The sequence below is a fragment of the Theropithecus gelada genome, chromosome 1, assembly GCF_003255815.1.
Source record: "Theropithecus gelada isolate Dixy chromosome 1, Tgel_1.0, whole genome shotgun sequence".
Taxonomy (NCBI): Eukaryota; Metazoa; Chordata; class Mammalia; order Primates; family Cercopithecidae; genus Theropithecus; species Theropithecus gelada.
Genome location: NC_037668.1, coordinates 6,594,513 through 6,797,889, shown reverse-complemented (window position 1 = coordinate 6,797,889; position 203,377 = coordinate 6,594,513). Strand labels below are relative to the sequence as shown.

General features: G+C 39.4%; 1 protein-coding gene and 2 pseudogenes across 3 annotated transcripts; 1 reads left to right on the top strand and 2 right to left on the bottom strand.

Annotated features, from left to right (window-relative positions):
- Positions 1 to 25,565: 25,565 nt before the first annotated feature.
- On the bottom strand, positions 25,566 to 27,433 carry LOC112607989 (annotated as a pseudogene).
- A 27,097-nt stretch (positions 27,434 to 54,530) lies between these two features.
- Positions 54,531 to 177,014, top strand: TRIM33 (tripartite motif containing 33). Of its 3 annotated transcripts, XM_025387474.1 has the most exons (21): positions 54,531 to 55,174; positions 106,428 to 106,546; positions 107,258 to 107,402; positions 107,570 to 107,702; positions 135,721 to 135,837; positions 138,574 to 138,688; positions 141,467 to 141,613; positions 142,068 to 142,185; positions 143,642 to 143,916; positions 144,608 to 144,772; positions 147,677 to 147,877; positions 149,183 to 149,254; positions 159,490 to 159,622; positions 161,049 to 161,112; positions 162,705 to 162,864; positions 164,053 to 164,402; positions 166,939 to 167,062; positions 168,390 to 168,464; positions 170,253 to 170,405; positions 171,839 to 171,889; positions 171,969 to 177,014. In XM_025387474.1, exons 1-21 carry the CDS (start codon positions 54,649 to 54,651, stop codon positions 172,179 to 172,181), a joined length of 3,456 nt encoding a protein of 1,151 aa, XP_025243259.1. In that variant the 5' UTR covers positions 54,531 to 54,648; the 3' UTR covers positions 172,182 to 177,014. The 3 variants fall into 3 exon arrangements, with proteins under 3 accessions (XP_025243259.1, XP_025243268.1, XP_025243278.1); XM_025387483.1 differs by lacking the exon at positions 149,183 to 149,254 and having other exon boundaries at positions 54,574 to 55,174; positions 171,969 to 177,008; XM_025387493.1 differs by lacking the exons at positions 149,183 to 149,254; positions 171,839 to 171,889 and having other exon boundaries at positions 54,574 to 55,174; positions 171,969 to 177,008.
- On the bottom strand, positions 97,545 to 98,549 carry LOC112625938 (annotated as a pseudogene).
- Positions 177,015 to 203,377: the final 26,363 nt, after the last annotated feature.

Genomic DNA, 203,377 nt, shown 5'->3' with positions numbered 1-203,377 from the left:
CTTGCTCTGTCACCCAGGCTGGAGTGCAGTGGCCGGATCTCAGCTCACTGCAAGCTCCGCCTCCTGGGTTCACGCCATTCTCCTGCCTCAGCCTCCCGAGTAGCTGGGACTACAGGCGCCGCCACCCCGCCCGGCTAATTTTTTTGTATTTTTAGTAGAGAGGGGGTTTCACCGTGTTCGCCAGGATGGTCTCGATCTCCTGACCTTGTGATCCGCCCGTCTCGGCCTCCCAAAGTGCTGGGATTACAGGCTTGAGCCACCGCGCCCGGCCATTTCATTTAATTTCAATACAAATTTGTAGGATACCATGGAATCAAAAATAAGATGGACTAATGGGACACTCTGTAAACCTATTCATGAACAGAAGTTTCTATTTCTGTTTCACTCTGCTTTCTACCCTGAGGACTAACATTTACTACATTAGATCCACTTCGCTTCCTCTATCCTTAGAAGTTTATTTCTGGATATTAGAAGTCTGTTTGCAAGTGACAAAAAGCTAACTAAAACTACCTTAAGCAGTAAAAGGGGATTTATTGGTTCATTTAATTTGTAAACACAGAGGTGGAACTAGCTACATCGTCAGCTAAATCCAAGGATTCCAGTTGGGCATGGTGGCTCATGCCTGTAATCCTAGCACTTTGGGGAGGTTCAGGCAGGAGTTTCAGGCTGCAGTGAGCTGTGATCACACAGCCACACTCCAACCTGGGTGACAGAGTGAGACCCTGTCTCAAAAAATTTGTTTTTCAACAAATAAAATTTAAAAAAAAATTCCAGAGATCCCATGTCATCCTACTTTTCATCTCTCTGTTTATCCTTCTGGCCATATTATCTCTTACAAGTAGGCTTCCTCTATGCAACAGAGGCCAAAGCCACAGGCAGCTCCAGACTTACATCATCTTACAACCAGACTTACAGGCTAAAGCAGCCTTAGAAGAAAGCAAATAGATCAGTATATATTATTTCAGAGGATTTTGATTGATGTGCTCTAAATTTCACGTTCAGTCCTTAGAGTCAGAAGTACAGCTAGGACTTGGGGGCACTGTGATTGGCCAGATATCAATCATATACCTGTAGAATTGAGAGTAGAGTACTATACTTTGGCAGTTGATTGGATTGGAATAATATCTCCCCAAAGTAAGATACGATGGCGCTTCTATCAAGAGAGGAAGTAGGGCCGGGCGCGGTGGCTCAAGCCTGTAATCCCAGCACTTTGGGAGGCCGAGACGGGCGGATCACGAGGTCAGGAGATCGAGACCATCCTGGCTAACACGGTGAAACCCCGTCTCTACTAAAAAATACAAAAAACTAGCCGGGCGCGGTGGCGGCGCCTGTAGTCCCAGCTACTCGGGAGGCTGAGCCAGGAGAATGGCGTAAACCCAGGAGGCGGAGCTTGCAGTGAGCAGAGATCCGGCCACCGCACTCCAGCCTGGGTGACAGAGCAAGACTCCGTCTCAAAAAAAAACAAAAACAAAAAAACAAAAACACAAAAACACAAAGAGAGGAAGTAGTTGGGCAGATAAAGATAACATGTCTATTACACCCCGGGTCTTACCTGGGTTAAGAGGCAACCCTTTGGCCAGGAGCAGTGACTCATCCCTATAATCCTAGCACTTTGGGAGGTGGAGGGGAAAGGATCACTTGAGACCAGCAGTTCAAGACCAACTTGGCCAACATAGTGAGACCTCGTCTTTATAAAATAAAGAGAGAGAGAGAACCCCTTTCACTTAGCTGGCCCAGTATGATAAGCAGTTCACCCAACTAGTACCTAGGATTTTTTTTTTCTTTTTAAAGAAAAACATAATCGGTTATATTTATTATGGCATAATTTTAGTAGTGGAGAAGTGGGATGTTCTGTTTCATAGTTTGTGCTGGGAAATAGCCATAAAAGTCAATAAACTTGCTATTATGGTTTGTTGAGAGATGTGGGCCAAGTAATTTGTTATTCACGGTAACTTAAGATCTGCAGTTTTTAGCTGGGCACATTGGCTCACACCTGTAATCCCAGCACTTTGGGAGGCTCAGGTGAGAGGATAGCTGAAACCCAGGAGTTTGAGACCAGCTTGTGACCTACATAGTAAGACCCCTATTTTAAAAAAATAAAATAAAAATAAATAAACCTGCAGTTTTGTTTTTGTGTTTTGAGACAAGGTCTCTCTCTGTCACCCAGACTGGAGTGCATTGGTGCAATCCCAGCTCACTGCAACCTCTGCCTCCTAGGTTCAAGCAATTCTCCTGCCTCAGCCTCTCAAGTAGCTGGGATTACAGGCACATGCCACCACGCCGGCTAATTTTTGTGTTTTCAGTAGAGATGGGGTTTCACCATGTTGGCCAGGCTGGTCTCTAAATTCTATCCTTAAGTAATCCACCTACCTTGGCCTCCCAAAGTGCTGAGATTACAGGCGTGAACTACGCCCAGCCAAAACCTGCAGTTTTTAATAACTTACTTTCTAAATATATCATACAGATTCAAGATGATCCCTATGCATATCTCACTCGGTTGTATTTTTACATGTCTTTCAGAAGGAAAGGGGTAAACTCAGAGCTTGTTGTCTCAGTGACTTACTGTAGCAAGGACTCCTTACTTGTCCTTCTAATATATGCCATCCTCTCTTATAATGACAGAAGTTTTAGCTGGGCATATGGATTCTCAACTAAAAACTAACTGCCCAGCTTCCCATCCAACCATGTACATATGCTGTGTGACGAGGTTGTGTCCAATGAGACAGGAATTGAAGTGATGTGTGCAACTTTCAAGTCCTGCTTTTAAGTACCACATTTTACCAACCAGAAATCTTTTTTTTTTCCCCTGAGACAGGATCTCACTCTGTTGCACAGTCTAGAGTGTGGTGGCTCAATGTCAGCTCACTGCAGCCTCAATCTCCTGGGCTCAAGTGATTCTCCCTCCTCAGCCTCCTAAGTAGCTGGGATTACAAGCAGGTGCCACCATGCCTGGCTAAGATTTCTGTTTTTTGTAGAGATGGGGTTTCGTCATGTTGCCCAGGCCGGTCTCAAACACCTGGGCAGGAGTGATCCACCCACCTCGGTCTCCCAAAGTGCTAGGATTCCAAATGTGAGCCACCACACTTAGCCAACAGTTTCTCTAACGTAGTGTTTTTTTCTCTAGATCTTAAAAAAGTTTGGTCAGGGAATTTGGATATGGGCTTTAAGGGTACATAATTCAGGATAAAAAAAAACTCAGCTTCATCTTAGCTCGGTGTTCCCTTCTTCTTCCACACCGTACAACTAAATGCTTTCAAAATAATACGCTATTGATGTGTGTACAACTTAGTCTTAAATTGAATTCTGTTAATGGCCATATATATTAGACTTTTGCTTATAATTACAATTAAATTTTACCACTCACTAAAACTGGCCATAAGAACATGTTAGTCACACTTAAATGTTATTTGGCTTCTTTTCTATTTTGTGCTTTTCACTAAGTTTCAAGATCTTTTCAGTCTGCCATCTGTTATGCTCTCCTCCTATTTTTAAGAGGTCCTGCTTATTTCCTGTAGTATCCTTGTTTGACCATAGAGGGCACAAGGCCATTAAAAAGTAAAATAAATACCCATGCAGCAGCAATTTATACCTGCCTGCTCTCCATTACATGACTTGAGAAAATGGAGATAATTAAATTTACTTTGGTGTTTCATATATTGAAGGATCCTTGCATTTTTTTCAGAATTTAAATGTAATCCCACATAGACTTCACTTTTACAGTTAAAATTATGAAGTGCATCCAACTCACCAGAAGTGTAAAATCATTTGTCCTGCTAAATTGTTAAATACACACTTTGGAGATTTGTAAAGCAACAGAGCTCTACTTTATATAGAGTAGCAATTACCTTGCTACCTTGAATCTCAATTTCTAACAAAAAATAAACAATTGTGGATATTTATGAGTTCCAGTTAGTACAGTTCTTTTGGATTACTTTGTTCCATTTTTTAAAATGCAGTGCTAGTATACCAATAACACAGGAAAAACAGATTAGAAAATTAGAAACTACAGTAGCATAAAACAATGAAAATTGTAGCATAATAAATAAATTTTTATCATGAGTAATTATACAAATTCCCAGTTTCCTTCCAAACTCACTGAGTTTAGTCAATTATAAAAAGGGACTTTGTAAAGAAATCAAATATCTTTAATACATCAGAGCCTTTTGTGACATAATAGAGTATAACACAACGAGCACATCTTTTTATGTTAATACCAACTAATCAATTGTAATTGGTATAATTACTACTTTGCTATTTTCTCCTAGTATTCATTATTGCTGAATACATAATTACAGCACAGGATATAATTTATTCTTTGGCAATCTGTCAATTACAGACCCAGCATTTTCAATATATTTCCCTTTACGGAATTTGTTGTATTATAAAGAATGCCATATAAACCCGTCTATTTCCATGTTAAAAATTTGATAATTTCAGTGAACACTGAAATTTATTTGTCTCTAAAACTGTGTCTATTAATCGTGTTGAGGAAAGTATATTTTACTTTATTTTTTATTATGGTTTTATTTTTGCCCTTTGCAAACAGAGGAAAGGAAATTTTTAAAAACAGATGTCATAAGGACAAAAAAGTGATGTAGGAGCCAGGCGGTGTAGCTCATGCCTGTAATCCCAGCTACGAGGTGGGAGGATTGCTTGCCCAGGAGTTCAAGGCTACAGTGAGCCATGATCATGCCACTGCACTCCAGCCTGTGCAACAGAGCAAGACCCTGTCTTTAAAATAATAATAATAATAATAAATGTTAAAAGGACATAGGCCATTGGGAATATAGATGGACAATTTCTCATTTTTCACCCTTCATCTTTCCCTCTTAAGAGCTACCAGACTGGCCAGGCACGGTGGCTCACGCCTGTAATCCCAGCACTTTGGGAGGCCAAGGCGGGCAGATCACAAGGTCAGAAGTTCCAGACCAGCCTGGCCAACATGGTGAAACCTCGTCTCTACTAAAAATACAAAAATTAGCTGGGCATGGTGGCCAGCGCCTGTAATCCCAGCTACTCAGGAGGCTGAGGCAGGAGAATAGTTTGAACCTGGGAGGCAGAGGTTGCAGTGAGCCGAGATCACGCCATTGCACTCCAGCCTGGGCAACAAGATCAAAACTCCGTCTCAAAAAAAAAAAAAAGTTACAAGGCCAATTATCTCAGCAAGATGTTTTGCAGAGGACTTTGATATTCTGAACACTCTGAGGTAACCATTCTAACAATGCTGATCGCTTTATTACCACCAACTTTACAATACTTTTTTGCCCATTTTTATTCCAAGTTTTAAATTTCCGAACTTTGTTTGTAGAGCTTTTAAACTAAAGGAGAGTAATGTGCTTAGCTGAGAGCCGTCTGATAGTGTCATAGTTGGTGATTTTTTTTTTAAAGTAGTGTTAAGTGCCAAGTATATAGGTTAAGATATTTTGGATAAGCACCAAAAAAAAAAAAAAAAAAAAAAATCAAATGGTATCACAGTTTCTTTGTGATCCAAAACAACACTGTAAAATTTCCACTTGTGGACTACCTCCACGGAGGACCTGGTGTCTCCAAGAGTATTACTTTTTTTTTTTTTTTTTTTTTTGAGACGGAGTCTCGCTTTGTCGCCCAGGCTGGAGTGCAGTGGCGCGATCTCCGCTCACTGCAAGCTCCGCCTCCCGGGTTCACGCCATTCTCCTGCCTCAGCCTCCCGAGTAGCTGGGACTACAGGCACCCGCTACCTCGCCCGGCTAGTTTTTTTGTATTTTTGTAGTAGAGACGGGGTTTCACTGTGTTAGCCAGGATGGTCTCGATCTCCTGACCTGGTGATCCACCCGTCTCGGCCTCCCAAAGTGCTGGGATTACAGGCTTGAGCCACCGCGCCCGGCCTTCCAAGAGTATTACTATACAAGACGCTGAGCAATGCACTCCATTAACCTATGGTATATCCTGCTAAGACATAGTTACCACCAATTCATTATTTCCTTTTGATTGATATTCCTTACGTATGCTTAGCTGTTTGTATCTACTACTGTCTTCACAAAAACTGAACTGATGTATAGTGCCAAAATGGGTGTGTGATTTTAGAGAGTGCAGGTTTTATAAAAGGTAGATCTTGGTGTTCTAAACTACAAATGTCAAAATTGTTGAAGAACATTCCTCAAACCAAAATCTGGGCTCACAAAATATGTCTGCAGTTTAATTGTTAAGTAACATAGATGAAAAGTTGAGTGAAAACTATAATTATCATGTATGTTTCAGTTTCATTCCCCAGAAAACAAACTGAGATGGAAATTAGAATGTAGGAAGTTCATTAGGAAGTATTCTTGGGATCAACACCTGTTGAGAGCAAAGGAAGCAGGATTGAGCAGGAGATGAACTGTGCTGCGTTTGCAACAAAGACCTCAGCCAGGAGGCTCTGGAGCTGCGGGGAGGACACTTAAAGGTTTTTCTGAACTGGGTTGGGGAGGCTGGGCCTTTGTAAAGCTCATCAACCAGTCATTAATGTGCGCTGCTCCTGGTAAGGTGGTGGGACATTAGGCAAAGTGGCTCTGTTCAGCTGAGGGCAAGTCCCGGAGAAGGACTTAGCTGAGAGTTGCCAGCCGTCTACTCTACCAGAAGCTGGGGGCATGCATGTGTGCTTCAGACCTGGAGTGAGGCGATCTGGGCAGCACATCACAGCAACCACTGTAGTGTGAAATTGGTGATGGGAAAACGTATCAGTGATAGACATTTTGTGCAATAAAAATAGCTATTAATATATCCCATACAATAAACATCACAAACCTGCCCAACAACCTACAGTAGCTCGCTACTGCTTCCTGTCTATTCTAAGCCCCAACTAAGTTATATAAGTTGATTAGTAAGGTAGGCCTTATGCTACTTATCTAAAACCTTACTTCCCATGAATTCCCAACTGAGGTCTTCAAGTTCAGTCAGGTAAGTGAACTCATACCTTTATTTCTGCCCACATTATTCTTCTCCATCTAAATCCAGCCCAAGTCCACTGTCTTCCTCCATGAAGCTCCTATACACATATTATCACACCTTCCTTCTCTGGATTGCAGCCCACAGGCTATGCCACAAAATTCAACCCTTAATTATAAATGATCTCCATCTCCAGTGGGTTTTGTTTGTTCGGGTTTTTTGTTTTGTTTTGTTTCAGTAGCTGTGTAGAGACTAAGCTCCCCAGTAAACCGAAAATTTTTCTAACCAGGCATGGTTGTGCATGTGTGTAACCACAGCTACTTGGGAGGCTGAAGTGGGAGGATCGCTTGAGCTCAGGAGTTCAAGGCTTCAGTGAGCTATGATTGCGCCACTGCACTCCAGCCTGGGTGACAGAGCAAGACTCCATCTCTAAAAACAAACAAACAAAAAACTAAAATAAGAAAGCTCTTCTAGAGTAGGGGTTGTGCCTTTCTTTCCATAGCATCTACCATGTTAATGGGCACATGGTAGACATTGAATAGATTCAAAGATTTAGAGACAAAGTGATTCCAGAGATCACTTAGTCCAACCTAATTTTACAGGTGAGTTAACAGAGACTCAGACTAAGTTGTAGTACTCCTCTGAACTCCCACATTACTTTGTTTGTACCTCTTTTATGGTATTTATTGCTTTCTGTTTAGTATTTTAATTATCTTCCTACCTGTTTTATCCCTCTTTCTCTGTATTTTTATGGGCTATTTCTCTTCTGCCCATTGCTTGAATGCTGGTGTTCCCTAAGGCTCTGTTTTGGATCAGCTAACCTGAGCAATCCATTCCCATAGACTTTAATTATCACCAATGAAGTGGATGACTCACTAATCTGTATCTTTAGCCATATCTCTCCCCAGCAGTATTGCAACTGACAGCTCCACCTGGATGCTCTGCAAGATTCTCAAACTTCACTTGTTGTCCTTGACTCCTCGCTAATCCTTATATCCAACTGGTCACCAAATCCTATTCGTTTACTTTGGAAATGGCACACTAATCCTGATCTATGTATTCACTGCCACCTGTCATGAATTCAGGTCCTCCTCATCTCTGAATCATAGGAATAGTGTCTTCCCTGTTCTCCTTGTAACCTTTCTTTTTCTACTAGTTAACCCTCAAAACTGGTACCAAAGTAATCTTTCCCAAAAATTAATCTAATAAAACCATTCCTTTGCTTAAAATAATTGGTTCTTTGTTCCTAATTTTGTTTTGTTTTGAGACGGAGTATTGTTCTGTTGCCCAGGCTGGAGTGCAGTGGCACAATCTTGGCTCACTGCAAACTCTGCCTGCTGGGTTCAAGTGATTCTCCTGCCCCAGCCTCCTGAGTAGCTGGGATTACAGGCACCTGCCACCAAGCCTGGCTAATTTTTGTATTTTTAGTCGAGACAGGGTTTTGCCATGTGGGTCAAGCTGGTCTCGAACTCCTGACCTCAAGTGATCCGTCTGCCTCGGCCACCCAAAGTGCTGGGATTACATGCGTGAGCTACCGCGCCCAGCCTGTTACCTAAAATTAAAATCTAAACTTCTTACCATGGCATACAAAGTTTTTAAGAGAAAGGCAGATAATCGCCAGGCATGGTGGTTCACACCTGTAATCCCAACACTTTGAGAGGCCAAGGCAGGAGGATCACTTATGCCCAGGAGTTTGAGACCAGCCTGGGCAATATAGTGAGGCCCTGTCTCTATAAAAACACAAAAATAAAAAATAAATAAATGAAAGAAAGACAGACAGTGAACCTAGTGAAGTCAAACTGCCAGGAGTCAAACTACCATTTAATAGCTATGTGATCTCAGGCAAGTTTATTTACTTCTCTGTGTCTGTTTTCCAGGTGGAAAATTAGCACAATAATTCTACTCTATCTGATAGGGTTGTTGTAAGAATTACATAAATTATTACACATTAAATGCATAGAACGGTGCCTGGCACATGTTAAATGCTGCTATTATTTCCAAATTTTGTAAATCTCATCTGCCTGAACCCCTTTCTCAAACCATATTTAAATTTTCAGCCAGATGTGCTCATGCTTGTAATCTCAGGCATGAGAGATTACACATTTGTGATCTCAACACTTTGGGAGGCCAAGGCAGGGGGATCACTTGAGGTCAGGAGTTTAAAGCTAGCCTGGGCAACGTAGCAAGATCCCATCTCTACAAAAAATAAAGTTATCTGGATGTGGTGGCAGATGCCTGTAGTCCCAGCTACTCAGGAGGCTGAGGCAGGAGGACAACTTCAGCCCAGGCAGTCAAGGCTGCAGCAAGCTATGATCATGTCACTGCACTCTAGCATGGGCAACACAGCAAGGTCCACCTCTAAAAAAAAAAGAAAAAGAAAAGGAAAAATTTCCTATTTCTCTAAACCCACCATGATGCATCCTTCCATTTTTTACCCATTTTCATATACTTTTTTCTTTCCTTGGAATACCTTCCCCTCTGTGTGTGTTTTTTTTTTTTTTTTTTTTTTTTGAGACGGAGTCTGGCTCTGTCACCCAGGCTGGAGTGCAGTGGCCGGATCTCAGCTCACTGCAAGCTCCGCCTCCCGGGTTTACGCCATTCTCCTGCCTCAGCCTCCCGAGTAGCTGGGACTACAGGTGCCCGCCACCTCGCCTGGCTAGTTTTTTGTATTTTTTAGTAGAGACGGAGTTTCACTGTGTTAGCCAGGATGGTTTCGATCTCCTGACCTCGTGATCCGCCTGTCTTGGCCTCCCAAAGTGCTGGGATTACAGGCTTGAGCCACCGTGCCCAGCCCCCACCTTGTTTCTTGATGAATTTATGTTTATCCTTCAAGGAAGAGGTTAAGGATAGTAGGGTGTCTGCAGTCTTCTCCATGATGCAGAGGTATATTCATCTTTAGACAAATTTTTTAAGTTGCAGACATTTATCTCAAAATAGAGTAGGCTCAGCATGGTTGCTCACACCTGTCATCACAACACTTTGGGAGGCCAAGGCAGGTGGATTGCTTGAGTCCAGGAGTTCAAGACCAGTCTGGGCAACATGGCAAGATCCTGTCTCTACAAAAAATAGAAAGATTAGCCAGGCCTGGTGGCATACTTGGGAGGCTGAGCTAGGAGGATCACTTGAGCCTGGGAAGTTGGGGCTGCAGTGAGCTGTGATTGTGCCACTGTACTCCAGAGATCCTCTCTCAAAAAAAAAAAAAAAAAAAAAAAAAGAGTAACTATCACAAAAAAAAAAAAAGATGAAGTTGAGATATATGCTGATAACAGAAAGATATTTGTGGTAGGCAGTTTCTACAGTGGCTCCCAATTCCTGCCTCCAATATTAACACCCTTGTATCATCTTTCTGTGTGTATGGGCTGGACCTAGTGACTTGCATCTAACGAATAGAATATGGCAAAAGTGATAGAGAGTCACTTCTGAGATTAGATGATAAAAGACTGACTTTCACTCTGCTCTCACTCTCTCTCTGACTCATGTCTTTCTTCTGATGAAGCAAGCTGCCATGTTGTGAACTGCCCTATGGGGAAGTCCATGTGGCAAGGAACTGAGGGTGGCCTCCAGCAGACAGCCAGAGCAAAACTGCACCCCTTGGTCCAATGGCCTGGGATATAGTGAATCCTGCCAACAACATGAGCAAGCCTGAGTCTACTGCAGTCCCAGGCAACACCTTTCCCCTTCCCCTTCCCCTTCCCCTTCCCCTTCCCGTTCCCGTTCCCCTTCCCCTTCCCTTCCTTTCCTCTCCCTTCCTCTCCTTTCCTTTCCCTTTTTCTTTCCTTTCCTCTCCTTTCCTTTCCTTTCCCTTTTTCTTTTTCCTCCCTCCCTCCCTCCCTCTCTCTCTCTCTCTCTCTCTCTTTCTTTCTTTCTTTCTTTCCTTCCTTCTTTCTTTCTTTCTCAGTTTCACTCTGTTACCTAGGCTGGAGTGAAGTGGCACAACCTCTGCTCACACTGCAACATACGCCTCCTGGGTTTCAAGAGATTCTTCTGCCTCGGCCTCGGAGTAGCTGGGATTACAGGCACCTGCCACCATGCCCAGCTAATTTTATTTATTTATTTATTTATTTATTTATTTATTTATTTATTTATTTTTGAGACAGAATCTTACTCTGTCGCCCAGTCTGGAATGCAGTGGTGCGATCTCAGCTCATTGCAACCTCCACCTCCCAGGTTCAAGTGATTCTCATACCTCAGCCTCCTGAGTAGCTGGGATTCCAGGTGTGTGCCACCATGCCCTGCTAATATTTGTATTTTTAGTAGAGACGGGGTTTCACCATGTTGGCCAGGCTGGTCTCAAACTCCTGACCTCAAGTAATCCACCCACCTCAGCCTCCCAAAGTGCTGAGATTACAGGCATAAGCTACCGCACCTGGCCTGATTTTTGTACTTTTAGTAGAGACGGGGTTTCTCCATGTTGGCCAGGCTGGTCTCGAAATCCTGGCCTCAGCTGATCCGCCCACTTCAGCCTCCCCAAAGTGTTGGAATTACAGGCGTGAGCCACAGCGCCCAGCTTTTTTTTTTTTTGTGGTGGGCTCTCACTGTGTCACCCAGGTTGGAATGCAGTGGCGTGATCATAGTTCACTGCAGCCTTAAATTCCTGGACTCAAGCGATCCTCCTGCTGGGCAACATTTTGACTTGCAGCCTTTTGAGAGATCCTGAAACAGGAGCCCCAACAAAGCCCACATCCAGATTCCTGATCCATGGAAACTATGAGATAATAAATGTTGTTTTAAGCCACCAAGGTTTGGAGTAATTTGTTATGCAGCATTAGATAACCAATAACAATACTATATTGCTAAGTGAAGAAAGTTACAAAATAGCATATGTATGCTGTATATATATATATACACACACACACACACACAGTGTCGTCGCATTTACACATAAAAACACAATGCATGTTTTTTCTATATAGTCACATCTATTTTTACTAATTTTACTAATTTTCACATTAACTATGAGGCTATATGCATTTATATAAGGTACGTAGGGTAGACAAACTCATAGAGATAGAAAATGGAATGAGAGTTGCCAGGGGCTGGGGAAATGGGAAATGAGGAGTTGTTTAACAGGCAGAGAAGAGTTTTAATCAGGGACAATGAAAGCTCTTTGGATGGATGGTGGTGATGGTTGCACAACAATATGAATGTATTTAATGCCAGTGAACTGTACACCTAAAAATGTAGAAAATGGTAAATTTTACATTATGTATATTTTACCATAATTTTTAAAAACCACCAAATGGGGAAAACATTTAAAATGAGACAATCTAATAATTTAAAAGGTTTTTATATATTACTTTTTTTAAAAAAAGGATCGTATTCTCCCTTTTTGCACAAATTCTAGTGTCTACATCGCAAAGGTAATCTTCTGGCCAACTTAAAATTTAGGCTTTTAAGAGGGATGGTATGCCTGAAAAATCAACCTTCTTTTCTCAAATTCACATTCAGCAATGGGCTGGAGTTATCACCAATTACTTGCACTTAGTGAGCAGGCAGACACATAGCTACCATTTCCAGTGCTAGAAGGGAACCAAGGCTTTAAAAAAACTCCAAGAGAATGGCAAGAGAGCTTCTTGAAAGATCTGATGGTATCTCAACCCTCATCAGGTAAATTCAGCAAAAGTCATCTGACCTCAGGAGGGAACCTGAAGAGCAAGGAAACTGACCCCTCTATCTGAGTATGTGGCTGTGTCCTCTATGTCTTCAAGCTGTTAAAATTCTTGTGTGTTTACCTACATTACAGGAACTTGTATTATTGGCTTGGCTCTGTTTGTGTCTTTTAGTTAATCATATTGTCATTGCTTTTTTCTTTTTTTCTTTTTTTAGAAATGGTCTTGCTCTGTCGCCCAGGCTGGAGTGCAGTGGCATAATCTTGGCTCACTGCAACCTCTACTTCCCAGCTCAAGCAATCCTCCAGCCTCAGCCTCCAGAGTAGCTGGGACCACAGGTGCAAGCCAACACACCCGGCTCATTTTTTCATTTTTGGTAGAGACGGGGTTTTGTCATGTTGCCCAGGTTGGTCTCCAACTTCTGAGCTCAAAGTGATTGGCCAGCCTTGGCCTTTCAAAGTGCTAGGATTACAGGAGAGCCACCATGACCAGGCCATCATTACTTTTTTACATCTATACAGACTGGTATTAGAAGTGAAATTGACTCAAAGTCCTAGCTCCTAAAATAATTTGGAGGAATTTTTATGAAATGCAAGCAGAGATAAATGTTGCAAGATTTCTAGGATGGTTCTCAGATCATCCTTGGAGCAGGAACCCCAAAATGTTCTGACTATTTATAATGGAGAGGGATCAATTCACTGTCCATTCTCTTCTTGACTTCAAGTGGTTTGGCACAGTAAATTGAAAAGATATAAACATTTGATGAGGCCAAAAACATAATCTATGGGTGTTTCTATCAGGTTTTGCTAAAGTAGCCCAGGTTCCTGGGGTTTTCTTGAGGTTCCCAAGGTTTTCTAGACTAGTTAACTAAGCTTATAAGAGAAGGAAATTATTAGCTAGGAGTGGTGGCACGCACCTGTAATCCCAGCTACTTGGGAGGCTGAGGCAGGAGAATTGCTTGAACCCAGAAGGCGGAGGTTGCAGTGAGCCAGGATCACACCATTGCACTCCTGGGCAACAGAGCAAGCCTGGGCAACAGCTCAAGACTCCGTCTCAAAAAAAAAAAAAAAAAAAAAAAGAGAATGAAATTTAAACCAGTGGACACTAATATCTGGGATAAAAATACCTGGGTTGACATACTAGTGATTGAAAGAAAGACTGAGGACTCATTCACACCACAACTAACACTAGATTGAGCAACTTCTCAAGCAGAAACTGGGTAACCGCTGAGGCAGTGTTAAGAGGGGATGACAGTGGTGCCAAAGTATGCTGATTCTCACTGGCCCCACCTTTCCTGGCAGTGTAGAGAAAACCAAGGAGGAAAGGAGGTGAGCAAGTCATAGCTAAGGGGAAAATATTAAGTTAGAACAGCAATCAGACATTTTGAGGACACACTTGGGTACTATATATTTACATAATATTGCATCACTTTTTTATTTCATGGGTAAGATAAAGGTATTGTGGTTTATATTCTTCAAAGATACGTGCTGGAGTGTTTTAACGATGAAGTGTTATGATGTTTAGGACTTACTTTCAATGGTTTCAGCAAGAAAAAAAGACACATAAATAGGAAGATAGTTAATAGATTATATATATACACACACACGCATATATACACACACAAATGTAGCACAATACTAGCAATTGGATAAATCCTAGTGAAAAGTATGTGGGTGTTTATTATACTATCCTTTCATCTTTTCTGTATGTTTAAAATTGTTCAAAATTAAACGTTTTTTAAAAATAATTTAAACTGCTGTGAATAGCTTTATTTCAATATGTGTGAACTACTTTTGCTACTCTCAAAGACAAGGCTGAAATACATTATGACCTTGGAGCTCTGTCATTTGTGAAAACTACCTGAAGTTAAAAAGATAGATAGATAGATAGATAGATAGATAGATAGATAGATAGATAGATAGATAGATAGATAGATAGATAGATAGATAGATAGATGGATGAGGCCGGATGTGGTGGCTTATGTCTGTAATCCCAGCACTTTGGGAGGCCAAGGCAGTGCAATCACTTGAGCTCAGGAGTTCAAAAACAGCCTGACTAACATGGTGAAACCCCGTCTCTACTAAAAATACAAAAATTAGTCAGACATGCTGGTGCTCACCTGTAGTCCCAGCTACTCAGGAGGCTGAGGCAGGAGAATCACTTGAACCTAGGAGGTGGAAGTTGCTGTGAGCTTAGATTGTACCATCGCACTCCAGCCTGGGTGACAAAGCGAGACTCTGTCTCAAAAAAAAAAAAAAAAAAAAAATAGTGGAAAGCTTCAAGCTAAAGAAAGTGAAGTGAACGTTTACATTTATTTCTACTCCCTCCCCAAATCACACTACAACATTTAGTAAAAGTTTTTTGTTTTTTGTTTTGTTTCAAGGCATAAATCCACAAAGACAAAGAGAATGAGAAATGAGACAACAGCAAGAAATTGGAGACGATGGAATGCAAATGGAAGAGGGGTAACTGATTTAACAGATGCGAAGAAGTTAAACCCTAAACCAACAGTGAGAAAGCAAAATATGAAAGTTAAAAAGCAGTTTTGTTGCACGTTGTACACATGTACCCTAGAACTTAAAGTATAATAATAATAAAGAAGACTTCATATGTAAAAAAAAAAAAAAAAAAGCAGTTTTGTTTATCCACACAACCTTCAGGACCCAGGATTTGGTAGCACCAGTGACCTCGGCGAGTCGGGGGTGAATGTGAGGTAAAAAGTGAAATTGGGCCAGGTGCGGTGGCTCATGCCTGTAATCCTAGCACTTTGGGAGGCTGACGTAGGCTGATCACTTGAGGTCAGGAGTTCAAGACCAACCTAGCCAACATGGCAATGCCCTGTCTCTACTAAAAATACAAAAATTTGCGTGCTTCTGTAGTCCCAGCTACTCTGGAGGTCGAGGCAGGATAATTCAAGCAATTCTCCTGCCTCAACCTCCCAAGTAGCAAAGGTGGAGGCTGCAGTGAGCCAAGATTGTGCCACTGCATTCCCGCCTGGGTGACACACTGAGACTCTGTCTCAAAATAAATAAATAAATAAATAAATAAAATAAACACTGATATAATAACATTTTTTCAATGTATAGTCTCAGTGTCCCCCAGATGTCTTTATGGCTCTTTGAATTTAACTTTAAGAAGGAGTTAGACCTTGTTCTACCTTAACTTTAAAGAAGCAGTGAAAGGCTCAAATCCCCATCTTCAATCCAAGCTGGCTGGACAGACAGAAGGCAGAAAGTGTGTTTTCCAGAAAGGGGGAAAATAGAGAATTGCTTGAGTGGGAACACCTAGTACTGTCAAGGGCAAGGATTCAATATTGAAAGAAGAAAGATTAAGTGAGAGCTCATATACTTAGGAAGAATCCCTCAGCCCTCTTTCCCCACTCTGCTAGCAGCCTCCTTCTGGAAGGAGATTATAAGAGTCTTTGCTGGCAAAATCTGGTCTGGCCAAGAGAAAAGATCTAAAGATCTAAAGACATCATTGAAATGAACCAGCTAGATTACCCTATGGTGAAGGGCAGAGTTGACAGGCCCCGTCTACATGCACAGGGTTTTCTAGTAAAAGTTGAATAAAGAATATGTATTAGGTGGCCAGGTACAGTGTCTCATCCCTGTAATCCCAGCACTTTGGGAGGCCTAGGTGGGAGGCCAGGAGTTTGAGACCAGCCTAGGCAAAGTAGCAAGATCTTGTCTCTCAAAATAAATAAATTAATTAATTAATAATAATATGTATTATGTAGAGTATTATATCACTGTTAAATTATCAGAATGTGAAATTATAATGTGTTTGCCTCAATTCCTAGCCAACTAGGAAGTCAGAGAGAATCGTATGTATAAAAGATCACTCTCACTTCTGACAACCAACTGCAAGTCTGGGAGTTCCCAAAACCATCCTCAGGTTGATAATCCTCTAGAAGGACTGACAGAACTCACTGAAAACTACTCATGGTAATAGTTTCTACAGGAAAAACATACAGATTAAATTTAGCTAAGGGAAGACGCACATAGGGCCAAGTCAGGGATGGACCAAATGTGGAGCTTCCCTTGTCCTGTCTTCATAGAGTCAGAACACATTACTCCACGAAAGGATAAGATAATGAACACCCACAGAATTTTCACCGAGATTCATCCAATTGCTAGTATTGTGCTATGTTTGCGATGTCTCTTTCTCTCTCTATATATATTTATATATATTATCTATCGTCTACCTATTATTTATCTATCTTCCTATCTATCTATGCATGTCTTTTTTTTTTTTTCTTGCTGAAACTATCTTCCAGTGTTGATGTATACAATATGCACCAAGTATTCCTAACCAGGGAAGCTCACCCAGGCCTAAGTGTTGAGAGTTTTATTGGGACTTCATTATATAGGCATGATTGACTAATTGTCCCTGTGGTTGATCTCAAACTCCAGGTCAACTGATACCACGTGAACCAGAGCCCCCACCCTTCCAATGAGAACATGACCTAGAGAAAAAATAAAAATATAAGAGAAAAAAAACTAAACTAAAATCCAAAGCACCTTCACTCTAAATAACATGTGAGTCTTTCTGGTGTGGCCAGCCCCTGCCCTAAATCACATTGTTAGACTATCCAGTCTGACACCAGGCGCCCTGACAAAGACTCCCGTCAGGCATAACATTCCAAGTACCCAGAGATTACATCCATGAAGCCTAGGGCAAAGGCCAGAACTTCTACTTGGGCAAAGCCAAATTCTTTACTACATAGTGTTTATATAAGGTAACATCCTTATTATTGGAAGTGTGCTAAAGTTTTTTAGGTGAAGCACCATATTGTCTACAGCTAACTTCTAAATACTTGAGCAAAAATATGTGTGTGTGTGTGTGTGTGTGTGTGTGTGTTTATGCATGCGCATGGGTTGACAGAGAGAGAAAGAAAACGTGTCAAAATGTGAACAATTCAAGGATCTAAGTCAAGGGTGTATGGATATTTATTGTACATTACAAATCTTCTGTCGGTTTTTTATTTTTTCAAAATGAATATTGGGGAAGGATTTTAGTAGGCTTTTCAGTTTAATGGAGGGTACCTTTATCAGAATAAGAGATAGAAAGGTCTCACCTTTAATCTGATCTCTGCTCTGAAGGCTTCATTCAAATGACAGGTTTTCCTGGCATTACCCCTTTGATCTGAATTTGCCCTGAGGCACGTTAAAGCACTAAGGAGTTTTAATAATAGATGTGAAACCACCTCCTTAATGTGATCTTTGCCTGGAGACATTTTAATCAAGTAATAGGTTTTATAGGGTACTTTTTTCACTCAAAACTTTTATAAACTCTCATCTTTTTCTATTTAGGATCTAGAAGCTCAAATGCTGGTGAGGATGTGGAGCAAAAGAAATTCTCATTGATTGATGGAAGGAATGCAAAATGGTACAGCCATTGTGGAAGACAGTTTCTTACAAAACTAAACCTACTCTTACATCCAGCAATTGTACTCCTTAGTATTTACCTAAATAAGTTGAAAACTTATGTCCTCACAGAAACCTGCATACATATATTTGGAGCAGCTTGAATTATGATGGATAGAACTTTAAAGCAACCAAGCTGTCTTTCAACAGATGAATGGATACATTAACTCTGATATATCCAAGAAATGGAACATTATTCCATGCTAAAGAGAAATGAGTTATGTTGTAAAAAGACATGGAGGGAACCTAAATATCTATTACTAAGTGAAAAAAAAAACAAACAAACCTGTAAAGACTATATACGTATTGTACCATATGATTCCAACTATATGACCTTCTGGAAAAGGAAGAACTATGAAGACAGTAAAAATTTAGTAATTTCCAGGGTTTGGAAGGAGGAAGAGATGAATAGGTATAGAACAGAGGATTTTTAGAGCAGTGAAACAATTCTGTACAACACTATCATGGTGCACACATGTCCTTATACATTTGTAAAGACCCATGAAATGTACAACAGCAAAGTGAACTCTAATGTAAACTTTGGACTTTAAGTGATAATGAGGAGTCAGTGTAGGTTCATTGATCCACAAATACACCACTCTGGTGTGGCACGGCGATAGAGGGGGATGCTGTTCATATTTAGGGGTAAGGGGCATATGGAAACTCTCTGTACTTTCCACTCAATTCCTCAGTGGACCTAAAACTGCTCTAAAAAATAAAGTCTATTTAAGAAAAAATTTTTGGGTCAGGCATGGTGGCTCATGCCTGTAATCCCAGCACTTTGGGAGGCCGAGTTGGAAGAATCACTTGAGCCCAGGAGTTCAAGACCAGCCTGGGCAACATAGTGAGACCCTGTCTCAAGAAAGAAAGAGTTGGGGAGAGAGAGAGAGAGAGAGAAAAGAAGGAAGGAAGGAAGGAAGGAAGGAAGGAAGGAAGGAAGGAAGGAAGGAAGGGAGANAAGAAAGAAAGAAAGAAAGAAAGAAAGAAAGAAAGAAAGAAAGAAAGAAAGAAAGAGAAAGAGAGAGAGGGAAAGAAAGAAAGAGAGAGAGAAGGAAGGAAGGAAGGAAGGAAGGAGTGAAGGAAGGAAGGAAGGAAGGAAGGAAGGAAGGAAGGAAGGAAGGAGTGAAGGAAGGAAGGAAGGAAGGAAGGGAAAAGGAAAGAAATTTTCTGGCCCAGGTGTGGTGGCTCATGTCTGTAATCCCAGCACTTTGGGAAGCCGAGGTGGGTGGATCACTTGAGGTCAGGAGTTTGAAACTAGCCTGGCCAACATGGTGAAACCTCATCTCTACTTAAAATACAAAAAAATTAGCCATGTGTGGTGGTGGTCGCCTGTAATCCCAGCTACTCAGGAGGCTGAGGCAGGAGAATCACTTGAACCCAGGAGGTGGAGATTGCAGTGAGCTGAGATCGCGCCACTGCATTCCAGCCTAGGCGACAGAGTGAGACTGTCCCCACCACCCCTGCAAAAAAAAAAAAAAAAGAATTTTTTGAATGCTAAACCCTTTAATGGGAAAGCATACTGTACTCTCTGTACTCTATTCCAAGGCAAATTGAGTTTGAGAAGCCAAGGTATTTTCAGCTTCTCACTCTGGGAGACAATCCAGACCTTTTAGGAGTGGTGTCTACATTGTGGGTTAATGTAATGCAGAAGCTAATTAAGTCTCTACTGTCCATCCTGGTGGCCACTAATCCTATGTGGCTATTGAATATTTGAAATATGGCTAGTATGAATTGAGATGTGGTGCAACTGTAATACACATTGGATTTTGAAGGCTTAGTACAAAAAAGGAATGTAAAATACCTCATTAATACATGTTTATATTAATTACATATCAGAATGATATTTTGGGTATATTGAACTGAATATACCCAATTGAACAAAATACATAATTACAATTAATTAACTGATCTCACCTTTTTTTTTTTTTTTTTTTTCCATTGTGATGGAGTCTCACTCTCTCACCCAGGCTGGAGTCCAGTGGCGTGATCTCAGCTCACTGTAGCATCTGCCTCCTGGGTTTAAGCGATTCTTGTGCCTCAGCCTTCCAAGTAACTGGGATTACAGGTGCCCACCACCACACCTGGCTAATTTTTGTATTTTAGTAGAGATGGGGTTTTGTCATTTTGGCCAGGCTGGTCTCGAACTCCTGACCTCAAGTAATTTGCCTGCCTTGGCCTCCCAAAGTGCTAGGATTACAGGCGTGAGCCACTGCACCTGGCGTGATCTCACCTCTTTAAAAACTTTTTATATGTGGCAACTAGAAAAATTTTAAATTATAGATGTAGTGCATATTATATTCGATTGGACAGTGCTGCTCTAAGCAGAAAATTCCTGCTGATTACTTTGGCAAGAGCAATTCACTAACAAACTTGGGCAGTTAAAAATGTGTTACTACAAATAAAAAGGTGTTATTAGTGTTGGCTGGACAAAGGTTCTGGAGGATTCCCATTATTTGGTACCCTACTTACATTTTGGAAAAACAATATTGCACCCAGGGGAATCTTCCTGGACCCTTTCCTTCAAGTTATTCAGAAGAAAATGTAATTTTTTTTCCTATTCTAGTGACAATTACACTGTCACTGATGGTGTAGTTGCCCCAAATAATACAATTGGGGTTACAGGCAGAGCATGTATTTAATCCATGCGAGGTTGGATGTTTTATGAAGGGATAAAAACCTCCGGAAGTTACTTTGAGCAAAAGTCTGGAAACTACTTATAAAGATATTGAGACTACTTATAAAGAATATCTACATCTAATGTGAAATGAAATTGTAACTTAAATATACTGTAATCTATACATGCTGTGGCTTTTACAAGCTGATTTTTCAGAACCTAGACAACATTATAAAAATATAAATCTAGGCCGGGTGTGGTTGCAGTGAGTGGAGATTGTGCCACTGCACTCCAGCCTGGGCGACAGAGTGAGACTCCATCTCAAGAAAAGACATTATATATATATATGTATATATATATAAATCTACATACAGTTTTAAAGGACTATGATGATTCTTTTATCATGGTGGTAGATTACATTTTCTAAATTCACGAAGAGCTTTTCAAACGTTAAACTATATAATTATATAATAATAAATAATATATGTATTAGTAATAAGATGCTGTTTATCCAAACACTTATAATAAAGAAATTGGATTGCAAAGGAAAGCTGTTTGGGATAAAATATAAGTAGAGACACTAGTGCCAAGAAAAAGACTTTAAACACAGTTTTTTGTTTTTTTTTGTTTTTGGAGATGGAGTCTCACTCTGTTGCCCAGGCTGGAGTGTAGTGGTGCAATCTCTGCTCACTGCCACCTCTGCCTCCCAGGGTCAAGGGATCCTCCCACCTCAGTTTCCCCAGTAGCTGGGATTACAGGCACATGCCACCATGCCCAGCTAATTTTTGTATTTTCAGTAGAGACAGGTTTCTCCATGTTGGCCAGACTGGTCTTGAACTCCTGACCAGGTGATCTGCCTGCCTCGACCTCCCAAAGTGCTGGGATTACAGGCATGAGCCATCACACCTGGCCTGTTTTTTTCTTTCATGTTGCTGCCTAACAAAGGTCTATAAAATAGAGTTAACAGGGAAAGGATTATTTGGAACCAGGGCGACAATCTCTCTTAAAAGGTCAATGTGAAAGTCCTTGGCCTCTGTCTTTGTTCGCGACAAAGTCCCTCTCCAGTCATTTCAGTGGCCATGTAGGGCAAAGGAAACAGAATAGTCATCAGAACTATTAGAACCAATAGTTAGTAAATAAATTCAAGTAAAAAGTAAATTTATACAAATTTCAAGGAATAATTATTTGGTGAGCCAGGTAGAAAGATGGGTCTTTTATCTGCCCGCCTTGGCCTCCCAAAGTGCTGGGATTACAGGCGTGAGCCACTGCGCCCGGCCTAAGATGAGTCCTTTAAAATAGAAAGAAATTCAGATTGACGTAAGTTTCCCAGCAGTGAAATTGAATGTCAGAACACAGAAGAGTAATACCTTCACTGTACTCAAGGAAAGAAACTGATGCAAAGAGTTTTTATTCAGACAAACTGTCCTTCAAACTTAAAGGTTACAGACAAACACCTTTTAAAAATAAATATATATATATATATATATATATATATATACACACACACACACACATATTTATTTATTTATTTGAGACGGAGTCTCGCTCTGTCACCCAGGTTGGAGTGCAACGGCATGATCTTGGCTCACTGCAACCTCTGTGTCCCGGGTTCAAGCAATTCTCTGCTTCAGCCTCCCCAGTAGTTGGGATTACAGGCGCACGCCACCACACCCGGCTAATTTTTTGTAGTTTTAGTAGAGATGGGGTTTCACCATATTGGCCAGGCTGGTCTTGAACTCCTGACCTCGTGATCCACCTGCCTCGGCCTCCCAAAGTGCTGGGATTACAGGCATGAAGCACTGCGCCTGGCTGACAAATACTTTTAAGATGCAAGAACCCACAGAATATTGACTATATAAACAATACTCTTGAGGAAACTACCAGCAAACTACAGCCAGCCAAGAGAAAATGAGCAAACTTTAGCTACAGGACTGAGAGTAAGAATCAAATGTTTTTAACTCCAGATTTAAAACAAAAATAAGGCTAGGAATAAGAAAGATAAAGGTGAGAATGAGGATGACAGAATGTTACATACTATGACAATGTAGGAAAACTTGAACTGCCAAAAATAAATGGAAGAAAGGAGAGAGAATTTGGAAGTAGCATAAGTCTTGAAAGCTTCATCTGTAATTGCTCAGAATTTAAAGGTATCTTTAAGGGTGGCAAGTCAAGCAGAAGGATAAATGTACAAAGGTAAGCCCTGAGTCAGGTAATGTTATTTACTAAAATTGAATGGAGAAAGAGAAGGAGGTTAGACAGGAGGAAGAGGATACAGCTCATGTTGTGCATGGCAGGGAAGCAATAAATATTGCTTAAGAGGAAAGATAATATATAAAGGTGTCATTATAAAAATAACCATGAGAAAAATAAAACAGCATTTAAATAGCAGAAGACTGACAGAAACAACAGCAATGAAAAGCAAAATTAAACTTCTTAATTATTAACTACAACAGACATACAGAAAAATACATAAAACATGAATTACAGAATAATCAATAATTATAAAGCACATATGTATTAAGCACTACCCAAGTCAGGAAATACAACATTACTAGCATTCCTTCCTGATCATAATCTCTTCTCCTATATAGATAGCTACTATCCTGACTTTTATAGTAATTACATGCTTTTTTTGTTTATAGTTTTACAATCTATGTATGCATTTCTAGTTTTGCCTATTTTTGGACTTTATATAATATAATCATACTGTATTTATTCTTTTATATGTTATTTATTTTATTTAAAAATGTGTTTCAAGAGTCATTCACTATATTGCATCTATCTTTAGTTCCTTTTCTTGGAAGGATAGTATTCTGTTGTTTGAATATAACAACAATTTACAAGACTATACTTTCAGGGATATTTTATTTTATTTTATTTTGAGGCAGAGTCTTGCTGTGTTGCCCAGGCTGGAGTGCACTAGCATGATCTCAGTACCTGAACCCTCTGCCTCCCAGGTTCAAGTGATTCTTGTGCCTTAGCCTCCTGAATAGCTAGGACTACAGGCACACATCACCATGCCTGGCTACTTTTTGTATTTTTAGTAGAGACAGGGTTTCGCCATGTTGGCCAGGCTGGTCTTAAACTCCTGACCTCAAGTGATCCACCTGCCTTGGCCTCCCAAAGTGCTGGGATTACAGGCGTGAGCCACCACGCCTGGGCTGTACTCTTTTAATGATGTTTTCAGAAAAACAAAAGTTCTTATATTTAGTGTAAACCAATTTATCATGTTTTTCTTTATAACTAATGCTTTTTGAAACTAGATTAAGAAATCTTTCTCCATCCTGAGGTCATAAAGGTATTGTTTTTTATTATCTCCTAAAAGTTTTATAGCTTTCTCTTTCATGGTAGATCCATATCCTCTGGAGTTATTCTTGTGAGTAGCACTAGTTACTTTAAAAGGTGAGAACAAGGATCTAGGTTTAAAACAAGGAAAATTGTTGAAAGTGTATAAACAAAGCCGTAGACTCATCAGGTCCCTTTTCCAGCTGGGCATAACCAGGCAACAATCTCTCCAGATAAATGATCCAGGAAGGGCTCCAGACTTAGGCACATCAGGTGCACCAGATGACGGGGGTTTGTACAGGGGCTAAAAAGAAGAGAATGCGTGAAAGTTTGGTTCTTTTCTCTATCTCTGGACCCTGAACTCATGCAGCCAGGTATATGCTGCCTGGGAGATTGGAAAGTTCTTTTCTGAATAAATTGAATCACTCTAGAAAAAAAGACCTCCAGACAAAAACATTTGTGGATACCCAATACATAGGTCTACCAGATCACCTTATATTGTAGCCCAGTGCCTAACAAATTACCCCAAATATAGTGGCTTAAAACAACAAACATTTATTTTCTTACAGTTTGTCCAGGTCAAGAATCAAGACATGGTTTAGCTGGGCACCTCTGGCTCAAGGTCTCTCATGAGATTACAATCAAGTTATCAGCCAGGGCTGCAGTCTCATGCGAAGATTCAACTGGGGTAAAGATCCGCTTCCAACCTCAATTATGTGGTTATTGCTCACAGGATGAGTGGGTATCTCCACAGGGCCACCTCAGGACATGAATGCTGTCATCTCCCAGGGTAAGCAACATGAAAGAGAGCACCCACGATGGAAGACTAAGCTTATTTATAAACTAATCTTAAAATGGACATCCTGTCACTTCTGTCACATTTTATTTGATAGAAGCAAGTCCCTAACTCCAGCCCATACTAAAGGAGACATGACTACATAAAGGTATTGCGAATATTGGGAATCCCCAAGACCACCATGATTTCTGACCTCAACTACAAGCCTGGGGTCCCTGAGACACTGTCATATTTGACAATCTGTTAGAAGGACTCAGATAACTCACTGAAGAGGCACATGGGACAGTGTCCAGGAGAGTTGTTGTTTTTTTTTTTTTTTACTTCAGCTGTTGTTTATTGACATACAGGTAGGCTCTATAGCAACAGGCCCGGAGGCGCTGCAGTAGTTGGGGAAAATGGAAGGTGGAAGGTGGAGTGTTTGCTGCAGGACAGCTTAGTGGAGGGCAGGGACAGGTGCAAACTGGGGAGGCCCGGGGTTAGGGGAAGCAAGTAAGGGCCAGGGCCAGAGTCGGCTTAAATGGAACAACTGCCCCATACCCTAAGGCCCCTAACTCTCACTGGCTGTTTCCTGACCCCAGGCCAGCAGTGGGAGTCCTCTGGACATCTGTTTTCTAAAGGAATTGAACAGAGTTCACACAGGAAAAGAAGCTGTGACCCCCTTGCCATCTGGCTCCCGGGGCTTCCAGTTGGGCATTCCTCCTTCTTCCCTTGATTGGGTGGGGCCATATGATGGGCAGCCAGGCTCTGGGCTGTCCCACCAGAGCAGGCTGTAAACACGGCCATGTTTCAGCAAGGCGTTTATCTTCTCCTCTGGTGTCCCAGCCCACCAGTGCCACCTTACAGCCCAGGGTGAGCTCTACAAGCGTTGCTGGCCTAATGGATGGTTTGGAGAAAGGAGGTGGGATGGGCTGGAGGAGGGGCTCTGGGGTCTATCACCACACAGAAACAACACGCACGGTGTTGGTGAAGCCAGAGCCAGGGCGCCACCCAATCAGCGCAATGGCCACATCTCACTCCCTCCTTTTTTTTTTCTTTTTTTTTTTTTTTAGACAGAGTCTCGCTCTGTTGCCCAGGCTGGAGTGCAGTGGCGCGATCTCGGCTCACTGCAAGCTCCGCCTCCCGGGTTCACGCCATTCTCCTGCCTCAGCCTCCCGAGTAGCTGGGACTACAGGCGCACGCTGCCACGCCCGGCTCATTTTTTGTATTTTTAGTAGAGACGGAGTTTCACCATGTTAGCCAGGATGGTCTCGATCTCCTGATCTCATGATCCGCACGCCTCGGCCTCCCAAAGTGCTGGGATTATAGGTGTGAGCCACCGCGCCTGGCCCACATCTCCCTTCTTAAAGAAGCTTCCGGCCTTGTCAACATTCATGGCCAAGTCCACCCAGCGGTCCACATCCTCAGCCCTGGCCTCCTGGACTGGGTCCTGGCACAGCACAGGGAAGATGCCATGGTGCAGGTGGGCCTGACCAGCTGTCTGGGGATTCCGTGTCACAGCAATGATGGGGGCACGTGGGCGGTATCTGGCCACCTGGTGAGCAGACTTGCCAGACTTGGTGAGGACGATTATGGCCCCATTGCAGCACTTGAAGGAGGCCTCGTTGGCACCCACGGTGGTGGCTTTCGTGGGGTCGCTGGTAATGGTCGCCAGGCGAGGAGAGTTCCTCAAATAATTGCAAGTGGTAGATGGCGGCCTCTGCCTCATGGGCAATCAGGTGCTGCTTGCGCCCAGCCTCCAGATAGTCCCCTTTGGCTGTTTCTCCAGACAGCATGATGCAATTGGCTGCATTCAGGACTGCATTGGCCACATCACTGTTAATGACAGACTTCCCAGCTCCGCTGCACCACCCAATCATCATCTTCTGAGCAAGAAAGACCTTCTCTGCAGGAATCTCAATGCCTAGATCACCGCCAGCTACCATGATCCCATCACTGGCCTCTAGGATTTCATCAAACCTCAGAATGATTCCCAATTTTGCTGATTACCTTGATGTTCTTTCCCTTCTCTCCCAGGGCCTTCCTAACTTCATGGACATCAGATGCCTTGTGGATGAACGACGTAAACACCATATCGACATCCTGCTCGACCCCAAACTTCGGGTCCTGGATGTCCTTTTCTGACACAGCAGGCAGGTCCACAGCAGCCCCAGGAAGGTTCACACCCTTCTTGCTGCCCAAGGAACCACCATTTTCCACCTCCGTCACCAGGAAGTCAGCACCTTTCTGCTTTACCTGGAGAGAAATAAGCCCATCATCCACGTAGATCTTGCTGCCCACTTCCGTCACCTTGCAGATGTTCTTGTAGTCCAGCCACAGGATATTCTCATCACACTTTTTCATGTAGGCATTCTCCAGCATGATTTTGAGAGTGGCTCCCATCTTCAGCCCCACCTCTGCGGTGCTGCTGTCCTTGATGAGCCCCGTTCGGATCTCAGGTCCTTTAGTATCCAGAGCCAAAGCAACGTGCCGGTAGAGGATGGGGTCAGAAGCAAAAATTTCCGTGGCTGTGTGCACGTTCTTGATGCTCTCCACGTGGTACTCATGAGTTCCATGAGAGAAGTTCAGACAAGCCACATTCATTCCAGACTTAATCATCTCCTTCAACTTCTCCACCGATCGGGAAGCTGGGCTATTGGTACAGATGATGCCAGTGTTCCAGGCCGTGATGGGTGGTATGTGAATGTCCAGGCGGCACATGTGCTCCAGGAATGTGTCAGCTACATGGCATGTAGCTGCTGGGTCTGAATGAAGGCAGTCCCGGCTTCCCTATGGGGCTTCGACATGGCTGCTGAGGTCCTCTGGTGCTGACCGACTTGGGCTACACTGCAAAGGCGAAGAGGTCAGGAGCCCCGGGATGTGCAGCTGCTGTGCCCCAGGAGAGTTTTAAATGCAGAGCATCTAGTTGTCCTCTCCCAGTGGAGTTATGCAGACAATTCTTACTTCTCACAGTAACAATGTGTGATAATACACATGCAATATTCCCAGCCAGGGAAGCACCTCCAAGCCTTGGTGTCCAGCATTTTTATTAGTCATGTAGACATGGCTGACTGCCTGTGTGGCTGGCCTTCATGTCCAACCCCCTCCTGAGGTTGAGCTGACAATGCATGGTTCAGAACCCCTACCATATATCACACTGTTAGCACAGACCATCTGGCATGGCCCAAGGCCCCCAGGTAAACAAAGAACATTCCAACAGTTTAGAGATTACCTCCCAGAAAGTGAGAGTAAAGGCCAGATACTTCCTGGGGCAAGGTTAATACTTTTGTTGCACAAGCATGAATACCAGGAGGTGAGGATCACTGGGTGCTACCTTTCGGGTTTCCTACCACACTCACCATTTAGAAAACTTCCCAACCTGAGCTTCTGATTAGCTTTTAAGTGCCTCATTCTTATTTTTAAATTAATTTATTTTATTACTTTTTTTTTTTTTTTTTAGAGACAGGATCTCGCTCTGTCACTGGAATGCAGTGGTGCAATCATAGCTCGCTACAGCCTTCAACTCCTGGGCTCAAGCGAACCTCCCACCTTAGTCTCTCAAGTAGCAAGAACTACAGGCATGCGCCACTATGTCCAGCTTTGGTGCTTCATTCTTAAATATGGTTGGATGACCACCCCTTTTAGGAAAGTCTCCGATATAAGAGAGAGGCCAAAATAAACCATGAGGGAAAAGGAACTTAAAAGGAAACAGGCAACTGAGAAAATAAAACTAAACTAAAAAACCAACCAACAAACAAAATAAGACAACCCCTACAATATTGCTGGAGAGATCAAATATAGGATCCATAAGACAAAGAACAGGCTAATGCAGAAAAGATAACAAAAGGCCGGGCGCTGTGGCTCACGCCTGTAATCCCAGAACTTTGGGAAGCAGAGGCGGGTGGATCACGAGGTCAGGAGATCGAGACCATCCTGGCTAACACGGGGAAACCCCGTCTCTATTAAAAATACAAAAAATTAGCCGAGCGTGGCGGCGGGCGCCTGTAGTCCCAGCTACTTGGGAGGCTGAGGCAGGAGAATGGCGTGATCCTGGGAGGCAGAGCTTGCAGTGAGCTGAGATCACACCACTGTACTCCAGCCTGGGCAACAGAGCCAGACTCTGTCTCAAAAAAAAAAAAAAAAAAAAGATAACAAGAAAGGGCCCTTAGAGGTTAAAACATGATAAACTAACTAAAAATTAATAGCTTGACTACATTTTGGGAAACTGGGAAGGGGAAATGTTTGTGTATTGGTGTGTGTTGCAAGGGCTACGATCTAAGTTAGCTAAACCCTCATCATCCAAAGTAGTAAATCAAGGGTGGATTCAGGGCTTGTAGGGCCAGAAGCATACATGATTTGGAGGATGCTCTTTAAGATTTTTTTTTTTTTTGAGGCGGAGTCTCGCTCTGTCACCCAGGCTGGAGTGCAATGGCCTGATCTCAGCTCACTGCAACCTCCGCCTCCTGGGTTCAAGCGATTCTCCTGCCTCAGCTTCCCAAGTAGCTGGGACTACAGGCACGTGCCACCATGCCGGGCTAATTTTTTGTATTTTTAGTAGAGATTGGGTTTCACCATGTTAGGCAGGATAGTCTTGATCTCCTGACCTCATGATCCTCCTGCCTTGGCCTCCCAGAGTGCTGGGATTACAGGTATGAGCCACTGTGCCCGGCCAAATTTTTTTAAAATGTATTTTTTAAGACAGTCTCACTCTTTCACCTAGGTTGGAGTGCAATGGCATGATCCTCCTGCCTCAGCCTGCTGAGCTGGGACCACAGACACACACCACCATGTTTGGCTAATTTTTTTTTATTTTTTATTTTTGGTAGAGACAGGGTTCTCAATATGTTCCCCAAGTTGGTCTTGAATTCCTGGGCTAAAGGGATCCTCCTGCCTCGGCCTCTCAAAGTGCTGGGATTGCAAGCGTGAGCCACAGCACCAAGCTGAATGCTATGTAAGAAAATAAAATTCCAAATTCAATGGTTAAGAATAGGGCCTTGGAGAAGGCCCATGAAAATGAGGGACTCTGAAACTTAAGCTTTATTAGCTTCACAATAAATCTCCCTCTCTAGCCAACAGAAAACATCTAAAATTGAAAAATCAAGAAATAAGAGTTTTAAAACTTTGTTTAGAAATGCAAAGCAAGTTCCAAAAGAAAAATCTGAGTAAGTTGAATGTTAGGGGTTATGGGAATTGTGGTAGAATATGATAGGCCAAAGAATTGCTCTTTCTTTAGGCTAGAGTGCAGTGGCGCAATCTTGGCTCACTGCAAGCTCTGCCTCCCAGGTTCATGCCATTCTCCTGCCTCAGCCTCCTGATTAGCTGTGACTACAGGCACCCACCACCACACCTGGCTAATATTTTGTATTTTTAGTGGGGCTGGGTTTCACTATGTTAGCCAGGATGGCCTTGATCTCCTGACCTCGTGATCTGCCCGCCTCGGCCTTCCAAAGTGCTGGATTACAGGCGTGAGCCACCACGTCTGGCCAGAATTGCTCTTTCTTATAATAAGCCCTGAACACTATTTGACTTCTTGTCCTATGCAAGGACCTCCTGTTTAATTCATTTATTCTTTTATTCTCTTTTAACCCATGCCCCACTCCTTTGTTGTAGCACTGTTTTAATGTGTTTAATGGTATTTAAAAACAAATTAAAAAAAAAATTTTCTGTAGAGACCAGATCTTGCTATGTTGCTCAGGCCAGTTTTGAACTCCTGGCCTCAAGCAATTCTCCTGTCTCCCAAAGTGTTGTGATTACAGGCCTGAGCCACTAAGCCCAGTCTTAATGGCATTTTTTGATGATATGTTGAAAGAAATTGGCTGCTGACTCCTTCCCCTGAGATCAAACTTAAAGAAACTACAGGAATCCAGGAAATAACAAGCAAACCGTAAGAAGCTCTGGGTAGATAAAGGATTGTTTTGAACTGGTGTGTACGTGCATATTGGGGGAATTGAGGTGGTGGTGGTTGCAGCCTAGGACAGAGAGCATTGTCTAGGCTATGAGAGGGCAACTTGGACAAAAAGCTTTCTTTCCTCTCACCTGTGCAGCTCCCTGGCTTTGGGACGATCATCATCAGTTCGTTTTTTTGTTTTTTGAGACAGAGTCTTGCTCTGTCACCCAGGCTGGAGTGCAGTGATGTGATCTTGGCTCACTGCAACCTCTGCCTTCTGGGGTTCAAGCGATTTTCATGTCTCAGCCTCCCGAGTAGCTGGGGTTACAGGCATGTGCCACCATGCCCGGCTACTTTTTGTATCTTTAGTAGAGATGGGGTTTCACTATGTTGGCCAGGCTCTTCTCGAACTCCTCATCACCAGCGTTTACAACAGAATCTCTACTGTCCAGACGGGGTACCTTTAACTTACAATGTTTCAGCATTTATGAGGATAACATGATCAGGTAATCATGTGATAAATAAATACATATGTTTTCATACATCACTTGGACTGTGAAGATGTCAATAAATATAGTTTTAGGAAAAAGAATGCAAGGCCATGTCATGAGGAATTAAGGAACTGATGCTTAAGAAGACATATTGCTGGCCGGGCGCGGTGGCTCACGTCTGTAATCCCAGCACTTTGGGAGGCCGAGGTGGGTGGATCACGAGGTCAGGAGTTCAAGACCATCCTGGCTAACATGGTGAAACCCCGTCTCTACTAAAATTACAAAAAATTAGCCGGGCGTGGTGGCGGGCGCCTGTAGTCCCAGCTACTTGGGAAGCTGAGGCAGGAGAATGGCGTGAACCCAGGAGGTGGAGCGGAGCTTGCAGTCAGCCGAGATTGTGCCACTGCACTCCAGCCTGGGTGACAGAGCGAGACTCCGTCTCAAAAAAAAAAAAAAAAAAAAAAGACATATTGCTTTCTAACAAGTTGAAAGAAGATGACTAGATTACTTCTGAATAGCAGAGAAAGTGAAGTTGAAGTTGTACAAAATGAATCTGCCCTGAAGTGGGTCCAAGAAGGAACCATGAAACTGGTGACCATGAAACGAGAGGATTGATTGTCTTACGAAGAAGAAACTATTATTTATGTAAGAATTCTCCACAAAGAATTCTTAGAATTAATTACAAATAGCAGGGGCACAGTGGCTCATGCCTGTAATCCCAGCACTTTGCAAGGCTGAGGTAGGTGGATCGCCTAAGGTCAGGAGTTCGAGAGCAGTCTGGCCATCATGGTGAAACCCTGTCTCTACTAAAAATACAAGAACTAGCCAGGTATGGTGGTGGGTGCCTGTAATCCCAGCTACTTGGAAGGCTGAGCCAGGGAGAATTGCTTGAACCCAGAAGGTGGAGGTTGCGGTGAGCCGAGATTGTGCCACTGCACTCCAGCCTGGGCCACAGAGCAAGACTCCATCCCCTCCCCCGCAAAAAAAGAATTAATTATAAATATTCTAAGTAAATAAGGATATGTATGAAATTAAAACACAAAGTATATTCATAATATTGAAATATTAGAAATAACCTTATGTCTTTTAGAGGGAATGTTTAAGGCTTAGAACAAGCTTTGAGGAGAGTAATATTAGCAACATGGTCTATTAGAAGTCCCTAGCACTCATCTTCCTCACAAAGACAGTCAGAACAACTAATAAGCAACTATATTTTAACAAAAATAACAGGGAGAGTTCTAGAGTGTATCAGAGGACTAATAGAAACCCTGGTGAGCACAGAAACTCTGGATGGCCACTTAGAGAACAGAGAATGAGAAGAAATGCCAGGCCTCCACCACTGCATCCCCCAACTGGGATCAACTAGGAAGGAGGACTTCCCCTTATGGTGAGGTGGTAAGTAAGGGGATTCCATCAACACGTTGGACAGGTACAGACCTCACCACTGGGGCCCACTGCAGTCCTCATAGGCACTAAACCCTGCTGAGGGAGCTGCCTGGAATCCACATAGCTGTGCTCCCCCCAGAGATCCAATACTGTGCCCCACTCACTGTGACCCACATAAGGCACAGTTTCAGCCAAGGTGCTACATGACAATGGAATTAGAACTACTGCTGTAGTGTGTCTTGCTTCAGAGGTAAGCAGCCACTTCTCCCCATCATCTCTGAGGCTAAGCCACCACAAAACCACCCCAGCCTAGAGATCTGACAAGGTGGTGACTAGATCGCTCCACTGAACAGGTGTATCTCCTTGTAATCATTAAGTAATCTGTGGGGTAATACTTTGAGACCATGTGAATATCTTGTTCCCCATTAACCTTTCACTCAATGATTTTAGCATAAATTAATGGCCCTTGCCAAAATCAACTTTTACATTGGGGTTGTAAAATGGCAATCTTCCTAATTCTCTCATTTCTTTTTACATATTAGTTGGTATTTTGCTATAAGAGGAGTTTAGCCTTTCTTCTTTTCCCTATGCTCTTTAACTTTTTCAGTTTTGATATCCACCCCCAAAGCAAACTCTGGCACAAGAAACCTGGGTGTGGGTAGGTTATATGGGAGATGACACCAGAAAACACAGAGTTAGCAGGGTGAGTGACACAGGGCAGGGAGAAAAGCCAATTAAGGATATATTGAACATTTTGCTGTTGGCACCTGGGGCTCAGTCTCAATGAAACCGCGCTGAGAAACCATGTGAAATTGTTCCGAATCTTCCCGATTCCATCACTCCTTAGTGGCTACTCCCAGGGAAACCTATCTTCCAGCTTTCAAACGATGTCGCCCAGCAGCCATGGGCTGTAGGCAGTTCTTGAGAAAGACCCCAGACAGAGGAGAGAAACACAGGCGCTTGAGGTCAGGGTGTCGGAAACTGTTGACAACTGCAAGAGAATTCAGGTAGGCTGAGGGGACGTGGAGTAGGGCCTCACAACATCTGCTTCTCTCTCCTTTTAATATTACTATGAACTCATGGAATTAAAAGTTTTAAAAAGCAAGTGTGTCATAATCCTTTACCATCATTGTACATTTTGATCCTCATATTGACCTTTGACCCTGGCGCCTTTGTCCTTTCTCTACGTTCCCAAGAGTCTTTAACACTTCCTTGTTTTCTGGCACAACCAAACGTTCCAGGCTCACCTTGTACTTTTTCTATCCCTGACCTAGACTCACCTATTTCTCTAAAGAGTTCTGATTCTACAGCTCTGTTTTCCATGGTGATGAGATGTCACCTCCCCCTATTGTACCATCCCTTCTCACGGGCTGAGGGACCGGGTAACTGAGGTGGCTTAATATTGCTGTGTTTCAGCAGCTGAATGTTTTTATTATTTATCTGTGTCCTTTTTGGTGTGATTTTTTTGGGGGGGTGGGGGTTGGTATTTGGTACCATGTAGTGTTCTCTCTTATCCCAAAAGGATGTGTATGTAACTTTTTTTCTTTTTAGATGGAGTCTTACTCTGTTGCCCAGGCTGCAATACAGTGGTACGATCTCGGCTCACTGCAACCTCTGCCTCCCAGGTTCAAGTGATTCTCCTGCCTCAGCCTCCTGAGTGGCTGGGATTACAGTTCCCTGCCACCATGCCCCGCTGATTTTTGTATTTTTAGTAGAGATGACGCTTCCACATGTTGGCCAGGCTGGTCTTGAACTCCTGACCTCAGGTGATCCACCAGCCTCAGCCTCCCAAAGTGCTGGGATTACAGGCGTGAGCCACTGTGCCTGTCCAAGGATGTGTATGTAACTTAAGAAAAGAGAAATGTAAAGTGTTGTAAATAAGATGGCTCATGAAAGTACAGTGAGACTGACCCCATCCTGTATGCAGGACTAGGCCATCCCTCTCTGCATGGTGAAGAGACATACATCTATTTATTTATTTATTTAGAGACGCAGTCTCACTCTGTCGCCCAGGCTGGCGTGTGCAGTGGTGCAATCCTAGCTTACTGCAACCTCTGTCTCCTGGGTTCAAGTGATTCTCCTGCCTCAGTTTCCCGAGTAGCTGGGATTACAGGCATGCGCCAGCATGCCCAGCTAAATTTTTTTTGTATTTTTAGTAGAGACAGGGTTTTACCATGTTGACCAGGCTGGTCTCGATCTTCTGAACTCGTGATCCTCCCACCTCGGCCTCCCAAAGTGCTGGGATTACAGGCATGAGCCACCGCGCCTGGCCAGAGACATGTTTATACTGTAATGCCATGTAGGGCTAAGGCCTTTCCTAGCCCCAGCGGGGAACTGTTACCCAGACTGAATTGTTTTTATTACTAAATTTTGTGACTTGACACATCTACTGATTAAAATGGATATCTTAATCTAGACTATTATTTTTGTCATATGGAATTAAATAAAATGCAGGATGTACTATTTTTTTAAAGACAGTTCTGGTTCTTTAGAGTGAAGAATGGTATTTATTGTGGACATTATTCTGGATTGTTCTTGCTTATAGGCCTTTTTAGTGGGCAAAACTGGTTAACACACTTAAAAAACAGAACGAAGCAAAAAGCATGAATTAACACTGACTCCTCCAATTCCAATCCAACATTACAAGGCCTTTCCTGACTTCCGCCATTTGGTATTTGTATTTTCCATCTCCCACAGAATCCTGGCTCTCAGTATCAATCATTTGTTCTTTGATGTATCACACACACAAAAGAATTTCAGAGTTGCAACACCAAAATCATTACCAGCAACCAATCTAAGTAACATTTTAAGATTTCACTGTAGTTCTTTTTGTCTTCAAATAGTATTTCCCTAAATGTGTACAGTGAAAACCTGTGCTCAAAGCTATTAATTCTTTTTCTCTCTGAGGTTATATTATCTAATATACAGCTAAGTTTATTTATTTTTTTTTTGAGACGGAGTCTCACTCTGTTGATCAGGCTAGAGTTCAATGGCACGATCTTGACTCACTGCAACCTCTGCCTCCCGGGTTCAAGCAATTCGCCTACCTCAGCCTCTTGAGTAGCTGAGACTACAGGTACATCATGCCTGGCTAATTTTTGTATTTTTGTAGAGACGGGGGTTTTACCATGTTGGCCAGACTGGTCTTGAACTCCTGACCTCAGGTGATCTGCCCCGCTTGGCCTCCCAAATTGTTGGTATTTGCAGGTGTGAGCCACCGCACTCGGCCATTTTTTTAAAAATTCAAATTTAGGATATGCTTTTTTAAAATTCACACAATGAAGTATTACGCGGCCATAAAAAACAAGGAAGATTTCTAAGTACTGATGAGGAGTGAAAAATCCAGGTTGCAAAATGGTATACATGGTATGCTTCCTTTTGTGTAAGAAAGGAGAAATATAAATATGCACACTTTTTTATTCCCCCCAAAAAACCTCAACACATGCACACAGCAAGGATGAACCAGAAACTAATGAAAAACGTTATTATAGGGATTGGTGGGAATAAAGTTTAGGAGATAAAGATACGAGCAAAACATCTCTAAATATACCTTTGTATATTGTTTTGATTTCTGGACCATGTAAATGCTTTGGTTTTTTGTTCTTTTAGTTGTTGATTTTTTTTTTTTTTTGATACGGTCTTGCTCTGTTGCCCAGGCTGGAGTGCAATGGCACAGTCTTGGCTCAATGCAACCTCCACCTCCGAGGTTCAAGAGACTTTCCTGCCTCAGCCTCCCTAGTAGCTGGGATTACAGGCACACGCCACCAAGCCTGGCTAATTTTTGTATTTTTAGTAGAGACAGGGTTTCCCCATGTTGGCCGGGCTGGTTTCGAACTCCTGACCTCAGTTGATCTGCCAGCCTCAGCCTCCCAAAGTGCTGGAATTACAGGCGTAAGCCACAGCGCCTGGCCATAAATGTTTTGTATATTAAAAAAACAATTATAGACTGGGCATGGTGGCTCATGCCTGTAATCTCAGCACTTTGGAAGGCCAAGGCAGGAGGACTGCTTGAGCCCAGGAGTTTGAGACCACCCTGGGTAATGTAGAAAGACCCTATCTCTACAAAACATTAAAAAATTAGCCAGGTTTTGTGGCTTATGCCTGTAGTCCTAGCTACTTGGGAAGCTGAGATGAGGAGACTGCTTGAGCCTAGGAGGTCGAGGCTGCAGTAAGTGGTGACTGCACCACTGCACTCCAGCCTGGGTGACTGAGTGAGACTGTCTCAAAAAAAAAAAAATAATAATATTTACAAATAAAAAAATGACATTGAGTCGTATCTACTGACTTGGGAAGATATTTCTATTAAATGAAAACAGAACAAACATTATGATCCAATTTAAAATACATACATTTAAGGTATATTACATATATATATTTGGAAAGTACATACCAAAATGTTAATAGTGGTCATCTTTGGCTGACAGAATCAACTTATTTTACTTTTTATTCTTTTTATTTTTCTGTATGTAATCAGTTCTATGAAAAACATATTTTTTATATGTAACCAGTTTCTCTATAACAAGCATATTACACTTATTTATTTATTTTTCCGAGACAGAGTCTTGCTCTGTTGCCCAAGCTGGAGTGCAGAGGTGCAATCTTGGCTCACTGCAACCTTTGCCTCCCAGGTGCAAGCAATTCTTCCTACCTCAGACTCCTGAGCAGCTGGGATTACAGGTGTGCACCACCACGCCCAGGTAATTTGGTATTTATTTATTTATTTATGAGACAGATTCTCACTATGTTGCCCAGGCTGGAGTGCAGTGGCAGGATCTCAGCTCATTGCAACCTCTGCCTCCTGTGTTCAAGCAAGCCTCTTGACTCAGCCTCCCAAGTAGCTGAGATTACAGACACATGCCAGGTTAATTTTTGTATTTTTAGTAGAGATGGGGTTTCGCCATGTTCGCCAGGCTGGTCTCAAACTCCTGACCTCAGGTGATCCACCTGCCTTGGCATCCCAAAGTGCTGGGATTACAGGCGTGAGTCACCACATATGGCCAATTTGGTATTTTTTAATAGAGACAAGGTTTCACCATGTTGGCCAGGCTGTTCTCGAACTCCAGACCTCAGGTGATCTGCCTGTCTTGGCCTCCCAAAATGCTGGGATTACAGGTGTGAGCCACCACACCTGGCCTACATATTACACTTATAATCATAATTTTTTATGACATGTGTGACGCAGAATAATGATTCTCCCAAAAATGTCCGTGAATAAATTCCTGAAACCTGTTCTATTACCTGGCAATGAGGAATTAAGGTTGCAGATGGAATTAAGGAACTGATCACTTGGACTTAAAATAGGGAAATTCTCTTGGATTATCTGATGGACCCAAGGTATTCACAATAATCCTTTAAGTATGGAAGAAGGAGGCAAAAGATCAGAGTCAGAGGGAGATTGGAAGATGCTCTATTGCTGCCTTTGAAAATGGAAGAAGGGGCTAGCATCCAAGGAATGCAGGTGACTTCTAGAAGCTGGAAAAGCTAAGAAAATGGATCCTTCCCTAGAGCCCACAAAAAGAATACAGCTGTGCTGACATCTTGATGTTAGCCAAGTGAGACCCATTTCAGACTTTTGACTACCAGGACTATAAGATAACACATTTTTATTGTTTTGAGACCCTGTTTGTGGTCATTTGTTACAACAGTAATAGGAAACTGATATAGACATATACTGGAAGCAGTAAATAGATGTATAATACCATGTGATTTGAGATACACAGTAAGATTTTAGAAGATTTTTAAGAAAAATCAAGACAGGTGTGGTGGCTCATGCCGGCAATCCCAGCACTTTGGGAGGCCAAGGCAGGAGAATCACTTGAGCTCAGGAGTTTGCGACCAGCCTGGTCAACATGGCGAAACCCCATCTTTACTAAAAATACAAAAATTAGTCAGGCGTGGTGTTGTGTGCCTGTAGTCCCAGCTCCTCAGCGGCTGAGGTGGAAAAATCACTTGAGCCCAGGAGGCGGAGGTTGCAGTGAGTCATGATCATGCCACTGCACTCTAGCCTGGGCAACAGCGCAAAACCCTGTCTAAAAAAAAAAATCAAAACAGCAAAAATTTGGGAGTTATTCCCATGTTACTAAGAAAACTCAGTTACCAAAATATACTTCACAAGCCCTCTAATGAACTAAGTTTCTGCTTAACTATATTTTAAGACAGCAAGTATAGTAATTTTTTCAAATTACTTCCTTAATTTTTATTTCATTATGTTGTGATTTTTGGATTCCAGGTTTTGATGTTCTTGATTTTCTATCCTTTTCCACAAAATTTTCCATAGCAAAGACAATTCAACGTATTTACTAAACCAGTTCATCTTTCTCCTGCACAGATAGAAAGACTACATTTCCCAGTGACTCTTTCAGCTAGGCGGGGCCATGTGACTAGTTTTGCCCTATGGAATTCAGGTAGAAGTGCTAAATAATCCTTCACACACAAGCCTATTAATCTGTCTCTCCCTTCTCTGGGGTCTTGGAGGTCAAATGTTGATGGCTGCAACATGAAATCAGGTGAATGTACTCCCACTTCCTGCCTTCCTGTCCCTGCACTGTACTGAGATATGAAAGAGGAGAGATGCATATTTTTTGAGTTGGGCTATTGAGATTTGGGGATTGTTTGTTACAACAGTTGGTTGTAATTTATATTCAACCGTGCTAATCTATATTCCAGTATTATTTTAAATTATTTTAAAAAATACTATACATATGTAACATTGATTTATAATTTCTATATTAGTCAAAACTTCATTTAACTGAAAGTTACCTGAAATTTTTTTTTTTTTTTTTTTTTTTGAGACGGAGTCTCGCTCTGTCGCCCAGGCTGGAGTGCTGTGGCCGGATCTCAGCTCACTGCAAGCTCCGCCTTCCGGGTTCCCGCCATTCTCCTGCCTCAGCCTCCCGAGTAACTGGGACTACAGGCGCCCGCCACCTCGCCCGGCTAGTTTTTTGTATTTTTTAGTAGAGACGGGGGTTTCACCGTGTTAGCCAGGATGGTCTCGATCTCCTGACCTCATGATCCACCCGTCTCGGCCTCCCAAAGTGCTGGGATTACAGGCTTGAGCCACCGCGCCCGGCCTGAAAATTTTTTAAATGAGAAAGAGGTTGATTTCTTTGTTATGTCCATCTGTAAATAGTTAAGAGCTGGTATTAGGAGTTTAAATTTTGTCCTCAAAGAACCAGGTTCCTTCTACCTTCCTGCCTTGCTTTCTTGCTAATGGATGCCACACATCAAATATTTTATGTATTCCAAGCCATCAGGAGGAAAAGGAAGAGGCAACAGCAGCTGACTTCCAATTAAGTCTCATTAAGACAGAATTCAGTCACATGGTCACACTTAGCTACAGGAGAGTCTGGGAACATACTTCTCTATGTTAGAGTAAAGCAAGCAAAAAACAGTTTGGAATGAAGGCTGAGTGAGCCAGTCTACTGTATCTGCCATTACTTATGCAAACAGGCAAGAATTTAAAGAGCTAGTAACAACATTTTTCCAAGTTGTTAAAGTAGTTGTAATAAAATCAGCCTATTTAGGAAGCAGAAGTCAGATAAGAAGAAAATTTGATATACTATATTTACTGGACAATGGATGTCTATTAAAATTATTGTGTGATGTGTCTCTAATCTTATACAAATTGATCAACATCTATCTCTCTAGCTGGATAGTTATCTATCTGATTGATGCTTCAATTTATAACTACTAATATTGATGTCAATTAGACCTGTTTTTCTCCCTCGAGCGTGTTAAAAACATGGTATACATACATGACTGCATGCCCTGGTTTTCCTAGGACAATCTCTGCGTAATTATTAATAGCATCCCCTTTCATTCTCAACTGTTTTGGTTTAGATAATACATTATATGGTTTTCCTTCATATAAAGAACAAGGGCAGATGAACTGGTCTAGGTAGAGCTGTTACTTACGATCTGAAAAGCTGGGTGTAGTGGCTCACACCTATAATCCCAGCACTTTGGGAGGCCAAGGGGGAGAATCACTCGTAGGCCAGGAGTTCAAGAACAGCCTGGTCAACATAGTGACACCCTCATCTCTAAAAAAAATTTTGTTTTGTTTTAAATTATGACTTGAAGTGGTTCAATAGTCTATTCTCCCAAAATGAATAAATCATATTTGCAGTTCACCTGGAACCCACAGGATGCCTCTTGTGCATTACAGAGGATCAGGAGGAATTCTTCTGCTTGGGCAATCCTTATAGCCATAAAAAAAAAAAAGTCAAAATTTCTGTAGACTGAGAAATCTCAATTCCTCTCTTTGCTTTCCTTCTTCCCATTCAACTTTGATAGTACTTTCTTTTGTATTTGTTAAGAATAGTTAACCGAGGCCGGGCACGGTGGCTTATGCCTGTAATCCCAGCACTTTGGGAGGCCAAGGCAGGCGGATCACTTGAGGTCAGGAGTTTGAGACCAGCCTGACCAACATGGCGAAATCCTGTCTCTACTGAAAATACAAAAATTAGCTGGGCATGGTAGCACACGCCTGTAATCCCAGCTACTAGAGATGCTGAGGCAGGAGAATTGCTTGAACCTAGGGGGCAAAGTTGCAGTCAGCCAAGATTGCACCACTGCACTCCAGCCTGGGCAGCAGAGTGAGACTTCATCTAAAAAAAAAAAAAAAAAAAAAGAATAGCTAACCAAATTTCCTGCAACTGAGGCATAGTTGGGGGTGGGAGAGGGTGTTGGGGGCAGTGAATGACCTTCTAACAATATAGGCATTAAATAGGCAATCTTAGAACTCCCATAAATGTGGAAGGCGTCATTAATCCACTGTATACATGAATCATATACATTACTTAACAATACTATAACAATAGTTTTCATCTTTGGGAATTTGCCCAATTATTTCCTTATTTTTATATTTTTTGGTAGAGACAGGGTTTCACCATGTTTGCCAGACTGGTCTCGAACTTCTGACCTCAAGTAATCTGCCCTCCTCTGCCTTCCAAAATGCTGGGATTACAGGCATGAGCTACTGCGCCCAGCCCATTTGTTTTCTTAAATTAAACAAAGACACAATTAATTTTGTATGCATAATGCCAATTTGTTGTCCCTCTTATAGAATATGAAGCTACATGTTTTCTCACATCTTCTACAACAATAAATAATGTTATCTTCTTTGATCATCTGATCTGTGACACATGACAGCTCATTTTATTTGTATAGTTTTTTTATTACTAGTGCATTTTAAACATTCTAAATATATTTAATGGTCATTTATTTTTATTCTTCTGTATTTGTTAGTCATACTCTTTGTCCATTTTATATTGAATGCAATTTTTCTTCTTGACTTTTTAGAGTTCTTTCTATACTAGTGTAACCAGTATGATCCACAAACTCAAGGAACAAATGTGATCAGTTACAGCTGTTAACTTTCTCTATTATAGTTTAAGCCTTCCACATACCCTAATCAGAAGTCATTTTTCCCACTTGTGGTTTACCCTCCTCTCCTCTGAATGTCCAAGAATCCTAGTTGTAGGGGGTAGGGCTGGGACTTACTCAGCCCAAAGGGCAACAGAGTCCTCTTCTAAATGCAGAGATAACTAAAACTGGTGTCTCTTCAGTCCTCCTTTGCCACTGGGACTTAAAGATAAGATAAAGTCTCCTTAACTTCAGATCTGGGTGAGCAGAAACTAGGGTCTTGGTCCCCTTTATCCTATAAGATTGAGCCTCCTAAGCCAACTGATCCACCGCCTCTCTAGTGACTAACTAGACCAAAGGATGAGGCAGTTTTTGCTAATCAAGAGAGAAACACTCGGCTGGCTACGGTGGTTCATGCCTATAATCCCAGCACTTTGGGAGGTCGGTCGAGGTGGGAGGATTGCTTAAGGGCAGGAGTTCGAGACCAGGCTGGACAACAAAGCAAGATTGCCCCCAGCCACCATCTCTTGCAAAAAAAAGAAAAAAAAATTAGCCAAGTATGGCGGCGCATGCCTGTAGTCCCAGCTACTACCGGGGAGGATAAGGCGGGAGAATCACTTGAGTCTAGGAATTTGAGGCTGCAGTGAGCTATGATCATGCCACTGCATTCCAGCCTGGGCTACAGAGCGACACCCCAACCCTAAAAAAGAGACAGAGAAACACACACACTCTACAAAAGGTTTTATTATTATAGAACCTTCTTGCTAGGTGTGGTGAAGTGGATAGTCATGCACTGAAAAAGTGGATAGTGGACTGAAAAAGTATGACCTAATGATAATAAACTGGAGAGAAGTTACTGAGGCCTGTTTTGCTCAGATTCTTTTCTGTGTCCCTGTGTTTTCAGAGATAAGGATGTTCCTTTTTTCCAGGAATAGGGAGAGCACCACTCAAATGAGGTTCTTATGAGCTGCTTCAGGGGAGAAGGAAGAAGCAAGAGTGACCTACCTGCTTTTGCTGTTTTCTCAAATGCTAAGGTGCTATATTTTGGGGGTATTATGGCCGGAATCCCATTACTTTCAAATTATTCATTTATTTTTATCGGTTTGGACTCATTGTTTCCTATTTTATTCACTGGGTTATAATCCATTAGAATCACCATTTATTTTGATACTCAAATTATTCCAGGTTTGGCTGATGGGAGTCCATTCAAGCTGACTTCTCTGACCTCTTAACTTGTTATCATTCTATAAGGACTACCTTACTTTCTGCAACAACAAGATATCCCAGGCTCATCTTGCATTTTCCTTACTCCAGACTTGGAATCAGTTATTTCAGCAAAGAGTTCTTTTTAAAGGAGGATAATATTTAAAAGCCAAGATCTGGGTACTAGGTGTATTTGTTGCTATTGGGATATTGTTGCCTCTAAGCCTCTCAGTGGACAAGCCTAAGGAATATATGTATTTACGTACATACAAACATACACATACATACATTTACATCTATATTATTTCTATAACTATGTATGTGTATATTGATAGGCATAAGGACACAGAGATACCACAATTCCAATCCAGCACTACAAGGTTCATTCTTTCTTTTTTTTTTTCTGAGGTGGAGTCTCACTCTGTTGCCCAGACTGGAGTGCGGTGGCACAACCTCGGCTAACTGCACCTCCGCCTCCCGGGTTCAAGCGATTCTCCTGTCTCAGACTCCTGAGTAGCTGGGATTACAGGCACCCATCACCATGTCCGGCTACTTTTTGTATTTTTAGTAGAGACAGGGTTTTGCCATGTTGGCCAGGCTAGTCTAGCACTCCTGACCTCAGTTGATCTGCTCACTTTGGCCTCCCAAAGTGCTGAGATTACAGGCATGAGCCACTGCTCCTGATCTTGAGGTTCACTCTAATTTTCTCTTTCTACATTTGTACTTAAGAAGAATTTTTTTCTTTTCTTTTTCTTTCTTTCTTTTTTTTTTTTTTTGAGACAGAGTCTTGCTCTCATTGCCCAGGCTGGAGCACAACGGCTTGATCTCAGCTCACTGCAACCTCTGCCTCCCAGGTTCAAGCGATTCTCCTGCCTTAGCCTCCCAAGTAGCTAGGATTACAGGCACCCGCCACCATGCCTGGCTAATTTTTTGTATTTTTAGTAGAGATGGGTTTTCACCATGTTGGCCAGGCTGGTCTTGAACTCCTGACCTCAGGTGATCCACCCACCTCAGCCTCCCAAAGTGCTGGGATTCCAGGTGTGAGCCACCACGCCCGGCCAGGAGAATACATTTTTTAAATCGTTTGCTTATTTGGTCAATCTGCCTGTATGTAAACAATCCCTCCTTGTTGCTACCACATCTGTCCCTTTGTGGATGTCCTTCTCATTGTACTGGGATTTTGATGTGTAATGAAGGGTCACATCCCTGCACTAATGCCCTAGTTGACCTTCTTGGGCTATCTGGGCTGGTTCCTTACCCATGAAAAGCTGTTCCACTGGGCATCTTCCTTACCCTGTTCTGGCTCCAACAACCCTGCACTGGACTCCGTCCCACAAAGATGCCCTCTTGGGTGCTGATACTCAGGGCCAGGCTATCCCCCTGTCTGGGCCACATTCCTCACCCTGTGCTTTGATGTCCCATGCTGGAGTGCTTCTGCCCCCACCTCATGTTGACCCCATGCCTTTACTCTGCTCTGGCTTTGACTGCCTCTGCCAGGTTATAGCCCCTGCATGGATGCCCTCCTTACCCTGCTTATGCTCCAAAACCCTGTGATGGACTCCCCCCTGCCCTTCTCCTCACCCCACGTACACTTAGGCACCCTGTCCTAGGCTGACCCCTCTCTCCCCAGGGATGCCCTGCTCAGTCTCTGACTCTCCACTCTGGATCACAGTGACCCTCCACCCCAGGCCCTGATACCTACATTTTTGATCCTACGTTATTGCTTCAGGACTGAATTGTTGGGGAAGGGAAAGAAGAAGAACTCAGTGCTATTTTAAATATTTATCAGTCATAGCAGATAATGTTGATTGCCTTCTCAATAATTGTTCCTCCCACGAATTTTGTTTCTTGCAGCTAAGATAATTCTCACTGCCAAGCTAACCCTATTGGTGTCCCCTCTCCTAGCATACAGCCTTGCATCTATCACAGAGGCTGTACAGCCTCTTCCTACTCTTCTCCTCATCTGCCAAGCCACAGAATTCTCTGCATCACTACAGTGCTCTTCTGTCTTCTTTCCCTTCATTGGGAGGCAGTGATATTCTTCCTCTTGTCCAAAGCGAATCTACTCATCTGTGTTCTACACCCTATTTTCTCCCAGATTCCTAGGGAGTCTGCTTTCCTTTCTTTATTTTCAAACTCTGTATCATTATTGGTTCTTTTTCTTGTTTTTCTTTTTTTTTTTTTTTTTTGAGACGGAGTCTCGCTCTGTCGCCCAGGCTGGAGTGCAGTGGCCGGATCTCAGCTCACTGCAAGCTCCGCCTCCCGGGTTCCCGCCATTCTCCTGCCTCAGCCTCCCGAGTAGCTGGGACTACAGGCGCCCACAACCGCGCCCGGCTAATTTTTTGTATTTTTAGTAGAGACGAGGTTTCACCGTGGTCTCGATCTCCTGACCTTGTGATCCGCCCACCTCGGCCTCCCAAAGTGCTGGGATTACAGGCGTGAGCCACCGCGCCCGGCCTATTGGTTCTTTTTCTTAAGCAGAAACATGGTCAAATCTCTCTTGTCTTTTAAACAAAATAAACTTTCTTCAGAGGACTTGCACAATGAGTATCAGAAAACATTTAATATGTGCAAACTCTTTTATCCACTTTAAAGAGTCTTAATTGTGGCTTGGCACAGTGACTCATGCCTGTAATCCCAGCACTTTGTGAGGCTGAGGTAGGCAGATCGCTTGAGCCTAGGAACTCGAGACCAGCCTGGGCAACATAGGAAGACCTGGTCTCTACAAAAAATACAAAAAACTAGTTGGACATAGCAGAGTGTACCTGTAGTCCCAGCTACTCGGGAGGCTGAGGTGGGAGGATCACCTGAGCCTGGGGAGGTCAAGGCTGTAGTGAGCTGTGATCTCACCACTGCACTCCAGCCTGGGCAATAGAGTAAGACCCCATCTAAAAAAAGAGAATCATTTATTAATTTTTTTTTTTTTTTTTTTTTTTTTTTGGAGACGGAGTCTCGCTCTGTCACCCAGGCTGGAGTGCAGTGGCTGGATCTCAGCTCACTGCAAACTCCGCCTCCCGGGTTTATGCCATTCTCCTGCCTCAGGAGACTGTAGCTGGGACTACAGGCGCCCGCCACCTCACCCGGCTAGTTTTTTGTATTTTTTAGTAGAGACGGGGTTTCACCGTGTTAGCCAGGATGGTCTCGATCTCCTGACCTCGTGATCCGCCCGTCTCGGCCTCCCAAAGTGCTGGGATTACAGGCTTGAGCCACCGTATTAATTTTTTGAATATTTAATAAGCACCTACGTGCCCAGCACTGTGAATTTTATTTGCAGTAAAAATAGATATCATCTCTGCTTTCATGGAGTTTAATGAGAGAGACAACTATAAATCAGAAAATAATACTTATGAATGCATTATTACAAATCTAGACATTAACAATAAAAGAAAACATGTGCTTCTATGTGTAAGGCCTTGTTCTCAACACTTCCCATGTATTAATTTAATCATTAAACAACTTATTATATATAACATAAATATAGTTGATAACTATTATACACACTTATAGATGATGAAACTGAGGCAGAAAGAGGTTAAGTTTTCCAAGGTCTTGAAGCCAGTGGGTAACAGAGCTGGAATTTAAACTCAGATAGTCTGGCCCCTGTTCTTAACCACTAAACTATACTGCTTCTCACAAATAGCTCTGAAGGAGACAAACGGGGATCTATGAAAACATCTAACAAAGAAAACTGATTTAGACAGGAGCTTTTTTGAAGTACTACTACTTGAACTGAGACTCAAAGTTTGAGTAGGCATTAATTCTGTAAAGTGGATGGTGGGGAGGGGGAAGGGGTGGAGAAATGATCATTCCAGCTAGAGGACAGTATGTGCAAAAGGCCTGAGGGAAGAGGGAGCACAGCACAGTGAAGAAACTGAAGGCCAGTGTATCTAGAATGTAGAAAGCAAATGGACAGTAGGGCATGGTGTGGTTGAAGAGGCAGTCCGGGTAAGATGATAAAGTCATAAACCCTTAAGGATTTTGTTCTTCGTCCTAAGAGCAATGGGAAGACATGGGGATGGCGGTTAGGGGAGGAGGGATCAGTTCCTTTTTGAAAAGATTATTCTCATTGCAGTTTCACAATGGATTGCAGGGGAGTCACAGTGCACTCAGAGATAAGGGGGTGATATTTTGAGGGTGTTAAGTTGACATGTGGTGGTGACAGTGGAAATGGAGACAAATGGAGGGATCTGGACAAATATTTCGGAAGTCAAATTGACAGGACTGGGTAATAGATTAGATACAAGGGGTCAGAAGTTGTAGGTTTCAAAGATGACCCATCCTACATCCAATCTGCCATCCTATATCCAAAAAGCCAGTTGATTTTTTTTTTTTTTTTTCTGAGACAGAATCTCACTCTGTTGCCCATGCTGGTGTGCAGTGGCATGATCTTGGCTCACTGCAACCTCTGCCTCCTAGGTTCAAGTAATTCTTCTGGCTCAGCTTCCCGCGTAGCTGGGATTACAGGCACGTGCCACCATGCCTGTCTAATTTTTGTATTTTTAGTAGAGATGGGGTTTTGCCATGTTGGCCAGGCTGGTCTCAAACTCCTGACCTCAGGTGATCCACCCACCTCGGCCTCCCAAAGTGCTAGGATTACTGGCATGAGCCACCGCACCCGGCCCAATTGATATATTTTCTAAATATCTTTATTTCTAGTGCTACTAAGAGAATGTAATACCAGCCACTGAGATAGGGAATGTGGAAGAAGATCAGGAGGTTTGGGGGAAGATTACTGAGCCTTGGACATGCTGAGTTTGAGATACCTTTAAGACATCCACATGGAAACATTAAATAGGCAGTTGTCAAGATGGGCCTGGACCTCAAAGAACAGCCCTGGGCTGAAGATATACTCTCAGGAGTTATCACTGCATAGATGGAAAATGAACCTGTAGCATGGATGAGTTTGCCCAGTGAAAGAAAATTGATTAAGAGAAGGGAATCTAAAGTTGAGACTTGAGAAAGCCCAACAGGTAACAGGTCTGTGCTCAGGAAAGGGTTAACTGGATTGCTCAAACCTTGCACATTCCAAAGAAAGGCTTGTCTTTAGAATTGCCTTTGACTAACTCCTGGGAAGTAACTTCCAAGTCCTTGGAATACTCTGTCTAATGAGTATTTTTGTATGCCTGAGGCCTTGGGCCACACTGTATCAGTTTGACCTCTGAGGGCATGGAGTCTGAGTAGTTGAGGTGAATCATGTGGGTGTTGCACGCATATGTGACTGACCCCCAATACAAAAACTCTGGACACTATGGCTTAGGTAAGTTTCCCTGGCTGGCAACACTTCACTTGTGTAGTCACACTTCTAATTAATGAGAATTAATGCTCATAGAGCTCTAATGGGAAGGGACATTTGAGTTTGTTTTCTCCTGGATTTTCCTTCATGTGCTTTTTCCCTTTGTTGATTTTAATCCGTATCTTCATATTTTTTTTTTTTGAGACACAGTCTTGCTCTGTCGCCCACACTGGAGTGCAGTGGCATGGTCTCCGCTCACTGCAACCTCCGCCTCCCGGGTTCACGCCATTCTCCTGCCTCAGCCTCCCGAGTAGCTGGGACTACAGGTGCTGACCACCACACCCAGCTAATTTTTTTTTGTATTTTTAGTAGAGACGAGGTTTCACCGTGTTAGCCAGGATGGTCTGAATATCCTGACCTCGTGATCCGCCCTCCTTGGCCTCCCAAAATGCTGGGATTACAGGCATGAGCCACCGCGCCCAGCCCCGTATCCTCATACTTTTAATAAACATAAGCACAGCAGATTTTCTGAGTCCTGTGAGTTCTTCCAGAAAACCATGGAACCTAAGTGTGGTCTTGGTGACACTGACAGTGTGTAAAAGAGAAATAGCAGTCCAAGGGGCAGAAGGAAAACCAGAAGACAGTGGTGTCATGAGAACCAAGGAAGTGATTCCAGAAAGGGGAGCGGCCAACAGTGTTAAATCTCCCAAGCACACAAGTAAGGTTAGGGATAAAATATGTTCACTGGAGGCCAGGCACAGTGGCTCACATCTGTAATCCCAGCACTTTGGGAGGCCTAGGCAGGCGGATCACCTGAGATCAGGAGTTTGAGACCAGCCTGGCCAAAATGGCAAAACCCCGTCTCTACTAAACATACACAAATTAGCCGGGCATGGTGGCATGCACCTGTAATCCCAGCTACTCAGGAGGCTGAGGCAGGAGAATCACTTGAACCCAGGAGACAGAGGTTGCAGTTAGCCAAGATGGCGCCACTGCACTCCAGCCTGGGCGACAGGGCGAAATTCGTCCCTGAAAAAAACAACAAAAAAATGTTCACTGGATATACAATTATTGGAGTAATTAGTGGCCTTAGCAAAAGCTGTTTTGGTAAAGTGATGGCAGTGGAAGCCAGGCCAGAGTAGACTGAGGGATGAATGGGATGTGAGGAAATAGACTTTTATTTTATTAGAGACAGGTCTCAGTGTGTCACTCAGGTTGGAGTACAGTGGTACGATCACAGCTCACTGCAGGCTCAAACTCTTGGGCTCAAGGGATCCTCCTACCTCAACCTCCCAAGTAGCTAGGACTACAGATATGACACCACACCTGTCTAATTTTTAAAACATTTTTTGTAGAGATGGGGGTCTTGTTATATTGCCCAGGCTGGTTGCAACCTCCTGGTCTCAAGTAACCCTCTAGCCTTGGCCTCCCAAAATACCGGGATTACAGGCATGAGCCACAGTGCCTGGTCATGGAAATAGGGATCTTTAGGAAAAAAAAAAAAAAGGAAAAAAATTGCATGTTAATTTCACTTTTTAATTTATAGTAGCAAAATACATGAAAATAATTTAATAATCCATATGGAATACTTTAAATTTACGTATTAAAAACTTTTACAGTGGGCATATTCTTTGAATAAGCAATTCTACTTTTAGGAATATTCAGAAGAAATAATTATAGATACGCAAATAATTATGCATCACAATGCTTATCACAGTATTGTTTATAATAGTAAAAAATTTAAAACAACCTTATTGCCTGTGAATAGACAGATAATACATTATGGTACATTCACATAAGGAAGTCTATTTATTGAGCTATATTTTACTGGTTGCAAAAATTAAGAGATAATGTGTGTGAAAGCATTTTGTCAACTGTAAACTGCTGTTCAAATGTGGTGTTTATTACTAGAATTACAATGTGCCCCTGAAAGGCCTTAGAGACATAGAAAAGCCAATAGATAGTAATTAGACTCAGAACTCTGCTATCTGTCCTGCTTTTCTTGGTACTAATAGTTCTCAAACTCATTCAGACAACAGAGTACCTAGAAGTCAAACTGTACTTGGTACACCATGGAATGATGAGAAGTAAACTTTACACTATTTTAAAAATTTGTATTAATACATTTTTTTGTAGAGATGGGGGTCTTGCTATGTTGCCCAGGCTGGTCTTGAACTACTGGCCTCCAGTGATCCTCCTGTTTTCCTCCAAAGTGCTGGTATTACAGGTGTAAGACACCACACCCAGCTGAGAAGTGAACTTTAAAAGATAAAATGTCACCTTTAGGTCCTCTGGCCTCATCCATTGGTGAGTGCAAGTATTGTACATTTACAGAAACATCCCAGATTTCAGCTGCAGCTCAGCATCCTTCTGCTGGTTCTCATGTACTCTTCTGTTCCTGCTGTTCAGCATGGCTACTCTGTCCAGAAGGTGCACAGCAGCCTTTGCAAATCTTCAAGCTACTCTTCGGCTACTGCCTTGCTTTTGCTAACCTCCTGTGCCCAGCTGATGGACACACCATGTTCTCACCATTGCTTACCTACCTGGGACACTCACCTCCAACGCCCTTTCTCTTTCCTGGACAACTGGAAAACTCCTTCCACTATTGTTTACCAGCAACTTAGAGGAGTTTTCTTTATAGCAGAACTGCTATGAACCTACTAAGAGCTCTTTCCGTTATTTCAGAACTGTGTTTTTTTTTTTTTTTTTTTTTGAGACGGAGTCTCACTGTGTCTCCCAGGCTGGAGTGCAGTGGCGCGATCTCGGCTCACTGCAAGCTCCGCCCCCCGGGTTCACGCCATTCTCCCGCCTCAGCCTCCCGAGTAGCTGGGACTACAGGCGCCCGCTACCGCGCCCGGCTAGTTTTTTGTATTTTTAGTAGAGACGGGGTTTCACCATGTTAGCCAGGATAGTCTCGATCTCCTGACCTTGTGATCCACCCGCCTCGGCCTCCCAAAGTGCTGGGATTACAGGCTTGAGCCACCGCGCCCGGCCAGAACTGTGTTTTTCTGCTCAGACCAGAGGAACAAGGGATAGTAGCCTAGGTCAGGAAAATGGCTGGACACAGCCTCTACCTATACCTGCTGCTCAGTTCGGGTCACAGCATGATTCCTCTTCTTGAAATTTTCTCTCAGTGGCATGGGTTTCTCCTGCCAGTTCTGTTTCCTTCAGGGAACTCTGGGTCTACTTTAACATCCATGTTCACCATGTGCTGGGTGCTGTTATTAACGTTTTACAAATATTGTTTGTGAGACAACCTTGAGGTAGGTCCTACCAGTAGCAAACACCCTTTCATGACTGAGGGAACTGAGGCAAGCTAAGTAAGTTTCCCTAAATCACATAGCTAGTAGGTGATGGAACCAGATTCAAACCAAGCATTTTGTCCCAGGGCATACTGAACCCCATGCTATGTAGTCTATTAGACAGGTTTGTGCATTATCATATCTCAGCCTCATCTGTGGACTTATTTCATAGTTTCTCCTGCAAGATTTCTGGGCTCCCACAGAAAATCAAGGATGTAGCTGGGTCTGTTTCAATGATCCTATTTCATGAGTTATACTCCAGGCACTGCCTTCTCAGAGCACACAGTGAACTTCACGGGGCTGTTTCCTTCCTATACAAATTACACAGTTTTCAAAAACAACATTTTTATTCTAGATTTTAATAAAGGCAAACCGTAGCAGGCATCAAAAGGTTAAGAAAACTCATGGAAGCAAAACTTTGGGTTGAGAAATTCAGTCCATTAACTTATTTTTTTGAAGTGAATTTGAAAAGAAGTGTTTATGGTTTATACGCCATATTTTTCACCACCTTTACAGATTCCAACCTGGTCCAACCAACCGAGTTATTACCCTATTAGCCCCTCTAACTGGTCTTCCTTATTCCACTGACCCTTTATATGTGATTCCTCTAAGCAGCAGCCACAGTGACTCTTTCCACAATTCTGCTTTGAGTCTTTGCTCAAAACCCATCCAAGTCTTCCTATCTGACTCAGTGGTCCTAAGGCTAGGGTATGAGTACTCCTGGGGTACTTCAGTGAAGGAAAATTTTCCAAGGGGTACATAAAAGTGTAGTTTTAAGGGAATTAATCTGTCATATATGTGAGTGTGTAACTACACACATGTATACATACATAGTTTTTAATGCAAGAGTTAAGTCTGTGACAATGAAAAATGGAGTTGATACAGGACCTTATCTCATTCTAGCAATGTTATATGCATTCATGACTACTCAAACTAATTAGGGGAAGGGGGAAGACTCCCAGTCATCTCATTAAAACATTCCCAACACTTTTTCATGTTTAAAAAAATACCTTTTAGTATACTTTAAAAAATGGATAGTATTAAGCCACTTTAGTGTTTACTTTCCTATTTAAAATAATTTTAAAATGTCAGTATTACAAAATGTCACAAATTACACTCTGCAACTATTTAAACTTCTGAAAAAATTTAGTCAACTTACAATGTTCTGAGGCAACAAAACAGCTTTACAAAATTCATTTAAAGGGTACAAAAGTAAAAAAAAAAAAATTTAAGACCATTTCTGTACATGACCTGGCTCCCTTAATAACTCTCTTATCTCATGTCCTGCTATTCTCTCCCTTGTTCAAGCTACTCCAGCCACACTGAATCCTCTAACAAGCCAAGAATCAGTTTCCCTCAGGCCCTTTGCACTTGCTATGTGTTCCGCTACCTGCTCTTCTGCAAGACAGGTTCCTTCATCTGATCAATAGGGGCCTTCTTCAGTCACCTCTAATCCTTTCTACCCCACTTACTCTTTCCTTCACAGCACTTACCACTCCCTGGCATATATCTGTTCTCAATCTTTCTCTATTAGATTGTAAATCCCTTGAATGCAGGGAGCGCCTGTTTTGTAATCCCAGTGTATATCTAAAACACTATGACAATAAAGAGGTCAGGAAATGTTTTTGAATAAATTTTAAAAGGTTTTCAGGAGGCCGGGCGCAGTGGCTCGTGCCTGTAATTCCAGCACTTTCAGCGGCTGAGGCGGGCCAATCGCTCGGGCCCAGGAGCTTCAGCCTGGGCAACATAGTGAGACCCCAGCCTCTTCAAGGCAAGGGGGGGAAAAAAAAAAGATCAGCTAAGGCGTGGTGGCGTGCATCTACGGTCCCAGGTAACTGTTGTTGCACTACATAAAATCCTCCAAATACCTTTTTTTCCCCAAATAAAACGGCAAATTTCTGAAAACTTTTATTTATTTTTTTTTGAGACGGAGTTTCGCTCTGTCGCCCGGCTGGAGTGCAGCGGCGCAATCTCGGCTCACTGCAGCCTCCGCCTCCAGACGGGTTCAAGCAATTCTCCTGCCTCAGCCTCCCGAGTATCTCGGATTACAGGCACCCACAACCACACCCGGCTAATTTTTATATTTTTAGTACAGACGGGGTTTCACCGTATTGGCCAGGCTGGCCACGAACTCCTGACCTCAAGTGATCTGCCCTCCTCGGCCTCCCGAAGTGCTGGGATTACAGGCTTGAGCCACCATGCCCGGCCTGAAAGCTTCTACTACCATTGTTGTAAGGGCATTTGTCACCCAGCTCAAACCAGGACACTTAAAATGGGACCTCAGAAGGACGCAGTACTGGTTACAATCCGTGGCTCTCCAAACTGACATACATTAGAATCAGCTGAATGGACTTCTCCCCCTCCGTCCGCTCTCTCCCTCACTTCCTGATTCAGGTCTGGGGACTGGCCCTGGCATCTCTGCTTTGAAAAACTCCTCCGTTGATCCTGATACGTAGCAACTCCTGAGAATCACCTCAAGATGCCAAAAATAGCTGTTAAAGAGTTTCTTCCTCACTCGGTCTTTTCAGCCTATTTCTGGTAGATCCTCAGTACAAAAACAAAAAACAAACACACAAACAAACAAAAAACCCAAAAACAAACAGAAAAACAAAGTCCCGCTTTAGTGCTCCACAGCCACCCAAAGGAACGCGGCTGGTCTACGCACAGCAGACACCCAGGAGACCCCGGCGATCGAGTGGCGCGGCCGGTGAAGCTTCCGCGAAGACGCCCGGGACACGCTTGCAAGGACCGGAACCGGTCCGGCTTCCACCCTTCCGTACGCACCACAGCTGTGTCGGAATTCATAACCAACCCCAGCCACAGGCAACCCAGCGTCAACCGCCTCTGGCTTTAAAAGCTCCTTTCGAGTTAAAGAGCCGCGGCACTGACGCAAGGAACTGGCTTCGAGAGTACCGGACCGCTCCGCGCCCGCGCACCCAGTTCCCGCCTCCCTCGGGAGGACGTCCGTGCGTACGTGCGCGTGCCGCAACGGCCCTCCTTCAAACGCGCGACGCGAGGGCGGGGGCGCCGCGTGCGCGCGCGCTCTCGTTGGTTCGCTCTCTCGCTCGCTCTCGGCTGCCGCTCTTGCTGCGGCTGCGGCAGGGGCTGGGGGCGGCGGCGGCGACGCGGGCGGCGGGCGGCGCGGGGCGGTCCGGCGGGTTCAAAGAGGAAAACATGGCGGAAAACAAAGGCGGCGGCGAGGCTGAGAGCGGCGGCGGGGGCAGCGGCAGCGCGCCGGTAACTGCTGGGGCCGCCGGGCCCGCGGCGCAGGAGGCGGAGCCGCCTCTCACCGCGGTGCTGGTGGAGGAGGAGGAGGAGGAAGGCGGCAGGGCCGGCGCTGAGGGCGGCGCGGCCGGGCCCGACGACGGGGGGGTGGCCGCGGCCTCCTCGGGCTCTGCCCAGGCTGCTTCATCCCCTGCGGCCTCAGTGGGCCCTGCAGTTCCCGGGGGCGCGGTATCGACACCGGCTCCAGCTCCAGCCTCGGCTCCCGCTCCGGGTCCCTCGGCGGGGCCGCCTCCTGGACCGCCAGCCTCGCTCCTGGACACCTGCGCCGTGTGTCAGCAGAGCTTGCAGAGCCGGCGTGAGGCGGAGCCCAAGCTGCTGCCCTGTCTTCACTCCTTCTGCCTGCGCTGCCTGCCGGAGCCGGAGCGCCAGCTCAGCGTGCCCATCCCGGGGGGCAGCAACGGCGACATCCAGCAAGGTGAGCCGGAGGCCCTGTCTGGCATCTGGGCCGCACAGGATTTGCGCAACCCCAGAGGAGCTGGGGACGGAGGTGCTGGGGCCTGGGGTTGCTCGGACAGGCGCGATCCCGAGGGGTCTCTAAGGTGAAAGACTCGCCCCTGGGACACTTTCCAGAGAAGCTGGACCGCAAGAGATAAGGGGAGCATGAAGGGAGGGGTGTCGGCTGCGAGAGGCTGGGGGAGGGGACGCTGGCTGCGAGGTTTGTGATGTGCGGAACCCGGCCGAGCGCTGGTTCTGGAGCTGGCAGACCTGTACAGTGAGAGAAGGGGAATTTGGGAAACACGTTGTGAGAAGCGTTTTGGCTGGAAGGGCCTGGGCCAGCGAGATGTTGAGGGAGTAGGTAAAAGGTAAGGGCAGTGAAGATGGATTGCTTTGGAGGGAGGGGACTTGGCCTGTTCGCAGATAGGAGAGAGGAGCACTATAGTTAAATGGAGGTGGATAAAATATGTTGGAGGGCTTGGGGTACAGAGAAGGCGCCTGACAGAAAATTGTAAGATGACATTGGGAAGGAGAAACTCGGAAAGTGGACTGCATAGTTAGGGAAAATCCTAAGGTTTGGGGATGAAGGAGAAATGAACTTTGAAGGAAATTGAGAATTAGGGAAAGCTGGGCATGAATTTGTTTTAGCTCATTGGACGTTAATGAGCCCCTAGTGTTGGGGCACTGTGCTAGGATTGAATAAAGTACTCAATGAAGACTTCATTCACAGTCTAACAGGGGAAACCTATATAACTTGCAGCAGTGGAGGAGGGTATTCAGTACAATGGTTGTGGCACAATAAAGGAAAGGTCAGGGAAACTTCACAGGAAAGGAAATCCATGAACAGGTTTCTTGAACGAGTACCTCACTGTGTTGGAGGGTATTCAGGGCACAGGGCACCCTTCTACATCCCTGGAACTAAAGAATGTGTAAGGTGATTGGTGGAAATTAGATTGGATTGATGGGCTGAATAGATAAAGGTTTCAAAGTCTCTTAAACTCTTGGAATCCAGGGGTGTTTTGAACTTTAGAATATTTTGGGATTTTTCTTTTTTCTGGCAAGGTCTCTTATGTGACACTTTTATCAGGGTCTGAATTAACTCTGTATCAAACACGTTAATGTTTCTGCATTGAAACACATGAATGTCACACTAATGGGATAGACAATAAATAACCTCCCAGCACTCACAGTGGGTTCTGTTGCAAACTAAGGAAAAAAAAATATCAAAGGTTTTGAATTTCGGAACTGTAGGTAAGGAATTGTGGAGCTGTACTAAAGGGCTTGGAATTCATCCTGTAGAGTGTATCCTGGACATTGTGGACTAAAGGATGTTCCTGGAGGGTTTTTATATCAAGAGGATAAATGGATCAGATTTCTGATCCAAAAGGATCACTTAGGGCACTTGAGGGATGAGGGAAGGCAAGGCTGGAAACAGGGAGACCAGTTAGGAGAATCCTGGCAGTAATCTAGGTAAGAAATTAACATATGGAATGGGTAGTAAAGAAATGACATCAGGTATTACAGAATGAAGCGTTTTGGTTTGGGGGAACGGTAGGGTTTGGAAATTTCCTTTGCCATCTCCTACACTTGGGCAGATGACCTTTTCTTAGCTTCAGTTTTCTCATTTGTGAAACGGGAAAAAAGTACATAACCTCATAGGGTTATTGAGAGAATGAAGTAAGATATAATGTGTAATTATATATACGTGGTAGTTACTAATGAAATGGTAGCTAATGTATTAATAGTAGTAACTATTAGTAAGTGGCTATGGGAATGGAGGGACGGGGGGATTGTATTGAAATTAGTGTGAGGGAGACAAACATGTAGAATTCCACATTTTTTGTTTGGTGAATGGCAATGCTATTAATACGTATTCAGACGCTGAAGCAGGCTGGGATGAGGGTGAGGTCTGGGGTGGAGGGAGGATAAAATGTTTTCAGTTTGGGTTGTTTTGGGTTTCTAGCATTATTGGGACATGTAGGTAAGAATGTTAAGAATAAGGCTTTGGTTGTTGGAGAAGCTACTAATTGTTTATGGGTGTTTAGAGAATAACCGCTCATGGTCTGTGCACCCATGAGCATAGTAAGACCCATAGGATTCAGTGTTCCTGTGGGAACCTGGGTTAGGTAAGAGATTTAGAGGGAACTCAGAGATGCAGATTATGTTTGACTGATGTGGCTGAGGGACTGAGGTTATGAAATTGGCTATCTGAAATTTATGAAGGAGAGAGAATAATATGTAAATCCCCTCTTCATTTCTTTATCCTTTCTTTTTGAAGAAGGAGGAGTAAGTGGAAGGGACTAACCAAATACTGTCAATCTTAAGTGATATTGCTGTCAACGAATATCTAAAACAAATTGAGTCTGGAATCCACCATGTTTTTTATTTAAAAAAAATTTTTTTTGAGACAGTCTCGCTCGGTTGCTCAGGCTGCAGTGCAGTGGCTCGATCTCGGCTCACTGCAGCCTCTGCCTCCCAGATTCAAGCGATTCTTGTGCCTCAGCCACCCTAGTAGCTGAGATTACAGGCGCACACCACCATGCCTGGCTAATTTTTGTGTTTTTAGTAGAGACGGGGTTTTGCCATATTGGCCAGACTGGTCTTGAACTCCTGGCTTCAAATGATCTGCCTGTCTCAGCCTCCCAAAGTCCTGGGATTATAGGCATGAGCCACCGTGCCCAGCCATCCACTGTGTTTTTAGATAGTCTGGAAAGTAATTTGTCAGTATTAACCTCCTATATACCATTCTGCTTTGCTCTTTAAAAAGATCAAGCTGTGCTGGAAAGAACACTAGATTGGCTGTTGGGGACATAGTTCAGCTCCTTAACTGTTTTACGCTAAAGGAAATTCATACTGTTTTTGTCCTTCAGTTTACTTCTAAAATGTAGCTAATAGTCGTTTACTTATATCTCACTAAGGCAAATAATAAATGCGAAAACGCTTTGTAACTGAGAAATGATTCAACAATATAGGGTATTACTGATCAACCTCAGATATCATCCTCTCTGGTCTGGAGATCATAGCTAGTGGTTTTAATTCACCGTCTTTTCCAGTGATTTTGAAACAAAGATGAGTATAATGCCCTCCTTCCTAACTGGTGTTTTTCCTGTTTCTCTTAATACATTTATTCACACTGTCTGGCTGCTCTCTCTAGATCAACAGTTCTCAGAGTGTGGTTCCTGGACCGGCAGCATCAGCATCATCTGTGACCTTGTTAGGAATACAGATTCTTGGGCCCCATTCCAGACCTCCTGACCAGTAGTCTCGTTTAACAAGCTCTCCAGGTGATTCTGATTCACGCTTAAGTTTGAGAACCACTGTCTTGAGTGAAGGGCTCCTCACTTCAAATGTCTCCTCAGAGTTTGACTTCTCATATTAAGTAGTCCTCCAGGTCGCTTTCTCATACATCATCTTTTTTTCTTTGTAGCACAGCTAAAATCCAAAATATTTATTTTTGTTTACTTACCCATCTCATTTTGCACTAGGATATTGTAGACTGTTCAATAAGTTTTGAGTAAATAAGAATCACGAGAGCTTATTAAAATGCTAACGGGAGTTTCTTCAGAGACTGGTTTAGTTGATTTGGTGATGACTCCATGTGCGTGCATTTTTAACAGGTGCCCTGTGATTTTGATGCTTTTGGTACCACCACACTTTGAGGAAGATGGATTTAAATATTTTGAGGAGAAAGTATGATCTGTTTACCGTTGGAGTATTTGCATAATCAAAGTAGATAAATTAGTTAATATTGAATCTCAATAGTGAGCTTTTTAGAGTACTTTTGTGATTGTTTTGGGGGTGCTTTTTCAGGTTGAGGCAGAATAGCTATCAGTAGTGGATATATATAATTTTATACTTTATCAATAAAAATACAGATTTGCTACTCAGGAGGCTGAGGCAGGAGGATCACTTGAGGCCAAGAGTTCAAGATCAGCCTGTGTAACATAGCAAGACCCTGTCTCTAAAAAAATTTTTTTAAAATAGGAATCATATTGATGCATCTGAACAAACTCTCAGATGAACTCTTGAAGGAGATGAGGCTACCTGTGAGATGGCACAATGATACAGCTGAAGAAATGAATTGGTATTAAGTTGCATTGGGTTCTGCTATTTTTTTTTTTTTTTCGAGACAGAGTTTTGCTCTAGTCGCCCAGGCTGGAGTGCAGTGGCACGATTTTGGCTCACTGCAACCTCCGCCTCCTGGGTTCAAGTGATTCTCCTGCCTCAGCCTCCCCAGTAGCTGACATTATAGGTGCCTGCCACCATGCCCACCTATTCTTTTGTATTTTTAGTAGAGACAGGATCTTGCCATGTAGGCCAGGCTGGCCTCAAACTCCTGACCTCAAGTGATCCGCCCGTCTTGGCCTCCCAAAGTGCTGGGATTGTAGGCGTGAGGGCACCGCCTGGCCTGGGTTCTGCTATTAATTAGCTATATAACCCTTGGACAAGGAACCTAGGAAGTCTCTCCAGGTCTTTTGCACTGTGAAGAGGCTGAGTTCCTATCATGTTAGGTTCTATGATTCTATTGTCTTTTATGCTAACATTATGTATGTACGTTTAATGTCCTTATAGTTTGTGGGGACTAATAGAGGAATCACCATGGAAAAATCATTCTGTTACGGAATTCTTCAACTTACTATGGGCTGGGCACAGTGGCTCATGCCTGTGATCCCAGCACTTTGGGAAGCCAAAGTGGGCAGATCGCTTGAGGTTATGAGTTCGAGACCAGCCTGACCAATATGGCGAAACCTTGTCTCTACAGAAAGTACAAAAATTAGCCGTGCATGGTGGCGGGCGCCTGTAATCCCAGCTACTTGGGAGGCTGAGGCAGGAGAATCCCTTGAATCTGGGAGGCATAGGTTGCAGTGAGCTGAGATCATGCCACTGCACTCCAGCCTGGGTGACAGAGTGAGACTCCATCTCAAAAACAAAACAAAACAAAACAAAAAAACTTACTATGAAAAGTCCGAGATGGCAACAGTCTTGTAAGTGGGAGGGAAAACCTCTTGAGTGTAGTGTGAAAAGCACTTCCTCATAGTGTTTCTGTTTATCACAGACCATGCTGAGCCACTCTGAGGAGTCTTCTGTTTGAGCCCTTGGAATTTGTTGTCCCTGGAGTGTGTATACTATATGACAGTTCTAGCCTCAGTGTGACTTAACTGGTTTGGGGACTTTTTAGGCTCTACTTTTTCTGACTGTCCTCTTCAACAGAAACAAGCTTGAGTGTTTGAATGATCATGTGGTATTACACCAACAACTAGTCATTAAAGATGTGTCCGAGATTGCTGAAATACTTCCTAACAACTTCTGTCTAGCATTGTGGTCAAACTACCTGAATTCATTTTTGAGCTGTGCCATTTAGTACTGGAATGACCATGGATAAGTCACTTAACATCTGTAAACCGGGAGTAATAATTATATCTATGTCATAGAGTTTTTGTGAGAATTAAGAGAGTTAATGTGTTGCAAGGTGCATTTATTGGGAGCTTACATGGGAAGCCCCCAATAAATTGCAGTAGTGTGATTTCGGTAATTTTTCATTTGTCCCCCCATTGCCTTTGTGACTGTATCTCACAGTAAACAGAAAGAAGAGGCAGGGGGGTAAATTGTGGTTTTAAAGGCTTTTCTGACGTCTACTGATGTATACGGCATGCATGATAAATCATTTGAGTTCCGAATCTTTCTAGTTACCTAGAACTTGTAAAAACTTATAAACTAATGTCCTAAATCCTAAGTCTTTATAATGTCTGGTATTTGTACATCAATAGCCCTAGTTAGGGGACTTTAATTACTTTTACTTTTCTCATAGATACTGCTCTCAGTGGGTCCTAAATGAGAATACCTTAAAGCAGTGATTCTCAAAGTGTGGTCCACAGAATGCTAGGGTGGGGGTTAAGGTAGTGACCATGTCACTGAGACCCTTTTAGAGGTGCACAGGTTTAAAACTATTTTCATAATTACACTAATTTAATATTTACCTTATTCACTCTGCTGACATTTATATTAACGGTGCAAAAGCAATGATGGATAAAACTGCCGTCACCTCTGCATGAATTAAGATGGTGAGTGACTCCATTTGGGAGGCCAAGGTGGGTGCATTGATTGAGTCCAGGAGTAGGAGACTAGTCTGGGCAACATGAGGAAACCCTGTCTCTACAAAAAATACAAAAAAAATTAGGCCGGGTGCGGTGGCTCACGCCTGTAATCCCAGCACTTTGGGAGGCCGAGGCGGGCGGATCACAAGGTCAGGAGATCGAGACCATGGTGAAACCCCGTCTCTACTAAAAATAGAAAAAATTAGCCGGCGCAGTGGTGGGCGCCTGTAGTCCCAGCTACTCGGGAGGCTGAGGCAGGAGAATGGCGTGAACCCGGGAGGCGGAGCTTGCAGTGAGCCGAGATTGCGCCACTGCACTCCAGCCTGGGCGACAGAGCAAGACTCCGTCTCAAAAAAAAAAAAAAAAAAAAAAATTAAACAGGCATGGTAGTGCATGCCTGTAGTTGCAGCTACTCAGGAGGCTGAAGTGGGAGAATCGCCTGAGTCAGGGAGTGTCGAGGCTGCAGCGAGCCATAATTGTGCCATTGTACTCCAGCCTGGGCAATGGCATGAGACCCTGTCTTTAAAAAAAAAAAAAAAAAAAAAAGGAAAGTGGCTCCAAGCCATACTAAAAGTCATTGCATATTTACTTTCACACACTTAGAGAAAAAACAAAAATAAACCTATTCATTGTCACTTAATATCCTTTATGAAACAGTAACAATTACTATATTAAATTTTGGTCTTTAAAACTCTGTGTGATGAAATGGGAAATGTGCCTAAAATGCTTCTGCTGCTTACGAAAGTGCAAGAAAAGTACTTGTGTAGTTTTTTGAGTTCCAAGCTGAATTTGCTTTTTTTTCATAGAAAACTATTTTTGCTTGAAATAATGATTGACAAACTATGGTTTTTAGGCATGGGTATTTGGCAGCCATTTTCTCAAAAGTGAATGAATTGAGCCTGTCATTTCCAGGAAAAGAGCTGACATATGTTGCCAGTGATAAAAATCGAGATTTTAAATTAAAATTAGAAGTTTTGGAAAATTGGTGTTTGCTGCCATGAGCTGGTCAGTTTCTCAGTATTTAAAGACTTTTCCTGAAGGGATTGGTGGTGATATTAATAAACGTGAATTTTTTTGATACTGTGTAATGTCAACATTTCAAAGATCTGCGTAGCTTATTGCAATATATTCTAAATGACCAATGCATGATGTTAAGTGCAAAACAGAGCAATAATAAATAGATTGTATTTTATTTTATTATTTGAAATGGAGTCTTGCTTTGTTGCCCAAGCTGGAATGCAGTGGCACAATCTTGGCTCCCTGCGACCTCTACCTCCTGGGCTCCTGGGTTCAAGCAGTTCTCCTACCTCAGCCTCCCAAGTAGCTGGGATTACAGGCACACGCCACCACGCCCAGCTAATTTTTGTATTTTTAGTAGAGATGGGGTTTCGCCATGTTGACCAGGCTGTTCTTGAACTCCTGACCTCAGTTGATCTGCCCACCTCAGCCTCCCAAAGTGTTGGTATTACAGGCATGAGCCACCATGCCTGGCCAGTAAATAGATTTTAATGCAAGAGAGTAGTAAAGTTTATTGTTAAGGTTTGAGATGCCACATTGCAACTGATGTTTAAAAAATAAATATACTTCTTAAGTTTTTGTGTTGTATCAAATAAAAATATCCACAGAGTGATCTGAAAAGGCTATTAAAATCTGCTTTTCCCGTTTCTTAGATACTTAGCTGTCTGAGGCCAGATTTTCTTTATATTCTTCAAAGAAACAACGTATCAAAACATTAAATGCAGAAGCATATATCCAGCCATATTCTATTAAACCACATGTTAAAGAGATCTTTAAAATTTAGCACAATGACACTCTTTATTAATTTTTTTGTTTTAGGAAATACAGTTATTTCTGATTTCTAAAAATGTTGTTTAAACCTGTTGTGCTGGACATGGTGGCTCATGCCTATAATCCCAGCACTTTTGAAGGCTGAGGTGGGAGGATCACTTGGCCCAGGAGTTCAAGACCAGCTTGGGCAATATAGTGAGACACTGACTCCACAAAAAATAAAAAATTTATCCGAGTGTGGTGGTGTGCGCCTGTGGTTCCAGCTACTCAGGACGATGAGGTGGGAGGATCGCTTGAGTCCAGGAGGTTGAGGCTACAGTGAGCTGTGATCATGCCATTGCACTCCAGTCTGGGTGACAGAGTGAGACTGTCTCAGAAAACGAACAAAACTAGTAATAAAATAAACATCATTTTAACATTTTAACATTTAAGATTCATTTTTAATTCATTTTGTAATGAATTAAAATACATTTAAAACATATTTGATGGTCATACCCCATCTAAACAAAAGCTCTTTGTGTTCCTCAATAACTAAGACTGTAAAAGAGGTCCTGAGACCAGAAAGTTTAAGCCCTGCTCTGTTAACGGACATTAAGAACATGATAATGTCTCAGAGTCTTTGGGCCAGTGGGAAGAATGTCAGATCATAAAATAATAGGTGGCAGATTTATACATTTGTAGTTTTGCATTTTGGAGTACCCGTAACAGTTCAGAAAAAGCTTCCCGTCAATAAAATGTAAAAATGAAGAAAGTACTTATTAACCGAAGTTAAACTTTAAAAAATAGCTCACTATAGATTACTGATTTTTTTTTCATGTTTATGGCTGTCTAAGCCAACTTCAGAGATTGCGCTCAGGATGATAGTTAAATTAACCTCTTGTCTCTGGCCACAAATTGCACCTCTATCTCTTGCCATTGGACTCAAGGGGAAGTGGGAAAAAGAACAAGGATGGATGAACATAAATATACCATTTTTAGAAAAATATTTAAAGCCTATTCCCCAGTGATGAGTAAATGGCATGCACCGTATGGTACTAACGAGGACATTTGAATGCTTATTATTTGCTATTTATGTTCCTTTTGTGAATTATTTGTCCATGTGTTTTATGTTTTTCTTTAGATTGCTTACATTTTCTGTTTTGATTTACAAGAATTCTTGACAAATTCTGTATACTGATCCTTTGTTGATGATTTAGATTGAAGATGTATTCTGAGCCTATGGCTTGGTGTGGTAGCCAACCTCTAAGATGGCCCCTTGTTCCTTTTCTCCTATTACTCACATCATTCTATGATTGCTGTCCAGTTGCTCAAGGCTGGTCTCCGTGACCAAGAGAATATATTAGAATTAATAGTGACTTCTGAGGCCAGGCCATTAAAGGCATATATACAACTTTTTCCTTGCTCTTTGGATCCCTCATTCTGGGTGAAAAACAGCTGCCATTCTGTGAAAGATACTCTAGTAGTCCTTTAAAGAGGCCATGTGGAGAAAAATCGAGGTCTTCTGCAAAAACCCGGCACCAACTTGCCAGCCATGTGAAAGCCACTTTTGAGGTAGATTCTCTATCCTAATCAAGCTTTCAGATGACTGCAGTCCTGGCTGACATCTTGACTGCAACCTTCTTAGAGGCACTAAGCCAGAACTGCCTGCCAAGTCCCTCCCAAATTCTTGTTTCAATAAAGCTGTGAGAATTATTGTTGTTTTAAGTTATTAGTTTTTGAGGTAATTTGTTACATAGCAATAGATAACGGATACACTTTTACTTTTTAGAGAGCTGTTTTTTCATGTTTTTATATTAATGTAGTTTTTTCTCCTTTTTTTTTTTTTTTTTTTTTTTTTTTGCTGTTCTTAGTAGCTTTATAATAAGCAGTAAGTTTTGTTCATTAAGGTAATTTCACTGCCCTCTCTACATATACCTTGGTCATCTTCAAGATTATCTCAACTGGTCTTGACCCTTAGCTCCTTTTTTTTTTTTTTATTAAAAAATTTCTTTTTCCAAGACAAACCTTGGCCATTCACCTTTTGCTCACTCTTATACTAAAATGTATTATCTTGTGAAAGTTCATTTTAAAAACCTCTTAAGCAGTGTGTGGTGGTACCTGCCTATAGTGCCAACTACTCAGGAGGCTGACTTGAGCCTAGAGTTTGAAGCTGTAATGTGCTATGATTGCACTTGGGAATAGCACCTGTACTCCAGCCTGGGCAACACAGAGAGATGCCACCATCTCTTTAAAAAAGAACAGAAAAACAAACCAAAAAAACCTGTCAGTGTTTTTGTTGGAATTGCTTTGAATATGTAAATCAATTTGGGAGAAAATGTCTTTATGGTGTCTGCCTATTTATAAACATGGTATGCCTCTGCATTTGCTTAAGTCTTCCATGAATGTTTTCGAGTGTATATTTTGAGACGGAGTCTCACTTTGTTGCCCAGGCTGTAGTGCAATGGTGTGATCTTGGCTTACTGTAATCTCTGACTCCCAGGTTCAAGCAGTTCTCCTGCTTCAGCCTCCCAAGTAGCTGGGATTACAGGTGCACGCCACCACGCCTGGCTCATTTTTGTATTTTTAGTAGAGACAGGGTTTCACCATGTTGGCCAGGCTGGTCTTGAACTTCTGAGCTCAAGTGACCTGCCTGCCTGGGCCTCCCAAAGTGCTGGGATTACAGGTGTGAGCCACTGTGCCCGACCTATTTTTTAAATGTCTCAAGTATACTGATTTCATATTTACATTTGATAATTCCATCATCTGATGTTCTTGATGTCTTATTTTACTACTTTCTTCTGCCTGCTCTTGTTTGTTGTGGGTGGTGTCCTCCTGTATTTTATAGTTTTAGGCAGTGAGCCTGTTCACCAGGGCCTTATGAAATCTGCCAGACTGGTTTTAGGGAACAAGCCTCCAAAGGGTGTTTTGCATTTGCTTCTGTCAGGTGCCATCAACACAGAAATTACTGAAGCAGACTTTTAGTTTACTGTATCTTAGTATTGTCAGATGTTGATTTAGTGTTTACCTTATAGGCTGGCTGTATTTAGAAATTCTTAGAATTACACACAGTGTGGGTGTGGGGGGAAAAAAAGGGGAAATTCTCAGGAGAAAATTTTTTTCCTTACCCCGAACCCAGGCAGTGACAGATTTCTTCATTTCCATGCTGTTGGTCAGATTTTTTTTTTTAAAATTTCACTATTCTTTGCTTATGCACCCTAATAACTGAGGTTGTAGTCGTTCAAGTCAGTTTTATGAAGATGAGTCTTGATCTAATTAATACATTACACAGGCCCTGGGCTCCCATGTCTTCCCCATTCTTTCTTTACTCCCTTGTTTGTACATTCTAAAGAAGAGTCACTAAGAGTATAGTTTCTGAGCCTTTGCATTTTTGAAGTTTTCTTTATTCTGCTCTCTTCTTAAATGATCGTTTGGCTGGATATGAAATTCTGGGTTAAAACTTTTTTCCTCAGAACTTTTAAGGCATATCTTTCAGTGTCTTAAATCAGTGTTGCTGATGCTACTCTAATTTTGCTCGTTTGTACAACCCTGGTTGGGTTTTGTTTGTTTATTTACCTCTTCTTGAGATCTTTTTATGTCTTGGATCTCTTCATCTATTTATCATTGTTTTGAAATACAGTGATGTGCTTCTGTTGATTTTTTTTTTCCTAAAAGTTTCTAAAAATTCATTGTGCTTTTTCATTTAGTCTTGTAATCTTCATTTATAGTAAGATAACTTTACATTTTTTTCAAAAGGTCCTTCCCCACCTCCCGCTCTTTTTGAACTATTACTGTTTGATGTTGGCTCTCCTAGGTTCATATTCTCCCAATCTTTTACAGTTTCCTTCCCTTTGTTTTCTTGCTCAGCTGACATTCTGAAAGATCTCCTTGTCCTTATCTCTAACCCTTTTATCCAATTTATTAATTACATTGTACATTTCTTTCTTTTCTTTTTTTTTGAGATGGAGTCTCATTCTGTCACCCAGACTGGACGGCTCACTGCACCCTCTGCCTCCCTGGGTCAAGTGATTCTCGTGCCTCAGCCTCCTGAGTAGCTGGAACTACAGGCTCGTGCCACCGCGCCTGGCTAATTTTTTTGCATTTTTAGTAGAGACGAGGTTTCACCATGTTGGCCAGCCCACTCTCGAACTCCTGACCTCAGGTGATCCACCTGCCTTGGCCTCCCAGAGTGCTGGGATTACAGGCGTGAGCCACTGCGCCTGGCCTACATGGTACATTTCTAAGAGCTTCCTTGCTTAGGTTGTATTTTTATAAGATTCTATTCTTTTTCTGTGGACTTAGTATCTTCTTTCTCTGAGGATACAAATGTTTTTCTTCCCTAGGCAAAATACCTATTTTACGTTATTTTTCATTTGACTTTTTACTTTTGAAACATTTCAGGTATACTGATTCCATATTTATATTTGATAATTGCATTATGTAACTTTTTTTTGTGTGTGAGACAGAATCTCAGTCCATCGCCCAGACTGGAGTGCAGTGGTGCGATCTTGGCTCACTGCAACCTCCGTCTCCTGGATTCAAGTGATTCTTCTGCCTCAGCCTCTGTAGTAGCTGGAATTATAGACATGCACCACTATGCCCAGCTATCATTATATAACGTTTTTGACATCTTATTTTATTGCTTGCTTCTGCCTACTCTTGTTTATCTTCTGTTCCCTTTATTATCTGTTTTACTTTCTGGTTTTTTTTTCTTTTGATCTTTGTGTTTCATAGGTTTCCCCAAGCAATAGATGATCCTTGGTTGTCTCGCCACTTGAATGAGGCAATACAGTTCTGATTGAAGATTCTGTGCTTGTGTGTGGGGCTTGTTAATTATTGGGCATTGCTTTAGATCAGGGATTGGCAAACTGGCCCATGAACTAAATACAACCAACTGCATGGTTTTGTGTGACCCGTGAGCCAAGAATGATTTTTATATTTTAAATATTTGGGAAAAAAGAATATTTTGTGACATATGAAAATTATTAGATTATGGTGGCTCACGCCTGTAATCCCAGCACTTTGGAAGGCCAAGGTGGGCAGGTCACCTGAGGTCAGGAGTTGGAGACCAACCTGACCAACGTGGTGAAACCTCATCTCTACTAAAAATACAAAAACAATTAGCTGGATATGGTGGCAGTTGCCTGTAATCTCAGCTGCTTGGGAGACTGAGGCAGGAAAATCTCTTGAACCTGAGAGGCAGAGGTTGCAGTGAGTCAAGATTGCGCTGTTGCACTCCAGCCTGGGGAATAAGAGCGAAAACTCTATCTCAAAGAAAAAGAAAAAAAAATTATTTTAAGTGTCAATTTGTGTTTAGAAATTTTTATTTGAACACAGCCATGTACATTCATTTATGTATTGTCCGTGACTACTTTCGTGCTGTAATGGGAAAACTGAGTAGTTGTGACAAAGATGTGTACTGCTTTTTGGTGCATTACAGATTGCAGTGATGCAGCTATAACTTGATAGGGATGTGTATGGCTGTAGCACAACATTTAAAATTTAAAAATATTTTCCAAAAGATTGCATACCTATCATTTCAGAGAAGAGTGAACGGATTTTAAATGTCACACTTTTACAGCAGAGTACATTTTGTTTTGAGTTAGATGGCAAAGCATGGTGTTTATTATGTACTTATACTGTAGCTGTGCTGAAAGAGTACAATGTTATGTTGACAACCCCAGACTAAGCACTGATTACATTATTCCCAACTCACAGGAAAGCAAAAATCAGAAATAAGAAAGTTTAAAATGGAATATCTGATCACAGCAGAATTTCTTTTTTTTTTTTTTTGAGACGGAGTCTCGCTTTGTTGCCCAGGCTGGAGTACAGTGGCCGGATCTCAGCTCACTGCAAGCTCCGCCTCCCGGGTTTATGCCATTCTCCTGCCTCAGCCTCCCGAGTAGCTGGGACTACAGGCGCCCGCCACCTCGCCTGGCTAGTTTTTTGTATTTTTTAGTGGAGACGGGGTTTCACCATGTTAGCCCATGTTAGGATGGTCTCGATCTCCTGACCTCGTGATCCGCCCGTCTCAGCCTCCCAAAGTGCTGGGATTACAGGCTTGAGCCACCGTGCCCGGCCCAGAATTTCTTTTTTGATACTGTCTTTTTTCCTAAACAACCTAAGATATTTACTGTGCCTTGTGATACCACATCCCACATTTTCGTTTGATGGGACATGTTAGGCATTGGTTATGAATCAGATTTCAAGCAGTGTGGTGTATACAGCCTGACCTGTTGTCCGCAATAGATTTGGAAGAATCAGAATTTACAGGATTCTACTTGTAACATCACAAATGACTGCCAGAATGAATTCCACAAATGAATTTTGTACCAGTCTGACCTGTCATCCATTTGTGGTTTATTAATAGAATGCTAAAATTCAAATTACACAACTCATTTCTTTTCCCATCACTGAGGGTTGGCTTAAATACTAACCCTCACAAAGTAAATACTTACGCAAAAAGCTAATGTCAGTCAAAAGATCCCCATCAGTTTTTTTGTCTGCAATAGGGTGGATATGAAGGTAAGGTATTGAGAATCATTTCACTGTATTACTGTGCTTATGAATCTGAAGTATTGAAAGTAGTAAGTTAGAGCACTGCATTTCGGCTGTCCTTCATATATTAAATTTTCTGCTTTGTGTTGAACATTACCTTCATATGTTGTGAGACATATAAAAGGGATATATGTAATGAACCTTAGACCCATTGAATCTCGCTGGAGAGGTAAGACATTATATTAAAGAACAGTATAATACATTTTATTATAAATTGGTAATAAATTTCATTTCAGTAAACCAGATGTTTATTGAAATATGGTTCAAAAGGAGATTAGTCATAGCTGAAATTTACTATTTCTTCTCTTAATGTTGGTTTGGAGGTGATTCCCTTTTTTTCATTTGTGTATGATATGATTTTAGTCCTTATGCTTTTGGCTGTAATCTAGGCTGCTCTGGACATCCATCCGATTTTCTCTTCTCTGTTTTTCTTTCTCAGTATATATTGAATACTTTCAAAGTAGATTATCTGAATTAATAATGGCAGGAAAGAACTAGCTGTGGATAAGTTTATTTGAATGTGTGTAGGCTTCTGTTCCTTGTCTGTCAAATAACATAACTTCCAAGATAAAACTTTTTCATGTTATCTTATTTGCTTATAAAAATCTCTTAGAGGGAAGACTCATTCTATTTTGCGGAATGAAGTTTTGCCCAATTAAAAAGAATTATCTCAGGGTGATAATATTATCCTTGTTTCTTTTTTAAACAAATGAGGCCACCGAGGTAGTGTGGTAAAATTGTATCTAAATGTGGCTTTTCCATGTCCAGCTGATAGCACAGACTCAGATGCCTTCAGGAACTAGGTAAGTAACTAGTGTAAGACCTTGAGAGTAGTGAAACTTGCCTAGCCTTTTTGCATTTAAAAAATATTCTGTTTTGGCAGGCATGGTGGCTCACACCTGTAATCCCAGCACTTTGGGCAGCCGAAGTGGGCGGATCCCTGAGGTCAGGAGTTCAAGACCAGTCTGGCCAACATGGTGAAACCCCATCTCTACTAAACATACAAAAATTAGCCGGGTGTGGTGGCGTGTGCCTGTAGTTCCAGTTACCCGGGAGGCTGAGGCACGATAATCGCTTGAACCTGGGAGGTGGAGGTTGCAGTGAGCCGAAATGGTGTGCCATTGCACTCCAGCCTGGGCGAGAGAGTGAGACTGCCTAATAACAGCAACAACAACAACAACTGTATTTTGGCCAAGTAATACCAGTTTTTGTCCTGACTTGGTAGAATCTGATTAGTCATTTTTAAGGTAGATGTAATTAATTTATAATTAGTTTGATTTCATAATTTTAAAAGTTAAGTTTATTTAAGTACTTAAGTAAACTAGCATTATAGTATAGTTTGCAGATCTGTGAGAACCGGTAAAGTCCAATATCTTTTTGTATGGCTATTGGCCTTTGAATATCATTTTTTGTAGTTGCCTGTTCGGGTTTTGCTTACATTTTCCCCTGTGGTTTGTCTACCTTTTTTCCAAATGCTTTTGTAGGGTTCTTTATATATTCCAATCATGACTGCTTTGTCAGATATATATCCGATTTTGTGGCTTGCCTAGCAATTGTGTTTTAAAATGTTGAATTTAGCTTTTGAGTACACAGTACTTTTGCACTGGTTGAAAAGTTAAATAAGTATACGAAGCTGGATAATGAGAAGCCTCCCTTGCACTCCTTATCCTCATCCAGTTCCTGTCTCCCCCAAGACATAACCTGTGTTAATACTTTATCTGTCCTCCCAGTATATCCAAGTGATACTGGACAATGGTGCCAAATCCATTCAGTGACAGAAAGATTGGGTATCTTCAAAAAATGACATTGGGCGCCAGGCATATTGGTTCATACCTGTAATCCCAGCACTTTGGGAGGCCGAGGCAGGAGGATCACTTGAGCCCTGAAGTTCAAGACTAGCTTGGGCAACATAGTGAGGCCCTGTCTGTAAATAAAATTAAAAAAAAATAAAATGGCCAGGTGCGGTGGCTCACACTTAAAATCCCAGCACTTTGGGAGGCCAAGGTGGACGGATCACGAGGTCAGGAGATTGAGACCATCCTGGGCGGATCATGAGGTCAGGTGATCGAGACCATCCTGGCCAACCTGGTGAAACCCCGCCTCTGCTAAAAATACAAAAATGAGCTGGGCGTGGTGGCGCATGCTTGTAATCCCAGCTATGTGGGAGGCTGAGGCAGGAGAATCGCTTGAATCCAGAAGGTGGAGGTTGCAGTGAGCCAAGATCGTGTCACTGTACTCCAGCCTGGCGACAGAGCAAGACTCCATCTCAAAATATATAAATAAATTTAAAAAGCCAGATATGGTTCACATCTATGGTCCCCAGGAAGTATTTGGGAGGTTGAGGCAGGATTGTTTGAACCTGGGGAGGTTGAGGCTGCATTGAGCCGTGATTGTGTAACTGTCCTGCAGTGCACTGACAGAGCAAGACCGTGTCTCAAAACAGAAAAAGGATGTTGGTACAACCAATTTTCACATGCAAAGGAATAAAGTTGTACCCCTACTTCACACCATATGCAAAAGTTAACTCAAAATGTATCAACAGGCTGGGCATGGTGGCTTACCATGTAATCATAGCACTTTGGCGGGCTGAGGTGGGAGAATTGCTTGGGGCCAGGTGTTTGAGACCAGCTTGGGCAACATAGTGAGATCCTGTCTCTACAAAAACAAAACAAAAAGACAAGTAACAACCTAAATAAAGCATGAGCAACTAAAGAAAAAATAGTAAGTCGGACTTGATCAAAATGTAAAACTTTTGTACATCGATGGCCATTATTCAAAAAGTGAAAAGAAAACCTGCAGAATGGGAGAAAGTATTTGTAAGTCACATATTGGATAATAGTGACATATCCAGAATATATAAAGAACTCTTACAGCCTAATAATAAAGACAAATAACTCAATTAAAAATGGGCAAAAGATTTGAATAGACAGTTCCCCCAAAGAAGATATGTATATATGGCCAATAAGCAAATGAAAAGATACACTAGATCATTTGTTATTAAGAGAAATGTAAACAAAACCACAAAGAAATACCACTTCACACCTGCTAGGATGGCTCTAGTTAAAAAACAACCAAGTGTTAGCAAGGATGTGGAGAAATTAGAGTCCTTCTGTATTGCTGGTGGAATGTAAAATGGTGCTGCCACTGTGGGAAACAGTTTGGTGGTTCCTCAGTTAAACATAAAATTAGCATGTGACCTAGCAAATCCATTCTTACATATCTGTGACCCAAAAGAATTGAACACTGGGACTCAAACAGATACTTGCCAGTATTGATTGCAGCATTATTCGCAGTAGCCAAAAGGTGGAAATAATGTTAAGTGTTCAACAGATGAACTGATAAAATGTATATACATGTAATGGGATATTATTCGGTCCTGAAAAGGAATGGATTTCTGATACATGCTGCAATATGAGTAAACCTTGCAAACATAAGTGAAATAAGACAAACACAAGAGGGCAAATATATGATTACACTTATATGAAATGTCCAGGATAGGCACAGTCATGGAGACAGAAAGCAGACTAGAGGTTACCAAGGGCTTGCAGGGAGAACAGGGAGGGAATAGAGAGTTGTTTACGATGGGAGTGGGGAAGGAATGGGCGGTTGTTGCTTAATGGATATAGTTTCTGTTGGGATGATAAAAGGTTTTGAAAATCATAGTGATGGTTGGATGGTTGCATGACGTGTTGAATGTAGTTAATGCCATATAACATACCTAATAGTTGTATACTTGTATACATAATATACATACATAATAGTTCAAATGGCAGATTTTGTGTTATATGTATATACCACAATAACAATGTTAAAATATGTTAAAAATGTTTTTCCTCCTAGAGATTTTAAAATCATGTATTTTAAAGTACATTTTATTGCATTTAAAAAAAATTGATTCTCATTCATGGATTCTGTGTTTTAGAATTCACCTACACACTAAAATTTATTTGTAACCCCAGTGTTAATAATTGCAGTGCTTTCACAGTTATTCCTTGACATGGGCAGAACAGCAAAAAATTTGACTCATCCAACTCACATTTTCCCAGCTGAGGTCAAACTGGGAGATGCTTTGCCTTCTTTCAGCACTCATAGTGTAAATATGTGTCCTTGTTGTGGCCATGTTGTTCTCATCGTTGGGCGTTTTGTTGACTTCACTGCTTCAAATGGCCCTAAATGTAGTAAAGCTGAAGTGCCCTGTAGTTCCTAAGTGCATGAAGGATGTGTGTGCTTTATGGAAAAAACACGTGTAAGATAAGCTTCATTCATATATGAGTTACAGTGTTTTGGCTTTGAATTTAGTGTTAATGAACCAGTAATATATTTTATTTATTTTTTTGAGACGGGGTCTTGCTCTGTCACCCAGACTGGAATGTAATGGCCCAGTTACGGCTTCCTGCAGTCTTTGCCTCCTGGTCTCAAGTGATCCTTTTACCTCAGCCTCCTAAGTAGCTGAGACTACAGGCCCATGCCACCACACCCAGCTAATTTTTTATATTTTTTGTGAAGACGGGGTTTCACCATGTTGCCCAGGTTCGTATCGAACTCCTGGACTGAAGCTGTCTATCCACTTTAGCCTCCCAAAGTGCTGGAATTACAGGCTTGAGCCACTGCATCCAGCCCTCAGCAATATGTTTTAAAGTGACTTTAAACATAAATGCATATAAAAATGTTATGTATTGACTGATGAAAATTTTGTGACCAGAGGCTTGCAGGAACCTAATCCTGCATTTCCTCTAGGAGCAATAGTTTAGTTAATTTGTTAATTTATTGTTTACAGCAACTGTATAGAATATAACTACTCTAAATGATGAGAATCGACCCTATGTCAATGCAAATAAAATTATTTCTCTTATATAAATGGCAACCTCAGGATCTTTCTCTGAAAAGTACATAGTTTCCTTTGATTTTTGTTCTGAAGTCTGTTTGATCTTATATTAATATAGCCACTCATTAAAACTTAATTCACAAACGATATATTAGTAATTCACACATTTGAAGTGTATGGTTGAGAAGTTTTTAGTATATTCAGAGTTGTGTAACCATCACCATAATCAATTTTAGAGCATTTTTATTACTCCCAAAAGAAACCCTGTACCAATTAGCAGTTATTACTCACTTACTCTGCAAAGCATTCCCCCGGACTTAGGCATCCATTAATCTACTTTATTGTCTCTCTAGATTTGCCTATTCTGGAGATTTCTTACAAATTGAAATATACAATGTGTGGTCTTATGTGGCTGACTTTTACCTTCATCTGTGCTGTAGCATGTATCAGTGCTTCATTCTTTTTTTAAATACTTTTTAAAAAAAATAGTCAAGTGCAGTAGTGATATGAGGAGAGAGTAAAGACTTAGATCTATAACTGACTGAACAATCTGTTGAGATAACTCACTACCTTCAAGTCGCCAGTACTTCACTGTTTTTAGGCCTGAATAATATATTCTTTTATGGCTACACCACATTTTGTTTAACCATTCATTAGTAAATGGACACTTGAGTTGTTTCTCCTTTTTGGCTATTATGAACAGTGCTGCTATGAACACTTGTGGATAAATTTTTATGTGAACATATGTTTTCATTTCTCTTGGGTGTATACTTGAGAGTGCAGTTGCTGGGTTGTATGGTAACTTATATTTAATCTTTTGAGGATCTGCCAGCTGTTATCTGAAGTGACTTTAGCATTTTTCTTTGCCATCAGCAGTATGTATGAGGGTTCCAGTTTCTCTATAATGTAGCCAACGATCGTTACCTATTTTATTATAGCTATCCTGGTGGGTGTGACATAGTATTTTATTGTGATTTTGATTTGCATTTCTCTTGTGGCTAATGATGTTGAGCATCTTCTTTTGCACTTATTGACCATTAGTGTATCTTCTCTGATGAAATGTCTGTTCAGACTTTTGTCCATTATTTAATTAGGTTATTTGACATTTTAAAGTTGCAGTTCTTTGTGATAGTCTGGATGTTCTACCCTTTTTCTTAAATTTTTTTTTCTTTCTTTTTTCTTTTATTTTCTTTGTCTATCTTCTTTTTTCTTTTTTTAAAGTGACAAGGCCTCACTGTGTTGCCCAGGCTGGTCTTGAACTTCTGGGCCCTAACAGTCTTCCTGCCTCGGCCTCCCAAAGTGCTGGGATTACAGGTGTGAGCCACCATTTCCAGCCCTGGGTGCTGCACCCTTATATCTGATTTAGCCATATCTTCTATTTGTGCGTTGTCTTTTACTTTCTTTCTGGAATTATTTGCAGGACGAAAGTTTTTTTGTGTGTGGAAAAATACATGTGACAAAATTTAACCATTTTACCCATTGTTAAGTGTGTTCATTGGTTTTAGTTATATTCACAGTGTTGGCAGCACAAAGTTTTTATTTTTTATTTGTTTTTCAAGACAGGGTCTTGCTCTGTTGCCCAGGCTGGAGTGCAGTGGTGCAATCATAGCTCACTGCAGCCTCAACCTTGTGGGCTCAGGTAATCGTCCCACCCTAGCCTCCCAAGTACCTGGGACTACAGGTGCACCACTGCACCCAGCTAATTTTTTGATTTTTATTTTTCGTAGAGACAGGGTTTTGCTGTGTTGCCCAGGCTGGTCTCAAACTCCTGGGTTCAAGTGATCTTCTTGCGTCAGCCCCCCAAAGTGCTGGGGTTAGAGGTGTGAACCACTGCACTTGGCCAAAAAAGTTTTTAAGTTTGATGAGGTCCAATTTGTATTTTGTGCTTTTGTTTTTGGCACCATATCTGAAAAATCATTTCATAATCCAAGGTCATGAAGATGTATTCTTATGTTTTCTTTTAGGAGCTTTACAGTTTTAGGTTTTAGATTCAGATTCTGTGATAAAGTTGAGTTAATTTTCGTATGTGAAATTTGTGTGTGAGGTAAAGATCTAGTTTCATTCTTTAGCACAAGGATATCCATTGTCCCTGTATCATTTAGTGAAAAGACTGCTCTTTCTTCCATTTAATTGTCTTAGCAACCTGTCTAAAATCAGTTGACTGGGTAAATGTGAGGGTGTTTTCCTGGACTTAATTTCATCCCATTGATCTCTATGTCCTTATGACAATAACAAATTGTTTTTTTTTTCTTTTCCCCTAAACAAAAACAACAACAACAAAAAACAGGGTCTCACTCTGTCACCCAGGTTGTAGTTCAGTGGTCCACTCAGGGCTCACTGCAGCCTCCACCTCCAGCCTCCACCTCCTGGGCTCAGGTGATCCTCCCACCTCAGCTTCCCCAGCTGAGACTACAGATGTGTGTCTCACACCACTACAGATGTGTGGCTACACAACACCCAGCAATTTTTAAATTTTTTTGTAGAGGTGGGTTCTTGCTGTGTTGCTGGGGTGGGTTGTTCTTTTTCAAGATAGTTTTGACTCTTCTGGATTCCTTGAGTTTTAAAGAGACAGATTTTCCTCTGTTGCCCAGGTTGGAGAGCAGTGATGCGATCATAGCTCACTGCAGTCCTGACCTCCTGGACTCAAGCAGTTCTTTCACCTCAGCCTCCTAGTAGCTGGGACTGCAGCCACATGCCACCACGCCTGGCTAATTTTTAAATTTTTTGTAGAGATGGGTCTTGTATTGTTGCCCAGGCTGGTCTTGAACTTCTGGGCTCAAGTGATCCTCCAGCCTCAGCCTCTCAAAGTGCTGGGATTACAGGTGTGAGCCACTGTGCCTGGCCTCCATCTTCTTTTAATCTACTTATATCATTGTGTTTGAAGTTTCTTGTATTAATATATAGCATTACTGTTGGATTATGGTTTAAGTTTATCCACTCTTCTGGTCTTTCATTTAATTCACGTATTTAGGAGTATTTGAGGCATGTAGGTATATTTAAGGTAATTATTGATGTGTTATGGCTTAAATATGTTGTTTTCTGTTTGTTTCCTTTGTTTCTCTTGCCTTTTGAGTTACCTGAAGTTCTTTTTAAGATTCCATCTTTATTTATGGTGCTTTTGTGTAGTTTATAGTTTTTTTGAAGTGCTTTGAATAGCTTGTAAGTGGTTGCTGTAAATATTGCAACATTTATTTGTAACTTAAAGTCTTTGTATTGACATTTTACCATTTGGAGTGAAGTATAGAAGTTTTACTTCAGTCAGGTCCCTTTACTCTTCCTAGTTTTAAATGATTATCTTTAATTTTCTGTCTGTATAGCTGACCAGATAATATATGATCTTTTTTTATAAGCTCTCACATGATTTAAGAAATCCATAAGAAGAAGTCTATTATGTTTACTCTCATTTTTATCATTCCAGTGTTCTTTTCCAAAGATTCAAGGTTTCTTCTGTTAACATTTTTTTTCCGTTAGGACAAATTTCCTTTAACCATACATACTTTTAGGTGTATTAGTGACAAATTTTTATATATTTTTTTCATCTGAGAATATCTTTAGTTGTCCTTCATTCCTGAAGGATATTGGTTGAATATAGAATTTGCATTTCTGGGTTACTTTCTTTCAGTCTTTGAACATTTTCAGTCATTATTTGTTCAAGTAATTTTTTTTTTTTTTTTTTTTTTTTTTGAGATGGAGTCCTGCTCTGTTGCCCAGGCTGGTGTGCAATGGTGTGATCTTGGCTCACTTCAGCCTCCATTTCCTGGGTTCAAGTGATTCTCCTGCTTCAGTCTCCCAAGTAACTGGGACTACAAGTGTACGCCACCACATCCAGCTAATTTTTGTATTTTTAGTGAAGATGGGGTTTCACTGCGTTGGCCAGGCTGGTCTCGAACTTCTGACCTCAAGTGATCTGCGTGCCTCAGCTTTCTAAAGTTGAGCCAGTTTTTTTTTTTTTTTTTTTTTCTTTTCTTTTTGGCCTGCATGGTTTTACATAAGAAATCCACTGTCATTTGAATAGATGTTCCTCAGCAAGTAATGTGGTCATTGTCTGCTTTCAATATTTTTTTCTTTATGTTTCAGAACTTTATGATGTATCTTGATGTGGATTTATTTGGGTTTTTCTTATTTAGCATTAACTCAGTTTTTTTTTATTTGTAGGTTTATGTCTTTTATCAAATTTGGGACATTTTCAGTCATTACTTGTTCAAGTAATTTTTTTTTTTTTTTTGAGATGAAGTCCTGCTCTGTTGCCCAGGCTGGTGTGCAGTGGTGTGATCTTGGCTCACTTCAGCCTCCATTTCCTGGGTTCAAGTGATTCTCCTGCTTCAACCTCCCAAGTAACTGGGACTACAAGTGTACGCCACCACATCCAGCTAATTTTTGTATTTTTAGTAAAGATGGGGTTTCACTGTGTTGGCCAGGCTGGTCTCGAACTCCTGACCTCAAGTGATCCACCTGCCTTGGCCTCCCAAAGTGCTGGGTTACAGGTGTGAGCCACTGTAACTGGCTTGTTCAAGTAATTTTTAAATTTTATGTACTCACTCCTCTCCTTCTGGAACTCTGCAACTCTGGTGACAGCATTGTTAGCTAGCTTGTTTTTTATTGTTCCACAGGTTCTTGAGACTGTGTTCTGTTTTTCTTTTCTTTTCTTTCTTTTTTTTTTTTTTGGTCTCTTGATTTTGCCTGAAGGTCAGTTATTCTGTTGCCTGTCGTCTTGTCTTTTGAGCCCATTTATCGAGTTTTACGTTTTTGGTTATTGGTTTTTTTTGTTTTGTTTTATTTTTTGTTTTTTTAAGACAGGGTCTCACTGTGTTGCCCAGGCTGGAGTGCAGTGGTGTGATCTCGGTGCCACGACACCTACTAATTTTTGTATATTTTTTGGTAGAAGTGGGTTTCATCGTGTTGGTCAGGCTGGCCTTGAATTCCTGACCTCGAGTTATCTGCCTATCTCCACTTCCAAAAGTATATTTTTTAATCCTATAATTTCCATTTGTCTTTTTTTCTATAACTTTCATTCCTTTTCTATTTTCCATTTATTTTAAGGACATTTGTATTGCCGTTTCTTTTTTTTTTTTTAAGATGAGTTCTTACTCTGTCGCCTAGGCTGGAGTACAATGGCGCGATCTCAGCTCACTGCAACCTCTTCCTCCTGGGTTCAAGCAATTCTCCTGCCTCAGCCTACCAAATAGCTGAGACTACAGGCGTGTGCCACCACTCCTGGCTAGTTTTTGTATTTTTAGTAGACATGAGGTTTCACTGTGTTGGCTAGGCTGGTCTCGAACTTCTGACCTCAAGTGATCTGCCTGCCTCAGCTTTCTAAAGTGCTGGGATTACAGGTGTGAGCCACTGTGCCTGACCTGTATTGCTTTTTGAAGCATTTTTATAATGGTTCCTTTAAAGACTTTGTCACATGTTTCTAATATCTGGTATCTGATCATCTTGGTTTGGGCATATACTGATTGTCTTTTGTCAGTTATGATTTTTCTGGTGTCTTTTGTCAGTTACGATTTTCCTGGTGTTTGACAAATAATTTTTTGAGTATGTTGCAAATATTTTGGATATCACATTCTGAGATTTGAGATTCTATTTAACCTCCATTTTTTTCCAGCAGTCTTTCTACTGAGGTGTAACATAAAGAAAGGCCAGGTAGGTGTGTATGTTCACCTTCCCCTTGGGCCTCCTGACACCACCTTGGCAAAAGTGGAGTGCTGGCTTTCTCTGCCATGTTGCAGATAGGTGAGATGAAAGTTCAATTTCTCCTTTGGTCTTTCCTGATGAAGTGGGGTACCAACTCATACCACCTTGTCACCTCTGATTTAGGGTTTAAGTTCAGTTCCACTGAGCCCTGGTGACATCAGGGAGGGAGGAAGTGTAGGGCTAACTCATCCCACCTGATTGGTACATAATAGGGGTATTTCAGCTTTCCACTTGGATTTTATCATACCAGGGAAAGGGATGGGAAGTGATGATTTGCCTGGCCTCTTACTCCCTTATTCCTTATTATTGCCAGGTGGGAGTAGAAGTAACCCCCTGCTATTCCCTACTGATATTGAGGAGTAGGAGATTTTTTTTTTTTTCAGTAGTTTTAGTTTAAAAAAAAAATGGGGGCTTCAATTAAAGTTGCCTTTATTTAAGATCCCAGCAGTGGAAATACTGAGTTCTTTTGGTCCTAACATTTTACAGATTATAGGTGTGAAATTATGGAATCATGACTCACTAAATTCATGCTTTTAATTCCTTTTCTCTGCAAGGCAGTATTAGATTATTTCTGCTCTCAGGAGTTTGGAGTTTTGGAGACTTGAATAAACACATACTTTTTGTTTTTTTAAAGACAGAGTCTCACTCTGTCTCCCAGATGGGAGTGCAGTGGTGTGATCTCGGCTCACTGCAACCTCCGCCTCCCAGGTTCAAGTGATTTTTGTGCCTCAGCCTCCTGAGTAGGTGGGATTATAGGCGTGTGCCACCACACCTGGCTAATTTTTGTACATTTTTATATATATATTTTTGGAGGTGGAGTCTCTGTCGCCTAGGCTGGAGTGCAGTGGCACGATCTGGGCTCACTACAACCTCCACCTCTCGGGATCAAGCAATTGTCCTGCCTCAGCCTCCGAGTAGCTGGGTCTACTGGTGCACACCGCCATGCCTGGCTATTTTTTTTTTTTTTTAATTTTTAGTAGAGACGGGGTTTCACTTTGTTGCCCAGGCTGGTTTTGAACTCCTGAGCTCAGGCAATCTGTCTGCCTCGGCCTCCCAAAGTGCTAGGATTATAGGCGTGAGCCACCACGCCCAGCCTAATTTTTGTATTTTTAATGGAGATGGGGTTTCACCATGTTGACTAGGCTGGTCTCGAACTCCTGGCCTCAGGTGATTCGCCTGCCGCAGCCTCCCAAAGTGCTGGGATTACACGTGTGAGCCACCATGCCCAGCGTAAACACACATTTTTAAAGATGAAAAGGATGACCAATATAATTCTTGCAAATGAAACAATTTGCAGGTCAGAGTCTTGACGGTTAGCCAAGTTTTTTTTTTTTTTTTTTAACCAGTTCAATTAAAAAAAAATTATTTAGAAAAAGGAAAACGTGGACATGGTTAGAATTTCAAACAATATAAAAGAATATAAAATAAGTCATTTAAGTCTGTAAGTTTCCAAACTATGAAATGCTGACTATCTCATCTTTATTATAAAATTTAAAACAACACACTGACTAACAAGCTCTTAAGAGGCTCCTTGAATTTTGTCTGGCAGACCATTATTTCAAAATAAGACATCTTTGTGCAAACTCAGTTATGTACATTTTTATTTAGCACAACTGCCTCCTTAACGTCTTTTCTTGAATGACCCAGATGCATCTCAAATTTACTGTCTCTAAACTTGAACTAATTGTAGTTTCCAAACCTCCATTTACAACTGGAACAATCATCTCATTGCTCCAGTTTCCTAAACCAGAAATTTGGGCATCATTCTCATCTCTTCTTCTAATACTCCTCTACTCCTCAGTCTGTAGTTTTCTAGTAATTTTTGTCTGTGATATCTGTCTTATGTCTTTGCTAACAGGAAAATTAGAGAAGAAAAAAACATATTTTCTTCTAAAGAGTTTGTTTGAGGTTTGTATTATTTCTTCCTTGAGAGAGTTCACCATTAAAACCAACTGGGGCCGGGCACGGTGGCTCACACCTGGAATCCCAGCACTTTGAGAGGCTGAGGCAGGTGGATTGCCTGAGCTCAGGAGTTCGAAACCAGCCTGGGCAACATGGCGAAACCCCGTCTCTACTAAAAATACAAAAAATTAGCTGAACATGGGGGCACCTGTAGTCGCAGCTACTTGGGAGGCTGAGGCAGGAGAATCACTTGAACCCGGGAGGCAGAGGTTACAGTGAGACCATGCCACTGCACTCTAGCCTGGGCGACAGATGGAGACTCTGTCTCAAAAAGAAAAAAAAAAACCCAACTGGGTCTGGACTTCGTTTTTGTAGAAGATTTTAAATTACTGATCCAATATTCAGATTCAGTTTTTTTATTTCTTCTTGAGTCAGTTTTGTTAAAAAAACATTTTTTTTTCCCCCCGAGATAGGGTCTTGCTTTGTAGCCCAGGCTGGAGTACAGTGGTGCGATCACAGCTCTCTGCAGCTTTCATCTCATAGGTTCAAGCAATCCTCTTGCCTCAGCTTCCTGAGTAGCTGGGAGTACAAGTGTGCACCATTGTACCTAGCTAATTAAAAAATTATTTTTCTAGAGACGGGGTCCCACTGTGTTACCCAGGCTGGTCTCGAACACCAGAGCTCAAGTCATCCTCCTATCTCAGCCTCCCAAAGTGCTGGGATTATAGGCGTGAGCCACCATGCCTAGCTGGTAATTTGTATTTTTAAAGAATTTGACCCATTTTATTAAGTGGTCTAACTTGGCGTAAGAGGTTCATAGTTATATTAGTCCATTCTGACACTGCTACAAAGACATACCTGAGACTAAGTAATTTATAAACAAGAGAGGTTTCTCTGGTTCTGCCTGCTGTACAGGCTTCTGCTTCTGGGGAGGCCTTAAGAAACTTACAGTTATGGCAGAAAGTGAAAGGGAAGTAAGCATGTCTTCACATGCCTGACAGGAGGAAGAGAGAGTGAAGGGGGAAGTGCTGCAGACTTTCAAACAACCAGATCTCGTGAGAACTCAGTTACTATAACGAGAACAGCAAAGGGGAAATCTGCCCCCATGATCTAATCACCTCCCACCAGGGCCCTCCTCCAACATTGGAGATTACAATTCAACATGAGATTTGGGTGGGGACACAAATCTAAACCATATCAGTAACATTTTGGCAGGATCTCTTGTTAAGTCTTATATTTCATTTTTGGTTTTGGCACAATGTGCTTTCTTTTCTTTTTAGATCAATGTCAGTCTCTCTCCTCTGTCTCCCCCCATCTCCCTCCCTGCTTACACTTTCCCATCTGGGTAATTGTTTATCAGTTGTTTTCAAAGAACCACTTTGAGTTTCATTCCCCTTTCCTCCGTATTCATAGCTACTTAATGTTTTTATTTCATCCTACTTAATGTTTTGATTTGGTCTTCTTTTTCAAGCTTAATGAGGGGCATGTTAAGATGATTGCTTTTAGATGTTTTTTTTTTCGTTTCTAATACATGTCTTTAAAGCTATGAATTTCTCTCTGAGCTCATGCTGTTAAATATGGTACCTAATAGCCACATGTGACAAAATTAAGGGTAAATGAAACTGACGGTTTACTTCCTCAGTCACTGTATTCACATTTCAGGTATTCAGTAATCATGTGTGGCTGATGGCACCCATATTAGACAGTGCAGATATAGAACATTTAGTCATGGCAGAAAGTTTTGTTGGACTAATGCCTGTAATCCCAGCACTTTGGAAGGCCGAGGTGGGCAGATCACCTGAGGTCAGGAGTTCAAGACCAGCCTGGCCACCATGGTGAAACCCCATCTCTACTAAAAATACAAAAATATTAGCTGGGCATAGTGGTACACATCTGTAACCTCAGCTACTAGGGGGCTGAGGCAGGAGAATCACTTGAACTGGGAAGGCGGAGGTTGCAGTGAGGTACGATCACTTCATTGCACTCCAACCTGGGTGATAGAGTGAGATTCCATCTCAAAAAAAAAAAAAAAAAATTTAGGCAGTCTTTCAGCTGTATCCCATGGGGAGGAAAAAAACAAAACAAAACAAAAAATATATGTGTAGTATTTTATTTTATTTTATTTTATTTTATTTTATTTGAGACAGAGTCTCACTCTGTTGCCCAGGCTGGAGTGTGGTGGTGCAATCTCAGCTCACTGCAACCTCTGCCACCCAGGTTCAAGCGATTCTTCTGGCTCAGCCTCCCGAGCAGCCGGCATTACAGGCGCCTGCCACCACACCCAACTAATTTTTATAGTTTTAGTAGAGATGGGGTTTCATCATCTTGGCCAGGCTGGTCTTGAACCCCTGACCTTGTGATCCACCCCCCTCAGCCTCCCAAAGCGCTAGGATTACAGGTGTGAGCCACCACACCTGGCCTATAGTTTTAATTTTGTGTTTGGTTCATATACATTTATAATTGTTACATGTATGTGATGTATTGATTCTTTAACATATAAAATGCTTCATTTTATGTCGTAATATGCTTTGAGAATCTTTTTTTCTTCTTTCTTTCTTTTTTGGAGACAGAGCCTCACTCTGTTGCCCAGGCTGGAGTGAAGTGGTACGATCTTGGCTCACTGCAACGTCCGTCTCCTGGAGTTCAAACTGTTCTCCTGTCTCAGCCTCCTGAGTAGCTGGGATTACAGGCATGTGCCACCACACCTGGCTAATTTTTGCATTTTTAGTAGAGACAGGGTTTCACCATGTTGGCCAGACTGGTCTCGAACTCCTGACCTCAGGTGATCCACCAAGAATCTTTTTTTTTCTGATGTTAACGTGACTACTCCAGCTGTCTTATGGCAACTGCTTTCATGATTTATCTTCTTTCCTTTTACTTTAACTCTGTTTATATCTTTGAATCTAAAAATGTTTCTTTCAGAGGATACACAGTCGGTTTTGCTTTTTATTCAGTTTGACAATCTCTTCATTGGAGTGTTTTCAGTGATATAGTTGGATTTAGGTATGCCATTTTGCTAATTGTTTTCTGTGTGTCATGTCATTTTTGTTCTTTTCCTTCTTCACTGAGACTTTTGTGTTAACCAATATTTTTAGTGTACCTTAAAATTTTCTTTGATTTAATTTTTGTTTTAGTTGTAACTCTTGCAATTATGGTATATCTTTAACACCACAATTCACTTCAGGGCAATACTGCCTTCATTTTGTTAAAATATAGCAACTTTGTTCCACTGTAGCTCCATTTCTATCTTTTGTACTGTTATTGTCATAATTGTTACATTTATATAGTCTGGTTTTATTTCCTGTCATCCTGACAGACTTCTTTTAGAATTTTTTGTGGTACAAATATGCTAAGTGTGACATTCTCTCAAATTTTGTTTACCTGTGGCTGTCTTTATTTTGCCTTCATTTTTGAAGGATATTTTTGTTGTATATACAATTCTTGGTTTATAATCTGTACTTTGAATATGTCATTTTATTGCTTCCTGGCTTCCATATTTTTTTTTTTTTTTTTTTTTTTGAGACGGAGTCTCGCGCTGTGTCACCCAGGCTGGAGTGCAGTGGCGCGATCTCGGCTCACTGCAAGCTCCGCCTCCCAGGTTCAGGCCATTCTCCTGCCTCAGCCTCCGAGTAGCTGGGACTACAGGCGCCCGCCACCACGCCCGGCTAGTTTTTTGTATTTTTAGTAGAGACGGGGTTTCACCATGTTAGCCAGGATGGTCTCGATCTCCTGACCTCGTGATCCGCCCGCCTCGGCCTCCCAAAGTGCTGGGATTACAGGCTTGAGCCACCGCGCCCGGCCGGCTTCCATATTTTTAATGAAAAGTCAGATGTTGATGGTATTGGTTCCCTTGATGAATTGTTTTTCTCCTGGTTTTCAGCAGTTTGTGATGTATTTGGTTTGATTCATTTTGTGTTTGTTTGTGGTTCTCTCCCCTTTTTGAACTGCAGATTAATGTATTATCATCAGGTTTGACATTTTCCACCATTATTTCTTCAAACATTTTTCTATTTCTGTGCTCTTATCTCCTGTAACTTTTATTACATTTATGTTGGGAAGTTGACATTGTTCTACTGGTTTCTGAGGATCTGTTCTTTTCTTGTTAGTCTTTTTTCCTCTCTGATTTTTTTGATTGGATTGAAATTAAATTTTAATTTATCCATCTAGAAGTTCAGTCAAGTCTTTTTTTTTTTTTTTTTTTTGAGATAGAGTTTCACTCTTGTTGTCCAGGCTGGAGTGCAATGGTGCAACCTTGGCTCACCTGTAACCTCTGCCTCCCGGGTTCCAGCAATTCTCCTGCCTCAGCCTCTGGAGTAGCTGGGATTACAGGTGCCCACCACCACGCCTGGCTAATTTTTTGTATTTTTAGTAGAGGTGGAGTTTCACATGTTGGCCAGGCTGGTCTCGAACTCCTGACCTCAGGCGATCCACCTACCTTGGCTTCCCAAAGTGCTGGGATTACAGGAGTGAACCACCATACCCGGCCTTAAGTGTATTATTGAAGCCGAGATATGTAGTGAATTTTTTATTTTGCATGTACTTTTAATCTGTGTGACATTCTTTCAAATTTTGTTTTTTGGTTTTATAGTTCGCTCTTGAGACTTCTTATTTGTTGAAGCTTTGCCATAGTATTTTATTATTTGAACACTGGTTCCTTTTTATTCTTTGAAAATATTTATAGTAGCTACTTTGAAGTCTTTGTTTTTATTCTCACTTGGCCTTTAGTTTTTTTTAGGGCTTTCTTCTGTCTCCATTTAGTATGTGCAGTGTCCCAATTAGCCATATCTGTATAGAGAGTTGATCTCAGCCCTTCTGTGACTCTCTAATTTAAAGTTTCTTTGTATTAATGTGGTTAGTCTGCTGCTTGCTCTGTGACCCCAACCCAGGTATAGCAAAACCTGTTCTTTCCAAACAGATACTAGTTTATAGCTGGCAGATCTCATGTTTTCGCATTCACCTCTCACCCCAGTTGATTCTGCCATGTATGACAACAAAGTTGCTGTTCAGCCCAATTGTAGTAAAACTACTGATTTTTCAGACCAGACTTCTGGAGAGAATGGAAATCCTCAAGCAAGAGGGCCCTAAGCAAGAGGGCCAGTGCCTTTCATTGCTTTTACCTGAAACTTTAGCAGTCTTTGTAGAATAAGTGTGTCTCATTTTGCATGACAGTAGTTGATTCCCGTGGTCTGAATTAGTTGTTTGCCTTTTTTTCTTTTTGACAGTTTTGTACAGTTTTATACTTTTGTCTTTGAAGAGAGGATTTGCTTTCCATTGTGCCATTATTGAAAGTGGGGCAGCTATTAATTTTTTCTTTTGTACCTTCATTTTGTTGTAAACTTATCTTTTAAATTTCAGTAGTCTTAAAAAGTAAGTGACATCTCAGGTATTCTGCGTTTTCTAGAACTGCTATGTCCTGTACCATAGCAACTAGTCACTGGTGGTGATTTAATTTTTAGTTATCTAAAATGAAATTTTAAAATTTAGTTGGTTGGTTCCACCAGCCATTTTCTAAGTGCTCAGTGGCCAGTGTTGTATTGAGTACTGCATTGAAGAGTGCACATACAGCACTTATGCATTATTGCAGAAAATTCTGTTACACAGTAGTGCTCTAAAATCTTTGATACAAATAGTAACTTATAATAGCTTATATTTTCTGAGTACTTATGTGTGTCACGTTTTATATGTATAAACATGTGGTCTTCCCAACAACCTTTAAGGTAGGTACTATTATCCCTGTTTTGCAAATGGGAAACCAAGAGTCAAAGATTAAGGAATTAATACAAAGATTAAGGAATTAACAGCTTTGAAGGGGTTGAGATTTAAATCTGTGTAGTCTGGCTGCAGAATCTGTGCCATTAATAATTTTGTATATTGCCTCTTTGATAAATGATGCCTGATATCTGACTTGAATAGAGAAGCTTTTTTTTTTTTTTTTTTTTTTAAGGTTTTGGTAGCTTTAAATGCTGTTTAATATTTTGGTAAATGATTCTTTTCGTATTTAAGTTGTTTGCTTCTCTTTTTTAGTGTTCTTACTAAAAATGTCTGAATTTTATCATATGCCACTTTAACATCTGTTTATATAACCATATAGTTATCGCCTTCAGTTGTTTTGATATGATTATTTTGTTAAATTTCTTTCCGTTGAATAATCCTTGAATTCCTGGTAAACCTTATTGATCATAATTTTTTTTGACAGATTGACAGAATGTTTCCTAGTATTTCATTTAGAAATGTAGAGTCAGTATGCTAGAGTGGTCTGCAGTTTTCTTCTTTTGCATTGTCTTTAGTAGGTTTTAACAGTAAATCAATGTTGGGCTATATAAAATGAATTCGGATTTTCACTCTTTTGTTCTAGATTGGTTCAAATAATAATGGAATGCTGGTTTGTTCTTTAAGCATTACTCTCCTGTATAACTGTCTGGATTTTGTATTTTTTTTAAAACAGCAACTTCTAATCTTTGTATGCTAATATGTCTATTCAAGTTTAATTCTTGTTTTGCTTTTGATGAATCATATTTTACTAGAAAATTGTCCATTTTTGCTAGATTTTAATATTGCTTGCTTTAGAATTACGTGGAATATTTTCTGATACAGGCTTAGTAATCTTTTAAAATTTTTTTGCTTTCTCCATTTTCATTCTGACTTCTCCATGTTTTTTTCTTCTTCATTATACTCCTAAAGATTTATTTTACTTTTTTCTCAAAAAATTATTTTTAGGTTATCAGTTTTGTTTTCAGTAATGCGTATATTTCAGCTTTTATATTTAATTCTGTTCTCATACTTTTTTTTTATTTGTCAAGGAAAGAACTAAGTTTTATTAGTTGTATTTTTTAACATTTAAGGCTACAGATAGAAATAATAGAGTTGAGTATGAACTGTCTCCGCTGCATTTTTTTCTAGATAGCTTGTAATTTTAGTTTGGATTTCCAGCTGGAATCCATTTTTATTTTGGGTTGTGTGTAGTGATGTTTTTATTCACTTTCACTTTGTAAAGTTTTAAACTTTTACAGGATGGACTATAAAAATCAGTATCTTTTTAATTGAGAGGTTTTTTTTTCTTCTTATTTGTTTTTGGTAGCTGAATACAAGATCAAAGTTTGTAAATATTTCACAGACATACCCAAAAATTTATATATTCTATTCCAGGAATATGTAATAAATAGCTCTTAAATTGTATCATCCATTCTTTTATGTTTTGGTTTTTTATACCTCATGTGAAAACTGTACTTCTATGTTTGCATAATCTCCTTTATTTTAATAATTTTTCCTTATTGTTGTTTGAGACAGAGCCTCTCTCTGTCACCCTGGCTGGAGTGCAGTGGTGTGAACATGGCTTACTGCAGTCTCTACCTCCTGGGCTCAAGCAGTCCTGCCTCAGCCTTCCACGTAGCTGGGACCACTGATGCACACCTACATGCTGAGCTAGTTTTTAAAGTTTTTCTAGAGATGGGGTCTTGCTTTGTTGCCTAGGCTGGATCCTTTTATATATTTCGTTGCTTTTGTTTATAGATTTCTTTTGAAATTATTTTCATGCGGTTTTTTCTTGGTCATACTAAGTGACATTCTCTTTTGCTTTGTTAAATGTTTATTTTTTTTGGGTTTTTTTTTTTTGAGATGGAGTCTCGCTGTGTCGCCCAGGCTGGAGTGCAGTTGCACTGTCTTGGCTCACTGCAAGCCCTGCCACCGGGTTCACGCCATTCTCCTGCCTCAGCTTACCGAGTAGCTGGGACTACAGGCACCCGCCACCACGCCCAGCTAATTTTTTTTTTGTATTTTTAGTAGAGACTGGGTTTCTCCATGTTAGCCAGGATGGTCTCGATCTCCTGACCTCATGATCTGCCCACCTTGGCCTCCCAAAGTGCTGGAGTTACAGGCGTGGGCCACCGTGCCCAGCCTAAGACTTATCCTTTATTACTGTTTTTTTTAGCAATTTGATTATGTTGTGCTTTGCATGGTTTTATTTAGAAGTGCTATCTTCAGGGATTATTGTGGTTCTTACATCTTTGGCTTACAGTTTTTATTAAAGTTGGAAAACTTGATCATTAGTTCTTAAAATATATTTCTGATTGTTTTTATTTCTTCTGGGAATTCAGTTACACATATATTAGACCACTTGATAATTGTCCCACAGGTAGTGAGCCTCTCTTTTGTTTTGAGGGAGGGGCATATTTTGTTTATCTTCATGTTCATTTTTGTTTGTCTCCCTTCAGTTTTGCCAGATTTTTCTTCATGTATTTTGAAGCTGTCTTGTTAGATACACATATGTATATATAACTATATTTTCCTGAGGATGGATGTCTTTATTATTATACAAATTTTGCTCTCGTCTCTAATGATTATTTTTGTGTAAGGGTCTATTTTATCTGATACTAGAATAGGCACTCCTGCTTTTTTTTTTTTTTTTTTTTTTTTTGAGATGGAGTTTTCTCTCCTTTTGCCCAGGCTGGAGTACAGTGGTGGGATCTCGGCTCACCACAACCTCCACCTCCTGGGTTCGAGCGATTCTCCTGCCTCAGCCTCCTGAGTAGCTGGGATTACAGGCATGCGCCCCCACACCCAGCTAATTTTTTTTATTTTTAGTAGAGATGCGGTTTCTCCATGTTGTTCAGGCTGGTCTTGAACTCCCTACCTCAGGTGATCTGCCCGCCTTGGCCTCCCAAAGTGCTGGGATTACAGGCATGAGCCACTGCCTCTGGCCTTTTTTTTTTTTTTTTTTCAAATAGACACAAGGTCTTGCTCAGTTTCCCAGGCTACAGTAGAGTGGCATGATCCTAGCTCACTGCAGCCTTGAACTCCTGGGCTCAAGCAGTCCTCCTGCTTCAGCCTCTTAAGTAGCTGGGCCTGCAGGCAAATACCACCACATCTGGCTTAATTTTTTTTTTTATTTGTAGAAATGGCTCGCTATGTCACCCAGGCTGGTTTTGAACTCCTGGCCTCAAGTGATCCTCCCACCTCAGCCCAGAGTGCTGGGATTAGAGGTGGGAGCCACCACACCGAGACTCCAGCTCTTACGTAATTACTGTTTCTGTGATTTGACTTTCTTTTTTCTTTCATCCTGTATGTGTCTTTGATTTACGGTGTGTTTCTGCGGCACAGTGATGTATGCCTATAATCCCAGCACTTTGGGAGGTTGAAGCGGAAGGATTGCTTGAGGCCAGGAGATTGAGACCCGCCTGGGTAACATAGTGAGACCCTACACAAATTTTAAGCAAATTAATCGAGTATGATGGTGTATGCCTATAGTCCTAACTACTTGGGAGGATGAGGCAGGAGGACTGCGTAAGCCCAGGAGATTGAGGCTGCAGTGAGCTATGATTGTGCCGCTGCACTTCAGCCTGGGCTACAGAGCCTATATCTGGAAAAAATAAAGTGTGTCTCTGGTAAACAGTATATAGTTAATTTTATCTGCTTTTTATTTTCATTGGGGTGCTTAATTCATTCTCATTTACTATCGTTATTGATATGGTTAGATCTATGTTGATTGTTTTGCTCTTTGTTTTCTATATAGCTCATGTATTTATTGTTGTTCATTGGTTCCTCATGTTAGATATGAGTTCTAAATTTCTCTTCAAAGAATCAGTATGTCAGTATGTTCAATTCTTTGCCTTCTACTTTTAAACTTCCTCGTAAAGCAATCTTTTTCGATCATGTTCTCCACCCTGACTCATTGCAGTTACCTGCTCCACCCTGACTCATTCTGATTACCTGCTCCGCCTTGACTCATTCTCTACCCTGATTCATTCCGATTTCCTGCTCTGCCATAACCATTTTTCCTGCCAAACCACTCACCCCTTCACTCTCTTTAAATTAGCCAATTGGAATTAGTTTAGCTTTTGTGGTCTAACCCTAGCCAATAGGGGAACGACACAGCAGCAGGGGCCATGTGCATCAGGAATAAGAACACCTTCCCCTCCCTTGTCCAGGTGTGCACTCACCATTGCTCCATCAGTGATGGCGCACCCTTCTATAGCAGTAAATCACTTTGCTTAGAAGAAAAAATGAAAATTTCGTATTCGAGTGCTATTTATTTTGTGGCACCGAAACTTTATTTTTAACACTTATTTGCCTTCTTTTGCGTTATATACATGTTTTCTGGTGTATAATTTTAACTCCTTCATTGATGTTTTCTCTATGATTTTTGAGTTAATTTCTTAGTGATTACAGTATGCATATTAATTTATCACATTCTACTTCAAATTACTATTAACTTGACTTCAATAAAACCCGGAATCTTTACTCCAGTGTGGCTCTCTTCCTTCCCCCCCGCCCTTGTGTAATTGTTATGTATGTTACATCTATGTGTTATAAACTCAGCAATACTGTGCTGGAGTTACAGTTCTATATACTTTTATTGTTTTTGAAGAAGTTAAGAGAAGAAAGGAAAAATATATTTATAGAGTTTCTTATATTAGCCTGCATTTATTTACCATTTCTAGTACTCTTTAATTGCTGTGGATTCCAGTTATGGTTTGGTGGCATGTCCTTGTTCTGTCTAGTATACCTCCATTCCCTCTCCTGTTCTTTCTGCTATTATTGTCTGAAGCAACTTTCTTTTAAATAAGGAAAGTGAAAAAGTAGGTTTGTATGTGTTAGACATTTACCTATATGGTTAGCCTTATAAGTGTGCTTTCTTTATAGGCATTTGATATGATCTTTGATGTCACTTCTTTTAAATCTGGAGAACTTTCATTAGGGTTTTTTGTAAGGCAGGTTGACTAGCAATAAATTCTCCCAGTTTGTGTTTATCTGAATATGTCTTTATTTAATTTTCATTTTTGCAGGTTACTTTTGATGGATATAGAATTCTTGGTTGGCAGTGTTTTCTTTGTTTTATTTTTTCTTTCATTTTTAATTGGTTTCCACTTAGGCCAAGTTACCAAAGTTCTCAAATTGATATAGGCAGAATTTTAAAAACTACTTTGAATTATGTCATTCTACTTGTTAAATATGAGTTCTAAATTTCGCTTTGAAGAATCAATATGTCAGTATGTTCAATTCTTTGCCTTCTACTTTTAAACTTCCTCGTAAAACAACTTTTTTCAATCACCTGCTCCACCCTGACTCATTCCAATTACTTGCTCCACCCTAACTCATTCCAATCACCTGCTCCACCCTAACTCATTCTGATTACCTGCTCCACCCTGACTCATTCCAATCACCTGTTCCACCCTGACTCATTCCGATTACCTGCTCCGCCCTAACTCATTCTCCATCCTGACTCATTCCGATTTCCTGCTCTGCCATAACCATTTTTCCTGCCAAACCACTCACCCCGTCACTCTCTTTAAATTAGCCAGTCAGAATTAGTTTAGCCTTTGCAGTCTAACCCTAGCCAGTAGGGGAATGACACAGCATTAGGGGCCACCTGCATCAGGAATAAGAACACCTTCCTCTCCCTTGTCCAGGTGTGCACTCACCATTGCTCCATCTGTGAGGGCGCACCCTTCTATAAAAGTAAATTGCCTCGCTGAGGAAAAAAGAATTTTTTTTGTTTGTTTTTTTTTGAGACGGAATCTCGCTCTGTCACCCAGACTAGAGTGCAGTGGCCTGATCTCGGCTCACTGCAGGCTCCGCCTCCCGGGTTCCCGCCATTCTCCTGCCTCAGCCTTCCGAGTAGCTGGGACTACAGGCGCCTGCCACCACGCCCGACTAATTTTTTGTATTGTTAGTAGAGATTGGGTTTCACCCTGTTAGCTGGGATGGTCTCGATCTCCTGACCTCATGATTCGCCCTCCTCAGCCTCCCAAAAAAATAAAAAGAAATTTTATATTCGAATGCTATGTCTTTTGCGGCACCAAAACTTCATTTATAACACACTGCCTTCGGAATATTTTTTTTTGTTGTTTCTGCTCAACTCATTGTTAATCATATTGTTCCCATGTATGTCATGAGTTATTTTTCTCCTACTCTTTTCAAAATTTTCTTGTCTTTGACTTTTAACAGTTTAATTGTAACCATGTATATCTTTAAAGTTCATGCTTGTGAATTTTTATAAGAGCCACAAAGGCCGAATATTTTCCTCTGTGTTTTGTTTTTGTTTTTGTTTTCATTTTTAAGACAGGCTCTCACTGTGTGCCCCAGTGGCCCAATCACTGCTCACTGCAGCTTGACCTCCCAGCCTCAGGTGATCCTCCCACCTTAGCCTCCTGAGTAGCTGGGATTACAGGCAGGCGCCACCATGCCTGGCTAGTTTTTATTTTTGTAGAGATAGGGTCTCACCATGTTGCCCAGGCTGGTCTCAAACTCTTAGACTAAAGCAAGCTGCCCACTTCTGGCTCCCAAAGTGTTGGGATTACAGGCGTGAGCCACAGCACCTGGCCACCTCTGTATTTTGTTTTCAATTACTTTATTATGAAATGAGATATACTGTTATATAATATTTTGTATTTTGATAATTCTTAAAAATTCCACTTGAAAAATGTTCTGCTTGAACCACGATATTGTTACTTAATTAGCAATTATTTCACTTTGGGAAACTGGTCATTTAAAAAATTTTATTTCTTAGAATTATTTGGATTATGCTCATAGATGTTGTCAGTAAAATATTTAATTTTTGGAATTTAAGAAAATTGCAGCCAGGTTACATGATTAATGTGAACATAGGAAAACAAAATACTTTTATGTTTCTAAGTTTAAAAATTTTATTCATATATTCAGTGTTTGGGATGCGTAAGTGTTCACATTTTAGGAAGGCAAGATGGTACTTAAGTTTCCAGCATGGTCTGTGGTCGTACCCTATAATCAAATGCCTTAATATTTCTGCATCAGTATTTACACTAAATAGGGTAACTAAAGATATATATAGCTTTATGCCAGTTCAGGTCAGGTTTTTTTCACTAATGTGTTTCACTAATGTGTTTTTTTTCACTAAATGTGTTTTGTAGCTAAACATACCATAATTTTCTGTATTTCAAAAACTGGGTAAGAAAATGTGAGCTTGATGACCATTAAACTTTTTATAAAATAACATGTTTTCCATGTTTGTGGCTACTATCCTGCATAAATTGCATAATTTGTTTTGACAATTTGTGGACTTTGTCCTTCATTGTTACACAGTATTCCCATTAGTCCTATTTAATGCTTTTTAAACTTTTACTTAGGTTTATCTAATGCTAATATTCTTCTTGTTTTTTTGTTTGTTTTGCCTTTTCGTTTTGTTATTTGCATTTGCTGCTGTATATCTGTTTATCCTTTTTCAGTCCTTTTCTTTTTTTCATGTTTCACATGAAACATTATGTCTAAGTTTCATTAGTAACAGACTACTAATTTGCTTCTTAGGATTGCCATTCTTCAGGTCTTCTAATTTTTTTAATGTGGAAATTGTGTTTATTTAAATCTAGCAGGGCACTTTTTTTTTTTTTTTTTGAGACGGAGTCTCGCTCTGTCGCCCAGGCTGGAGTGCAGTGGCATGATCTTGGCTCACTGCAATCTCTGCCTCCTGGGTTCAAGTGGTTCTCCTGCCTCAGCCTCCCAACTAGCTGGGATTACAGGTGTGTGCCACCACGCCCAGCTAATTTTTGTATTTTTAGTAGAGACGAGATTTCACCTTATTGGCCAGGATGGTCTTGATCTCTTGACTTCGTGATCTGTCCACCTCGGCTTTCCAAAGTGCTGGGATTACAGGTGGGAGCCACTGTGCCCAGTCTGCTTTTCTTTCTTATCATTCATATGCTCACTGGACTATCACTTTTAATTTCCTTCAAGAACTTTCCAGGCCGGGCACAGTGGCTCATGCCTGTAGTCCCAACACTTTGAGAGGCCTATATGTGAATATTGCTTGGGCCCAGGAGTTCTAGAACAGCCTGGACAACAATATGAGACCCTGTCTTTACAAAAAAAGAAATCAAAAAAGTAGCTGGGTATGGTGGCATGAGCCTGTGGTCCCCGCTACATGGGAGGCTGAGGTAGGAATTACTTGAGCCCAGGAAGTTGGAGCTTTAGCGAGCAGTGTTCATGCCATTGCACTCCAGCCTGGGTGATAGAGCAAGACCCTGTCTCAAACAAAACAGAACAAAAACTTTTCCTTTGCATTCACAACTAGGCTAACTGGCACAAGAGACCTAGCATTTGCTTGTTGTGGCTTTTGACATGCCTTCTCACTAAGGTTAATAATTTCTAGTTTTTAAAAATTTAATGTGGGAGATATTTGACTTGTTGTTGTTGTCGTTGTTATTGACCAAGTCCTGCTGAATCGAGTCTTCCTTTCAGTTGGATACTTTGAGGCCATTGTAGGGTTGTTAATTGGCCTAATTTCAATATTGTTGGGTCTCAGGCAGTAGGGGGGCCTGAGAGAGGGAGAGAGACAGGGAATGGCCAATCAGTGAAGCAGTCAAAATACATTTATTGATTAAGTTTGCTGTTTTTGTTGGGCGCAGTTTGTGGGGCCTCAAAACAATTACAGTAGTAACATGTAAGATCAGAAATCACAGGTCACCATAATAGACAAATAATAATGTATAAGTTAGGAATATCGCAAAAATTAACAAAATATAACAGAAAGACGCACAGTGAGCACACATTGTAGGAAAAATGGTGTCTACTAATTTGGTTAATGCAGGGTTGCCAAAAACCTTCAATTTATGAAAACTCAGTATCTGCGAAGCGGTATAAAGCTAAATGCAGTAAAACAAGGTATTCCTGTATATCTTCAAGAATATAAGAAGCCCTAAGAATACCAACAAGCTTTATGATAATAGATATTAGTTATTATATTAGTTTATTATAACAGATATTAGTGTTTTTCGTATATTGCAGCCATATATGACTATGACTATGACTTCACCTTAAGCCAGCGTCATTCTTAAGTGATAAAATTAACTTTGGAAATACTTACTGACATTATCTAAATATGTGTTACTCTATGATACTATTTTATAGGATTTAAGCCATTTTTATTATAAATTATTTTAGTTACTTTCTGTATCATATCTCCAAGTTTTCCCTGTATAAAGCAGCATTCTTTATTCTCCCGTTATTGACAGGTCATTTTGTCTCTTTTCTTCATTGCCAAGTTTTTTGTAAGAATGGGCAACATATTCAGCATTTCACATCTTCAGCTCCCCATACTCATGCTAATGTCTGTCTGCCACTACCTCCATTGCTATAAAATTTCTTTAGTAAAGATCAGTGACCTGTTGCTCCAGAACGTAGTTATTATTTTTTGCCATCATTCCTTTCAGCAAATACATATTGCTTTCTAGGTCCCTGTTTTTTAAATTTAATTTTCTTGCATTGTTATAAGAACTAATTTATCTTACAGATACCAATGAACAATTTTGCAAAACACCTCCTTACCCCATATCACATCTCTCTGAGAGAGAGAGAAGAGGCAGTGATTATGTCAACAGTTTGAACAGCGGCATCTTGCAAGAATTTCAGACCAACCGACCACTCATCAAAGAATTTGGCAGTTTTTAAATCTTGGTTTTTAATACAACAGTGTATCCATTCTGAAGACAAACCTGTCCCACCACAACTCCACAACACACATTGTAAAACCAGTGATTAGCAAATTAGTTAACTTTGGCACAGAGCGGTGCTTGCTTGCCCGTGACAGCCTGGAAACTGGTTTTGTACTTGCAACAGAATATCAACAATAAGTTGCTCACTGTAAGAAGCAGAGTTGAGTCTCCTTCTGCAGGTTTGTGCCGGGTGATCAGCATGTATGAAAAGTAAAGTATTCCTGATATATCTTCTGAATACTTTTTCTGTTTCTGTGGGAATCTTGTTTGATTACAAGTTGGTTATTACCATCTGTAGAACCACTGGTACCCAATTCAGCCAACAAAATTGCAAGATGTTTGGGCTGATGATGTAATAGTTTACAGATATCTGTAAAGTTGACAAAATAAGTTTTCTTGGTTCCTACTCAAATGACCTGTGGAGGTTTGAAGACAAATTTCCTTTTCAGCAACCATATCTGGATTATTTTCCCTCATGGTGTTGAACACTCGCTTCAATAGCTCCTTATGTGTATCTGAGACTGCCCTAGCAGGGCCTGTATGATTACTGAATGAGATACCGTCGTCTTTTTTGCTATCTTCATCTTCTGGAATTTTGTCTTTCTCTAGTATTTCATCCTTATCTGGGAACTTGACATTCTTCTTTTTCTTCTTTTTATTGCCAAGCGTAATATTAAGGTCATACTCGGGTTCAGCTGGTTCTTGAACATCTTTTCAATCTTAAGATCCTTTACACCTTCTTCAGCTTCATCAATATCAAATATCTTTTTTGTTTTTTTTCTTTTTTTTTCTTTTGATTAAAGAAGTTCAAGTCATCTAGGTCATCAGAAGCAGCTTTTTCCCTACTGTTCTCTTCATCAGCTTCCAATTCTTTGTCCCCAGTTGGCTCTGGCTCCACTTGTTTTGTTTCTTAAGGGCTGGTTTTCCTCTGTTTGGGTATCCCCTTCCTCCTCTAACTAAAGGATGCTGCTGCTGATTTTTCTTCTTGCTCATAGTAGGATCAAAAATCATCTCATCCCCAGACATGGCTGCAGCTCGAATGGGCTAGGCACAGACAGGAAGTCAGACAGATCGGCCCCAGGCCCCAGCAGCAGCACTGCTCCTGCTGTTACCTCTCCCACCACTCCACTCTCTAGGCCCTTATTAATGTGTGCACATAGGGTGGGAATGGAGATGAGTAAGAGATAGGTGCATGGTGGAGAGAGGAACTAGGCTTAGGCAGGGTTATACTTTTCCAGTTTGAGGCTTTTGGCACCACTTGTTTCCCTCCAGTTTCTTTTTCCCATTCTTTGGATAATTCATTCCAGTCTTTCACCACTTAACTTACAGGACTCTCTCTTGTCATTTGGACTGGGCTCTGACTTAAGTAATGCGATGCTGTAGGTATAAATTCTCTCAACTCCCATCTCTACCTGAAAATATATCTGTAATTTTTCATTATTTTCTGAGGGAAAGGAGAGTGGTGTTGATGACCGAAGCTTTGGAGTGACTGCTTGAGAGTATTGGAAAGAGAAGCTAGGGCTAAATGAGAAGATTATTAGGTCATGCTGAGAGTCAGCTGACTTTAAGCACATTATGTAATTTTAAGAGTAAATTGGTACAGTGGTAACAAGTTAATCATAAATGGTTAATGGAAAAGTAGTTGACCCCGTTTGACTCGTGTTTGTTTCAGTTATACAGACAGGTATGTATTTGTGTCCTGGCCTTTGATGTAAAGTGTACTTCTTGTGGTTTGCAGTTGAAAATGTTTGAAAGCTGTCTCCTAAATTTGAGAGCTCTTTTTCTTCTGCTTGACTTGTAAATATTGGTGTACCAAGGGTTATTGTCCTTGATAATATTCTTCCTCAGCAGTCATAACTGCACTTCACATTTGAGTTATTAACATGCTGGTGGCTCCCTCCATGCCCTTCAGCTTCAGAAATATGTTAGTTAAACACCATTTATCCAAAACTTACTTTTTATATTTCTGGCTGAAAATCTATGCATTACCCACACCAGGAACTTGGGAATCATCTAGAATTTCTAATTTATTAACTCATTGTAACTCTTAGTACTCCTTCATCATACACTCATTTATTAAGTCCAATTGATACTCTGATTTATCCTCTACATTTCCTTTAATACTGCCTTAGTTTAGTCTCTTTTGTTACTAATAGACTAGCGTTTTAATTAGAGAAATAGTTTAGCATAGTTCTTAAGAGCATGAGCCGTAGACACAGACATGTTAGTTTTAGATCTTGGCATTTACATCACCACATGAACTTCATAATGTTTCTTGATCTCTCCGAACCTCAAGTTTTTCACCTTTAATGTGGGGATAGTAATAGAACCTACTTTACAGGGCTGCTATGAGAACTAAATACACTTACACGTATAAACTTCTTAAAGAGTTAACTGATCTGGCCGGGCGTGGTGGCTCACGCCTGTAATCCCAGCACTTTGGGAGGCCAATGTGAGCAGATCACCTGAGGTCTGGAGTTCGACGCCAGCCTGACTAACATGGAGAAACCCTGTCTGTACTAAAAATACAAAATTAGCCGAGCGTGGTGGTGCACGCCTGTAATTCCAGCTACTCTGGGGGCTGAGGCAGGAGAACAGCTTGAACCCAGGAGGCAGAGGTTGGGGTGAGCTGAGATAGTGCCACTGCACTCCAACCTGGGTAACAAGAGTCCATCTCAAAAAAAAAAACTCAGTCTCAAAAAAAAGGGTTAACTGATCTTATAGTAAAACCTTGTAATTAATGCAAATTTAGATGCAATTTTGTTATGAATAGAACCTGACTCAGCACAGCCCTCATTCTCAAATGGACAGATTAAAGTTCTTATTTGAGTGAGGGCAGAAGTGCAGGGAAGAGCAAAGTTGGGTTGGGAAACTTCAGCCAAGGGACATGGCATGACAGAGAGTTCCCACATCTCTAGTAGTTTTATGAGCCAAGCTGAAAAAATGACATCAACTAACAGAGATTCTTAGAATTCTTGTTGGTATTTCAGAACAGTTGTTCTCAAAAAGTATAGCCCACAAAGCTGCAGTGTCAGCATGGCACTGAACTAAGTCTCTGAAATTTATTATTGGCTAGGGGAGCAGGGTTGCACAGATTATTTTACTTTACAACAACTTGACTGTATTTCATGTGATTCAACTTCCAGGTCCTCAGTTACTATGTTATAGCAAGGTTTTACTTTTTTTTTTCTTTTGAGACGGAGTCTCAAAAGACTCCGTCTCAAAAGAAAAAGGCTCTCAGGCTGGAGTGCAGTGGCACAATCTCAGCTCACTGCAGGTTCTGCCTCCTGGGTTCAAGCCATTCTCCTGCCTCTGTCTCCCGAGTAGCTGAGACTACAGGCACCCGCCACCACGCCCGGCTAATTTTTTTTTGTATTTTTAGTAGAGACTGGGTTTCACTGTGTTAACCAGGATGGTCTCTATCTCCTGACCTTGTGATCCACCCGCCTCGGCCTCCCAGAGTGCTGGGATTACAGGCATGAGCCACTGCGCCCGGCCTTACTGTATTTTTAATTGACATTTTATACCTTAATTTTTCTTTCATTTTGTAATTAAAATGACTCTCTAAAACTTAAGTCTAATTGTAATATAACAAGCTATTGTAGTTTGATATTTTAATTTCATCGTTTTAAAATCTCCCAAACTAATAGTTATATATCTTTACATTTAATTTTAGGCCATGCACGTTTAGTAACAACTTTTATTGTTATCTTTGCTAGTTGCTTTTTGCATCTCACTTGTAAATATGTTTCCATTTTCTTAAATATTAGGTTGAACTGTATAAAGTTGCCATATTTGCAAGTCGTAAGTGGTTTAATATTGGCAATTTTATATAGTTTGACATTATGCTTTACTAGTTCTTATAGAAATGGGCAATACTCATGTCTGAAAAATTTTTTTTTGCTTTTACTCTTGAGTAAAGTTTTATTAGGTTATTGAATTCTAGATTGACTGTTCCTTTCCCTCAATGCTTTGAAGATACTATTCCTGTTATCTTTTGGTATTGCCTTTGACTGGTGAGGTCTGCTGTCAGCATGATTGCTTCTATAACTGTAATCTTGGTTTTCATTCTAGTAGTTAAGAGTTTCTTCTCTATCTTTGTTTCTTAGTTTTCTTATAGTATATCTAGCTGTTTCTGTTTGTCCCACTCAGGACTTGGCTTACAGTCTTGAGGGCTCATTTCTTTGAAAATTCTCATTCATTATGTTTTCAAATAGCATCTCTATTGCTTATCTTCCATGAATTTTTATTTGACTTATGGTAGAGCTTCTCATTTAATTCTTTAGTTTTCTTATCTTCTCTTTTGCAGTGTCTGTTTTTTCTTTTATCTGTACAAATTCTGTATGATTTCTTTTATATTCTATCTTGATAATTTTCAGTTGTCTCTTGCTTACCATTTAACCTGTTTTGAGCTTATTCTGTGCTATTTTATTTCTCTATTTTTCAGATCTACCCAGTTTCATAGATTGTTTGGCCCTTTATCACAATTTCATACATATTTGAAATCTTTCAGACTGCTTTATTTATTCATTTAAAGTCTGTGGTTTCTAGGTTGTTACTTCTTGGTTTATCGTGTTTGTTGACTCACACTGAGATGCTGGGTTTCCTCATGTGCATTGAAGTTTTATTGTGTGAACTTATCTTCAGTGGGAGTCCTTATTGTGCTCTGGGTTGGTAGGTGTTCTTATGAGATGGTTTTGTGTTTGTAAGGTTACAGACAACTTTTTTGTTAGTTTCTTGACTTGGCATTTCTGTATCCTGTACAAATGGTACAAACTTTGGTTGTATATTTATATCTATGCATACAGCTTTTTTGGGGTTCTCTAGGACTGACAAGGGTTTCAGGGTGTAGGACACTAAAAGTGTGCTCCATGCTTTATGAAGGGAGTTGAGTTTCACCTTTTAAACTTTGTTTTCCTGTTCCCAGCAGTGGTGCTGTAATAACTCCTGTGACCCACATGCATCAGTTCCTCACCACTTGGGCTTTGAGTTTTCTTTTTGTTTCTGGCACTTCAAAATATTTTCTTCTTCCTTCCAGGGTTAGTTAAGTATTTTTCAAAGTACGCCTTAATTTGTTATGTTTTAGCCATTTCTGTGTTTGAGTTCAGGGAATCAATTGGTCTTTCCACACTTGCTTAATCACTCATCTTGAATGGAAGTCCACCAGTCAACTTACTGAAACTAAATTCCGCTTAACATTGTAAAGACAAACTACTTTGTAGACTTGTGTATTTTAGCCTTTTAGAAAGAATCTCATCTCCCACTGACCCCTCATCCCCAAATAAAAATGTTAGTAAATTGACATTTAAAAGAACGAATTCAGTAAGTATGAATGGGTCTCTTAGAACTTGAGCTTTGAATTGATGAAATCACTTCTAGGGACTTTATGCATAGGGTCAGTAGCTTTGGTTTTAGAGTCTGGGTGTCAGTTTTTTTGTATAATAATCAGAACTCATCATAGCAACTAGGACTGAGTGATTAAGTCTGGCACACTCATCTGATGTACGCTACTTATAAGGGGAATACATACTCAAATGTAAAGTGGCTCTCATTTTTATTTTTATTATTTTTTTTTGAGATAAGGTCTCACTGTGTTGCCTAGGCTGGAGTACAGTGGTGCAATCTCAGCTCACTGCAGACTCTGCCTCCTGGAGTCAAGCAGTCTTCCCACCTCAGCCTCCCAAGTAGCTGGGACTACAGGCACATGCCACCATGCCTGGCTCATTTTTGTATTTTTAGTAGAGGCAGGGTTTTGCCATGTTGCCCAGGCTGGTCTTGAACTCCTGGGCTCAAGCGATCTGCCCACCTTGGCCTCTCAAAATGTTGGGATTACAGGTGTGAGCCACTATACTTGGCCAGCTCTCATTTTTAGAGCAGACATTTATGTAATTTTAAAATTTATTGATAAATATGGAAGCAGATAGCAACAAGATCCCTAAAGAACCTTCAACTCTTTTGTTTTGGGAGTAAGACACCCTGGCTACTGAGTAATCCGTCAGAGGTAAGTAATCAGTATAGGAGTGGGGTTTGCTGATGTCTGTAGACTTGCATGTATTCCCTTGAGTCTCTTTGGGACTTCTTCATGCCTGGTGACTGAATTCCAAGCTTCTCTGAAATTTTTTTCAGCAAGTAAGTCTTACTCAGGTGTATCTTGTCATTCCTGTGTACTACGGACTGGGTTTCTTCTGCACTGTTGAGTTATTCTTTTTCATCTAAATTTGCTAAAGTTGCTTACGTACTGATATATGTGCCTTGCTCCTTCTTTCACCCTCATTTTTTGGATCTTGTGTTAATCCTCTAAATTCCTTAATATCATTTTAGTGATGATTTAGACTAAGAAGAAGATGAATTTTTGTCTCCATAAGCTGTGATGTCAGCCTGCTAGATTGAGTTGGAAATTTATAAGAATCTGAGAATTAACTTGTTGAGTTTCAGAAAGTGTAATATAGAACCGTATGGAATAATTCATTTACACAGTACGGATCCTTTCAGAATATTGAATCTCTCTTGCTTAGAACATAGAATGGCTCTCCATTTTTTGTGTCCTTCAACAAAAGTATTCCTTCATTTAGATGTTGCAAATTTCTCATTAATTTTCTCAGTATTTTACATAGATGTAATTATATACATATAGATAGAAGGAAAGATAAATATATTTTCTGCTGTCTTTTGTAGCCTCCTATTCTTTTTTCTTTTAATTTGTAAACTTTGTACTTGCTATTATCAGTTTCCTTCTTTCTTAGTTGGGTTGGGGGTCCCCAAGATTAGCCTCAGGAACAGTGATCCACCAGAAGGACCCATAGGATTGAGAAAATTTGTTTTATTATGGTTGCATTTTGTTTTAGTTGAAGACATTGTAGTTGAAAGATACAGACTAAAATCAGCAAAGAGAAAAGATACATGTTGCAAAGTCCAAGAGAAAGCAGACCCATGCTTTCAGATGTCCCCAGCAACAATATGGGACAATACACTGGAGTATTGCCAAGCAGAGAATCTCACCTGAGCCTTGGTGTCTAGATTTTGGAGATCAGTCTCATTGCCATGCAGCCCCCACAGGACTGATAATCAGCTACTGGGACTCCAGTGCACCCAGAGGTCAAACATGGTATGGCTTAAAGCCTCAGGTATACAAAAATACTCTTATCAGGCAGAATTTTCCACGGGCTCAGAGGTCATCTCCCAGGAACCTGTAAACGGCCAGTCCTGAAGACAGGCCTTTCTTAAGAAGGAATGTGCAGCATTTGAGCAACCCAGGCCTGCCAAGTAAACCCTTTGTTACACACTAGTATATTCATGTTAATTCTTCAAGACCCTATTAAAGTGTTATCTTTTTGGTGAAAACATAACTGATTCACTCTAAGAAGAGTTAATTGCTCTCAGATCTTTGTCCCTACAGTTACTTATACTCCTTTATAGTTTTATATAATACACTTTCTCAAGAGGTTTTTAATTCATGCTTTCCCAAATGTGAAAATATTTTTCCTTTTCCCCTTTCTTTTCACTTTACTATTTCTTCCTTTAGTTTGAAAAATTGTTTTTGTATGTTTCCTTTGACCAGGATCTTGTTATTTATTTTTATACCATATTTTTTTGTAAAATAAAGAGGAAACATTGGTAAGAACAGTATTGTATTTTAAATCTATAACAAGTTATTTTTTAATTATTATTTTATTTTAAAATTAGAGATGGCATCTCACTATGTTGTCCAGGCTGGCCTCAAACTCCTGGGCTCAAGTGATCGTCCCACTCCCAAAGTGTTGGGGTTACAGGCATGAGCTACCTCACCCTTCTTTTAGAATGGTAAGTTTTATTTATGTTTTCATTTTCCATCAGAATGACTATATATGGTACTACAGTTTGTGTACCACACAACTCGTGGGGACTCGGTTTATATCCCAGTCTTTGGTACTTTCTGTAGTTGTGTACATTATAAACTATAAAAATTATATATTAATCTAGAACCCTTCCTGAAGGTGTGGATTGTGTCATTTATGCTGTATTCTCAATTTCATGTCTGACATGTAGTCAATTTATTGTGTGGACTCTGGTGCTATTTTTACTTCTTTAGCCTCTGTGTGTTACCTCAACAGTTTATCCATTCTGATAAGTCCTAAAACACTAGCAGGTGAAGGCACAGATGATCTTTCTTCTCATATTAGCATGTATTCAAGTATCTCTAACCAAGTCAGAATTTATAAGATGATAGATTGTGTATTAGTTTTCTGTTGCTGCTGTAACAAAATTACCACAAACTGGATGTCTTAAAACAGCACCTGTCTTATTGTCTTACCAAGATGGAGGCCAGCAGTTTGAAATCCCTTTCATTGGGCTAAAGTCAAAAGTGGTGGCAGGACTGGTTCCTACTGGTGGCTCTGGGAGAAAATCCATTTCCTTGTCTCTTTCAGCTTCTAGTGGTTGCCTTTCTTTCTTGGCCTCTGGCTTCTTCCTACATCTATAAAGCACGTCACTTTACTCCCTGTGTCCATTGTTACTGTAATTGCCTTCTACTCTTCTGTAGTCTTGTCTTCCTCTTGCTCCCCCTGATGAGGTCACTTGATAGCATTTAGGACCCGCTGGACAAACCATCTCCAGAGCCTTAATCACATCTGTAAAGTCCCTTTTGCCATGTAAATTAATATTTATAGTTTCCAAAGATCAGGATCTGAATTTCTTTTGGGGCAATTATTCAGCTAACTACATATTGTAATGTGGAAGCCCTTTTTGGGAGGCATCATAATGCTTGTTTTTTCTTTTCCTAAATAGAATATCACTTTTACCCAAATGGAATAACTCGCTGGGTTATTTTACTGAGTTCTTGATGCTCATTTCTTTGGTCTTCTCTGTGATGAATTAATGTTCCCATATGAACATCATGCACAATTTATTTATTTATTCCTGAAGAATATTTTAAAATGTTGTTATTTTGTGTTGTAGTTGGTGTAATACGGTGCCCAGTATGCCGCCAAGAATGCAGACAGATAGACCTTGTGGATAATTATTTTGTGAAAGACACATCTGAAGCTCCTAGCAGTTCTGATGAAAAATCAGAACAGGTATGCTTCTCAATTTTTCTTTATATTCCTATCTTGATATCAAACTGTAAATTGTAAGAAAAGCATGTTTGGATAGTTAAGTAATTTAGGGTGGTTCTGCTATGGATTCCTGTTTCAAATAGAAACTTAAAGATAGCTTTCTTATATACTCTCAAACTTAGTTAAATGAGACTAAAGTTATTACTTAAAATGTCAAATCTGGGCCAGGCATGGTGGCTCTCGCCTGTTATTACAGCACTTTGGGAGGCTGGGGTGTGAGGATTGCTTGAGCCCCAGAGTTCGAAACCAGCTTGGGCAACATAATGAGACCCCATCTCTACAAAAAATAAAAATAATAGCCGGGCGTGGTGGCGTGCGCCTTTAGTCCCAGCTACTTGGGAGGCTGAGGTCGGAGGATTGCTTGAGCCCAGGAAGTTGAGGCTGCAGTGAACCATGACTGCACTACTGCCGTCCGGCCTGGGTGACAGAGCGAGAGCCTGTCTCAAAAAAAAAGTCAAATCTCCACAGACTTTGTGTTCTGAGACTTAGATTTTTACCTACATGAATGATCTGTAAGGAAAAGGATTTTGTTGAAGATAAATGGATAACAAAATAATTTTATTATGTGTACGGTGAAATAGACAGTATATTTAAGAACAAGTTTTTTCTTTTTATTTTTTGGACCTACATTTTATATATTTAATTTAGATTAGTACTTATTTCCTCTTTTAGGTATGTACTAGTTGTGAAGACAATGCAAGTGCAGTTGGCTTTTGTGTAGAATGTGGAGAGTGGCTATGTAAGACATGTATCGAAGCACATCAAAGAGTAAAATTTACTAAAGATCACTTGATCAGGAAGAAAGAAGATGTCTCAGGTAAGATAGATGCAGTTGTAATGATTACAGTTAACCTCCCTCTTTTACCCCTATAGCATTTTCTACTTATTCTTTATAAACTTTGGGTAGCAACATCAATAGGAATTTAGAAAACTAGACAAAAATTTTATGTTTAGTTAAAAAATATTTGTTTTATTTTGCTACAGAGTCTGTCGGAGCATCTGGTCAACGCCCTGTTTTCTGCCCTGTACACAAACAAGAACAGTTGAAACTTTTCTGTGAAACATGTGATAGACTGACATGTAGAGACTGTCAGCTATTGGAACACAAAGAACATAGGTACAGAAATCATAATTGCTTACCAGGAAATACTATAAAAAGTGCTTGTAAAATCATTCTCCTTAAAGCAAATATCGATTATATAAGTTTGTCTCTTTTAAATCTAAATTTTACATATTTTAATTTCTTGAGCAATATATGTTTTGGCAAATTATTTAAAGATTTCCACATTTATATCTAATTGTCTTATGAATGTTTGTTAAAATGTATCGTTTTTTAGGTTTGGGTTTACAAGAATGGAGTTATGTTATTCATTTGTTTGCTACTCCTGTGATTCAAATAAGCTTTTTCTTGGTGTCCTATAGTATTTTTGGCTGTAGTCTACAAAAGCAGCATTCCTTTTAACGTCAAAGCATAAATACACTGATTTCATGTTACATATAAAATTTGTAGAAAAGCTAGGGATTTATGAAAACTAAGCAGAGTTACTGACCCTCTAATACATACCTTTGTATTTTAACCTTGTACCCTCAGAATTCAGTAGTATTCATTTACTGTGAGTGTGCTTCATATGAACTGTTTGGGAACTGTACTAAAATTTCTAGTCAGTTGTGTGACAATATCCTTCAGTAAATTTCTCTAGCTTCCATGGCATCTGTTTATTACAAGTAAAAAGATGGTGTCACTTACCCATAGTCCAGAATTTTCCAAAGTGTTTTTCAAACAACAGTTTTTATGACTGGATGGGAATAGATTTTATTAATCTATTGCCGAAAATGTATAAGAGAACTTGGGTTAGCCATACTTAAATGTGTTTCTTAACGATATGATTTCTTAGAGTTTTTAATTCATTAGAATTCATTGAAGTTTATTAGAGTCTTCTTAAAGAAGGGGATACAGTAATCCTAATCGTCAACAATTATTTCAGCCTTACTTTGTGCCAGGTACTTTTCTGAGTGATGAATATGTATTTAATTCATACCAACTACCCATGAGATTTAGGTACTGGTATTATGACTGTTTTAAATGTGAGAGAACCTACTTACAGAAAGCTGTAGTAATCTGTACAAAGTCTCATAGTAATTGGTAGTACCAGGATTTGAGCACAGGTAGTCAGACTGCAGATCTCTTCTTAACCCATATGCTCATTTTCTTCCATAGGGTATAGGGAATATAGAATGCAGAATGTCTCAAATTTGACTATATAAAGGTAGTGCTTTTTGTTCTTTTTCAAGGCATCTCTCACAGCTGTACAGTATATTTATTAAATTTTTGTACTCTTAATTTTTCAGAAATGTCTTAACCTATAACTTGACTGAAATCTTAGATTGTCTGTTAACAGTCTCAGTAAGACATTAGGTTACCTTTTTCACAGCTGCAGTCAGATCTTTTTTTGAGTGTTAGATTTCTTGTAGCTTTTTAAGTTGATGGTGAGAGGCAAAAAGAAAAGGAAGATGTCATACTTTTCCTCATTAAAGAATCGCTTCAGCGGCATTGCCACCTCAAAGTTCAACCATTATCCTTCCCTTTTTACCATTTTCCTTTACCACTTATATCTAAGTCCTTATTATCTCTTGTATAATTTTTTTAAAACCTGTTTTTTCTCCTCCTATACTCACACAACACAGAGCACTTCTGTGACCATGTGTGTGACCAGTTTCCCCTCATATTGACTGATTCTCACCAGCTTGGTGTCCAATAATTCAGTTCAATTCTGTCGCCATCTACCTGGAGTTAGAGTCAGGTCCCACAAGTTACGGGCTCAGTCCTGCAAACTGCCATTCCACTTCAAATACCAGTCGTAAGTCTCACCTTCTGGTACTTTAAAAAAATATATATATATTTTAAAAGACAGGTTCTTGCTCTGTTACACAGGCTGGAAGGCAGTGGCATGACCATAGCTCACTGTAGCCTCAAACTCCTGGCCTGAAGCTGTCCTCCCTCCTCAGCCTCCCAAAGTGCTGGGATTACAGGTGTGAGCCACCGAGCTTGTCCCCTGGCCTCTGGTATTCTGACTGACTTACTGTAAATTGGGGGCGGGACGGTTCCCACGACCCCTTCCTTGAGTTTGATCATTTGCTGGAATGGGTCACAGAACTCAGGGAAGCATTTAACTTACTACTGCCAGTTTATTACAAATCACAGCAATTACAACAATTTAGTTCAAAGATCTTAATTGGTTTTATTTGTGATTTTAGATTTGAGCAATACCTCATTCCATAAAATAAAACAAGTGTTTCAGTGAACTGAGCAGAGGAGGTTAGTTTTATAGGCAGAGTGGGACTGAAGAAAGCAAAACCAAAGAATAAAAAGTGGATTGGTCTTTTCAAAGTTACTTTCCTAGTAAGGTTGGAGCAGTGCAGAACAATAGAGAAATAACTGATTGGTTGACATCAAATTACCTCAGGTTACCTTTTGTTGTTGTAAGGATTAAAGACAGCACAGTAGGAGAGGTTTACCAAAAAAAAAAAGGCGGGGGGAGGGGGAGCTTAAAGACAGGGAGCTTTATTATCATACCAATTGAAACTGGCTTATTTGGAAAATTAGGGTGTTATCCCTCTCCTGATTTCTTGGATGGTCTGATAACTCATTTTCAGTTTGATGAAACTCAGCATGAGGGACTCCATTTTGATTTTTTTTTTTTTCCATTTCAACAGTTTCAGTGAAAGTTTGTATATAAGATTGCTTTATTCCTGCATCTTCTCATCTTGTTTATTCCTTGTATTTTGGCCTTTTCCTTTCTTACTTCGTGAGATTTGACTTTCTGTTCAAGGATCTTTTTGCGGTCTTTGTCCAATTTTAACCTAGTGATAACCACCATGCTGGGGTGAATGCCTACATGGACAGTTGTGCCATTAGCCTTTTCCCACTGCACCTGTTCAGTGTTGATGATATATTTCTTCCTGTAAACTTTGACTAAATTGCCAGTTTGCTGACCTTTATAGTGTCCTTGCACAATCTGAAATTTATCATCCTTTTGGATGGGCATGGAATGAATGCTGTACTTCTGTCTCAGCTCTTAGGAAAGAGGGGAAGACATAATCGTTCTATGAATGTGGGAAGGTGCATTGAAACACCTTTTGTGGTTCTTGCTTCAGCCAGAAGTCACAAAGGGATTAAACTTTATTTTGGCCGCTCTTGCTTCTGCAGTGACTGCAAAGGGGAAGAGAACTATATGTTGCTTCTGGTTCTGTCCCTACTTTGATTTTTAGTCTGATCTGTTGGGGCCTCGTGCAGGAGCTTAGTCCAAAACAATGCCCTCCTGTAATTTTTGTTTAACTATATATATATGGAGAGAGAGAGAGATAATTTTTCTTGTTTTTTGAAGAGACAGGGTCTCACTCTGTTGTTCAGGCTGAACTCAAGCTCTTGGGCTCAAGTGATTCTCACACTTCAGTGTCCCACATACCTGGGACTAGAGATATGCACCACTGTGCCCCACTTGACAATATTTTATTTAATTTTTAAAAAGTGATTAGGTCTTGCTGTGTTGCCCAGGCTGGATTTAAACTCTTGGGCTCAAATGATCCTCCTGCCTCAGCCTCCCCAGTAGCTGAGATACAGGTGTGTATCACCGTGCCCAGCTCAACAATATTTTAAAGAATACAAATGAACAACTGGATGAAGAGATACATAGGGTGAAGTTTGTGGGAAGGGGTGCAGTTTCCACAACCCTCTGTGGTGGATGCATTATCCTCCACGTGTTCAGTAACTGGAAGCTCTCCAACCCTTACTCTTTTGGGTTTTTATGGAGATTCATTATGTAGGGATGCATAATTAAATTGCTGACCATGTGTGATCATGTCAGCCTTCATCCCTTCTCTCCTCTTCCTAAGTTAGGAAGTAGGGCTGAAAGTTCCAACTCTTTAATTATCTGGTTGGTTCCCCTGGCAGCACCCATCCTGATCGGTCTGGGAGCCCCCAGCCATTGGTCATTTTGTTAACATACAAAAAGATACTTATTTCAGAGACTCTGAGGGTTTTAGGAATTGTATGCCACGAATAGGGACAGAGAACAAATATATACTGAAATATCACACATTTCTTCTCTTTTGTTCATGCTTTCATTTTATTTTCTCTGGATGGACTGTTGAAACCATGTCATTGGACTTAAAAGCCAGCCCCTCGTTACTACAACACATTGACAACTATTCTCCCTACTTTCCCTACTTCGAGGTTTACTCTGTCGAATTCATCCTGTCTGTATTGCTGCCAGGGTTATTTTGCTAAAGCATAGTTGAGCCCCCATTAAAAGAAATACTTAATAGTAATCAAAGTTTAAGTGTTCAGTATGTTATCACCCAGCCAGACTCCTTTCCCCCGTCCAGAAAAAGTCAATACACTGAGACAGCAGGAGTTTCTGCAGAGAAAGAGTTTAATAATTGCAGAGTGACTGAGCAAGGAAATATTTCTCAAATATCTCCCATCCAAATTCCAACTCCTTGAGAATTTGGAGATGAGGGTTTTTAAAGGATAGTTTGGTGGGCAGGGGTTAGCGAATGGGTGCTGCTGATTGGTTGGGTCAGGGATGAAATCATAGAGGTGTCAAAACTGTCTTTGTGCAGTGAGTTATGCTGAGTCACTTCCTGAGTAGGGGTCACAGGACCAGATGAATTAGTCTCTTGGTATGGGTCACCAGCCTGGGTTGTATCAGTTAGTCCAACAGAATGCAAAGCCTGAAAAATATCTCAAATACTAGTCTTGGGTTTCACAATAGTGATCTTATCTATAGGGGAAGTTAGAAATCTTGTGACCACTTGCTAGTGACTTAAACTATAAAATAAATTCCTCCCATAGTTAGGTTGACCCACATATGGGAATGAGCAAAGACAGCTTGTGAGGTTAGAAGCAAGGTAGAGTCAGTTGCGTTAGAGTTCTCTCACTGTTACAATTTTGCAAAGAGAGTTGCAAGTATAACATACATTACTGAATTTTACCAGTGTCTTTCTCTTCATCGTCTTTTCAAAGTTACGAAACAGTCCACAAGATCACCATTACTTCTGACACCAACTGCAGAGTTCCATGAAAACCCTAACATAGGGGAAAATTGCATGCCCGCTAAATTGATTTTTTACTTTCTGTATTCAGAGTGGTAGCCCTCCAAACAAGATGCTGTCCATTTGCCTTGGAATTGTCCATAACCCAAACTGCTCGTTGCTGATTAATAGAAAGTAGTTTATAGTGTAGCACCCCTCTGATCACAGGATCAGCAGCTCCTCAGGTAGTTTCAAATTCAGCCTTAGGGAAAAAGAAGCTACCTGCTTCTAAGTATAATGAGTACCTCTTTGCATTCTCCTGGTTGTAAATCCTGCACAAACTATTTCTATTTTGTAGGGAACTCTTCTAGACACTGCCTTCCTTATTAGAGTGTTTCTCTGACATCACCTAAGATATTTGTTGATCAAAATGAGACAATTTGTACTATAATCCCTGGTTTCAGTAGTTTCTTAGTTTTGTCTTTCTCATACCTAGACTACCTCCTTATAACTGGAGGTCACAGACATGGTATCTAATGTTCCAGCATAATTTTTCCTTTTGGAGTTACCCTGAGATTAGTGACTGTAGCCCAGATTGGCTGAAATCTGAGTTTGGCCCAGTGTCAGGATCTGTCCTAACATTCTCTTATATTTTCATTTTAGCTAGTACAGAGAGCAGTTACAAAAGAATTGTTTCATTAACTTTTTTTGTTGTTGTTGTTAGACAGGGTCTTGTGCTATTGCCCAGGCTTTGAGTGCAGTGGCTCACTGAAGGCTTGAACTCCTGGGCTCAAGCAGTTCTCTCACTTCAGGCACCTGAGTAGTTGTGCCACCACACCTGGCTAATTTTTTATTTCTTGTAGAGATGAAGACTTCTGTGTTGCCTAGGCTGATCTTAAACTCCTGGGCTCAAGCAGTCCTTCCGCCAGGACCTCTCAAAGTGCTTGGTATATAGGCATGAGCCACCATGCCTGGCCTACTTTTTTTTCTTACTAGTTTGCATTTCCTTATTTATCTGGTGGTTCACCTCCTCGGGAATTGGGTCTACCATTTCTAAATTCCATTGGTAAGTTTTACCTTTAGTAACTGCAGCTGCAGTTATATAACCGTGCATGACTGGGTACCCATCCAAGAATTAAAGGTTTATCAATTCCCACCTTCTCATCCTCCCTCTTTGCAAACCACCTGTTTTAGTAAGTCAGGGTCATTCAAGCGATCCCACTTCTGATGCTAACTATAAAATTAGAGAGTAATCCATGAGACTCCTTTGACTTCTGACACCACTTGTAAGATCGAGATTCCCCAAAACTACACTCAGGTTTGATAATTTGCTAGAATTTACAGAACTCACTGCAAGCTATTATACTCACAGTTATGTTTATTACAGTGAAAGGATACAGATTAAAATCATCCAAGGGAAAGATGCACAGGGCAGAGTCCAGGAGAGTTCCAAAAGTGGAGTTTCTAGTTGTCTTCTCCCGCTGGAGCCATGGACATCATGAACACCTCCTGACAGTGATATGTGACAGTGTACACAGAATATTGCCAACCAGGGAATATCACCTAAACCTTGGTGTCCAGAATTTTTATTGGGTCGGTCTTTGTCACATAAATGTGGTTCACCGGCCACATGGCAGACCTCAGTCTCCAGGACAGCTCCTCCTGAGGCTGATCTGAGACTCTGTGACCCAGAGCTCCCACTGTAAATCAGATTGTTGACACAGACTATCTGGCTTGGCTCAAGGTCCCCAGGCAAACAAAGATAATTTTATCAGGCAGGACATTTCAGGGGGTTAGAGTTTACCTGCCAGGGACTGAAGGCAAAGGCTAGACCTCTCTTTGGGCAAAGTTAACTTCTTTACTGAACAATCTCTTATCTTCCACTTACACTCTAGTAGCAGGAACCCTCTACTTAACCCTCCAACTTTGTACATGCAGTTTCTTAGACCTGTATTTGTTAGGAGAGCCATTTAACCTTAGAACTAGTTTGCCTCTGTGTATCTTTTCGTTTTGTTTTGTTTTGATTTTTGAGTCAGAGTGCCTCTCTGTTGCCCAGGCTGGAGTACAGTGGCATGATCTCGGCTCACTGCAACCTCTGCCTCCTGGATTCAAGTGATTCTTATACCTCAGCTTCCCGAGTAGCTGGGATTACAGGTGGACATCACCACACGTGGCTAATTTTTGTATTTTTTTTTTTTTTTTTGAGACGGAGTCTCGCTCTGTCGCCCAGGCTGGAGTGCAGTGGCCAGATCTCAGCTCATTGCAAGCTCCGCCTCCCGCGTTCACGCCATTCTCCTGCCTCAGCCTCCCGAGTAGCTGGGACTACAGGCGCCCGCCACCTCGCCCGGCTAGTTTTTTTTTTTGTTTTTTTTTTTTGTATTTTTTTAGTAGAGACGGGGTTTCACCTTGTTAGCCAGGATGGTCTTGATCTTGTGACCTCGTGATCCGCCCGTCTCGGCCTCCCAAAGTACTGGGATTACAGGCCTGAGCCACCGCGCCCGGCCCCTAATTTTTGTATTTTTAGTAGAGATACAGTTTTACCATGTTAGTCAGGCTGGTCTCAAACTCCTGGCCTTAAGTGATCCCCCACCTTGGCTTCCCAAAGTGCTGCGATTACAGGCATGAGCCACTGTGCCTAGCCACTTCTGTGTGTCTTAGCTAACACTTTCTGCTCCATTCTTTTCCCTCCTTACCAATATTTCCCCTTCCTCTCTCTGGACTTAAGGACTTTTAGAGCTCATTCTTTAAGAGTCTCAATTTCTTATATGCTTATTGATTGAGTCAGGTTTCCTATCCCTTCTGGGTTGTTTGTTTGTTTTTAGGAGACAGGGTATCTTGCTCTGTCACCCAGGCTGGAGTACAGTGGCGTGATCATAGCTCATTGTAACCTTGAACCTCCTGGGCTCAAGTGATCCTCCTGCCTCAGCCTTCCAAATTGTTACGACTACGGTAGCCATGCCTGGCTAATTTTTGTTTGTTTGTTTTTTTAAGAGATGGGGTCTTGCCATATTACCCAGGTTGGTCTTGAACTCCTGGCCTCAAGCAGTCCTCCTGCCTTGGCCTCCCAAATTGTTGGGATTACAGTTAATAAGCCACTGCACCCAGCTCCCATCTCTTCTTGAGTCAACTTTGCAATTGTGATACTTTATATTTTTTTAGAAAATTATTTAGTAGAGGTTAAAAAATGTTGAATTAAACAACATTAAGATTTTATGAAGATGTATAGTTATATCTTACGATTGTTTATTATTTTTTGAGACAGAATCTCACTCTGTTACCAGGCTGGAGTGCAGTGGCGCGATCTGGGCTCACTGCAACCTCCGCCTCCTGGGTTCAAGCAATTCTGCCTCAGCCTCTTGAATAGCTTGGACTACAGGTGCACACCACCACGCCCAGCTAATTTTTGTATTTTTAATAGAGACGGGGTTTCACCATGTTGGCCAGGATGGTCTCAATCTCTCAACCTCGTGGTCTGCCCCCCTTGGCTTCCCAAAATGCTGGGATTACAGGCGTGAGCCACATGCCCAGCCTGTTTCTGATGTTTTATAGCTGAGTTTATTTCCTGTCCTTTATTAGATTGGCCATAAGTTTATGGTCTTTATTGGTCATTTTAGTGACCCAGTTTTTAAATTCATTTATTCTATTCTTTATAGGTGTTCTGATCCTTACAGTTTTCTTTTATCTTTATTAATTTTTTGCTTAGTTTGCTTTTGCTGTATTCTTTTTAGAATCTTACATGAAACCCCAGTTAATCAAAAAGATGTGAATTTTCCTCTGAATTTAGCTTCATTCCATAATCATCCACTTATACAGTCTGTAACTGTATTTTGTTTTTTCTTGCCTCTCCCTGCTGTTTGAATTTTTTGTTTAAATTAAAATAATTGCTGCAGAGTAAAAAAGATGAGCTATGTTTTGTGTGTGTATCTTTTAAGTGAAAATATACTACCAACTTTATAAGGTTGTTGTGAGGATTACAAGTACTGAGAATTGTACCTATAAAGTGCTTAGCATAGTAAGCACTCAATAACAGTTTAGCTGTTATTACAGTTGCAACCCACATGTTTTATTTTTTTCTCTTTCTTAAAATTTTTTTTTTTAATTGAAGTCTTCGATTTACTTTATGGCTGTGGAAGTTGTTTTGAAAAAGGAAAGCAGCTATAGAATAGCATGAAATTTTGTACCTGAGAGCATTACTAGGTTTCTAGATAAACCATGGGGTTTTTCCATCTCCCTCCAAAAATTCTATTCACATTAAAGGAATTAAAAAATCTGTAGACTTACAAAGACTAAGAATGGGAGAAGAGACATCAATGGGGATTTCAGTCCTTTTTTTTTTTTTTTAAAGCAGGGTAAATGAATGGAAAGTTTGGTGGATCTGATATTTGACATAATGGGGTTGAATGATCTAAGGCCATGCAAAGGAGATATGAAGGAAGCCAGTCAGTATATTTCTCAGGAACCTGTAATACCTAGTAGTACCTAGAGATGATAGGTGCAACAAAAGTTGGACCTATTCTCTGGAGAAACAAAATCAGAGAGGCACTGGACTTGGGGATATTAGGTCCACATGGGGAGGAAGTACCAGGCTGAAATCAGGGAGATTAAATGTAAATCTGCCCACTAAGCTCTGGGGACCTTCAGTCTCCCTGACTTGCTTCCATGTTGTCAATAATGATGCTTTTTCATTTCACTGTCCGTTCCTACCTGTCTTTTAGGATTTAGAGACCTTTTCACCCTTGCAAGAAAATTTAAAAGAAAAAAAAGTATGAGTTCCAGCAGACAATCGGTATAAATTATAGAAAAAAGAAAACAAATGTTGGGAAATTGTTAGATAACTATTGGAAGAAATTTATCTAAGAATGTAGAGTCATCAGGATGAAATGTCCCATTTAATGCCCAGAACAATGATTTTTAAAAAGACCCGTATCAAGGTGTATAATATCATAAAATGATAGTATGCTATGGATTAAGGTTAAGATCAATAAAGTTTCCAAAGCCAGCAATGAAATAGGAATCAAAATAGGAACATTAGGCCGGGCATGGTGGCTCACACCTGTAATCCTAGCACTTTGGAAGGCTGAGGTAGGCGGATCACTTGAGCTCAGGAGTTCAAGACCAGCCTGGGCAACGTGGTGAAACCCCATCACTACTCAAAATACAGAAAAATTCTAGTAAATTTTTAGTTTCCAAAGCCAGCAATGAAATAGGAACATTAGGCCGGGTGTGGTGGCGCATGCCTGTAGTCCCAGCTACTCGGGAGGCTGAAGCATGAGAATCACTTGAACCTAGGAGGCAGAGGTTGCAATAAGCTGAGATCATGCCACTGCACTCCAGCCTGGGTGACAGATTGGGACTCTGTCTCCAAAAACAAAACCAAAAAACAGGATCGTTAAAAGAAAGTCGGGAGATGAAGGGCAAAGGTTTTCAATCTAGAATGCTCTTTTTTTGAGATGGAGTTTCGCTCTTGTTGCCCAGGCTGGAGTGCAATGGCGCGGTCTTGGCTCACTGCAACCCCTGCCCGCCAGGTGCAAGTGATACTCCTGCCTCAGCCTCCCAAGTAGCTGGGATTACAGGTGTGAGCCACCACGCCCAGCCTCGATCTAGAATTCTGGAGCTAAAGTATAAATCAATGTGAAAATAAAATGTAGACATGTTTCATCATGCAAGTATTTAGAAGCTTTGCCTCTTATGTACCTCTTTTTGGAAAGCCATTAGAGAATGTGATTCACCAAAATAAGTTAGTAAACCAAGAAAGTAAAAGGTAAGGGAATGCCTAAAATGACAGGAATGGGGTAAGACAGTTTAGAATGAGGAATGAAAACTGAGGATCCTATGAAGAAGGTCTCCAGGAAAAAAATGGAAGCATGTCTATTAAATTTGTTATATTGGGTCATTTGAAAAATAATGCTGACAAGTTTGGCATGTGGTAGTTCATGAGAAACATTAGCGATTGCAGCATGGCGCAAGATGGAATAAATTTGGAGAGAATATATTTTGGAGAAAGGTATTTATTTCTCCTGAAATGAATAGTCACTTTAAGACCACACTCTCGGCCGGGCGCGGTGGCTCAAGCCTGTAATCCCAGCACTTTGGGAGGCCGAGGCGGGCGGATCACGAGGTCAGGAGATCGAGACCATCCTGGCTAACATGGTGAAACCCCGTCTCTACTAAAAATACAAAAAACTAGCCGGGCGTGGTGGTGGGCGCCTGTAGTCCCAGCTACTCGGAGGCTGAGGCAGGAGAATGGCCTGAACCTGGGAGGCGGAGCTTGCAGTGAGCCGAGATCGCGCCACTGCACTCCAGCCTGGGTGACACAGCGCGAGACTCCGTCTCAAAAAAAAAAAAAAGACCACACTCTCTTACGCTTCAGTCCTCATTTGATGTGAAGATCGTGTTGACTCGCTGACAGTATAATTTCTTTTCCATTGACAGTTTTACAAGAGGAAGACCCAAACTGCATCCTTCATTACCACCACCATTTGCAGCCTCTGCGTCGTTATCAGCCTTATATCTACTAGACCAATATTGTTACATTTTTTATCCGTATTTTTCTGTTACCCACCCAAGAGAGTGCCACAAGTGCTACACTCCCAGGTGTCCCTTCATCTGTCACACTTTAATTCCATAGGCACTACATGTGCCTGATTCTGCTACTTTGTCCTTTGGAATTGTTGGGTGTCATCAGAATCCGTATATCCCCAGCCTCTTTTTTGATCATTTTCTTTGCTTTGTTTGGCTTAATGGACATTGCTTCTCTTGCAACTGTCGTGACTGGTGACTTTTTTTCTTTCACATCTCCTGTATGACTGGGCCTGGAGGTATGAGATAGATCTTTTTACCGTTTTTTTAGACCATTCTTTCTCTTTCCTCCCTAAAATATACAGATTTTAATTTCATGTCACCACCTATAACCTCTCATTGCTGCTGTCATCTAAAAACCCTTGGGTCATTCCCCTTCATCTCTCAAAGGTTTTTTTCCCTAACTCAGTGGTAAACTGTAGAATGCTACTCTTAAGTCCTAGCAATTTTAATATACATGGATTTGATCATTCAGACACTGTAGTCTTTGTGTTGTTTGACCTCCTTTCCAGTGTTCTTGTCGTTTACACTGCTGTAGCCACTCACATGCATAGTCATATACTAGACCTTGTAATTTGTAATAATCCTATTCAATTTTAAGCATTCCTCTCTGTGGCCACATCTCTTACTCCAGCTCATTCTGCTTAGTATGAAACTTCTACAATTATTCAACCACACAGTGACTTTTATTTTAATCCATTGATCCTACTGCCCTTTCACTTTACCTCATCCCTTTGTGTTCTCGTTTAACTCCTTCCCTGTTCAATGTCATGGCTAATCAGTTTAATCACTCCCTTGCATTTAGCCTTGACTTCCATATCCCACTTTTTGAATTCACTTGGCAGCATAACTACAGTCCTGATTAAACCTGACTTCCTTCCTATCATATTTTGTTTACCCAGCTGAATATCACAGGAGAAAAACACATTCTAGCATAACGATACCAATAGGTCACCTTCTCAATTCCTGACCACTTCCCTCAAGTAGACCCTTAATGTTGTCTGAAGTCATATTGTATATTCATACCTTTTCCTCTTTTAAATGTCAAATACTTCATCCTCACTCTGAAATATTGGCATTTGCTTCCAGCTTCACTGAGAAAACTGACGCTATCAAAAAAGAACTACAGACGCCCTCTACCACATCTGCTTTTCCAGCAAGTACCTGTACCCATATTTCTACATTTCTGTTATCTTAGCTTGACTCTCTTCCTTCAGAAAGCTAATTTCTCTACTTACACACTGAGTTCCATCCCCTCTCATGTAGCCAATGACATTGTTTTGGAAATTTGCCCTTCTTTCTGCTAGACTGTCAGTTTTTCAGTCTCTAACAATTATTCCTGTATTACAGTATGCTGCTATTTTTCTTCCATTTTTAAAAACGAAACACGAATCCTTCTCTTTAACTTCCTTTCCACGCTGTCAGAGCTGTCCCCGAAAAACTTCTTAAAAGAATTGCTTATAATCATGGTCTCTAATTCTTCCTGTCCCATTCTGTCTAAATTTGCATACTTTCGACTGTCAGCATTGTACCAACATTGTTCTTTTCAAGGTCATGAATAACCACTACATGACTAAATTTAGAGGTGATTTCTCAGTTTTCATCTTAACACCTTATTATATCAGCAACATTTGACATTTTTAATGTTCCTTTTAACACATTTATGTATTTGGCTACCAGAAGAACACATTGTTTTCATTTTCTTCCTACTAATTACTGTTTACTTTTTCTCAACCTCAAAGACAATGCTTACTTTCTTTGTTCTTCTAGGTTGGATGTACCAGGGTTTACGCCATTATCTATACGTATAGTCTTAGGGCTTAAAATACCATCTATATGTTGTTGATTTCTAAATTTATATTTCTAGCTCATTGTTTATTCCTGAACTTTCAGATTTGCCTGCCCTGCAGACTCTAACATCTCCCACTTGAATGTCTACTTTTTCAAACATAACACATCCAAAACTCAGCTACCGATCATCTTCTCCAAACCTTTTTTCACTGGCAGCCTTTTCCCTTCTCAGTTTGGCAGTTGCATTTTTTTTTCAGTTGCATAGGCCAGAAATCTTGGCACCATCCTCTACTCTACTCCTCTCTCATACCCAATCTAAACTTATCAGGAAATCCTTTTGGCTTCACCTTCAAAATATGTCACCAAATCCTACCACTTACTACCTCTGTTGCCTCTAGCCTAGTCTCTACCACCATCATTTCTTGCCTAGGTTACTGCAGTAGTCTCTATGCTTCTAATACTACCTCCCTCCTGTTTATTCTTAATACAACTGCTAGAGTGAATCCTCAGTTGGGCTGTATCACTCCCCTGCTCAAAACCTGCAGTGACTCTTCAATCTTTATAGTGACTTTAAAGACCCTATATATGCATTTTATCTGCTACTACTCTGCCTATCCTCCATCTCTGCTACAGCTACACTGGTTTTCTGGCTACATCTCAAACATTTCAACTTTCTGGGTTTAAACAATCCTTCTGCCTCAGCCTCCCAAGTAGCTGGGACCACACCCAGCTAATTTTTGTAATTTTTATAGAGACGGAGTCTTGTTATGTTGCCTGGGCTGGTCTCGAACTCCAGGGCTCAAGTGTGATCCTCCCGCCTCTGCCTCCCAAAGTGTTGGGATGACAGGCGTGAGTCCTCATGCCAGGCTCCTTTCTCTGTTTTTTAATTGGAACGTATAATCTTGTTATATTTAATGTAACTTGTGATATGGTTAGGTTAAGTCTACCATTTACTGTTTGTTTTTTATTTCTCTTTTTTGTGTTTTGTTCTTTTGTTGTCTCTTTGCTGCATTATTTTAAGTTTATAAATATTTTTTGGTGTTCCATTTTATATCTACTGTTGGCTTTTTAAGCTGTACTTTATTATTTTTAGCGATTGCTGTAGGGATAGTGATATGCAATTTAACTTAATGTCTACTTAAAATATTGTATGATTTTAGTAACTTTACAAAAGGATTATTCAGTTTACTCAATTACTATCCTTTGTACTGTTGCCACATCATTTATCTGTTGCCACATCATTTATTCATGCATTATGTACCTTAACATACAATACTTAAAAAAAAAGCTGTCTTCTAAGGAAGTTATGAGGAGGGAAAATAAAAGCTGGTGTTTCATATTTACCAATTTATTACTGTTTCTGTTTCACTTTATTCCTTCTAGTATATATGAGTTTCTATCTGCTATATTCCTTTGGCCTAAAGAATATTCTCCAGCATTTCTTATTTTGCAGATTTGCTGACAATGAATACTCTCACCTTCTTGTCATATGAAAATCCTCAATTTAAGGCCGGTGCGGTGGCTCACGCCTGTAATCCCAGCACTTTGGGAGGCTGAGGTGGGTGGATTGCCTGAGCTCAGGAGTTCAAGACCAGTCCGGGCAACACGGTGAAACCCCGTCTCTACTAAAATACAAAAAATTAGCTGGGCGTGGGAACCTGTGCCTGTAGTCCCAGCTACTTGGGAGGCTGAGGCAGGAGAATTGCTTGAACCCAGGAGGCGGAGGTTGCAGTGAGCCGAGATCACCCCACTGCACTCCAGCCTGGGCGACCGAGAGAGACTCTGTCTCAAAAACAAAAACAAAAAAATCCTCAATTTAGAAGGATAATTTTCTCTAGAATTCTGGGTTGACAGTTTTTTCTTTCAACATTAAAAAGATATTGATATTACTACTTTGTAGTCCAGCTTCCATTGTTTTGGATGTCATTCATATTGTTCCTTCCTGAATGTTTTATGGCTTTTCTCTGGCTCCTTTCAAGATTTCCTCTTTTTCTTTGACCTTTCCCATTTGACCATGAAGTTTTTAGATATGTTTGTCTTTCTGCTAATCCTCTGTGGTGTTCACTGAGCTGATTTTCATCAAATTTGGGAAATTGGCCATTATTCCTCAAAACAGATTTTCCAGCCAGTTGTGGTGGCTCATGCTTGCAATCCCAGGAATTTGGGATGCTGAGGTGAGAGGATCACTTTACCCCAGGGGTTCAAGACCAGCCTGGGCAACATAGTAAGACCCCATCTCTACCAAAAATTTTTTAAGATTAGCCAGGCATGGCAGTGCATGCTTGTAGTCCCAGCTACTTGGGAGGCTGAGGTGGGAGGATTGCTTGAGACCAGAAGGTTGAGGCTACAGTGAGCTGTGATCGTGCCACAGTGCTCATTCCAGCTTGGATGAGAGAGTGAGACCTATCTCCAAAAACAAAAAACACCCCAAGTCTCCCAGGACTTCAGTTACATGTATGTTAGACTATTTGGTTTTGTCACAAGGGTCCCCCTGATGATTGTTCATTTTTCTTCAATTTATTCTCTCCCTCTCTTCTTCAAACTGGATACTTTTTATTGATGTGTGTTCATGTTCACGTACCCTTTCTTCAGACATCTCCCATTTGCTGCTAAGTCCATCCAGTGACGTTTTTCATTTCAGTTATTGTACTTTTCTAGAATTTCCTTTTTCTCTTTTAGTAGTTTCCATCTATCAAGATTTCTTGTCAGTTTGTTCACTAAGAACCTATGTTCATTTAAAGGTTTGAGTAAATACACAGTAGCCCATTTAAACTTTTAGCTCATTAGAACGTCTAGATCATCTTGGTGTCAATTTGTATTGAATACTTTTTTCTTTGCTATGAGTTAGGCTCTCCTATTTCTTTGAATGCCTGGTAATTTTTTATTGCAATTCGGACATTGTGGATAATACACTGTAGAAATTCTAGAAATTTTATCTTCCTCTGAAGACTTGATTGTTCTAGTAGGCATTTAAATTACTGTAAGCTTGTGTAAGCTTGATTTTATGCTTTGTTAGGGAAGATCTGTAGAAAGCCCAAGTCATTTCCCAAGCCTTTCTAAGTTGGTGGTACCTAATTTCTGAACCTTGTTTCTTATTAGATCTTGTCAAGGTTTGGTTTTATTTAGGTTTTGTTAGGACAGGACAAGCCTAGGGTAGAGCTTACTCCAGGATAGTATAGTCCTTTAAGGGTGACCTTTCTGGTTTCTCAGGTAGATCCCAGGGAGATTAACAGTCTTTCTCCTCTGAAGATAGAATTCAAACTGAATTCTTCTGGAACTCCATGATCTCTAGTTCTTCTCTTCCAGTGTCAACTTTATAGCAACTGCTGTCTGCTAAACTTTGTGTAATCTCACACTGTCATAGATAGCCCAGACTTTGACCAAGGTCTTGTGAGGAATTCACACATATTCAGTATCTTCTCTTCCCTCTATCTACCCTCTGTTCCCCATTCTCATCCTACATCGTTTCCTCCATTCCAGTGCCCTGCCCCATGGATTTCAGCCACTCATGAGCCCACATCGTGATTTTTGCCTCTGTTCTACTTGGTCTCTAGCTCTCTGTTCCAGTTATCATAAAATTGTCTACAGATAGAGAGGTAGGATGATTATGATGCTCTCTAAAGGAATGTAGATTTTTGTCTACATGTGGTTCAGTGACGGAATATAGTTGCTTCATGTATTTCTGTCTTTTATAGTTTTTGGTGACAAGGGCTAGTCTGGTACCAGTCACTTGTGTCCTGGCTGAAAGTGAAGGTCACCTTTGTTCCACCTTAATAACGTTAATTTTTTTTCTTTCTTTCTTTCTTTTAAGAAACAGGGTCTCACTGTGTTGCCCAGGCTGGTCTCGAACTCCTGGCCTCAAGTGATCCTCCTGCCTTGGCCCCCTAAAGTGTTTAGATTACAGGCATAAGCCACCACACCTGGCGCCACCTTAATATTTTTTATACTCTATTGCAGTTTTGTGTATAGTTAGAGAAGAGTAATTTTAGATTGTTTTTAAGGATACTGTTTAAGAGAGAGTGGCTACTTAAAACCTAGTATCAGATATTTTTATTAAAGAGTAAGATAGTTTATGATGGTAGTTACTTGAATGATATAAGTGAGGTTTCTCTAAAATATTTTCTTAAAGAAATAGCTTTTCATCAGAGTGCGGTGGCCAACGCCTGTAATCTGAGCACTTTGGAAGGCTGAGGCTGGTGGATCACTTGAGTCCAGGAGTTGGAGACAAACTTGGGCAACATGGTGAAACCCCATCTCATTCATTCATTCGTTCATTTTGAGATGGAGTCTCACTCTGTCACACAGGCTGAAGTGTAGTGGCATGGTCTCGGCTCACTGCAACTTCTGCCTCTTGGGTTCAAGCAATTCTCCCACCTCAGCCTCCTGAGTAGCTATGACTACAGGTGTGTGCCACCACACCCGGCTAATTTTTTTTTGTATTTTTAGTAGAGATGGGCTTTCACTGTGTTGGCCAGGCTGGTCTCGAACTCCTGACCTCGTGATCCGCCCGCCTCGGCCTCCCAAAATTCTGGGATTACAGGTGTGAGCCACTGCACCTGGCCCCCATCTCCATTATTAAAAAAAAAGAAAAAAAAAAAAGAGAGGGAGAGAGGAAGAGAGAAGGGAAAGAAGAAAAGGAAGGGAAGGAATCGCTTTTCTTAGAATTGGACTTCTGAATTAAGATTTAGTATGGATAAACTTGAGAGCTGATATTCACAATTCTAAATTTATATTAAAACTATTTAGGGAGATTTAAAAAAATATATTGATGCCTTATTCCTATTCTAGGCTAGTTAGATAAGAATCTTATATTATGGCCTGGATATAAAAAATCGTTTTTACAATCTTTTAAGAATACTGGCAAATCATCCCAGGTGGTTTGCATTATTCATAGCTTTAAAAGAACCTTTGCTGAAACTCATTTTTTAGTTCTTCTGTAAATTCTTCTAAAAAAATTTTTTTTTTTTTTTTTTGAGACAGAGTCTTGCTCTGTTGCCCAGGCTGGAGTGCAGTGGTACAATCTTGGCTTACTGCAACCTCTGCTTCCTGGGTTCAAGCTATTCTCTTGCCTTAGCCTCTCAAGTAGTTGGGATCACAGGCGCCCACCACCATGCTCGGCTACTTTTTATATTTTTAGTAGAGACGGTTTCACCATGTTGGCCAGGCTGGTCTCAAATTCCTGACCTCAGGTGATCCATCTACCTCGGCCTCCCAAAGTGCTGGGGTTATAGGAGTGAGCCACCATGTCCAACCCTAAAAATCCTTTCAGATGAAATCCAAGTAATTGAAGAATCTGAATACATTTTTGGTAGAAGTGATACGTAAATACATACCTACCATCAGTCCTCTTAGGGAGCTAGATTCAGAGCTATGGCAACAAATAAAGATTTCCTATCCAAGTATGATTTTTTCATGGGGTACATTTATTGTCAGACAAATGGTTTGTTTATTGAACTTCACTCAACAAATGAGTACTCATTGATCTCATTTGTTTGGTAGATGTTCGAGTACTCACCATATGCGAGGTACCTTGCTAGGTGATAACTATACAGTAATGAAAAAATGTGCTCTGTCCTTGCTATCTTGGAGTTGTATAGTCTGTATGAGACTGAGATTGAGTATTTGGTCCCATAATAGTTCATCTGAGTATCTTTAAAATTTGAATTAATTCTTTTGGGTATTGCTAAAACATAGCCTCATTAATTTTAATATTATAGTTTCTGATCCTATTAGGATATCAAACTCTCTGAAGAGCCCATAGGTTCAGTGAGTCAATTACCCAGCAGAATCATTGCTTATGGCTAGAAGGAGAATAATTCCGTATGGCTAAGAGTTAACTTGAAAGAGAAGAATATCAGGAGAGAAGACTTAAGGAAGAAACACATTCAGAGTCATTAGTTCCACAGATAAAAGTTACCCATCTGGCAAAGAGGGCAGCAGGTGGGTTGAGAAGTATCCCATGTGAGCCGGGCGCGGTGGCTCACGCCTGTAATCCCAGCACTTTGGGAGGCCGAGGCGGGCAGATCACAAGGTCAGGAGATCGAGACCACGGTGAAACCCTGTCTCTACTAAAAAATACAAAAAATTAGCCGGGCATGGTAGTGGGCGCCTGTAGTCCCAGCTACTCAGGAGGCTGAGGCAGGAGAATGGCATGAACCCGGGAGGCGAAGCTTGCAGTGAGCCGAGATCGTGCCACTGTACTCCAGCCCGGGGGACACAGCAAGACTCCGTCTCAAAAAAAAAGAAGAAGAAATATCCCATGTGAAAATTTTATTAATTGGCAAAATTATTGCAAAGAATAAAACCAGTTGGTCGTTTTCCTTTGCAAAAATGCAGGTTTATCTCTGATTATTTATAGCTCATCTCTTATCTCTCTGTGCATGCCTAGTTCCTATCTTTGAAATAATTGTACGTGTCATCACATTTTCTGTTTTTTTTTTTTTTTGTGTGTCTCACTTCTTTCTTTTTTTTTTTTTTTTTAATTTATTTATTATTATTATACTTTAAGTTGTAGGGTACATGTGCATAACGTGCAGGTTTGTTACATATGTATACTTGTGCCATGTTGGTCTGCTGCACCCATCAACTCGTCATTTACATCAGGTATAACTCCCAATGCAATCCCTCCCCGCTCCCCCCTCCCCATGATAGGCCCCGGTGTGTGATGTTCCCCTTCCTGAGTCCAGGTGATCTCATTGTTCAGTTCCCACCTATGAGTGAGAACATGCGGTGTTTGGTTTTCTGTTCTTGTGATAGTTTGCTAAGAATGATGGTTTCCAGCTGCATCCATGTCCCTACAAAGGACGCAAACTCATCCTTTTTTATGGCTGCATAGTATTCCATGGTGTATATGTGCCACATTTTCTTAATCCAATCTGTCACTGATGGACATTTGGGTTGATTCCAAGTCTTTGCTATTGTGAATAGTGCTGCAATAAACATACGTGTGCATGTGTCTTTATAGCAGCATAATTTATAATCCTTTGGGTATATCCCCAGTAATGGGATGGCTGGGTCATATGTCATCACATTTTCAAGAGCTCCCTTCTGTCCATGTATCCAATGTAGAATGTTTAGCCACTTACGTCCTCTCTATCACATCACCCTATTCAAATTTTTGTTTTCTCCTTAATTAAAATGTAAGGAAAGGAAGAACAGGACCTTATTTTACCTTATTTACTGTGGCATCCCTACCCTTTGAATATTTCCTGGCAAATAGGCAAATTTAGTTCATATCAATCATGACTACATACTTTTTTATTTTTAAAGCGATGAGGTCTTACTCTGTCACTAAGACTGAAGAGCAGTGGTGTGATCATAGCTCACTGCAGCCTCATACTCTTGGACTAAGGTGATCCTCCCAAGTAGCTGGAAGCATAGGCATGTGCCACCACCCTCAGTAATTTTTTAAAATTTTTTGTCCTGACAGGGTCTCACTTATATTACCCTGACTGGTCTTGCACTCCTGGCTGCAGCGATCCTCCCACTTCAGCCTCCCAAATTGTTGTGGATTACGGGGTGAGCCACCATACGTGGCCTTTGTACTTTAAGAGTCTTAGAAGTCTTTATGAGTCACAAGATACATAATTTATACACAGAAGTATACCTAAAGAAACTATGTAAAGAATAACAAAGATGTCTTTAAAAATGTGCGTTATGATTGTGTCTTTCAATCAGTAATCTCTTCAAATATTCCATGTATTGCATTATTTGTTGGCCCTTCTTCTGGAATTCCAGTTAGGTGTATGTTAGACGCCCCCCCCTCAATCCATTCTCCATTTCTCTTAATGTTTATATTCCCCCCGCCTTTTTTTCACATTGAAAGTGCAAAATGGGAAGACACTTTTCTCTGGACAATCTCAATTCACAAATATTCTCTTTATGTCTAAACTGCCATTAAAACCCATCCATTATGATTTAAATTTTTTAAATCAGCCAGCTCCTCCCCCTTTTAAAAACTTTATTTTTAGATAGCAAAGAAAGTTCAAAGAGGTCTTTTGTGTTCTTCATCTAAAATTTTAAATAGTTGCCTGAACATTTTAGCTGTGTTTTATTCTTTAAATGGAGTACATATAGTTATTTTGCCTCTGTTAGTGGGTCTGTTCTTCCTGTTATTTCTGTTGATTCTTGCTTAGGGTGCCGTTTCCCCTTATATATGTAGTCTTTTAAAACTTTGAACTTTCCTTGAAAAATTATGCAGTGTGTGTGTGTGTGTGTGTGTCTAAAATTAAGACGCTTTCCACAATAAAAGATTGAATGTCCTGTTGCTGTTGCCTGGAAGCGCTACCAGTTTCCGACAGTTAAATTTCCAGAATGAAGTTTTGAACCACCAAGATGATGTGCACTTGGTCTAAAAATTCACATGTGAAGTGTTTTGTGGATACAGCTTCTAAGGGTCTCCCCTCTCCTCTTCTGCAGTGTCATTGTTATTGTCATTCAGTCTTTGTGAGATGATAGAGGGGCAGGTTACTCTTACTGTACCCTTAATGTTAAGGTCATAGCACTTTTGGATCTCTGCTTTGTAGTGGTATAGGTTTTAGATCTCTGCTTTGTGGTGACAGACTGTGTGTGAATCCATCATCACAGTCAAAATAGTGAACATCTTTATTACTCCCAGTAGTTTCCCCTTCATACTAACTTTTCTGGATAAATAATTCTAGGCTGAAAGTTTTCTTTGAGTAGTTTAAAGATGTTGCTCCACACTCATTGTTTCCATCAAGAAATCTGTTTTTTCTTCGTTCATTTGTATACAATGTATCTTTTTTCTCTTCTGGTTGCTTTTAATGTTTTCTCTTTATCACTGGTTTCAAACAGTTTGGAAATTATATACCTTAGTGTAGTTTTCTGCATGTTTCTTGTGCTTGGGAGATGTTGAGCTTCTTAGAGCTATAGATCATCAAATTTGAAAAACTTTTATCCATAACTACTTTTTCTAATATTTTTTCTCTTCCCTCTGTTTTTCTCCTTTGTGGATGACAATTATACATATATTAATGTACTTATGACTTTTCACTGCTCACTGTTTTTTTTTGTGGGGGGGGGTTCATTTCAGATAGGATTAACAGAAGATTCGATTTTTTTTTTTTTTTTTTTTTTGAGACAGAGTCTCGCTCTATTGCCCAGGCTGGAGTGCCGTGGCGCAATCTCGGCTCACTGCAGTCTCTGCCTCTCGAGTTCAAGCAATTCTCCTGCCTCAGCCTCCTGAGTAGCTGGGATTACAGGCATGCGCCACCACGCCCAGCTAATTTTTGTATTTTTAGTGGAGACAGGGTTTCACCATGTTGGTCAGGCTGGTGTCAAACTCATGACCTCATGATGCGCCTGCCTCAGCCACCCAAAGTGCTGGGATTATAGGCATGAGCCACCACGCCCGGCCAGAAGACTAGATATTACAGAAGAAAAGATAAATGATTTTGAAGACAGCAATAGAAAGTGACATCTTATTCTAATGAAGTCTTAGGTAATTGAAATATCAGGTGATGTCACTGTGACCTTTGAGATTTAATTAAAGTTAGCTTTTGGTTCCTGTTCTATTTATGTGAGGATTTTAATGTCTTTCCCAGACTTTATAGAAATTTCTACCCTTTCAGATTTTCCTCACAGTTGCTCACATTTCCTACTCTCTGTCACTTTCCTGAACTCTTATGGTTGTTATCATCTCCCCTTCATATAGAGCTTTAAATAAGGAACAATATAAATTTGCAACAATATAAATTCTAACAGTATAAATCCTTTAAAATTACTGCTAAGAATAACAGTGATAGCAAACATTAAATCCTTAGTATGCCTTAAGTGCTTTGCTTTGCTTTGTGTGTTTTGACCAGTTTAATTCTTAGGACAGTCCTATGTATGTATATATGATGATTATTCTATATTTTACTGGAGAAGAAGTGAGACACAGAGGGTTGTCAGAATCATCCAGCTTTTAACTATGAAAATAGTAGTAGTAGTATCTAAGTCGTTAAGTTTTTCCAAAGGTTAAATGAGATAATCCATGTTAAGATACTTAGCACAGTGCCTGAAAATGTAGTAAGTTATCAGAATAGGCTGTTGCTATCTATAGATTGAGAAATGTTTAGATAAAATATGATTGGAATTTTCTTCACGGTAATCTAAGGGATGGAGTGGGTGGGTGTATACATAAAGTCAGCTATGAATGGATACTTCTTGAAAATGGGTGATCGATTCAGTGGAATTAGACTTCTAATGTATGTTTGAAATTTAATGTAATTTAAAAAAATGGAATAACTGAAGAAAAATGAAACTGGGTTTTATTAAAAAGGTTCTCTTATTCAGTTTGGATATAAAGCACTATGATGCGTTTTTCCCTAGATGTGCCAAAATCAAAACTTATTATATACAGTGACAATTACTAAGAATAGTACGGTATCACTTGGCAAGTAGATTAGTAGAGCACAGTAAGACCATAATGTACATTCAGAAGTTTGAAGTTATTAGCTAAGTGATTCTCAACCTTTTAAAAAACACCCATCCATGTATATTTTTATACATGTTGCCCAGACTGGCCTTGACCTGGGCTCAAGTGGTCCTCTTACATCAGCCTCCCGAGTACCTGGGACTTACAGGTGTGGGCCACTGTGCTCATGAGCACCATATTTTCATAAACTTCTTATAAAACTGTATTAAATATAATTTATTTCTCAATAATTAAAAAAAGCTAAGCATGCTGATAATTCTGATCAAAACCAGATAATTTTGCCAAGTTTTTATAATTCTAGCCAGAAGCACAAAAAGTTTTACTTAGTCTGTCCTGACTAAATCCTGGGCATACATAATTTTTACTTTATTTTACTTATTTTGAAATATGGAGAATAGTTCATTGTGACTAAGAAAGCCTATAAGAATTACTACTTTCGACTGGGTGTGGTGGCTCACGCCTGTAATTCCAGCACTTTGGGAGGCCAGGGCGGGCGGATCACGAGGTCAAGAGATTGAGACCATCCTGGCCAACATGGTAATGCCCCCGTCTCTACGAAAAATACAAAAATTAGCTGGGTGTGGTGGTATGCACCTGTAGTCCCATCTACTCGGGAGGCTGAGGCAGGAGAATCGCTTGAACCCGGGAGGTAGAATTTGCAGTGAGCTGAAATCGCGCCACTGTACTCCAGCCTGGCGACAGAGTGAGACTCTGTCTCTAAATAAATAAATAAATAAATACTACTTTAAAATGCAAGATTAAAATCTAAGAAATTACTTTGAAGTATTTACATATTAATCAAAACTACATTTAGTTCATTTGTTGGTTATTCTTTCTCCCCATTTCAGCTGTAATTTTGATTAAAGAAAATTCGGTTTACCTAGGTATATCATATTTAGGAAAATAGTGTGTGTTTGCTTGTTTCTTATTCACATGAATGTAACAAGATATATTTAGAAACAGGATTTTAAAAAATATTTATTTTGGGATAAGAGGAATTCGTACGTGGTTAAATTTTATGAGTTAGAATTTTGTGAATTTTGATACTAGTTAACCTTTCTACCAAATGCCTATTTATTGACATCATCAAATTCTCCTTTAAAAAGATTGTTTTTCATCACAATGTAAATAAAGCTAAGTCAAAGGGTTAGCATAGAATCCTCATATTTCTGCTTTATTTGTTCAGATTTAACATAATAATGGTTTTTATTAGATGTAGAGAAACCATAGTATGTGGGATAAATCAAATGTTGCTCTTTAATGAAGAAACAAACCTTGGGGTTTAGTAATCTAATAGTAAAGCCTCTTTAAAAGCCTCTTGCCAGGTGCAGTGACTCATGCCTGTAATCCCAGCTCTTTGGAAGGTCGAGGTGGGCGGATCACCTGAGGTCAGGAGTTCGAGATCAGCCCGGCCAACATGGCAAAACCCCATCTCTACTAAACATACAAAAATTAGCCGGGCGTGGTGGTGTATGTCTGTAGTCCCAGCTACTCTAGAGGCTAAGGAGGAGAACTGCTTGAACCTGGGAGGTGGAGGTTGCAGTGAGCCGAGATTGTGCCACTGCACTCTAGCCTGGGCGACAGGGCAAGACTCTCAAAAACAAACAAGCAAAACAACTCTCTAAAAATAGGTGCTTTTTTGTGCTATTAGTATCTTTTTTTTTGAGACAGAGTCTCACTCTGTTGCCAGGCTGGAGTGCAGTGGCGTGATCTCGGCTCACTGCAGTCTCCGCCTGCCCAGTTCAAGCGATTCCCCTGCCTTAGCATCCCAACTAGCTGGGACTACAGGCACGCACGACCACGCCTGGCTGATTTTTTTGTATTTTAGTAGGGACGGGGTTTCACCATGTTATCCAGGATGGTCTCGGTCTCCTGACCTCATTATCTGCCCGCCTTGGCCTCCCAAACAGATGTGAGTCACCACTAATATATATATTAGTATATATAAGATGTATAATATCTTATACAAGTTATAATGTTGCTCAACATTGTAGACAGTTGAGCTTTAAAAATATTCTCCTTAAAAATTGTTAAATTGGGTTGGATGTGGTGGCTCATGTCTGGAACCCTAGCATTTTGGCCGAGGCAGGAGAATCACTTGAGACCAGGAGTTCAAGACCAGCTTGGGCAACATGGCAAGACTTCATCTCTACAAAAGAGTTTAAAAAAGCGCGTGTCTATAGTTTCAGCTACTCGGGAGAATGATGCAGGAGGATTGCTTGAGCTCATGAGTTTGAGGCTGCAGTGAGCTGTGATGGTTCCAGTGCACTCCAGCCTGGGCAATAGTGTGAGACCCTGTTTTAAAAAAAAAGTTCAAAGTGGTAAATTTTACTATGTATATTTTACAACAATAAAATCAGTGTACCTGCTGTTTTCTATAACAGAAATTCCCATATTGATCTACATTTTCTTTCTGACTGTCCTCTATTCTTCTTGTACCTCTTGTATCCCACTACTAAGTAAACTTCCTTTTATCTTAACAAACTTTCCTTTATGTTAGCAATTTCATAGTCTTTCTTCTTGTCTGCCTTAACTGAGACTTTCATTGAAGAAACAATGGGACATTTAGATGCTCATAGTACTACTTTTGTGATTTCAGTGCCCGTGTAGACAATTACATAGTAATTGTGAACTTATTTCCAGTGATTTGCTTCTTAACTGTGCCTTAGTTAGGGATTTAGTTTTCAGGTTGTACCATAGACCTTGCCGTAACTGACACATAACCTCCCAAATCTGCCAATCTCACTGATAAAGTCAGTTCCAGCTTGTTTGTTTGGCTATACCAACCAGGACTGTATCATGATCTCTCATATAAGTTACTGTCTTAGAGTTTTAGCTGGTCTTTCCCTTCTACTCCCTTCTTTGGGTCTTTTATGTTTCTGTATGATTTTCCTAGAATGTAAATGTGATTATTACATTCTGGTTAGAATTCTTCAGAGGTTTTCCATTACTTAGAGAATTAAATGCACAAACAGCATGCTATGCTTGGCCCTTCACAGTTTGCCTCTGGATTTTATCAGTTACTGTCTCATATTCTGACTTTTGTATCTTTTTCTTTGGCCATATTGAAGTATTTATGTGTCTCAAACATGCTTCTGTACCTAGCGTAAGATGCTATTCTTACCTCTGCAATGCTTTCCTTGGTGTTGAGGCCGATTTAGGCAGTCGTTTCTTGTAGATTATATATACCTGAATTATATCTCTTGTCACAGTATGGCATCATTTTGTATTTGTGACTATTCATTGGTAAGATACGAACCATAATGAATTTAGTCCATGTAAAAAGGACATAGAAAAAAAACTAAATAATATTGTTGATTTAATAATAAAACTTAAAAACCTAATAAATAATTTATAAAAAGGAAATAAAAGTAGCAAAGGAAACTATTATTCTAGCTTCCTGGTATCCAAAGAAATGTTATTAGAGTTTGTATTTTCACTATTATAATTAGAAAATTTTAACATATAGCATTCATGCTGACAAAGTAAAACTGTTGTTGATGTGATGTTTTATATTGATTTAACCCTTGTGGAAAGTTTGACAGTACATGGCATCCAGAACTGAAAAATTATTTTAAGTGTAATTACAAAGACAAGATAAAGAATAAAAGTCAGATGTAAATTTGCATGTTTATTATTATTACAATTGCATTTAAAAATGCATAGTTAGGCCACATGCGGTAGCCCACTCCTGTAATCCCAGCACTTTGAGAGGCCAGGGCAGGAGGATCGCTTGAGGCCAGGGGTTTAAGATCAGCCTGGGTAACATAGTGAGACCTTGTCTTTATTAAAAAATAAGTACATCAGCCTGGGTAACATAGTGAGACCTTGTCTTTATTAAAAAATAAGTACATAAGTACATGTATAATTAAAAGATTAGGGAATTATATATTACAGTGGTAGTGATTTTGTGATGTTGGAACTATGGGTGATTTCCCTTCCTTTTATAGTATTTTCTATAATGTGGTTATGCTGTATGATTTAAAATGTATATAAATTATGCCAAAATTTGAATTTTTAAAAAGGTGTAATCCTAAATCAAAACTCTAATATAAGAGCACTGAACCATTATCCGAATAATTTTTTTCTTTCATAATGGCCTTTCAGGGTCAGAGTTGGAGGGAGATAGGTGATTGCCAGTTAAAAGTTGCTGTTGAGATAAGGTATGAGTGGCCAGCATAGAGAGTTGATCACTTAATTAAGGTTTCAAAATTGACTTATGTAGCTGTTCCTTATTTCCAAAATCTTAATCATAAATGTTTTGTTTTAAATGTAGTTTTGTTTTGGTTTTAAGGTATCAGTTTTTGGAAGAAGCTTTTCAAAATCAGAAAGGTGCAATTGAGAATCTACTGGCTAAACTTCTTGAGAAGAAGAATTATGTTCATTTTGCAGCCACTCAGGTGCAGAATAGGTAAGTTTGTTGCCTTAAAACCATAATTTTAAGAATTATTAAAGAGAAGTGGGTCCAGTTTAAATCTGTTTTTCTGCTATATTAAGCATATAAAGAAAACATTTTTTTGAGGGGGAAGTGGTATGAATTTGGGATTATAATATTTGTTAATTAAGCAAAATTTAATTGACCAAACTTTTGTATACCCTTTTAGGACACATCTTTGTCTATTTTATAATTAATAAGACTCTAGTCTGTGTTAAACCTTAAATGTGGAGACAAAGAAATTAATATGGAGAGAGTTGACTTATAAAATTTAAAGTCGAGATTGTGTGGAAGATACAGTATAGAGAAGAGATTATCACTGGTGGACAAATTACTTCCCCATTTGTAAAACAAGCATTGAAAACAGTGCTTATGAGTAGCAGTATAAGATGAATATATGATACAGTTTCTGGCACATAGTAAGCACTTAGATTTTAGCTGCTGCTCTTATATTTATAATTATCATCACCATTTATTATTAAAAAATTATTCTACTTTGGTATATTTCTAAGTACATTTATTGATAAGTGAGAATAGGTTCCATAAGAGAGCAGATTAACAAAGTTACAACTCTTACACCAGAAGGACAAACACTTTGAGCTGGCATAATTAAAACTAAAATTCTTGGGGGTATGAATAAGGTTAATATGTGTTTATTTTATGGACTCAAAAATATTAGGACTTCTAATGAATATTAAAGTTAATTAATTTATGATTAAAATGATACATAGTAGATACTCAAAAGTATTAAATAATTGAATGAATAAATGAAAATAGTGCTTTACACATGGTAGAACTTTTTTTTTTTTTCTTGAGACAGAGTCTTGCTCTGTCGCCCAGGCTGGAGTGCAGTGGCGTGATCTCAGCTCACTCTGCAAGCTCCGCCTCCCGGGTTCACGCCATTCTCCTGCCTCAGCCTCCCGAGTAGCTGGGACTACAGGCACCCCCACCACGCCCGGTTAATTTTTTTGTATTTTTAGTAGAGACGAGGTTTACCGTGTTAGCCAGGATGGTCTCGATCTCCTGACCTCGTGATCCACCCGACTCAGCCTCCCAAAGTTCTGGGATTATAGGCATGAGTCACTGTGCCTGGCCAGAACTTTTAATCTTAAGTAACACCAAAAGAAAATAAAAGGCTCCTCAGAGCTTGTAGATTGTACAGACACACACACACACACACACACACACACACACACACACACCCCATTGGTGGGTTTTTGTTTTTGGAAATGTTCAGTTGTTTTAGGTTAAACTGGTGATACGGTTGATTTGGAGAAGACTGTTTCTCAGAAATGATAAATGGGTGTCTCTTTCAAAGGAAATATAGTGAGTTGATTCATATGGCAGTCCCATATTTTTATACAGATGTTTTGTATTTACATTGTTAAGTATTTTTAAAATAGATTTTATACACATGTTCCAGAATCTGTATACAGAAGTAGAGCAAGAGGTTTACCTGTTACAAGATTGCACAGGGTTGAGGAGATTGATTTCATCTGTAGAAAGTTTTTTTAAAAAAGTATTAAAATCTCTGATGATAACTTCCCCTTTTAGACGCATTTTTCACTGACCTATCTCCATTATTTTTTAATGTACATTTTTTTCTTTCTTCAAAATTGAACATACAGTAGACTTAATTAAGTCCAATAGGAGTCTGACTGAGGCTAACTGCTGTGCTTTCAGCATGCTTAGTGATTTCTGTCTTTGGCTCAGTCATTTTATATTTGAAACCTATATTTCTTATCACTGGTTATTAGTACCTTTATATATTAAAATTATCTTCCACTCACCTTAGTAAGATAAGGACAGAACTCAAAATTTCCAAGTAAGTGCCAAATGATGTACAGAGGAGAAAAAAACCTACATTATTTCTTGGAGTGTATTGAAGTTACTAAATTCGAACTTGGCAAATGAAAGGCAGTTTAGGAGCTGAAAGCGTGGGTTATAGTTTATACAGCAGTAGAATGTATAAAAATTGAAGGCTATGTCTTACGGTTGGTGGTTGACATTTTATGTATTTATATTGGTGGGATTCTCCACTTCCTGTTTTGTAAATACCAAGGTATCAGCCACTTCATATTTGCACCTAAAACTTCCATAACTACTTTGAGTGCTTACACCTACTTATAAAATGTCTAATAGCTGTTCTTCAAAATGGATTGAAAATGTTTTATGCCCTTTACTGTATACAAAAGGAAACCATTTTGAGAATAATTTTAAGGGGAGTGTATCAGAACCCACGTTTGAAGTGGCTAAGTTATAAATGAAAATAAATGCTTCTACGTTTAACTATTATCATTACAAAAGATAATTATTGCTTGTGACGTTGTCCTTTTGCACATTGTTCTTGGAAAGCATCCAGGTTAAACAGAACCAGTGTGCCACATTTGACACTAAACAGCAGTTACGCGTGTTTGGTGTTTGTGCATCACATTCATGTCATAGTTACTTAAGGAGATTGCCATCCAGCTTAATAAACTGTCCTTTATGAGCATAATTTAAAATAACTAAATATTAGTTTCATTATTTGTCTCTATACATAACTTATTTGGACCAAATTGATCAGGTCTTCTGAAACATGAGTTGTACATTTTGACAAAGTTTTCATTTTAATTACTCGGTTAAGTGCCCATTGGATGATTTTCTGTAACAGTTGATGATTCAGAGACCTAGGATAAGTTGATAACCTAATGATGCATTTCTCTTATTCAGGATAAAAGAAGTAAATGAGACTAACAAACGAGTAGAACAGGAAATTAAAGTGGCCATTTTCACCCTTATCAATGAAATTAATAAGAAAGGAAAATCTCTCTTACAGCAGCTAGAGGTATGGTTCAAAGCCAACATAAAACAAAAACTGCTTCTCTTGCTCTTCAGCTGTTTTTAATGTTTATTGAAAACTCTTTTAGATGGGTTGGGGGATATGGAAATAAAGTAAAATTTAAAATAAGGTTTTTAAAATTTACTTTTAGAAAACAGACCTTTTCTAGTTAGTTATTTTGTGGCCCAATTTAATAACACTGACTTTAGCTGTATACCTTGAGAAATAGTGATGTCCTCTTAGAAATCAAATAATTGTTACTAAGACTGGGTATGGTGACTCACACCTGTAATCTCAACACTTTGGGAGCCCAAGGCAGACAGATCGCTTGAGCCCCAGGTTCCAGACCAGCCCAGGCAACATGGCGAAACCTGCCTCTACAAAAAGTACAAAAATTAGCCAGGGTGGTGGAATGCGCCAGTAGTCACAGCTGCTCAGGAAACTGAGGTGGGAGGATGGACTGAGCCCGGGAGGTCAAGGCTGCAATGGACTGTGATTGTGTCACTGTACTCCAACCTAGGCAACAGAGTGAGACCTTGTCTCCAAAACGAAAAAAAGAAAAAGAAAAAAGAAATGTTACTAAAGTATGATGTACATGAAGGCAAAGTAGTCCCACCACATTTCTTCCCCACCCCTTTAAAATGGGGCCTCAATTTAACTTTTCCGTATAGATGCATGTTGGGCTTCTGCTTGAGTCATTTGTGTGTTTTACCTTATTTTAAAAATATTTCCATAGTTTTGCAGAAAATGCTCATTTTGAAATTTATAAACCTTAAACTTAGTGAAAATTTTGTGATATTAGGTATTTATATTGCATATTTTGAAGTTAATTTGCAGGTATAAGTTTCTAGATGAAAATCTAGTCAGTTCGTGAAATCTAAATTTTTAATCAAAGTCTACACTGCCCATTTAATTTATTAGCAAATTTCAAATATGAGTTTTCTGAGAAATTGAAGTTTTAGAAAGAGAAATGTTTCCTAATTGAAAATTTCATGCTCTGGAAAGTTGAAATTTTGGAAAGAGAAATGTTTCCCGATTGAAAATTTCATGCTAACTAGGCCCAGATGATATGGGGATTATTTTTTCTGCACCATTGAATAGTAATAATGATGTGTTTGACTACTTCCACTAACCTCAAATTGTCAATAGAAACACAATTTGTGAGAGTAAAAGTACTCTTGGCCGGGCGCGGTGGCTCACGCCTGTAATCCTAGCACTTTGGGAGGCTGAGGTGGGTGAATCACAAGGTCAGGAGTTCAAGACCAGCCTGGCCAACATGGTGAAACCCCATCTCTACTAAAAATATACAGAAATTAGCTGGGCATGGTGGCGTATGCTTGTAATCCCAGCTACTCAGGATGCTGAGGCAGGAGAATTGCTTGAACCCAGGTGGTGGAGGTTGTAGTGAGTCAAGATTGTGCCACTCCACCCTGGGCAACAGAGTGAGACTCCGTCTCAAAATTAAAAATCAAAAAAAAAAAAAAGTACTCTTGTGCAGATTGTTGAAGTCGTGGGTCCCTTTTCCTACTGTACACCAGTCTGTTGCATTTAACCCTAATAGGTTTTTTTCCCCCAAAATGACCCATGTGAATAGAGAGCACTTAGTAACTATTTTTGATACACTTAAACTTACTGTAAATACATTTGAACTGTACATCTAAAATAGTATTTGTAAAACCATTTCAAGAGTTTCTGAATTAAAAGATGCCTCTTAAGATCCCTTGAGCCTGGGAAGCGGAGTTTGCAGTGAACCAAGATTGCACCACTGCGCTCCAGCCTGAGGGACAGAGTGAGACCCTGTTTAAAAAAAAAAAAAAAAGCCTCTTAAGGCTAAAGTGTATACAAATACCTAATGATAAATATACCACTAACATGGTGGTAATTTAAAATAAATGTTTTCTAGTGTAATACGTTCTTAAACTTTGTAGAAGAAACGTTTTCCTAAGCTTTATAAAAGGAATGTGGTAAACCAAACTTCTGTCAGTTGAACACTTTTATCCATTGATTTACATTATAAAATGAACAACTTCTTTCCTTAGGAAAAATATTGTCCAGAAAACCAACTTGAGACATTTTTTGGGAGAAAGTTCTTAAGAAAGTAGTAGATGAGTTGTTTAGCACGCTGAATGTCAAAAGTATGTTGGACATTACCCATCCCTCCTGGGGTGATTTTAGTTCCCATAAAGCAGTTTATTTTTCCTTTGCAGTGTTTCTCTGAAATTGGTTTTTGCAGTTTGGTCGGTCCTCACTTCTTTGTTCTCTATGAACTTCTGTCATATGAAAAGTTTCCCTAATTCTACTGTTGGAACTCTGGAAGTTACCTTTTTCATTTTGTCTTGTATATTTAAGAGAGATTTTAACTTCATTCTCATGCCATACCAGGAGGTGGCACTGGTGACACAAAATTTTTTTTAGCCTTTAAAGTATATTAAGATTACATAAATTTATTTCTAAAGTTAGCTCCTTATGCTATAAATACCATATATTAGATTAACCTAATAGGATGACACTATTTTTAACAGACAAATGTTGATAGAAAAGAGACATTAACTAACATTAATTTCTATATGTGGAATATCCTTTTTTGCTTAGAGCACTAAGTTTTAGTCCCATTTTGTTAGTGGCTTTTCCACTGATTGATGATAGGCTTGCTAAATAATCATGGAGGTTATTCACTTAGCCCATTTTTAAAGGAAGTATAGGTATTGTGCCCATTTGCATTAGAAATGTGGGGTTGATTTTTTTCATATAGAATTCTTCAGCGAAGTTCTTGTTCTGTTTCAGAATGTTACAAAGGAAAGACAGATGAAGTTACTACAGCAGCAGAATGACATCACAGGCCTTTCCCGGCAGGTGAAGCATGTTATGAACTTCACAAATTGGGCAATTGCAAGTGGCAGCAGCACAGCACTACTGTACAGCAAGCGACTGGTGAGACACATACTGTTTTTATTTTTCTTTAATGGACTTTATTAAGATATATATTCAGTGAACTGCACCTGTTTAAAGTATACATTTTAATTTTGGCAAATGTAACCGCTACCACATCAAGATACAGAAAACTTCCTTCACCCCCCAAAGTTTCCTCATTCCCCCAGGCAGCCACTAATCTGATTTCTATCATTTTTTAGAAATTCATATAAGTGGAATTATATTGTATGTACTCTTTTGAAGATGCCTAGTATCTTAATGCAATTTATTACCCAAAATGGCAGAAATTCAAGCATGTACATTTGATTTGATTGCTAATTTAAATGTTGATGCTGCATAATCTGAGGCTGACACTGTGGAAATATATGTGCTTTTTTGTCTTAATATCTTTATCTTATGTTTTCCCAGTTGATATTTAATTTTGAGACTAATGTGGATTTTTTTTCCCTTTAAGATTACTTTCCAGTTGCGTCATATTTTGAAAGCACGGTGTGATCCTGTCCCTGCTGCTAACGGAGCAATACGTTTCCATTGTGATCCCACCTTCTGGGCAAAGAATGTAGTCAATTTAGGTGAGAAATAATGAGTTTTGTGAATATAACTTGGAGCACTGAATTAGGAGGAGAAAATAAAGCAAATTTAGATAAAATTTTTAACTTTAAAATATAAAACTATTTACGTTTTACATTTTATGTAAAAATATGTTGTTATTCATTGGAAACTCACTTTAGCTGTGGTTTTGTATGCCAGTCATTACGTCTTAAGAAAGTTGAGAGTCTACTCTGTATATATTTTTTTAATGTGTACTGTTTCTAGACCCCCGACCCGCTATCTTTTAAATTTATATTGACTGTTTCATATAGAAATCTTAGCAAATGATTCATTGTCTGGAATAATTTCATAGGTGTTTAGTTGTTTAATTAAGCCAAATTGTGCATTAGCAGCAGACTTTTAGGATGCTAATGTGTCCAGTAGTTAGGTCCTGAGGAATGTTTGAAAGATAAGAGTAGCTCTTTTCACATGGAAGAGAAATGGATTTTGCTTTTGTTTACAGCATAGTATGGACCTAAAGACCATAGATGAAAGTTACAGAGAGCTCAATTAAAACACATGCACACAAACTTCTTAGCAATTAGAGAGCTATCTACAGATTGAGTAAACTCACTTTCAGAACAGTTAAGTCTTAAACAGTGGGAATTGTAAAAGCAGAGGCTGATTGCCCTTCTGTTATTTAAAAAAAAAAAAAAAGTAATCTTTGCATACAAGAAAAAAATTATATTCAAATTTAGCTATAGCCTTAGTTCTGGCATCAGCCAGCTGTTTCTGTGTGACATGGTAGCTAAGAATGGTTTTTATGTTTTCAACTGGTTGTAAAAACAAAAACCAAGGACTGTGAGACAGATCTTATGTGGCCTGCCAAGCATAAAATACTTACTCTGTGGCCCATTACAGGGAAAGCCTGTCAACCTGCGCCTTAAATCACATCTTCCTAAAATTTGGCTTCTGTCCCTGGAAATCTATGGCTCCGTAAAAAGCAAGGAAAACCATCACTTCTAAGGATATAAGTTGTTTAAAGCATTCAGTATTTCCTCAGAAGATGCTTTTGTGGCATTGTAATGCTCTGCCTTGCATATTTTGGCAATTCAAAGGCAGATGGAATCAGTATTAGCAATCTCGAGTATTCTTGAGTAAGTCTTGTCATGGGAGAATTGATTTAGATTGATTAGATAGGCCTCTTCTAATAGATATCTCTTTTAGTCTCTTAGTTTTCTGTACGTCTGTGTAAAAAAGAATAAAGGCAGAGAATATATTTTTCTGAATAACCAAAAGTCATTTATTCAGCTTTGGAATGTATTAAGTTTCTGATCATCATCATCATCATCTTTAAACTGACTGCATTCCCTGCTGTACCGTTGGAGCTTTGAGGTGCTGGTAGTTGTCAGAGGAAAGAGGAAAACATGGTGATTACTCAACAAAGTAGATGATTTAGTTGATTATATGCAAATTCTCATTTTTTAAATTTTTCAGGTAATCTAGTAATAGAGAGTAAACCAACTCCTGGTTATACTCCTAATGTTGTAGTTGGGCAAGTTCCTCCGGGGACAAACCATATTAGTAAAACCCCTGGACAGATTAACTTAGCACAGCTTCGACTTCAGCACATGCAACAACAAGTGTATGCACAGAAACATCAGCAGTTGCAACAGATGAGGATGCAGCAACCACCAGCACCTGTACCAACTACAACAACAACAACACAACAGCATCCTAGACAAGCAGCCCCTCAGATGTTACAACAACAGGTAAGTATGGTGTTACTACATTATTGATAGAAATTATGAAGTCCTCAACATGACACTTTTTCCTATGTAAGAAAGTTACACATTTCAGAGTTACTAGCAGGACTTTGAGCAGAGCTCAAAAGTCAGAGTTTAAATATTTGCTGTGGTTATGATGGTGATATAAGGGAGGTATGAAGAAAGGCAGTAAATAAATTTTCTTGGGAAACAATTAATTCACTAATACTGTGGAAGGATGTAAGTTCTCATCCTTTCACATCAAATCTTTTTTGTTTTCCACGTGTAATTGTGTGGACCAAAGGACCAGATTGTTTCTGCCTGGGATCTGATATGTTCCTTAGGCATTTGTTCAAATCATTCCTATCCGTATGTGTCTTTTGCTGTCTCCACTGCCATCCCAATCAAAACTATTAATCCAGAATGGATTAAGTTAATGTTGATACGCTTTAAACACACATACAGAGAGAAAGAGAGGGAACGGAAAAGAGAGAGAGAGAAAAGGGAAATTAGGGAGTGATACACAAACTAGTCATTACCAGTCCTCTGGGGATTGGGGCTAGCGATAAGAATTATTTATACTTTTTACTTTATACCCTTTTATCTTGACTCAATTATTTTTATGATTACATTTTATAATTAAAATATAAATTTATTTTAAAATTATTACATAAATTGCAATTTCTACTTTTTGTAGCCTCCTCGATTGATCAGTGTGCAAACAATGCAAAGAGGCAACATGAACTGTGGAGCTTTTCAAGCCCATCAGATGAGACTCGCTCAGAATGCTGCCAGAATACCCGGGATACCCAGGCACAGCGGCCCTCAGTATTCCATGATGCAGCCACACCTCCAAAGACAAGTATGCCTAGAGTTACATTTGTAAGAATCCTACAATTTTAAAATTAAAAGACACCATTTTCTTAATCACTTTTTGGGAGCAGGTCATTGACATGTTTGAGAATTTGATTGATGCTGTATATCCTGTTGTCCCAGAAAAATAAACATACACATGAGATTTTGTATTTAATTTTAAGAGCTTTTAAAAATTGCCTTAAGTGCATCATATACTATGGGTTAAGAAACCCTGATATAGTTAACCCATTCAATTTACAGAAGTGAAAAACAAATCTAATGAGCTGGTGATTTTACCCACAATCACAAAAAGCAGTGATAAAATAGCAAGAACCTTAATGCTGCTCTGCTCTTTTAATGTGACTTTTTGATCCTAATATATAAAAAGGGCTTTGAGAGTAATAGAGCTAACTGTATTTTTTTTTAACCTTTTCTGTACTCAAATATTGTTCCTTTTAGGATGTAGATACGTTTTAATAAGTGTATTTAGATACATGTTTCATAATCTTTGCCTAGTTATGTTTATATGGGAGATATGAGTATAAAGTGAGGCCACTTTTTCATAGGATTTCTAGTTACATTAGAGTTTATTTTTTAACTCTTAGAATGATGTTTCTCAAAACATGTTTTAAAGACCATCAGAATCACCAGTCAGCTTGGGTGGGGTGGGCGACCTTGTCAGAATAGATTCCTAGCCATAACCACTGAATCAGAATTTCTAGGTGGGGAGTACTCAGTAATATTTAAGTTTGTACTAAGTCTCTCAGGTCAGTCTGCATAGTAAAGTTGGAGAAACACTGTCCTAGAACAGTGGTCCTTCAACTTTTTGGTCCATGTACGTCGAGAAAGAGCTCCTTAAAATAACACGCTTCTTGGCTGGGACTGGTGGCTCACACCTGTAGTCCCAGCATTTTGGGAGGCCGAGGCAGGAGGATTGCTTGAGCCCAGGAGTTCATGACCAGCCTGGGCAACATAGCAAGACCCTGTTTCTAGTTTTTTTTAAAAAAAAAAAGGAAAAAAAATATATACTCGCTCACATTTGAAGGCTTTCATTTAAAATTTCCATTATAGGTTTAAGTTTAAATAGTTTCAAAAGCTATACTTTATAGCATGTTATAAAAATTGATGCTATAAAGTTGAAAAACCTTTACATTATTTTAAATGAATCCACCGGAATTCTAAATACCCTAGCAAGCTCTCCTTGGACTTGAATTTCACTTCTACTTCTTCAACAGAGTTTTGACCTTACTGTAATATAGTTTTGTTTGATAGATATAGATTAGCCTATTGTAATTGTCTGCAGGAAAAAATGTTTGTTGTAATAAATTGTTAAATTTCCAGTGACAATAGGGTTATTATTAAGCTTTAAAACTTTTTCTGTGAACCGAATTATCATTATATTATACCTCCACAATTGTGGAAACAAAATTGGTGTATTTACATGGTTTAAGAATATTAGAAGATACAAAACTCTTTTGGATATACATTTCTTTGAGCTAGTTGGAGACTTTTTGCCTCCTGCTTTTGGTTATGTATGTTTGTATGCTGTTACTTGTTTTTAAAATAAGTCAGAATTCAACACAGGTTTTTATTGCTAGTTTTTTGGGATTTGTTTTTATGTAATGCTTAGGAAACTTGTTTACAAAATTATGTATTTGGGAATTAAAATAATTTTATTATGGTAATATCCCTCAATTCTTTGAATTTTTTCTAGATTATAAGCTGAGAAAATGATCTATCAAAACTATTTAAAAACTTTTTGTCAGTGACAACTTCCTTTTTGTTAATCATCAAATATTCAAACCCATTTGAAGGTTTGTTACCCAGGTTTTGGAGTCAGACACCCAACATCATTATTTCCAATTGTACCTTTGATTATTTCTACAGGTTTTTTTTTTTCCTTCTTGGTGCAGTGTGCCTAGAATAAGATTTAGGAATGGTCAAAGGTGTGGTGTTCTTCTGTCAAGGGTGGGGGAAGGGCAGTTGCAAAAGTGGTGGAAAAGGAGATCCAGCAGAGCATGGCACATTCTCAGGCATATCAGATTTTTTTTTTTTCTTTTTAAAGAGCACATACAAAAGGTTGAGGATCTGAACATTTATTTCCTTCAGACTTTTCACATAATCATATACCCCTTAGTTCATGGAAAGCCTTCAAGTATTTCTAGGGTCCAAGTACACCTTGTCAGAGCACAGAAGCTAAACAATCAGACAATGAATCATCTCAGAACATTTTTCTTAGACTTTGAGTATACCTCTACAGAAATCACTGGATGTTATTAAGCATTTTTAGTTTTTAAATATTTCAAATGATTTATTTATATGTGTATAATTCGTTTTCTTAAGATGTTCTTCTATGTTGTCTTAAATGATGCTCATAACAACCCTCACGATGAAACAAGTGAGATATTGTTATCCACATTTCTAAATGACTGAGATTATGTGATTTGTCTAAGGTCACACAGTATTAGAGTCAGGACTTGATGCCATTTTTCCTTTCTGTAAATTCATTGTTCTTTCTACCGCATCAAGCTGCATTATGTAATTGTTTTTATTAGAAAATGACTAAGGGTTGAAGAGGAATAATGACCGAAAGGTAGTTCTCTTACCCTGGTGTTTGAAAATTTGGAGGCTTACAGATTCTCTATTACATACTTCCTTGTTATGAAATAAGATCATATCACCAGGCTGACGTGTTGGGAAATTATTGGCAAGTCTGCCTTTGCCTAGATACTACACAAAAATGAATGGAAAAATGAAAAGGCTAAGTTTGAACTGTTCTTCTCCTGAATAAGTTTGAAAGGGCCCACTTCTTTGTTTCTTGTTTCCTTCCTAAACTAAAAATTATAAAGGTATAGTTTATATTCAGCGATTCTGGCAGATCAAGTAATGATAATGTCTTCTTTCTTATTAGCACTCAAACCCAGGGCATGCTGGACCCTTTCCTGTAGTATCGGTACACAACACCACAATCAACCCAACGAGCCCTACTACAGCAACTATGGCAAATGCAAACCGAGGTCCCACCAGCCCATCTGTTACAGCAATAGAGCTAATCCCCTCAGTTACCAATCCAGAGAACCTTCCATCGCTGCCAGATATTCCACCCATACAGGTTTGTATTTAAGTTGAATGAGGCTTCATTAAACTTAATGTTAATTACAGAGTTAGAATATTTATTTCAGAGTTGTTTTTTTTTTTTTAATTCAAGATCAACATTTCCTTGAAATTTCTAAAGAGTAAAGTCTAAATCACTAAAAGTCTCATCCAGTCTAACTGAAACTTTTGTCAACATCCTCGCTTTCCCCGTTCCGCGCCCACCCTCTCCCCTAGCCTCCAGTTAACCACCTTTCTATTCTCTGTTTCTATGAGATGGACATTTTTAGATTTCACATGTGAGATTAGTATTTGTCTTTCGGTGCCTGGCTTATTATACATAGCATAATGTATGTATAATGAATGGTTCCTTTCATGTTGTTGCAAGATGACAGAATTTCCTTCTTTTTAGAGGCCGTATAGTATATTCCATTGTATATGTATACCACTTTTATTTATTTATTTATTTATTTATTTTGAGATGGAGTCTTGCTGTGTCGCCCAGGCTGGAGTGCAGTGGTGCCATCTCGGCTCACTGCAAGCTCCGCCTCCCAGGTTCACGCCATTCTCCTGCCTCAGCCTCCGGAGCAGCTGGGACTACAGGCACCCACCACCACGCCTGGCTAATTTTTTGTAATTTTAGTAGAGATGGGTTTCACCATGTTAGCTAGGATGGTCTCGATCTCCTGACCTCATGATTCGCCCACCTCAGCCTCCCAGAGTGCTGGAATTACAGGCGTGAGCCACTGCACCCAGCCATGTATACCATATTTTTAAAAATCCATTCATCCGTTGATGGACATTTAGATTGTTTACATATCTTGGCTATTGTGAATAATGCTGAAGTGAGCATGGGAGTGCAGATAATTTCTCTGATATAACAATTTCAGTTCTTTTGGATATAAATTTCAGTGATCTCTTGCATTGCATGGTGACCACAGTTTATTGATAGTGTATTATATATTTAAAAATTCCAAAAATGGATTTTTAATGTTCTCACCACAAAAAAATGATGGGTTAGTGGGTTAGATATATTCATTAGCTTGATTCAGTCTTTCTATAACATAGATCAGAACATTACATTGTACACCATAAGTAGACACATTGTTATTTGCCAGTTAAACAAAAAAGAGTTAAGTATAAATATTTGAGTCTTGAAAAGTTATTTAGCTAAAACTAGCATTCCTCAATATTTTAGAGTTCTGGGGAATTGAATGTCGTATGAATAGCAAATTATGGGACTGTCTAAACGGAAGTACAATAATGGTGGATTAATATCACCTTTGCTAAAAGGTTAGTTACTCCCTTTCTACACCTGCCACAGGCAAACGTTGTTCAGATGATGCACTCCTGGTGTGAGTTTGGAGCCAGAGAGAAGACCCAGGACCAAAATGTGGTTAGATCTTTGTTGTTCTTCTGTTAAATCCAAAAGGGGTAGTCAGTTGGGCTGAGAAAAGGATGGGGTTGGAAGGCCAAGATAGTAGACACTTTGAGGCTTATACCGAGAGCGGGAAATGATGGAGGAGAGGAATAGATGGAATGTGAAGGACCTTTGAGTGAGGGCTTTTGCCCCTTTCAACTGAAGAAAAGTATCCTTTGGATCCTTCTGAAATTTCACCAATTTGTTTCAGTTAAAAGCATTTTCTTTTAAAATGTAAATATAATCTGCCCGCATTATACTGAATTTTATTTTATGCAATGTATGAGTTACTTTCATATCTTGGAGTCTGGGATCACCATAGGAACAAGGAGCAATGAAACTGTTGTGACAGTAGCACCCTTGATTCTTTCTGTGGCTACAGTTTAGTGTTTTGTTTTAGTGAGTTTTAATGGGCTTATATAAGAGTTTTAAAAGATATTTCTAGAGCTTCAAACATTTTTTAAAAAATTTTATTTAAAGTAAGTGTGTATATTTAAGGTAACAACATGATGTTAAACATATACGTAGTAAACTGGTTACTATGGTGAAACAAATTAACATATCCATCATCTCACGTAATTACCCATCCCCCTGCTCCTGTAAGAGCAGCTATAATTTACTCATTTAGCGAAAATTTTGAATACAATGCACTATTAACAAAATTTTTCAGAAATCACTAACATATTGTGAATTCTGTCAGTCTGATTGCTTCCCTAATATTAGGAGAAGTCTTTTTTGGCTGAGGGATTGGTAGTTTTATTGGTGATGAGAGGACTGGACCATACAGAATGGAAACTTTTTAAATACAAATTAAAAAGTAACATTTCTAAGATAACAGCTTATAGTTTGCAGCTTATAGTTTGCGAAGAGCTTTCACAGGCAATATATAAGTTTAATGCTTAAAATCACCTGATATGTAATATCCCTGTTTTATGGATAAGAGTAAGAGAGGTTCATATAACCGCCTGATGGGTTAATTCTGTCCACCGCACAAACAAAATCAATTCACGGAGACCATGGCATTGCAGTAAAAAAAGAATTTAATTGACATGAGGCCACCCACGCCACACAAGAGACGGAGTTATTACTCACATCACTCTTTGAAGGCTTGTAGTTTAGGGGTCTTGTCTTGTCTTGTCTTGTCTTTTCTTTTTTCTTTTCTTTTCTTTCTTTTCTTTTCTTTTCTTTTTTCTTTTCTTTTCTTTCTTTTCTTTTCTTTTCTTTTTTTTTGAGATGGGGTCTAGCTCTGTTGCCCAGGCTGGAGTGCAGTGGTGCAATCTTGACTCACTGCAACCTCCACCTCTGAGGCTCAAGCTATTCTCCTGCCTCAGCCTCCTGAGTAGCTGAAAGCACACGCCACCAGGCCCGGCTAATTTTTGTATTTTAGTAGAGACAGAGTTTCATCATGTTGACCAGGCTGGTCTTGAACTCCTGACCTCAAGTGATCCACCCGCGTCGGCCTCCCAAGGTATTGGGATTACAGGCGTGAGCCACTGTGCCTGGCAGTTTAGGGGTTTTTCAAAGGTAGTTTGGTGGAAGGGGTAGGGGCAGTAAGGCAATGGGTGCTTGCTGCTGATTGGTTGGGTGATGCAGTCATAGGGGCGTGGGAAAATCCCCCTTACTTGCTGAATCGCTTCTGGGTGGGGCCACAGGAGGGCTTGTTGGAGGGCTTGTTGGGTCCAGGTGGAGCCATTGTCTGTGTCAGATATGCAAGAAACCTCAAAAAGTATCTAAAAAGGCCAGTCTTAGGTTCAGCAATAGTGATGTTATCTGCAGGAGTAATTAAGGAAGTTATCTATCTTATGACCTCCAGAGTAATGGCTGGCAGTCCTTTATGTCAACACCTTAGCAGAATTCAGGCTCCTTTCCTCCTGCTAGCCTGGTGGTCTCTTTTTAACTTTACAAAGGCAGTTGAGTTTTGGGGAAGGGCTGTTATGTGAACTATAAACTAAATGTCTCCCAAAGTCAGCTTGTCTCAAGCCCAGGAATAATTAATGTCAGCATGAAGGCTAAAGGCAAAGAAGAGGGAGGTTGACTAGATTAGATCCTCCCTGACTCTTTCACTGATAGAATTTTTGCAAAGGCAGTAATACAGTTTGGCTCTGTCCTCACCCAAATCTCACCTCGAATTGTAATCCGCACTTGTCGAGGGAAGGACCTGTTAGGAAGTAATTGGATCATGGGGGTGGTTTCCCTCATGCTGTTCTTACAAGATCTGATGGTTTTTAAAGTGGCAGTTTCCTCTGCACTGACTCTCTCTCCTACCGCCTTGTGAAGGTGCCTGCTTCCCCTTTGCCTTCTGCCATGATTGTAGGTTTCCTGGGGCCTCCCCAGCCATGCAAAACTGTGAATCAATTAAACCTCTTTTGTTTATAAATTACCCAGTCTCAGGTAGTATCTCTATAGCCATGTGAAATTAATGCAGGCAGTTTCATTAGTGACTTTCCTAGAGTCACATGATAGATAGAAAAGTTGGAATTTTAGGCTGGGTGCAGGGGCTCTCACATCTGTAATCCCAGCGCTTTGGGAGGCTGAGGCTGGCAGATCACCTGAGGTCAGGAGTTCGAGACCAGCCTGACCAACATGGAGAAAACCCCGTCTCTACTAAAGATGCAAAATTAGCCACACGTGGTGGTGCATGCCTGTAATCCCAGCACTTTGGGAGGCTGAGGCTGGCAGATCACCTGAGGTCAGGAGTTCGAGACCAGCCTGACCAACATGGAGAAACCCCGTCTCTACTAAAGATACAAAATTAGCCACACGTGGTGGTGCATGCCTGTAATCCCAGCTGTTCAGGAGGCTGAGGCAGGAGAGTTGCTTGAACCTGGGAGATGGAGGTTGCAGTGAGCTGAGATCACGCCATTGCACTCCAACCTGGGTAACAAGTGTGAACCTCTATCTCAAGAAAATAAATAATAAGAAAAGTTGGAGTTTTAAGTCCAGACTACTAATTAGAAGTCCAGTTCTTTCTCTACATTACCTGTAACAATACCAGGGAGGTAGTTTGGGATTGTAGGCCTGGAAAGACATGGTATTGAGAGCTTTGGGCAGCCAGAGGTATGCACAGTTTAACAATGTCATTCAGTTTTTACTAAGCACTTACCTTATGCTAAAGTTCTCAAGCATTGAGGATAAGAAGATAAACAAGACTTGGTTCTAGTTCTTAAGAACCTTACAAAGGGAGAGGCAAGTATCATCTTTTTTTTAAAAATATAATTCATATACCATGAGATCCACTCTAAAAATGTACAGTTCAGTGGTTTTTAGTACATTCACAAGATTGTACGACCATTACCACTAATTCAAGAATGTTTTCATCACCTCAAAAGAAATGGTACTCATTAGCAGTCACTCATATCCTTCTCTTCCAGCCCCTGGAAACCACTAATCTACTTTGTCTCTATGGACGTTGCACAGTATGAATGGAATTATATTTGGCCTTTGATGTCTGGCTTCTTTTACTTAGCATGATGTTTTCCAGGTCTGTCCATATTTTAGCATGTATTAGGATTTCATTTTTTTTATGGCTGAATAATATTTCATTGTATACATATATCATTTTTTCATCATCAGTGAACATTTGCTTTTCTTCTCTGGCTGTCAGGAGTAATGCTGCTGTGAGCTTTCATGTACAGGTTCATACAAGTATGAACGTAGCTGTTGTTGCATTGCTGGTTATAAAGAAAAGAGGTTTAATTGTGTAACTGTTCTGCAGGTTTTACAGGAAGCATATTTAAGCCCATTTATGGATTATTTTTAACTCTTCTTGTACTTAATTTGGCTAGATTAAGAATTCACATGGAGAAAACCTAGCATTAGCATTAGTTTAAGCTGCTGAAATAGCCAAGATAGCTAAGTTTAAGATTCAAATGTAGAGGTGAAGTCTCAGTTTTTTTTGCCTGATAAGAAAAACTTCCTCAAGGACTGAATTGCACTTTAGTGTGTAGATATGAGATATGGTTTGTTGGTCAAGATAGAGATGTTGTTTTAGACTTGGGAAATGGTATATGCAATGGTTTGAGGGAGTGAAAAGGCACAACTGGGAGTAATAAGATAGAAGTGAGTTGTTATACAAAATAGAATAGATGAGGAATTATTTGTATAGCTATTGATATATACTAAGTCAGATGTATTAATGGTGATATAGTTAGGTAACTAGAAGAAATATATTAAAATGAAGAATTTTAGCTTTACATTTTGTTTATGCAAGAAGGTAATAGGAGATAGTAAATGGAAAACAGGGAATGTTTTGTAGTATTTTTAGTGTTTCACTTATGGTACAGTACATGTATTTCATTAATCAGGTTTAGAACCTTTCTGTTAGTTGGTAAAATGTAGTATTTTCCTGATGATCAGTAGAATAGCAGCTAAATATGGAATCCTTTTATTAGGTTCAAGGCCAAGTCTTCAATACAGCATAACATTAGAGCATTTCTGGAAACATGGGTCACTATTAATGTACTTGTATATTTTCTTTAACAAATATCTGAGAAACTTACCATGTATTAGACCCTAGGTACTGATTATATAAGGATCAAATGGAAATGGTCCTTGACCTCAAGGAGTTTCTTGTATAATAGGGAGGTAGTTTTCTTTTGTTCTTTTTTATTGTTGTTCTTTTTTTTTTGGTTGGAGTCTTTCTCTGTTGCTCAGGCTGGAGTGCAGTAGCACAGTCTTGGCTCATTGCAACCTCCACCTCCTGGGCTCAAGCAATTCTTCTGCCTCAGCCTTCCGAGTAGCTGGGACTACGGGTGTGCACCACCCCGCCCGGCTAGTTTTTTGGATTTTTAGTAGAGAAAGGGTTTCACCGTGTTTTTCAGGCCGTTCTCGAACTCCTGACCACAGGTGACCCGCCCACCTTGGCCTCCCAAAGTGCTGGGATTACAGGCCTGAGCCACTGCACCTGACCGGGTGACAGTTTTCTAAACAGGGTCAAAACAGTGAGCTTATTGGTACAAATGGATGTGTATAGATGACAGTGAAAGAGTAGAGGCAGAAGATTCTACCTCTGCCTGTGGAAGTCAGAATCGACTTTATATGAGATCATCTTAAATTTGGACTTGAAAGATACGTAGGCAAGTGTTAGCTAGTCAAGGTTAGTTAGAAGGCAGATATTCCAGATAAGAATTATGTATGCTGAAGCAACAAAGGGCATGAAAGGAGTGTGAGATTCAAAGCAGTTAGGTATACTGTAGATGATAATTTCAAGTCTGAGGTCAGATTTTGTGATTTTTCTTTTTTATGCTGACTTTGTCACTGTTTTATTTTAAGCTGTCTTAAACCTGGGTGCAGTGGCTCTGACTGTAGTCCCAGCACTTTGAGGAGGCCAAGACAGGAAGAGCACTTGAGGCCAGGAGTTCGAGACTAGCCTGGGCAACATAGCAAGACCCAGTTTCTACAAAAAAAATTAAAAATGAGCCGGGCATCTTGGCATGGACCTGTAGTCCTAGCTGCTTGGGAAGCTGAGACAGGAGGATCCCTTTAGTCCAGGGGTTCAAGGTTGCAGTGAGTTGTGATCGTGCCACTGCCCTCCAGCCTGGGCAACAAAGTGAGACCCTGTCTCAAAAAAAAAAAAAAAAAAAAAAAATAGAATCTACCTCATGGATATGTTGGTAAGATTAAGTTTGGTGCCTGACATGTAAGTATTCAATAAATGTTAGCTGTTACGATTATTTTTCTCTTTCTTTTTTCACTAACCCTCATTATTAAAAAGTAACCTTTGGGAGGAAGGACCCCTATTATGCTTTCATATTATGCTTAATAGGAAAATTATAACCATTCATACAAGTGTGTTGAGTACTTTGTACTTGTCTTGAGGAACAGTGAAGATGAGAGAGACCTGCTGTCATAGAGTTTACAGGCCAGGAGAATGCAGACATTTATAGATTTTTAAAAACCCTACCTATAATAAATTGTATAGCATTACTCAAAGGGGAAATTATAAGGCATCAACCTAAGGTGAGTATATACCAGGAGAACCCAATAAAACCTAGAGGGTTGTTAAAGCCTCTTTGAAACCTGGAAGCTGGGTAAGAGTTAGTAGGGAGATGTCAGCAGTAAATTTTATTAGGAAAAAGAGCAGAATTTCAAATCCCACAAAGTCTGAAGGAACTGGGCACTTTTGAAGAACAGAAAAAAGTCCAGTGAAGAACAGGAAAGAGAGAAGGGCCTAGTTCTATAGAGGAAAATGGAAACTAGATCAGGTAGGGCCTTTGTTAAACTGCATAAAAGATTTTGGATTTTATCCTAAACTCAATGAGAAACCATTTTTGAAGGGTTTTGGTGGGGTAGGAGTAGTGTACATGACCTATCAGATTTGCCTACTTTTTAAAGGCCTTCATGAGCCATGTAAAACCACTGTAGCTTTTAAAAAAGAAAAAGGAAAAAAATAAAAATAGCTGTCTATCCCGTTCTTTCACCTGACTAAATCCCAGCACTATAACCAATTGGTGTACATCCTTTCAGATTTTTCCCTAGGAATATACAAACATGAATTTTAAAACACGTGTGTGTGTGTGTGTGTGTGTGTGTGTGTGTTTTAATATATTTTGGTTTATTTTGTTTTGTTTTGAGACAGGGTCTCACTCTTTTGCTGAGGCTGGAGTATAGTGGTGCTCAAGGGATCCTTCTATCTCAGTCTCCCCAGTAACTGGGACTACGGGCACACACTACCATGCCTGGCTAATTTTTTAAGTTTTCTTTTGTAGAGATGGGGTCTTGCTACTAATAGTTGACTGGGCTGGTTTTGAGCTCCTAGTCTCAAGTGATCCTCTTACCTTGGCATCCCAAAGTGTTGTGATTACAGATATGAGCCAACAGGCCCATCGTGTAATTTTTTTTAAGTAACAGAAAATGAGATTATACCACATGTACACACCTAGTGCTATAAATACTGTGTTGCAAGTTTTACATTTGTTTTTACATTTTTGCTTTTGGACTTTTTCTTTTCTTCTTTGTTTTTTTTTTGAGATGGAGTTTCACTCTTGTTGCCCAGGTTGATGTGCAGTGGCACAATCTCGGCTCACCTCAACCTCTTGCCTCCTAGGTTCAAATGATTCTCCTACCTCAGCCTCCTGAGTAGCTGGGATTACAGGTGCGCACCACCACGCACGGCTAATTTTGTATTTTTAGTAGAGACGGGGTTTCTTCATGTTGGTCAGGCTGGTCTCAAACTCCCAACCTCAGGTGATCTGCTCACCTCGGCCTCCTAAAGTGCTGGGATTACAGGTGTGAGCCACCGTGCCTAGCTGCTTTTGGACTGTTTCATGTCAGTCCTTAGAGCTTTCTTGTGTTTTAATCCATATAGTATTCCATTTCATTGGATGTTTGTTTAGCCCTCTCTTGGTGAACTTTTGCTTTATCTCTCATATGTTACTATTAAAAACAAAGCTGCATTTGTGAAAAGATATTAACGTCATTAGTCATTAGGAAAATGCAAGTTAAAATCACGGCGAGATGTACCATGACACGCTTATTAGGATGACTAAAATTAAATAGACTTAACATTAACCATAGCAAGTATTGGTAAGAATGTGGAGGAACTAGAACCTTCAAACACTGTTGGGATTGTAAAATGGTACAATCACTTTGAAAAAAGTTCAATTTCTTTAAAAGTTAAACATGTATCTGTCATAATGATTCAGCCCTTCTGCTTTTATTTGCCAAAAGAAAACAGGAAATATAGCTCTACAGAGATTCGTACTCACATGTTTATAGCAGCTTAATTTTAATAAGACAAAAACTGGAAACAACCCAAATGTCCACCTGCAGATAAATGGATAAACAAATTATGTGTTCATGTAATAGAATATTAACCAACAGTGAAAAGGAATGACCTTGATCCAACAGCAAGGATAAATCTCATTTATACTGAGTGAAAAAAATAGATGAAAAAAGCATACAGTATATAATTCAAATTATATAAAACTCTAGGAAAAAAAAACAACTAAAGCCAAAGAAAGCAAATGAGTGGTTGGTTGAGGACAGGTTGTTTGAGAGAGAGATTGAGTACCATGGGGCATGAGGAATCTTGGGGGTAATAGATAAGATCTGTTCACTATTCTTGATTTTGGTTTCCCAGTTGTATACTATGTGAAAATACATTAAATTTTCACATCAGATCCTACCCTTGAATATGTTTAGTTTATTGTACGTTATTTATACCTTAATGTCATTTGTAAAAAGCTGCATTGAGGCACAATGAGTGTATAGTTTTAAACACATATTTCTGTAAGCTAAGTTGGTAGAAGTGTAGTTACTGGGCCAAAAGTAATTACACATTTAAATTTCACATAGATATTAACAAATTGCTCTACAAAAAATATTGTGCCAGCTTATATAGTTGAAAATGCCCATGTTTACACTGTCTTCCCAAATCATTCTTCCATCATTTCCAGTGATGGATTAAAATGACATTATTGTTAATTTTATTTTCATTTCTTTGGTGAAATTGATTTTCTTATGTTCATTGATTATTTCTTCTGTAAATTGTCTTTTGTGAAATGTCTTTGCTCATTTTCCTATTGGACTGTGTTTTTACTTTTAAGTCATGAAAATTAAATAATACTTATATTTCCATGTACTTATTCAGGGATGCTCAAAAAACATTGCTTTAATGAATAAATGAATTAATGTCTTTTAACTTTATTTATGGTGACTATCCATGTCTAGTGAAACCCACAGGTGAATGTTTCAGTTTTTATATATGGTGACTATCCATGTCTAGTGAAACCCACAGGTGAATGTTTCAGTTAGCAGCTACCTGTTGGAGATTATAATGACATCAGGGATGCCCTTTAATGTACTTCCTGTTTGCCTCTTCCTGACCTGTCCATCCTCTACCCTTAGAGTTATCTTTCTAGCAAGAGATATAAATTGCAGGTGAGGAGTATAAAAAGGAGTGGAAATAGGTAACTTGGGATTTTCGTGTCTGTTTTGAATCATCTTCCCCCTTCTTTGTTTTTAGGTGGCATGCAGCCCCATTTTCATCTCTGGCCCATATTAGGTACTCCCCCCTCATAACAAATCTTCCAGTTGACTTGAGTTGCAGCTAGGGATTCACCTGTAGTTACAGCTTTACAAGTGCATCCTTGGCCAACAGCTATGACCACAGGGTAACGCAACTGCTATTGTCCTTTGATTATCCCTCCATCTAACCTACTGCCTACTCTCACCTTCAGCCCTTCATGTCTCTGGCATGGGTTTGGTTTTGTTTGTAATTCCAGTACTTTGGGAGGCTAAGGTGTGCAGATTGCTTGAGCTCAGGAGTTGAAGACCAACCTGGGCAATGTAACAAAATCCCATCTCTACAAAAAAACCACAAAAATTAGCCAGGCATGGTGGCACATGCCTGTAGTGCTAGCTATTCAGGAGGCTGAAATTGAGGGCATGGCTTGAGCCTGGTAGGTGGAGGTTGCAGTGAGTCGAGATGACACCACTGCTCTTCAGCCTGGACAGCAGAGCCAGACCCTGTCTCAAAAATAAGTAAAAGAACAATATGACCATTTCTTTTATGAAATAGTGTAAGATTTAAGGTAATATCCATACTTGAATAATTTTTTTTACTCTTTCTTACACATTTTCTCATTTAATCAGAGTTCTGCAATATAGGTGGCATGTTTTAAAGACAGGAAACTGACGTTCAGGTTGAGAACCAGCCCAGAATCATAGTTACGGGTCTTCTGGCTTTATCCTGCTGCCTCTAAGTAAGGGAAGGGCTCATATGTACTGTTGACTGTGCCCTTTTTTATGTAGTAAGGGGCCTTATGTGTCAAGCTAAGGGCTTTCTGTGGGCTATAAGAATTTTCTAGAGCTTTAGAGCTGGGTACTAACATAATTACATTTCTGTTTAAGTGAATTATTATGGACATTGAAATGGAGGGATACTGGGGACAAGAATACTGATAAATAGGTCCTGCGGCAATTTTGAGAAATGGCAGAAGTGTCAGAGCATGTCAGCTATTTTCATAATAGAACATACAGGATTTGTTTTGCTCTGAGCACGTAGTTGTTTGTTGAATAATACAGTTTTATCCACATAAACTTTATACTGTGTGGGCCCTCAGGGGACCCTAAGGAAGCAATAATAAGGCTCAACTTGATATTGGATAATCTGTTAGTTTATTAATAAACTGAGTATAAGCAGTGACATAAAATTAATAACTTCTCTGCTTTAATCAAAGCAAATTTGTCTTTATCTTCTTTCTCTTCAGTTGGAAGATGCTGGCTCAAGTAGTTTAGATAATCTACTAAGTAGATACATCTCAGGCAGTCACCTACCCCCACAGCCTACAAGCACCATGAATCCCTCCCCAGGACCCTCTGCCCTTTCTCCGGGATCATCAGGTAAAGCAAACAGGGATATTACCTTACTTTTTTAACACCTAAAAAAAAAACAGTCTCACTATCTTAGTCAGAATTCTCCAGAAAAACAGAATAAGTAGGAGGTCTACTTGAAGAGAGAAAGGGAGATTGAGAGAGATTTATTTTGAGGAATTGGCTCATGTGATTGTGGGTGTTGGCAGGGCAGGTCAGGCAGGCTGGAGACCCAGGTAAGAGTATTGTTACAGTATTGAGACAAAATATCTTCTTTGGGGCATGAGGAGGTAGGGGAGAGAACAGGGCTCCATCTTCTCTTCTCTCTTAAAAGGGCTTTACCTGATTTTATGAGACCCACTTGCATTATGGAAAATAATCTACTTTTCTCGAAGTCCACTTATTTAAATGTTAATCCCATCTAAAAAAAATACCTTCACAGTACCATCTATACTGATGTTTGGCCATACTGCTGGGTGTCATATCCTAGCCAAGTTGACACAAAAACAGATATTTTTTTCTTGATTGTTCTTTGTAATTATTTTTGTTCAAATACTATTGGTACTCGTTTCGCTAACTGAAATCATATTAATATATATCTGTAGTCGACACTGTTTGGAACTCCCGATTACTCAGCCCTTAGTATATTCAGTCTTTTATGGGTTTAATCCTATATTTTACAATACAGAGGGTCAGTTGAAGAGTTCTTTAGTTCCAAGTCAACTTTAAAACACTTTGTAAAATAATGAAACATTGAAAAATTATTTAAAAAGTAAGAGCTGAAGAAGAGCAGGTTAATTTTCAAACTGTAATTTTAAAATAAAAAATTTGCTGAGAACTATTAAAATAGCCATGATATGTAGCTCTCTTCCAAAATCCCATTACTCAGTGATTCAGTTGGGACTCTTGAATACGTGATTGAAGCAACTCCAAACAGGTTAACATTCTAGAAGTGTTATTGAATGTATTTTTCTGATGTAAATTAAATGTTATTTCTTTCTTACTGAAACGGACCACCTACTTCTTTCTAGAGGAAGAACAGTTCACTTGTGAATATGGATTTTCCATGAGATGCAAAATTAACATTTTTTAAATCACATAATTTTTAAGGTTTAATAAGAATTATTTTAGGACTTCTGAAAATAATTAATGGGAACCTAAGTAGAATATTTTATCAAATAACTTGTTGAGGGATAGCAGATAATGTTTTCTTGGTCTGTTTTATTGACTGGATAGTGGTGCCCTGAGGAGGATTCTGAGGTGATGTCTGGACACAGCTGAGAGAAACTGGTTGATGTCTGCTAATGGTTACACATGTATTCCCGACTTTGTGACTAGATCTGATTTCCAAGAATTTTTTAGCTGGGTTATAATAATCTTGAGTTCTGTGACCAGTAGGTAGAATTCCAAATATTCTTATATGCATTGATACTCATTTTGACTTACTACTTTTTAGGTTTATCCAATTCTCACACACCTGTGAGACCCCCAAGTACTTCTAGTACTGGCAGTCGAGGCAGGTGAGTGTTATGTCATTAATAATTATTTTTTTCCTTTTTGTTAAGAAAAACAGCAAATATATATAATAAAAGTAGAATATTACAATGAACCCCTGTATACTTAACACCCAGCTTTAACAGTGATCAAATAATGTCCAATCTTGCTTCTTCTATTCTTCTACCAATTCCTTTCTGGTCTGAATTATTTTGAAACAAATCTCAGTCATTTCATTTGTGACTGTTTCAGTATATATCACTTAATGAAAATAACTTTAAAAATTTATAACCACAGAACCATTATCACACCTAAAAAAATTTAACAACTCATTCTTTAATATCAGTAGAGAGCCATTAATGTTTAGTGTTCCCAATTTTTGCAACAAATGCCTTTTAAAAAGAACCAGATGATTTCTTTGAATCAGATGCAAATAAGCTCTATACATTTCCATCAGTTTATGTCACTATCAATTTATTTGTTGTAAAAATGTAGTTTCTCCTATAATGTTTTCCCAATTTCTCCATCTTGTCATTTAAGTACACACTGCCTGCTGTTTTTTTGTCTGTGTTGGTATTTAGGTCAAGAGGGTTGATCAGATTTAGGTTTGCTTTGGGGGAAGGGAGGGCAAGAAGACTTGGTAGTGTAGTGGTAGTGTGTACTTCCAGCAGGGGCGAATTATGCCTGGTTGGGGTTTTTGTGATAGCAACCGTTAATAATCATTGTTTAGCTCTATTATTTTTCTGCTGGTTGAAATATGATATTTTAATTATTGTATCATTCTTTATTTAGAATATTTCTGTAAAGAGAAACTTGCGTCATCAACTATTGGGTTATAGGAAAGATAGGATAAATTCTATTTGCCTGCTCTTGTGGTAACGAATTGATTTCTAACACCCTCCAACAGTGACAGTTTTATTGTTATTACCTTTATGGACTGAGATATTTAAACATACTTTATATATTTTAATCCATTATATATGTTATGTATCTACATATGTATGTATGTATGTATATATGTATTGAACACTTAACATTATTCCATCTTTGGCCTTCAGAGCTTTCTCAGGCTTGCTCCTTAGTGCTTTTGCTATAATCACAGCAGTCTTTTTTAAACTTCAGTGTTTCCTGTGAAACAGTGTTTCAGGTTCATTTTGTACATTTCTTGCTTCAGACCTGGAATCAGCTACTTTCCCAGGAAGTTCTGGTAATGTTAGCAGAAAAGCAGGAAAATAGTGTTTGAGGATAATACTCTAGTGCTAATAGCACTCATTGCTACTGAATTGCTCATTGTTTCTTAGGCCTTTTCAGTGGACAGAGCTAAGAAATAGGAGTGTGTGTGTGTGTGTGTGTGTGTGTGTATGTATGTGTGAAGATAGAAGTGCTTCAAACCATAAAATGTGTTTTCAGGGTCTTCTGAAAGTTGCTGCATAATTTTAAAGAGTTTGAAGCTAGGCTTTATACCACATTCCCCTTAACCACATTATGAGGTATCCTTATCGTCTACAAAGTTAATTGTCTGTTGTCTTCACTTTAGTAAACATTACTTTTCCTATAATTGTTTTTATTTATACCATATGTCAAACGTATCTGATCTTTATTTGTTGTTTCTTATTAGCTGTGGCTCATCAGGAAGAACTGCTGAGAAGACAAGTCTTAGTTTCAAATCTGATCAGGTGAAGGTCAAGCAAGAACCTGGGACTGAAGATGAAATATGTAGCTTTTCAGGAGGTGTAAAACAAGAAAAAACAGAGGATGGCAGGAGGAGTGCTTGCATGGTAAGCTCCCACTGGGGTCTGACAGGGACTTAAGGACATCACTTCATTGATTCTTTCAGCTCTGAGTATATTAAGACTAAGTAGTGGTTCTAGGAACATTTATTTATTTTTGAAATTTCATGCCTGGCACAAGCCAGATACATCTTTTTCTAACTCAACTTTTTTGTCTGAGAGTCAGCTGTAATTATCAGAAAAAACTTAATAATTGTACTAAGTACTCATTTGAAATTATCTTTGAATTTGTATTTAGTCAGTATTCTTGCCATGATGCTAAATCAGATTGTATCTTGTCCTGAAATTGTTATTTCAGTAGTCACGTTGAATCTCATGCCACAAAAGATCTTTGGCATTCTCCTGGACCTGTGAGCGCAGCATTAAGATTGCTGACACAAAAGAAATTTATTGATCAGAATTTTGTGAATGAGATTGTCTTTTGGCTTATGTATTACTAATCATTCTGGAGTTCCTTGAGTGGAACATTTTATATAATTTCTAATATAGAATGAAGGAAGGCTAAGCCCCTCTTGGTTTAAATATTTTGATTTTTGTTTTCTCTTTCTGACCGGGCTTCTTTTTCCTTTTTTATATGGTTGGCACATAGGAATTCATCTCAAGGTATTAGTATATTTAACACAGTATATATAGATTCAGAGAGCAAGAGATTCAGCCTTGGGTTTGGAGTACTGTTACCTCTTCATCCAGAACTTGGTTTAGAAAGTACCCCCATAAAAAAATGGGTGCCAAGGGTGGTGAACGATTTCTTTAAGTTGTTGCAACCTTCCTACAATATAGTGGAATGATAGGTGAGCAGAAGAATATTATAGAATGCTTCTAAAATGCTATGCAAAAGATTCTAGGTGTGAAAAGGAGTGTGCCATAATTAGCTCTCTCAAGGAAAAGTATAACCCTATGCTGACTTCCCAGTCAGTAGCTTAACAGTTTAATTAATTTACTTATTATCTGAGTGAGACATTATTAGAGGGACAGACCCCTTAAAATCATATATGTTAGTGTGCCTGAATAATTTTGGGATTATTGTCATTTCTTTATGGCACTATTGTGATTTATAAAATAAATTTAAGTTATGTCAGTATATCTATATGCATATTCACATAACTTTTAAATGCACATACTGCATACAATAAAGATTAAATGATTCTTCAAGAATTTATGATCGTTTTGTTTTAGTTGAGCAGTCCTGAGAGTAGCTTGACACCACCTCTCTCAACCAACCTGCATCTAGAAAGTGAGTTGGATGCATTGGCAAGCCTGGAAAACCATGTGAAAACTGAACCTGCAGATATGAATGAAAGCTGCAAACAGTCAGGGCTCAGCAGCCTTGTTAATGGAAAGTCCCCAATTCGAAGCCTCATGCACAGGTCGGCAAGGATTGGAGGAGATGGCAACAATAAAGATGATGACCCAAATGAAGACTGGTGTGCTGTCTGCCAAAATGGAGGAGATCTCTTGTGCTGCGAAAAATGTCCAAAGGTCTTTCATCTAACTTGTCATGTTCCAACACTACTTAGCTTTCCAAGGTACCAGTGAAATAATTGATTTTTGGTGTTCATTTTCATAAGCTAAAAATAAATAACAGAAGATTGTTCAGGGCAGATGGCCTTCTAACCAGTGCGTAGTATTTCTATAAAACAGGGAGCCTGTTATTCTTTTGGTATTAGCTTCCAGAGAAACTAACAATAAACTATCTAAGATCTAAGTGTTACATTAATGTTAAAGAGTAGATTTCATCTCCTGGCCTTTAGTTTATATTCAGTATAAGGAAAATAGATAAAATTCTAAATTAAGAGGGGGCTAAGGTTACAAAGCCTGTAGTCTGGTTATAATTCTGTAGTAAGCTTGGGCAATTCACTAATTATCAGGGATCAGTTTTTGCATCTACAAGTGGTACGTTTTGGTTTAGAAGAGCTGTAGTTCTTCCCTTCCATTTAATACTTTATGTTCATGCAATCTTTCATCTCTGATTTCAGAGACCATAAAATAGTAGAGTCATACTTGTTTTTTTCAATCTTCTCCTTTCTCTCTTGTCCCCCAGTTTCTTTTTAGTGGAAGTAAATCAGTATTCTTGGGGTAAACCCAGCTTTTTTCTTGTTATAAATGAAAAAAAAAAAAAAAAAAGATATATCTTCTCAAATTCCCGAGAAGCAGTAACTTTAATTGAATAATAGTACCCCGTTTGAAAGAGTCAGCCTTTTGGATTAGAAAACTAGTAGATATTTAAACAGTGCCAGAATATTTTTCTGAAGAATTGTAATTTCTTACCTAAGTCTTTGGAGATACAGTTATTTGCTAGAGATGTAATAAGGGCCTTCTTTTTCTTTACTCTTATTTAGAAAAGAAAAGCATTGGCACTTTGATCTTGAAATTAAGAGTTTTCTTTGGGTAGTAATATTTACTGGAATGTCAGAATTTTGCCACTGAATACTTTTTTTCAATGGCAAATAACTTTGAAAGGATTGTAAAATGTTGGCGCAAATTAGCCAGGCGTGGTAGCTCACACCTGTAGTCCTGCACTTTGTGAGGCTGAGGCAGGCGGAGCACTTGAGGTCAGGAGTTTGAGAACAGCCTGGCCAACATGGTAAAACCCCATCTCTGCTAAAAATACAAAAAATAAAAAACTTAGCCAGGCATGGTGGCGCACACCTTGTAGTCCCAGTTACTTGGAGGGCTGAGCCAGGAGGATTGCTTGAACCTGGGAAGCAGATGTTGCCGTGAGCCGAGATTGCACCACTGCACTCTAGCCTTGGTGACAGAGCAAGACTCCGTCTCTGAAAAAGAAAAACAAACAAATAGATTGGTTAGTACATATCCCTAGATTTAGGATCTATGTATATACCTCTCTATATATCACCATATATCTATTTATATAGAGAGAGGGAGTGAATATAAATAAATCATTTTAGAAATCATAGTTTGATAAGAAATCCTGATAAAAACAAAGTATATACTTGGTAGGGTTAAAATATAGGAGGTGGCCAGGCATAGTGGCTCATGCCTGTAATCCCAGCACTTTGGGAGGCCAAGGCAGGTCAGTCACTTGAGGCCAGGAGTTTGAGACCATCCTGGCCACCATAGTGAAACCCCATCTCTACTAAAAATACAAAAATTGGCCAGGCATGGTGGCGGGTGCCTGTAATCTCAGCACTTTGGGAGGCCGAGGTAGGCAGATCACCTGAGGTCAGGAGTTGCCTGGTCAACATAGTGAAACCCCATCTCTACTAATAACATAAAAATTAGCTGGGCATGTTGGCAGGCATCTGTAATCCCAGCTACTCAGGAGGCTGAGTCATGAAAATCGCTTGAACCCGGGAGGCAGAGGTTGGAGTGAGCCAGGATCATGCCGCTGTACTCCAGCCTGGAGGACAGAGTGAAACTGTGTCTCAAAAAAAAAAATACAAAAATTAGTCGGTCATGATGGTGCATGCCTGTAATCCCAGCTACTAGGGAGGCTGAGGTACAAGAATCGCTTTAACCCGAGAGGCAGAGGTTGCAGTGAACCAAGATTGTGCCACTGCACTCCAGCCTGGGCGAGGGGGAGATTCTGTCTCTGAAAAAAAAGGAGGTATATATACATGTGCTTGTGCCTGTAGGTATGTGTGTGTGTGTTCTAGGTTTTGACCATGAAAAAACAACTGATTTACTTTTGGCATTTTAATACATGCCAAACGGTACAAGATACCTGAGAAACTCTGTAACCCGTGCTCTTCTTATTCATAAATACTGAGTCTACATAATGGTGATACTGGGACCTGGGAGAGTTGGTCTTAGGCCTTATGCTGCAAGTACTGCTCATCACTACTTAGAGACCCCCTTTTAATGCAGAGATGCCATTTTTATAATGCATTCCAGAAAGTAATCAATTGATGCATGACTAGGAAAGTTTAGAGGAGTTTTTAATCACATGACTTCACCTGATGAGATTTCACAACTATAAAACCTCCCTTTTTCCAAAAAATTATTAAGAAAATAAACCAGGGCCCTGTCTAGGGAATTAGCTTCTCTAGAGCAGGCTTTTTTTTATAATTACGTGGACTAATTGCCTATTTCCCTGTCTAGTGGGGACTGGATATGCACATTTTGTAGAGATATTGGAAAGCCAGAAGTTGAATACGATTGTGATAATTTGCAACATAGTAAGAAGGGGAAAACTGCACAGGGGTTAAGCCCCGTGGACCAAAGGGTAAGTGTCAAATAAGTTGGTTTGTCACTGGGATTCAGTAGTGGTCTGCCTATATATACATCTTTTTTTTTTTTTTTTCTTCCTGTGTAGCATACACAAAACCTGGTAACATTTAATTTTTAATCCTGTCATCTGATGGTATATTGATGATCTCTGAAGTCTTTTTTTCTCTAACCCTGAACTACAGACCCTTCTATCCGGATTCCTCAAACTTAAGATGTCCCAACTAAAATCTTAATTTCTAATCCTCTCCTTCCAAACACAAAACCAAGCAAATAACAACATAAAAAAGTGTATTCCTCCCCCAGTATTCCCCTTAATTGAATGATACCACCATTCATTTCTGTTGCTCAGGTTAGAAACCTATTAGAAATGAAATAATAACAACTATAATACCATTTTCTCACCTTTTCCCACCATTACCATTCTAGACAGACATTGTAATTTCTCATGTGGACTATTGTAATTATCTCTTAACTGCTCTCCTCGCTTCTGCTCTTGACCTTTATAGTCTGTTTTCTGTATTAAACAGCGTTCTTTCAAAAAGTAAACAAGTCTATCATTTCCTTGCTTAAAATTCTCTGATAGCTTCTCATCATATTAAAAATGGAAACTCTTTCCTTACTTTACTCAGAATTTTACCAATCTGGCCTGTAGTCTGATTTCCAAAGACAATCTTTTGCATTGTCATGCGGTCATTAGAGTTAAGTTTGGCTCTACTCTGGTGTATATAGTTGCAAAAACCCTCATCCACTCTCTGTGAAGACAAGATACGTGTTTAGGGTATACAAACTTGTATGACTTGTATTAAAAGAAGTTTAGATAGAAGACTGTGAATGTAAAATGCATCTCAGTTTACTCATGATTGGGTAAAAACACGTTTCTGGAGTTAGATTGAGAAGGCCATTTTTATTTTGAACCTGACTGGAGTCATTTGAAGAAAGGGGATAATAACTTTCAACATTTATCTTGCCTGTCTAAGGAATTACCATGAGGAGCAACAGTGATGATTTATTTACTTATTTATTACCAAGTAATTTATAAATTTTTGCACAAAGTGTTAGATGTTGCTTTTGTGACTCCCTTCCATAAATTACCTTAGTTATCTTCCATTCTTATTTAAAGTAGAACCAAAGGTAGTCTGAAAACAAAATGAGAAGCACAGGAGTTTTCTTTGGGTGTTCATGTTTACTTGAGTATCTAATAAACAGGGGGCTTGTGTTCAGTTTGTTGTAATCAGACTTTGTTGTGATATAGTTCTCATTCTCGAGAATGTTTTATTAGGAGAAAAATGTTTCATGTGCTTTCCTTTCCTTGTTTGGGCCAGAAATGTGAACGTCTTCTGCTTTACCTCTATTGCCATGAATTAAGTATTGAATTCCAGGAGCCTGTTCCTGCTTCGGTGAGTTGCCTACCTTAGTAGCTCAGTGGGGGAAGTCTCATAATACTTAAGGGTATGGGCTCTGGCGGTTGGGCGCGGTGGCTCACGCCTGTAATCCCAGCACTTTGGGAGGCTGAGGCGGGTGGATCACGAGGTCAGGAAATCGAGACCACGGTGAAACCCCGTCTCTACTAAAAATACAAAAAAATTAGCCGGGCACGGTGGCGGGCGCCTGTAGTCCCAGCTGCTTGGGTGACTGAGGCAGAAGAATGGCGTGAACCCCGGAGGTGGAGCTTGCAGTGAGTCAGATCACACCACTGCACTCCAGCCTGGGCGACAGAGGGAGACTGTCTCAAAAAAAAAAAAAACAAAAAACAAAAAAGAGAGTATAGGCTCTGGCCTTACACTAAGCTTGTATTACACCTCAGCTTTCTGGAATAAGCTCCTCAACCTCTCTAAGACTCAAGTTTTCTTTTCTGACACCATTTCTTACCTCATTGGGTTGTTCTGAGGATTATATAAGATAACCTATGTAAAGTGTTTAGCATAGTCTATAGTCATTGACTTTTGTAAGGGATAAAGGCTCTAAAATGCTACAATAAATGGAAGATTAGAGGTGTTTGGTGCCTAATAAGTGGGATAAGAATATTCTACACACATTTTATTACTAGCCATCAGTTGTTGAATAGTACATTATTACATACCAGGCCTGTTAGAGAGTATTAAATGGTAGTTGACTTGTTTACTGAGTAGCCTGAGAAATGAATTTTAAATCACAAAAGGCGTAGACGGAAGATGTTTTGTACAAGCAGTAATCATCTGTTTCTGGAAAATTTGTCTCATCTTCAAGTGCAGGGATTTTAAAGTAGAAAATGACTTTCAAATGTTTTCTTTTTATGGGCCATTAAAATAGCTTCTCGGCCAGGCATGGTGGCTCATGCCTGTAATCCCATCATTTTGGGAGGCCTGGCCGGCAGATCACTTGAGGTCAGGAGTTCAAGACCAGCCTGGCCAACATGGTGAAACCCCCTCTCTACTAAAAATACAAAAATTAGGCGGGTGTGGTAGCGCATGCCTGTAATCCCAACTGCTAGGGAGGCTGAGGCAGGATAATTGCCCGAACCTAGGGGATTGGAGGTTGCAGTGAGCCAGCATGGCGCCACCACACTCCAGCCTGGGCGACAGAGCAAGACTCCATCTCAGAAATCAATTAATCAATCAATAAAATAGCTTCTCTAACTTTACTTTTATCCCAAGGGTAGAAATTTTTGGCCAGGGTTGGGGCCAGAATTCCCTAGCATGAACACTAAATGGTTAATAAAGTTAGTAAATTTTTCTTACGTGCTAACAGTCTTGCTTCCTCTGTTACTAAGTCAAGATTTCGTGATGTAAATGATATTCTCTGTGATGTCTTCCAAAAGACATCATATTCTAATTGTAACATTAATATATTTTATAAATTTTATTTTTTTAAAAAAAAGAAAAACTCTTGAAGAGTCATAAAAATCTGGTAAGTCAAATGTTGCCTCAAGGCTACTGGTTGGTTACCCTTGCTAATTGCTTTCTTTCCAAATCTTACTATTAAAAGTAGGACTTTGGGGGCTTGGACTAACCATGAAGATTGGCACATATTCTGCATAAGATTTGGTTTTCATGAAGATGTAAAGTACATATGTCTGTATCAAAATTTGCAAGCAGCTGGCTCTATAATAACTTTTTTTCCCCTAAAATTAATATGCTATGCATTTTCAAATTAAACAGTTTGGCATTTTTGGAGAATTCTTATTTGCCATTATTTGCTTATTTTAGATACCAAACTACTATAAAATTATAAAGAAACCAATGGATTTATCCACCGTGAAAAAGAAGCTTCAGAAAAAACATTCCCAACACTACCAAATCCCAGATGACTTTGTGGCTGATGTCCGTTTGATCTTCAAGAACTGTGAAAGGTTTAATGAAGTATGTTAACTTCCAACCTATAGAGTCTTGATTTGTTAGTTTTTGTTTGTTTCCTTGTTTTATTTTTTCTGCTGAAAGACTTTTTTTTTCTGCTATAGTCCTGCTAAACATCTGATTGTATTAACAGCTCCAGTGAAGAAAATTTATTGTGTATAATTTGGAGTATATACTTAAATATAATACATTAAGAATATTACCTTTTCTAAATGAGTTGAGGATTGGCATAAGTATGGAAAGTACTGTCCGTAGTTAAGTATGTTTCGTGGGATATGATTATAAACAGCTTACATTTTGGGTACAATTAGGAAAGTATCTGTACCCTTGTCCTTGCATTTTATTATTGACAACATAAATGTAGAACCTTAAACTAATCTCTGGTGACCTATCTTGAATAGTGGCCCAGAGTATATGATACTGAGTTTTCTTATTTCAGCAGTGTGACTTTCATTAATTTTGGTTATGTTTTTTGGTTTTTGGAGTTTTTTTTGTTTTGTTTTGTTTTGGTTTTTTTTGAGGGTAAGTTTGAATTAGCCATACCTTGAGAAGAAATGTGATATATACCTGTTTCAGGAAAATTGTTTTTATTATCTTAGGGATAAAATCAATTCTGTTATTATTATGGAAGATTTTCATGATAGGAGAAGAAAGTAGAATTTAATGAGAATCCACAAAATCTTTTAAAAGATTAATACTAAGGTCTTTTTATTGCTGATGTAATTTGGGTGCCATATGATTATTACTAAAATAAATCACATTGAATCCTGTAACGTATTCCCGTAACTACCTCTGGAAGCATCCAGATGGCATTTTAAAATTGAAAACAAAACAAAATCCTCATAAGGTGAAAATTCTAAGTCACCTTTATAGCAGTATGGCACAGAGTATATTAGTAAAATCTCATTAATTTGAAGTTAAATTTAGAAACTAGTCCCAAATTTTGTCTTATTTTTCAGTGTAGTTAAATTATTTTCAAATAGATATGCTTTCATGAACTATAGTTGATAAGACCCATGTTACCTGCCTCAGTAATAGTTAAATAGTTTATGATTAACATATTGCTATACAGATATAATTTTTATTAAGTGGTTTATTGAAAGTGTGTCAGTTTTTAAAAGCAAGGTTTCTTATATAATTTGCTTCACAAATATTTTTCTCTTGAATAGATTGATGTGTTCAGACCAATTCCTATTCAGATTGACCTTGATAATTCAAAATAAGACAATTACTGAGGTTTCACAGTAGCTTTAGTAACAGGGCTTTGTAAAGAAAATGATTCCATGTTCTGTAGAATTTTAGAAAAGCACTTTATCTGGTTATAGCAATTTGTTCTCCCTAGTATGGCTGACTTTTCGTCGCCAATCCTATACAGTCTTATAACTTTAGAAAGGATTATAATTTCCCTTTTTTTTTTTTGACTCTGGTATCCTTTTTAGATGATGAAAGTTGTTCAAGTTTATGCAGACACACAAGAGATTAATTTGAAGGTAAGCTTTTCAGACCATGCAAACTTGGTGAAGGAATATGCATTACCAATAGGTGAATATTCCTATCTTTTGCTTGCAGGCTGATTCAGAAGTAGCTCAGGCAGGGAAAGCAGTTGCATTGTACTTTGAAGATAAACTCACAGAGATCTACTCAGACAGGACCTTCGCACCTTTGCCAGAGTTTGAGCAGGAAGAGGATGATGGTGAGGTAACTGAGGACTCTGATGAAGACTTTATACAGCCCCGCAGAAAACGCCTAAAGTCAGATGAGAGACCAGTACATATAAAGTAAAATGACATGGATTTGAATCAATTGTTAAAAAACAAAACAAAAAAAAAACAACCCAGAAAACTTTTAAGTGTTGCTGGAATATCCTGCCTACAGTGGGCACCTCCTTGAAGAAGCTGATAGCTTTTACACAGTATTAGATTGAAATAATGGACAGAAACACATTCTTGTCAAGAAAGGGGGAGAGAACTCTGTTTGCAACTTTAAAAGCAAAAAGCGAAAGTGAAATGATGTGAGGATTTCTGTTCTAATGAGGGTGATTCTCTGATTGTTAGAAATGGCAAATGTTGATGATTGTGTGCTATTGATTGGTGCAGGATACTTGGTGTACGAGTAAATACTTGAGGCTCGTGTCACTTGATAAATTTTCTTTTTGGACTAGGTCGCACAGTTATTAAAACAACTTTTAACCCTCTCTCATCACACACATACATATCAGGTTGTTTTCTAGTTGAAAACCCAAGTAGCTCAGATTCTACTTTAATGTCAGTGCAGATTTGCATTGAATCATGCCATTATATTTTTTTCTCATTTTTATGCTGTTGGGTCTTAGTTTTTAAATTGATATAAAGAACTCAGCAGTGGTTTTATTTTCTACTCATACTTAGGGTTTAGGAAACACGACCACTAGTTATCATTTAATCAACTTCAATGGTCTACTGAAATAAAAATGGTAACTTTTCATTAGTGGATTATTTAGAGTTATAGTAGTCATTTCCAGAAAACACTTACAATTGTACTTCCCAATCAAATCATGTGATCATACAGTTATTCCCATGAAAGGCAGAATGTTTGTTTCAAAATTAATCTAGTTTTCTGTACATTTAAATTTGATTGAGAAGGTGACAACTGGCTCTTTTCCAGTCTTCCTTCATGTCAGTTTTCTGATAGACCACTATTGGCAAACAGTATCTGTCAACTACCAAATGTGTAAAATTTTCTGTATTTCACTTTGTCTTATTTGTAAATAGTGAACTAAAACTTTTGGCAGATCAGCAACATTTGCTGAGCCTGTTTTTTAAGCTAATGTGTATTCTTACTAATGTTCCTATCAAGAATGGATTTGTAATATATTCTGTCTATTTCTAATGTTCACATTCATATTTTGAGGTTCTATCTTATTTTAATAGAGAACAGACTTCTCAAAAAATCTTCAGAAGCAGCTTATTATTGAGATATCGAAATATTGAAATAAACCCGGTGGGGTTAGATTACTCATCTGTCCACCAAGTGGGACATTTGCATGGACTGGGGGCTTAAAGGACTTAGAAGAGACCTGTAAGTAAATCCTGAAAATGAGCCAATCCCCACTTGAATGGTTACTGGAGTAAACCCACCTTTACCACCCCAATTACAGCACCCGAGGCAGATAAATCAACTTGGCTCTGGTTCATTTTTCTTTTCTTCATTTGTGATGCTCAGATTCAAAATGTGTGTTCTACAATGTTACAGGCTTCTCTTTTGTTTGTTTAAAGATTTTAGTCCTACTTTTGTATGGACACATTAGAATATACAGAGACCAAAATAGAAGAATTTGCCATTAGATATTTTTCAGAAATCAGCAGTTTTGTGGCAAATCATTTATTTGCCTTTTTAAAAATTCAGTTTAAGCAGTTCAGAGAGTAGACTACTCAAAATTATTTCACATAATTGTCTAAGAGGTCAATATTTTTTAGTGCATATTGAATCAAATAAAGTGCTCTAAAGAAATTATTATACAAATTCCTTTGGGTTGTTTTTCTTTTCTTAACAAGGGGTGGGGGTAAATAGGAATATGATTTAGGCTTCCTGGTTGTGTATTTAAAGAGTATTGATTTTATTATTGCTATTGATTTACTTTATTCCTGGCTTCCTCTTCACTTTCAATTTTTTAAAAATAAGCCTTTGAAAATATACCAAACTGTTTAAACATTTTACTCAAATTTTAAATTCCTAGGAAAAGTTTTTTTATAAGAGGGAGAAAATTATTTAAAAATACTTATGCCTATGCCTGTTTCCCTCTTTTTTCACAACATCCATGATTTCAGTTTATAAGTAGACATATATCTAAGGGCACATTTTTGGAAAGTGAGGAATAGCAGCAGTATAACTTCCTTCTGTCAGGCCTTTGAGTTTTAATATTTTGTATTGCTCTTCAAATGGATCCTTTTAAAAAATTGTAGATAATGAGTCATAAATAGATTCTGCTAACTGAGGGGAGAAACACATTTTAAGTAAATATTTTTCAGTATTTGGGGCCTTAAAAAATAACTGTGTTCCCTTAAAATTACATGTTAGAGTTTTTAGTTTTTTTTGGTTTAAGATTGGTTAAATCAGTTTAAAAGCCACTTTTTTGTCAACATTTAATAGTCTCCATTTCTGTTAAGATAATTTATACTGCTGAGGAATTACTATTAATAGCTATCAACATGCCACCATTAAGGTATTCACTTTAGATTTTTTATTAAAGCTTTTTTCTTGCACACTGATCGTTGTGTCTCTAAGCTGATTTTTTCAGCTCATTTATACCTATGGTTAAAAAGTATAAAAACTTAAATTGATATTTAGATATATGTTTTCCTATTAATTTATGTTTTAAAAAGACAAAATTGAATATCTGTCAGTCCCTGAAGGCAGTTTGTTTTTATACTGTCACATTTGTATTTGTTGTTTAAATGGAAGTATTTTAGAAGATTTGGAGAAAAGTCCACATAATAATGTTTTCTTAAAAGCTTTTACAGTTTTTGCTGTACTTCAGTTTACTTCTCCCATCAGAAAACTAAGAACAAAGTGTTGCACGGTCTGTTCTGCTGACCTAAATTTGTGTTTTCAGCACTTGGCTCAGCCGATTCACTTGAGTGAAGGAATTGCTTTATAAGGCAGAGCGTGTGAAAGTTCTAAAGTATGGTTAGATTGCAGGTCATGCTCTATATGGAAACATCAAACCCCATTACTACAGAGAAATGATAAGGCATTGGATCCACTATTGAAATTATTATTTTTGGATCAACAAGTTGGTACTTTCTGACTTCTGTATCTTAACATAAGGGAATTTTAGGTAATGCTAAGTCAGTTGTCTCATTTTTTGTGATAAGTTTTGGAATTTTTAGTTAATTGAAAGAAATAATGCTTTTAAGTAGAAGTAAAAGGTTTATAAGTGTGCAAATTGTAGATTTATCAATTACCTCAGCAGGTATCCTGCCATGTAATTATTAGTGATTAGTGTTAATAAGCTAATAGATTCAGGTCTTCCAACTATGCCCTTGGATTGTGGCCTACCATATGTTATTAAATGGTCTCTTACTATCCAAAATGGGAGTAGATGCTGTGGCCCCCTCTCCCTTGGCTTTTACATCCCACACCCACCGCCATTCATGTACAACATGTGAAATACAAAAATCTCATTTCTTGTTAAAGCACTGCTCATTTGCATACTCAGCATCGGATCAGTGAGTAGTTTTATAAAAAATCCACGCACCCAACTCCATTAGTTAAAACAGATTCTTAATTCATACCGTGAATTCTTAATTTCTGTACCATCTATGTTAATGATCTGCTGAAGGTGATTCAAGATTTTCAAGGTGTAATACAGTTTGATCATGTACCAGACCTGGATATTTAATTTTTTTTTCTCACAGTTTATCTCCTCCTTGATAAAGCAATAACACTGCTTTAAGTCTGTTGCCTAATAGCATGTCAGAATCCTCTCCTGGATGGTGATTTTATAGGAAAGTTTGTATGCATATCACCCAGTCTATCTTTTAAAAATTAAGAAATTTAAATGTATGCTGGAAGTAATGACAATATATTGTGGCATTTTATTTTAAAAATTGGGGAAAGTTGCATATTTTTTTAAAAGTAAGTGTTTGAGTAAAAAAATTGAAGGTACTTTTTTAAGGAAAAAAATTTATATGCCACAGTTTACATAGACATTTCAGATTCAACACGTACTCTTGAATATAATGGTTTCTTTTACTTGGTCAAAATGCATGTATAGCATTTCTTTCATCTTAGTTCCTTGTGTTTGCCTATGTGGTCGTTTATATATTTTTTATTGTATCGGAGAAACAAAACTATCTTCAAAAATAAGTTAATTTGGATATATTTGTCATATCAAACTACAAAATGTACAAAGTTAAGTTTAGCCCTTTTCTAGAAAGTGATCTTTAAAATTGAAAATGCTCTTCTTTTAAATTAACCAAATTTATAAGTGTGGGAAGGCACCAAAATGATTTTGTAAGTGCCACTGCAATATTCCCTTTCAAGTGTGGCCTAAATTTCAATCCTAAGGATGGAATGCATGTTCTGCTCCTGGTTCTGAAAAATGTAGGCATCTACTACGTTTTAAAACACAGTGAAACATATACATAAGCCTATAAAAAAGATTTGTGCAATTTGAAAGCCTGTTAATTTTTTATGTAAACATACCTACACACGAAAGGGTTAAATTCACAGCCTTACTAGTTCCTTGCTTCCAGTATTTAAATTGGTCTCCTCCCCTCATTATTATTACTACTACTACTACTATTATTTTTGCACATAGTTAACTGCCCTTCAATATGATTCTTAAAAAGTGCTGTTTCTGTGGTATTGTATTCTCTAAATAATCATATTTAATTTTTTAAAACAAGGTTGCAGTTTCTAATTGTTTTGTTCCTGTATTTTTGCTGGTGTGTAATAAAAGCAAGTTTTTTCTTTTCATGGTTATTTAATACATTAGCTGCCTGTAAATAATTCTTGTTATAATGCTCTGGAATGTGTTGTAGAAGTTGTATTAGATTAGTTTTAAACCCTTGTTTGAAAGCCACATTGTTTTGGTTATTTCTATTAAATTAGAAAATTGAAAAAGTTTTCAAATGAATTTCTTTTTTTTTCTTCTGTGAGTTGAAACTTAATCATAATTTTAAATCATTTAAAAAATTTACACTGTGTGCCAGGCACCAAAATACAGTAGTGAACAAGATATAGTCATTGCCTTCACAGACTTTAGACTCTATGTTAGAGTAATCAATGTTATGATAGGGATTAACAATATAATTGTAATGCATAGGAAAGGATCTAACCCAAACTTTGCTGCCAGGAAAGCAATTTCTTTCACTCATAAAAGGACAGTGGACAAATCTTAAGAGAGAGTGAAAAGAGAATACATTATGTAGAAGACTGAGTGAGAGAGAACATGTATGTATACCAGGAACTGAAAAGTTAATTAACTTAAAGTTAATCTGAAACAGTGTAAGTTGGAGTGGTAAAAACTAAATTCAAGAATTGAGCAGAGCCCTCTTCGAGCAGAGAGTCTTGTAAGTTATATTAAAGGGTTTGGGAATTATGCTGAGGCCAACAAGGAGTCCTTGAAGAATTTTAAGCAAAGTGGGGACTGGAGTGTTGAAATAATCAAATTTGCCTTTTTGAAAGATCACTGTAGCAGTGAAGAATGAGTTCTGCAGAATATTAGAGGTAGAGACCCAATTGTGTGCTCTAAGTAATCCAGGTGAGCCCTAAATTAGCTATCTGGCAGTAGAATGGGAGAATAGCAGTCAAACTTGAGAGACTTAGTAAAATGGACCAGTAATTGAAGCCATGGAGTTGCTAGCACCTATTAAAATTGGGAAGAGGAGGAGAAGGGAATAGGTTATGAGTGAACCAGGGGAGTGAGTTCAGTTTGGGATGTATTGAGTGTGAGGTACTAATGGAAAATTAAGGTGCGGGTCTCTGTGGTTCTGGTGCTTGTGAGAGACCCTTGGGCTAGAGGTACAGCCTGTGAGATCCATCAGTTAGGTATCATAATTGTTTTTGTTCATCACTGAATATGTCTAGCGCATGGTGGCCATTTATAAACATCTAAGTTTAGCTACTATTGTACACTTACAGTATAAGAATATGATATTGTCTAGGAAATTTATAGAATGGGAAGAGCAGGATAGTTACAACAGCAGAGGAAACAATATTTAAGAACTAGGAAAACAAAACACAAAGGATTCCTATGGATTAGTCATATAGGTAGGAGGAAAGCCAGGAGAGTGATAATAGAAGATGAGAAAGAGGTTTCAAGATGGGGTGTGGGGGTGTTGCTGATGTCAAGTGTTGAAGTAAACATAAAGTGGCCGTTGAATTTTGCAATATAGAAGTTATAGATGACCTTGATAAAAGCTGTTCCAGTTTGAGCAGCAACAAGTGTACAGTGGGTTAGGTGAATGAGACATGGAATGAGTATAGACTATTTTTTCAAGAAATGGTTTTTTAAAAGATTATACAGAGTTTAAGGCCTTGAATAACCAAGTAAAACATCAGAATGGAAATTCATAATTGTTACCCTTCTAGATGCATTTTATATAGTGGAAAAAATATAAGTTCTGCCATTGTCCAGATTTGGGGTTGAACCCTTGTGTTACCAATATGACTTCTCTGAGTTTTACTTTGGCTTACTTGTGAAATGAGGATAGTCATATCCAGCTCATGAAATTAATATAGAGATGAATTGAGATCATTTATAGCACAAGGTTGACATACAAGTTCTCAACAGGTATTGTTTCTTTTTTCATATCTTCTGTTGCCATGAAAGGATAGGTTCAAAATGTAATTTCTACCTTTTTACTGACTTTATAAGAAAAGGCTTTCATACTGAACTCAAGTCTTTCAAGTCTATCCTCAACCCTTAAGTATTAATGTAATCCTATATTAATTGATTCTTAGACTGCAAAACTCAACAACCACCCATATTAGGCTCCGAACTTTCAGGGAACAATAAATGTAAACATGAATTAGTAGGATAGAACATCTTATGGAAGATTTCGTCTCAAGCATCCCCTTTTCTTGTTACCTTACCTCAGCTGGTGGTAAATGTATCAGCAGTCTTTCATTTGTGAACATGTTACCAGTGATCTGGAAAGGCAAAGCTACATAGGGGCATGGGTTTCTGACAGTATGACAAACTGCATGCCCTGAAGAACCCGCCTGATGGTACAAAATACCTGAAATGCTGGATGAGGTTTCTTTAAAAAATGAAAATCTTTAAACTCATCGTAGAGCTAACAAGGAAGATATTCTAAAGCCCCACTTCACTACCTGTGTAGCATTTTTGCCAAGAACATTTGACCTGAATCTAATCACATGGAATAATTAAACAAAATCGGAATGTAGGACATTTACAAGACTGCTGGTTTGGATTCTTTAAAAAAAAAAGTACAAAACAAGTCAGGAGGCTGTTCTATATAAAATAATGCAGTATAATCAGTATGCAGTGAAATACAGTATAATGAAATGTACTACATGAACTTTGCATTTTCAATTAAACCCAGCCATTAAACATATTTTAGGAACATCTCAGAAAATTTGTTTATGAATTCTTATATGGAATAGTTTTCTTAGGTGTGACAGTGGTTTTGTGCCTGAATAGAAGAATGTCCGTTTTCTTCAGAGATGCATGCTGGAATAATGAGAGATGAAGTGTCATTCCTTTTGCTGTTTTCCAGTAGGTAAAACTTTTGTGGGTGTATAAAGCATATGTGAGATAGTGCAAATGCAGCAGAATAACAGCTAGTGAATTGTGTAAGGTAGATAACTGTATTTTGCTGTTATTTCAACATCTTGGTAGACTTGAGAAATTTAAAAATAAAAGGCTTAGTGTGGAATTGAACAAAAAGGCATGAATCCAGAGAAATAACAATATTAAAGAGGACATTTTCCCTGACAATTATCCCAGTCTTTTTGTTCTTGATGACTTTGGAATGGGCTAAGCTCTAGAAGAGAAACAAAGCCTAGTGGCCAGCATTAATATGAACTCAGAGTGAGACACTTCCAAAACTGGAACCTCAAAAGATGATACACTCAGTGAAAGAATGCACTAGAATATGCTACCTCAGAGTGGAAAGTAAGAAAACTGGATTGAGAGAAGAAAGAATTCGCCTGATAATTTGTATCCACAAGCTGACAAATCAGTTTAGTACGACAAAACTCGTACTACTCAGGTGGTTAGAAAAATTAAGCTAAGAACTTTAGGAGGCCAACACGAGAGGTACTTGAGCCTAGGAGTTGGGTACGAGCCTGGGCAACATAGTGAGACCATGTCTGTACAAAAAAAATTTTTTAATTAAGCCAGGCATGCCATTTTTAACAAAAATACTAGGTGCACACCTGTAGCCCCAGCTACTTAGGATGCTGAGGTGGGAGGATTGCTTGAGCCTGGCAAGTCAATGCTGCAGTGAGCAATGGGCAACAGCAAGACCCTGTCTCAAAAAAGAAAAAAAAAAGCTAAGAAGTTAAATTGGTCAGGTTTGAAGTTATTCTGGGCACTTAACAAAAACAAATGTTGGTACACTCTTGCAGCATTTTAAACAATCTCAAATAACTTCAATAGGTAGTGTTCTAATAATTTTGGATTCATACTCAGATTCACAAAGCTTTAAAAAGTCATTGTGAATAAATTAAGAGAAATAACAGAATCTGACCTACAAAGACTGCAGATTTTGGAATTACTGGATTAGAGTATTCGAAGACACACAAAAAAATTTTTTAACATCTCTAAAATTCGGATGACAGTACAGCATTAAATTGGCACAAAATGATGTGTTTTTCAGTACTTGATGGCTTAGATTTATTGGAATACAGTATGTGTAAGGAATGAAAGAATATCCAAAAATTGAGAAGGAACAAGACAAAAAATGATGGGGGTGGAGGATAAGCAAGAGCATATGACAAGAAAAATAAGATTGGGAACAGTGAAACATCTAGACATGAAAAGCAAAACATAAAATGAACCAGAAGACCAAGATTAAGAAATTATGTAGAATGTATGAAAACTCAACACCAGGGACATTTTGAAAGGTCAATGAACATCTAATAGACTACCAGAAAGAGATGAGATAGAATGGTTTGGGATGATATTTGAGGATATTTTAGCTGAGAAATTTTCCAATTTGATTAAAGTCATCTTTGCATTTGAGGAATCAAGGAAATCTCAATCTCTAGACCCATTGAGCTAATTTGTAGATGATAGACAATGTGGGAAACCATAGTGAAACTCTTGATAAACCACTAAAAATAGTCTCTAAAAGAGCAAGAGAAAGCAAGCATTATCTACAAAGTAACAGCAGTTAGTGTGACAGCTGCTTGATAACAATGAAAAACAGATGAGAGTGGTATATTTTATGTGCTGAGAGGTGTCAATCTAGAATTCTGTACCAAACAAAACTCAGGAAAATGGGCCAGTGACGTTTTGGATAAAAAGAGCTTACTACCAACATGTCCTCATTAAGTGAACTTAGGAAAGTTTGTTTCAGGAATCAGAATAAGATCAGAAAGAAAACGTAAGACATAAGAAGAGATGGTGAGCAAAGAAAGTGGTAAATGAGGCCAGGCACAGTGGTTCACACCTGTAATCCCAGCACTTTGGGAGGCCGAGGCAGGTGGATCAACTGAGGTCAGGAGTTCGAGACCAGCCTGGCCAAGATGGCAAACCCTCATCTCTACTAAAAGCACAAAAATTAGCCAGGTGTAGTGGTGCTTGCTTGTAATCCTGGCTACTTGGGAGGCTAAAGCAGGAGAATCATTTGAACCCAGGAGGCAGAAGTTGCAGTGAGCCGAGATTGCGCCACTGCACTCCAGAGCCTAGGCAACAAGAGCAAAACTCCGTTTCAAAAAAAAAAAAAATTATGTGTGTGTGTATATATATATATATATATATATATATATATATATATATATATATATGGTAACTGAGTGTAAATTAAGTAATAATGAGGCTGGCTGTGGCATCTCATGCCTGTAATCCCATCACTTTGGTAGTGTCAAGGTGGGAGGATCGCTTGAGGCCAGAAGTTCAAGACCAGTCCGGGCAACATAGTGAGATCCCATCTCTAAAAAACAAAAATGTAAAAATAATGATGATACTGATTTTTATGAGTTGAAAAGAAAACTGGGCGGGCATGGTGGCTTATGCCTGTAATCCCAGCACTTTAGGAGGCTGAGGCGGGTGGATCACTTGAGTCAGGAGTTCAAGATCAGCCTGGTCAACATGGTGAATCCCCGTGTCTACTTAAAATACAAAAATTAACTGGGTGTGGTGGTGGTGCCTGTAGTCCCAGCTACCCGGGAGGTTGAGGCAGGAGAATTGCTTGAACTCGGGAGGCAGAGGTTGCAGTGAGCTGAGATCGTGCCACTGCACTCCAGCCTGGGCGACAGAGCCAGACTCCATGTCAAAAAAAAAGAAACTGAGTGACTGGCGTGATAGTGTGAAGAGCTGTGCTTACCCCCTCCTCAGGGAAACTGGTGATAATTATTTTCACCAGTTTATGTGAAAAAAAAATATGTAAAATAAATAACCATGTAACATCTATATATGTAAAGCCTTCGTAAATGATCCTGTGAGCAAACAGCAGATGAGAAAAACAGCTATTCAAGGAAATGTGAAAATTCTGTAGGAAATGGGAGTTTGTGATATTTAAACCTAGATTGCTTCCTTGTTTCCTCCTCTATGCTTATTAATGTGGAGATTCCAGACTGCTGCAGCCAAGAACACAGGGCTTCCTTTTCCTCACCTCCCTGTTGGAGAACCTTCTTCTTGGGAAAAGCAGGATATCAACAATTCTTGGTCTGCCTCCAGCTGCTTTTGCTGAAGTTAAAACCCAGGGGAGTGCAGTTGAGCAGTATGGGTTCACATCTTCCACTCAGCTCCCACTTTGCCACCGGAGGCTTTACGTTGGGTGTGGCACGTTTAGAATACTGGGACACAGATGATCTTTGTCCTGGCTCATGAGGTGATAGTTCTGTGCCAAAAGGGTTAAGCTGAGAAGGCCTCAGGCTGTTGCCCCACCCCCTCCACTAAGCACTCAGTTTCTAGGATGGAGATAGAGGTGGTGGTATGTCACACAGAAGCTTGCCATTGTTACAGTTCCAATGCCCTGGTTTAGAGATTTTGCCTGGGAACTGAACCAGATGAAATAACCCCTAATCTCTTCCAAAACAAAGGGACTTCATTTGTAACATAGCACAGATAATTTCAAATCTCAGCGCATACCACTGGAGGTTGTGGTAAAAAGCAACTGAAGAGATTCAACATCCGTATAAACTGTAGACCAGCTAGTTTGCAGGAGAACCCGGGAATAAGACAGTTCACAGGAGCTCTCCTGGGATTAGAACAAATGTGAAACAGACCTTGGAAACCTTTTCTTCAAAGGAGTCACAATATGATAGGATTAGCTTGTAGAGCAATTCATGACTCAGAACATTGTTGAAAACAGTAGAGCTGGCAATTATTGGAGATCAACAGCTAGACATGATCATGACAAGAGTAAGCTGGGCCTAGAAAAAAACACTGTCATCCCAAGGAGACTGGGTATACCCAGTCATGACAACCTGGGGAGCAACAACAGAGGCTTAATACTGGTGGATGGCAGGGACTACACTAAAATAAGCCAGTCACTAAGCAGTGACAAACCCCAGGGATATGAGAAGGGAATGACCGGTATCCAGAGTTGCTACAACATATTATTTAAAATATCCAGTCTGTAACAAATACAAAAGCATGCAAAGACAGAAAAGTACAATTCAAACACTAGAAATAAAGCAAGCAACACAAAACTATGAGGCCGGGTGTGGTGGCTCATGCCTGTAATCCCAGCACTTCGGGAGGCCAAGGCAGGTGGATCCCTTGAGGATAGGAGTTCGAGACCAGCCTGGCCAACATGGGGAAACCCCATCTCTACTGAAAATACAAAAATTAGCTGGGCGTGGTAGTGCATACCTGTAGTCCCAGCTACTTGGGAGGCTGAGGCAGAGAATCACTTGAATCCACGAGGCAGAGGTTGCAGCGAGCCAAGATCACACAACTACACTCCAACCTGGGCAATAGAGCGAGACTCTCAAAAAAAAAAAAAAAAAGTGACAAGATGTCAAGTTATGAGAAAAAAACCTGAAGGTTGCCATTAAAAACATTCCCAGAATTAAAGGAAACAACAATTGGAGAAGTAAAGGAAGATGCGATGACAATGTTATATCAAATATCAAAGAGATACTGAACTAAATAGAAATTCTGGAGTTGAACAGTAACTGCAATAAAAGGTTCATTACAGAGCCTCAGTAGTAGAATTGGCAGAAGAAATAGTAAATGAACTTGAAGAAAGATTGATAGAGATTAGAGGAAAAAGAATTTTTTAAAAGTGAACATGGCCTCAGAGAAATATGTGTGACCTTTAAGGACACCAACATACACATAATAGGAGTTTCAGTAGAAGAGAAGAGAGAAGGGAGCTGAAAATACATTCAAAGAAAAAAAAGCCCAAAATTTTCCCAAATTTTTTGTAAAACGATAACTTACATATTCAGGAACCTATGTGAATTCCAAGTAGCATAAACACAAAGAGTTTCAAAAACAGACATGTCCTAGTAAAAACAAAAAAGCTAAAAGGAGAAAAGCTTGAAAGTAGCAAGAGAAAAGCAACTTGCTACTCTCAAGGGAATATGATCAACAGCTGACCATTTTAGGAGAAACAACGAAGACAGAAAGTAGCAGATCACTTTCAAAATGCTCAAAAGAAAAAAAAAGTCAACCAATAACTATATATCCAGCAAAGCTACTTTCAAAAATGAAGGTGAAACACAGACTTTCTCAGATAAAAAATGAGAGAATTTGTTGCTGGAAGACTTGCCTTTCAAGAAATACTAAAAGAGGATTCCAGGTTGAAAGCAAGTGACTCAGATAGTAATTTGAATACATACCAGTAAAGGTAATTGTGTAATTATATAGGACAGTACAAATGAATATCTCCTCTTGATTTTAAGAAGAAACTGAAATTATGTAAACATTATATATAATATTGGCCCTATAAATATAATGTAATGTGTATGAAATTTTCTGATAATGGTACAAAGAAATGGGCAGGAAGGAGCAAAGGTGTACGGGACTAGGGAAACTGCAGTTGGTAAAGTAATAATTATAACAGTGGGTTGTTGAATTTGTAATATTAATACATATAACAATAATATCACAAAAGGGAGAAAATGAAAATAGAGATATATAAGAGCAATGTTTGCATGTAATTAGCCTAGTTCTGATAAGATGCATATGGTAAAGCCTAGATTGACTTAAAAATTCAGGACTGTGCAGTGGCTGAGATTATAGGCCTGTAACATCAGCACTTTGGGAGGCTGAGATGAGAGGATCACTTGAGGCCAGGAGTTCACAACCAGCCTGGGCAACATAGTGAAAACTTGTCTCTACAAAAGTTTAAAAATTATCTAAATGTGGTGGTGAGTGCCTGCAGTCCCAGCTACTCAAGAGGCTGAGGCAGGAGGATCACCTGAGCCCATGAGTTAGAGGTTACAGTGAGCTATAATTATGCCACTGCACTCTAGCCTGGGCAAGAGAGTAAGACCTTCTCTCAAAAAAAAAAAAAAAAAAACCAACAAAGTTTCTCTTTTAATGAGAAACTATTAAAGAAATGAAAATACGACCAGTTGGGGTGGCTTATGTCTGTAATCCCCGCACTTTGGGAGGCCAAGGTGGGCGGATCACTAGGTCAGGAGTTGGAGACCAGCCTGGCCAATATGGTGACACCCCATCTCTACTAAAATTACAAAAATTAGCCAGGCATGATGGCGCATGCCTGTAGTCCCAGCTACTTGGGAGGCTGAGGCAGAAGAATCACTTGAACTCGGGGGCAGAGGTTATAGTCAGCCAAGATCGCGCCATTGCACTCCAGCCTGGGCGGCAGAGTGAGACTCTGTCTCAAAAAAAAAAAAAAAAAAAAAGAAATGAAAATACTACATTAGAAAATAGTCACACAAAAAACACTTGGTAAGATGGTAAGACATGGAAAAGAAAAAAGGACATAAACCCAACAAATCAGTAATGTTAAATATGAATAGGTTAAACAATCCAATCAAAAGACAGAGACTGAATTTTCTGAAAACCTTTTTGTTCTTAATTTTTTATTTCCATAGGTTATCAGGGAACAGGTGGTATTTGGTTACATGAGTAAGTCCTTCAGTGGTGATTTGTGAGATTTTGGTGCACCCATCACCAAGCAGTATACACTGAACCCAATTTGTAGTCTTTTATCCCTCACTGCCCTCCCACCCTTTCCCCCAAGTTCCGAAAGTTCATTGTATCATTCTTATGCCTTTGCATCCTCATAGCTTAGCTCTCACTTATAAGTGAGAATATACGATGTTTGGTTTTCCATTTCTGAATTACTTCACTTAGAATAATAGTCTCCAGTTTCATTCAGGTTGCTGCAAATGCCATTAATTCATACCTTTTTATGGCTGAGTAGTATTCCATTATATATATGCATATATATATGTATATATCACAATTTCTTTATCCACGTGATTAATGGGCACTTGGGCTGGTTCTGTATTTTTGCTGTTGAGGATTGTGCTGCTATAAACATGCATTTGCAACTATCTTTACATATAATAACTTCTTTTCCTCTGGGTAGATACCCAGTAGTGGGATTGCTGGATCAAATGGTAGTTCTACTTTTAGTTCTTTAAGGAATCTCCACACTGTTTTCCATAATGGTTGTATTAGTTTACATTCCCACCAGCAGTGTAGAAATTCCCTTTTCACTGCATCCATGCCAACATCTATTATTTTTTGATTTTTTGATTATAGCCATTCTTGCAGGAGTAAGGTGGTATCGCATTGTGGTTTTGATTTGCATTTCCCTGATCATTAGTGATGTTGAAAACCTGATCCAACTGTATACTATGTACAGGAGACACAGTTTAGATTCAAAATAGAAACAGATTGACGAAAGTAAAAGGATAGAATAAAATATGCAAATAGCACCTGTAGAAAAGTAGAGTGGCTATACTTTAAGAGAAAATGGACTTTAGAACAAAAAATTATGTGAAGGGACATTTTATGATAAGGTTAATCCCTCAGAGAGATATAATAATTATAAACATATGCACCTAATAATGGTGCACCAAAATACATGACACAAACACTGACAGAAGCAAAGAGAGAAATTGACACTTCAACAACAATGGTTGGAGACTTCAGTACTCCACTTTCAATAATGGATAGAACAACCAGACAGAAGATCAGTAAGGAAATAGAAGACTTGAACCACACAATAAACCAACTACCTAACAGACATCTGTAGAATACTACTCTCAACAAACAGGATATACATTCTTTTCAAGTGCTAATGGAACATTCTCTAGGATAGGTTTATATGTTAGTCTGTGAAACCCTAATAAGTTTAAAAAGATAGAAATAATACGAAGTATGTTCTCCAGCACAATGGAATGAAATGAGAAATCAATAGCAGGAAGAAGTTTGGGAAACTTGGAAATATGTGGAATTGTTAAACAAAACACTCCTAAGTAAGTAATGGGTCAGAGAAGAAATGAAGGAAAATCAGAAAATACTTTGAGATGAATGAAAATGAAGACACAACGTGACAGATCGTCAGCTAAAGCCCAGCTTACGGAGAAATTTATAGCTGTAAATACCTATGTTAGGAAAGAGTTAAAGTAACTTAACATTCCATCTGAAGATAATGGAAAAAGAAGAGCAAATTAAACCTAAAGCAAGCAGAAGGAAGGAAATATAAATCCGAGTTGAAGTTAATGAAATAGAGAATAGAGAAAACCAAGAAAACCAAAGCTGGTTCTTTGAAAAGATCAACAAATGTGACAAATGTTTAGCTAGCCTGACCAAGGAAAAGAAGACTCAAATTTCTATAATCAGAAATGAATAAGACATTACAGAAATGAAAGTATTAGAATAAAATGAACAATTTTGTGACACTGTATTAGATAACCTAGATGACATGTATAAATTCTTAGAAACACATAAACTACTAAAAGTGACTTGAGGAAATAGACAATCTGAATTGACTTGAAACAAGTAAAGAAGATAAAACAGGCTGGACACAGTGGCTCATGCCTATAATCCCAGCACTTTGAGAGGTCGAGGCAGATGGATCACTTGAGGACAAGAGTTCTCAAGACCAGCCTGGGCAACATGGTGAGACCCCATCTTTACTAAAAATACAAAAAGCCAATTGTGGTGGCACATTCCCGTAATCCCAGCTGCTGAGTGGCTGAGGCATGAGAATCGCTTGAACCTGGGAGGCAGAGGTTGCAGTGAGCCAAGATTGCACCACTGCACTCCAGCTTGGGTAACAGAGCAAGACTCTGTCTCAAAAAAAGAAGAAAGGAAGATGTCAACTATGTTTTTGCAAACATGGTCTTATATCTAGAAAGTCCCAAAGAATCCACTAAAAACTGTTAGAACTAATAAATGAGTTTGAGATTGCAGGATACAAGATCAATATACAAAAATCAATTGTATTTCTACACACTTGAATAACTGCAATAAACTTGCAATAAACCAATTGAAAATGGAATTAGGAAAATAATTTAATTTACAATAGCATCAAAAAGATTAGGATAGAAATAGTTTAACGAAACAGGTGTAGAATTTATACTCTGAACACTATAGAGCATTACTGAAAAAGTTAAGAAAATCTAAATATTTGGAAAAATATCTTGTGTTCATGGATCAATACTCAAAACTGATATACAGATTCAGTGTAATCCCTATCCAAATCCCAACTGACTGTAGAAGTCAGTTTGTAGGGTCCCGCATTGTCACCTCGGCTGGAGTGCAGTGCTGTGAACATGGCTCACTGCAGCCCTGAACTGCTGTAGTTGGAACTACAGGCATGCACCACCACACCTGGCTAAGTTAAATTTTTTTTTTTTTTTTTTTTTTTTGGTAGAAATGAGGTCTTCCTCTGTTGTCCAGGCTAGTCTTAAACTCCTGAGCTCAAACAATCCTCCCACCTCGGCCTCCCAAAGTGCTGGGATTACCTCACCCAGCCTAACTGTCCAGTTTAAATGGATACATTTTACTTTTTATTAATTATATCTCAATAAAGTTGATTTTAATATATTTATTTTATCCCCCTAAGTTGGTCCATTACAGAGGGCTAGAAACTACAAGCAAGCTATTACCAATTCTTACGTTATAATATGGTCTTGGAACTGAAACACAGGTCAGTTGCTAGCTGCACAAAGTTCAATTAACAAGAGTAAGGTCTAGTATAATGAAAGTGATTTATTCCAAAGCTAGCTTTACTTTTGGAGCAGAAAGCAGACACTTGTAGAAGGCAGAGGAGGAAGTGAGCAAGGTGGGTGTCTGTTAGCTAGCTTGGTGTCTTATCTTCTGAGCAGTTGAGTTGACATCTGTGGGCAGAGATAAGTTGTAACTAGGTAGTGAGAGAGTAGTGGGTGTATGCTTTTGACTGTTATCTCTCGAGATAACCTCCTGGTGAGTGGGAGTTCCACAGAGGGCATGCTTTGGTTTGTAAATTGACTGTTAACTCTTGAGAGTTCTGTCTTGGAGCACATGTTGAACTTGCCATGTAGAGTGTCTGGTGAATGGGGAGGTAAAAGGTAAAAGGCTATATTTGTATTTCTTTTTATATTTTTATTTTTTTGGAGACGGAGTTTCTCTCTTGTCGCCCAGGCTGGAGTGCAATGGCATGATCTCAGCTCACTGCAACCTCTGTCACCCAGGTTCAAGTGATTCTCCTGCCTCAGCCTCCCAAGTAGCTGGGATTACAGGTGCCCACCACCAAGCCTGGCTAATTTTAATGTTTATATTTTTAGTAAAGATGGGGTTTTACTACATTGACCAGGCTGGTCTCAAACTCCTGACCTCAGGTGAACCATCTGCCTTGGCCTCCCGAAGTGCTGGGATTATAGGTGTGAGCCATTATGCCAAGCCTTTTTTTTTTTTTTTTTTTTTTTTTTTTTTTTTTTTTTTTTTTTTTTTTGACACAGGATCTCTCTATCACCCATTCTGGAGCATGGTGGTGTGATCACAGCTCACTGCAGCCTTGACTTCCCAGACTCAAGCAATACTCCCACCTCAGCCTCTTGAGTAGATGGGACCACAGGCTTGCACAACCTTGTGTTGCTAATTTTTTAATATTTTTTTGTAGGGAAAGGGTCTCATTATGTTGCCCAGGATGGTCTCCTGGGCAACATAATGAGACCCTTTCCCTATAAAAAATAAAAAGTTGTTCCTCCTGCCTTGGCCTCCCAAAGTGTTGTGATTACAGCTGTGAGCCACTGTGCCCAGCTCTATATTTGCATTTCTAAAGGGCTAAGTAGGAAGTGGAGAATCAGATTAAAAAAGGATAAGAAAAGATAAGAACAGATAAAAAAAGAATTAAACTATATCTTAGAAAAATGGGACTACTCAGTTACAAATCTCCACTGCCAAGTTCAATTCCATTTTTATGGGATTTGGACACCATATTCATTCTGGCTACTTCCTGCTAAAATGGGTCATAGTCATTAGGAATCAGAATGGAAGAGGTCTACTTGGAGTTGGAAATATTCATGAGTACTCAGACTTACAGATGTTTGTTGGAGCAATATGGTGCAAGGTCTCCAGAGTCCCTGGGAAAGCATGTCTTGCATTCCCACACAGAGGGTGCAACAGCAGTAAACACTACAACAGAGGAATATGCCTATCCCTGCAATTAATTAAGGCCAGTGTTACAAGCAGCTTTTGCCACCAGGATGGTCCTGTCCCAGATTTGGATAGTAACCACTGGTCTAGGGACAATGTGGGGTCAGACATAGCTTCGATTTGTTGGTGCATATCTCTTAGGGCTATCTGAGACATTTCCCAAATTATCTGGGATGTATACATAGCAATGGGTCTTAATTATCATACAGGATCCCCACTGCCAATTGTAACTGGATATGATGACAGGTTAGCTAAATATATATTTAGCAGGCTACAGAAAGTATGAATACCCATGAAGGTAGTCATAAGCCCTGTCTAGTTCTTGAGAATGGACCAGTTTAGGCAAATACCTGCACCTCCTCCAGGAGGTGGCATTGTAGATGGGCTAGGCCTCTGCATGTAATGAAGGCAAACAGATTTTTAATAAGAGGCATTTCTACGGAAACAGAAGAGAAATACATCTTAACATTTGGAACAGTCTATCCAGATGTTAGACTCAAAGCGTCTTTAAGTTACAGAGGATTCAGTGACAGTCTGAAATGTTTTTCTTACCTGTACTACAAGGAATAATGAATAATGTAGTAGTAATTTCATTGAGACCATATTAGAAAAATGGAAGGAAAAATTGAAAGCATTAACTTGGGACTTGTAGCCTGGAAAGAATTCAGGATTTAATCCAAATTTCAAAAATATAATAAAAACTCAGAAACAATGAACAAGGCTGGAATCTAACAGGAGGGGTACTATGATCTTTTTCTGACACAATTTTTCTCCAGTGTCCATGTTTACTAAAGAGAAGTTGTAGTAGGACAAATTTATTTGCAGAATTAAGTTTTTGTCTTGTTATACTTGGTCTGAGTATTTGCATAAAATGCAGCAAGAACAATTATTTGCCATATAGGCTGTTTTTAAAATTTACTTTGCTGAACTTTGATCCATAAGGAATTTTAGGTTAGATTTTTTTTAAGCCTAAAGCCCAGCCACAGATTTATCTGTGCCCGGAAATACTTATATGAATTTGAGTGAATTCCTACCCTCTTGAGGTGCCAAAATAACTTTGAGCCCCTGGGCCTATCAGAAAAATGACATTCGTTACTTACCACAGATCAGGAAACCCTGCAAAGAGACTGTGTAGACAAGGTGTGAAGCCAGTTTTCCCAAGGGGCTTTTTATTGGCTGTATAAGTCAACTTTGATTCCTTAGTCTGTTTCTATCTGAAAGTATGCCATTCCAGTCAGAGGCTTGGTAAAATAACCAGTTTCTCCAATGGTGCCCTGTCACAAAAGAAAACAGATTCTTATTGAGCTTATGCAAATAAGTGTACTCCCATAAATTAAGTATACTTACAAATAATTTTCAAATTCTGGGGAAATCAGGTAGAGAGAAAGAAATACACTCCAATTTCTGCTCACAAGAATTTACTTTATCCAACTGTTAAAAGCTGCAAATAACTTGAAAGAAGGGTTTTCTCAACTCTGAAAAACAAAATAAAAAGAGTAATCAAATGTTTTAAACAAAAAGTGATAGAAGATTACTTCAATCTTTTGTTATTTCAGTGCATGCAATTAACTCCTGTGCTGTTCAATATGGAATCAGCAATCCTCATGAATATATCAGTTTTCCGTGAGAGTCCTGGAAGCTTTTCTCTCTATTCAGTCCAATGGGACAGTCTCTAAAGTTATCAGAAACCTATATTTAAGAGTACTCCTCAGAGTTCAACAGCTGATTATAAACTGCCCTATGAAAGGATCAAAGTAAAACCACCATTGTGGATGGTGAAAGTCTTAGAACAGCCATGGTTAAAGACATAATTGACTAGAAATTTTGGTTACTTTTATGGCATACAACAATTTTACATAATAATCACTACTGACAACATATTAAGATATATCAGAATCATAAGAATCTCATGCAAGTTTGGAACACATACTGATAACACATTTATATAAATATAATCTAAAGAAGGTTAAACACCATTTCATATTTCACAATGCTTTCTGTATGATTTTAATAGCCAAATCAAATATGTCTCTTTTGGACTTTAGGGTACTGAATATTTAAAAGGAATAACCAAAGCAAAAAAAAGGCTTAATTTAGAAATTAACTTTTGTCAAATATTAAATGTTTAAACACTTGATATTACAAAATGGAATTCCAGGTCTTTCTAAGGAAAAGGGAAAAATCTTTGCTCATTGATAGAGGGTAGACACAGCTTTCCAAAAATAAAACCCGATAAAGACAGCATGAGGCCAACTAAATCTGTCTCTATTCTCTTCCCTTTTTTTCTTCTGTCACTTGTTCAAAAGGCAAACAAAAAGCTTTTGTTATCCTTTAATGTTACATGAAAATTCTGTTCAAAAGAGAAAGCTGGCCGGGTGCAGTGGCTCACACCTGTAATCCCAGCACTTTGGGTAACGGAGGAGGGCAGATCACTTGAGGCCAGGAGTTCGAGACCAGCCTGGCCAATATGGCAAAACCTCGTGTGAACTCCAAATACCTGAGACAGGTCTCAGTTAATTTAGAAAGTTTATTTTGCCAAGGTTGGGGATGTACACCCATGACACAGCCTGAGGGTCCTGATGACATGTGCCCAAGGTGGTTAGAACAGGTTGGTTAGGGAACATTTTAGGGATACATGAGACATCAATCAGTATATGTAAGATGTACATTGGTTCCATCCAGAAATGTGGGACAATTCAAGCAGGGAGGAGGCTTCCAGGTCACAGGTAGGTGAGAGACAAACGGTTGCATTATTTTGAGTTTCTGATTAGCCTTTCCAAAGGAGACAATCAGATATGCCTTTATCTCAATGAGCAGAGGGATGACTTTGAATAGGAAACCAAATGGGAGGCAGGTTTGCCCTAAGCAGTTCCCAGCTTGACTTTTCCCTTTAGCTTAGTGATTTGGGGGCCCTAAAATTTATTTTCCTTTCACATTTCCCCCCTTTTAAAAAATCTTTTGGCGAAAGCATTTTATAAGAAAATGAGCCTCTGGTCTCAGGTTTTTTCTGATCTCTCATGGCTAGGATGGTTTATTCTTAGAGTTATTAGGAAAGCTCATTTTTAGCAGGTTAAGTCTCATGTCGTATGAAGAGAAAATAAAGGGAGGAAGGGAGAAAAACAACAACAAACAAAAGAACAATCCTGGAAAATAATATAGGCCACATTACTCTGAAGTCCATACATTAGTAGGCAGTTATGAAAGTAGCTTACATGTGCAAATAAGTTGCTGTTATTTTCTACTGAAGTTTAAGTTGTCTAGATTCAGTTCGCAGGGATTTAAGAAAACATAGCTTAGTTTTCAGAGATTTAAAATTAGGAAAAATGGAGGGTGAAGGAAAAGGAAGGAGAAAAAAATTGAAAACATTGTTTTCGAGACCTGTAGCCAGGAAAAATTAGAATTCAGACCATACTGTAGAAAATAATAAAAAATGAAAAACATTAGGCAAAACTAGAATCTAACAACAGGTGTACTATAGTTTTTGAAACATAATTTTTCTCTCTCTAGTTTCCCAGTTTTACTAAAAAGAAATCATGGTAGGACCAATTTGCTTTATTATACTTGGCCAGATTATTTGTATAAAATGCAGCAAGAAAGGCCAGGTGCAGTGGCTCATGCCTGTAATCCCAGCACTTTGGGAGGCCGAGGTGGGCAGATCACAAGGTCAGGAGATTGAGACCAGCCTGGCTAATATGGTGAAACCCTGTCTCTACTAAAAATAAAAAAAATTAGCTGGGCATGATGGCACATGCCTATAGTCCCCGCTACTCGGGAGGGTTAGGTGGGAGAATTGCTTGAACCTGAATTGCTTGACAGGCAGAGGTTGCAGTGAGCTGAGATAGCACCACTGCACTCCAGCCTGGGTGGCAGAATGAGACTCTGTCTCAAAAAAAAAAAAGATGCAGCAAGAATTTTTTTTTTTTTTTGGAGATGGAATCTCGTTCTGTCACCCAGCCTGGAGTGCAATGCCATGGTCTCAGCTCACTGCAACCTCCACCTCCTGGGTTCTAGCAATTCTCCTGCCTCAGCCTCCCAATTAGCTGGGACTACAGGTGTGTGCCACTATGCCTGGCAAATTTTAAAAATATTTTTATTAGAGATGGGGTTTCACTATGTTGGCCAGGCTGGTCTTGAACTCCTAATCTCGTGATTCTGCCCACCTCGGCCTCCCAAAGTGCTGAGATTACAGGTGTAAGCCACCACACCTGTCTAAGAATAATTATTTTTTACATAGGCTTTTAAAATTGGCTTTGATGGAACTTTGTTGCATAGAAGGAATCTCAGATAAGACTTTTTAAAACCAAGCCCAGCCATGGATTTGTATCATCAAATACCTATGAGTTGGGTGAATTTTTCCCCTTTTGAGGTCCTGAGATAAACTGGGGCTCCTGGGCTGTCAGAAAGTGACATTCCTTACTTACCACAGGTCAGGAACCCTCTACAGGGACTGTGTAGACAAAGTATGAGGCCAGTTTTCCCAAGGCACTTTTATTGGCTATATAAGTCAAGTTTGATTCCTTACAGGAATGCACACCATTCCAGTCAAAGCCTTGGTAAAATCACCAGTTTCCCCAATTGTGTCCTATTTCATTTACAAATGAAAACAGATTCTTACTGCACTTATGCAAATAACAATATTGCCATAAGTTAAGAATGCTCAGAAATACTTTCCAAATTCTGGAGAAATCTGGTAGAGAGAAATATGCTCCAAATTTTTTTCATAGAAATATATTTAATTGTTAAAAGCTGTCAATAGGCTAGGCGTGGTGGTTCACACCTGTAATCCCAGCACTCTGGGAGGATGAGGCATGCGGATCGCCTGAGGTTAGGAGTTTGAGACCAGCCTAACTAACATGGAGAAACCCTATCTCTACTAAACATACAAAGTTAGCCAGGCGTGGTGGCACATGCCATAATCCCAGCTACTTGGGAGACTGAGGCAGAAGAATTGCTTGAACTACGGGGGCAGAGGTTGTGGTGAGCCAAGATTGTGCCATTGCACTGCAGCCTGGGCAAAAGGAACAAAACTGTGTCAAAAAAAAAAAAAAAAAAAAAAAAAAAAGCTGTCAATAGCTCAAAAGAAAAGTTTCCTTGACTCTGAAAAACAAAAGGATCAGCAACATTTTGAGCAAAAAACTCAAAAAGATTACTTCAGTCTTCTTTTACTTCAGTCCATGCAGTTAATTCCTATTCTGCTTGATATTCATGAACATTTCAGCTCTCCATGAGTCCTGAAAGTTTTTTTTCTATTCCAATGTCACAATCTTCAAAGTTATCAGAAACCTGCATTCAAGAGCACCTGTTTGAGTTGTATAGCTGATTATCAAACCACCTTCTTAAGAGGACCTAAACAAGATAATAATTGTTTGTGGATGACAAAAAGTTTTAGGGCAGCCATAGTCAAAGACACAATTGACAAGGAAATTTGTTGCCTCTGTGGCACACAATAATTTAACATAACAATTATAATTATTATGATAATGTACATTAAGTCATATCAGAATTATAGGAGTTTCCCCACAATTTTAGAACATATACCAATAACATATTTATACAAATACAGCCAAAAGAAAACCAAATAACATTTCATATTTGACAATGCTTTCTGTATAATTTTTATACAAAATAAGCCAAATATATCATTTTTGGGCTTTAGGAAATCTAATATCTTAAAGGATTAATTAGATCAGAAAAACACATAATTTATAATTTGATTTTGGAAAGTTTGTCAAATATCAAAGGTTTAAAACACTTGATATCACAAAATAGAATCACAGATCATTGTAAAATAAGTCATTCATTTAATCAAAGTGATAACTCAAGGATTTCAACAAAAGACAAAAACCTTAATTCTTTGAGAAAGGAGACTTAATTTTCCAAACAATAAGCCCTAATAAAAACAGAATGAAGCCAATTAAATTTGCTTTCCAAAATTTTATAAACAATGTATAAAATTTTAATATTGACCATAAGATATAACTTCCATAAGCCTTTTATAAGCTTTATAACATTTATTAAGGAGTTGGTTAATGCTTCAAGAAAACTTTGTCAATCTGACACAGGGGCCTATATGCTTGCATCAGTGTCTTGCATCAGTGTGCCTTTGACATTAATCATTAATTTATAGAAAAACTGAACTTATTTTATCTCTCAAATTGGCCCTCACAATCTCACACACTCACCTCTTCTGCAACAGCCTGTGGGTCTGAGGAGTTGAATAGCTTTACTTTCTGGCCCTATGTCTCAGGAATCCTTTTATTTTGATTGACATCTTCTACCAGGCCTGAAGATAAGGCTTTAATTACTGTCAGGGTTTTAAATTTAGCAGGACTTGGTGTCCTTTTTAGACCCAGGAGTCAAAGCCCTGTAATTGAATGTCACAACGACTTTAAAAGTACATACAGAAAGATACACAGATGCAATAACCTTAATTTTAAAAATGTTTATCACAGTTTTTTTTCTAAGCAAACCAAAACTTAATAATAGTGGCATAGAAAATAATTTGATAAAACGTAAAATCTGTTAGGCCAGTTACCAAAAAGCAAAAGAAAATACTTTCTGCAGTGTGCAGAATATTCTGTTGGAAGAAAACCTTTCCTTTAGACCTTTAAGAAAACATTGTTAGTATCAGGCCACAACAAATATAACTAGAGGGGAAAAAAAATTTATATGAGCTGAAAATGAGTTGAAGGAGAGCATTTCTATTTCATGCCTTTTAGAAGGGGAGAGAAAACCAAAAATGGTGAGATGCAATAAAAGTTGAACTTTGAGTTTAAAAAAATTAAAATCACTTATAATTTATGAGTAAATCAATCTTAAGAAAATTTTATTGTTGTAATCAACTCTTTAGTGTATAAGTGATTTTTAAAACCCAATCTCTAGAAAGACCATTGTAATTTCCCTTTAATTACAGGCAACTTGATCATATAAGTTTTTGTTGTTGTTGTTGTTGTTTTAAATAAATCCTCTTATTGTGACTTACACAGACCATCCATAACATGCTTGGACTTTCTGGTTTGTTCTGAACATCCCTCTTTCTTAAATGGTCATTTTATTCTAGGACTGAATTTACCATACAAGATTATTTATCATATAAAGTGATTTCTCTTTAAGCTTTCTTACCAAAAACTACCTCTTTCTATAACTTTCTTTATGTCTCTTTTATTTCCTTGTTCCCTTTACCTTGTGTTATACATAACCTTTAAATAAGCTTTGAATTAGACATGAATTGTTCACCGTTTTAAAAAGGACACTTTTTTTTTTTTTTTTTTTTTTTTTTTTGGTGCCTCAGTCTGTCACCCTGGCTGGAGTGCAATGACGTGGTCTCTGCTCACTGCAACCTCCGCCTCCCAGGTTCAATCGGTTCTCCTGCCTCAGCCTCTTGAGTAGCTGGGACTATAGGCACATGCCACCACACCTGGCTAATTTTTGTATTTTTAGTAGAGAGGGGGTTTCACTATGTTGGCCAGGCTGGTCTTGATCTCCTGACCTCCTGATCCACCTGCCTCGGTCTCCCAAACTGCTGGGATTACAGGCGTGAGCCACTGTGCCCAACCAAAAGGACACTCATTTTTTTTAAAGAAAGGATGAGGTTTTCCTACAATATATATTTTTATTGAAATATCTATTATTTAATTTAATATGCCTTTAGATTCTAAATTATGAGAAGTTTGTCTACAAGTATTTATCCCATTACGTTTACCTAATTATTTTATTTTAATTGTTTATCTAGATTATTTATGAAAACTGTGATTGTCATCATTTAAACTTATGAAACTTGCCATTGCAAAATTATAACTGAGATACTGAAAAAGACATGACCTGAGTCCATCTTGTTTCTAACCTCTAAGCTGTCCTTGTTCATTCCTGGGCATAAGTTGAATTCACTTTGGGAGAAACATAGTTTGTAGTTAAGCTTTGAAACAAAGATGATAAAAGTTCTTTCCCAAACGAACCACCTTACTGCCTGTGGACTGCATTGCCTAAAACCACAAGATTAGAAGTTATGGTAATTTTACTAAATAATTCAAGATGTAGCTGTTTTCATTAAACTAATATCAATGTCTTATTTATTGAAAATTACACAAGCAGCCAAGCACAGTGGCTCATGCCTGTAATCTCAGAACTTTGGGAGGCTGAGGTTGACGGATCACCTGAGGTTGGGAATTTGAGACCAGCCTGACCAACATGGAGAAACCCTGTCTCTACTAAAAATACAAAATGAGCCATGCATGGTGGCACATGCCTGTAATCCCAGCTACTCGGGAGGCTGAGGCAGGAGAATCATTTGAACCTGGGAGGTGGAGGTTGCTGAGAGCCAAGATCGTGCCATTGCACTCCAGCCTGGGCAACAAGAGTTAAACTGTCTCAAAAAAAAAAAAAAAATTACACAAGAAAAGATCATTTTGTTTTGGGCTGGATTTATAGTTTTATAACCCCTGTGCTAAATTTTGACACCTTATTGTATTTGCCAGGGAGAAGTATGATATTGCTTGATCAATAAATGCAAGCAAAAATGTTTGCTGGCAATTCTTAAGACATTTCTAATATTACTTTACCAATAATTTTAAAGCTAACTTATTTATTAAAGATTTTCTTAAGTTACATAAACTTGAAAGAGCAATTGACTAGTCTTTCCTTTTTTCTGAAAAATTATTTGATTTTAGTGCTTTTATTTTTCTTTAAGCCAATTAATTAGACCTCTTTTCTATATTTTTGGAAGCAAAACGTTGTGTACACAATACATAAAGACAAAGCTGTATTAGGCATACTGATGGAAGTACATCTTAAAGATTCCTAAGATCGCCATTTTTTCCCCCTATCTTAGACTTGCAAACTCTTGATAACCTGTTTCATTACCCTGGTAGTTGTCAGCTAAATAGCTGTAAATCTGCGTATTGAAGGAAACAACTCTTAGATGAAAAATCAGATAGCAAAATTTACATCTCAAGTTACAGAGAGATAGTCTGGTGGTGCTAGAGGGAGATTAAAGATGGATGCCAAATCAAACATAAAATTATTGAAATCTATCATAAGATTGTACGAGAAGCACAATTTTATTTAGATAGGGACTACCTATCTTTTAATTGGATCTCTGAGCTCTAGGCAGAGTACACACTGAATTCTTGGTCTCCAAAAAGGGAGAATTATTATGAGGCTAGACCATGTGATGTTTTTACAGCGCACTTAAAAAGTTTTTTTAAACATAGACATTTCTAAGTGTCTAAACTACGTTCTTCCTTAAAAGTCCAAGAGTAGTCTGTGTTGCAATAACTATTTTAGTCAATAAACCAGGTGACACAATACAAAAGCAAGCAGTTTAAGAGCTGAGACAAACTTGTCTGTTTACGCTCTTGGGGTTCCATAAGGAAAAAGGAAAAATATGTTTCTCCCTCAAAGGGAGTTTGGTGACTTCTCCATTTTCTTTAAGGAACCTCAGGCTATTATAAACTATTTTAGGTCCCTCATGCAGCAGAGGGTACAAGAGAAAGGAGAGACAGCAGAAGCAAATGAAGAAAACAGAATTCAGTCAACTAAGAAAAACTTTTGTTCAAAGAGGAAAAAAAGACAAAGTCGTAGGAGAAAAAAACAAAAACAAAAACATGAGGACCTTTTAAATACAAACACACACACATGCACACATATACACAAACATCTTGGATGTTAGCTTTTAATTAAGCTGACTTTTTACCATGAACTCCTTTAAAAGAACCTTTTTAAATCTCATTACCATATTTCAACTAGGACAAATTGCTGCTATTAAGGGAGGAGACCACCCCTCATATTGTCTTATGCCCAATTTCTGCCTCCAAAGAAAAAAGAAGTAAAAGCTAAAAGGCAGAAATGAAATCCGCAGAGCTGCGCCCTGGGCCTAGTAGCTAAAAATCAACCCCTGACTTAGCTGCTTGTGTTATCTATAGATTCCAGACATTGTATGAAAAAGCATCGTGAAAATCCCTGTCCTGTTCTGTTCTGATTACAGGTGCATGCAGCCCCCAGTCATGTACTCCCTGCTTGCTCAATCGAACATGACCCTCTCACATGGACCCCCTTAGAGTTGTAAGCCCTTAAAAGGGACAGGAGTTGCTCACTCGAGGAGCTCAGTTTTTTGAGATGTAAGTCTGCCGATGCTTCCGGCCAAATAAAGCCCTTTCCTTCCTCAACTCGGTGTCTGGAGGGTTTTGTCTGTGGCTCGTCCTGCTACATTTCTTGGTGCCCCGACCAGGAAGCGAGGTGATTAGCGGATGGTCGAGGCAGCCCCTTAGGCGGCTTAGGCCTGCCCTGTGGAGCATCCCTGTGGGGGACTCCAGACAGCTTTAGCAACATGTATCCTGAGAGCGCTCCCGGGTAGGCAATTGTCCTGGTGGAACACCTCACCAGAGCAGTGCGCGGTAGGGCCCCGTGGAGGATCCATGCAGTGGCTGAACACCGAGAAGGAATCGGCGCTTGGAGTCCGGACATCTGGAACACGGTAAGACCAGTCTTGGAACTTGCCCACTCCATCTGAGTGGAAGCGTGGCCTGATCACCCACAGCATGCCTTTATCAGCAACTTGGTTTTGGTTTTGATTTTGACTAGATTTGTACTGTTTTGGTTTAGATTTCGGTATTGACTTTTGGTTTTGAACTGTTTTGGCTTTGATTTCGGTTCTGACTCGGCTCAAATTGCTTGATGAATGAGTAACTCCTTATCCATGCTTTGGTTTTAGTGTGAATTGCTTGGTGAGTGAGTGGAGTGAGTGACTTTTTGCCCCCTTTTCCCTTCCCTCTTTGTGATAAGAGTGTTGTTCTGTCTCCAGAGAGGAAAATGAGTAAAACACAAAGTAAGCCTACCCCATTAGGAATGATGTTAAAGAATTTCAAGAAAGGATTCAATGGGGACTATGGAATTGCTATCACACCTGGAAAGCTTAAGGCTTTGTGTGAGATAGATTGGCCAGCATTAGAGGTGGGATGGCCATCACAAGGAAGCCTAGACAGGTCCCTAGTTTCAAAGGTATGGCACAAAGTAACTGGTAAATCAGGACACCCAGATCAGTTTCCATATATAGATACTTGGTTGCAGCTGGTTTTAGACCCCCTACAGTGGTTAAGAGGACAGGCAGCAGTAGTACTAGTGGCAAAGGGACAGACAGCCAAGGAAGAAAGAGTAGCTCCACTCCCGCCGGTCCCTCCCCTAGAGGAAGAGGAAGGAGAGAGGAGAACAGCAGCATAAGCGGCTGGCAGAGGCAAAGAAAGACCAGCAGAGGGAAGAGAGAGAGAGAGAGAGAGAGGAGAGAAAGAGAGAGAGGGGAAAGAGAGAGAGAGCTAAAAGAGAGAGAGAGAGCAAAGAGAGAGGAAAAGAGGCAAAGAGAAAAGGAAGAGAGAGAGAGGAAGAGACAGAGGGACAAAGAGGGAGTCAAAGAGAGAAAGAGAGAGGCAGAGAGAGAAAGGAAGAGACAGAGACAGAAAATCAAAGAGAGAAAGAAAGAGAGAGAGAGAGACACACACACACAAGTAGTTAAGAAAAAAGCAGTGTATCCTATTCCTTTAAAAGCCAAGGTAAATTTAGAACCTATAATTGATAATTAAAGGTGTTCTCCATGACCATATAACACTCCAATACTACTTTGTTGTCAGTATAAACAAGGGCGTAGCCTGGAAGGACTGAAACCACTGACAACCCGTAGCCTTCCTATCAAAATTCCTTAACCCAGTAACCCACAGATGGCCCAAATACATTCAACCTGTAGCGGCAATGGTTTTGCTAACAGAAAAAAGTAGAAAAATAACTTTTAAAGGAAACCTCACTGTGAGCACACCTCACCAGTTCAGAATTATCCTAAGTTTAAAAAAAAAGAGAGAGAGAGAGAGAGAGAAAGGCGGGGGAGAATTTACGTGAAAAAATGTTATGTAGTAAACTCTTGTCGTAAAATAAATTAACTGATTGTTTAAAGAAAGGGATGTTTGCAATAAGTCAGAAAGTTGAGATATGTTGAAGAATTGTCTGTGAAAGTTGTGAAAGAAGAAAAAAAAGTGTGTTATAAAAAAGGAATTTATGCAAGAAATGTATAATTGAAAAGTAATTAGGCCTCCTAAATGTAAAACTACTGAAGAAAAAGTTTATGTGCAAAGTGTATAAGAAAAGTAAAATATACTTTTAGTAAAAGGATTATAAGGAGGCATAAAAATGTGGATATTTACCTACATTAAAACGTTAAAAAAATTTTTGCTTTGAAGGTTTAAGGAAGTTTTAAAATGTTAATTGTAAAAGAAATTCTGTGTGTAAACATATTGGCTAGAGTTAAAGGGGCATCATCCAGTTTTTCTGTGAACTGGACATTAAAATAAATACACAACAGGTTTTTCTTAAAGCACTAACCTGCTCTTTAACAAAAATTATAAAAGGCTAAAAAGAGTCTATAAAAATCTTACCTTATGGTCAGACATTAAAAATTGAATAAATATGTCTACAAAGTTTTATTAAAACTAAGTTTAACATTAATAACACACTAATATAAAGGTGAAATTTAGCTTACCTGGTATGAAAATCATATAGAAAGCATTGTCAAATATAAAATGTTGTTTGGCTTTCTTTGGTCTAAAAACTAGTAAAAATAGGTGCTAAAGGAAATTTCTCAGTAAGAAGGCACCAAGAACTATAAAGTCTGCTGCCAATGTCCCCACGTTCAAAACAAAGGTCAATTTCTTTTTTTTTTTTTTTTTTTTTTTTTTTTTTTTTTTTT

Excerpts from the sequence above, each read along its gene's own strand:
- TRIM33 (XM_025387474.1), top strand. The coding sequence starts at position 54,649 with ATGGCGGAAAACAAAGGCGGCGGCGAGGCTGAGAGCGGCGGCGGGGGC. Across the intron at positions 55,175-106,427 it reads CAACGGCGACATCCAGCAAG|TTGGTGTAATACGGTGCCCA; the intron begins GTGAGCCGGAGG and ends TTTGTGTTGTAG. Across the intron at positions 164,403-166,938 it reads ACACTACTTAGCTTTCCAAG|TGGGGACTGGATATGCACAT; the intron begins GTACCAGTGAAA and ends TTCCCTGTCTAG.